Here is a 288,358-nt window from a genome sequence, read left to right as displayed (position 1 = left end):
AAGATTTTTGTCCATCCATACCAGGAAATATGTAATTTTTCTTGCATTTTCACTAATTAAAATGATGACTTTTCCTCTTATATTTGCAGCAAAGGTTTATAGTTTACGCTAATAAATTTCTTTATTTACGTCGTCTTTCGTGCGATCCCTCACTCCTTTTTGAACTACACCATTTTGGCGCTCTGTTATGTATAGTTGCATACGCTGTCAGGATGCCAGCCGGCGAGGCGGAAGCTTGGCAACACTGTTCTCTATAAGACCCGTATTGTCAACTAAACGTGGAACGCTCTATAGCCTCTCAGATGTGTTAAAATTTACCTTTTATGTATCTAAATGTCACCCTAGAAGCCACTGTTATGGTGTTTTTCATGGGGCGAGTTGTGACCAGCGCTCACTGCTTTTCATTACCAATTTGCATTTTTTTGTTTATTTTAAATAAAATAAGTTTGCAATTACGTATTTACTTTCACGTATTTAATTTAAATCCAAAAATTTACTTTCAGTGTGAAATTAAATAAATGAAATTTACAAAGATATTATACTTGATAAGAAGCAATTTAACGAAGTAACGCACGAGACTCATGATTATATTTATTGCATTATTCTGAAAAAACATTGCAATAAACCATTCTCAGATTTGATGAGTGGGATAACTTAATAACTCAACCGATCAACATTCATCGTTAATTCGCTTTTCTTTTTAATGTGATATCCCCGAAGAAGCATGTTAATCTGATTTCAATGGTACTGCATCTTTATCAGACTCACCTTTTGTCTAATGCGTCCGCAGATGGTGATGATCTCCGAAATCCAGTACCCTTGTAAAATCAAACGAACGTAAATCGAGGTAATTGGCAATGCTCCTGCACTTGGATCGACGGCGAAAATTGATAAATATAACAGGAGGGTGAATTCGATGTAGACACCTATGAAATAAGCCAGGATGATCTCCTCAAAAATAGAGTAAGCCTCATGTAGCAGCGTGAAAAAGGTGTGCTGAATTTGGCACAGCAGTCGTACCTCTTTACTAATGTTTTGCTGGAATCTGGTGCTATCCAGGAAAAAACTAGTAATACGTGAATCAACAGCTTTTGGATCGGGATTGTTGGACAAATTCCCTAAAAGAAAATTGAGATACTCATATCTGGTGTGGAACTGCAGCAAAACGTGAAAAATCAAGCATAATACTGGCCCCCTGATCACGTCAATCATGACGTTTTGGTGAATATCTATTGTTTCCCTGCTGGCTCGCACTGGGAGTTGGTCATTGGAAAGAGTTCTTGACACGAGGACAAAGACGCATACGACTGACATGTGCGAAATCACAGTTACTCTCGAGCTTCTCGAGAAACGAAGGCGGGAATCGAGTTTGGTGATATTTTCCAGTAATCGAATAAGCCGCCTCGATCTGCAGGCTATGATAAGAAATGAAACCAGAGAAGCAATCGTGCTGCATAGGGATTTAAGGAATATAGCTTTATACAAGTATGTCTCGCTATGCGACTTCAAACTAGACGAGGTTCTGTGGAAATAAGCGATATCCTCGTGCAAGATAAAAGAAGCTAAAACTGCAAAGGACGCAACGCTATAGATAGTTGCGAATGACAGTATTTTGGCGTGGGACCATTTCCCGGTCTTCAAAGTCTTGAATGAGACGGATAAAATTCCGAAAATTTTGTTCAGCCACAGTATGGGGAAAAGAGCTTGAAAGACGTCCATCACTGACATGGATATCTTCAATCTGACGTTCTTTCGAGTCTCTACGTCAATGGATATGCGCTGCACGTGTACAGATTTTTTTAGAATTGCAAATAGTGTAATCCAGCACACCTTACCTCGAAAGCAGGTTTTATTTTGGAGTAGAGCATTGGGAGTTGGAAATTCCAAAGAAAAGTAGGAATCGTTAGAAGAACCGGCGTGATTTTTATTGCCATTCCGTGTCGTATAATTTCATTGTACATTTTATTTCATACCATAAACAATTTTGTAGGTTCCTTTACAAATGTTCTCAACCGATGCGGCGTTCAATGAGAAGCATAGTTAAATAGTAAAACTAATTCATGAAATTATGAAACTCATCTATGAAATACAGCGTGATACTAAAATCAAAATAAAGTCGTGCCACAAGAAGACAATGGAAAAAAACGTATGAATGTGAATTGAATATTGCCTGCTTTCCTTGAAATACCAGTTTAGCTCCATCAGAGGATACTGGCCAAATATTATAATGTAAGAAATAACACTCGAAACATTTTTATTTATTTATTTATTTAAATTAAATAGCATAATTTCGAAGATAAGATAACAAAATTTGCTCTTTGTAATTTACTTACAAGATGAAATTGGCGTTTTTGAGATATGTGCCTTGCTTGTTTCAGATTATTTTGGAGTACTCTATTTGAACCAATAGTACCAATGATGTAACAAACACTCCAGTAATCTAGATAAAAAGAAAAAATATCTGGTAAGACATTATATATAGATACACATTGTGCTAACGGCTGCATATTCCAGATATTTTCATTGGGAAAAAATTGAATTATTAGAATTTTTAATAGAAGCTTCAATAGTTTTAAGCAAATAAATTTCGCTTAAAATAAATTTATCAATCGTATGGAGTATTTTATGACAAAAATACTTGACTTTAATTCAATTATTTCAGCTGAGAAATTTTGAAAGTGCTTCTATTTACTGATGAAGCTTCTTAAAAAATTATTCTCGGTCATCAATCAACGAATTTATGGATAAATATACTTCAATAGAGATTATTTTCTCTTATTTACTTATTTACTACTCAATTAATATTACTCAATTGTTTTTTAAGATTAATGGTCAGGTTATAAATATGCATTCTAAAGGGACATATATTTTGAGTTATTTACAGTAGGTACTGCTCATTTAAAATGTGAATATTATGTAATTTTGCAATTAAAGAGACTTTGGACCTGGCATTATTAGGTTAGTTAACTAATTTTGAAATTATTTACAACCATTTTTATATTATTTCTAAATAATTTAAATATTTAACTATTCTCATTTTTAACCTAATTTTACAAAAAATTTATTTTCATTTGTATGAATTATGAATTTTTATAATTTATTTTACAATGAATCTAAAAATAACTTCAAATTAATTTTAAATTTGTGATCAAGAATATTTTTTATAATAAAGAACAAATGCATTTGGTGGAGTAATGAATTTCTTAATCTATAAAGAAAAACTGGATTTATGGGACGACATATTTCATCTCTCATTGCGACATCCTTATTATGGTATACTCAGCTGATAAAATTGTTGAAAATTGCAAAATATTTTCTTGCACAATATTTTTTTTTTCGAATGGATTTAGTAACTTCTAAGACCAACATTGTCAATTTTATCTTTCTTCAAATGTTTAATTCAAGTTCTAAGTCAAAAAAACTGCTTTGAAACAGTTTACATGAGATTTAAGCAATAAATGTTGTCGCGAAAAGACACTGTAAATGAGATGTAATTTTTCTTGAGTGTATGCTAATGATAAGTCTCATGTGTACACACATAATGTATCATAAGAAAGTGATACGTTGGATTTGAATTTAGTGAATGAGATTAGGTTTTTTTGCTGAATGATAAACAAAATTTCAATACTCACCGAGGTAATTAATCCAAAATCTAAAGTAAAGAATCCAAAGGCAGTTAGCTCTATTTTAGTATGAAGGAGCTGATGTGAAAAAAACCGCAGCTTTGAAAGAAAAAATAACATACTTTATTCTCATAAACTACGGAATTAATCCAATAAATATAGGCATTCAAGAATTGATAATTATAATCTCATATTTTTTCAAAAGGTTTACTTAGGTTTACAAATGTATAGGAAACACAAGGGTTTGCTAATCTATCAACAATTTATCTTTAAAGATATACGCCAGCCACATCTTTGAATATATCTTTAATAAGTAATAATGAAAAATATTTTCGTAGATCTGGGCCGGTGGGTTACATAATCCGATTTGGATAAAAAATATTGCGTGTGGATGGAAAAACTATTAAAACCTTAACAAATGATTAAATCGGTAATTAGCATAATTTGACCTTTATTTTTCACATCGCATTCTTCTTTTAGGGAAGCAGACAGTAGCAGATGTATCTTCGTTGTGCATTTTACACCTCAGCTCATATTTTTGAAAATCGATTTTACCATAGAGTAAGTATATATAGAGAGCTCACCACACGTACAAAAATCGTATACGTTTTTGGTGTAGTTCTAGAGCGATTAACCAGATGTCACTAGAAGAATTTTGGCAATTTTTTTAATTTGCTCGTTCCACAAGTCTAAAAATATACTCTGAAGCAGAAAGGGTTGCTACGTTAAGTGGAGACGTTAATTATTCGATTTTGTTTATAACAATTGTTATAAAAAATATTTTCTCGAATTTTGGCTAGTTACTTCACTTTTCCGAGGTTATAATCCTAATCCATTTTCCGGCAGACTGTTGTTAGTATAAAGTTGAAACTTGCAGGAATTGTTCATATCACATTTTTTTCCATACTAGTAAACTTTAATTTGTTCATAACTCAGTTTCAACGTTGTTATGTGTGTTTATATATCTTTCGGACGAAAAATCTGGAATTTTGCAGGGTAAAAATCAATCGCCTGCTAACTTTCGTATCTTACGATATAGGTCCATATATGCTGCGTATGAAATTTGGACAAAACTATAAATTTATTTTTGGTGAAAGAATTGTAACTTTATCTCAATTACAAGGGGAGTTATGCATTTTTAATGGCCGCACCTCGTCAGGCTTTCCCTACTGGCCTGGGTCTACGCAGAAAGCTCCCGCCTCCTAAAAGAGTTCGTTTTGCCATCAGATAGGTTGGCGAGGCGAGGGTTTTGTTTTGACGAGGAAGAGATTTTCCGTGAGGTAAGATCTTTTCGCTTCAAGAGACAATATAAATCTTATTGATGGTCATCGCATCGTTGAACGATCAACATATCGGATGAAATACATTTCGCGTAGTGTGCTTCAGAACTTCAAATAGGAAATACCTCACTTTGGTGAAGTGTAAATGCTATTTACAACACCAAGTGCCGGAATATTACAATAAAAAGGGAATGCGAGATTGGATCTCTACATTGAACAACAATGCACTGTTTGCCTTTCGCTAACGGTCATAGCCTCTTCACCACAGTTGGTAACTAAAGCTTAAAAGTATTTGGTAATGAATTCTTAAGCGCGCAGCTGCAAACGAACACAAAGAGGTATGGATCAGCAGTAGCATTTTTGGGAATAGGGGTGGTCGGTGACCTTGATTTGTTTGCTCGATAGCGGGATGAGTAATGGCCTATTTTGTTACCACGTCGAAAATGGAAAGGTTTCTTTCGGCTGTCACAGTTTCTACTTCAGGTCTTACGTATGGGGCCGGGGATCATCTAATGCATGTTGTTGTCTTTCCTTGAGACCTTATTCTGATCATAGTTGTGATAATCGTCGTCTCGTCAATAACAAGAAGCATTGTCGTTTGAGGAAAGTTTTGTTTTAAGCGTTAGCATTTAGTTGAGGTACTTAAAAGTAAAACAAATAGCGGCTGCAATTGGGCCCGGGTTCACTCATTGCTTAAATTCTTGCCTCATTATATGAATGAATCCCTTCTCCCAGGGGCCGATAAACAAAATATACAAAGATACATTTTACGCGGTGAGCATTTATATAGCAATATCGAATGGAGTATTTTTGGCATATTCCAATTGTAATATGCTGCGGCACTAGAAAAATATGGCGATTCAAAACTATCCGCCCTCCCCTTTTTCGGAATTAAACCTCCTATTATGCAGTTTTTTGTATCGAAACTGCAACCAAAATTTGCTTCGTAGGCCTCATGGGGAATCCTAATTCGTAGGCTAAAATATGTTATCGCGTTAGAATCTTGAGTTATCCATTCATTAATTGTTATAAAACATTTGATTCTATGTATATTAGATATTGATTGCTTTTCGTACACATTTTAACAGTCCAAAACCTATTTTTTTGTCTTTGATAACAAGTTATTCATTTAAATACAGATTTTCAACACTAATACAGGATTTATTATAATCTTGCAACATAAAGTAGGTTCGAAGATTTTCGCGGCGTTGATCAGATTATCTCTGCATTCTCCTCGGGTTTCCACCGCGTCCGTTGGCTTTTGTCGATACTGTTCTCGCCAAAAGGCAACGGACGCGGTGGAAACCCGAAGAGAAGGCAGAGATTAGGCAAAATAAAGTTTTAAGTCCAAACTTCGAACTGCAACCGACCTGTTGACGAGCCTTTGCGGAGGTACTTCCCTGAGTGGCTGAAATATCATCTATCAATGATTTTCCCGAGGTGTAACCCTCATTTTCCTCCATTGTTGGGGACTTATGTCCCGACGAGTAAAAACTAGTGATGTGTTTATAGAAGGTTGAAAAACTTCCATCTGATGTAAAAACATTTCGACAGAGTCGACGTACAAGTAGCCCTCCGGCGCGAGAATGTAGGAAAATAAAATTGTGCAATATAAATAATTATATTACCTTTGCTAATCCAAGTACATCTCACCGTATGAAAGTTAATCACAACCAAGTTGATTTTGATCAATCAATTAGAAGGTAAACGAAGAAGATTTTATTATTTCCAAAGCAGAAAAAAGGAACATTGTGCTAATCCGTAATAAGGTCTCATGCATCGCCAAATGTGATGATGTGTTTGAGGATACCTCATTCGTGATTCTCTCCCGTGATCCAACGGATAGATTCCAAAAAAGTGTTAAAAAAGCTTTATCTTCCTGCTGTAATTTTTTAAATTAGCCCCTAAATTAAATATCATCTGTCGGCAATTGCCTGGTTTTTCACCAAAATATAATATTAATAGCCCCATCATTTTGCCACACAAACTTCAACACCTCATACGTCACCATCCAACTCCAAGCTAGTTTCATTTGACGTAAAAAATCTATTTACTTCTGTACCTGTACAAACAACTTTATTACTTATTGAGAGACCACAGTATTAAAATCAGTGTGTCTTGTGAACTTCATTGTCTAATGGAACAGCTTGCCAGCCAAAATTATTTTTTGTACAATAAGAATATTTATCACCAAACAGACGGCCTTGCGATGTGGTATTCCTTTTCACCTGTAATAGCCGAAATATTTACGGACAATTCAAAACGCCAATTATTTGATTCGGGAATTCTATCTCATATAACATCTTCTGGTACCGCTATGTTGACTACATCATTTGCCGCTGGACCGGAATTGTCAGACAATTAGATCATTTTCTGAATCTTTTAAATCCTCGACATCCTAATATTACCTTCGTAGTAGAAATAGAATCCAAAAAGCACATAAACTTTCTCGATCTCTCCATATCCATAGTTGATGACAAACATGAATTTGGTTTATACAGAACCCCTTGTTATGGTGATACAATCATTCCGAGTTACTGATGCCATCCAACCTCCCAAAAGTTATCCTCCTTTAATTCTATGTTACATAGATTGGTCAATCTACCTTTAAATGCAGTCAACTTCAATTGTGAACTTTCCACAATGAAATCAATCGCAATTTCAAATGGCTACAGCTTTAATACTTAAACTAAAATCCTTCAGAGAAAGTTGAAAACGCGAGCTATTTCACAGCTTTGCTCCCTTCCCCCATCACAGAGAATTCTAAAAATTGGTGCCGGTCATTTTTTGTGGGAGACCTTTCCAACAGGCTTGCAAACAAATTCCCCAAAAATATATTCAATGTTTCTTTTTACAACCCTTGCACTCTCGGTGAAGCTCTGTGTCGTAACAAAGACAAAATAGAACCCATCCATCAATCCAGCATTGCCACTTGAGCATGGCAATTGTGAATCATGCCACTTGAGTTTCATTGGCCGAACAGGCAGAAGTTTTATTATGAGAATGAAAGAACATAGAAGGTGCAGGAAACTGGGATGAAACGTCACTTATCGCCAAACATTTGGTACAGACTTTTCATTCTTGTCATTTTCAACCAGAATTTTCTCCACCCCTTCAGTAACGGCGCAAGGCTTGATGTTTTAGAGCAGTTTGAAATAGTACAAATTTATACAAATATTCTTATTAGATATTAGATGTTCCCGTGGACATACCCCGTTAAGACGGTCTAAGGCTCCGCTACGCGGTGCCATAAAACGTCCGTTTTCGCAGTAAAATCCTGGGGGTGAGGGATCGGAGAGTAAAGAATAGCCGCTAGCATGCATTTTCGCACAAAATCTAAACATTTCACATTCTCTTTACGGGGTCAAACCCTACCCCTACAAGTTATCTGGGGGAATGGCCACATTTCCATGGCTCTTCTTTTTAACTCCGTCCTAATAGCGGTCAAAACATTTTGGTACCCTTCAGTTTCTCCTTTTCTGTCGATGTGAACGCATACCCATTAATAATTGAGAAGTCCTATTTTGGCCACAGTTTTTGTGTTTAACAGTGATCTCACAAAGAAGTTATAGTGATGTGATAACTAAAAAAATGTGATTCAGTAATTTATTAGTTCCTGACAGCCACATAAATAAGGATTATTGAGTAGGTATACTATGTTTCATTTATTTCCGTTTCTAGTTTCCGTTTTTTTAAATTGGTCTGAGACGAGGCACGCACTATTTTTCATATTTTCCCTTCTATTTTATATTTAAACTTTGTAGAAAGAGGACTGCTGTGTAGCTTTTTACAAACCTGTGTAATTATTGTTGACTGTCAAAAATTTCATGGACATTTACGCGGCGAGAACTGCACGGAAAAATGCTGGAGAAAAAAGAGAAAACCATAGTTGCTCGAAAAAGGAATTTGAATGCATATCTAGGGGGTTGTTTCAGATTACACGGAGATGAAAGGCAAAACTTGAGCTTATTAATTTTGTGAACATGAAATTTTTTTATTCCGACGAGAGAAGATGGCGAGCTAGTTCACGATCAATCTCTTTTTTTTAGAGGAATGGCAACTGGTTGAACAAAATTGTTGATTTCCCTTATGTATTTCGCAACCTTCCAAGCACCTCGGGTTCGTATTTTCCTAGTATTTTAATGGTGACATGGGGTCCCCTGGGATATTGTTCTAGTAGTCTCATTTTTTAACAGGTACATCCGATATACAAAGGGGTAGGCCAAGTAAACAATTCACTGACGTTACTACGCGCTCCAAAATTAGGAAAACGAAGCTGCTTGAAGTCAAGTAATTTGCAGGAGTAGGAGAAGAATTAATCTTTCAATTCTCAACAATTTTGAGATCTCTGTCTTGCGGATTATTGATTGATCCGGTAAAATTTAAGAAGTTCTGCTTAGATACAGCGTAAAATTTTGTGAGACATTATGGATGGTTTTACATGCCACCCACGGAGCACACAGGAAGTGCATACATGGTGCAGATGTAATCGAGTCGGCTCTTCTTCCTATTGAAGAACTATCGGAGGAGGCCCAGGAATCTCGCAATAAAGATATTAGAAAATACGGCGAGCATTACGCGAGAAAAATATCTCGAATTCATACGAATGAGGATATTTTCCGGTGACTGATCCTGACATCGAACCCTTTTATTAGCACATTAGGAACTGACTGAACAAATGTCGGGGCCTTAAAGATCTTTCGCAGGAGGTTCGTGATCTCTTGGTCTTGCTAGAGTCTCAAAATTCTGCGAGCGAATGCGAAGAGAGGGATGGGTGGGATTGGGAAGAATCTGATGATGAATAATTATAATACATAATCCGTAAAGTTATAAATCATTAACCATGCTTATATGAGAATAAAGGAGTCACTTAAATACTATTTTGACATTTATTTAAAAATTACTTTAGTCCATACAGAAGAATCTCACGAAATCTGGAAATCGCACCTCTTTAACGTAATTCAATGAACCCAACAACCCTCTTGTTAGCCTTTTTTGTTTATTGACTAATTTCAAAGATCATTAACTCATACTTCATAATTAATTATCATTTATTTTCATGTTTTATCATGATTTGCGTTCGTCTATGCAGTTAGCGTTACGATTTGCCATATAATAAGTTAAAGTTCCAGGTATCGCCTAAAATAATATTTTTTTTCGTGAAAATAACTGTAGAAATGAAAGTAGCATGCCAAAAAACGTGAAGAGAGCAATTTTCAAAGACATCCAACGAAAATCTGATTTTTGTCCAACTTTTTCGCGATCCTGGCCACTGTGCGCCGCCTCTCCTTCTCCTATGCTCTCTAAGGCCGATGTAAACATCATCTTCCTCTCCTTCGATGCTAGGGGGACTGACAGAGTTGGAAGAGGGGGAGCGGGAAGGAAAGGGGATAGGCGAGGTGACCTTGAAGAAAAAGACCCTTTTGCCTCTGGCTAGCTACTATCGTGCCATCTTCCTGCTTTTTGAGAATTAAAACTGTCGATACGATTTCCTCCTATGCCGTGAGCCCTCTATAATATACTTACTCTATGATTTTACGCATGGATAACCGCTTCTATTGCTCGATTTTTAAATGGATAGCCACAGGCGTTCTTCACTGAATAAATACATTGGATGAACAATCAAATAATTTTCTAACGGGTACGGGTTTTGATGCTGGAATTCGCTGGTCGCTCAGCAGTAGATTATGGAGAATCATGGAATTATCTCAAAATCGTTCCTATAGGTTGCCTTTATTTGAAACCGTATTAGAGAATTCCTTCTTTGGGAAAGAGATTTTTCTCAGTAGGACATACCCTCCGTAAATTTCACTAAGGAGTGTTAATCAGGGATACATCAAAGTGAATCAGGGATACAGCAGAGCAGGATCACAGGCGGGAGGGCACGGGGGCACGTGCCATCCCCCGCCCTAAACGCTTAGAAAATAGAATATATTTTTAATACGGTTATCCTTACGTTCTTTTTTTAGTACTCGGGATCCTCAATCATACAATTTCATATTAATAACTATCCTTTTAAAATAAAGAAAATATTTCGTATGGTAATTGTTAATTATGAATGTTATTTTTAATCTCAAATATGAGAAGACCGTTTGCCCGTCAGAGCCTTGTGCCCTGGAAAAAATACTGGATCTGCCCTGGGCCCGGACCCTCATCTCCTCAGGGGAACATAAAGAACAAATTACGTAACGTAGTCTGAAATAGTTTAAAGAATCATGCGCGAGGGCATGAAGAAAAAAATACCTGAAAGGCCGAAATAGTTTTGATAGCCTCTAATTGTCACCAAGGCTACCCCCTGCATTGGTGCCACAACAACTTTTGAAATTGGCTATGGAACTCCACTTAAGTCTGCTTTAAGGCCGTTCTAAACGGGGCACGGAATTGCGCAGGTTAGAGCTGCATTAATTTCTAAAATGGCGTGGAATTGCGCGAATGCATGAGCGAAATTAGAACAGCGGCTATTTTGCCGTCTCACATCCACGCATTCTCGCATGTGTTCTAGCAATTCACCGCTTTACACGACGCAATTTTGATTGCGCCTTCGCACGCACGTCAGATTGCGCAATTCCGTGTACCGTGTAAAACGGCCTTTATACTTATCGTCTTTCGAAATTAATCTTGTTGGTCTCGGTGGTGGCGGGTTAAAGTCCTCGCCTGCCAAACAAGAGATCGCGGGTTCGAGTACTGCCTGGGTAGACTGCCCGTGTCTAGGGCATGGATGTTAGTACTCGTGTAATTTTCAACATCTACATCTCCATAATACGACGCAAACCGCCTAAAAGACGTGTGGCAGGGGGTGTTAGGACACCAACCGTTCACACATAAAAATGAAGTGCTCTAATGAAGTTAGGACTAGCGTTTATTTAAGTCCTGTATGGTTCAGGGGAAAAAGGAATTCCCATATCTATCCGTTCGGCAAAACATCTCTCCTAATTTATCGCTGATATCGGACCTGGAAATATAGCGTGGCTCTAATATGATCTCCTCCGTGTCGCTCTTAAAGATATCATTTCTCAATTGTCCAAGCAATCTAAGCCTAGCGCGCAGCCTCCGGGTCTCCAGCGGCTCCCAGCCTAATACACCTAGCATCTGGGTAACACTGTCTGTACGCCCGTAGCAGTTTTTGACGAAACGCGCAGCCTTCCTTTGTATTTTATTCAGTTGGCGGATTAAGTCTTTCTGCACCGGATCCCATAAGCTATCTGTATATTGAAGGTGCGGTCGGAAGAGTGCAAAATAGCACCTTTCCATTACTTTCTCATACGAAATCTTCCCACAGTAAGCTTAACGAATCCTAGATGAATTTTCGCGATATTATAGGACATACGTGCTGTTTTCGGAAATAGTTTGCCAAACAAGAGGTTGAGGGTTTGAGTCCCGCCTGGGTAGCCTTCCCCTGTCCAGGGCATGGATGTTCGTGCTCGTGTAGTTGCTAAGATATTGAAAACCTCGATGTATTAAGCTTTCCGTGCTACATTCGGTGGTGCGATAATATTTTTTTCTAATTAAATCTTTTGGTTTCACTTGCGGACGAATGAAGCTATACGCATTTTGAATCCACTTGATTGTATTTGTAAATATTTATTTTAACCATTAATAATCAATAAATCAATAATCAATCAACAAAAGCATGTAAGCGTTTTGATTTACCTCCTCTTTAACTCTTTCGTCCTTCACTTTTAGCATTCCCTCAGATATTATTATACCTGTTTGCGTCGCCTGAAATGCAAAAAGGGCCATATTATTTTTTAAATTTAATTAAAAAAGAATACCCAGTTTGTAATAAATATTATGATCATGAAAATTCCGCACAGTGGGCTGAAATTAAAAAAGCTGGCCAAAAATCTCTGCAATCGTGGTTATTAATAAATAAATGAAAATGTTTTGCGTGATTTATACTTCAAAGATGAAAGGAAACTTATTTTGAGTGATCTGGAAGATAATATTGCATAGCGCGGCAATCATAATTAAAAATAGCGAAATGTAATGTGGGAAGTTTAGTAGGTAGGGTAAAGTCGACATTTTAATGCGGGAATATCAATGGAAAGCCAGACTTATTTTTGATGATATGAACATCAATAGTAAGTAATTGTAAAAAAGTTGAATGAAGGTTTAAAATTTATATTTAATCGTTAATCATTTTTCCACTGAAACGTAATAATAACAAAAATACTATTTGAAATTCGTCATTTTCTATTTCTACCGCGTCGGTTGATTTTGCGAAGGGAACAGTTTCACTGGCACTATTGCCTGCACCTTCAGGTCAACGATCAACGTGAAGATACTATAGGGGACAACACCCCATCCAAAACACATTGCAGCGAACAGGAGGGGACATTCATATTCATTGAAACCATGAAAAAATTTCAACAGTGGCAAAATGTTACACAAGTGCCCGCCATTGCTATCCTACCACCCACGAAAATCGTTTTTGCTCTAGGAATAGAATAAAAGATACAGTTTCCGGCGTGATACGGTGGAAATCTTTGATATTCAGCTTAGTAAAACCACTTGTCTGTTTCCACACACTTTCATTTACACCGACCATGGTTTCGGCACCTTGATAATGGCACAAGTTGCCGAAACCATGGTCGGTGTAAATAAAAGTGTGTGGAAACAGACAAGTGGTTTTACTAAGCTGAATATCTAGGAATAGACTTTTCCCATCCAAACATCGTCTTCTACGCTTCGTCATAAGGACGAGCTGTGCAAAATACAGGCCGACGAGTATTTGAAATACAAAATACCGCTCCAAATTTATTTGAAAAGCAAAATACTAAAACACCTTAGACCTTGGTATTTGAGAAACAAACTACAACGTAGTATTTTAAATAAATTTTTAAATACATAATACATTTGTATGACAACTAAGAGGTCTTACAAAATATGACCTGCCTTGGCACTTTATAGATAGTTGCAAACATGAAGAAAACGATTCTAACGAAATGGAAGTAATCTCTGAGGCATAATGTTACATAAGTGACATCAGAGTTACTTCAAAAGTATTTTACGAATGTATTTCTTCATTTTAAAATGGGAAAACACCAAAAATCTGTATTTTAAATACAAGATACATTCAGATTGTGTATTTGAAATACCAAATACAAATTACAAATGTATTTCAAATATGCATTTTTGAATACTTGTATTTGAAATGCTGCCCAGCCCTGTCATAAGGGGGACAGGGATACTAACCTTATGTCGAATGCACCCGCACACCACGATGTAGGCAGTAATCCACCCCGTCACCAGGAAGGCCTTGCACAGCATCCCAATTTTTGTGATGGTCCATAAATCTTCGTCTTCATAAACCACGGCCGCGAAGGATAAAGCAGTAAGCTCGAAGAACCACGTGGTGAATTTGATCAGGATTACTAGGGAAAACATCCCATGCGTATCATTCAGCAGAGTGTACAGACAGTGATGCATGGCAGCAAGCCTAAAGACCTCTTCCGACTCGTGACCTAGCTTTTCTTTGCCACTCAACCTTTTGCCATCGAACCACGATCCTCTGCGGTCGAGTGTTAATCGTATTTTTTCGTTGACCGCGTGATATTTTGCATGGAAAAGGAGGTACAAGCAGAATGACAGACCTTTCAAGGCCGTCTTAACTAACAAGCACACTGAGTTATCCTTGACTTCTATGCAATTTGTACGTAAAGGACTGTATGGTAGTGGTTTCATCACGCCGTTAAGGAAATTTTCGGAAATCAAAAGTGCTACCACAATACGAATTTTTATCTGGTATTTACGGCTGGAGGATGGATCCAATTCGAATTCGGAAAGTTTTCGAAGCATGTATTGCAACTTTTTCGATTTAAAGGCAACAATGAAGAACGATAGCCAAGTTGTTATTACGTTGAAGTCAACTTTAAGCAAGATTACGTGCATCAATAACACCGTTTTTGACACTTGCATGCATTCTGATATCTTCTTCCACACAATATAGGCATGCCAAAGTGATACGGTTGATAAAATCACAATTGCAATCAATCTGTATGCTAAACAAAGGATTCTTTTAATGCAAGCTACATGTTTATTTGATTTGTTTCCGCCAAGTGAGAAGGGTAATACACCTAGGGATTTGTTGAACCACAGTAACAGATTGTCTGTTAAAGGTATCCATCAAAGAGGTTGGACAAATGAAGCGCAAATATCTCTTTTAGCTCGTTCTATGAAGTCCTGTAACTGAAATACACTTTCTTCGGATAAGCTGAAGGCTTTCTGTCAGCCCTCATTCAAAATACTTCAATGATTATCATAAAATATCAACTTTAAGGCAGCCGCCACTTTAACCCGTAGAAAAGGCCTCAACTAAATCCATCGGTAGGAGACACCACAATTTTGTATGCTTTTGAAGTATTGTTGTATCAGAGGAAGCCTAAGGACACGCACTAAAAATCTTCGATGAATGAGGTGTTCCAGGATAAGAACTGGCCTCATTGACCTGAAAATGCGAACTTCATACGCCTGAAGCTTAGTCTAATGTGAGCTCTACCATCATATATCCAAATCAACCTCCGGGTTGAAATTAACCTTCTGGTTAAAACATTACGCCTTCCCGGTCCCCAATGAAAAGGCCAAGTTAGAAAACCAAGCAACTCTTTCCTTGAATCTATAATTTGGAGAATGTTGGTCAAAAATGTCTGTTAGTCATACGTTTTCGTTTGTTTTTTTTTAATTCAGTTTCAGCTGAACGGGACGGAAATTCCCTTTTGTTTGTTTTCTTAAAGGCTTTTGAATAATTTTCCTCCATTCCAGCTGACGCGCCGTAATTGCACTGAGTCAGCGAAAGGTTTTTCACGACTTAACCTCCGCACTGCTTCAACGATTTTTGCCAGCGCAGTCTTTACCTCTCTGGGTACTTCTCGTCCAGTAGAATAATTCTCCCTAGGTTTCAAAAAATGCCATGATGTCGTTTGATTCAAAATAGCTACCACCAAAGCAATACGAAAGTTGGATTCCATATCTCTGCTACTTTTCACTACGACCTATGCAGTTTGGGAAATACCAATGTTTCGCACACATATTCGCGGGCGAAGTTTATCCGCGAATACGAACAACAGGTTGGCATTTGGCGATCAAAATTACGGGAGAAAGCATTTCAGCATGATTTTCAACAACTAATTTTTAATCAGGATTTAATTTTTCACCTGTGCCGTGCTGATCAACCCCCAACCAGAGACGGATTTAGGGGTGTGAAAAGGGTCATGACCCCCCAAATTTTGACAAAAAAAAATTTTTTTTGTAGTTTAATAGTTTTTGTGCCCTTATAAAGAAGTAAAGGGAGTTTATATGCAACTTATTGGCTAAAAGTCCAATTCGTGAGAGAAGTTTGAGTTGTATTTATCATAGAGCGTAGCACTTCCTACTGTACAAACATACCTCCCCCGGGGGGAATTCCACACTCCCCGGACCCAGGTCGCGACCCCAAGTGGCGTTGGGAGAGGGGGTTCAAGGGGCCCGCCTTCCCCTTGAAATATAAAAACAAAATTACTTTCCTTCATAAAAGAAAAGGCAATATTGAGAAATCATCGATTTACAAAAGATTAATTTGAAAAATGAAGTTTTTTCGATCATGAAAAGTCTTTAAATTAGTTTGAAACCCTCTACTTAGTACCCTTTTTATTTAAATAATTTCCCCCTTGGTTTTGGAACCCTCCCCAACAAAAAGGAATGAAAATTTGAACACGGATTATTTGTCCTCGAAGGGGTTTATTCCACGATTCGTATGGCCGGGCCCCATAAGTCGAAATCGACCATAACTACGGCCTCGAGACATGCGTATGTCTTCGAGCGATTCTAATCTGAGCGAAAGGCCATAAGTCGGGCGGTAGCTATGGCCTTAAGGCCGTATTACTATGGCCTGCCAAGGAGGCCGTCATAACACGGGCCACATACGAAATAACATTGCTCGTCCAATGAGTTATGAAAGAAATTTACGAAGTGTCATCGATTACATAGCGATTGTTTCGAGAAATATATGAATATTGCGGGGGAGCGAATACGGATTCAACGGGCATTGGCTAGATATATAAAAGAAAGACGCCGATTTCATCTGAAAAGGAGGAGGATACGGAATACATGTAATCCGTTCGCATACGATGATGATATTTTCATTAAATATTTTCGCGCGTCAAAAGAAGTTGTTACTTACTTTGTTATTAGATATAGTGGATGGACTAAAAGTTCTCTTGTGGTTAAAAAGTAAGAGATACTTTTTAAATGGATGCTCTGTTGAAGTGAACGGAGTAACGGGCTTTTATTTGCTTTCTGTGCTGCATTTGCTAGCAGATTTCTTACTTATTTGTTTCGAAAAGCTGTGGGTAACTTGAAATATCCGCTATTAAAAGTTTTATATTTTAAGATTCTCGTTGCATTGTTGTTCACGAGGGAGGATATCAAAGAAATATAGGTCAAGACATCTTTTTGGCGGTGAGGCAATCTTCAGTAAGTTGATGCGTAAAGGAAAAATGCCGTCCACAAATCAAAGAAAGAATAATAATAGTCTCATATTTACGTTAAAATTTTATACAGCTACCTAAACATAAGCCTCTGAAAATAAAATTAATGAAATTTAAAGTTTTAATTTCTTCTTTAGATTTCGTGCATTGGCTGGATTTCTAAGGCTTTTGGGGGGAAATGATTGCAGCCGTGAGACAATACCCTAAAAACACTTGGACATCCAACGGATATCCAAGGCGGACGTTACGGAGGGGCCACGGATATCCGACTGTATCCGGCGGATATCCATCGGATATCCATGCGTCCCAAAATCCGATATCCATAGGATACCCCCTTCCGGATATTAATACCATTTTTTGCATATTGTTGCAAGAATATACACCAACAATATTCTTTCACATGATAGAAAACCTGTCGAACAAAAAGTGAAAGAACTCTAAAAAAAAGATGATCACGGATTTGCGATCGTCATTTTTTTTACTCCCGCTCTTGCCATCTTCGGCGCACGTAAGAATTTAATTTCCACAGCGCTATTTTCAAACTCAGTGGGAGAATTGCTGTAACTTGAGCCGTACTTATGAATGCTACAATATTAAATGTAGAACTTTTACTTCTTTAAACAATTTATAAAATAAATCTTCGTGTTTTTTCCCAGAGTTCAACTATAAAACATCCATCGCAGGGAAACGACGAGGTATCCATCTTGATACGATTGATAGAGATATAACTATGGAAAATAATCTGCTTGCTCATTTAGAATAGCACCATCAAACGCAGTTCGGACGTATTTGTTCCACACGAGCTGTAAACTTGGCGCAGTTCGAAAAAAAAACATAAAATCACTCCCCTAAAATTATTCTATCCCAGTGGCGTAACTAGAAATATGGTTTGGGGGGTGCGAGGGCTTGGGGGGGGGGATGAGGCGGGTTAGTTGCCCCCCCCCGGGAAACGGGGATTTAAGGAAAAATTATGAAAATAACATGCCTGAAAATGCATTTTAAATCATTTTGGCACTTAAAATTTAACTTTTAGCAAACGCAGTTCGTATATATCATGCAGACAATGGTTTTAAATAATTTTTTGACTTTTCTGAGACTTTGGCGGGGGATACATCCCCTCCCCCATAGTTACGCCACTAGATGGGCCACGGATATCGTTGGATATCTGTGGCCGATCCATATATGGATCGTCCGCGTTATAACGTCCGCCTAGGATATCTGTCCGACATCCGTTGGATGTCCATGTGTTGTTAGTGTAATTATCCCAAGGAGTGGTAGCCACTCCACTTATCTATGTTAAAATAACAATCATCATGGAATTCTCTTGAGTAAAATACTCCATGGGTGAAATAATCCCGTTTGAATCTATGGGCATGGTCTTCCCAAGAGAGTGCCTGCAGGTATGCATGCATTGATCAAATATGATAAAATCTTAAGGATAGGAATATAATCCCTTTTTACCTGCAAAAGACTAGAATATCTGTCGGTAGAAATGTGGAGAGTGAATGTTGACAAGTTAGGAGTGAGCAAAATGGAGTGGTCTGAAGGAGACTTCTGTAGTGGAAGCCACAGAATAATATGTGTAAGATTGCTGAAGTTGGGAAAATACTGAGAAAGAGTAATTGAATGAATGAAGTTCCTGCTGCAAAATGAGAGGATAATCATGGTTAACCCTTATAATGCCAGTGGGTCGTTCCATCGGACCAAAGGGTATGTGTGAAGCAGGGCCATCCCTAGCAGGTGCGGGGCTAGGGGCGAACCTTAAGTGCGGGGCCCTTCACTTAAAATATTAAACTCTATACCCCATCTACAAACTCGAGCATTTTGAATCCCTACCACTCTCTGGCTAAGTATGTGTTCCCCTCCCAAATTCAGACTTCATAATTATGCCGTTATGATACCATCACGCAGTTGAGTTCAAAATAGTATAATACAAATAAAATTTATAATTATATTTAATCATAAAATTATAACGTAAAATAAACATAAAAAGCACGCTTTTTCAATAGGTACGTATTTTTATAAGTTAGATTATGAAAGTTAATTAGTTGTAAGCCTAAAGCAATTACCGTAAAATGAAAAAAGATAGTTTTAATTTCACATGCAGGTCAAAGTGGTAATAAATTAATAAAAATAAACTTACCATTGCATTGAAGTTTAATCACTCTTATGTAGTGGGTTATAATAAAAACATGAAATAATGTAATCATCACTCCTCCCCTCGCCACACTACGCCTTCAACTACCTAGCTGCACCCACTCTCACTCATGTCAAGTTCTCTCACTCGTTGTTATCACTCACACGACACAGTATTGTACAGACAAACGCAATTGCACAATGAAAATTACTGCATTATTATTCCTTTTTCATAATATTATTTTTTTGTCCAGCACGGACTTAACAATACAGAAATAGTTGAAAATGCATTTTCAAAACTATCGTATATTTTAATTTTTTTTTCACCCATGCGGGGCCCCCCAAAGTGCGGGGCCCGGGGCGGTCGCCCCGGTCGCCCTGCCCTAAGGCCAGCCCTGGTGTGAAGAGTGCCAAGGGCTGATCTATTGGTGGGGTATTTTTTACACTCATGCCTTTTACTTTTTGTGTTTAACCCATTTATGCCAAAGGTTTGAAAAATGCAAATTTTACACTGATTTTTACATATTGTAGATAAAAATATGCATGAAAACAATATCCGAAAGAAAAAACAAAGTATCTCTTGCCAATTATTAATTGCGAGTTGTTCCAGAAATGGAACACTAGGCAAATCCACAACCATGAGTTACTCATTGATAGCATGCAAAAAATTTGATTAAGACTTTTATTAACTCCTATTAAGAATTATATGCAGGTGAACACTTAACATGTGAGGATATATTGCAATTTTTACATAGAAAAGTGGTATTTTCGTGACATTGGATGCAGCGAGTTTTGCTTCCCTGCTTTATATTCTAATGATTCATGCCGTCATGACGTGAGCCAAGTTTACGATTCATAGATGGCCTCCCTTTCCCACCAGGCTCAGCAGTATTACCATAGTGAGGATTACCAGTATTACCAAGGAGTAAAATGGTTTTGAAAAAGTTGTCAAACACAAAATGGTATTTATCAGGATGCTGCGTTGTGAGTGCCTCAGTAAATTACAAAACAACTGAAGCACCTGCACCATATTATTGGTATTGAGTGTTCGGGTTTTTCCCTTGATAAGGTACCAGATAAGAAACCAGCAAATGCAGCCTAGACGCATTGGACCACACCAGAATTTATACCCAAACCAAATAGGCTTACCCTGAATGAACTATATATATTTGCACCTGTGATGAACAAAATAGAGAATCATGGCCTCATCAAAGCTAAAGTGTATTTCATCAGGTACAAATTTCATACATCTGTCATTCAGATGCTCAATTAGAGGTCGCAGCTTGGAAAACTTGTCCATGTGGTTCAAGTCAGAGTTGTCAGCAAAATGCAAATTTGAAAATATTGCTTCAAATTAGTCATGCCTCATTGCACCACTAACTAGAGAATTATGCAAATCTGGTCTTTGCTCCCAAAACATAGGTCGTCTCGGAACAGACACGTAACCACTGATGAAAATTATTCCCCAAAAACACCGACAGTCAGTTCAAGGTTCACTTCAATATCCAGAAAGAGTTCTTAATATTCTGTAGGGGTTTTCATTTTCGTGATTTCTTCTTCTGAAACTCTACCTCCTCCTGGCTGGGCAAAGAGCTGGAAAATGCTTCTGCAGAAGCGTGCAGCAATGAACCAGGAGGATTATTAATTGTTCCACATCTATTTACTTACCTGATTTAAAATTAACGTGAATATTTCAGTGCGCCTGAATGCAGGCTTTATAGTAGTGGATTGGCCTAGTGTTCCTAAAATGGAACACTGTTAAATAAAAGCTTATAACTAAAACAAATTATGTTGTTTCAAAATTTTCTTCACTACGCACTAAAGGTTAACTATTACTGAACACGCATGGAAAAATTTACAACATTTGGGCGTAATGGCAAATAGTTATTCATATAACATATGTATTACTAGTATTACAGATGGTCTCAGAAAAACTGCCTTGAAAAAAAAAGTTGATATTTTTCAATACACTAGCTGCGATGGGTTGTCAAAACTGTCTAAATCTTTGTGCCTCATGATACAATGTATCTTTATAAAGAGATACAGAAAGAAAAACCGTGGCATATTTTGAGTCGTAGTCATTAAATTAGAAAGTCACGCCAGGACGTGTCCCAAAAATGGAACGTTCCACTAGTACGTGTACACTAGGCCTAAATGGGATAATGTAGCTTTGGTGACTATTTTTTAGTATCTGCCATGCTTCAACATGCCCGGTAAGTTTTGGGAGCAAATTAAAAACAAAATAGTTTCTGGAAATGCATATTAGGCTTTTTGTTAATTTTTAAGTGCAAACCTACAAATTCGCCGAAAAAGCCCTGGCATTTTTCAGCATACTGGGAAAAATAGGCTGGCACGAAAAGGGTTGAGATCAAGACCAAAACGCTAAATGCCAAGATATTATTTTTTGAAAGGATAATCATTAAGTGTTTTAGTTACATAAAAGTTAAACTGTTTCATACAGTTTTACTGCAAGCTGTTCTTTTAAATTGAATTTTCAATGTTTTCCCTGCGTAAAAATTGAAGCATTAACTTACGCTGTCAGCCATATATCTGTTTATTCCTTTTTTCCGAACCTTATCTCATGTGAGTGTCTATGCCTTATCATAAAAATCGGGGAGGGGGAGAGGCTTAAGTGAGGAGGGACACTCAATGGAGAGGTGCCTATAGCGTAATTTTTGTTAAATCCGGTGTTTGGACCTTAGGGTTGGGGTGAGTGGAGGTCGATGATGGATCTATGAGTGGAGGACTGGGTTAGGGGCCTTCGGTGGGGTCGGGTGTGGCGGCCCTAGGGTGACATGATTTAGTGCGAGGGCTGCACGCTCAGAGACAGAGACAAGGGCAGTGTTCGGCGTGACATCAACCGAGAAGCATCTATTCTGTGATGTGAACCATTGCTATTCGTTAATACAGTCCACTAAGTATCTTTACGCGTTTTTCATTTCTATAAAGTTACCACCCTTGGACAAGTCGGTTTGAAGACGCGTACTAAGTATCGAACATCCGGTGCTCCCCATTCCTGCAAGGAAGCAAACTGCTGGTATCAGCTGCTCATGCACCAAGGGGCCAAGACATTTTAATGTGGGTGATTCAGTTTATTTCAAAGGTGGTCAATGGTTACCAGGCAGAATATCAGCAATAATTGGGCCAAGAAATGTAGAGGTGGAAACTGAGGACGGCAGCTCCGAGAGGCATCATGTGGATCAGGTTATACATATGTATATCTTGTTGTCAGTGATAGAGCTCGTATGGGAGAATGATCACCTTCTAAGTGCTTAACCCAGGCATATTTCCAAACCTGCAGCTATGTGTTTAAGCACCATGAGAGAATCCATCTCTCCCAACTGATCTCATTTCATATTGTTTTGAGGCATGTGTTATTTAAAACCTAGGCTAACATTCCGTGATGGAGCCTTTGCATCTCATGATGATAAAAATTGACATAGAGGATCCAAAGATGGGCTGGGGGGTATAGACGCCCTTTTGGTGTCCCATTTAAACTGGATAAAATAGAAAATTTGTTCCGACCCCTACTACTGCTGGGAGGTTACCCCTCAGACCCTCCTCGTTCCTATCCTGGATCTGCCAGTTCATGTAAGTGCTGGAAGGGCCATTTGCCTGGAGAAAACAAAGCCCGCTGCTGCAGAACACGGTAGTCACACGATGGACTTTGATATCCCCATTTCCATTGCTAAGGTGGGAAATTCCAAGCCCTGATTCATGAGCGATATGCCATGGAGGCAATGGAAAACAAACAAAATTTCAAAATACTATGCGCTAGATTGAACATAAGAGATGCATGGATCCCAATCATCCGCAAAATTTCTCCACCTCTCCCTTACAGCCCTTGCTGTTCATCTTCCACTTGAAAAATATGAAGTCAAAGAAAAATGACCTAATCTCTCATTGAATTCCATACAGGAAACAGGGGTTGAAGGACAGCTGGAAGTCAATAAGATATCTCAGCGAAGGCGGATGGTTTGGGATACCTAAAAATAGGATGTAGGGAGGGAGACCTCAGGGAGGGCATAACATCAACGAGCTGACACTTGACCACTGGCTGCATCAGACCCCGGGAATGTGACGAGTATGCTAATGAGCTAGATTACGCGTGGGCACCAGTTCTTTTTCACGCAAACACTGAACACAATATGACACCTGAGTATCGTACGGACATATAGGATGAAGGAGAGTAAGAAAGGGGTTTCTCCTTCTTCTTCCATGGTAAGGATACAGAAACCAGATAATGTTATGCTTGTACGTATGTAAAGTATTCCACTCCAGTAACCTCCCAAAAGCTTCCGACTTTCTCATTCAGTAGATGATAACTTTAAAGCAACTTCCTATCGAACTATCGCAAATAACTTTCTATCGCAAGTAGCTGCATTGAAGCAATGGAAACATTTGAAATACACCGACTACATGAATTGGATATTCTGACTAAATAATCTGAAATACATACAAATCTAAAGTCATTTAGCTGTTAAAACCTAAGTCCTTCCCAGTAATTGAAGAACTCTCGCCAAGATTTTCCAGTTTCCAACTCTCCGGACATAATATGATTTCAATTAAACAAAAAATTCCTGACACAGACCTTTGCTATGGGAACAATGGACAACTGACAATACATTTTGAGCAATCGTGACTCTCACTTCCCGACTAGCATTATCATGTCCATGGCACTTATATACAATTAATTCTTCTTCTAGTTCTTCAATACATAAGTATAAGGTCCATGATAATGTCATTACGTTTCTCGTACTATGGATAAATAAACGCCAAATTCATGCCATTCGTGTAGTCGATAACAAAACCATCAACGGTGAAATATTATTTCATTGGCATTACGTGTTTATGTTAAGTTGTGTGAGATGGTATGAGAATTATTTACCTTTTTGGCGCTGTTCTTCACCGTTGGTAAAATATGTGATATTGTAGTCAAGTAAGGTATGAATGCCCTTAAGACGTAAATATGATTTAATCATGAAGTGCGTACAATCAAATCTTCCCTATTACTATTGTTCAAATCTTATTTATGAGAACAAAAACAAATAAAGTATTTTCTACATTCAATTGTTATGACAAATTTGTATTCACTCTATACTGTGTGTGTCATTTCTGGAAAAGAAGCACAATTATATGTTATGGAGATGAAAATGAAGTAATCTCTGTAATGGGACTTTTGTAAATGAAGTGTCTAATATTCTGAAGCAAATGATGTCCTGAGTATCGGGAGAAGAAGAATTATATATGTAGAAGTGCTAGCCATTTTGGGAAGCGCATGGAATGTCAAGTTGGCGGGAATTAGATGGTGTGGTGGTGCCTTTTAATGTGAGGAATGTTTGGAGTAATTTGCGACGGAGTTTGAGGTTAGTGCCACATTTATAACTTTTAAATTACGATTCACTTATTTAGGTTTATTTTACTGCATGTGTTGTTAATTTCTTTCGTCGCTTCGGCCATGTATTTAATGTTGAGTTTCTTCCGCCAAATTGCATGTGTGTATATACGTTTCCCCTTTCATTTTACCAGGGACAGATTTCCTTGAAAAACTAATATTTTGATCGGAGTAAGATTTTCGGCTGGCCAAGATGATAAACGAATGTTCGGTTTTGAAGGAACTATTCCTCGATTTGGAAGGGAATAAAGTTTCCGAGAAGAAAGATGCCGACTACAAAAAAATTGAGACGTGCGTTTAGTTTTCAATTCTGAATATATGACTGTGATGTTTATTGTATTTATCATGTTTTCAGAGTAGTTTTAATGTGCCATTCTCTGTTTCAGGCTTATGGGTAGTTGTGGGAAGGAGAAACTTGCTCAAGCCCTCGAAGGGCTCAACGTTTGTGATTCTTTAATGCGTGACATGACGGGCGAATCTGCCAAAATTGTAATGCATTCCCTTTCGGTGTTTTGCAGTGTTTTAGAGGTGAAACCTGAAATCGTGAAACGACCCGAAGCGCTTTTGCGTGGATTAGTATCCGTGTTACAAAGCAATTTATCCCTGCCGAAATCTTCTAATGTAGTAATTAAAGCACTGAAGTGCATTTGCATGATCTGCCCAGTTTTAAAAACCCTTGGCAAAGACGTTGGTGCAATTAAAAACATCTTGCTCCATTATATGTTAGATTCCGAACGCAATATTCCGTCGGATTTGAAAGTACAGGCGCTGTGTCTGTTCAAGTCTCTACTCCAGCACAAGCTTATAACATTTACCGACACTAGTAACTGGCTTAAATTGCTATTCAATTTGATTTTTGACAGCAGTCCGAGTATTCGTGAAGCAGCTCTGCAGGCAGCAGACGTTTTAAAACACAAGCTTACTGGGGATGAGGAATACTTAGATACTCTCGCCAATACCTTAGTTCCCGATAAGTTCCGCAAAATGATGATGGAAATGATGCACTCTGACAGGAATTGGGCCGTGGCATGGAGACTTCTTGTTGAAATATTAGGAAGACGGCTCCATTCGAGTTCCTCTTTGGTGAATTCCCTCTTGGCAGTGGAAGAGAAGGCTTTCAAAACTTCGAATGTGGAAACTAAAAAAGAGGCATTCAATTGCTGGAATTCCCTACTCCTGAATTTTGCCTTAGAGCATAGTGTCTTATCTAGTGAAAAAAGAGTGAAATTGTTGACTATACCATTAAAGGCAAATAACAGTCGGAACGGCGATGTTGCATTGGTTAAACTCAATGTCTGGTGGAACACTATAAGATTATTGAAGTCAGATGTAGGTAATTACGCTGATATGATTTTTTCACCTTTTCTTGCCTTTTGTTATGGCAATGCCTCTGAGTCAACGACAACTAATGGATCAGGCAGGTTGAATAGCTCTAATGCTGGGGAGGCTTGTGCGAAATTATACCCAGTTTTAAGGGCACCCAGCTTGCATGCCCTTTGTGAAATTCTGTCAAAAAGTGCAAAATTACCTATGCCGGCAGCATTGGCAAAGGATTTGGCTATCCCGCCTTTGGGGGAACCTCCAATTGTCAGTCCCAAACTATTTTGCTCACTTTCAAGATTGCTGATTCATTGCTTAGGAGAAGCTGTTAATTTAGAAGGGCAGGATACAAAGTTAATGCCTTATGTAATTCATTGTTGGAATTCTCTCTTGGTACTCGTCTGTAATGGAGGTGATGAGCCTCTATGTGTTGGAGACTCTGTGTCTAAGGATGCAAAGACCTTGGGGATGGTGAAGGACCTTCTTCGTCTGGTGGTGAGTTACAAAATGATTATTTTTCTCAGAAAAATGTTAATGTCTTGTGAGAATCTCTCTTACAAGTAAGAAAACCTTTACTTGGCAAATAACATGAAGGATATCTTCACTAGTCTTCTGCTGGGTTAGGCATATCATAGTTGTCAATGTTTGGGTGACTCATTGGAACTGTTCTCCTACCAACCGTTACAAATCTATCCGTGCTCTACTGTGTGAATCTCTGTGGATGCTCATTGAGTTAAATGGGAATAGATGCACCGATTTCAGTTATGTCTGGCCTGAAGGAAGAAGTAAAAAGTAGAACAGGGAAATAAATGAAAATACCATCCATCTATGAGGGTGTCCAGAGACTGGGAAATTAAGGAATCATGTATGAATTATTCATTAATTTTTGCAACCTTGAATTTCAGACACTTTTTATTTCAAATTCATTTCACATAAACTTTTGCCCGTGAATCACCCATTTTGTGGCATGTTTTATGTAAATTTATGCTTTGCAATGTATTGATTACATTTTAAATTGCACTTAGTGAAAAGATACATTTATGTTAGTGTGACGAATGTCTAATGAGGTGAAAATTAGACATTCAAAAACAAAGTGTATAATTTCTGCTACCAAATGTATAACCTTAAGTTATAAACAAAAAATTATGCATAAATATAGTATCATTTTAAAGTATTGAAGTAATTTTGAGTGTTTTAAAATTCTCATCTATTAAGGCTGTCACGAAAGTAACAGATGTTTTGATAAAAAAAAAATTAACAAAGTGGAAATAAGACTATTTTGAAGGTAAACTCTTTGGCTATTTTTCTACATAAACGCCATTGAAATTAAGGCCTTAATCACAGCAAGGACCACTGGTATTTCACGCGAATTCAGTTCGACATAGGTGTCAAATTGTTGCATAGTGAGCCACGCCTTTATCGCTAGGAACAGGTGGTAGTTGACTGGCATCGAATCCGGGCTGTATGGGGGATGATTGACAACTTCCCACCCTAAACGATATTTTGGGTACGATTGGCTGTGCTTGGACAAACGTTGTGGTGAAGAAACAAAACTTTCCTGCTGAGTTTTCCCCGACGTTGTTTTGCAATGCACTTCTTAACTTTCTGAGTCATTATTCTTTGATCGCACGCATCACAAATCTGGATATAAATCTCAATTGGGAAGTTTCCTGTTATTTTTTTGTTGCCTAAATTGAAAGATTATTACTCAATGTAGTACGTAGTTCACGCTTTTAAAATTTTAAATGACGAAATCTATTTTTTGCGATTAAATGAAAAGAGAAATTTTTCAAGCTCGTGAAAATGCGACGGCTAAGTATGACTGCTGGGAAAAGCCCATGTGACGTCATTCTGGTTACCGCTGCAGCCGTGTGAGGCCACCTTGGTAGTGAGGCTATGAGCGCTGCTATGATGCAGGCTGCTTGCAGGTAGCAGAGTACCCTGCTAGCAGGTAGTGCTTGGCTTAAATGAGGATTATTTATACCCTATCAAACAAAGGAAACTTTCCGGCCATAGGCAATTTTAACAAGTGATTATTAAGAGATATTTCCTTGAGCTCTGTGCCACATGCATGCATTGCTAATCTCAAACGATGTAAAACTCCTGACTACTCGTATAGCATCTAGGTCCCTTGACATCACGTGGAGTAGCATGGCATGGGCACCAATCTGGCATTTATCAAAAGAGGTTAAAATTGACCATTAGCATTCGTCTATACTGGGATATCTAAAACCAAATAATTTGTATATTATGAATTCACTAATGGTAGGTAATGAATTGCAATCAATGCCTTTCGTTTTCTTTGTGGAAGGAAACTACCGTATTGTGTTTTGGTTTTTGCCAACAAAGACCTTATTACAGCTTACACTTCACAACTGGCAGGATTCTTAATTGCCGTGCTTATTTTAACAGTGTAAAAAGTATGATATGAACAGTGCTCAAGATACCATGTCTGGTTGTGTACAGTGTGTAGGAATGCTCTGATGCCAAGATAACATCAACACTTTCCTACCCTTTGCTGCACCATGAAAAAACATCTGTTACTTTCTGGACAGCCCTCGTATCTCAGTAATCACATAAGATTTACCTGGAATTTTGTAAAGTTTTCCTGGAAAACCTGGAATTATACATGAATTTTCCTGCTTTGATTGGCTGGACACCCTGTCTATTTAAAAGAGATAGTAAGAGAGGATATTGTAGTATAAATGTTAAAGAGGCCATTGAGGTCTCGTGGAAACCGTTATTGGAACGGTTAGCCGGTTCAAAATGAAATAGTCACTTTGTTGGCTATTTAAACTTGACAGAAAGAAAGTTTGGAAACGTATTGTGTTTTGGTTTTTGCCAGCAAAAACCTAATTACAGCTTACACTTCACAACTGGCAGGATTCTTAATTGCAGTGCTTATTTTAACGGTGTAAAAAGTATGATATGAACAGTGCTCAAGATACCATGTCTGGTTGTGTACAGTGTGTATCAAAATCAAATTGCAATCCATTCGCAGTTTGGAAACTTTCTTTCTGTCAACTTTGGCAGACTTAACAATGTAAAATTCAAAATTAGCCCCTGTGTATTCCTTGTATGACCTTGAAACATCAGAAGCCATGCAATGTGCAACACAGTGGAAGACCAGAGAAAAATAAATCTACGAGTTATTGTGTTTGAAAAAAATATCTATATTGGATTTTTCAGTGTCATGGGCATGGGAAGGATTGACCTTTAATTTTTTTTTTAACTTTTAGACGAACCTTGTGGAAGCACCCACAGCAGCAAATGATACTAAAACTGCAGCTGTTATTGTGTCTATGATTGAGAGCATTGTGACTGGTGACTATGCTTTTGCGCCTGTCATCCTGAACTCACAGGCTCTTGGTGTGGGAAATATGATGATTATGACCAGTTGTCCAACATTACTTTTGTGCACCCTGTTAATGTCGCCTGGCTTCGCTGTCGAAAAGCAGTTGCATCCCAGGTGAGAAAAAATTTTTAATTTTCAATGATAACTCATTAAAATAATGCTGTTGAGTGCTCACTATATTTATAATTTATAACACAGAAATCAGTTTCTTTGCTGTAATTTTTGTGTCTACCTGTCAAGCCCATGACTTAAGAGGGTCACGTAGAAGCATTGTAAGGGCAATGCTTCTTTTCAGCTATTTTCAGAAAGGAGCATATGGTTGGAGTGTACCTTGTTAGATTTTTATGATCGTTTTGTAATCGAAAAACCGATCGATAATGCAATCTGTTTTTGATACCGGTTCCACAAGCCAAGAACCGGGAGTTCTGAGAACAGCGTACCGGAACCGACCCATCTGTAGGTCAAATATTAGTCTGTGGAACAGTGACTACCCATCAAAATGACTGGTTTGGTCCCAGTGTTAAAGTGGAAAGTTCTGAGCACTTTTTGGGTGCTATCAAATAAATAAACTTGCTGTATAACCTGTGTAGCACCCTGGAAAATATAAAATTCCCCTGTGAAACTTAGAAATCTGGGGGAATTTTTTAATTGCCACGCAGTGAATACCATGAGTGAACTTCATGTCACCAAATAATCCAATTGCCTTTCCCCATTTTTAAAAGGCCCCAGTCATTTAGTCACGTGAAATGTTTGATTCTGAAGTATTTATGCTTCTCTCTCGTTTTCCAGGATCAAGGATGTGTTTTCAAAATTGATACAAATTGGCTTTAGCAACACCAACTCTGCTCTTCCATTTGTGGGGGCACTCTTGAAAAGGATGGATAGGGATGCAAGTGAGAACACGCCCAGCATCATTGTATCATATTACCAAGATTTATGGATTTTAATTGCCAATCACCTCTCTAATGTGATTGACAAGGATGGGTCAGTGAGCGAGGGCAATGGAGCTGGACATGATTTTCATTGCATGTATGGAATGCTGATGCTGCCCATTGTCTATGCTTTGAAGATTGACATGCCGCATGTAAGTTGAAGGAGAATTGTATTATCATTGTATGGACTGAAAGTGAGATTTATTAAATCCTCAGAGATATCAAAAATTTGCCTCAGCCTTGACTTATCATATCGAGTTCAAAATAGACTGCACATGTTGGACGAGGGATCTTACTAAAATCTCTCTCCTTTACACCACAGACTTCTTTGCCAACTTCTTTTGGCCACTTTTTTCATCAATGGTGCCCTGTTCGCATAACTTCAGGGTACTTTTGTTGGTAGTCATTCTTACTTTACCTGGGAAACTCACTTTAAAAACTCACTGTCTCTGTTATCTACATTCTGGACTATTTGTAAAGTATCGTTGAGAAGAGCAGTGGCCCGTGGCTCCAAAGTGGAATGTTATATTGATGTGCCCTTCTAGCCCCTGAAATTTTAGATCCATGAAATTCTGTAGTACACAGGTTTGATACCTAAGTAGCATCACCTGGTCAGTGCACCCTTGGCACTATTGTCAGCTGTCTGTCGAGTCTACCAAGCAGTTTTCCATATTTATTGGCACCATTTCCATTCCTGATTAGCATCTGTTCCATTTCCTCAGTGTGACTCTTTTTTGCTCTTTCGTTCTCTAATATGAGTTGAGAGAATGCATTAAATTCTGGCATGTAATAGTGATATTCTGTGGAAGGTGATCGGATATCTTTGGATAGTAAAAGGTAGTGGCCACAAGGTCTTCAGGTATCTTGGGACAGAAAAAGATAGTGGCCAAGCATGAATATAACTTTGTATGAGTACACAAAGTCCCTTAACATGAATCCAAAAAACACCAACCTGCAGAATCGACAAATAAGGTGAAAAAAATTGTCTGGAAATTGAAAGGTCATTTTGGCTCCTGCTGCAGTTCTAGTGTAAAAGCTGTGTGCATATCTGAGAGATATTAACTCAAGATGTCCCTAGAAGTAATTTATTTTTTCTTAGTGTACCTAATTTTATAAATCCTCTTTTGTGTATAAAGTATTATTTTGTAAAGAAGTCTGCTTATACGTATGAACCTATACTTACCACTGCAAATTTCTTAGGTTGCCCAGATTTAATATCTTTGCATATCCTGTTTGAAAATAATCCCTTTGAAAGATATATTATTTAAAGGACTGTATTTTTGTATAGGAAAGGTGAGAGTCTTCTTAAATATTTAGATGTATATGTATTTGTTTTTTATATTTCAGGACTATTTTGCTCCTGCTCTAAAGTCTTGGGGAAGATTATTTGACTTATTTGTGATCTATGCTCAGCTTGTTGTCACAGCTCAATCTTATGAGATAGTGGAAGAACTTTGCCGAAAAATTTTGAGCCTGTACAAGAAGTGTAGCAAGCCATGGTCTTGTATGGCTAATGGCATCCAGTACATCTGGGTTATGTTCCAGAGGCCTTACTTTGAAACACATGGGAAGGGTGAGTTTTGATTTAATATTTATATGCATTTATTTTGAAACTGCTTGCAAAATTAAATACAGGCGGTCCCCGACTTTCGTACACAATGCGTTCCCGAAAACGTGTACGAAAGTCGAATGTACGAAAGTCGAACCATTGACTTCCATACTAATTAGGAGTTACGTTCCCTAAGAGCGGAAAATACGTACTAAAACCTTTTTTTTTCACGGAATTCATTTCAATTGACTTAATTTTAATAATATGTTAATAAAAAACTCCTCAAATCATCTAATTTCTTTCGAAAATACGCAGAAAATGCAAATAAAAGTTTAAAAAACAAGAACTCCGTAGGCCATCGAGTGAAACTTCCTCTCGGCGTTTAGTTTAACATTCCACTTATTACGTCCACTATAAATAAAAAGACATATCAAGAAGCATAATAAAATGTAGTTGTTGAACCCGCACTCTGGATACCTTTTAATTTTTACACCAAAATTCGACATTTGGCAGGTGACATATTCGTGATCGCGTATATTTTGCATGTTATTCAAATAAGACAAAAGACAAATGGAATTCGGGTGATATTTCGTACAATATCGTTGCTGAAGGTGTACATGAATTAAACAGCACTCAAACGAAAAAACACAATTAGAAAGAAGATTTTACTAGTTTTATTGAAAGCCATCTGATGATGTCTAGTCAACTTCTTTTGAAAAATATCTTCAATGAAGGCTTTCTTCTTCTCTTGATAAAGGAGCCTATAGCAGGCAGTTTCTCTCCCAAATAAATCACCTAAATTAGAGTCAACTACTAACAAAGCCCTTTATTATATACGTTCGTATTGTTCGCATGTACTGCCATTTGAAACAATTGAATGTTGGGATGCGCAATAAACATCGCAGGAATTTAAAAAAAATTACAGACCAAAGTCCGAAAGTCCGAATTTAGCGTACGAAAGTCAAGTAAAAGGTGTCAATTTTGAACGTACGAAAGTGCGAATTGTACGAAAGTCAAGTGTACGAAAGTCGAGGACCGCCTGTAGATGTTAATCATGTAATACCCTCCTCTTAAGCCTCAATTACATGATAGTGGACCTTGTCCCAGTTTTAAGGGTACTTGCAAGTAACCATGGATAGGCACGAAATTCTCTTCATCGCCAGCATCCTAATTGGTATTCTTAATCTAATCAGTAGTGCAGTCCAGTGTTGTTTTAGAGAGACTTTTTCGCTCTGTAGGACCTAGTAGCCATTGACAAATGAAGTTTGCTCATTTGCTGTGCAACGTTTTAATATCTATCGTCAATTGTTTGTTTTAATTTTTCCATTCTATCCTGCATAAAACAAAGCTACCCTCTGGGTAACATAACAATGAATTACTCATGTTATAACACTAAAATTTTCTAAAAATTGAAAATATTCTGTATTGAAGATCTCCAATAGCAAGCAAGAAAATTGAATATTTACGTACTAAGAATATTGTGCCACTCACCACCTTGTTCCTAGCTAATTCTGGATGAACTTACATGGAATTACCATTCTTTGATAAAAGGAGTTTGATTATTGCTAACATGATTGGTGCAAGGCTTATTTTCTGCAGCTATGCTGAAGAAGTGTGCATATGATATTTCTTTTATTTGAGTATTATTTTATGAAAAATATAATTAAAGTGCTGGTTCTAAAAGATTGAAACTGCCAGGTTGCTGTTATTGTTATTTTTTCCACTCTGTTTGTTACTAATGGTGACATGAACACTATATGAAATTATTCATTCCAGGTCATTCTAAGAAACAACCAAAGGACGATAAACCAGTGGCACTTCCCGCTTCACAGCAGCTTCTTGTGTTACTAAGCAGTAAAATTGTGAGTGGTCTAACCAGTGGGGAAAATGCTGATAATGTTAGCAGGCATAAAATGATCATGAGTTTCTTCGTTACCATCTTTTCCTCTCCGGGCTTGAGTGCAGTCCCTATTATCTTTGAGAAAGGAATTCAGGGCTTGACTTTTTACCTGAAACTGACTTCAGATGTAAAGCAACGCCAACAGTTCGGGAATGAGGTAAGTTTATCATTAGAATTGGTGGTTATGTTAACAGCTTGAGGGAGCTAAATTTTTGTTTTTATATACATTATTCTTATTTCTTCAGTTTTTCATGTCAATTTGCTGAGCCTTACATAGATCATGTATGTTTTGCTGAGAACCCAGATGCTTAGGTGAGCGTAGATAATGCTCCAGTATTTGGCTAAAGAATCATCCTATGAGCATTTCTCGTAATCTTTTCTCCAGCCATACTCCCTTCGGTACTTGAGAATGGCACTGCTCCACAAAGGATACTTGCTATTGAAAGATATTCTAAACCTAAGGGAGCTGGGCTTGAAGTATTACAGTAGAAGCTCAGTTTGATGAGTGCTCATAATCCCTCGGAAATGACTTGCTAAGCTGATCGCTTGTTGTCACTGAAGGTGTTGAATAAACCCACCGAAGTTCATAATTGTTTGTATTTACAACTTTTCTTATGTTTCTGTGGTATTTAACGAAGTTAAACAGGTATGGAGTTATTATCAGGTACATTCTAGTTGATTAACAACATATTTAAAGGAAGAAATAGGGGATTTTTAATTTTGTGAAATATTAATTCCCCCAGTTCCAGAGATTTTATTCCGGTTCTTATGTTTTTTGATTGCTTTAGAAAGCTGTAAAAACACTGCAACTAGTTAGAATCAATACGTTTGGCATGTGGTTGAACTTATGTATAATTTTGCATGTACATCATGCCGACAATATCAGTTTTGTTGAGTTTTTGAATGTTTAACCAGCACTTCAGTCAGTTGGGGAAATTGGCTGGAGGGTTCACTGTATGATGATGCGGCATGGTACGGCATGATTCGGTGGTCGCAGATATCTCCCCCAATTGGAAATGAAGTCAGCTTTCGTTCTCTTAATTTGAGTTGAGAGAATGCATTAAATTCTGGAATGTAATAGTGATATTCTATGGAAGGTCATTGGATATCTTTGGATAGTAAAAGGTAGTGGCCACAAGGTCTTCAGGTATCTTGGGACAGAAAAAGATAGTGGCCAAGCATGAATATAACTTTTTATGAGTACACGTACAAGTCCCTTAACCCTTATCCGGGCAAGGAGGGTCCAACGGGCCCTACAGCCTATATTTCAGGTTATAACATGAGAACAAAATATCCCAGTGCTGTGAACTTCTGTGACTTTGTTCATACAGACAAATGGAATTAGAAAAAAATATTTTTAAATAAAAATAAATATTTATTTTTTGTTTATCGTAAATTTAAACTTTTCCTAACGTAACCGGGCAAGCTGGGTCCAATGGACCCTTCACATACGCGATCAGTTGCACATCATTAGATGGTTAATATAAAAGGTATTTTGTTGTAATTTTTCAAGTATTATTTGGGAATCTTCACATACACATCTAAATAACCCCCTAACTCATTGGCGTATAGCAGGAGGTGAGTGTTCACCAGTTATGCAACACGCTGCACTTGGATTCTTACGAGCATATATATCCAGTTTGTGTTAGCTTCAATCACGAATTTTATTTTAGCTATCAAGGCTGGAAAATGTAATTAGTGTAAATTAAATAACTAGATTATGTACGCAGAATGTTATTCTAGGTAGCATGGGTGGTAAGATGGAGGCAGATACCGGGGAAGGTGAAAAGGCAATATAGAGTAGGGTGGTCACTGGAGAGTCACCGGTGCATTATGGTTGGAAAATCCTGGTGAAGTAGAGTGAGATGGGAGAGGAATGAACAATACGCAGCAAACATCATTATCTGTATCCATAAATGAAGGATGGGGACAGTTTTTTCATTCTTTCGCTTCTTGCTATTGTACCGTGGCGGTCGCCAAGGGCATATTCTAAGAGAAATTTTCCTTCAGTTGGGTTGAGTTACCGGGAAACCCCTACAGAATGATCACTGAAACGATCCAGTTGTTTCCAAAAAAAACCCTGTTCCTCGGAATTTATTTGCAGCGTCCATCCAACGACATTAGGGATATAGGAAAGCATATACAGTAAAACCTCTATGTAGTGAACCTCTTTACATCGTAAACCTCTATACATCGTACCAACCCTCTGGTCCCGTCAGATTTACATGTAAATTTATAAGCAAACCTCTCTATAGTGAACCTCTTTATATCGTAAAACCTCTACATATCATAGCAACGAGAGACCCCCGAGACGGCCTAACTACCTCTGCATTTCGTACCGAGACAACTAGAGGCCATTAATGAGGCCGCGATAACGAACATGGAATGACATTTTCAGCAATAAATGTTTCACGCTTATTCTTCTCTTTTACACCTTTACTGTAATTTTCACGTTAACCATTAGCTAGGGCCATTTTGTTCCATATGAGAGCATACCTAACAGTAAATAAGAAAAAGGCAACGAACTATCCTAATCATTTTAAGTGACACTAAATGAAGACAGAACGCATCATTTTCTCTCGAATCATGGTAAAAATTGCGCGATAGCACTCGCTATCTATTACTTATGGCTTTATTTTCCTGTAAATGCTTACATACAGTGGAACCTCGTTAAAGCGAGTACGGGCTATAGCGAGACCCCCGCTATTACGAGAGATTGCCGATGCACCGTCAATTGACCCTATAATAAGCGTGTTAAAAAATTCGTTTTTACGAGGCCCTTTTGGTGTTGGCTCTCGCCTTAGCGAGGGTTTCATCGCCGGAAAAACTTACATCAAGACTACTTAATCTCTGTAATTGCTAGCGTCTGTTAGAAATGAAGTTAATGGAGTGCTCAGTCTCAAATTTATGTGGTAAACTGTCGTTTGATAAATAAGTAGTTAATTTTGGTGAAAATATTGTGGCATTAGTTTTCGCGAATGCTTGATCTTCTTTTGTTCCTCGGGCGGCAGAAAGCAGTCGTCAGCATACCCGCACGGCCATGAGTTGCATGATTAGAAAGCATTTGATGGCAGACACCATGGCCAAGAAAACACCAAACAATTAGTCGTTGTTTGAGTAAGGAAATTTAGTGATGCAAATAAACATCACCTTACGTTTGGATTTATGCTTACGTTTGTCAGATAGAAATTTATCTGTCACCGCACCACTCTGTTCCTGTACAACTTTTCGCAACAGGTATACATATTGGCTATTATTTGCTCCACCTCCGGTAAAGCGACAATTCGCTATAACGAGTGTTTATTGGTGCACCGTGGGGTGTCGTTTTATCGAGGTTGCACTGTACTATGTTCAGTTAATAAAAGAGGCAACCAGCGCAGCCTATAATCCCTTGCCGGCGGAAATATTTCAACTAACTTCACTCCCATTCATGAAGACAGAATTACTCAACCGCATTGCTACTTCCATTTCTAAAATGAAAATATTTCATGAATTTACTGCGACTCGAAATAAATCAAATACAGTTTTGCAATTATTTTATTCCCATATTTCCCGGTGTAGCACTTTCTCACTGCCGCCTTGGTAATTTTTTCGTGAACGATCGTAGTTTACTATTTATTGCGCTGAGCGACAGTCATATGTCTCGCGTGCGTATTTATGCCGCGAAATCTGACTTCCATCGGGAGTCCGGGACGTCAATTTCTAGCAATACTGAACGAACATCACTCCATGCGCGACAATGTTAGGTGAAGGAGACAAATAATTAGCTGATACGCGGTAGAGCAATGAAATTTTTTATCGTCGCCGCGGCATTCTGAAGTAGTTCGCCCAGCATTCTCACAAGGAAATCACGTCATTTTGCAGACCGAGCGTTTCTTTGTGCCCCTGATAGAGTTTTTCTACGGAACTCTACGAGCATTGTATTTTGGAGAAAGGGAATTCATCGAAATTTCCAAATTACGCGCAGTTTCTTGTTTATTTTTTGCGATAGTCACGTGTTTATTTATTTTTTATAATCTTTAACAAGTCATATGTTATAAGAATGATAAATCAATTTTCTAAAATATATTATAAGGAGTATTTTCAATTATTTGCCATAAAATATGAAAACATACGAAAATTACTTAATTAATTATAAGCTGACGATGGAATCGACAAATAAAACAAGGCGGCTGCTTGACATTACCACATTCCAAGGAATTTTCCTAGCCATCAACGAGGGCAGGCAGAAGAAAGATGTAGCAGTGACCTTTGGAATACCATCATTCACCCTGACATCTATTTTAAACAACCGAGCAAAAATAGAAGAAACTGTATATCTAGGCTGCACAAATAAAAAACTTGGGCAGTGAAATAAGAGGTTGAAGGAATTATGTTAAGAAATATAAAAGTTGTGTACTTCCCTCCAAACACTACTCGTAAATTACAACCCTTAGACCAGGGAATTATTTCTTTGGTCAAAAGGCATTATCGAAAGCAGCTAGTGAATTATTTTTATGGAGAGTGAATAGTGAAAACTACATTAAAAGTGCTCATGGGACATCCTTCAGACCATGCACAGGCTGTGCCTTTCGTGGAAGGAATTAATATCCTCAATTTTTGAGAAATGCTTCATCAAGGCTGGGATTACGGGTGATAGCAAACAGGAGGAAAGTGAGATATTTGAGAATGAACCTACAGAGTACAATAAAATCAACAAAATAGTTGACACAAATTCAACATTTGAAGACTTTGTAAATGTTCATAATTAATTATTCATATGTTCTTCACATGAGTTGGAAGATAGTGGTGAAGGAGATGTATATATATTGCAGGATACAGGAAGAGATGGATTTAGAGGAAGATGTTGGTAATGAGGAATCAGCTACAGTTCCCACCAAAAAAGAGGTTGAGGATTCATTGAACGTAATTGAATGGCTTTTATTAAGCATGGAGGAATGCGATCATAATATGATGGTATTCAATAGAATTGAAAACATTATATCGAAAGAGTTTTAAAAAAAGTTTAAGCAAACCCAATAACTAATTTCTTTCCTAAAAAGTCCTCTTTAACAAGTTACTTTTACCTTTGTGTAATCATTAAATTGTAAATATATGTTCACTAATGCATGCATGTATGTTTAAATATATTAATATTATGGTTTATTAATAAAATGGTGCCTATCACTAAAACCTCTCTATAGTGAACCTCCATACATCAAAATGCCCAAATATTGGTCCCCTCCATTACGATGTAAAGAGGTTTTACTGTATCCTGCCATACGGAAAGCATGCAGATGATGTCGCTTCGAATTTGAACGTTCCTGTTCATTATCATTCTCCTAAAAATCCCTAACGCATTGACAGTCTATCCTTCCCTGTTTTCTCCTTCTCCTGCACTCCCCGCCTATCTTTCCACCACCTTTCCCCTCTACATCCTCCATCCTTCTTTCCCATATAAACTACGGCATGTATGACAAAAGAGTAGAGTGCTAGCAAAGAGCTACTGAGCATCGTAGATGAAGGCATATAAGATGTTGCACATAACTGATTCCGAAAATATGGGCTTTTATACGGAACTACCGCCTCAATATGCAATTTTCTTTGGGTAAAAGTAACACAGCCATCGGAGTGATGGCAAATATTTACAAGTTTCCTTCACTAAGACATCACATACCCAGATAAGTTCTAATAGATGAGTACTAAGGAAGTAATCCGTAGTTTTAGAGAAATTCTATGAAATAACATTTTTTATAATTATTAGATCATGGCTAGACAAAAGCTTTTGCCTCAAGATGGCACACAAAAACTGCTGAACATTGAAGAAACTAGTGACGATGATTTGGATTACCAGCCAATTGAAGAGGAGAGTTCCAATGAAGATGACATTGACATAAAGAGCATTGCCTGGTTTGGATCGAAGAGTTGTACAGCACCTCACTGAACCATACCAAAATACGAACAGAAATGAAACGAGTAACAAAAATTTCTCTGATATAAAGTTTGCATAGAGTTATGTTGGAACTATAGGGAAGTATTAACGATTTATTCCAGGAAATTTTCAAGCCAATAAAGTGGTAAAGTCGTTTCTTCATTGTTTGGTTTCACCAAAAATGGTATGTTTGTGTCATTGCCCAAGATGAAGAGTTGACCGGTAGTTCTTCTATGATTCATGCATCATAATAAAATTATGGAAGACGTGAATGCTAAACCTGAAATTATCTGTCACTACAACTGCACCTAAGGTGAAGTCGATTTCCTTGACCAGTTGCTAAAGGCGCACATGAGTAAAAGACGCACAAATAGTTGGCCTTTTGCGTTTTCCATGAGTGACTTGGACGTGAGTAGAGTAGCAGCATATGTGGTGTGGATGAATACTGATCTAAATTGAAATAGTGGTAGACATGGTTCAAGAAGACTATTTATTGTAAGTGTATCCGATATTCTGGTTGATGTCCACATTGAAAGACGATCCAACTTGGGTTTGCCTTGGAACACAGGCTAAGGATTTTTTGATGAAGGAATTTCTGAGCCAAGACATTCATCAAATTATAGTATAACAAAAAATGAGATAATATATATGCCCATGATAAAAAACATTGTGAAGAAAAAAAAATGTGTAACAACTGTGAGCAATCGGTGTGCAATGAACATAGTGACGTAAACGTGTAAATCAAAAGTGAAAAAAACTTTGAGGGGTAGCCTATCCTGGACTCGTTGATAAAATTTTGTGTTTTCCCCCAAACAATAAGTTTTGATGTTGTACAGTGTCTCGTTTCATAAGTAAATGATATTCAATTATCCCTTATGCTAGTTGATTCTAAATTTAAATTATTTCCACCAGAGATCAATTTTATGAAGGATGAATCATAATTTATTTAGATTTCAAATTTTTGTTACTAATTAACATGAAAAATATTCATTTATGAACATTAAAAAATATTTTGAAATCATTGATTTTGTATAAATTTGCACTATTTGACAAAAAACAATGACATTTATTCTAGCAGGTTGGCCCACATGAGCAAAAAGAAAAAATTAACAAGGAGGGTCCATTGGGCCCTGCTTGCCCGGTTACGTTAGAAATTTGAGGTGCCCGGATAAGGGTTAATATGAATCATGTGCCTGGCACGCGTCTATGCCGAGTAGTAATTCCGGTGACTTACCATGACACAGTAAACAGCTTTATTGGATAACTTGTTGCAGGGTCATTCCATGTCAACTCAACCAGGGTCCCACACCCACCATCTCGGATTTTGATCATTTTTCCCTGTTGTTAGTTTAGCGACCCAGTGGACAAAACATTTTATCAGCGTGTGATTTTTGTGAGTGGGTTGATAAAAATGTTGAAGGCATAAAAATATCATATGTTTTCAGTGATGATGCAGAGATTTGGAAACCAAAATTGAACATGTGGTTTAAAAACTCTAAAACAATTAAGGGACAAGATCTCATCACTGAAAAATATAATCAGTTAAAATGAGATACAAATCGGTGGACTTTCTCTGCCCAAGTTCAGAGTGCCGAAAAAAGTTTATTTACAAACTAGAAATGCAAAAGCATGTGCCTAGAGCATTATTAAAAACCCTGGAACTTATGTCACCATGGTGTATGAAAACAGATGGTACATGGCTGTGTTATTCAAATAGTTGAGGATGCTTACCATCAGGCTTAGATGTGAGAGGTATGTAACCATTCTTCAAATAGGTACATATTCAACCAGTTTTTTGCCTAATATCAAATATCTAGTAAATCCATATATTTGCTAAAATGTTGCCATTTTATACTCTTTAGAAATTAAAAATAGATTGGCTGCTAAATTTAAAGAATGATAGGGGTTTACATGAACCTCAATACTCAAATTCAACTCACCTTTTGGGGGAAGCCCTGAAACATAAGTGCTGTCGCCCCCCATTTTACAACCGTCACTAAAATAAATCATAGAAGCACTATCAATCATGGGAGCAACTTCACGTTTAGTTTTCCTGAAAGAGGGAGGATGGTACAAGTTATATTTTAAAAACTCAGTGACCTAATTGGTGTCCCTTTTTTGTTATTAGAAGTTGAAAAAGTGGCATTTTTCAACAAAAAACATTAGCGGAATGATCATTTTCATAAGATTTATCAACAAATAAATTCAAAATTGCCCAAAACCTCACTCTATTGTAAAAATTGTTGGTCTTTACCATATTAACCGCGATTTTTATGGCTTTCATGTGATATATGTGATTTTTACATGAGTTTGAAAATGTCACTTTTTTGTCAAAATTTGTCAAGTGAAAGTCGAGTGAAAATCGTTTTGATAGCATTTTTGTGAACTATATCAGCATGTTTATAGCCTCTAAAATTTTTACAAGCTTCGCTCATTTGGTTTAGGTTTTACAGGGGCACAAATATGGTAGTTTTGAATAACTTGACTGGTGCGCAGAATTTTTGAGTGTGCCTCATTGACTTAAAACACTCATATCTTGGAAAATACTTGCAATGGGTCTTTAATATTTTGGATTTTTCTTAACAAAGATTGAAACTAACAACAGGGAAAAAATGATCAAAATCTGAGATGGTGGGCGTTGGATCCCCCAAAAATTGGTTGAGTTGATATGGAATGAATGACCCTGCAGGAAAAGTGTGAAAAACTTAAGTGTGGGTCTAACTTAACAATTTGTTGACTTAAACATGGCCGCTGGCTGGGAATGGAAGGCCTCTTTCAGACAAGATGACTTTCGCTGGCCGCCGTTCATGCCATGGCACATGGTGTGGCAAGCAAGTTTTACTCAACCTACCTTCCCTCGGCATCTAGGTGAGGGCTATCAAAAATGAGCCCACGACATGAACAATTTTGGTCAAAATATAAGTTATACATCACTTATGGTTATGCCATAGCTACCCAGCACTTGGTTTGAAAATACTGTCATGATTGGTCATAATGGGCTGTTTTTAACCATGGCTACAGCTTTATATATCGAATGAAGGAAAGGAACTTTAACATACCAAAAACCTAGTGTTACCGTTCATACTAGGGCAAGTTAATTCAGCTCAGAAGGATTTTATGTGAAAGACAAAGTAATACTGTGTAAGTTTTGGGGTAAAAGACTTGAATCTGAAAGACATGATGCCTTGTTAAAGCACATCAATTGTGATACACATAAACGTGCAAAAGAAAGGGGACCCACTAAACGACAGCTATCATTTGAACAGACAGTTACTTAGAAAAAGAAAGTGAAGGAGGTGAAAGAGGAGTTGTTGTCCCTACTACAAAAGCATTTTTAAATGATGGAATTAGTGTAAAGAAACTTGAAAATCCAAAAATTTGGGAAAGGCTCTCGAAGTACATACATGAAGGGTAGTGGGGAATTGCTGTCTGCCGATCATATTTGCCAAGAATATATTCTGATTATAGGGAAAAAGAAGCAGGATGAGCTTAAATATTTTGTTATTGGTTTAAATTAATACAATGGTACTGAAAACAAATTTCAGTAATATTTGGTCAATTTTTGCTCTAGTCTTTGTCACAGATTGAAGCAAGTGAAGTGTTCACTATGCACCTTTTCTTGCTTGCTCTATAATATTAATGCTTGAACCATTGATATATGTACCTTGAACTATTTCCTTCATTTGGTTTTATCAGAAATTTTGTACTGTTGAAATTGTATTTAATGTTACGTTAAAAGCAAATGCAAAAGTATAAGCAATCGTGAAATGTCCTCCAAGAAATTGTAAAACACCTAGAAAAGTGCAAATATTTTAATGTTACATATATGTAATTACACCACCAAGATATTCTATAACACCGAAATCACATAGTTTTAAACGAATTTTAGCAAAAAATAAAACCGCTTTCACGGATCTCTAATTACAGTAAAACTTTGATTTTACGCAGTTGGAGGGACCGAAATATGGGCACTGTGTAAAATCAAAGTGTGTAAAATCAAGAGTTGGTATTGAGGAGGAGTATAGTTTTCAGGATAACACTAGCTCATTATTGCTCGGAAAATGAAGCCTAATAATCTTATTTACTCAAAAGCAACACCAAAGATGACGTGTTACCTTAAGAGAAACAACTTTGCATTCCTGAACAGTGTTTCCCATGGTTGAACAAAATGGTTGAAATGCCAGCATTTCTGGCACTAAGATTACTTCTGTTACCCAGGAGAAATTTCGGAATGGTGATACTAAATGGTCGCAGAGAAGTTAATTTTCGAAAATATTCTCATTAAAAGCAGTTTTCAGGATATTCGTTTAACCACCAGCAGACAAAAAAAGATTGGAGATTGAAGAAATGAGATACCTGAGGATAGACATCCAAATTAACCCCATTAACAGGGAGCAAAATTTTGCTAATACATCACAAAGGCTTTACACCCTGTGGGCCTGGGTTCAAGTCCTGGCAGTAGCAGAGACTTATCAGAGATGGCCCTATCCCTACTTGAGTCTAATATGGAGGGCACTTCCAGTGCACCACTCTGTCCATCAGATGGGAAGTTAAGTCCTGGTCCCTTTTGAGCTTATCATTGCAACCTGGCTAATGCCAACATAGGGTTCCTATCCCCCCAGCCCTTACTTCATGGCGCTAATGACCCCAGTTGTTGGTTACCTCCAAATAGCATACCATAGATAATACGGAGCACACAGGACCCGGGATATTCGGAAATTCAGATTTTTCCGGTGCTTAGATCACTTTTTTTAAGTGAGCTATTAAAATGACCGCGCAACTGCCGTCATGCCGCCCGTGATGAATAAAAAATGACTAATAGTCCTGAAAAATTTTCCTTCTTTATAATTTATACGCATTAAAAAAGCATTTCCCCATGAAATTTTAGCATTAGTAGATTGACTCTTCCGGGAATAGCTTCTCTGTCGGCATTCTTCCGCGAATTCAGCGCCGGGACCTTCGACTCACAAGCCGTGTGACTCAGCTTCACGTAATATTTTGCTTCCCCATATCTGATAACAACACCGGACACTTTTTGTATTTCGATTTAATGGTGCTAAGCCATTCCTGAGTTTAAAGGGACTGCCTTATCACTCACGTCTTGAATTTGACTTCAACGATTACATGACGATGGACGACGCGAGTTATTCTCCGAGGGCATTAACTCCCGTTCCGTTAAAACGCTTGCCACCTAGCGGAGTTAAGCTAATAGCTATTCAAGTTCCAACCATGTTTAACTTAAACCGTCTGACAATGAGATACAAGTTGAGTCGGTCCTGATAAGCGCGCAGCGCAAGCAATTTTTCCTCGCCTCCATTTGTCCCGCAGATGTGGGGTTAGCCTGGGAATGAGACAATGCATGCTGCTTTTACCATCGTATTGAATCACCATCGACTTACGTACTTACTAGAAGTACGACTGTCTTTTTTGGATCACCTTGGAAGCCAAAATTTTGGCACGCGGAGTATTTTTAACGACTCATTTGGCCGTTATATTTTGCTGCGGCGACGGAAAACATAGCGTTGGCAAAATTCTAGAAAGCCTTGCGTTGGGGATAGATATTCCGTAGCTCATAATTCTGGATATAAACAGCATCGATCAATAAGTCGAATAATAAACAAAAGGTGATAATGTTAATATCTCCAGCGATCATGTCTTAATCAAAAGTAGTTACGCATACATGGCGATTGCCGTGTGTTTTAGGTTTCGATATCCTTCTACGGCGCATTTGAACTAAGAGCGACATTCGCGTTGGTAATGGAGCCTGAAATATTACTGAGAGGGCTCACGGGGAAGCAATAATTAGATTCGCGATGTATTTAGTTTCACGCTCAACAGCGCGATGTCATTTCAACCGTTCCTGTATTCATTTTTGCAACTCATTGGGACGAAATAATAACCTAACTGCATATTGCTCTAGTCGGATTTTCAAAACAAGCCGAAAGACAACTGCGTAAAATCAAGATTAGCGACCTCTTAGGGGCTGGGGTTATGCTGCGCAAAATCGAAAAACTGCGTAAAATCAAGAAAAGATGTAAAATCGAAGTTTCACCATTGCAATTCCCTATGCTTTCCGGCCGGACTTGAGTGCCGCTGCGTAAAAACGAGACTTGATGTAAAATCGAAGTGCGTAAAATCGAAGTTTTACTGTATACACTTTCAGTTTTATTGATGTTCTGAAAATATACTGAGTGCGACAAAAATCTCCGGTTCCCTTGGGCCGTATTCAACTGCATATAAGGCCATGGCAATAATAAAGGTCCTAGGTTAATTTATGGTTGCTTAACCATTGAAGAATCTCATAAAGATAAACAAGACTTTTACCTGCCGCTGATCATCGTCTGCAATGCTAGTGCAGACATCCAAGTTAACTTGAAATATTCTTTGTTAGCAAATACCGTATATGTCTGAATATAGAGCAATTCCATGCAAATGTCATACTGACAGGTTAAATAAAAAAAGTGGTTGAAGGCTCTGATATGGATCAAAATTTGTGCTACAAATTCTAGACTTTCATTATTAAGTGCTGACACTTGCATGAGTCGCGTGTGTCTGTGATAAGAGAAATTTTTTATGTGCTCACCACAGTTTTTAGCCACATACTAAATTTAATGAGTCATCTACGCACAAAAAACATCTGTTTCGCTAATTGATTTTTATGGCCACTGTATTAATAAATTTTTTCTAATTTGTGGTTCGTTCATCATTTTGAATGATTTTAAGGGTTTTTGCACAAATTTGTTTTGTTTATTTTGAATTAAAGAAGTTATTTTGTAAAATATTTGGCAGTGAATAAATTTATACCGGAAGGGAATCACAAAAGTCAGTCCGTGACATTTCTGGTCAGTCCGTGACGATGCTTTTCAAGAGGAATTACTCCTCAGTAAAATCAGTTATTGTAATGGGCTTTGCAGCAATATGAAATTTGCATTTGGAGTTCTGAGATGTATTTTACCGAAACTCTGATCGCTCTTTGTTTCAGAGAAAACCTTAGAGGTTTAACTCTGAGCTGAAAGTTCGTTTCATTTTTGTCAGTCCGTGACAGTGAATTTTAAGTCACGTAAGTCCTGTATTTTTCAAGACAAAGTAGTGTATCAACCAAAGTTAAACTTCACACCATTGTGCAGCAATTTGGAAGTTGAAAAAGTTTTGTATGTCAGTCCGTTCGCGTTACGTGTGTTCTTAAAAGTTCAAAAACGCATTGTGACGGTCAGTCCGTGACGCGTGGAATCGCCCTATAGTCCCCTCTTTTTTTCCTAAAATGCCCATGGTAAAATAAAGGGGGGGACTATATTCAAATGCATTTTTTTAACTTTTCCCGAAACTGAAGCCTCAAAATTAGGGGGGGGACTATATTAGGAGAAATATAGTATGTGGAATAATTTCATTTAATGATGGGGATTCTAATGGAAATATTAATCCCCGTGTAGCCTTGTATTAAAGTGCTAATATCTTGGTGCTTTTGCATCCATTTTATTTTTCTATAAAAAACGTGGAAAGTGTCGATGGAGCGTGAGCTTGTGCACGGATAATCTGCAACATGGGTATAACGCAGCCGCGGCCGGATAATTAGGAGTCTGCTCTATATTGAAAATCAAAACAGATTCTGCTGATGTGGGGTATTTTAACATGTTGTGTACCGGGGTATTTAAATAGGGTGGTTTCCTATTATTTTTTTATTGCCAAAATCGAAAGATTATTACTCCTGGAGTACGTATTTCACGCTTTTAGATTTTTACATGACGATATCTATATTTCGCGATTAAATGAAAAGTGAAAATTTTCAAGCGCGCGAAAACGCGACGCGTAAGTATGAATGCCGGGAAATCTCTCCGTGTGACGTATTTCTGGTTCCCGCTGCCACCCTGTGAGGTGACCTTGAGGCGAGTTGAGCGCTGATACGACGCAGGCTGCTAGCGGGTAGCTGAGTACCCTGCTGGCTGGTAGCGCTTGGCTTAAATAAGGATTATTAATACCTTATCAAATGAAGAAAACTTTCCGACCTTAGCCAGTTTTGATAAGTGATTATTAAGACATGTTTCCCTGAGCTCTGCGCCTCATACATGCATTGGTAACCTCCTATCTTCTCGTATGTATAACTCCTATGTTCCCTCGTATGTATAACCATGATGTATAACTCCTATCTTCTCGTATAGAAACTAGGTCCCTGTGATGTCACGTGGAGTGGCATTGCATGGGCGCCAATCTGGCCCTTGTCAAATGAGGGTAAAAATGGACCATTGCCATTCGTCTAAACCGGTATTTCTAAAACCAAACAATTTGTATATTATGAATACAGTAATGGTGGGTAATGAATCGCAATCAATGCCTTTCGTTTTCTTTGATGAAGGAAACTACCCTATTCTTAGAAACGCCGATTCTAGAAATATGTGCCTATTAGGGCGTAATGCCTTTGGTTTAAACATGGTTAAAAAGCTAATGTTTAGAATATAACTTCGCCCAATCAAACATTATGATGTACCAATTCATTATGAACAACGAACAACAACTGAAAATGTACTAACGAATACGTATTGTACGCTTTAAAATTGTTTAGGTTGATGCGCCTAAATGACGAGAATCTTCGTCATCCGGAATGTTCGGGAAAAAAATGACAAGAATTATCGCCATCCGTACGCAACATGTTAATGAGTTGAAATATCTTAGGATTTTATTATATGATATTGTTTCTTTGTTTTGAGTAAGTTTCAGGGGCATACTTTGATTTTGGGTGTTCTTACTTAACAGAAGACCAGGCTTCAATATTACCCTCTTTATCACATGAAATACCATAAAACTACCATTTTTGAAGTACACCTGGCGAGTGATTCAGATTGGAAATTAATAAAACTGTTCTCATGTTTATTTAATTGTTTTTCAGATGAACATCATGTGGGAAAAGTTTTTACAATTTGTGGAGAAGGTATTGAAAACTTCTCCGTCCAAGCCTCATTCTATTGTGGAATCTCTTTATCCAGTACTTATTGAGGCATTCAAACACCCATTGGATCAAATAGTGGAGAAAACCAAACAGTCATGGAATAGTTATCTGGGCGAGTTCTTTTCTTCTGTCTACATCCCCAAATCTCTCACTGAAGTTCTTGATGATGCCCTGAAAGACATGAGCAGTAGTGAAGATGATTTGAGCGACATGGTATCTACCAAATCCCCTAAAAGTGTGTTTGCTGTACCAGAGAGATCTAGAGGAAAAGCTAAAGAAAAGGCAGCTCCATCTGCTAAAGCCAAGGAGTCACATGCTGTTCCTCGTGCGAAGGAAGATAGTGTTGTGAGTAAAATTAATATGACTGTTTTCGTCTTTAATTTTTTCCATTGAGTGTGGATTCCTGTTTTTTCCTAGCATCTCTTTGTTTGTGCAAGACTCTAGTTGTTAATAAATTAGTTCAACTAGAAATTGTTGTACCGTGAAACCTGTATGAAGCGACCAGGGACGGTTCCACCAAAAAATGGTCATTACTTGGGGTGTTCGTTGAACTAGGAGAAGTGGTCCAGAAAGGATGTATCTTTGAATATATGTAACTACAAATGACTGGGTGGCTAGATTGAAGAAATTGGGAAAATTCTGTGTTAACTAATTGCAAAACATATTAGGGATTGACTTAAAATATGCTCAATGATTTTTCATAGCTTTATATTCGCTGAAAAGTGAAATTTCATTAGACTTAATGTTCATTGTTGAGAGTGAGGAGTAGTCTTTCAATAGAGATATTAAATATTATGAACTTTACAGGCACTGAAATTGTTTCCGTTGAATAATGTTCTTTGAGAGGGGTGCGTCGCTTAATGAGACAGCTTTCAATGTAATAACAATTGAGCAGGAGAGTTTTTAGTTAGGAGACGAAAAATGGTCCCTTTTTAATTTCCTAGTAAATGCTACAATATATGTTGATTTATTTAAAATTATACCTTTTAAGTAATTTCTGATGTGTTTATGTGATTTACTCTAATAATATACAAGCGTAATGATGTTAAGTGCATTGTTGTGCAATCTGAAATCGTACACTATATCATTCTTTGTCCAAAATGCCATTAGTCAAGTAGATTTATTCGAGTGTCCAATTTTTTCATTGATAGGGCAGTAAATACAGTAAACTATTGATAATATCAAGTCATATCTACCAAAAATTGTTACTTTGTTATATCTTGTAAAGCCAAAAAGAGTTGAAAAGTAAGTTTTAAACTTGAAATATTTTTGTGTTAGTAATGATTATCCATTGATTTTTAAACAATATCTTGAAAGTAAGAATGAATTTTTTAATTAACAATCTGTGTTAGTTATCCTTAAATTATCTTGTTTACAGGAGTTCAAAGTAATACCTCCAAGGGTAAAAGCTTCAGTTTTGACTGATCATCAGAAAGAGATAATGAAAGAGAGGCGTGTTGACATCCCTGCTTTATATCAGGATCTCACTCAAGATTCTGTGAGCCAGAGTTTCTCTCAGGAGTAAGTACCAGGATGTTATGGTGCTTTTGATTTGATTCCGGTTCCAGCAACCTCATGATCAGGACTCCTAATATGTGGTTAAGAAAATCCCAGCAAATAAGTGTACAAAACGGCATCAAATCTGTCTGTGAAAGGATGCACTTTGCTGTTTAGGGAGTAGAAGAAATTTTTAAGTGAAACCTTATGTGAGCAAAACGAAATGAAAATTGAATATGAAACCCCTCAGTAGTGGAATCTTCTGGCATCATGGCGTCAATATTATGGTCCTATCCATGTTGATACAAAGAGGTTTTACTGTGCTCGGTGTGGTGAGTTCAGAGTGGTTAAGATGCGGGACCCACTGAACTTGTTCTACTCCCTGCTTATTGCTTCAATACTTATGGAAAAAATTACCTATGAATGCAAAATACTAAGTGTTGTTTTACAAAAATTCATTATAGAGGTGCAATTTTCCATGTGGACCCAAGCACAGAAAAACTTCTCTTTAATCACAAAAGCTTACATGCATGAAGTTTTTGCAATTAAAGAGAATTTTTTTTTACTTGCGCTATTCATTGGAAGGACCCAGAACTGGGACTATGACTGTGATTTAGCGAGGTTTCCCTAAAATTTTGCTGTGAAGGGGTTTGCCATGTAGAAATACTTGTTTTTTTTTCCCCTAAAATACTGGATAGCAGCATGGAATAGGTAGCAATTTCCTCGGAGAAACCGGAAATCTGGAATGGACATATGATTTTGCAAATTTTATTATCTGTAATATTATAAATGTAGTCCAAAAATTCTTGAGAATTGCCAGAATTTCCAATTGATATTTTTGAGTGGCCACCCTGTCAAAGTCGTGCAGTATTGCTCACTGCATGAAACTTTTTTGGGGGACCCTTGTAGGAAATAAGTTGGCTACTCTTGATTTAAATTCATCAACAATATTTTGGTGCTGAATATTTCTTAATGAATGTATGTGTGCTAATTGGACTTTTGATCTATCTTTTTTCCCAAATAGTGTATCTCCCCCTGTTTTGGAACCTGCTGTGTCCGGTGTGGATGGGGAGGATGCCAATTCTGCATTTGCTCCAAACTTGCGGCCTGAACCAAAGTTGGAGAAAGTTGCCGAAGGGAAGAAAGTGCTGACGTTTACTCTCCCCATTTCTGGTGTCACCACCTCTGCCAAGAAAGGCAATGCTGCACAGTCAATCTCGGCCTCTGCTTCTGCTGAAACAAATGCTATTCCATCAGATGTTGGGAATGGTGACTCAAAAATCCAGGAAGTTGAGGTAAAAGATCCCCCTGTTCGGAGGAGGAAAGGGGGGAGGAAGAGAAAGCATTTTAAAAACTTCGAGGTTGCCAAGGAATCAGAGCCACTGAGCAATGAAAAAGTGAAGAGTAATGAAGTCTTATCCTCTGAAGTTGAGGAGATGAATGAAATTCCAGACCTCAATGCAGCAGAGCCAATCAATGATATCGTAACTGATAGTGATGCTATGGATATTGAGCCACCACATCTGCCTTGTATGGGTGCTGATTTGGTCCCAGAAACATCTACTTTAATTCAAAATGTTGAAGCCATGCTAAATATGGACAAAGTATCAAAAGATGAGGTCACTGCTGATGCAGCACCTTCAACTTCTAAAAAATGTGAGGGCATAGTTGTGGACCCTGATACATCTGAAATTACCCCTAAAAACCACACCACTGTATCTCCTACATCGGTTTTTGAACCTTGCCTACAGATGGAACCAGATGTAGAAATGACAAACTTGGAGTCTAGGAGCCCAGTTTTATCGGCTCTTGAAATCCAAGTGCCAGAAACTTTGTCCAACTGTGCTGATGGATCTGATAGTGGTGTTGAGAAGGACGCGGAGGGCCTTTCTTGCCTCAAAATATCTTCTCCGCGCAAAATATCAGAGGTGGAATTCTCCCAAACTCTCGAGTTGAACTCCGGAGCAGGTTCTCGCGAATCTCGATGTGTGGATTTGAGCTCTCCGAATTGTAAAGCATCTCCTGCATCTGTCAAAGGCAGAACGCCTCCCGTTTCCCCAAGGGTTAAGTCTGCGGCTAATTCTCCGAGCCTGGACAAGTGGGTGATAGTGACCAAGCGGGAGAGTGAGGATAAGTCCCCGGCAAAATCACCCTTGAAGACGGCGACTTCGGATGGTGGGTCACAAAATATTCCTGTCATAGTATTGGATTCTGACAGTGATGTTGTAGTTGCCACAGAAAAGGAAGACACTCATGAAATTTATGTATTTTCTAATTCTGAAGATTTGGTGGATAGCTCCCAGGATCCATTTGATTCTCCAAGTATCCAGCATAAGGGTGCAGTGAAAAAATGTTCCATCAATTTGTCTCGTGTTTCGGACATACTGCCTGAAGAGGTGGCATTCATCCAATACGAGGGACGTACAGTCAAATGCCACATGAGGTAAGCCATCCTTTTTTGTTGACTTTTTAAATTTGCGAAAGGGTTGAAGGGATGAGCATCAGTGGGGGATCCAGGATAGGGACAAGGGGGGACTTAAGCGGGGAATAACCTCCCAGCAGTACTAGGAGTCCTAACAAAATTACCTTTCTATTTAGTGTTAGTGGGATACCCAAGGGTAGGGGGCTATATTCCCCCCCAAGCCCCTCTTTGGATGTGCCACTGGATTGTAGCATGCCAAAAGCATGTAATATAGACTCTTAATTTAATGCTAATTTGAATTTGTTAAAGCAGGCAAATTTATCAGAAAATGTAGCCAAATACTTTTGTACGTTGTGGCAACCTTTTAAAATTTTGATTTTATCTAGTGTGGCATTCGACCCAATTGGAAGGGCTATAGCCCCCTTAAGTCCCCATAGCCCCCTCAGATCCGCCGCTGTGGGTGATGATTGTGATTTGTGGTCATTGTAAACCATTTCTTTCAGCCTCTCTAGGTAACAATAACATTTTGTGGTCTTACCTTGTATTTACTAGAAAATCTCATTATCCATAGCCTCATCTGGTTCTTTCTATTTAGGGAATGATGTTGTATACTGGAACAGTTTGGTATACATATGTTGGTCTTCTGGAAAACCTGTAAGGTCAGGAAATTTTTTTGTTGCTTGGAATTCATGGATGGCCAGGGATACTGAAAAATGCATAGCCATGAAAAAATTATGTTTTTTATAAAATTTCAATGGTGATATTTCCTCATTTTTTCTAACATATTTTAAAAACTATCTTTGACATTTTAATGTCTTTTTTTTTTGCTGTTGTAATGAGTAATGAGCCAATTTTAACTATACATCGGCTTATCTCTATTATTTTAACGTAATCATTTATTATATTCCAGTGGAAATATTGATCTATTTATTTCTGGATGAATGAAAATAAAATTTAACCAAATTATGCATCTACTTTTCGTGCTGTAATAATTGGGAAATAGTAATTTTTTTAAGCACGCATCAGCTATAACAAGTTTGCTATGCAATAAATGATTTTTGTGATATCTTCAGAACTCATTATAATGGACTTTCTAAGTATTGCTTTATATTTTTTGTACCACCCTGCAGCAGTGTAAAATATGAGTTATTTGTCTCTTTTGCAGTCCCAGAAAAGAAGAAGGCAAAGTCATTGAGGAACCAAAAAAGGTCACTCCATTGTGTTCTCCTGTTGTATCCAACATATTTTCTCCCCGCAACAGTAGGGGTGCTCGTATGCTGAACTTGGCTCAAGGAAATAAAGAGAAGAGCAGTACTGATGAAATTCTTGGATCACCTGTTAGGGATGCTGCCGACAAAGGTGCCCTCCATTCTAGTGATAACAATTTGCAGCAATCCCCATTATCCCACCTCAGAAGCTGTGATGTGAACAACAGTACACCGCCGAACAAAAAACCTCGGCGAATTAGGCCGGTGCACATAGGAAGTGTTAGTCCTCAGTTTAACTCGATGGAAATAGGGTGAGTGTTTCATTTGCCATGTTCTTTAGCTATCCATTTGTGGTGGCTGTTTTTTCATAAATTGCTTATAAATATAAAATAAATAGATCATAGTTTTCCGCATCCCTGAAAATCTTAACCATCTTCATTTCTTTTCGTCAGAAGGTTTAAATAAGTGTATGATCATGTATTCTCAGGAAATTCTCGTAGTTCTTAATATTTACTCATGCTCTGAGCATGTCATTTGTTTCACAAAATTAATTTCCACTTATTATTGTTGCTAATTTGCATGGAAGGGTAATACTCTCCATTTATCTCAAATTTTATTGTTGCTAAATTTTTACTCACTATTCTTTATTCTTTTGTAGCTCCTAACATATAGCAGTCGTTTAATTTCGTTATGGTACCCTTAACTGGTTCCATGCATTCGGCTTTTCTTATAGTGTTTTATACCATGCCTAATTCATACTCACTCCTTCAATTACTGTATATCTCCGAATATAGTCCCCCCCCCCTAATTTTGAGGCTTCAGCTTAAGGAAAATTTTAAGAAATGCGTTTGAATATAGTCCCCCCTTTACTTTTACCTTTGGTATTTGTGGAAAAAAAGGGGGGTTTATATTCAGTCAAATATGGTATATCTCTTTACCATATCTTTGAATATAGTGGCCCCTTATATTAAGGCTTGAGTTTTGGGAGAGTTTTTCATGGTAAAGGGTGTTATGTGTAGGACTGGGATTCAACCCTGAGGTGCTGTTCTACTCTTTGCTGTGGACCTATTTTCCCCCTATATGTCATACTTCTTCTCCTTATGCATTGGGATGTTTTCTAATTAATTTGGAAATAATTCTTTTGCAAATCACTTATTTCTGTACGTGATGAATATTTGAATTGAGAGTGTGCATTCTTTTCCTTTAAATTCCAACCAAAGGTAAAAAAATTCTATTTTTTCTATAAGGTGTGTTGCCAGTGAACGTGAGGTGGTAGTTCATAGTTATTCACCCAATGCTTCTCCGGGAGGGAGTCTTATGAAGAGGAAAAAGCCTCCAGGAGAAGATTCAATCTCACCTCTGAGCAAGGTAATTCTTAATATCCCATTTCTCTAGAGATGAGTGGAATCCCGAAATCCAGAAAAGGCTTTCTGGGAGAATTCTGGTCTGGGAAATAAAGCATCCTCATGTATCGCCTCATAAGAGCGTTAACTATTGTTTGGTTAATTGTTCTTTGGTTAAAATTGGAATATCAAATTGAGGTTTCCCACAAAATTAACTTTCTAGTGCTTCTACATCATTGTCAGCATACAAATTGTATGTTTTGTGTATGGATGTTATATATACCTACTGTGTATACATGTTATACAGTATACATTTTGATATGATAACCTCGCAACAAGTTTATTCATAACCATTGCATAGAGCTGGATATTATGAAATCAGTAATCTTACAAAATATAGTTTCTGAATTGCTCAATATTTGACATAAAATTGAAAAGGAATTCTGATGTTTTTATGTATCCATGGAAGAAACATTGCTATGAAGCTTGTTAACACAAACTCTGATTGTTTGGTCCATCACGTTTAAGAAATAATGAGAGTTTTCTGTATGCTGAACAATTTACTTTGTAAGAAGATAAAATACTTTGAGGGTTTCCAGGTTTATTGTTATAGACTCCCATTGAGGTGGCTTGTGAGGTATATGTAGATTATGTAGAGTATAGATGTAGACTAGATTTATATTTAGTAATACAGAGAAACCTCTATGTAGTGAACCTCTTTACATCATAAACCTCCATACTTCATACTACTCCTGTGGTCCCGTCAGATTTACATGTAAATTTATGGGCAAACCTCTTTGTAGTGAACCTCTATATCTCATAAAACCTCCTCTTATCATACCAATGTGACACCCCCGAGACTGCCCAACTACCTCTGCTAATTGTACCGAGACAACCAGAGACCATTAATGCAGCTGCGATTAGGTACATGGAATGACATTTTCAGCAATAAATGTTTCACGCTTATTTTTTTTCTTTTACACCTTTAATATGCTGTAATTTTCACATTAACCATTAGTTATGGCCATTTTGTTCCATATGAGAGCATACCTAACTCTTAATAAGAAAAAAAGATACAGTGCAACCTCGATAAAACGAGACCCCACGCCGCACCAATAAACACTCGCTATAGCGAATTGTCGCTTTACCGGAGGTGGGGCAAATAATAGTCAAAATACCTTTTGCGAACAGTTATACAGGAACAGTAGTGGTGCGGCAACAGATAAATTTCTATCCGATTTCTAACAGATAACATAAGCATAAATCCAGACGAAAGGCGATGTTTTTTGCATCACTAAATTTATAAGTTCAAACAATTTATAAGCGCCACACTGAATAAAAATCATGCAAAGCATTGTTCCGTCAATCATTATGCCAATGCACAGCCGACGAAGCCATTTTTCTATCCACTTAATTAGCGCATTTACGTAATCATTCTATAATTTTGGTATTTTCCATTGAAAATTCAAAAATTAACTGATAAAACTGTATCGTGGTTATTTAATACCTCAAATGTTTCCATTGGTGTATGTTTATTGTTCCTGTAGGTTAAGCGGCAGTGAAGTGAAATAACGTATTCTATTTGTTTCTGCAGTTTCCCACATAAATTTGAGCACTCCATTAACTTCATTTCTAACAGATCGCTAGCAATTACAGAGATTAAGGAATCTTGGTGTAAGTTTTTCAGGCGATGAAACCCTTGCTATGGCGAGAGCCAACACCAAAAGGGCCTCGTTAAAACGAATTTTTAACATGCTTATTATAGGGTCAATCGACGGTGCATCGGCTATCTCTCGTAATAGCGGGGGTCTCGCTATAGCCCGTACTCGCTTAAACGAGGTTCCGCTGTATGTAACTATCCTAATCATCCTAAGAGAGATCACATCGTTTTCTTTTGAATCATGGATAAATCATGGGATAGCACTCGCTTTGGGTTATCATTAAATAATAAATATATGTTCACTAATGCATGCATGTTTGTTTAAACCCATAAATATAATGGTTTAAAAGACAGTGCCTTTCACTTCCCAAGGATGTGAAAAAATGGTGCCTATCACTAAAACCTTTCTACAGTGAACCTCCATACATCAAATTGCCCATATTGTGGTCCCCTCCATTACGATATAAAGAGGTTTTACTGTATCTCCTTTATGCCAACATTTCATTATGTTAAAACTTCATTTTTTTGTAGAAAGCCAAAAGGGTGAGTTTTGCTGACCCGATTGTTTCGAGGCAGGTAGAGTTCTGCGTGCCGGATTCTGAAAGGAACTTCAAGAAGCGTGTTCACCGTTGTCTCAAGCTCCCTGGTTCATCTCTCAGTAAGTTACACCTTCTTGTACCTAACCCTGAGTCATTCATACAAGATCATTTTCACTGTAACTCCTTAGTTTTGCTGCTGAATATTAGAATTTAAATTTAATTTGACATTTTTAAATTTACCATTTATTTCCATTTCTAAATGCGATGGTGGTTGGGGTAACATGGTGAAACTCCTTCATGATGCACATAGGTTAAGAAAAGACTTAGCTGTTTCACAAAATAAAATATGTTTGCGACCAGTTTCGATACAGCCAGATGATGATACGCTGTATGGAAACCGGTCGCAAATATATTTTATTTTGTGAAACTGCGAAGTCTTTTCTTAACCTTTGTGCTCCATTTCTAAAGTCAAAAAGGGTTCAAAATTCTAATAATTATGGATGAGGGCATGGCATGGATAGCACCGACTGGGTAATTGTAAGTGGACTGTTGATTGTGGTTGGTTTTGTTTCTTGAAGATATTTCAGTACATGTAGTTCAGAAGTATTGTTTATGCATTGGTAAATCTACTAGAAGATAATTTTTGTGGTGAAGAATGCTGGAAAAGTTAGAACACTCTGTAATGCTAGCAATCTTTTCATTTACATTATGCTCATTTCTCTATTTTATTCCTGGTAACCATCAGTTACTCATGTCTCCATCCAATGGCCATGATGGATTTTCAGAGTTAATGCTTTGTTGATTTGAAAGCATCCTCTTTGTACTAATATTTTGCCCCTCCATATTTTTTTACTTGCACCTGTTGGAAATTCCATGGCAATTTCTCGAATACTAACATAAACTTAGCGGTAATTATCAAATCCTCCGAACGGAGATAAACCCATTTTGAATACATTCCCATAAATAATAACAGATTTTGAATCTTAACTCTTAAATTTAATATCAATAGTCGCAGCTAATCTTACAAGTGTGGAGAACATGAACATGTTGAAAAAACTACTCAGCATGAACTTCATAAACAATCTTCGACCAGTCTGCATGTTTCATGTTGAGAGGCCCTTCAGGCTGAAGGCTTCGCTTAGAGATGGCAATTAAACCACATAGGGGTATTTTTGGCAATGCAACTTTAAAAAAAAAGAAATTTTTGAAAAACTTAGGAAAACCTTCTATTGTTTAGATTTCTGGAATATTGATCTATCACTGTGTATTAAAAAATTTAATTCTCTATACATATCACTGTCATTCAATTATTTTTGGCTATACATATTAACCATAGCGCCAGTACACTATTTTCACATTAATGCAGGATGGTTGTTGAATTTTGTTATCTCTTTCCAGATTCTCCACAGTCTAGCTTACCTGATCTCAATAATGATTTGGGAGTTATCACTCAAGTGAAGAGGACTTCTACCTTACAGTCACCACAATCAACTCCTGCTGAAGAAGATGACAACAGACTAAATGATGAAGCGGCTGTCCTCTCTCAGTGTAACGAGAAGGCAGTGGACAGCGAAAAAGTGCAGGCTGTTGATCAAAGTGGTCTTGATTCAGTAAAAATTTTGAATGTTGTAACAACCATTCCTACGGATGGTGAAGAGAATGGGGTCAGTGTAATATTGGACACAGTCGAAGAGCCTAATGTGGAAATCCACTCATTGCCTGCTGAGAAGTCTGTAACAGTCAACATTCTGATGGAACAGAGTCCCACCAGAGATTCAGAACCAGGTGAAATGGAGGTGGGAGCTAACATTGATCCTACTCAAAAGTCGGCTGTTGAAAATGATGAAAGATTAGCTGAGAACACAATTGTTTCCGAAAATTTATTTGTTACCATTCAGACCTCTTCGCCTAAGGACGACTCATCCACTGACATATCCAACAATTCTGATAAATCAGTCTCGTCTCCTGAAGTAGCCACACCGGAAGAATTTGTGCCCGACTCCATTTCCAGCTCTCACCAATCGTTGGAGTCCCCAAAAACTTCTTCCGAGTCCCCTGAAGTGTCAATGCTGGAGTCTCAAGACATGGAAGAGCCACGAACTGATAAGCTCAATTCTCAGGATGAGGCTTACCCACCTTTGAGGGACTGTCAAGATCCCCTAGGGTTGATCATTGAAAAATTGACGACAAGATATTGGTAAGTTTCTTTTAGGTGTTTCTTTTTACATAACCCTTACCAGTTGAAATTGAGCAATGTAGCTTTGGAGTGATAAGGGATTTTGCTGGAAATAACAGTACTTCATTTTGATCACATTTTATGCTATTCTGTTGAATTTTAGTTTTTGAAATAGTGCAGTATATGAACTGTCGATCATTTTATAACTGCATTTTATATTTGACTGATTTTTCAGAAATGCTCTGATTGGTGGTGATGCAATCTTGTTTTTTACCCTAAAATTCATTCTCAAAATCAGCTTGCAATTTTAGAGATAATCTGAGATCACCTCTTGCTTTGATGGCAGTTTTTATGGTTAATCACTATAAGTCGGTGGCTGAATTAGTTTTGTTTTTGTTTTAGGAGGGAGAGGTGTAGGCAGGCCTTTGACAGACGAGGAATTGTAACTATTGGTGACTTAAGCAGATTAACGGAGGTAATGGTTGAGAAGATACCTATTAAAACTCCAAAATGGAGAACTGTGATAGCCGAGCTTAAGGTAGGTAACATCTAAAATCATGTTTCATTTTATTTCAAATTAAGTGGGGTCTGTTAAACACTTTCAGCCTCTAGGTAAAATTTTAAATTTGTTATCAGAAATTATTTTCATCGCTTAGGTTTATAAGTGTTACATTTTATCAAAAATGATCAAAATAAGTTATGCTAAAATAATAATTTTATTATTTAATAATTTTTTTGTTGTCATCTATTGATGACATACGAATCTGGGGGAGGTAAAAAGCTGTGGTGCTCGATGTATTTTTATGTAAATCACTTGCGGCGACTTCTTGAAGTCTGTTTTTCAAATCAATCCGTAATATTTATTTCTGGGGTGGCTTTATTAGTTGACAGGTTATAAAATAAGAGTAGTGACAATTTTTTTCCTTGTTAGTGTTGCATTTTATTTTTCATATTTACTTATTATGCCTATTTATTATATAATTAATAAAATTTATTTATTATATAATAATTTATACAATGATTCATTTTGCCGATTGCCTATTATTGCTGCTGAGGTAAAGCAGCTTTAATTTCTTGTAACATCATATCCATGAATATGCATTGTATCTTAGTATAGTTTACAGGTTGAAGGTTTAATGATATGGTAGACTCGTAATTACAAAGTTCACGGGACTGAAAAACCGAAGGGTTGTAATAATGAAGTTCGTATTAACGTTTCATTTAGGAATCTTTAGTTCATAAAGCTATGCAAGGCATCGAGAAGGGTGGTTATCCTGCCGAATGCAACACTGCATTACAGTTGTGCGTGACCTCACTATTGTGATTAACCAATCTAGCTGGGAGTGCGACAGAGCCGGAGCCGAAAAAAGTCGCTGTCCAACATATTATGTTATTAAATTATTTTACAGCATTGTACATTTTATGATGATAGAGGAGAGGAATCACCGGTGATAATCTTGGATAAAAAGCAAGCATCCGAGTGGATGCCAGGTTAACTGGGGCATAAGGTGGTGACAAGGGTCTTCTTCCTAATCTTTTAACTCTGCATTGTTTTTGGACCATACAGTAGAACCTCAGTTATACGACCCTCAGTTACACGATGACCTCATTTATACGCCGATTTTTTTTGGTCTGGTGAATAACCCCATATGAACCCATGTATTTCCAACCTCAGTTATGAAACTTTTCACTTATACGACAAACTCTGTTACGAAACGCATTTTTCCAGTCCAATGAGATAAAATACCTCACTTATACGACTTTTCAGATAACTGCTTTACGAGAAGATTGCGGTACGCACGCCGACTTTAGTCACAGGAGCGGGATTAGTATGTGCTCATCACATAGATATGTCAATGAAGAATAATAAGTTTTTATAATGAGCGATGCTGTTTATTAGATATTAATTTTAACTGCAATAGATGATCGTTAATCCGGAATATCTATCTCTAATGGAAGATTGTCTAGAATTTTCCAAGGTTATGTTTTCCGTCGCCCGAGCGAAATAACATGTAAATGAGCCGTTTAAAATCCTCTCGTACCAAAAATTTGGCTTCCAAGGTCATCCATAAAAGATTATCGTGTTTGCAGTATGGACGTAAGTCGATGGTGATTCAACACGATGGTAAAAACAGCATGCATGGTCTCATTCGTTGCTTGACTTGACTAGACTTGCAAATTTCTTCCTGTTTCGCCTTTGGCGAAGGCATTTGTATGGACAACCTGAATGAGTACAAGCTCAGTTTGTGTGAGCCAAACTTCTGGAGCTGGAGATAGGTATTCAAAAGCATTAATATGCATAACAGGAATAGTATGCCTTGAGTTGGTCGACACGGTCAATGCCCCCTTGTATCTATCATATTACAAAATAGGTTTCTTGCCATTTTCCAAAATCATCATGTTTAATATTTAAAAGGTGAAAAGTGGACTGTATTAGATTGTATTGCCGCTGAATGATACTTGTGAAAATTCGGAGGCGTTAATGCCATGGCGAGCTGGCACGTGGTCTCTGAAGCAGGTTCTCCTGGATGTCCGAAGTGCACCCGTTCCGTATTTTCTACTTGCCAACAATTGACCTCAATTCAACAATTGAAAACCTTTTGCCCTCAAATGCCTAACACACAACAAAAAACAAAAGAAAAACAAAATGCACCACTCGGCGGCGAATACGAAAAAGAAGTTTACCGAACAACGCATTTCACAAAAAATGTAAATCTTGGCGATCCTTTTCTAATTTTATCTTCTGTACATAACTGAGTATGTAGAGCACATTGAATTGGCACTCCAATCAAAAAGTATTATCTAAACATGCTGGTGATGCCCTTTCTTCATCTGCAGCAGAGAGATTGGCACGGCAGGTGATGTGCTTCATTCTAAAGTTAATGTATCCTGAATTTTAATGGCACGAGATTATGAGTAAAAGTTAGCTTTATTTTTAATTGATAATTAGAAAACATTTTTGGAAACAACAAAAAATATTAGAGTAAAAAATTTGAAACTCAGTGCAATAGAAATCACTCTTATCTTAGAATTCCTCCTCATTGAGCCATTCTATGAAAATTTCAAAATGAAAAAAATTCTGAAGTCGCCACCCACTTGTCATGAGTTGATAATGAAATTAGAATGTCGACTCTTAATGTTGCCACCAACTCACCATTTTGTGCCTATTTTGAAATTCATAGACCGCTGCAGATCACTAAGTATTGAAAAAAGTCATCTTGGGAGGAGCTGAGGAGTTAGAAGGGCATCTTTATTAACCCTTTAACTGCCACTGGGCCGATATATATGGCCCTCGCTGGTTAAGCGAAAACTGCCTTGGGCCGATTTATCGGCCTGAATTATTTAACTATTTTTTCTTGATTGTGGCCTCTTCAACGGCTGTGACTTGTGTAAACCCCCATAATCTGTCTATGGTTATAGGATATAAATATATCTTAAGAATTGGGAGAAAAATCTAGACGTATTAAATAAAATTAAGTAGCTGAAAAATTTTCAAATCTGAAATGTTGCTAATTCCGGAAATAGCCGTGGCAGTCTTCGTACATCCCACCTGAAATGGGCTGGCAGTGAAAGGGTTAATGAGGTAGTCAATAATCACTTAGAGGAAGTTGTTGCTGCCGGGAATCAGGGTTTATGAGTTTCTGAGGTCATCAAGTCAGGGAAGAGTTGTGTGGAGGGTACCAGGGTATATTAAGATGACTCTTTATGAATTTATACATTAATTGCTCGTGTCAGGATTAAGGTCTCACGTACCAAATAGTAGCTCACAGTTATAAGTCCCATTTGGATATGTAGCACCTCTCCAGGGCATATATGGTCGCGTATATCTGGTGTTTGTTTGCCATTAAATGCTGATGTAAAAGTGATGTTTTGATGTGATATATGATGTTTTTTTTTGTGGCATGATAAATATAGATCTAAAAGTATTATTACCCAGATGATAATTGAAAATATATTCACTACTATTATGTACAGCAGGGGCTCCCAAACTGGGGGGCGCGTTGAGAAAGTCCAGGGGGGGCGTGACACCCAAATGAAATAAATAAAAAAATTACAAAAATATTTTCCTCAGATCTTTGAAATAAAGTCTTTCTAAGTTTTCATAATTGTTTTTGTAAAGTTTCATTAAAGTTGTAAACTTTATCGAAGAAGGTTACAGTTTTTAAAACTACAAAACACACAAGAGTTCATTGTTCTCAAAACCGTCCCCCTCCATAGCAGTTACAGTCAGACGCAACGGGTGTGTGTACCAATCTGGGTTGCGATATCCGTATACTTCTCGCGTACGCGCAGTGCAAGCTCCCTTCTCATTGGTGCAAGGGGCGCCGCGTTGTTTTTCATGTTATACTTGTTTTAATATTCATCATACGTACAAATTGAATCTTTCCACTCTGCGTTACCGCATTCAACAGTGAACAAAAAAATCTACCTACTCACCGTATCAAGTAGGCACATACTTGTACGAGTACAAGTAGGAGTTGGTATGTACGGTTCCGTGGAAATAGGGTATTGCAAAATGGAAAGCTGATATGTGTAGGGGGGGGGCATGGTACAAAAAAGTTTGGGAACCCCGGATGTACAGGAATAAAACTAGTTGGGTTTCATGTCATAAAAATAAACTAAATAGTGATTGGGATTTAGCCATGTGTCCATCTGCTAAGAATGGGATTTTTACTTTTGTAGAAAGTCAACTATTGATCAGAAGTGAATTCAAATTTTGAAGAAGGTGACTTTGAATTAGTTATTTACCTGTTTTTTTCCTCGTAGGAATATCATTCACAACACTCTAAGACAAATGAGAGCAGTGACACCCCTGAAATTGGTGGAAGAGATCATCCAGCTGTTGGTGAGGTTGTTGGTAAGTATAGAAAAACCTCGGATTTATAAACCCTAAAAAATTTACTCCTGGGGACAGCATTTTATAACCCAGGATATGTAAATATGAGGTGGTATAATAATTAAAATTGTTGCTGATTGATATTGATTTGATACTACTGATTAATCAATAGTATTGAATCAATTCCACGATGCTGGTATAGGATGGTGTGTATAGATAAAATCTGGAATTGTCAGTGAATTTTGTAATTCTGGAAAAGTCAGGCAATTTTCATGAAAGTCAAGGAAAAACTCTAGTAGGAACTCATCTTTATTTTACTGCCAATGTCTTTACATGTTAGTGTTCACTGAATTCAGTTTCAATACTGTGGAATCCCACCCCTGGCTCGCCAGGATACCAAAATAGAACCGGGGGGAGATGTCGCACAAAAACAAAACAAAATATATAAATCCGCGTGGATCCCTCCCGCATGGGACCTACGGGACAAACCTATGTCACTCTCTTCGTACAATTCACAGAAATTAAAAATATTCCCCTTCTTTGGAAATAATTGCAGGTGGAGGGTTCCCGATTCGACCTGATGGGTAACGTTCGGGCGCATATGCACTCTTCCACAACGCATTCATGGAAAGAAAAATGAACGGGGCGAAAGGAATGGCGAGGGATATTTTTCCTTAAGATGACCCGTGAAGGAGTTAAAACAAAACACTTACTCAACACTTTCAGCGAAACAAAATATAATTCAAACAGATAAACTGCATGTGACAAAACAAAAAGAAACCCTCTTATAAACTAGTGATGTATGAAATAGTGGTGAAAGCAATTTATGAAATATCAATGATAAAAAAAAAACATAACAATATAACTTGATTTTCAAGATGAAATTGGAATAGCAAATGATAACAACAAAATATAGTTCGGTTGTGAACACGTAAATAATGATACACTTTTTAATCATTTCTTGACGGGGGAGGTAAATGAAAGTCCATCCCAACGAATGTTAATTTTACTTTGGTGATTAATTTCACTTTCACTGAGTAACGGGTGCGTTTCGTGACTGTCTGTGTTGACACTTGGCAGAAGACAAGAGGGGGGGGGGGATGGTTGCGATCTTACTTCACTGTTGTCCGTGGTTAGACCAAGTTGGATCCAACAAACTCTCGTTCCATTTACTGCACACTCCTTTCTCCCTTGTTGGAGGAAGCTGCATCCGGAACGGAGGGAATGCGTCCTCTTCAGCTGGTCCTTGCTCCTTCGGACAGGGGGGGTCTCTTATTTCACACCAATCAGTCGCGTGATTTGTTAGGCCCCTCGTCTTCTCTGCCGTGTCGCACCCAAATTGCATGAGCTCCACCTGACACTCACTTCAAAATTATGCTCTTTTCTTCCACGCGCACAACCTTTTTATAATCCCCATCTTGGGGTGGGGTAACGCACAAGAAAAGGGAGGAGGAACACGCTATTCATGAGAAAAACCGGAATTCCCCTCCTCCCACACACTCTCACACACAACCTTACATAATCGACATAACCAACATTCATCCCCACTTAACGCATTCACGCTTTCCTCCACGGGCCGTGGTCAGGGGGGGGGGGGGGGGGTTGGGAAAGTTTAGGGGAATGGAGCGGGCAAAGGGTAGGGAATGAATGCGCCGAATTGAATGCACTGCATAATGGGGTCTGAGCCATTACAATACCTTTATTCAGTGGTACATAGATACATAATTGAGCCTCAGCCTAGGTCGTTATTACCCTCAGCCAAGGGTAAAACAACTTGGGCGTGGTCCACTTATTGTACCTAATGAACTCAGCCTTGTCTTGAAGATAGCATTTCAAGGTCAATCTAAAATGACATCAATTTTACTCCATTTTACAGGGGATGCATATTTTTTGCTCTGCTATTTCTTCCAGTAAACAAGTGGTAGTCATCTGCCACCACTGTTTCCATAAAAATACCTAAGATTCCTTCTCTTGCTTAATCTGTTAATAGGCCATAACTTGGAAGTCCAGGGGAAATTATCTTATGTTCATTGCCTCTTTCACCATGGCTGACCCCCTCTCATTAAGAGTTGGAAATTTTGAACCTATGATATTCCAGGCAGGAATATATCTAATAAGAAATGAAAATGGGTTAATCATTAGTGGGATGGATCACTGCCACTCTGCCAGCAGTACATGTTGATTTTTTTCTAGCTAGATGATTTCCAATGACAGAAAGATTTATGAAGATCTGATTTTCCGAGTTCCATTTATTTGCCAGGATTTGACTATTCAAATTTTCTCTCTGTAGTTAATATGACCGATGTTCATCCATCTAACTTAGAAAATACATTTCATACACAAATTAATTTACATACAGTCATCCATTCATCCAAAATAATTTCCCTTTATTCTTGTGATGATTGTGTTATGCATATTTAAAATATATTTTTTAAAAGATATTTTTCATTTATTTATTTATTCTTTTTTTTTAGGTTCTCGCATCTATTTTTTCAAACGTGAAATTGTTATTGATTCTGGTAATTAAATGCAAATACTTGTCTTTACAGTTGGTGACAACTCAAAGTTGCAGATCTTCAGAGAAATGTTATCCAGTATGTCTGCACAGGACATTCTGAAGGAACTGCATGCTTGCAATAAGGCAGAAGCTGTTCTTCAAAAATTGAACCTCGAAAGTCCCATTTCTCAAAATATTACTCCTGCCAGGATACAGAAAAGAGGTGACAAGTTGAGTAAAATTTCTCCACCACCCAAAAAATTTGAATCCATTTCTGTGCAAGTGTCTGAATTTGAGGTTTTGTCCGAGCTTCAGTTAATGTTGAAGAAGAATCCACTTCATTCAGATGCCATTTCGGTATCAACACAGGTGTCAGATGATGATTTATTACCCGTCAGAAATGAAGATGATGATCCCAAAGAAAGTGAGCCACCTGAAGCTCCTAAAGAATTCCAGTCCATTTCTGTCCAGCACACGCTGTCAGAAATTGAAATGGTGACTGATAAGTCTGTTCAGGTGTCCAAACCCACTACTGCCATTGCGGTTCAAGTGTCTGAGGGTGAAATCTTGTCAAGAATGGATTCATATGATGTGCTTAATCTCCTGTATGGTAGAAGTGACTTAAAGGATGCGATTAGCGGGCTGTCCTCCGAAAAACTTATGCATCTGCTGAAATTAGTTGTTAGAAGTGTTCACAGTAATGGTCAATGGTTTGATGGGTCAGTTGACCAAGTAGCAAAAAGTTTGATAAATTGTGTTGTGAAAGAGATGATGAAAGATGATCAACCTGTGGATACCACAAAAGTTATCATGTGGATTCTCCAGAAAACATTATTCTCAAAAGAATATGTAAAAATAATTCCGTCAATTTTAAGTGGTGTTGATGACAGTGTGGTATCGGAGATAATTTTAAGTCAGGAGAATATCATGAACAAATTACAGGCTCAGTTACCAGCAGCCAGAGGATTAAAATTGGCTGTGGATGTATTGGAACAGAGAAACATTAATTTGCTTCCTGAAGATGAAATAGACCGATTAAATGACATCATTGACAGTCACAGGACATGTGTTGAACTTTTTGATCGGTATACTCGTGTTGTTCGGGGTAGAATTATGGGAAATAACATTTCTCGTTGATCATGTCTGAACAATAACTAAGATGTCTATTTTTATATATGAACATTAAGTATTTTCACTTGTTTATACTTTGATATGGCATTTACAGCCGAAAAAAATCTTTGATGGCCTTCTTTTTAAATGTATCCATTGAATATATCTTCACTATTATGTTAGAATTTCTAAGCTTTAATTTTTTTGTTAAATGTAGTGTTTTGCATGGGTGTAATCCTTGCAAATTAAAATTTTAATATTTCCTTTTTATTTTATTTATATGATTATTTCAATCATCATTGTATTGATCATTGACTTGACTGTTTATCTGTCATGCTGAAGCACTGCTGATAAATTTTGCAAATGACTGAGTGGTGCAAATTTAGGGCAGAAAAACCATTGGGTAATTTTTTATCTCAAAGAGAACCGCTCATGTTGAAGTCTTTCCTGTACATTCGTGTCTGTCCTAATTATAAACCTGTAAATCTACATGTTTTATTGTCTTGTAGATGTTATGCTTCAGTGACGTGTTTGATTTCCATGAGAAATGGGAAAATGAATAAAGGAGTGTTTGATATGTCGATATGCCTTCTTCTTCACGTCACGGTTAGTATGGATAAAAAACCATTTCGACTAAAGATTGCATTCAGGAGTAGATGGATGTTCAAATTCTTTTGGAAGCATGAATATATTGTAACCCCGTCCGTCTGTCCGGGCTTCGTGGGTGGGGGAGGATTCTTTGGAGGGTTCGCCCAAGGTGAGCGGGTCGTGGTTCGGGGATAAGGGATGGTGGGGAAAACAGAAATGGAAAAGTGAGTTTGGGGTGGGTTCACTTGCTGAATGGAGGCTGGCACGTACGAAATAATGAAGGCTTACGTAATAGTTTGCAATTTCAACAACACTTTTAATATGCACTTCGACTTGAAAATGAACAACAAAATACATGAATGGATTATTCTCTGCATAAAAAGAAATTAAACTATTGCTACTGGCCAGTTAAATACCATGTGACAGCAATTAATGAATAGCAAAAGAAAATAAACTCTGTTTAACAATTGTTGGCGTAAAATAGAGCAAAATGGTTGAATAATAACAAACGCCAATTCCAAATTATCACTTTCTGTCCTAATAACTACAATTAACCATTCACACACGCAGGGAAAAGGGAAGGCATAAAAAAAAATGCACGGGAATGTATCACAATTCTTCTTATCTTGAATAGTGGGGGAAATGGGGCTCTTATGGTTCTTCTGAATTTTGGGAGGGGTTATAAATGGCTAGAGTACTTATCGCTCTTTCTGAGTTGCGGATGGATAAGGCTTCCTCGGCTGGCTCCGATCAATCGTTGCTGCGTCTCCTCTCGCTGTGGAATGAGAGAACTTCTTTACTGGGTGCCGTGGAGTGACGTTTTCTACTGTGCGTACCGGAAACTTCCCGCTCGTCTCCTCTTTCTTAGCTACTGCCGTATTTAAATTTTACGTCGACTTCCACGCGTTGCTGCCTCTCTCTCTCTCTCTCGTCCACAGGACTACATCAGTAGAGACCCAGAGCCTCCGGCCACGTTACCAAGCCGAATAGAGATTTGGTTGTCGCCGGTACTTCGCTTTTATAGCCCCATGGGTCACTTTCTGGGGTGGGTGGGTGGGGTGAGCAGGGGGAAAAACCCAGGATAGCAGGTTCTCGGTTATTCTTCAGTAGGGGAGGGGGGGTTTTCGCCAAAGTCTGTGGAAGGCGGGGTTGGCGGGTTACATTACCTTCAACTTGCCATGTGCAGGTGTTCTTGTTTCACAGTGGGGTGGGGTAAACTTGCTGCGAATCACATACACATCGGAAATTTCCGTTCTTCCTAGGCGGAAGAATTGTGGGAGGGGGAGGGGGATGGAGAAATACAGCACCGGGTCATTCACGCTTCACTTCCCTTTCACACGCACACATTCACACAAAATGACATAAGCACACATTCATACAAAATTACATAAGCCTTCCCTACCTCGTAAACGGCAATTTAAACACCCATGAACCGCGCCAAACGGCACCAGTTATAATATTTAAGCATTACTATTCTCGTTTCATTTTATCTTTGTGGGTGAGCTGGTGCAGCTAAAGCTAGAAGGGTGAGGGGAGGGAAAGTTTCTCAACATGTGACTTTCCTTTTGCCAATCAACAATCAGCAGGTGTGGCCTCAGTCAGTTGCTCTCTGACCTCCGTCGAGTTAACATCATAACAAGGGCGTACCCAGGATCATAAGTTGGGGTGGTGACATTAGTTTATGAGATTATTTCCTTGAAAAAATAGTTTTATTTTTAGTTACGTATCTGATACTAATACATATCATTTTTTGTGGGTTTAAAGAAAATTTGTTGAATGCTTTCGTTTCAATGCAATACTGATTATGCTTAAATACTTTTGCGATTTTTGCTTCCAGGGGGGCAGCTGCCCCTCGCTGGGTACGCCCATGCATCATAAGTCTGCTCGGGGAGCAGTGTTGCCAAATCTCGCACGTTCTCTTTGTATGTGACTAAGTATGCCTTTCACCAACGGTGCCTCATTCTGCATGGTTGCTGGCAATGTCATGGGCTTCTGGGTTAGGATTATCCTCAATACCTTCCATACGAGTAGTCTCCGGACCCTAAATTCCGGACGCACACGTTTTCAGTGACAAACTAGGATGGCTATGTACATTTGGCAACGTGTAGTTTACTCCTCTCTCTCTCTCAGTACGACCCCACCCCAATAGCAAAGTCTTCCGAAAGTGCCCGGGCTCTCACGAAAGCTCACCCGTAAAATACAGTGTATAGATTTTATCTGGAATGAGCCACCCATTTCATTGTGGATGAGATAAAATTTGCCTCTAGTGGCAAAGCTAAAATTGGGTTGGTCATGGTCAATCTCATCCTCTCTGGGTCATTTGCTTAACACTAGTCATTTGAGATATGTATTCAATGTACAAGCTGAATATATCCTGGCTAGTTTCAGAAAAAAGTATTCACGATGTGTAAGATTGATTTTTCCATTAATATGCAGTGGGAAAAATTTTGAATAAAACAATAAAGTTATAGATTTACCGAATTTCATGAACTTATTCGTATAATTATCACTGGTGCACTAAGTGTGCTAGTGCAACTGTGTGGGGGCATGTGCTACTCATACCGAAGAGATGGTTTTTATGATACGCTAAGTGTAGTAAAAAAATTTGAAGTCTCATTTGTTGCAGGCTGACATCGTCTTTTAGGGGCTAAGTTTGTTTGACGAGTTTCGTAGGCTTATGTGATTCTTCTCCATTCTTTCAAGGAAAAGATTTTGGTTAGGGTTATTCACATGTATTTCAACAATATATGTGACATGAAAGCATTGTGTGGATAACATTCATTTGGCTCCTACACTTCGACCTATCAAGCATGGCCAGGGGCGCTGACTTATAAAAAATATTGGGGGGGCCCATATCGGGGGTCTTGCACCGGGAAAGAGGTTAAATTCAAAGTGCGTCGAAGCACCGTAACACTATCATAATTCACACCACTTGTTTTCAGTTAACCTTCTTACAACCTTATAATTATTTGTTTTAACACATTGTTGAATGTATTTTAAGAGGTAACTATCGTCAAACATGGGAAATAAAAAATACCAATATATTTTTATGATTTCACAAAGTATAATACAGCTTAATTATTATCTTGAATTATTGAGGGGGCTCCGCCCCCACTAAAGAAACATTGAGGGGGCTCGGGCCCCCTCAGGCCCCATGGAGTCGGCGCCACTGAGCATGGCCATACTTTGTGTAACTACAATTACTCCCATTAGTGTAGCCCTAGAAGTCAATGGAACTCTCAAACCTTTCTGCCACAATAAGATTGTAGGCTGTCATCATCTACGGAAAATCGTAGGATCTCTCTTCCTCACAGTGAAATCTTTCCTTTCTGTAGGAAAATTAATTTATGGTTTCGCTAATAGTGGCCCACGCTGCCCTAATTTATTGGGGTTTCCCTATCCTTTCCCTGGAAGCGTCGGGCTCTCATTGCAGAGGTGCCTCCTATCCTTTTTTCTTCCTCTCCAGACATGTGAGGGTGAAAAAAGAAAGAGAAGGGGACTTACAGACCTGTCCCTCAGGAGTGAAACCCCATGAGCCCGCCCCAGGTCCTCGTTTCCATTGTAATCTAAGCAAAAGGTAATCTTGAATGAAAACAAAAATTGTTCCTCCCGTCTGTGTTGTCTGTATTGGATTTAAAGGGGATTTGTTGTTCCTCCCATAGGTGGATTTAGGGTGGGGGGGAACCAGGACACGTGCACTACCCCAGATGCTTAAAAAATAGACTTGATTTTTAGTAAATACACCAATCGATGAAGTTCACCATGAAAAAATAATTGACTTATAACCTGAGATTGTGCGGTGCTTTGATTGTTAGTACAAATATTAATAAATTTTATATTTTAATATTTAAGTAATATATTTACATATTAATCACTTTAATATTAAAATTAAGTGTATTTCATGCAGTAATTGTTGCATGTAATTTTTAATCTGAAATATTAGAAGACCGTTTGCCAGTCAGACCCTGATGACCATGCCAGTCAGACTATGTCAGACCATGATCCCATACCATTACTCTGAGGCACTAGCCTTTCCTTTAATCATCCTCCCAATGCACTGTGAACTGAATGTTATTACCTCTATGTAGTGAACCTCTATACATCATAAACCTCCATACATCATACCACCCCTAAGGTCCCGTCTGATTTACATGTAAATTTATCGGCAAACCTCTTAGTAGTGAATATCTTTATATCGTAAAACCTCCTCTTATCATACCAAGGAGATACCCCCAAGACGGCCTAACTACCTCCACTAATCATACCGAGACAAGAGACCATTAATGCAGCCACGATTACGTACATGGAATGACATTTTCAGCAATAAATGTTTCGCCCTTTTTTTTCTTATACATATACCTTTAACATGCTGTAATTTTCACGTTAATCATTAATTGTGGTCATTTTGTTCAATATGAGAGTATACCTAACAGTAAATAAGAAAAAAGGTATCCAACTATCCTAACCATTTAAAGTGACTGTTGAATTATTAGAGATCACATCATTTTCTCTCGAATCATGGTAAAAATAATGCGATAGCGCTCACTTTCTGTAATTATTAAATAATAAATATATGTTCACTGATGCATGCATGTTTGTTTAAACACATTAATATAATGGTTTAAAATACAGTAATGCCTTTCATTTCCAAAGGACATGAAAAAATGGTGTCTATCACTGAAACCTCTCTATAGTGAACCTCCATACATCAAATTGGCCAAAGTTTGGTCCCCTCCATTACGATGTAAAGAGGTTTTACTGTAGATGTATAGAAGACTTTCAACCAATGTGGGCGAATTTGAACCTACATCCTGGGTGTTTGGTATCAAATTCAACATAAAATTACAATCAAGAGTCATATAATATTTGTTTTGCAGATTTTGGCTGATGATTTAATTTTCCAAACTCTCTGATATGTCACCAACCTGTGCCTTAATGGTCAGGGACCTACCTGCGGGCCCTCAGGGAAGGATAGGGAGAAGATTACGTGGTCTTTAACCTGCCTAGGCTCTCCTTGGAGAAAAAAAAGGCTCTGGTCTACTTTGCAACTTTTCCCACACAGCAAAGAAGACTTGCAATCTAGCTACTGCAGGGGAAACGTTAACACCCTGTTCACTGCTTCTACCCATTGGTGGCCCCTAAATTGTGAGGAATAAGGTCTGATTCAGAAATCAATCTTCAGAGGGGCACAGAATGGAAGACTTGCAATATAGCCACGGCAGCTGAAGTGGTAAAGGGATGGTATCGTGTGCTTTGCTGTGAGGAGGCTGTCAGGCCATTGAACTCATGGGGCTACCTCAGGCAGTGCACACCGTAACTCTTTGAGTATTAATATCTATTCAAGAGTAATCTGTGACCTCAAATGTTTGTAATTAGGAAGTATTGATCTCTAGTCTAGCACCATCACTTGAGGTCTTGTCGGAAAGGACTTTGTCAATTTAAGAACCTAAATATTCTCCTCCAAACAAAATTTACCACCGATAATTTTGTGGGTGAAATTAAAATAACAGCATTTTCAATATCTAGAAGCATTTTATTCATGCCTTTTATTAGAAATAATGGAAAATTAAAGACATTGTATCAATATGTATGGCCTGGTGCACAACTAAGTGCTGCAGGTATGGGGGCTCACTTTTAATATGTAAACAGAAATGGTATGTTAAGATTGTAGTTCCCATTTCTCACAAAATTACTTGAAATACACATCAAATTATTTTTATTTTTTTTTCAACTTGGAAGGTGGTATCCTTATAGTGAGGGGACAACTTGTTTCACACATAGGATAAGTCAAAAGATAATGAAATATACTACTTAACTGCACATTACTTATTAGATCAGGAGTTAGTTAGGTTCGGAGGAAAAATATATGGTGGTTAACCCTCAAATGTTGAATAAGATTTTTATTGCATTACAATCTATGCATGTTTGGGGTTAAGACCATTTGTTTTTCTTTCTGATGACAAGGACAAATATAAAATAAATACAGCAGGATAATAAATGAAATATTTATTGCACACAAAATTAAGATTTGAATAATAATGAAGGATTACGAAAGAAAACCATTTTAATAGAAGGGAATTAATGAGGTGAAATAAATTTAAAGAAATTAATTTTTATTGCTTCCCTAGGTATTAAAGCTCCACAAATTTAATTTCCCATCAGCGTGTCACTCCAAGAAACTTCATTTAAATAACATGAAGTAGACATAGGAAAACAGGTATGCCTTAGTTCCTGATTACCTGCTCTTGAAGCCATGAGCTGCCAAAGCCTTAGTGGTCTTCTTTTCTCTTTGAAATAATTCCAGTCAAAAACATCAAGTAACAATCCCACAATCAATACCTTATTATGTATTATTATTTAGCATTCACAGAAAACATGCATACATGAAATTACTATTCTAAGGTAGGTAAATGAAATTGGCGTGCTTTCCTCCCCAATTTTTGCCTGATGCATGTTCCTTGAAATCATACTTGAGCTGGAAAGCTGAATTTCTAGCTTCAAAAAATTTTGTGGTGACTTTTTTTTATAATTTCTTCTTGGCATTCAATGGATGTATTGTTGATTTGAAAAGAAAATGATTAAATTTTCACGAAAGGCTTCAAGTATTTTACTTCAAAATTTGGGTATTTCTCAGAAACTTTAAATGATAATCACATAATTCATGATTTTTGAGATATATAATTTTTGAACAATATTTTCTTATAATCTGCATTATTAGACAGGTTTCCTACAAATAAATCATCATTTCAATCAACAAGAACTAAATACACAACTAATATTAAATTCAGCACTGAAATGCTTTACAAATGCAAAATGTCACTTGAGGAATAGGGTAGCTCTCTCAACCAGGTCATGTATCTAGTTCAGGTTTTATAAAGAGCAGCATGAATCATGTAGCAGCTCTAAGGGTGAGAAGTACATTTTATTATTGTTTCTATGAAAACGTTCAATGCCATCTCTACCTCAAAGTGTTGATCAACTGATATTGATATTAACTGCTCCACTAATGAAAGGTAACAAGAATACATCTCTCCTTTATATATGTTGCTGCCACCTTTCAAATTTTGGAGCTGCTTAAGTTCTCTCTTGTGAAAAAACTAACATGAATAAATCAAGTCATTGAAATTAAAAGTATCACATTTTACTTAGGTTATTTAGTAATACATTCATTCAGATGGGTAGTTATTATAATAGAGAAGAGCTAGCTGCTAACAGCAAATATCTCATTTCTTTTTCTATAACTTGAACTCATTTTATTATTTTACTAAGGAGCAAATTAAGAGGAATCAAAAAAAGGAAAAGACTTAGGTATACACTAGATAAGTAGAAGATAATTTAGAAGAAATGCAGTATTGATTCATTCAAAATACAAGTATCAGGAACAAGGAATACTGTTGCAAATTTTATTGGAGAAGTGGAGACACGATGGGAAGAATGAAAATAATCTGAGACATGTTAATGGGAAGAAATTTTCAGGACTGATAATGAAAGGAGCTAAGGATTATAGCAAACTCAACAGTTTAGTAGCCAGGGACATCAAGAAAAAATTGGTGGGTCACACAGGGATTAAGACAATTAGGAATGGGGAGGGGTTTGTTAAATCTAGTGCCGGTCAAGTCCGTCGTCCATGAGACCTGTCTCAGGGTTTCTTGCATCAGATGAGGGTGCAGAGGCTCCAGACCTCCTCTTCCGGACGAAGCCATCAAACCCATAACGATCAATCTCGTCGAAATTGTTCCTCTTGACAAAGCTGTCGAACCCAGAGCGGTCTATTTCGTCGAAGTTCCTCTTGAGCAGCTCAGTGATAGCGTTAGAAAGCCGTCCATTGCTTCGCTTCTGACCGCCGAATGCAGTGCCACTATGAGATAAAATACAAATACAATTAAAAAAAACAAATTGAGTTATTCCTGTCATTATTTCGAAGTGTCTTACGCAAAATGAAGATTAAACAAGAACATAGCATCTCGTAACATTTTAAGGGCATTGGAAAATTCCTTGCGATGAGAACAGAGGTGATAGCAGTATACATTCACGGCCAGTTTGATATGAAGATGTCAGTGAATTATCTCATTCACAGTTAAAACCATTGAGTTTGTGTTATTAGTGTATACAAGATGTTTAGTTCAAACCATCTTAACTGTTTGGGAACTAGCATCTCCAAAAAATACTTGATTTGGTACCTACCGATTCAAGTTCACAGGCATTCACATAGGGCAATTCAAATGCTTTTTAGGAAATATCGAATGAACAATCGACTTATTTTTAAGTCTCAGAAAACCATTTAGGAGAGTGGATAGCGTTTAAGGTGATTAATTTTTAGTTGGTCCCCTGTGATTCTTGGATGGAGGTACATATTTTTTTCATGGTTGCAGCTGACCACTTTTCAATTGTGATTGCTAATTTTCCACGGCAACTTGCTCAGTGGTGTACCCACATCTCAAGTTGGGTAAAGACCTAGGTTGCTTGGAGCTTTGGGCAGTGTGCATCTTAAAGGCATTGAGCCACACTCTTAGACGTCCGTGGCAGTGCCCTCTTTTGTGCATAACAAGTGATATTAGGAATAACTCAAAATTTTTCGTTTTCTTGGCAATTAGCAAAGATGAAGGCCATTCCGTACGATTAATATGGTGGACAAGGGGTATAAACCCCCTTGGGAAATTAGGCATGGTAGTCATAGGGGCACCCCTTATACATTTTCACCAACTTAGAACCTGGAAACCTTCCCCAGTTGCACACCAAGAGCGGGGAGAGCCAGAATTGAAAATTATTGAACCTCTGAGTGTTTGGGGGGTAGCTTACACTTTATAACCCTTTAGCTGTGGGAGTACATACGTGATTTTAGCTACCAGCCTGTGTGGGAGAGAACCAATAAATATTTTTCCCTCTAGCCTGGCCTAATGTCTTGCAAGGAGTGAACCCTTGCAATCCGGGGCAATCTTTCTTCATTTCTTACCCATGGTGGGCCTACATTTGCACACTTGTTGTAGATATACATGTGAACAGTGTGGAGCAGGAAAGAAACAATTTGAAATGGGTAGTGAGGGAAAGTGCACTTGGTCTCCAACCGGTAGCAACAAAAATTTTGGGAAACTACCTTAGGTAGTCGAGGAATTGTCAAAGGTTTTTTCCACAGTCAGCGTATAAAACATTTAAAAACAATCCCGCAGTTTAGGGTTAAGCCCAGGGAGCCAAGTAGCCTTGGTACATCACGTCACTGGCCATCCTCATAGAGAGCCTCTATCATTTTCTTGATTTGTATTGTTCATTTGGAGGAGGAATACTTGAGCCATCCCTCATTCTTAGGTTGTTTTTTTGTAATATAACCTTAATTTGTTTACCCCTTGTTGTGTTTTTTGTAAAAAAAAAGATGAGTTAATTCTTGTATCTCACCATAAATAGATAAACTTTTGACTTTTGTAACAATTGTCTCATGTGTGCTCGATAAATTGAGTGATGTGTTTCTGTGGTCCCATAAGAAGATCTAGGGGGGCGGGGGCACAGGGAATTTCCCCCCCCCCCCCCCCAGACTCATAAAAATATGCAAGATTATTAATGCCATTATCATTGTGTTCGTTTTGTATTACATTAAGGCATCCTTTTGCCCCCCCCCCCCCGGTACAAAATCCTGGATATGGCCTTGCTTGTGCCCCCCCAGAAAGAAATCCTGGATCCGCCATTGTGTGGTCCGAAACAAGACAAAGAAATCGTATCTGTACATGCATCTGTATGTGTAGGTGTGATTTTTGATGCCTGTTTTTTTTATGAAATCGAGATAATGTGGTACGATTTTTTTTGCTCATTTTCATCGCCTTTTGGCTAAATGCGATGGTGGTTGGCGTAACATGGTGAAACTCCTTCATGATGCACAAAGGTTAAGAAAAACACTTAGCTGTTTCACAAAATAAAATATATTGCGACCGGTTTCGATACAGCGTATCATCATCTTTTGGTTCCTCCAGCCAGCCTTTTGGCTAGATAGAGGCAAATTAGTTTTTGCCTTAATGACCATGTTAAGGGGACTGCATAGAGGAGGCCCAATTCAATCCTATAAGGCTGATTTCTGTCGCCAATTCAGTCGTATTTTAATCGGTTTATAAAAATGTCCGCGGCGCTATGATGAGTGCAATGCGATCCACTTTTTTTCCAATGTTTTACATTATAATTTTTGTAATTGCGAGGAATAACATTGATAAGTCATGAATTTGATAAATCACATCACCGTGCACATAAATTTCGGTTGACACGCCTAACATTACCCGTTGAAATTCGGATCACTTTGTCCGTCATCGACGCGAGTGGCGGCTTTTGTAAACCCATTTAAATCCGCGGTGGGTGACAACATATTTAGAGACCGACTTCAGGATCCTCTTTTGCAATATTCGTGGATCATGTACTGAAATTGTGGTGTGTAACGGTCACTCGTTTGTTTACTTGATGCGGTTCCCTGAACTGTGCTGACTCAATTGTGCAATACCTCCTCCCGCCCCATATGTTCGGCTGTTGAAGAGGTAGCGTAGGAAAACCAGCTGGCAGAAGCGAGGGAGAATGAGCCTTCCCTCTCGATGAGGGTGGAGCAGCTAGGCGGGTGGTGTAATCCTCCGCCACAGGACCGGGCAAGACACCGGTAAATAGGGGCCTACGATTCCTGGCGTCAAATGGGCGCGAGATATAAAAAGCGTCGTTGTCCTGTGATCGCGGGGCATTTTTGTTTTGGTGAGGCTCTCGTGCAGTTCTTTCGACGCTGAAAGAGCTGCTCCCGAGAGACGGACCCACGGCACTTTCTTGAAGACCACCGCTACCTCCGCAGCCAAGGTAATAACGTGCCTATATTCCCTCATTTCCCTTATCTCTCGAGTCTGTTTGCTTTTCTTTTAGTCGGTAAAAATGTGGGGGGGATTCATGTATTACCGCTCTTTTTTGTAGAGAAATTTTATGTATTTGTTTTCCAATCGGTTTTTCTTTCCACCTATTAAACGCAATTCTCCGGGAATTTATGCACGTTTTGAACCTAACCGATAACTGACATCTGGATTAGTCCGAATGGACACCAGCAATTAGAAATACTCAAGGGCGTACCCAGGATCAAAACTTGGGGGGGGGGGCAAGCCATGGTTGTTTAAGTTGTAGGTAAGATTTAAGCATGGAAAAGATGAATGAAGTGAACATTTAAAGGAAACTGTAACAGCTCTTTATTAGTTTTTCAATTTATTTGCTTGAAAAAGTATTATCTTCCTTAAAGACATTTACGATTTTTGCTTCTGAGGGGGAAGGGGGGGGGGGGGGCGCTGCCCCCTTATGCCTCTCGCTGGGTACGCCCATGGACATACTTTTTCATTTTTTCTTGATTTTTTAAAATAATATTTTATGATTTTTTAGTTCGAAGCCAATTCAAGACAAAATATTTTCTCTAATGAAATTTTCGCAATCTCTGAGCACTGCTTAGTTATTCCGTTAAGTTTTTCCGGTGGTTAGTCCGTGGTAGTGTATTAAAATAATTATACTTTTGTTCTGGTAAGTGAATGTATGTTCATAAAGTAGTTACTTTAAGCACATGATGGTCTACCCCAAGCAGTGGCGCAGCGAGGGGGGGTTTTGAGGGATATAACCCCTCTCCCCCAGAGCTCAGAATTTTTTTAAGGTAAATCTATTTTACTTAATTGAATTAACATTACTTATAGAATAGAGTGAGGATTAATAAAATATTCCTCAGAAGGCCATAAAACTCATTATTTTGAATACCTTTCTCAGCCACAGCCCCCTCCTATAATACGCCTCTGTAAAGAGCGAGGGGGGGGGGGGAGAGGGAACTGCTCCTTTCCCCCCCCCCCCCCTTCGGGTGCCCCTGCCTACAATACAAAATTGCGCAATCGGAAGAAATCAAATAGTCGTATCCATGCCTTATCTCCTCGTCTACTGGCATGACACATCGGAATCCCTCTGGAAATAAGGAAGCACACAGGTGCGTCTCTGTCGCTGTTTGCAAAATCCATCCACATTCTAATTGATTCGGATCACGAAGCAGCCCCCATCCGAATTCTGCTTGGAGAAGCGACCGCTGATTAAGATGACTGTAGTTTCCTCTCCCGAGCGCCGCTTAGGGAAAGTGCTTCGGAAGATTGGCGAAGGATTGGTAGTAGAATAAAAAGGAGTTTTGAAGGGACATCATGCGATGGAAATTAACTACGGAAGGATTCGACACGAGCTATATGACGAGCGGAGCACGGCATTTGTCTTGCGGGGTGTTAGAGCGTAAAGCTGGCTAAGTACATAAAAGAGGATGTCTGTTTGTCTGTCCGCTATGCCTTTCCATACGGATTCTCGGATTGCAACTAATGTTAGTGCGTAAGTGCATCTCATGCTCATGAACCCCGTAGTTCTACTTTTCGTTGCGTCCGACGCGTCTTTAGCGTCGTTTTCTGATGACTGTTTGTTACGTCACGACTTACAACCTCTGTGGTTTGACATCCTACCGCGGGGATTGATATTAGAGCAGAATTCGCTTCATGGGACAGCTTAATAGAGCGATGGTTAGGTAGTTAAGTGCAAGGTGTATTTTACTTTATCGCTAATTATCCTTTTTCCTCGGTGATAACAGATTTATCACAAAACCTAGGTTTAAAAAGTTCTTGCGGAAATATAATCGGTGGACTCTACTCTATCTCAGTTCTTTTTGTAGACTTTGTGCATTAGATGAGAAGACTTTGCTGAACTTTGCTTCTTTGTTTGTTGAAAGAAAAAGAAAATTTACGCTTCAATATCCACATTCTCTTTTTGCTTTTTTAATCATTTATCTTGAATATGACCCATAAATTTCGGAACCCGGGCGGAATAAAAATAATAGCATTGGAACTCAATATTTCGACCTCAATTTCTGTGAAGTGGTATACTTTAACTAATTGAGTAGAGGACTCGCAAGAGTATTCATGTTTGTCTTGGATGACACGGCTACTTCCCTTTAAAAATGTTTACATCAAGTTTGGTCTTGTATGTGGCCAGCTTCCTTTTACCTTGTGTGGCCATCTTTGTGTTTCGGAGTTTGGGGACGTTTAGAGGCGTAGGTGAAGTTAGCGAACTTGGAGGGAGGCTGGTAGAAATTCTAACAAGAAGGCTATTGACTCAAAGTTAGGGGAATTCTATCCCAGAAACGCCTCCAGCCAAACTAATCCTGTCCATCCTACGAGTTCAAGCGAAAGATTCATCAAATTGACCTCTTACGGCTCGTCAAGCCGTTACTGTCGGTGCCTGCGGGTTACAAAATGATTTCCACGCTGCTTGAAAAAATATTCTTCGTGCTGGGAGGATGCGTATCATTTTAAAATTATTCTTTCTTTGCCTTACGCTAAATTGGTTGAAATGGAGAGATTCGCTTGAAATGCCTCTATTATATGCGTCGTTGTATCGCTTCGATCCTGCCCTTTATTCTAAAACATGGGAGAGAGCGCTGAAAAAAATAAATTTGAGGAAAAACTTAAAATTTGATTTGCTGTTGCTAAATATCAGGTGGTGAGTTTCAGAAATTGATGGAAATAATATTCCATATGTAAAAATATGACGTTGTGGTACTATTAGGATATTTAACCGTATACAGATAAAGGTGCGTCAATTCGGTAAACCATCGGCCATCATTTTTTTTTTTGAAATATAATCTTTATTCGTAGCTAAATCCGGCTGCCCAGCCTTTATACTAGGGATTAGCGCGTTACATATATATCGCATGATGAATTTATAGATCGAATTTTACGCCTAGTATACTATTTGAAATATGCTCGCTTTTTAAATAAATGAGCGTACACATTACTTTGGGTACTGGACTTATTGTTTTACGGAATAGGTACTATTCTTACTGCAATACCCCGTTTTGTACCATTTTCCGCTTGTATATTTTTGTAATTTTCGTTCTTTGGTCATATAAGCTCTGACCATTGCGTGATGCTTTGTAGCGTCAAATATTGGTCCCAACAGAAAAATATTTCACGATGATTCATGATGAGCCGCTCGCGTCACACGCCTTATGAATCGCGTTGAGGTTGCCCATTCTTAAACAACTTGCTGAAAATAATGTCATGAATGGGCTCTTCAGGATGATTAATGAACATTGTGACGTAAGTAGTCAGAATTGGGATCAACTGCCTCAATGCTAAAGAGTGTAATGGGTTTATCTGTCATCATACATGACCGAGGTTTTCGTTACCTCTTACTTCGTGGAATTATTTTTAAAAAAATGAGAAATGTGTACGATACATATCGATAGATTTCAATGGAAAGTATAAAGGCTGGGTAGCCGGATTCATCGATAAATAAATATTATTTTTAAAAAATGATGGCCGATGGTTTAACGAATGGACGCACCTTTATCGGTAGGTATGCGGTTAAATATCCTAATAGTACATCTTTTTACCATAACTTCACAATTTTAGGTACGAAATATTATTTCCATCAATTTCCGACACTCACTTGCTGATATTTAGCAACAGCAAATCAAATTTTAAGCTTTTTTTCTCAAAATCTATTCTTTCAGCACTTTCTCCTCATGTTTTCTCGTCGGTTACTGTTACAAGATTCATTTAATTAATTAGTATTCTTGCTAGGGAAATTGTAGTGTTATTTTACTTTTTACTTCGGCTAGTCTATTTTTATTCTTCCTTGGATTATGATTGTACACCTTAGTGATATTTTTACCGTCGTGGGATTGGCCGGTTCGTAGGTTAAGCGTGTGTTATGTCCTTCACTGTGACTTGCTTCATTCTGGCTGATGGAATGTAAACATTATTGTTTGGAAGTGGCATAGAGGTTGATTTGGGTCATTGATTCCGAGACCAATCGAATCAGGGATGAGTTATCAAATTGCAAATGTTAACAATTCAAATGTCAACAGTCCTCAGCGCGGTTGCTTTTTCAGCTTACGAATACCTTATTCCATATTCTCTCGAGCCACGACAAGCTTTTTCCTTTTATTTGTAGAGAAATTTTTATTTTCACTTAATTTATTGCAATACTGCTGTAAGGTTCGTGAATGAAGGAAAACAATCGCCGATCGATAAAATTTTATATTCAATTCTTCTTTAAAATTATTAGGGTTGGTCACTGTTACAAGATCCATTTAAGTAATTAAATCCTCGCTATATAAATAGTAAATCTCTCCTAGTAGCCTCGCGAAGTAAATAAATTTCCTCACTAGGGAAATTGTAGAATTATTTTACTTTTTACTTCGTTTTTATCTTTGAGTGAGTCAAATTCATAAATGGTTTGCCTCTTACATGATTGTGATCTTAAGTTGATATATCTTCTCTATCTAATATTTTCTTTATCCCCTTTCTTCTGCGTGGTGCAATAAGTGATGTGTCCAGTCAAAGCTCATGTAAGCGATATTTACCTGAATGTTTGTGTTTACATAAAAACGTGACTTAAGCTTGTTGCATTCCAATGAAACCCTCGTACTGAATACTTTTTTTGTGATTTACGGGCTATTCTATGAATGTATTATAAGAGATATATCGGTTTACAGTGGAGCAGGTTGCTTTTTTCATTTGCTGCCTATTTCTTTTTCAAGAAAGAGTGACTTACGGGTTGCATGTTAACAGCAAATCCTGAATCAGTGTTAATACTTCTCAAGGTACGAGCGCCGAAAAGTCGGAGACCTTTCGCAGTGAAGTTGATGACGTCACGCGCTCCTACCCAACGGGTGACTGCTTCTGAGTTACTTCGCTCCGCGGTGTCGTGGCGTTCGTTGTTGTTTACACTCTCCAGGGCGATTCGAACTCTTACCCCTGACCAGGTTTTTGAACCTGAATTATAATAACGTCTCTAAATTATTTTAAGTGGTACACGTTTCGCATATTTTGACTTGAAATTTATTTAAAACTTGTTAGGAAGAATTGAATGATTATGGAAGAATAGCGATTTCGATTCTGAGTTTACGACAGGTATGTTAATCTATGTCGAGTAAATATTCAAAATATGATCCACTGAGGCCAGTGGTGTAGCTAGGAATTGCGTTTGGAGGGGGTAGGGGTCCAAAACCAGGGAGGAAAATTATTGAAAAACAGGATTCTTAGTAATGGGTTTTAAACTTATTTTAACACTTTTCATAATCGGAGAAAAATAATTTGTCAAAGAAATATTTTTTAAATTCACGATTTTCAATATTTTTTTTCTTTAACGAAGGAAAATAATTGTGTTTTTATATTTCGGGGAGGGGTGTCCGGACACCCTGGACACCCCCCTGGCCACGCCGCTGACTGAGTCGGATGTTCACTGTCAAATGTTTTTATTCACTAGATGGGAATTAATATTCCTAGTAAGTTCAAAAGATTCGGCTTCAATTGGTGGAAGTTAGACATATTTGAATAAATAAATGATTTTAGCACTTTTCCACCTGATGAAGATATTGTGCCAGATGATGGCTCTGTGAGCCGAAACGCGTTGACGCAGTAAAAAAATTTGTGGAAACGTGCTACAATCTTTTATTTATTTAATTTACCTAGTGTTACGCTGGCGGATTTGCAGTGGTTTACTGTTGATATGAGCCTGAGTTTAGAGGTGCAAATTGTTTTCCCCTATCATGTCGACCGAAAGCGTGTCGAGCTGGCGTATTACGATGAAGTTTCTCGGTTCAGTGGAGTCCATTGTATTCCGCCTGTCGTGACTGCCCGTCCAGCGGCGAATTATTGACGGATGCGTGCTCCACATCTGTTTGCATGACACGCCGGTCACCAGAGTACGGAAGGACCCCATAAGGTGGGGTGGGTACACGCCGTTTTAAGTGCGTGAGTTGGGAATATTAATTTAAGGCTCGGAGCGCTCGTTGCTGGCTACCCGCAGTGCTCAGGGGGAGTCAGAATCCCTATGATGTATGCATGAATCATTGTGGAAGTTTCTAAAAATCCTTGCTTGCTGTTTTACAAGCAGATTTCATAAGGATTACAAATAATAGCCATAAAGTTCCTGTTCCGCTTGCTTTCATTAACCTGCGATTTAAATCGGCCTGAAGAGTTAATATCATTTTTGGAATGATTCCGTTGTAAATAAGAGAATCTTAGTTTTTTTTGCGCCGTTAAAATCTGTCTTTTAAAATAGTTCAATACAATTTTCTTATTGCCTGGCATTATTAGAAAGTTGCTACCAGCATCAAAATTCATATTGCTCGTGCTGGCAATTATATAATGAAATCGGTCGATTCGGCGTTCACTTGGTGAAAATCCATGCTGAATGAATACATAAAATCTTTGTAAATTTTCACTGATTTTTTTGTTTGGTACGACACGTTTCGACGATAAGACGTGGTTTTGGAGTACATGAGTACATTCTCGAGTAAGATTCTTGGAAATGACTCCTTAGCGTCGAAATAAAAGACCTTAGAGTTCCAAATATAATATCTATGAAATTTTACAAAGGTTGTATATCTTCATTCAGAATTCACGATTATGATATAGTCTTTCAGGTGAGAAGGCAGTACGTTATATGTATCCATTCTTGTTTCCTTATATGTATCCATTAGGACGTTTTCTTTTGGGGTTAGATAATGCCAAAAGAGCATGCTTATATTTTACATTGCTATCAGTGAAAGTTGAGGTTTGAATCGAGGAATGCTAAAATACCGAAGTGGAGCTGAAAATGAAGTCTTATCTCTCTCTCATTGTGACCAACATTTGGCGTATTTTATACGAATGGATTTGTCTCAATATGCCATTTCTCTCGACTATTGTACAGTAATAGGTATGGCTGAAAATTTACCGCACTAAAAAAATAGGAGATATTAAACCTGTACAATAACGTGGCTAACTAATATATCAGAATACTAAAAATATCTGTTATTCTATGATTGTTAACAATCGCAGAATTATTTCTTTCGTAATTGATATTTCGAAAAAGACTCCTGCAAATTCGTGTCATTTACTGTAGTTCATTTTAGAGATACTTCATACAATGCGCTGTATAATATTAGCAATTTAATCAACTTCGGAAGCCTTTATGCTCACGAAATCAATGTAGGCTGTCATCAACTGTTATAAACAGGCCGCAGACGCTTTTATTTTGTTTCTATAATAATTTTGCACGTGACGAAAAGAGAATTTGTACATACCATAGGTTAACCTTACCTAATTGCACTGTAGTGTTTACGCTCACTGCATGTACTAATTGATCGGTTATGATGGTGTATTACACCTCTCCATTTGCATGACCTACTAACTCCTCGCGTCCCGGCTCGTCCATGCTTACATTGGACGGTTATGTTTGCATACTTCCTCGCGAGCGCCAACGCAACAGTTAACGCGGTTAGCTCGCGGGTGTGTGCTCGAAGAACTCCTCTGGGATGGAACATCTCTTTGGCAGTGAGTTTTCCCAAGGGACGCGCGGCTGCTTTATTTCCCGTCGGTATGCCGTCAGTGAAGTGTGGGTCCCTTCGTGGGTGCTCAGCTTCGTGTTCAATTGTCTCTCACTTCAAATGACCATTCACACTTGTGCTGATATTCTCATTTAACGGCGGCGCAGCGTAGTACAGCACACGTTTTTCAAGATTTTGTTTCCAGTTTTGACAACGAATTTTCGCCGACAGTTGTTTATTTTTCTTCGGTTAATTTTGAATTTTGCTATTAATTCACCTATAAGTTTTGGAATTCATGCCTAAAATTTCGAATGAATGAAGTGTTCAAAATAATAAAAAATTACATTTTCCCGTTGGTATTTATGTTATCCAAATTATTTTATATTTTATTTATTCCTGTACCTCCTAAAAAAGCTCAATTGGCCTTTGGCATCGGGAATGTTAACTCAAAAATATATTTGCACGAGTTTCCATATCCTTAAAAGGGAAAACCTACCTTAATGGGATCGAACCCGCGACCTCTTGTGAGGTAGTCAAGGAATTTAGACAAGCCGGTATTTCATTTTGTGTCCCTACTTTTTGCCCTGGGTTACAGACGATTGAAGCGATTCTCCAATAAATGTGTATGGAATTCCACCATGTGTTTAGCCATTGCCTTAACAGCTTTTACTCTAATGAAATTTACTTAAGTTCTCACCGGGATGCAATACCTATATTCAGGGAAGCTCTATTATTTTGTAAAATTATTTTGCCAAATTGTAGAAAAACTATGTTATGCCAAAATTTATATTTTTCCCTCATCTTAATCTTTATGGAAGGTCAGTTTCATGTTTTTGTCAATGAAAGACCTTTTCATGTATTGTCAGGGCTACCGTTTAATTTGGGGGATGATCAAAGGATATCATAGGAGATTAAGAGGCCATTGATCAGCCTGCTGCCTTTATCCCATAAGATACCATATTCCGTTAGGAGCTGCGTTGGGGACAATGAACAGGCAATATACTGAAAAGGACGCCGAAGTCTAGAAGAACATGAAACACGAGCAATTGAATAATGCTTGGAAATTTCGGGGCATAAGGTTGACGATCGTCATGTGCAACAAGCGATTCCGTTCGGAAAATACGCAGCGATGAACTAAGTGTACTTTATTTAATGAATTTGGTAAAAATGAGTGGTTTTTCCGTAAAAGTTATCTTTAAAGATGGAATATAGAAAAATGATAAATTTTATAAAGCGTTTCTCAAATGATTTATTTAAAACTCTTAATCAGGAATCTATTTATGCATGGCCTGGTGAGTGGAGACACTGTTTGGCTCCGATAAAAGTGTCCCGAATTCTTATTTGGATGAAGCCGGGACGATTTAACAATGAGGACTTGATATTTGGAGAAGTTTATGTTTGTGACTCATTCTGGGGTGAAATCCATACCCACGTATAAAAAAAACAGCCTATGGATATCTGAGTAATGGCGAGAAAATTGGTAGAGAAGAAATAATTCGAGAAAGCTTCTTTAATATTTGTCAGTTTTCTAACATTCCATCTTCAAACTTAACTTTTACTGAAAAACCATTCACTTGCCATTCTGTAAATTTTTCATCATTAAAATCTGGGTCCTTTATTCATCCATGCCAGAGAATATTTGTATGTTATTTTATAATTTGGAGTAAGTAAAGTGGGCATGTTAAAATTACGAAAATTGTAACTTAGTACAGCCCAAATTCATTTGATGAAGTACAGTTAGTTTATCGCTGTGTATTTTTCGAAGGGAATGGCTTATCACACACGACAATTGTCAACGTGGTGACCCGAAATTTCCAATCTTGTTGAGGTCGAACTTATTTTTGCTTCGAAAAGACTAACGTGTTGGACACGCGAATTGCTCCATTGCACATTGCTCCAACTCTTATGATGAAAAGTTTACGATCTCCTATTGTATCCCTACGAGTGGTACTACACCTAAGTGATGTCCTCAATTGCGAAAAAAGGGGTGCTAAGTTTTAAATGGTATATGTTGGGTGCAAAATTTTACCGTCTCAATTGACGATGTTTCGCATTTGCTCAAACAATTTGTTCACTGTAAAATTGCCTCTTTGGTCAAGTTTCTCAAATTTTCACACGATGTATTTTAAATTTTTGTATGGAATTTATTGAGGTCAATTTATCTCAAGGGATTTTTTAAAGAATTCATGCCTTAAATTGCGGATGAATGAAGTGTTCAAAATAACAAAAAAGTACGTTTTTCACGTAGGCACTTATCGCAGCCAATCTATTTCATTGTCGCGTGTCAATATATCATTTTCCCAGGATAACACACGATTGAAGCAAAAACACGATTTCTTCAAAAAATGCGTATGAAATTGCACCATGTGTAGAGCCATGTGCATAGAAGTTTCACTCTGGAGGCTGTTGACTCAAATTGGTTACTAAGCCAAGGGTGGAAAGCTTTTGTCAGAGTAATTATTATGATCGTAGTGGTTTTAGAAAATATTTATTTTCCCTCTTTGGATCAAAGCTTATCACAATGCATACCAGAATAAATGATTCCGCAACCTACTGTCATGGTTACAAGAACAGGTTACTTATTCAACGGGAGACTCTCTTTCACGATGCAACTCTTTCGTATGCCTCGTAAACGTCCGAGGCAAGTATGCTTAAACTTGCAGAGTACTTATTAGTTCTCATAGCGTCCACTATTTTTTTTCGAGCTGCGTACTCCAAACCGTTACGTGCTAATATCTCTACGCATTTTGTCTACTATATACAATATCTCGTGTCGTATATATAATTATTCTCATATTTTGCGAACAATATAATTTTAGTTTCCTCTACAATCTTCCTAAAATGTGTTGGGTATTTTTCATGCCAGCTTGTAAAGAGAAATATAATAACTATGGATGTTCATTGTTGTTCAAGTGGTATCACAGAAAGTTATGTTCGTATCGCTGATGGTTGTACTCACTTCCGAATCTTCATATGCGTTTTTCAGATATCCAGGATAAGGTTATGAAATCTTTGGGCCAGGCCACGTATTAACTTTATTTATTTTTTTATTTATTGTATTTAGGGAAATTCTGGGCAACAGTGGAAGGTTATGAGTTAAAATTTTCTCATTGGAGTCCAAAGGCGGGATTGAACTGTAGAGTCAATCAAATATTATCAAACCGCGCTTGAGTAACATTTATCTCATCCCTAGAATGTGACTGATGCGGGAACCTTTGTAATTAGCTGCCCACGAGGAATCATAATTAAAGTCGTTCCGATTTGCGTCTAATTCGACACCACGTTCATAGGAGCTGAATGTAGCAATTTCGAAAATTGAACACAGGTGAAAGGACTTAATCACACATTTGATAAGTATATAACGTAAGAGATCGATTACCTGAAAAACTTGTTTCAATTAATTTTTTTAGGAGGTAGTTAAACAAACTTTAACGAAACAATGTTGTCACAAAGTTAGATTTGAGTCATCTCATTTGCAATGTGGGTGCTTACTGCTAATTGAAATCCTTCCATTATCCTGCCATTGTAAACTGTCATTCAGCAATTCATATTCAGTAGTCGTCTTCCAAAATGTCGGCCTCTAAGACTGAATTAACCTGGTTGAGAACCCGAGAAGAATTCCTCACATAAATTGAGTTTGATGTTACGAACGGTATAAGAGAATTCTATCGTAGCATCTGGAATTTTAGAAGCGATAGAATGTTGATAATTTTATTGATTTTACATTATTTTTCCCAAGTTTTTGCAAAAGTATGCAGGAGATGCATTTTGAAGCGCTCGTAAATCATATTGGAATAATATTAGAGGAAGAAATGAAATGGTAGTATTTTTTTCAATTTATGTGTTTATCTTTACAATAATTCATGATTAGAAAAATTATGAAATTAAAATGGGTTATGTTGTGCACAAGGAGTGAAATAATATTCGTATAGCCGCCAAAAAAGTGTTCCAAGATGTCGTCGGTTTTCATGTGTAGGAAAAATTAAGCGTACATAGATGCTAGAAATTCCTGAAGAAAAACGTATGAAATATTCCTCTTATTGATCTCTTCTTGCAATATATTTAATTTATGACTTCTCATACATAATTTAGACTTCATTTAAGCTTATTTTTTTATTCGTACAAACTTAGCATTTCCTCAAATTCTTAAATTATTTTTGAAGATATTTAACATAGTGAAAGCACTCTCTTTCCACTCTTCTTTATTCCTACTGACCTACGCATAACACCCTTTTTCGGTACATAATGCCTTTTTTAAGTGGCATTGAAATTGGCATTTTATTCCAAAACATGGGTTGTTATAAATAAAAAAGTATGTAAACAGACAAATGCTTTCATTATGTTGACTATCAAAGATTTCCACCGAATTATGCCAGAATATTTATCTTATATTTTACAGGAGTTCATACTTTTTTAAAAGTATGGTATGATAATTTATGATGCGGTTTCTATATGTGAAAAGGCTTTTTTATCTTTTCCTATTTTAGGGCCTGTTTAATTTAGGCTTCACGCGAACTTAATTTTGTATTCGTACAATAATAAACATTTGCCTAAATTCTTAAATTACTTTCGAAGAGTTTATCCTTTAATTAAATATGATGTTAATCATGTCAAACAAAAACTTTTGGGCCGTATCGCCGCGTAATTAAAAGTTTTTATTCAACATGACGAGCAGGTATCCGTGAAAGTTTTAACGAAGAATTATGATATTATTCAAAAGATAATTCATTTCTTTATCCAGTTCGCTTCAAATTTTAATGTAGAGACGGAAAAGTGAAGTAAACATCGGCGGGTAAATATGGTGTGGAGTAAATCATAACTTTCTCCTCAAAATATCCATCGGGGTGATAGTTCACGAAGCGGTTCCCATATGTGAAAGGGCTTGTTTACCTTTTCCTCTCCTGGGAGGGTGTTTCATTTTCCACAGTTACTATTCTCTCTCTCTCTCCATATCCTTAGTGACGCTACATCGGGGACTTCCATGCGAGATGAATCATGTTTGCACTTTGAGCGTCCTCACAGAGTTTTACGACGGCAGAGGCGCCCGGGACAAGTTTAATCCGGTGCCCCGGCCTCTCATCGACTTCTCCCGTTGAGTGCCCTTCTCTCTCTCTCACTCATTCGCGACGAAAAAAATCTTGTCTACACAACCAAGGGTCAGAGTGGCCACCTCCCGCGGCCTTTCTACCACAAAGCTCACAAACTTGGAAGTTTTCGTGTGAGGGCGGGTAGACGCATCAGGTCTGCGTTTGCCATAGCTTCGCCAAACGAAAGATAAAACGAGAGGAAATTGGATATTTTTGTCGTAATTTCGTCATCACAAGTAAGCAATCCAGTAATCGGTGTAACGTAGACATTCTCATAATTTCGCATGTCTTCTTTTCAACATCGTTGATAACTTTTCCTATATGTAAAATGTCCTAAATTGGCACGTTTCTTTGCCGTAATACTCCGTAATGTGTAGAACAAAATTTGTTTTCTCGCTAGTGTATGTCACTTCTGATGTGTGCACATTTATTAGAATTTGATTCAGGGATTAGAATCATGTGCTAAAAGCTTTTTTAATATTGGAGACATAAAACTAAAGATGTTTGATTTATTTTTGCGTTGTTTAAAAAAATATTATCTTTTATGCGCAAAGTTACAAATATTTGAAAATGTATATGATTCGTTTCCTTTCGTAGCTTTTTAGGGAAGGTCCTATTTGGTTCCATTTAAGAGACCTCAATTCCCTTAATGCAATAATTCAATTATCCTTATTAGTTTACTATTAAATCCACCGTTTTAAGGTGTTCCTCATGGAAATTATCTCGTCGAACTTCTAAAAAAATGTATTGTTCCATACTAAATTTGAGTATTTAATTATTTATAATTGTAATTGACAATGAGATAGTACTTATGATGGTACATATCAGTCAATAAGCATGACTATAAATATTAAGAAAATATTTACCATGAATTAGTTTACTAAAAAAGGGAATTTTCTTTTGGTTTATTTACAGAAATGTGTAACCTTATCGAAATCATGTAGTTGATTTTAGTATACAAAGCGGTGCAATGGTGATATTGATTAATTTAAATGCAATCTACTCTCTACCTGCAGGCTTTATTTACTGTTAGTTCTCATGGCGTTGGGTCCTGCGTGTACGCAAGGTAATTCCAGCTTACTGTTTCCTGGAACCCTTTCTGAGTGTATTTGTCCCAACTTGTCTTCGGGAAATTGCATTAATGGTGATGTACGCTCCGGTGAAAGTACGATGTAAGCATCTGCGGCCTCCGCTAATCCATCTGTGAGTGTCTCTAAGGAACCTCTCTCTTTCCTCTCTCTGATTTTTCCAAACCTTTTCAACAAATGGGATAGCAAAAGAGCTTCACTCACCAACTCAAGTCGTTAAATAAACTAATGTTTCACTTTTAAATGTATCTCAAATATTAAATTTGTCGAGAATTTAGTTGGATTTTATCCTTCAGTGACGGTAGGGGTAGTTTTTTCTATTTGATGGTAGTTGGGTGTTCGTCTTCTAGGAATTTTTTCATTTAATTTTAACGTATGGTGAATCAAATTTTATATTAATTACGGAATGTGGCTGAAGTAATTTATCTTACTTATTATAGTTAGACTTAATCATTAAGCATTTATGCCTCTTTACGTCTCATATGAGAGATCCTTGAAGTGAGTTCACCCCACATTGGATAAATTTCATGCTTTCCATTTGGATTAACTCCAGGAGAACGTAGTCATTGGTGGAAATATGTCATAAGGATCACATCCTTCTTCGATAGTTGCCATATTCTATGCAGTAGAAATTCTAGATGCGTGGAACAAAACGCGGGAATATGTTAAGTAGGAATTATCAAAAATTAGGATCTCATGGATTTAGTATTTTCTCGTGCAACTGCTTCTAAGAAGGTCATTATTTCATCGGATATCATGTTTAGGCCGCATATACAATGAAATTATGAATCAATCCCACCTCGTATTTTGAGCCCAAATGGCTTTAATGCAAAAATTTCTCATGATGTATTGGTTCCATGGAAATAGGACTACAGACTAATACTGAATTGTTTAATACTAATTTAAAATGTTAAATTTGGCTAATATTCATGTTTTAAATCTTTATTTGGTTATTTGATGAATGAAGTCTCTTAGCAAGTGTAAGAGATTTTATTAAAAATTGCCAAAACTAGTTTTCGAATTATTTGTCATTTTATGAGTTAAAATTAGATTAGTTTCTGTAAAATAGGCAAAATGCATACTCACGTGAGTGGGTCTAATCTCTTGTATTCACCGAATGTTGTCCCAACGACTGAGTCGAAGCCTCTTGATGGTCTCTGCATTCTGCTGTCGCCATATGGGTCCAAGTCTCTCAGGAGGTGACCACCGCCTGTCATAGTCCGGAACAAAATAGTTCACAGAAACACAAGAGAAAGTGAAATAATTATATTAATTCTTTATTCTCTTTTTTCAAGTTCAGTTGCTGGTCATCTGATTTTTTATAATTCAGGAGCTTTTACTGTTTTTCTCAAAAAGTGAAATCCATATGAAACACACTGCATTTCTGCTGCTTTCTCCTTGACTTCTCACAATAAGCCACCATTTCATTGCCCATTTTTATAATTCCCGGTTGTAATAAAGCCGTGTTAATTTATACCATTAAATTTTTGGTAGTGGAAATATGAGTAGTGGAAATGAATCGTGGAAGGCTCTGGAGGAATTCGGTGTAATGAATCATATATGCGACAATTTGCCCTTAACGGCTTTTGAACCAATTAAATTTATTTTATTGATAGTATACAGTGTAACCATGGGCAGTAAATGAGGGCTTAAGGTAAAAAGGAGGAGTTAATTCAGAGATTAAGATACTTAAACGGTGTTTGGTGAGGAAATTTGGTTGGAATATGATAAGTAAGGAGCAAAGGAGGTGGCGTTTTGCGCTCATTTAGTCTAGACGAAATAAATAAAGATTATAAAATGGTCTAAGAAGGCTATTCACACTTCCAGCCGGGTCGTCTCTCTTCATTATGCCAACATTTCGGGACTCGAGTCATGTTCCATCCTCAGGGCTGGAAGTCCGAATGGCTTTTGCTATACTATATTTGCCGGGGAAGCATCAGATCTTACTTCATTACAAGATGGTGGCCGTCGAAAGAGATGTGCAGTTAATATTTTTTTCACCATGGTGCTCCTGTTGGACATTTTTCTTATTTTGGTCACAAGCAAATGAAAGTTTCGACCAGCTATCAAAATACGCCCATTTTTTTGTTTTAAGAGGGTGGAAAACGGACTGGACTTAATTTATAGAGGTGCCCAAGGAAAACCAATTTCCTCCATGTGCACTTAGTATAGACCTCGCGAGACTCGCGTGACCTTCGAGTCGGAATGTGTTGTTTGAAACAGTGGCGTAGTTTTTTTTATTTGGCTTAAGTCGAGTGGCAAGAAATTCGGTATTCCAAGAGTTTCACATATCTAGATGAGAAATTGCTAGACTGAATACTTGAATGCTAAATTGAATAATGCATCTCGTTAAACTTTGGTTTAATCGAACTCTAGTCATCTCAATCAAGATTTTTTCTCCCAAGTTTCTTTACTGGAGCTTTAGGAGATTTCCGCAGCAGATAAATTTTTAATGAGTGAACATGAGTCCTCAACTGAGGGCACGAACTTATCCCTTCTCCGATTAGGAGTAGCTGCAAGAACCACCTGTAAAGACAAACAGTTGCCGTGATGTTTATTTAAAATGAGCGAATTCGAATCCTTACCAGAGTAAAGGGCATGAGCTTACCCCTACTCCTAAAAGCAGGAGTAGTAGCTGTAATAACCGTCAGTTACGACAAACAGTAGAAGAGACGTTTGTCGCAGGATTGCAGGAAGGCGATTCTTGCTATGCACTTATACTCAATATATCAAATTTTAAAAACTTAGTCTAGTGTTGTTGAAGTTGTTTCGGGTTTCCTACCGGGTGAGGTTCTCCATCTCTGCCTCACGGGAAACCCGAAACAACTTCAACATCATCATACGCCGGGAAAACCTCAGATCATTCTTAACCGAGTGTCTTGAAATTTTGAGGGATTATACTTAAGACCCCTTGAATATTTAAGTGAATCTCAAGAATAATAAAAAAAATGCTCGGTGAGGATTAGGGTTACGTGAAAGAAAATTTTTCTTACCTCAGTCTTTCTAAACGTTGTTGATTGAGCTTTGTGACAAAATCAGGAAATTTATTCTATTTAATAGTGTTTTCTGTTTTCATATCGAAATTTTAGTTTTACTAATAAGTCACTGCGCGAAATATTATGTAACATTTTCCGCTAATTAATATTTTCAAACTGATATCCGTGAATACGAGTTCCATGTTGCAGCAAATTCTCCTAAACCGCCTTTAAAAGGGAAGAATGAGGTGAAAAATTGTTCGAAGGGAGATGTTACCAAACTCATGCAAACGTTGATCATCTTCCGTTTCATAAACTTCAACAGCCGTTCTATTTTTGTTTTGTGGTGGACAATTAAATTAATTGTACCTTTTTACCTTATTTGAGGAACACATGTATTTATGTATTGTCCTTTGAGGTCTTCTTAGCTTTAAATGACTCATATTTTGCTATAGCTCCATTGAGTGGTAACCCAATTTAATTTTCCTTACCTTAAGTTGACCGAATAATATCACAGGTTGTGTTGGCGTGCCGGGTTAACTTCAAGGGCCTTATTGGTTGGTTGGCGAATTTTAGCAGCCCTGTGGTGGCTTCAGAGTCTCCTTCGTACTTCGCGGCTGGTAAGTAATATCTATATCGATTAATTTATATCATTTATTGGTCCCGAAATTATTGCACTGGATAAGGTATTATTAACAACGTCATGAGGGACAAGGTCCATATTTTTTTATAGCTTATTTAGCCTTCTGTATGTATATTGTTTCTAGAATACTTAATTAAGTCATACCTATTGATTACGCATTTAATTTGCGTAGTTTCAGTTTTTAGAGTACTCTTTTCGTCTTTCAATGCTCTACGTTAACCGATAGTCCTTAGAGTAGGCCTCGAGGAGGCGACCGATATCCAGGGTCATTTGCCATAAGGGAAGCATAGAGTTGAGGAAATTGAGTCTTTAGTTTGTCCGTTGATAGAAAAGGTTGAAAGTTTATTGGAAAATAATGATGAGAAAGGCTACAGTCGCCAGTACTTACTAGGCTATGACTATGCTCAATGAATTTGTATGCAAGGAAATATTTTTTCATTAGATATTCTAAATTTATTGAATCCTTGTGGTAAGAAATTAAACTAAAATATATTCCTGTATTATGTGTCACGTGAAAATATTCTCTTGGATATTAGAATGCTTTTAGTAAGTTATAGGCTAAGAAGTATTGAATATTGTATGTAATTATAGTTTCTGTTGTTTTAAAAATATCATTTGTAAAAAGATATTCTGTGAGAAAGAAATCGTATCTATATTCCAACCATTGAATATGGAACATAGCTTCTTACAATTAGTGGTGAGGATTCTCCTCAAAGATAATGATGTATTAACTATGATAGCTAAAATAATGTCCAATAATTAAAAATGGCAGGAAAATAATTCCTTATCCTCTGTTACGTAAATAAACAAAATTTGACTATTGGGTGGAACTTAAAATCTCAGAGTAAACAGTTATTACATCTACATACTACCCCGCAAGCCGCCTAAAAGGCGTGTGGCAGGAGGTGTTAGGACACCAGCCATATGAACATAAAAAGGAAACGCTCCAACGAAATTACGACCGGCACTTATTAAAGTCCTTTACGGTTCGAGGGAAAAAGGTATTCACCAATCTATCCGTTCGACAAAATATCTCTCTTAATTTATCGCTTCTGTCGGACCTGGAAATATAATGGAGCTCTAATATTATGTTCTCCGTATCGCTCTTAAATATATGACATCTAGACCAAAGCTTAGCCCGAATACACTGCGGAATTGATTGTATAATTATGAAACACTACGAAAATAATCCCGAATGGGGTTCCGAGCTAAGGCCAGATCAATAAAGCAGAAATTCTTTAAGAAACAAATTCGATCTGTATTCCAACCGTTGAATAAGGAACTTAGCCCAATCGGTTTTAAGTACGCGATGGAAGAATCAACCGACTGCTGAAATACATTTCGAATGCAATGTATTCTTGCCAACTTATTCAGTTCCTATGTATGGCTGGTGTCGCAGATTCTGTCAGCGGTACTTGTGAATTCTTTTACGGTTGACCGTAAAAATAGTACGGAAAAAGGCACAAGGTCGTTGAAAAAGTGGGCGAAGAGTCTTGAAAAGGGAGCATCTGACTGCAGGAGCTCACCTGGAATATCTTCTGGCCATACTCGCGTTGCTAAGCGTCATCACCTGAGATAGAAAGAAAAAGGGAGAGACAAGGCACTCAAAACTCCCGTTGGAAGCTCAGCTATCGTCATCTTACCACCTCGGACCTCCGTGGGACAAAAGCATTTCGAAATACTTCCATGTTCCCTTGGGGGTATAAAAAGTTTTACGTCTTGCACTCTTGCCTCCAGCTCTGAGAACATTACGACTTTACTCTTGCCTCTAACCCCGTAAACTCTTGTCTTGGAAGTAGACGTTAGCAGGAGGAGCAGCATGTGTATTACTCATCTTGAAGACCATACATCACTTCGGGGTGGGCGATCATTTCCTTACTGTCGCACTATTTTTTAACTTATTATGCTAATTTCGATGGCTCCTGAATTTTTTACTGTTCTAAAATTCCTTAATCTTAACAAGTGGTCGAGATGTGGGCTCGAGGTATAACTAGAGGCTAAGTTGATAATTCCATGCACTGACGTCGTTTCTGTGGGGGACGCGACCCCCCAAATAATTAATGAGTAGGATTTTTTATCGTTTTCCTAAAAAATTAAACATTATATTGTTATTTCTCCTGATGGAGTGTAAAATGGGGTAAAAATCCTAAATAATTACAACTTCCAAGGGAGCGGGGTAAAGTTCTCGCCGGAAAACCAAATATTGCGGGTTCGATTCTCACATGAGTAAGTTGCCTCTATCTAGAGGGTGGATGTTCGTGTACGTTTAGTTTTTAACCGTTATAAAACCCCGGTATAGGCCAGGTTTTCGGTGGTGTGGTAGTAAAAACATAAATTAAAAAATTATTATTTTTTTTAATTTCCGGGAGAATCCCCGCCGAACCACCCTCCCACTGCCAGGTATTCCATACACCCCAGACCTCCCCGAAACTCGCCCCAACAAAGTTTAATACAATTCGCTACCTTGGTTTGACAAGGTTATAACTGACCATCAGCTGGTTTTGAGAAAAACCTTGTCAAAGTTTTAAACTGCTCTATTTCTATTATTGATAGGAATTTATTTTTGATTTTCGGCACATACACTAGTGATCCACTAGATACACTGGTAATTATTACTTTAAGAAAATATGTTATTTATTTTATTTTTTTACATGTTTATATGAGTAATAAAATAAGTAAAATGCAGTTAGAACCTTGTCACACCAAATATTAGTTTTTTCTCCTTGCAGTTGGAACTTTGTCACTGTTCTAAATCTGTTATTATTTTACATAGAGGAATAAAAACCGGTGAACACATAGAGAAACATAAACTTAGTTATCTTGAGTGGATACCCCAAATTTTGCAAAAATGTCAGTTAGAACCTTGTCAAACCAAGGTAGCGAATTGACGCCAATGATTCCAAGCATTTATATTTTCTAACAAAATGTCCAACAATGTATATGATGGCTGGCACTAAATACTCACTGCTTGGCCTATTTCAATTTCGATACACGTTTTTGTGTTTCTTATGCCGGAGTCAGTCTAGTTAGGTTGCAATAAAGTTTATTCACCACAGGCATGCCCGATTTATAGAGTAAACTGTTTGAAATTAAGATTATGAGCGTTATTTCCCCATCATGGAAGAATGTCGATATTGATATTATGAATATATATTTTACAACACAGTTGAACCTGAAAAACAATAAAAAGGCTTGACTAGTCATAATGCGTTTTTTCTTCAAGTTTTCCTCCTTAGTGCAGGACAAAAGGTCTAGATAGTACCAAAATGAACATTTTAGGGATTATGTTATTGTACAGTGTTGTTTGCTTTAAATTGTCATCAGTACACCATGGTATGACTAATACCTATGATTTATTCTCGTTCATTTGTTTCTTGTAATTTTGTGTCCTATTCTTTAGACATATTGGAGAGGCGTAGTTTGTTTCTCTTTGTTAGAGATTGATAAAGCGTGGAGCAAGGAAGTGCCTGCAGATACTGTTGTTGAAGTGCCGTGAATGGAGTGAAATTAGCCTAAAAAGAATTTTTACATTAATAAATATATTTTTATTGCATTTTCAATATGTAAAATGATACATTCATGATAGGATTCACAATTTCCTCATCCCCTTTAAGTTATGATAAGTTTATGTCAATCCTCTCCTTTCATAATTTATTTCTTTATCACCAAGATATACATCATAGGTACATAAACCTAATAATAGAAAGTCCGCCAGTAACTCTTTTCCGTGCAACTTTCATGGAAATAATATCACCCGAAAATCGGTCCTTAGTATTCCAGACATGTTTTCTCGCAGAGATTTTTTTACGCTCTATGACGACTCTCAGAATTCTTGATTTCTTTGAGGATCTTCTTCAGCTGGCTATACCTTTCATGTTTCATCTTCTGACCTAGGGCGCTTTGCAACAGATTACCTCCTCCTATGGAGTCAATTTCGCGCAGTAGGTTGCCTCCACCTATTGGATCCAAACTCCTGAGTAGGTTACCTCCTCCGATGGGATCAACAATCTTTGGCAGGTTACCTCCACCTATTGAGTCAATTTCTCTCAGTAGGTTCCCACCGCCTATTGAGTCCAAGTTTCTTAATAGATTTCCACCCCCGATAGGGTCGACAATCTTAGGTAGATTTCCACCACCAATGGAATCTATATATCTCAATAGGTTACCGCCGCCTATTGAATCCAAGTTCCTTAGTAAGTTACCTCCTCCAATGGGATCCACAATCTTGGCATGGTTACCTACACCTATCGAGTCAACGTGTCTGAGAAGGTTACCTCCACCTATCGAGTCAACGTGTCTGAGAAGGTTACCTCCACCTATTGAATCCAAACTTCTCAACAAGTTCCCTCCTCCAATGGGATCGACGGCTTTTAGCAAATTTCCTCCGCCTATGGAGTCAATGTATCTTTTTAATAGGTTTCCACCGCCGATAGAATCCAGGCTCCTCAGTAGGTTGCCTCCTCCGATAGGGTCCACGATCTTGGGTAGATTTCCTCCTCCTATGGAGTCGATGTATCTTTTTAGTAGGTTTCCACCGCCGATAGAATCCAGGCTCCTCAGTAGGTTGCCTCCTCCGATAGGGTCCACAATCTTGGGTAGATTTCCTCCTCCTATGGAGTCGATGTATCTTTTTAGTAGGTTTCCACCGCCGATAGAATCCAGGCTCCTCAGTAGGTTGCCTCCTCCGATAGGGTCCACAATCTTGGGTAGATTTCCTCCTCCTATGGAGTCGATGTATCTTTTTAGTAGGTTACCACCGCCGATAGAATCCAAGTGTCTCACCAGCAAATTGCCGCCTCCAATTGGGTCAACTTGTCGCAAAAGATTACCGCCGCCAATTGGATCAACCTCCCTCAAAATATTACCACCTCCAATGGGGTCTACTTCTCTTAACAAATTACCGCCACCAATAGAGTCAACTTCTCTCAAAATATTACCACCTCCAATTGGATCAACTTCTCTTAGCAGATTACCACCTCCAATTGGATCAACTTCCCTCAAAATATTACCACCTCCAATTGGATCAACTTCTCTTAGTAGATTACCACCTCCAATGGGATCAACTTCTCTCAAAATATTTCCACCACCAATTGGATCAACTTCCCTCAAAATATTACCACCTCCAATTGGATCAACTTCTCTCAACAAGTTACCGCCCCCAATAGAGTCTATCGTCCTCTTCAGCAGATTGCCACCCCCGATAGAGTCCAGTTGCCGCACCAGGTTTCCGCCTCCAATGGGATCGACTTGTCTCAGGATATTTCCTCCTCCGATCGGGTCGACTTCCCTCCTGAGTATATTTCCTCCGCCTATGGGGTCCACCTCCCTCTTGAGAAGGTGACCTCCACCGATGGAGTCCACGACGTACACGGCTCCTCCCGCCCTATGGTGGTGGCGCTGATTTCCCCGCATGCGGGCCTCACCTGACAGCGCAATAATCACTCAGGTGAATCATCCAGCGAGAATGGAATTCGGGTGGTATTTTGAGAAGTTGGGATGAAGGTTTTTCGCGTTTATAAGCGTTGCTGCTCTTCCCTCCACCGTAGAAACGAAGCCAAGCCTCTAAGGCTGCATGTGAGTTGTAGATAACGACATGGAATGAAGGCTCACGAAGCAGAATAAGCAGGAGTTGGTTGTGCTCCAAACCTTGCAAGCAATAAAGCCCTTCACCATTGGCAGCACCGATTGCGTTTTAGGAATAATCGTCTTCAGAAAAATAGAACCAGATACGTGCCAGTGCGTACATATGGTATTATGGCTTGGAATATTCTTATCATCTAGGGGTGCGCTTGAAGATTAGGGGGTAGGGTAAAATGAGGTTGAGGTTTTTTGCGGGGTTTGAGAAAAGCTTTGGCATAGTAGAGTTATGGTAAGAAAAGGAAGCGAAGAAGAATAACAGGTATATAGTTTTAACCCTGGAAAGTTCTCCAGTTACTCTTTTCCGTGCACTTTCACGGAAGTAACATCAAAGTACCGGAAATCGATCCTCATTATTCCAACATGTTTTCTGACAGAATTTTTACGCTTTATGATGATGCTCGGAATTCTTGAATTCTTTGAGGATCCTCTCCAGTTGGCTGTACTTTTCGTTTCTCCTGGAGGAATGTGATGCTATATTTGCGGCATATTAGCTATGAATTTAATAGTGGCGTATCAAATGAGATAATATACGAGATGATGCGATTAAATAATGGATTCGCGCTGTGGATAAAAGCTTACATACGATGAAAACTCCGTAAGGAGGAACTTATTCTATATTTAAGGCCATCAACTTGCGGGAAGCCTTTTTGTAAACGAGAGACGTATATTGATTTATGATGAACCGATACATTGCCAATTGGTGGTTAAAGAATACCTTTTAAAGTAAAACTGAATTAAATCATTCCTTCATTTTTATAGTGTGAATTTTGTCCTTTAGCGTGTATTTTAACTAGCATTGTATTTTAATAGCTATACTTCTTACCTACATGGCTGTTATGACTGCGTTGCTTGTCTTTGTATCTTTTAAAATAATATACAATTAGATGGTGAGAAATAGGAAACAAAATACTAAAGTGAAGTAGGATGATTTTCAATGAACAGTTCACTCATAAATATTTTATACAAAATAAGGCGCAAATAGGCGCAATAAATACTAAAATAAAATAAATGATTCTTGATAATGATTTTGTTACGATAAATTATTAAGACGGTAGCCATCTCTTGGTCTTCGATAATAAGGGAAAATATATCATTTAAAGCATGGCAAAACAATCTATTACGAAATGAAAAGGGCAATTAAATTCTCTCGAATTGCTTTTTGTTGTTTATTACGGTATTTAAGAAAGAGCTTTAACAGCTAGAGTGGAGATCTCACAAGTTCGCAGTCTAAATCGTCGTTCGCGAAAGAACACACGGAGTCCGAGGGAGAGCGCGGAGTGAGGTCGTATACATTAAAGCAGAAGTCGTCATCGCACTTTAAACATCCCTCGGAGCCCTAATCCGATTTTGGTTTGTTGAACGTCCCCTAATTTTCCCTCGCTTCACGGCGCGGTTCTGTGTACAGTCTTTGCACGCTCGGGTGCAAAGAGTGTGTGGCAGAGAGGCAATCGTTTCATGTCTTTTTTTCATCCCCTTGATGAAATCACCGGTATGTATGGAGGAAGGAGACGGACGTAGGGAAGAATCACTCTCTTGAGCATTGTTTACGGTTGCCGTGCGTCGAGTTTATTTATTTTTTTATTTTTAGCTCCACGTTCAGTGCTTGGGGGATGGTTGAGGGGGGGGGGGGTCGGGATGAGGAGTGAGACCTTTTCGTTACAGGAGGTGAGAAGAGAAGGCATTCGTGTTGGGAGATAGCAGGTGGGCATTTCGATTCATTTCGGTGATTCGGATCATCCGAATCATTGCTATGAATCAATCGAAGGGGTCGGGTTAAAATAGTGCCAACCATAATTTACAGCGTTTTGAGATATTCACGTTTTAAACTTTGGTTAAATCCATAATATTTTTATTTATTTAACAACCAATTTCAGCAAATTAGTATTAAGTCTACATTTTTAAATGCTAAATTACATTATAAGTTGAAGATTTTAGTTAATATTTTTCCTCAATAGATAACGTGGGCAGATCAGTTTGGCCCGACCCCTTCAATTGTTTCAAATCGTTCCAAAAAACCCAATGAACCTTGCGAACCAAATGAACACTGCAGATCAAAATGAACTCTGTAGCGAAATGTGCCTCGGTAGCGCAGTAGGCAGCTCGTAACTCTCATCACCTTAAAGTCGTGAGTTCGTTCCTTACCCGGGGTGTTATTTTTATGCCGGCCTCGGTGGCAGCGGGGTAATGCCCTCGGCTGCCAAAGAAGAGGTCGTGGGTTCGAGTCCCGGATGGGTATTTGCCTTTATTCAGGGAAAGGTTTTTCGTGTACGTTAAAATTGTTGTTATGTTGAACACCCCAGTGTAAAACGCAGTTTAGAGCTGTTTGCGGTGGTGTGAGAATAAAAAAAAAATTAGTAAAAATCTCTGGGAACCAAGTGAGCATTGCCACTAAAAGTAAACTGAAAGCTAATCCTTGCCTTCATTGTGAATTAGAAAGAAACATACGAAAAAAACAAGCACATTGAATCAAATGATTCCGCCTATGTTAACAGGAATTGCGCAGATTCTTGAGTTTAAAAATGTGAATTACCGAATAGAACATTTTAAAATTTTTAGTCATGTATTTTAATGAATTTTTTTGAATTTTCTCGTCAATCACTAATATCAAATTTTATTTTTACCCTTCTTCATGTCGCACCATGGTTGAAATTGGTTTAGCGTCGTTATTGTAATTGTTATTATATTTTAAATATCACCGTATTAGGACCAGAATATTTAAGTGTGGTAAATAACCATGGGCCTGCTTCTTTGCCTCAAGTTTTTTTTCTTCATGCTACGATTCTGTATGAACTTAAAGCTCGACATGAATCGCCAGACCACAAAAACCGTGTGCACCATAGATTTTCATTATGAGCAATTTATAAGGAAAACAGTACTCCCTATACAATCCAGCATTTCCATTCACCATCCCTGCCAGTTATCCAGCATTTTTATACATGCAGCTACCCAGCGGGTAGCTCAGTAATTTCGAATAGACTAGCCTACTTTGCAGGTGAGCCTTGTCCAAGGCAGAAAATAGTGGAAGCAGTGCTGACTGAAATGGGAGCCTTCCACTTCAGTGGAATAATGTGAACTATTGATACGAAAACTTACAGCACAGTAATGAAAGTTTAATTTTTCTTTATTGTAGTTTTACTTTACGTTAGCTCTTCGATTTGGAGCATGTACTATTGTAGTGTTTAATACAATGCATTAAGTTTCATGTATGCATGCAATAAAACATAACTTCTGCCGTTTTAATTGCGTCATTATTAGTGATTTCCAGTAATCCGGTATTGCTCTTGTCCGAAACCTGCCGGATTACCGAGTGATCGCTGTAATTATTTTTTTCAATTCATTCGGTGGTTGATAATAATGAATCGTTCTTTACGAATGATTCATTCAAGAACTATAAATCTCTGCGGGAGTGTATGTTGCCATTGTGGTGGGGGGAGGGAGGGTGGAGTGAGGGTGTATGGGGCGTGCGCTTGTATGGGAAGGAGGAGGAGGTCGTGCCGATCTGGAGCGTGGATAGCAGGCTGCAAGGTCGATCAAACACGCTTCGACGCCGCTCTTATAGGCCAACGGTCAACATTCCAACCGAAAGGAGTGTTTTTTAGGTGCCCTAGTCCCAGAACTCTCCCTGCAGATTTTTTTTCTTCGTATACGGCTTCCTTCATACGGCATTTGGACGGTTTTACTCGAAACATTAGGGACAACTCGATGCAATAAATTACAGATTATAAATGCACTCTGTACTTTTAGATTTAGAGCTTACGATTACGTTTTATAAAATTACGTGCCAGTGCATATACGTATTAAATTTTAAGATATGAACAAATTTACGAGAATGTTTACAAATTTTATGGTAAATGTATGATTTTCGCTGTTTAGCGTAAACAAATTGTAAGAACAACTATTTAACTGTAGAATTTTTATCCGATTCTAGAACTACGTATATTTTGGAATATATAGCATCTTGTTGCTGTGTTACATGTTTTCCGTGTTTTCCTCGTATTTTATTCTCCAGCATATATAAATGCTTTGATTAGAATTTTAAGAACCCTAATTTGTGCAGACGTAACGTTGATTAGAATTGTGGTCTGGAAACTTACTTAGTTAAATCATAAATTTCATAAGGGACGTATATAATACAAACATTGTTTTCAACTTGTATCATGGGCAGAGTATAGAATTTCATGTTGGGGTGGGGGCAGTAATCCCGCACGGGGGTTTAGGGGCTACGACATATCCCCAGTGACACGGGTGGGGGGGTTTGGGGCCATCTACCAGATGATACATTCAAATAAATCTCTGCTAACAGCATTTTAAGTATTATCTAAGGCTATAAGGGAATAGCCGAATAAGAATTTGAAAAGTCCCCCCTCCGGGATTTTTCTCGGACTTAGAGCATAGGATTTGGGATCAAAAATGACTAACCTCCCCACACTTCCAGCCCGCTAGAGGCCCACTAGGGCCGGCTAGATCGAAAATTCGATTTCCACTCTTTTTTAAATATCTCGGGATAAAAAGCACATTTTTCAATGCAGTTTGCGCCATTTGATGGCTTTCTTAATGACGCAGATGCCAAATTTCTTTCATAACTTTTCAGTGGCATAAGGAGAAATGGCGTCGATTCAAAAATTTCAAACGCTAGTTTTCATAAAATACTTTTGAGAGGGCCACAAAGAAAAATTGCTTTTCGAAGGAGTATTTTAATACCTTTCGGCTAATGTAATTAAAAAGGAACATGTCGGTGATGGAACATCGCGAAAAACAATAAAATAGGCGATTTTGGCCCTTTTTTGCTGTTTTTTCCATGACCGGTGCCCCAATAACACCCATTTCATACCATGCTCCAAGTCCGAGAAGAATCCCAGAGGGGGGACTTTTCACCCTCTTATTCACCTATGCCCTTTATGTGGACTTTCGATATTCATGTTTCTATTTTACTTGAATGTGCACTGTGCAGGTTTTGTACTTTGTTTTCGACAGATTACCATTTCAGTTGGTGGTCCAGCCTCCTCCAGCTCTCCCCTAAACTCCACCCACGCCTTGTCTAAAAATTGTTAGCATCGTTTAAATTGAGACTTATTCACTCTTATATTGCCTTTGCTCTTTCTTTCACTTCTTTCTTTTCGTCTGTTTTTCTCTCATGTATGTTCCTTTATTTTTCCTTTAGCTGCCTCCAGTCCTTCTTGATAGATGTCAACTGCTCCCTTTTACTCCCTCGTGCCATACTTCCTGGTGTTTTGAGTGCCCTTCGTTTTGTCCCTTCAAGGTTTTTACGTTTTTATGTCGGCCGAGTTTCGTGCGAAGCACACCCGTGACGTTAATTTTCTATTCGAGTTGAAGTTTGGCACGCAATCGTCAAGATTCTGACACCTCCATTTGCCCAGGCCCCGCGGCGGGCGTAGCAAAGGTTTTCAAGACTCATCCATGAGGAGTGTAGCACCTCGTCTCACGCTTAATCCAAAGATATTAATGTTGTTCCCTCCAATGTTTGTAACGTTAATTCAGTATCTTGGAGAATAGGTCTGGAAGAATTTTAAAATAATATATATGTTTCCCAAAGTTTTGGCATACTAATACACCTTCATCAATGCTTTTGTTTTCAATAAATTGGATTAAAACGCTATACTGCAATAATATTTGCAAGATATTGCATAAATTCATTGAAAAAAGCCCTGATGAAGGCGATGAAGCCGGCCTCGGTGGTGCCGGGGTAAAGTCCCCGACTGCCAACCTAGAGGTCGCGGGTTCGAATCCCGCCTGGGTGGCTTGACTACCATCCAGGGCATGGATGTTTGTAAATGTCTAACAAGTTAATTGTAAGAGAGGACAAATCTGTCCTAAATTCGCTTGTATAATAAAGACAAATTATTATTATTATAAGTGTACGAAAGCGTTGGCAAATATTTACATTTAATATTCTTCAAGACCTATACTCCAAGACACCGAATCAATGTTGCATATACATCTCAAGAGAACTAGAAGAAACATGTTGGCAACGATTTGTTCGAAGTAAAATAATTGAAATAATTTTATGCAATGAATAATATTTGTAAACTCAAAGAGAAGAAATATGCTTTCGGAATTATTCTTGGGGAAAGTGATTTTGAGACACATTCTGTTCATCAGTCAAATTTTTGGGGCGTGACTGTAAGTGAAATGGAAATGAATAAATTCGTCCCTCTAAAATTGCATTGAGGAAATTGCTTGGGGTCCATCAATGCAGGGAGCCCTATAGAAAGTTTTTGGCGCTCATTTGAAGGATATTTATTTTAGTCTGGATCAACGGTTTTTAATATATAGAATTTGAACTGAAAATTGTATTGGTTTCGCTTTCCCAAATTATTCCGTCTTGTGAAGAAAAACGGTCATTTTGTCCTGGTATGCTATCGTTATGTTTTAGCCTTATGGTTATGATTCGTAAACTCGCTGAATGAAACCAATGAGAGATATTTCTATGACTGGCAGTCGGGAGGGAAAATTATCTAACTTGCTCTATGGTGGGAAATTATAGAATATTCTTATTTATGGAAAAGAGTTATAATGATGCGTCCTTATTTCACGAGTGCCAAAATCACATGCAATATTCCTGATACTTGTGATAGAGGCTTTGATAAACTACGTTTTGAAACCTATTTTTTTAAATATGAAATTGGTATTTTAATTATTTACTGCTTTACTTGCAATGTAGCTGCAAGCAGGAAAGGAAATAAAACAAAGGAACCAGAGCACTTTGGCGAGTTCGTATGTTTTTCTTTATGCAGGAATATTTTGGTTTGGATTCTATCGACTAATATATCATCTCATTAACACAGGTGTGGCCTTGTATTTTAGGCTTGATTTTAGTGTTTGTTGAAGTAGTGAAAAATATGTTACATCCATTTTCTATGTTGTTATATCGCATTTTAGTGGTTCCAGAGAGGATTACTTATCAATGGTTAGATGCAACATTATTATTCTTTCATAAAAATTCGTTTTCCATTCCCAAAAATGGTATATTCTTCGTGCACATCTACCGTGAATTTAATATTTCTTGGTTCTCCTTTAGATTTCAGTATGGTGAAAGTTTCAACAGTGCAAGTATTTACTTAAGGTGCGTGATGCTAAACAAGGGTAGCGGTTAATTATTGTAGAATGCTCTTATCTGAGGACTTTTAACCTGGCCCTCGGCAATTGTCACGCGAATGCACGAGACATGTCCAGCCGAGAGTCCAGTCCTACAATTATGACTGGGCGAAGTGTTTCATCTTGGGCACGCAGGCCGTAACTACTCCCTTAAATATTGCCCACCGACTTCCTGCTCCACGCATGAATATGCGTTTCTAATTACGGATAAAAATGTTTTTTTTATCATCGCTTCATTATGAGAGCTTTTCTCATTATCGAATGTTTTGGTAATAAGGATTACTCAGAGCGTGTGTGACAGCAAAAGGTAGCATGGTCTTTGGGTGATGCCTAACGAGCGAATAATCATCCAATGTTTAGCGTGATATGCTGAATGAATTTTACTTTTGCCTTTCACGTCAGCTCTTTCGTAATGGGCAAAAGAAAAATGTTATCTTTTTACCTGTGGTTGCCTAATGGAAGCTTCCTGTGATATTAATTTTGAGGCGATAAGCGCGTGCGATGTGACATGGACTTCAAGTTGCTGAATAAGGTCGCAACATGTCGTTAGCTGTGAAAAAGTTGTCATTGATTAAAATTGAAGTGTATTCGTAGTTCTGTTCGTGTAATTAATATCAGATATGTTTGAATACCTTACTAAATGGCATTTTGAATGGGTATATTTGTTTACGGCTAAAACAGCATCGTTATAATCAGGTACATGAGAGATTGGAGGATATCCTTATTACTTCTTTTTGACAGAATACCAAAAAATGTTCAAAAATTTGAATACTGTAATATAAATATTAAGTATTTGAATTCATACTTACGATTGTAAAATGCGAGTATGCGTTTGTATAATAGGTAAAAATGTTTTCTGTTAGGGTACGGTTGACCTTGCGAATATTCAGGCTATATCTTAGCCACACATTTTAAACTAGCTTTGTTTCTTCTTTAGTAACTTAAATACTTGAAGCTGAGGGGAATGTTTTGTATATAAATTTGCATTGAAGTTTGATATTGATTCGTAAAACGTTTTTGATCTTATGGGTTATTATTCCGTTTTCAATCTGGATTGGTATTTTAAGCGTATAGACAATACTATATACATTCTACATGAAACATGGCGTTGAAAATCTTTAAATACAATTTTTTGATATTTACTGGACTGAAATGTAATATTTTTTAATTGGTCACCTCTGGTTTTTGTGTGGGAGAGAAATTCTCTTTGCAGTATCTTACAGCATAATGAGAAAATTGTTGTCGTTTTAAAGTCAGCAGATAACATTAGTAAAAATGTCTCTATTTTGATTATAAAGTTTTAAAGAGCAAAATGCCTAAGTCCTTCAGTGATATTTTAATTTCTTGTGTCGTCGGTGGCCATAGCTTGAAGTTCTATAGGATCTAAAAAAATACTTCTAATGTGTTTCATGCATAGTTAAATATTATAAACATTTTATTTCCTATTTATTTTCTTTTTTTTTCGTATTGCGAGACGAGAAGGAATCCAATTTAAAAAAAGAAGTTACAAGGGCTCCTGCTCCGTACATGTTTTGTTTTAATCGGTTGAGTAGTTTTCCCCTGATCTATAATTAATTTACTTATTTTGTTATTATAACAATTTCATGGCCAGTTTGTGAACATTAAGATTATATTTAATGACTGATAATCTATTATTCATTTTGCAAACTTTATTTTTCACGCTCATAATATTGCTATGTATTTTCGTTCGAAATTGCCGACAATTCTTATGTTAGATTTCGCTTTCATTTTTTTATTCAACAAGCGTCTTTGTTGCCATATTTATTTGACTAAGGGGTGAAATCTGGCGCATAGTTACCTTCTCTTCATGACGTCCTTAAAATGATCATTTTCGTTTCCATTCTTACGAACAAGATCGCGACTTGATTCAATCTAGCATCCGGCCCGGAAGACTTCTGACGTAATTGCATTTGCTATCGGTTTTCAAATCTTGACGAGACGTCACTAACTATCTCAATTTTATGCGTTGAGGAGTCTTTTTTTTCTTTTTTTGGTGTGAAGAAAGAGAGTTCTATTCAAAGTCGGATCCCTCATCGGGACCCTCTTTCATGATTTAGCCTACAGCCTTCTTCTCCCCTTATCCCTGGGGACCATGTCTAAGGGCTTTATCACATCATGTAGTGCGTCTCTCATTCTTTATCTCCATTTTGGCCTCTAATTCCTTACCCTCCATCTCTTCTCATTTTACTTCTCATCCGGCTTCACAGATCCTACAATCCAACGATCTAATTTCGCTACGATTCCTTGGCAAGAATTTATTTCAATTCGCCCTTCCTATTTGAATATTTTGTGAATAATACCTTTCTAACCTAACATTTGTATACACCCAACTTTCGCTCGCCACTGTGTAAATTAAGTTTGCCTCTATAAAGTCTCGAAAAGTTAGCTCTTGGTTAATCATTACTCTTTGAGAAAAAAAAGCCTTTATCACCGGTGTAAAAGCCCTGAGTTCAGAATGGTCCCTTAGTAGCATATGCCTGATAATTGGGTGGGCTGGATTTGAATAATTTGCCGGTGCCATAGAGCGTGTTAATATTTCAGCTACTAATGTGATGGTGCACAACTGAGACTCCAGAATCCTTAATTTATTGGAAGTAAATGTTGCTCCTGAGATGGATCGTGGATTACATCAATCTTGTGAGAGTTTTATTGTATTTATAAAATCATCACACATTTCTTGTTGGCTCAAAAGAGTAAACACATATTGAGATTATTTCAGTTGAGTAACCTATATTTTGTTCCATAATTCATGTTCTACCATCATTTTTTATATTATACCAAGCATTTTTCAGGGGGACGATTTTAAATACAATTAATGGTGAGTATTGATTAGGCGAATGTATCTCATTCACAATGTTACATTGATTTTATTAAAAAAAATAGTGATATTTCAGTGTACTAAGGTCATATAAGTGAAAAAATGAGGGAGGGTATATATAATATTTTCAGTTTACCTGCTAATGATTTGTATATTAATTTTCCTAGATTATAAGTTTAATTGTATAGATTTTGCTTTTAGTACAGCACATATGATCTTAATTCGAATCACTATTCCGGTACACTCATTGAAGTGGTCATTTTAGCTACTCTATATGCTAAGAAACTGAAAATACAGCATTTTCACGTATTTTATCGTAAAATAGGTAACGTACGCATGCGCCATTTAAGACTTTTATCAGAAATGGATTGCAATCAGTTCTTTGACCGATTCCTACCTGTCTGAGAAAGAGCATTTGTGCTTGGACATAATTAAATTCCATTGGTGCTTAGAAATATTTCCAGTATCAAAATATAAGGTGAATGTCAGGAAGTGCTTGAATGCCATGAAATTAAGTTATTTCCAAAGTATAACTGAAATACATCATTTGTGTTAACTCGTGTTTTTTATCCCTATAATAGTCGTTTCCACAAAAGTTTGAAAACTTCCTGGAACAGTCTTTGCTGGAATCGGGAATGGAATATGCTCTCCAAACTAATGTGGTTTGGAAGGCGGAAATTTCATCAACTATTTAGGCGCTAGAGGAGTCTTAGTTTCCAAAAGGTGCCTTATTCACTCTCTCAGTGATCAACTGGAAGAATCACTTGTAATCTATCTGGAAGTTCACGCTCTGTTATGCCTTAACTTCACCCCCTAATGAAGTGCGGAGGGAGCAATGTGAGTGAAAAGTTCCCTCCTCTCCTCAGGTGTGTGAACTCCCACGCTCTGAGTCTGGGGTTCACAGCCTTTCTCCAGTCTTCGTGCGGTTTCCTACGAAGTTCTTGCTTCTAGGAAATAGCCCTCGTGGAAGCATCGTCAGGGAGTTTCTAAAGGTCCTTAAACACATCTGAATACTAGTCTTTCCGGTGTAGGGACTTGAAAATGCGCTAGCAAATGTTAAAATATGAAGCACCGTGAAAAAATTAGGTACATAGGTTCTGGCAACTTCTGATATCTCGTGTGTAATCTCGAATCACTTTTCTTCCTTATCTTTTCTCTCTCGTTCATCGTGAGAAGACCTACGTATCCATCGGTTTTCAGAAAATCCAAACAGGGACTGTTAACGTAAAATCCGTATCTATATTGACTCATTGCTCATTCCGTCATGCCTCGTCTAACGCTTTTTTCTGTATAAGTGTTACGTATGTATTTTATTTTACATGGGAGATAATTTATATTTTTTTTCAAATGTTTACGCTTGTCTTAGATTTATCAAACTTTCATGAAAAAAAAATATTTCATAAGTGATTCCAAGAATGTGCTATATTCAAAGAATGTGCAATTCTTAGAATGTGCTATACTTGTTGATAATGCTATGCTAATTTAAAATATTTATTCTTAGATATTTATATGGAATTTTGTCTTTATATTATCATAATGTAAAATCTTCTAACCATAATTTTGTAATTAAATGTGAGTCGGCGGATTAAAATCATTAATGTTTGAAAATATAAATAGCATTATTTTTAGCGCGGTAATCATTTCCAATTTTAGTGTTTAGGGGCTATAAATTATTTGGCACATATATCCACTTCCTTCAGCCAAAGTTTGAATGTAATAGGTTATTTTTAAGTCAAAATGATGAGGGTCATCAAGAGAGATTTTTGTAGTGAGTTTCGTAGTGTTTCTCAATGAATCTAAGTATCTCTTTCCTCTCCCTCCTTTACCTTCGAAAAATCCTTCAGTCACCCTCTACTTTCGACGGTGTCACCCAACCCTTCTCCACCCCTGGATCCTAACCTCCACTCCACTTCCTTTCGCGTTTCTTCCTCGAGAACGCACGTGTTGAGGTCCTTTGCAGCACCAGTCACTCGTAAACTCAGCAGGGTCCGGTCCATTATCCCCTCCCGGACGAGTGGGCTTCTACTCAACCCCTTCTAACCTCACTTCAGTCTCTGCGGTCGCTCCAGCGTTGATTTAAAGCCGTACCTTCATACAGGTGCCGACCGCTTGGAATCAGAATTTGAAAAAAATTAATGTGTGTTATCCAGGAAAAGTTCTCTTTCCGTATAGGTAGCAATCTCTCTCCCTCCATGCGAGACCTCTCGGTTGGCCTCGTGAAGTTAAGCCTTAATTGATGCTGTGCGTTCGTCTCTCAGAAGGAAATCATTTCGCGGTCATGTTAATTACGAATTCATTCGCCGTTCTGGTTTCCGCTCGCATTTATCGATTTTGGGGTCGAAAGCGTGAAGGTATGTTATTTTTCCATCGGTCATCCCGTTTTTGGAATTTTCATAAATTTTGTGAACTTGGGAAATACTTTCACTTGTCGAAGGAAAGGTCGCAGGAATTCGCTCGTCAATATGCCTCTGTGAGAGTTAATACAGGAAATAAAAATCATTCTCTTTATTAATAACGTTAAACACATGAATTGAGTCATATTACAACACTTGAGCGTTAAATTATGGAATGTATTTTAAATTTAATGCTCTTTAAATATCCCAATGTACCCTTCAATGTGGAACCTATTTTGTTGGTCTCTAGAAAACGCTGGCGAAACTGAGATTGATAAAAACAGAGACTAAGTTCAGAATATGTTCGTTAACTAAATATTATTTATAAAGCCTTGGTGGTACTACGGTTTTAGACACATTTTACGGGAGAAAGATGAATATCATTCACAAACTTTAGTGTCTTGGTAAACTTCTTAATATGTGTACCTTGACGTCTTCTCGTGATATAAATGGATTCCATATTTTACTCATTGTCTAGCTTTACTTAAATGTTTTTACAATCCAATGGAATTAAATTTCTCTCAGTCATATAATTGATTAGCTTTTCTCAATTGACCTGAATATTTCACTGTTGTATAACTATAATTATCATACTTTTTTATTTTATCTTAACAGGAAAATTCTTGAAACACTGGCTGACAATTGATTTACCCAGCCTCTCTTAAAACTTAATGGGGTAATCGTGCCCATCGATTGATACATTTCTAATCAATGAATGTATAAGAAACACCTTTAATTCTACAACTTTAATCTAATTAATATATGTTCTTTAGCGTCTGAAGTAAATATTCTCCTCTAAGGGGAGGCGTGATAACTCAGAGAGGAGCCACTGCCCGAAGGGTTTTGGTTTTCGAATTGTGTGTGAAGACTATCAAATTTCTCAAATACAAATTGAAGCTACTTGAGGCTCTACCCTAAATGCGGGACATTAAAACTGCTGTGGCTTATTCTGAGGCATTCTCTACTTATGCTTAGCAAATTTCTGGTTGAATTACTATCGAGTTTTTACTGCAAATGAGAACGTTCATTTTTATCGTTTTCTCGATCACTGAAATAGAAAAGCCACGAGTCGTGGCTATGAGTTTTTATTCTCTAACGTTGTTGCGGTTATTGTTAACGAAAAAATAATTAAAAGGCCGCGAAAACTTAGTCATTTTCCGACACATTTTGCGCTTAATAAGTTACAATGAGCCAAAATTATATGATACCAAGAAGTTTTTTTTTCATAAAATGAGAAATGTCTGTGTCATTATTGTACTAAAACATGGAATCGTTTGGCCTTTGAAGTCTTTTTGGTTCCCAATTGAAAGGCAAAATTTAATTTTATCACTTTCTTGGGAATGGTCAATAAGAATGGCAAGGTTGTTGCTTTTACGTATGTCTCATCTTTCTTAAATGTTATGGGAATATATATTTCACATACTGTATTCCGGGAAATCAATTTTCTCCTTTTGCTTACCGGCAGCTTTGTTTGTTTCTGAAATTGCGAACACCCTCTGAGCATGATTTTAAAGGGAAAGGGACTGACTTAGCATTGGAAATTGGATAGACAACAGCTGAAGCGTGTGAACTCTCATTTTAGCCTGTAAAAGGCTCAACCAAGCTTTCAACAGAACTCAAAGCAGGAGGTCGTGTGTGACGGCGTAGCTTGCACGCGAAGAAAAACCCATAAAAAATAATATACACTGAGGACACTAATCGATGAAAGTCAACGTTCAGGAAGTCTTTGGGAACGATTTTTCTGTTTTCAAGTTTTCAAGCTTAAGCCATCAAATCATGCCCAAAAATGCATGAATTATATTATAAAATGAAAATAATAATTATAATCGAGTAGATACAAGGTTACCTAATACTATTACTCAATTTCAAGTGTCCGATTTATATTTAGGTGATTGCCGATACATCAATAAACTCTAAAATACAAGAGAAGAATTCATATGATATAATTGCGCGAAATTTTTGTTGAAACTCATCCTAGATTAAACGATATCCATAAGAAGATTATGCAGATAAAGTATAGCGGCTAATGATTTTCTCTGGGTCAGTAATTATATTACCCCAAGTCCTGACTAGTAAAAAAATGTTAGCCGACAAATTAACCGTTTAAAATAAATGTTTTCACTTCTTATATTTGAGAATAGTATAGATTTGAGAATGTCCTTTCTGACTGAACGCGGATGGAAATTATCGTTGAAAAAACATCCATTCCCAAAGTAAACCTACCATTTTGGTATTGATTGTTAGGTTAAAAAAATATATAATTTTATGCAACCTGCCTAAATTTAGATTGTGTAATAATAGCCCTCCTATTCAGCAACTTGCAAGACATTAAATGTGTGTGTGTTGCCTACGTAGCAGGATGGTATAGAAGAGTATCTTCTATTGCTTATGCGCGTCATCTTCTCACACACATACGGCTACAATATATTTCAATTGTAACTATTTTGGAATTGCGCTAATATAACATATGTAAATACATTTAAAATATTTCTACAGAATTAAGGGGTTGAGAGCTCTTCTTGCTTAATATCGGATATATCTGAAATGGTTCCACCTATGATGGATCTCCATTTCTCTTGGCAAGTAGGTATAATTTACGAGCGAAAACTCTATCATTGGATAAGTTTAAATATTTTTTATGCTTGTCTGAAATATGTTCTCATGCAAAGTTTATTTATGATTTTACTCCTGTTTTAAATTAATTATTAGACTATTATTTATTATTTGAATATTTTATATTAATAATTATTGTAGGTGGACCCACTTTTATTTATTTTCCCAGTAACAAGTATTTTTCTATTTAATCATTTTAAATGAGTTTTTCATCTTCGTCTCATTTTTATTTAAAAATCTATTCTGGCTAGTTATCTAGCATTCCGCCCAAAAGACATTAAAATTCAAGTCAGTATTTGTAAATTCCCTTCAAATAACTTGCGTTTGATTTCCGGATTCTGAAAGGTCCTGCCTGGTGTTTATTGACACCAGTAATATGCGGAACAAGCTTATCGTATGAATAGCATTTCGTTCCTTTTGGTAGTTTGGTATTAGCTTCAAGCCCGATGCCTTGTGATGCGGAAAGTAGGTAAAGGCATTATTGGAGATAGGTGCGGTCACCTGCCACTTGGTTTCGTCAAAGGCAGACTAATGGCTGCCTAATAGTCCCTTGAATCGAACCTAAATTGATTCTCATAGATTTAACGGATCTTAAGTTAACCTTTTATGCACGAAAAAGTACTTCATTTTAAAGTTTTTGATTTATAATGAACCGAGCTCCGGCAGGCTTTCGTTTTTTAAGGAAGCATGCTAGAGTGAACTTTTTTCTAGCCCTTATAAGCTTGGAAATATAAAATATATTTTGATATAACCAAGTATTTAGAATCCTTATCTATCAGGATATTGTCAACCTTTTAGCGTCGACCTCGCATGGTTGCAAATTTTGAAGTAAACCTAGACTATTAGTTTTTATCCAGAAAGAGAAGCCCTTTTATTTAAGTATTTGAAACTTAAATTATCTCAGTAAAGCAAGGTTTTAAACATGTTAACCGGATTAATTATTCATCTTTTATGGGTTTCTGAAAATATTAAGAATTGTATTCAAGCTTGAGGTAAAAGTCTTTCGTATATGATCCAAGCCTACACTTTTTTGATCTGAAGAGTCGTTCCAATCGGCACAGTGTATCTGACAAATTAATTGCATAGATTGGCACCGAACTTAACTCTAACCTTGCTCTTTTATTGCACTAAAGTTCAACTCTCAATAATCTAATCGTTCCTTACTGTTGTACAGAATTAATGGCGGTTTTGGATAAAAATATCTCGTGAGAGCGGAAAATGATGGTTGAGCGTAATATTTTTTCTCGCAGCTATTATATCAGCAGCGAGTTTTCTTAAAAATGAAGTCTTTTGAAATTTCTCGCAGCTGGACGATGCGTGAAGTAGCTGGAATATGGGAGAACGTGTCCAACCGTTGGCGGAAAGCAAACACTGGAAAGCGCTTCAGCGCTCTGGACACGATAAAAGCCGTTCTGCTAACAGAAGAAAGCAGCTCATCCTTCATCCACTCAGGCTGCGAGGGAGAGAGAGAGAGTTACAAAGTTTCGTGGTCACGAGCACGAGTAAAGAGAGAGATAGGGAAAAGTAGGCGCAACAATCCTTGAAGAACATCTGGCGGTGCAGATAGCTACGTAGAGGTGGTAGATGCGCAAGATAAGAGGATTATAAAAGCTAAATTGAATAGTTTGAGTTGCTAAATAAGGTGATCTTGGAAGAGGATATGTCAAGTACGGGTAGTTAATTTTCGAAACCTTATTCATCTTAAATTTGACGTGATTTGCTGATTTAAATTTACGAGGTATTTATTGGACCATCTTTTTTCTTTTTGACTTCGCTATGGTAAATGTTGCATGCCGCTTGCATAAAAAAAAATCGGTGTTCATGTAATTGGGATCAGAGAGTCTTATCAGCAAAAATTCAAATCCAAATGTTGATAGCCAGAAACACTGAGTATACCTTAGTTTTCATTTAAAGCTCTTTTTTTGCGGAAGAAAAGCTCTAAATACGGTTTAGAAATTACACGGCGACGCCAAGTGGAACATGTAGAAAAATAGACTTTGCTGCTAAATTTGCAATATATGCGTGTTTGAGCTGTGGCAGTAATAAAAAGGACAATATTTCGTTATCTTCTTTAAAAAAAACTAGTATTTCAAATATGTATCTTAACTTCTTTGTATTACCGAGGAAATGTTTATATTATCGTATTTCCTCCTCGGTTGCGCCAATTTCGCGCCGTCACTTTTCATTTTGCATCGGGCGTTTGATGTTACTATTTTTCAAGGATTTTTCATTCCAGGCCTAGTAAATTCATGTTTTCATTTTTCATGTTTCAAGTTTTTGCTCCGGTTTGCTATCAATTTACAATAGACTAGATATATTCTGTGACTAATTAACAATGGCTCTTGATGATAGTTTGATCCACTTTGTTTTAGCACTTTAATGCATGAGATTTCGGTTGTCCTCTCGCTGGCAGCATTTTGTGTATGAGCACCTACGAAGGATTTTCCGTAAATTGTTCCGCTGACTCCATCCCTCTTCTCTTAAAATAATTGCATTGAGGACGCAAGATTTCCCTTTGCAATCATTTCCTCGTCCCCGCAATTTGAAATGCAATCATGTTTACGAATCTCCATCAGTGAAAGGATGTGGGAAAATCATCAATCACGAATTAAAGAAGCGGAGGAAAATATTTTTACTTAATTTAAGCATACAAAAAATCTGAAAATTTTAATGGAACAATGAAATTTTGCCCTTATTTGTATTACTTCTTATGAAATATATAATTTTTGCCTTAATTATTATTTTGAAAAACGTCTTCTTACAATTCCAGGAAAAAACATTTTCAGTGAGTCAGTTTGTGTAGATTTCTGTAGATTTTTTAAAAGTTTCTATATGAGCAGTCATTCAAAAACAAAAAAACAGGCACCAACAATAAAAATTATTATTAAGATAAAGATGCACGATGCGGTTACAATACACGAATATTTATTCCATTTTGTGTTCCTCCTTTGAAGGTATAAATTCCCGCTGAATCTCATAACGTTTTAATAATTGTTGCTCCTTGTTTCATCATCAAATTCCTCCGTTTTTCACGGTAATTCATGATTGTGGGTTGGGAAATATCGTCATAGTGATATCATTTATAATAAGTCTTTCTCACGGAATTGAAATGTCATTGTCGAATTTTTTCACTATGCAGGAAAACGCCATATTTTCTATACATTTTATAAATAAAATGGGGGTCCCTCGTTCAGCTCACTTCCGCTTATTGGCTTTGATTAAAATATTTACTGTCCCGTGATGTTGTTCATTCAAACAGGATTTTTTTATTTTCATAAACTGTTTTATTGTGATATTAATGCTAATTTTTATTACTATTCCTATTATAAATGACTGAATATTTTACGCCTTTTTACGAATATTTTATAAAAACCTTTCCCTGGATAAGGTGAACATACACCTTAATTTTACATTTTCCCAACGGTATTCAATGTTTTGTATATGTCCTGCCAGAAATGACATATTTTCAATTTTAAGCACTTTATTTTTATTTGGAATCTTCAATTTATTCATTCAAAATGAATCGTCATAATTTACCGCTCACCAAATCTGCCATTGCTTTAAACCTCAGCAAATGAATTCTATTTCCAAATTGCTGTTTTAATCAGGTTGCTATCATTGATCTTTCATTTGCTCTCTCATTCATTTATTTGTTGCTTTTGTTTACTTATGTTGGGTTTTTTTTACTGATTGAAGGGAAATAACGAAAAAATATGGCTTTAAAAGAATTATTCTATAGTTGGGAGTTACTTTTCTTCTGGTGCAGTGTGTTATGTTTAAATATTAAGAAAAATTAATTTTTTCGTTTTACAAACATAAAATTGATACATCTCAGGACAGGTTATTTTACAATCTCTCATATTCTCACAATCTCTCATCTATCTCTAACGGTGCAAACAATTTAATATTAAAGCCACGTGAAGTAACACCCACTTCTCACTGGAATAAATTTTACGTGACGCCTTACGTATCTATAGAGCTTGTGTCTGCCATCATCATACTGTTCTTAATTTTATACGCCCAAGTTCCAATTTGAAATTATCTAAATAAAGCGACCTTTTTTTCGTTGCCTGAGGCATAGTCTGCCATGAATTTTCGTAAAATGACTGCCTAAATATTCCAAAAGAACTTTTAGCTATCTGCGTTATTTGTACACGGAAGAAATAATGTTTAAATTATTTGTAATTCCGCAAAGTGTAAACGTCAAAACTTCTATTTGTCATCGTATTATTTGATTTTTATGCCTTCGGAACATTATTATTACGTAATATATACATCAAAGTATCAATAACGATGTATTCCTTGTTGTATGCGTAGATCAGCTTTTGTTTGCTATCTTATTACGTATTAGTGTGGTATCTATCTTAAACTATCACGATGGAGTGGTCATCGTGATAGTTTTTCTGTAAAAATACTTGATAAATTTTGTTATTCATGTAAGAGAATAAAATTAAGTTGGTAGGTTCTCTTTCTAAATTTTAAGAAAAACTTTTCACTGTCTGCATGCTCATAACATATTCTTATCATGGCTAACCATACACCAATGTTCACAGGTCTTGCAAAAAGTGATAAATATTTGGACTTACGTCTACCTAATTATAAACCTTAGCAGTCTTATTGGGAATGTATTTTTTGATCCCATAATTAAACACCAATACGTAGCGAGATCACCCAAGTAATGGACATGCAAGGGTCAAATTATTTCCATATTAATGATAAAACCCATAGACAGCTTTAATTTGTTATTGAATGAAAACTAACATTAGCGCAAAATTTGATGCATCAAAAGAATGTCCTGAAGGGTGTTCGGCGTTTGAATTTGTGGGAACAGTCCCATAGTATATTCTTTACTCTCTTTCTGTAGCCGTCGATGCTTAAGCGGAGAAGTTACTGCTATTGTGAGCCAAATCTCAGTTTTCTGCTCGTTTGAACAAGATTGAAAAGGCAGAATACATGATCACGTGATGGATCTAAGGGCCTGAATGGCTGACTACGGCAATAGCGCTTGTTTCTATTTCGTTTTTCCCATTGGAAGGTTGATTTTCCAGTATAATGAATTATTACGAAGGATGCCAAATATTAGTTGTTGAATATCCTGTACATATTAAATTAAGAAATACGTCTATTTATAAGTATTTGCGTTGCTTCTCTTTTCTATATTCCATGATTACTGTCGGCGTCAAAATAATTACTGTCGGCGTGTCGCTTTACTTTGCAAATTTATATCTGGACTTCAGTGAATACCATAATAATAAATAATACGTCATTTTAAAGGAAATGTTATTTTTAATTCTGATTTAGTTTATGTTTCGTGAAAATTTCAATAATCAAGGCACGCAAGTGCAATAAATGACTCCGCGTACCATAAAATTGGCCGTTTTGTCAGCTTCACGAAATTTGTAACTCAACCTAGGGAAAATTACTACGTCTACAACATTCAGCCTCCCCAATAAGTTGCAAACATTAATGTAGATTAATGAAACGGCTTTTGCGTATTTTTAGAACGCATATTTAGTTGTAAAATAACGGAAATATTGAAACACTATCTAGTCCTATTGTTTACCCCGAAAGAAAAAAGAAAATCAATATTAACTTTCTTTAAAAATTTCCTTTTACATGGCGTATTATCCATTATTATGGCATGCACTGAAATTCGGATATAAATTTGCAAAGTACCACGGCACACCATTTTGACGCCGACAGTAATATAGGGAAGATGAGGTTTCAATTTTTGACTCGGCTTTTGATTCCTTTTTGAGTTATTTACTATTGTTATCCATACTTATTTGTATCTTCTGTACATCTGACATTAGCTAAATTCTCTATTAATGAATATTTATTATGAAACCTGTTTCTCTTTCCCATAACAATACGGAAGTTGGAGTTTCAATGCAAGGCTTTTGGTTGCCGTGCCGCCTTTCTGCACTCTCTTGTTTGTATTTCTTCCTAGGTTACGCCAATGCCGCGCCGTCTCTATTCACTTTGTATCGGGAGATTGAAGTAACTATCTTTCTAGAATTTCTGAAAGAGACGACAGCATGGAATATTTATCCTTCCCTGACATTTGAGAAATGGAAGAAAAGCAGTATTATTGGACGAAAGAAACTACGACTGATTGACAATCGTAGAAGAACCCTTTGGGTAGAGTCGTATCGCGTTGATCAGAACGTGAAGTGTCGCGAAGAATAACACTCCAATGTTTTCGCATCCCAAGCTGACCGCGCTTGGCCTCTCCATACAGAATGACGGGAATTGTGTGAACAAAGAATTGATGAAAACATGGAAGTATCATCATCATCACAACCTGTACCCCTTATAACTTTCCCAACACTTCACCCTCCTACCCCTTCCCTCTTCTCTCTCTGTCGTTTTTAATCATCTTGAGATACAGTTTGTCTTTCGCCGCCCCTTAAAAGCCCTTCACCTCCTCCTCTCTCTTACTCTGTTTTCTCTTTTTATTATCGATAAGGTGTCCCTTCGGAGACGATGACCCTTCGAAGCCCTTCTCTTTATTTGGAGCGTCGATCAATGGGCACGATTTCGGAGAGGACTTGTCCGGGAGTGGGGAAGAAGGTCCCGCGTGAAGGGAGAAAGGGTGAACGAAAGCAGAGGGAGGGAGGAATGTCGGAGGAAGGAAAAATAAGGGATATCGGTAGGGGAGAGGACGTAATAATGGGAACCCCTGGGGATTGTTAAGAAAATGGGAATCCAAAGGATCTCGGGTGATCAAGGAAACGGGTGGGATAAGATTGGGGGTTGAAAAAGGCAAAGTAAAGGAAGATGGCAAAAGAAAAGGGGTTAAAAAAATAGAATTTTTTTTATTCGAACGAATGAAACTTTTCAACCTCTAATAGGAGAGAGAAAGGGATAAAATAATAAGAAGAAAAAAGAATGAGGATGATTACTGAGGGAGACAGAGGGCTAGTGCGCTGAATACGCATAGAAAGATGACAAAAATGAGCAACACCGTTGGCTAAAATGAGGAAAATATGTCCTGAAAAATTGTGAAATATACTGCTATTAACTGAAGTTGAATGCTAAGAGGATCAAAATAGTGCCTTTTTAGAAGGAATAATAGGCCTCAGTCACCAACAGAGGGAGGCATTTAAGTGAATGGGTCAAGAAGAAAAATATATCTTTTCGAAAGTTGAATCGCCTCTGTCAAAATATTGCCTTTTGATGCTCTTAATCAATGGAGCGAGGAGGAAAAGTTTTTGCTATCATTCCGTATATTCCATTTAAGGAATATTTCATCGCATTGTGTTCACAGGAAAGGCTGTTATTGATGCGAAAGATTTTTTTTTAAACTGATATAAATGATTTTCTGTAAGTGCTGGTTGAAGAGAAATGCTTAAGAAAGGTTCACAAATGAGAAATGTTTATTTTTTTGCAAAATGAAGAGCCAAAGAAGCTAAAGAAAAGTTATAATACATATAGCAGCTTCCTATCTAATAAGTAACACTGTCACTTCGGTAAATGATGGTCAAAAGTATTCATTAATTGAAATATCCACTTTGAAGTTTTAGTATAATTAAAAAAATGCTGAACTGATTAAAATAACGGTTGACGTATTACTATTTTGATGATGAATTTGGAAGGTTATTGTTCCTAAACATCGAAGCTCACACTCGATCAGTGATTCAACCTAAATGTTGGTTTGAATAGGTGAGGGTAGGACTCATCCCGCACCAAGTCAGAGAAGTGCGAAATCAACTCTCTGGGTATGCGGGCCAGTTCGTGTCGTTTGGCGAACTCACACTTCGAGGATTTTGATTAGGGAACGCACGAAGGCTAGTGGAGGCCTAGGAGGGCTATCGAAGCGATAGTGTATTTATCCATTGCAGCATTACGATCTGATATTTAATTGTGAATATGCCCCAATGAAGGTAAAGTAAATTTTTTTGGTGTTCCTATGAAGAACCAGTATTGAGAGAACGTATCAAAATCACTGCAGTATATATATTTTCCCAAGCACACTCAATAAGATGAATAATTCATTTTGGAACCTGCCTACCATAATATGAGAGTGAATCAGAGCTAAAGGTCTGTGTGTGACCATGAGTTCACGCACCACTGTTTAATTCTCTTTCACGGTAGCGGAAATTAATAACCTTTTACTGGGAAACAGAAGAGTTTCCAAAAATCTGAATAATAATATGGAAAGGATCACACTTTCTCTGTTATTTTAGACTAAAAGCTTTCACTCGTGAGAAGAGCACTGTTTATACAGCGAGGAAACAATTCTAAAATATGGAGAATATTAATCGTATTCCGTTTATTCGAATTCGCCTTTGAGTCCTTTTTCTGCATGCGTACTTGGGCAAAAAAAATCGTTACGTGCTTGAAAACCCTATCCGTGTGAAATGAGATCCATGAATAGTTTTTATTTATTTAATATTTCGGTTCAAAGTCAAAATTTTTTGATTAATTTAAACTCATAATATTTTGATTTTAAATGTTTAGGTTCGACCAAGAAGAGTTTTTGAGTTCTGGCAGTGGTAAATCAAAGGAAACTTGGTCCAAATAATTATTTTCGATGATCGAGTGAGTGTGATCGAGGAATTGAGTTTAGAACTGTCGGAATGTAATTTTTGTGTATTAAATTCACATTGAAATCTGTATATTAGCGTCTCTTTGTCTTAAATCTGAAAATTTGTCGTTTTATTTCCCTAATATTCATTCAGCTGCTTACTGAGATTTTAGAAATAGAATCAGATTCTAATTTTATCACGGTGCTTTTTAATTAAGATATTGCGACGATTCAGAGGATATATAATTGAGAATAATATTCATTACCTTTGTTTAATCACCACAAGTATTTAGTAATGTTTCTTTAAGCTCTTATTTAAGTTTGCGCTGCTTTTATTAAATGTGACGCCAGGAAAACTGGGAGTTTTTATTTTCCATCACATTTCAATAATTTTTCCTTAACAGTTCTTGAGAATTAAATCACCCCGCAGGTGTAGTAAATGATATTTTGATGACGCTATCAATTTCATGAAACGCGAATCCTCAATGGGTGTAGTCGCATGTATTGCAAAAAGTTTCTTGCGCTTCAAAAGGGTTTAGCTTGGGGACGGCTCGTTGAAGAAAGCAAGGAAACAGATGGTGCGTGAAACCAGAGGCGATATATCCCTCTCCACGACGCTAATCTGACAAAAGTTTCCACGAGAAAGCGTTTCTGTCCCTACGCTAGAATCGCACGTTAATTTGATGCGTTGTATGTCTGTCTGAGGGTTCTCCGCTCGAAGAAAATTTCGAAGGCGGAATTAATACATACTGAATGTCTCAAACGTGTTATCTGACGACCTTTCGAAGTTTTTGCCGAGTTTCGAATTCTTGATGACAGTAATGTGGAAACTCTAGGGAGTGGAAGTGAGCGCAGAAGAAATCAGGAGAACGAAAGACTAAGAATATCGTATAGGTCATAAAAAGAGGTTGAAATTTAAGTAAAAATTACTATTTCCTCATAACCTTTGGAGTTTATGTTTCTGACGCTCAATTACCTTTCAATTGAACTTCCTACTATCATAAAACTACTAACACTAGATATTGATGACTGGATTCGGCGAATTTACTGGAATTTACTATGGAATGGATGAAAGAAAATTTTACAGTTATGAATGATAGGGCTGAATATATCTTTTGATTTAGATAAGGAATTTGAATCTCATTTCCTCTGACAACATTTAGTAATGAAATTATTTTTCTACCAGCACAGTATGAAACTTGTGTGTCCTACGATTTTAATTTTATATGATGTTTTTTAAACAAATTATTGTCTCTTTAAATTCGTAGTCTTCATATACGTTACGCTAATAGTATGCCAGTGTTCACATCAACTATTGAAAATACCTGTTTTCGCAGGGTGTATTTAAGTCGTGAATCTACTGCATTTCATGATCAAATTGTAATTAAAACAAATATTTTTCTTTTATTGGCCAATAAAGTCAGTTGCTGTAAATTATATCTCTTGTGAATTTAACACGTCGCCTTTGGAATACTGAAGGTGTATTTGCGATGGCGCTGAGAAATTTATTGGGCATAAAGTGGGCCATATGGCTCTTTCACTCGTGTGCAAGGCTCAGGATTGGGCCGAGGTCGTCAAATAATAACTACGGTTGAAATTTCACTGATAATGTTTTCCAGTGTTTGTTATCTTCCAGATTTACCCGAGTTTCATGCTAGGTTATTCCATAAACGTGATGATAAGTCATGGTTGAGGATGAAGATATAAATGAGCGAGGCGAAATAGGCAGTTTTCGCGCCGAATTATGTGTCACCGTAACCTGCGGAATTTTGGGAAGGAGATATAATATTCATGAAAGCTACGTTTATCTCTGTCGTAACCGTGGAAATTTCCCATTTCTTTCGTTCTTCTGTCCTAGGTAAGGCTGTGTTCTTATGTGACCGCAAGAAGGCTTTGCAAGTGTTTCTTTCGCTGAAGTTCAAATATATAGCACAGAACTCGCCTCAATCAGTTTAAATTACTTCATCAAAATTAGAATAATATATGTACGTGTAATTATTAAGGCTTCATTCAATGTTTATGCTGTTTAAATACATTCCTCTGTTCTAGGTAAGGCTGTGTTCTTATATAACAGTAAGATGGTTTTTCAAGCGTTTCTTTCGTTGAAGTTCATATATACAGCACAAAAATCGCTTTAATCAGTTTAATTTATTGGATCAAAGTTAGAATCATACATGTGTGTGCTACAAATGAGGCTTCATTCTTTAATTATGCTGTTTTAATACTTTCAGTATCATATATGTATTCAGCTGAAAGGTACATAGAAAATTATTAGATGCGCAGCTTGGGCTTGTATAACTTAATGTTTTTTTTCTCATCCGTAGAAGTAAAGGTTTGGGTAGTTATTTTGTCACGTATTATGGAGAATTCGACATTTACTGTTGATGTGACAGGTTAACTTAAGTATTGAGACCAGTTTAGATAGAAAAGTTTGGCGTTGAAATCATTATAACATGGTGACATTTTAAATGCATTTCAATAATTTTTCCGAAGAATTTGAGTTGCTTTCCATCAAAGAAAAAGTTAGGGAGAATTGTTATCCGTCAAAATCTCTTGTATGAGTTTGACAGTATTTGACAGTAATTATGGAGAATATTTTCTGAGTACTAGGAAATTAAACCGCCATTTGAGGCGTTGCATGTGCTTTCACTATTTTTGTAGAGGATAGTTGGCAGTAGATAAGAAGGAGACTGTGAGATTATTTGAGGGAAACTCAGCGTATATATTACACTCTTCTATTCAAAAGGTAGGGTTATTCAGGCTTTTATTTATTAAACGAACAAAATATTTCTAATTTTTTAAGATTTGTTTTCTGTATTATAACCTTTTCGCAATAAATTTAAAAAATTCTTCTGGTTCTATCGAATCAAAGTTTTCCGTACTCAAGTGTTCGATAGTATTCAGAGTCACAAGTAAACTTGATATCTTTGAGGTCATTGACTCGATTTCAAGAGAATAATCATTCAATTGTAGTGAAGAGGCGAGGATGACCCAAAATATTTCGGAATATATAATATTGTCTTACAGATTAATCAATTTGAAACACATTCTTGGAACTATTTTTCTGATGAAAGTGATAGCATGCGAAGGAAACTAATATTTCCCCCATTTCACCCTCAATGAAGCAGTTGAATTTTTTTATAATTCCTCATCATAGCCTTGATATGACCGCTAGTGATGAATATCACGTCAAAATCATCATCACATATTCGAGAATACCTGGATAAAGCGTAGGCTTTGTGAGGAGGAAAGTTAACGTGAGCTAATTACATCAAAGCTTGCGTGGATCATGTTCCCTTGGGAACTGAAAGTGAAAACGAATAGCTGTACGAGTACGAGAAGGGAAAGTATAAAAGAAATGTCCCTTTAATGTGGAAAAGAGCTTTTAAAAAATAGGGCTCTGTACTGGTCACAGCGAGTATACTTCAGATTTTCCAAGTATGGAATCCAAAAGGAGCGTTGGTTTTTTTCTCAAAATTATAAATTTTGGGCTGAATATTTTTATAAGGTGCCACCATTATCGTTTGGGCCACTGCTGTTTAGGTAATTTTTTCGGAAATCCCTTTCAAACGCTATATTCCATGTGATATTATTATTTGAAGCCAAAAAGTGACGTTCTAATGTTCTTATAGCTATAGAAGATTTATAAATATAACCTCGGAGCAAATTCTAGGTAAAAATCTTGCAAGACTTTACTGTGAAAATAAAAAAAAAGTTACTGTGAAAAAAACTGTGAAGTTAAAAAAAAGGAATTGCATCACTAGACATACTATTTAAAACCTTATGATTAACCCAGAGATAAAATTTCGTCGACTTGTATCTGATGCTAGTTTTTTTTTAATAATTTTGTCATCTGAATTCAAAATGCGTCCGTTTCATCAGTTGCACTTTTTTGAGCGTCTTGCAAGCAATTGAAATGATCAATTTACCTACTGTCGTAAACTGTATTAATAACTTTGATTGACGAGTATCGTAGACTTCGATTTAACATTCGTTTTTGACGAGCTTTTGGAAATAAATCGCAAAAAGACCCCAGTATTATCCGTTATAACTACAGTACTATCTCGTATAAAGATAAATGAATTTTAAGCATTCATCTCCTGTGTTCTATAAGTCAGTGAATACGATATGTGAATATGTTAATACGAAAGGGAATAGTGAAAATAAAGAATCAAATATGCTCACAGAGGCTATTTTAATTCATGAAAAGGCTATACTTCATAACTGTTGTTTGTCGGATGCGATTCATACGAACCATCGGCGGATTTTGGGGGGGACACGAGCACCCCCAACCGATTAAAAAATAGACAAGATTCTCAATGCGGTTATTATAACGTTCGTTTTATTTTGTGCATTGCGGAGCCTCAATAATTTAATTTAATATTAATAACTTTAATATCAAAATACATTGGATACTTTCTCACTGTAATTGTTGTGTATTGTTTTTAATCTCAAATATGAGAAGACCTACCAGACCTTTGTGTCCCCCATAAAATAATCCTGGATCCACCCCTGATACGAACTGTAAGCTATTTTGCTATTCCAGCGAAGAGAGAAGGATGAACTTGAGAGTGGTCACTTTAAGATAAGCTACGAAGTGAAACTTTGACGTGAAGGAGGAAAAATAACAGCAGTTTTTAAACAAGCATTGCTGTTTAACTGCGGGAAGGCTAAAAAATCTTGCACGACGGAAATCTTACGTTACATATAAATCACCTAAGTCATTTAAGACACAGCTTACTTTTATCTTTCGAGATAACTGTACATGGCTGTTGTTTGCCGGATGTCATTCATAAGTGCTGTGAGTTATTTTGCTATTCCTGCGAAGAGATCCACTGGAGAGTGGCCACTTTCAGATAAGCTGTAAAGTCAAACTTTGACATGATCAATGACAGCAGTTTTTTAATCGGCATGCCTGTTTCACTCCGGGAAGTCTAAAAAAATCTTACTTAACGGAAATGTTGCCGTAAATTATTAGGTTGGCAAACTTAAGTTGTAAGTTCTCGCCTTTTTTTTACATTGTAACATTTCGCATGTCATTAAATTTTTTGGCACAATGTTTTAAGTCATTCCAACGAGAATATTTCGTTCGTTCTACCCGAATCAATGATTTTTTAAGCGAAGATAAATGTATTTCAACATCATTAAAATGGAATTTTAAGTTGAGAAAAATAAGTATTTTCGACACCACCTCCTCTTTTCCTTTAACCATGGTTCAAAGGCCGCAAGAGCTTATCGTATCATTTATGCTATGCATGGAGTGGGTGCTATGCCTGAAGTAACCGATCATGATTAGTATGCTGTTTTTTCAAATAAGTAACTTGGTATGCGTGAAACAAGAACTTCATCCGCGTTAAAAGGTGTGCGTATGGTGAGATCTGGTTGAACCTTGGCAAAAGATTTAAACAACGAGGGAGAATACATTATCTATTTATTAGTTGCTGATTATTTTTGAAAATTAAATTTAAAAAAGTTGTAGGTAACAAAAGAGAATACCTTATTGATTTATTTATGAAAAATAAGCTTTTAAGTTATTTTAAACAGCATAAACTTAATTGCCAATTTAATGCATAGCTGCGACACTCTTCCACGCTGTCACACTTGTTCTCATTATTATTTCGCTCAAGGTTTCATTTTCTGTAGCCTCTTTAATTTCTTCCGTCACTCTGAGCCGTTAGAGTTACCCACCTTATCGCTATTTATTAGTGCAACACAAGCCAACTAGCTAGTGCTGGTCATTACGACCTAATTTATCACCTACGTAATTTGAGACACAGCTTATTTTTATCTTTCGAGATGATTGTCCGAGCGTTAACTTGTTACTTCATCTCGTACGTGGGGCGAGAGCATTGGAAGCGTAGGCATTGGGTTTGCTGTTTGCAGGAAAGGGTCGCCGCATTATGACTTCTCCGCCCCCCTCTCCGCTGATGAATATCCCAGAAAGGATGCGTCCATATCCCTCGCACTTCTCAAATCCGGGGTTGCTATCTGCGAAATCCGGCCCATGGGAGTGGAAGCGAGTGGGTTAAGTCGCGATATCATCCTCGGAGCCAACAACCAGTGCTTTTCGCCTGTGGGAATAGTTAGAGGAGACGAAGGACTGACCTGACTGTGCTTTCGTGTCCCTCATGGGACGGGATTTCTCTATCTCACTCATCCAGTTGGACACACCGCACGCAATGTTATGGAGGGGAGGCTCATCGTTACATTTCACTTCTACCTCTTTCTCTCAACCTACACTCTTCTTCTATCAGAGAGTAATGGCTTTAAATTATTTGTTCTTTCCCACTGTATAGCTGGATACGATAATATTAGAGGCACGGGAAGTAGGGAATGGGTCGTCGAACATAATGTCGAAAGATGAGTTTTTTGATGAGAGAGAAGAAGTGTCAACAGAAGCATTTGCTTTAAATTATTTTATCTTGCCCACGGTATAGCTGCATATAGATATTACTGTAGTAGGGGCGCGGAATAGACATGATAGTGGTAGGGGTACAGGAAATGGTTCCAAGTATCGACATTTTAAGTGTCGACTTATTTTGCAATCCGTGGAAATTTAGATCTAGGCATAAAAACTAGTTCTCGAGACGCAAAAAGGGACTCTCCTCCTGCATGTCATAGCAAAATTATAGCTGATGATTATGGAATCATGACTTTGTGAGATTTCTTATCCGTATTATGGGAATTAAGTGAGCGTAAGGAATATTTTTGCAATGATCACTATGCTTTGGTTGCCGTTTCATATTGATTTTAATACATGCTCCCTAAAGAAACGCATTGATTTGGTTAGAAATGCATCTTGTGTTTTTTAAAATTCCTTTCGCTCTAAGTAGTGAATTCAATTTTGAACTGTTGGAAACCAAATTGCTTCTTTATTTTTCTTGATTTTCATTTGCGATTCATTCATTTTTAGCGATTGTGCTTGAAGTCTAACGCTAAATTCTATAATACTTTCCTTCTTTTTAATGAGTGGTATTTTTTTAGGCTATAAGGTGTGATTATACATTCAAAAAGTGATATAACTATTTAAATGAATATTAAGTCTCCAAATTATATTTTAGTTCTCATTACTAACGGTAGTTATATATTTTTTTTAATTTTCAAGTTACTTTTTACGAACCCCTGTCACTCATTAAACCAATTTTTAACGAACGCCATTCACTCATTAAAACCCTGTAAACAATGACCTGCCTTCATTACCTCATTTTTAACTTCAGCTCACCCGTCGAGTGGCTGCAACATTTTTTGTATCTCAGAACCAGGACACTTTAAAAGGAGCATTCTCATGGAGTTGTGTGGTGGCTTTGTCATCATTTGGGTCCTCTCCTTAACATTTTCGAATATTTTTTCATTCGCACGAGGGGATAAGTTGGCTCAAGGATGACAAAATTATCTGATCTACCTCCCACTGCTTTTGGAATGGATGACCTTTGGGAGTTATTCGGGGTCAGGGATAAGGGCGTTCCTCTAGGAGCATCATTATTGAACAGAAGAATTTGCTTGAAATATTTTTTTATTTTCCACGATATAGCTGGAGAGAGGACGTCGTATAAATTGTATTCCAGCTTCGATGGCATATAGATTTGTTAAGGATATGAAAATTGTTTTTAGCAGGCTTCGTCTAAATATTTCATGTTGTCATATTTTACATTTTGGCCTTCTGCATGGCCAGCGCAGTATTAACTTTACAGGAAGGAGTATTTAAAAAAAATATTTTTACGTCGAAATTTTTGCACACATGCTGAGATGTATTTCTTTTGGTGGGGTTTATCAAATTTTTGGAGCCAATTTTACTAAATTTTAAGAATGAGGCCTTATTTTGAATAAAAAATGATGGAATTCCTGAATATGATATGTTTTACTTATCCAAGGTAGGCAGCACTACATTGGATTCGATAATACGTATCGTTTGAGAATATGCTGTTGATTATCTTAGTCGGCAATCAAAGTTTTCACCAATCATAATGCTGATTTTTTAACTTTAATTGTGATCGCAATGTTTTATTTCATAAGACATTAAACTATTGGAATTACTTAGTATAATTACTTGGATTAAAGTTTCTTTCATAGTCCTCTTTATTATTACTCGAGGGTTCATTTTGGAGCCCAGATCAATTACAGGTAGTTCAGTAATTGACGTTGACCTTTGAACGATAGGTATTGAGATCTTTGTGTCAATGTTTAACAAGAGAAAGGCAAGGTCCCATGCTGTGCTGAATATGGTCTTAAGTCTGGTCTCAAGGACAGTGTGAATGAAATGTAAATGAAATTCTGTACCACTACAATTCTGTACGCTTAATATCGATCGTGATTCTGATGTAAAGGAGACGTATGCCATGTCTGTAAACTTATTGCTGTTTAATGAGTTGAAGTAGTATTTAAATTATCTTGCTCATAGAAAAAAGCCACGCTTCATGATATCATTATTTTGTGTTTTATATTGATTAAATATGCATTTAAAGCATTTCATACATATTTGGATTCGTACCATTTCCAGCTTTGATATGGCAGTTTTTTTGTGTTAGAAACTTCGTTGATTATTGCAGATTATTATACATATGCGGGCTCAAAGTAAGTTGTATGCATGCCAAAATCTTTGCTTAACTGCTTACGTTGCAGTAATGCAGAAGAATTTTTTTTCAGCCGGTTTCAATTTTGGCATACCTATTTATTTTAGCTTCAATGACTGTGTTTCTATTATATTATGTTAAGGGAAATGAATATTTTAAAGTCAGATTTATTCTGTAAACATAAAGTTCTTTCGTGAAAATGGTTTCCCGAGTTTGATAGTAAATAATTTATGAAATGCCGCATCTTCGGAAAAAATTGTCGGCCTCGGTGGGGCGGGAGTCGAGCAGGTTCGAGTCACGCCTGGGTGGGTTGCCCCTATCCAGGGCATGGATGTTCGCATACGTTTAATTGTACTATTTTATGAAAAATCCCGATGTTAATGCTAAATAGCGCTGTTCGTGTGCCATATAAATAAATAAAAATCATGTGATATTTGGCGACTAAAGTGTTTGAATGAAAGGTGCGCTCTAATTTCAGCTTTTAAGTGAGAGCGCATGACTTTCGAAAACTGACGGGTGGAAAAATTGAGTACTCTTCATTAATTGCGCAAATACAAAACCGTCTTCGGCTGTTACTTGGGGCGAGAGAGAGATTCTCATTCTTTTAAGATTTCTCGATGTGCGCTTCGTTATCTCCTTTGATAATTCTTTCGATTTTTTAAGTCATTTGATTACTTTATTACTTTGATGTGCGTTGTACTAAGCCACCTTAAAATTCAAATCGCCATTTTTTCTTTCTTGCTTTCCTTCCTTCCGTCAGTTATTTTCTTACATATTTTTCTGTTTGAGTCTTGTCTATACCCTATAGAGAAAAATTAACTGAATATAACAGCTTCTCAAATGATTTAGCTATAATTATGCTTAGGAAAGTTAAATTGAACCTTTTAAAGCCCTCATTTTCTATTAACTTGTCCCTATTTCACATATATATTTCACCGAGAGTAATATGTACCTACATATTGCCTGGGGTAAGATTAAATAAAATATTTAATTACCCTGATAGAGTCTTCTAATGGTGTCTCATTCTGTGAGTGGACACGTAGCAACTTCATCTCGTAACGACGGTAATCAGAGTTGTAATGATGTTCAATTAGTTTAGTTTGATGAACGAGGGAGTTTAGTATTTTGTGGAAGATGGATCCAATAAAGACCTCCTCCAACTCGCCAGTTAGTCGCCTATATCTATTTTTGGTTGCGTAGTCTCTTTTAATGAAGTGGAATCGTCTAATCTACTTATTTTAATGATACGTGGGTGTTATCCCTTGTGTCTGCAATTCTTAGTTTTCTAAAAGTTACTTACGCTTTCCTATTTTACCAACGATGTGTACTTAAAGAGGATAACTTTAGTGTCCTCGGCAATACTTTGTGGAAATCGAGAACCGTTGTCATGATAAATATGAAACAGTTGTTTAATTTCCACAGATTTAATTTCTTAACCAACCTAGGTTTAGACAGTATACACTGTCGTTATCAAGGTAACATCGCACAAAAAACAACTTGCTTATACATGTTATAAGGGAATCCTAGCAATTACAGTTTTTATCGTTGAAACTTAGGTCGGTTAAGAAATAAAATCTGTGGAAATAAAACAACTATCTTATCTTTTTCAATAAATTGGACGGATGGACGGTGGATGCTGTGAGGATACCGAGTTAAAACCAGTCCGTGATAGGAAAATTTAAGGAATCTCCGACATCACTGAAGTAATCTGTCTATGCCCATTCTGGGAGCAACTGCATGTGATGCTTTCTCAAAGAGGCTTCCGCCATTGTGCCTTGGAAAATTAGATACACACCTATGCCTATTATCGAGATAATTATTTAGCTCATTACTATAGTTAATTATCCTGTAATACTCAGGAGGAATCGGTACAACCATAATGAAGCGTTTACTTTGAGATTTCAATGCTTTATCAGTGTTGAAAGAGTAAGATTTTAAAATACGTGAATTGTACGATTTTGTCCAGGGCGCGGTTTTAAATAATTTTTGCGGAATCTGTCTTTTCGTTTATGCAACAAAGAGCAGCAGATATAGTTATGCCATTTTTATATATTAAGCACACTTGCATTTGCAGGCAGCTTGGGTCTTAAATCAAATTTCGAGTAACATAATTCTTCATCTGACTCCACCGATTGTTCCAAGAGTTGAGTTCCGCGCTGCGTCAAATTAACATCTCACCAATAGCCCTCTAGACACGAATAAGCCTCTTGCTGTTATCCATACGGTGTTTATGCGTTCTTCATTCTGATGCAAATCATTTGGTGCGATTGCTTCCGTAAAATGCCGTAGGCGATTAGAATTCCTCCACAGTTCCCAAAAGTCGTGAATGTTGGAGCGTAATTTGCATTATTGCATGGATTTTATTGCAGGGTCGGATTTTTTTCATAAACGTGAAGTAAAATATTTTTTTCAGAAATTTTCATGGCGATGGCAGGTTGATTTTGATATAGAACTTGCTAGTAATAAGTATTGAAATTTTTGTTCGATTTCAATGTCTAGCCTAGTATCTGACGAGAGGAAATCTTTTTCCCTAGCGATATATTTATATGGCATTCATCTTTTCATTTATTGGCTTTCCCCACCTAAAATACTTAATATCCGCTTTATCCGATTTTTATGTGATAAAAAGGGTAGTGGCTGATGAAATTGGCAAAAACACAACTTTACAATACATTCATTTTGCAATGGAAGGTTTTGTCCTCTATGCTTTATGAGAACGTAAAATCTTATTTTTCTGTCGGAACATTTACTATTTTTCGTAAGCTAATGGTTGCTGAGGTTTCCTGAGAACGATTCTCTCGTTAAACTATGTTTTGTGAAAGGCAAACGATGACTTTTTTTTGCTATTTTGAAGTTACTACAGATGTGGAAATGAGTTAGGAGGATGAGATCTGTGCAAGAAAGCAATTTACGTTTTCACCGCTGTGGGATTGAATTCGGAAATCATGATCCTCGTGTTTCTTGCCGCATGGTGTCCTCAGTGTCCACGAAGAGCGCTTTTTGCGACCTTCTTTCCCCGAACCTTTGACCTAAAGACTATGGTGTTGGTTTCCGCAGACAGTGGATATTTTAGGCTGAAAGAGATGTAGTAGTATTAAGGCTCGTTTTTACTTAAAAGAGCCTTCAGGTGAACATGAAAAGGGAATAGAATAAAATTAGGGCTAATTCTGTTAGCACTCGCGTTTAAAGAATATAGGAATTGATAGGAATTATGAAGCTGAGATTTACAGGAGAACTAAAGGGCCCTATTGGGTTTGTGTATTTAGAATACTCCCTCGCAGTCCTGTCTATCGAAGTCCTCCAAAGGATGTATATTTATTCTTCCCTCTATGATATTTTGTGTTTAGAAATATCAAATTTTCCATGTCTTGCGGAAGACTAAATATGTTAAAAGCTTGTTTGTTGGAAGAAAATCACATGCAACGAAGTAAAATGCGCATTATATTATTGCATTAATAAGTGGCTGGTTTGAATGAACCTGCTTTACCTGGTACATCGCGCCTGAGGCGCATCAAATAATGAGAATGAGAGAGAAAATCATAGTCTAGTTCTTTTGGTTATTTTAATTTATTGCTTACTTCAATTTACTCTGGGCTTTTGAGTTCACGAGGACGGCGTTGGATGAAATTAGGATGTATAGTGCTCTATCCCATCTGAAAGGAGTGACATTACTTCTAAGATCTTTAATTGAAAAAATCATTTCGGTATGTGTTAATACCCGTATCGGAGATTTTTTTGCATGTCATTGTCTTTTATGATTGAAAAAGTAATCAAATCTATCAGGGGCCTTTCTTCGAAAAATCTCACTTTCGAACAAAATGCTTTTCACTATCTCGCATGACATTCCCATTTGAACCTGTCCAACTAAGTTTGCTCTCAATGGGATGGAAAACCTGAGTAATGACATACTTCATGTGGTGAATAGTTTTTTCTACTTTTTGATTTATCGTCAACACGCACCCAAATTGGGGTAATGCTTTCTCTGAAATGATGATCTCCATGCATAGCAGGCATTTATTATGCGTTATCGTTTGATGCTGGATTACAAACATGGTTTTCATGTCATCAATTGTTCGATTATCATAAGCGGGGAAAATTTTGGGTTGAATCAGGAATTCTCATTTCGTTCAGAGCATGGAGCTCTCGGAAATCAAATAACCTTAATATTTGAGTGTTGGTGGTATGATTGCAAACCTTTTCTTTGGAATCGAAATCAGTGGCAGAGAAATTGGGACTTGCGTTAATCGTGGTGGGAAGCTGAAAGCAATAAATTATCTCCCTCGTGGTCGTCAATGCCGTCCCCTGGAGATGAAATGTCTTGTGATTTATAACAGTTGTAGGATTTACAATCCCTCGTGAAGTTTCTAACGATTCATGTATCATAGCAATTAAATAGTTTCGATATTAATCGAGATGATAACTCTCTCTGTGTTTGTAAAAACAATATTGATTTATTACTTATGAATAACCGAAAATGTTTGAGCACTTTTTTTAATTTTCAAGATCTGAATGAGGGAATGAGCTTTAAATTCGCATTAGGTTAAGGTTAATTATTCTCGGGAAGGCTCTGGCGATTGTGCCAATCACTACTTAATTGTAATTGCCAAAGGGAGTTCTCTGCAGAGAGGAATTCATGTAAATCATTGAGTGAAATTTCATAGATTTTAGAGACCGTAATATTGAAGACCAGTTTACTTTCATCTTTCTTTCATTTTTTAAAAAGTTATTCCTTTCACATTTTATGGTTGGTATGTTTTAGGGCCCCAAATTTACGGCTCATAGTGCTATTTTACACGAGTGAATAACGGTAATTCGGATAAAATTATAAATACGAAAGGAAAAAAGTTCGGGTGAAACTTTTAATTGAAATAATTTAATTTTTTTTTCGGAAATACTTCACTGAAAGCACTAGAGCATTACTGGTTATTACAAATTTGTATGGATATGATGGGAACGGATTGGCTTATAACTATCACGAGATCTATGAATTTCTGTCTAGTCTCTAGCGGATGAAGAGGAAGGATAACTGTTAGATATTTTGGTATCTTGAAAGAGTTTAGGACATCCTGAAGGAAGGAAAAGCTAACACAATAGATGTCGCCTCATTGCAATTATGTTAAACATAATGTTAGGGGAACTTTGAACTTTTATTGTATGCATATGGCGTTATATAATAATTAGAATTTAGATTTCATACATCCTCGGGAAACTCAACAAGTAACTTCAAATAAATTTGTCATAAAAAGTAAGAAAGAAAGCAGAGAAATTTGCGGGTATTTCAAGTTTATCCTAGTCATGAAGGAATGGCGGCATAGTTTTTCAGCTGGTCCTTATTTCGAAAAGCACCAAGAAGTCCGCAGTTCAACGTTCTACGTGGCAAAATAGGTTCAGCATTTGCGGCACTACTCTTACTGAACGCATTTGAGAATGATACGTGAAAATATATCTCCACCTCTACCTGTACACGAACCCAGGCTCTTATTTTTCTTCTCCACCACAACGTAAGAATGATTGAAATAACCAGTCGATAATTAAGTTTAAAATCCTCCGCCGTAATGCTTAATTCATCTGGAGCAGATTAGAGCGACTCGTAGAAAGAGTTTTATTTAGTCCCTTGTGGACAGCTGCGAAGGAATTTCACGTCACCGGATGAAACCGTGGCAAGAAAGGATCGTTCGGCGAAGGAAGCTAATTGAATTGAGTGAATGGAGGAAGAAAGATTTTATGGATGTCGAGTCTGTATTACAGTACGGATTGTGGGAGAGCGGCGGAGCCATGGTGAACATTTTGCATGGTAATTGAATGATGAACAATGCAGTGTGTGGCGAAATATGCAAGAGAGACTGATATTCGCATTTTCCTGTGAGATTACGGTACTAGTTTGATTAGCATCGGCTGAACCAGTGGCTGAATAAATGGACTCGCTTACTTTCACTCGAAATGGCATTTCACATAGTGGTATGTAAAACAGAATGTACCTATTTTCGGCGAAAAAAAGAAATAGTCGTTTCAGACATTATTTGGGGGGATAGAAATTAATTTTCTCTAGTGCTTAGGATGCAAAACTATCACCATTATAAAAAAATAAAAAATCAGTGTATTCGAGGGGATGAGTTGTGAAAAGGAATTGAATTGCTGAAAGCCTCGATGGTTGTGCTGCCTGAAATAAATGGCTTCAATTAATTCTCTATACAGCTGTCATCTTTGTGCTCCCTTTGTAGTGGCTTTAAAGAAAACCAAATAATGTATGATTGATGACTATATTCTTTTACTAATTGGGGTATTGATTAAGGAAAACCTCTACATTTAATCAATTAGGTCTTTTCTGAGATGAATAAATTTGACTTATGGTGTATATAACATAGCCTTTCGCGATTGTATTCTATTGATAGATTGAACGGTTGACTTTATGCTAGTAAAAAACTTATAAACCTCAACACGTTGACATTCTTTCGCAAAGAAATTCGCCTTCTCATTTCTCTTTTTCACTAATGTTGTTAGTATAACTTGCGTTGAACAATGTAATCAGTGATTTATCACTTAATTTGTACGAATGAAGGCAATTATCCCCGTAAAAGATAGTATTTACTTAACATTTAAAAATTTATTTCCCAAGTTTATAAGCGTTCTCTTGTGACTTGCTGTTCAACATTGGTCCCACTGTCCTGCTTTGAAGAAATACGCATGATTTCATGGAAGCCAGTTACTTTGTGGCATGAAGTACCTGGGCACTTTCAGGGAAAACTTCTATTTTAATTGGACCGGAAAGATTCGGTGGTGACTTTGAGGAATTCCAATTATAAGTTAGCCCCAGCCTTAGAAGGAAAATGGAAGCCAGATTGCAGTTTTTTGTCCTCTATTAAAGTCTTTTAAAGCCTTTTAATCGCGATTATGTGACTTGATGAGGAGAATTATTAGATCTAAAATATATCACACTTCAGTTTTTGAGATGAAGTCTGTTTTATTTAACTTCGAGAACTTTTTCGCCCCAAAAACTGCACTCGGTGAAGGCGTATATTTTATACTTCCTAACTAATTAACGGGAATTTTATTACCCTGCTTCTTGTGAAAAATGTGTCTCGACGACTTTGAGATATCACTTGACGCGCGAAATTACAGTTTACCTTTGAGAAAAAAAAATAGATTGCATTACGAATAAGGTTCAAAGCTTTTGACTCAAATGATATTTTATTTCCGTGTTTTAATGCTCATAATGAACTTTGTGGGTATCTCTCTGCGCAGCTGCTTGAATGCATGAGGTTTTAGTTTTCTTTGAGATGAAAACGTGAAAACAAGGTGAGGCGAAGTACAAAGTATTCATTTCATAAAAGGCAATCGAGTCTTTTCTCGCATGTGACCCATTCATGGTACTTTACGTATTGATGTTGGTTCATGGTTGGAACGTATATTCCCACTCCGAAGAGTTCATATCGACCCTTTATTATAATTCTACACTATCATGTATATCAACATATTTGAAGAACTCGACATGAAACAGGATCCTATGATTGAACCCATGAACTTAATTTTTGAATACTTGGTACTTAGATCCTATGTTGTAGTGGTGGAGAGTTTAACAGGTAAAAATTTTAGCATTAAATATTCACTCTTCAGGCGTCATGCTACTTAGATCGGCCTCGGATCAACGCATGCCTTCATTCAGAACGACAGAGCTCCATCTCTCATCCACGCTTTGATATCTGCCATTCCGAGGAGCTCAGTTCGGCAAATGATCCTTTCTCCTTTTTGTTCTCGTGAAGAATGGGAGTTGGGGGAAAGGGACGTTTGGACATAACCCGGCTCTCACTCGGTCCCAGCGTGAATATAATGGATGCTACCCCAGAAAACCATTCCCCGCACGCCGCCGCAGACGGCAATTGGCCAAATATCGCCAAGATAGGGAGAGACTTAGACTCGATCCCGGAAGTGGTACGGTGAAGAATAGGCTAGGACGAATGATTTTGACGATATATCTGAGAATTACTAAAGGATCTGTAATAAGGGATCACGAGATATATCGCTCCAGAAGTATAAGAAACGACCGATATCCACTGTAACTCTAAGGTACCATCAAAGGGGCTTATTCGACAAGGAACGACGGGTTACTTTCAACCCGTTTCACTTTTATATCAGGGATTATTTATCCATCAATACGTTTAATTTTCGCTTTAATTAAAATAAACTATTTTCCATGAATTACTTGCACTACTCAAAATATCTAAAAACCATCAATGATATTCTTCCATCAAAAACACCGTACAAGGGACTGCGCTGGTAGGGCGATTGCACGTCCTCCGCACCACAAGTTTAAGTCATTTCTGATCGTAAGTTGTAAGTTTAAGGTTAGAAGCAATCTCATTAACTACTCCATCTCAATTGATTCTCCCGCCAAGTGTGTACTGCGGAGAGACAGCCAGAGAACTCGCCGAATGGCTTTAGCATTGTCATGTCTTGACCTTAATTCCGATAAAAGAGTATTTTTTTTATTGAACCGTGGCTAGAGTGTGAAATAGAGTGAAACATTACGTGCATTCCAATCAAAACAAAATAAGCGACATACTGACTCCTGGAAACGTTCTGATCCATGACAACGCCCCTCATTTCAACGATAATGCAGCCCAACTGCTCCTGGAGCAATTGCAACGGGACATTTTTGATCATCCACCGTGCAATGTCGACATAGTGCCGTGTGATTTCCACCTTTACGCTGAATTGGAGAAGTGGCTTCGAGGGAAGCGTTTTCAAACAGGCGATGAGCTTGAGGGCAAAGGCAGAATTCGTGGAAAGTCATTGGTGGCAACAACCTATGAAGAAGGATTAGTAAAGCTTGACCACAAGCACGACTAATTCCTTAATCGCCGGGACGATTATGTCGAAAAGATACCATAAGTGTGCTCAACATTTAGCAATGAAATAATTTTTAATAAATCACTTCGTCTTCTGTTCATGACCCATCGGAGGTTGAAAAATAACGGCCCTCGTAGATTGAAACTCAGTCAAAGTGCAGCATGCCATGGAGTAAAATAATGCCAGTAATGCGATGTCTCGCCACAAAAGTTACAATAATTCTACAATTTTACACGTGAGGTTGTTGCGGGGAAAATAAAAATTTTCGCAGGTCTCGGGTGCTAAAAATATTGAGATCGAAGGACTCTCTGCAATCTAGATAGAAGCACCCCTATGTATAAGTATGTGCAATTGCCTCATGACAATTAAGCAAATTCAAACTGATTTTTTACAGCATCAGTAGTTTAAAGAACGCTTATTAAGTTACAATGAACTGAAACAAATCCTGAGTGATGATCCGTTAAATATAGACAAAATAATTGTTTTATTTTATGAGGTACATCTGCCATCAAAATAAGCACAACAATAAAAAAATACGTATAGAAAGTCGAAATGATATTATAAACTAACCAGAAATTAATAATAAGTCAAAGAAATAAATAACGAAGGTGCTAATCGATTGATACAGTCGATTCACTTGAAGAGCAAACTCTAATATCACAACTATGGAGTCAAGATAATGCAGACGCATCAGAATCAGAGGGAGGAACTGGAGAAAATAAAATCAAGTGGACTTGAAGTGGGTTAGAATAAAACAGCGATAACAAAAAGCAACCGAGTATAAAGGGCAGACCGTTACTATAAAAATAAATACGGAAAAATATTTTACAGCGAAGAATCACATCCTAGGATAAGAAAGTTCGACATCCAGATACAGGAGGAAGGCAAGAAAACGGTGCTGTGTCTTTCAGGTGAGCAGAAACCGTAGTATTTGAGAGTAACTGGACATCACTCTAGTTTCTGGGGATAATAGGAACGAAACCCTTGGGTCGGGTTCGCAGGATACACTCCTGGAGCAGGGACTATAAGCGATCAGCTTTTCTCCTCTGCCACCAGAAGGGGAAGGACGGGAAGGAACAAGGAAAGGAGGCGCCGCCGCGATTAGAGCCCGACGACGCCTCCAGGGAAAGGACGGGGAAGGAAGGGAAGGGACGAGGATTCCCGTACCGTCACAAGGCGGGCGGGCCCTACTATAAGCGAAACCAAGCATACGCAATTAATATACTAACGACCTTGGAGGATTATTCTATGAGGAAGAATAATCCAACGATCAAATCGTTAGATAGTTTCTGGGGATAGACGATCGGTAAAGTAGAACGGGGAAAAAAGGGCCAAAAAAATCTCGGCAAAAAATATACTTCTCCCGCAAAATTTCCGCTTCTCGCCAAAAAAATTTGGCATCTATCCCCAGAAAGCATTTCCGGACCGAAATTTTTGCAACATCCGCGCCTTATTTTCAAAAGCATAATTCACGAAAAAAACCTCTAGGTACGGACAAGTTTTATCTCACTCCGTTCCTCTCCAATTGCTTAAATAACGCGTGCATGTTCTTATTCGTTTCGCAAGCATCATGAAACGTTTAACATTATTACACAAATCAAATTGACACAAATTTTATAGGCAATTGTTATTACTTGACGCGACTTGGTAATTACTCATGAAGAAAATTCAAGAGCGGCGACATCCACCATTATTTCGCAAGTCAAATTAAAAATTAATTATTTGCAAACACAATTGATAAGTATTCAGGACGAAAATCGGGAGAGGCGACCGAACGCCACTATTTTCATCTCATGTATCCTTTGCTCTTTATTATCGCGTCGTGAAAGAGAATTGTTGTTTACCATTGTTTGACTCTCATTGCTTCCTCCCGTCGTCAAGGGGAATTCTTACCATACCTTCATATTGGATTTATATATACCAACGCTAGGTACCTGCGAACATATTGCTTGACAATTAAGCATTCTTCAAAATTATTTTTCAGCAATTAACGACACGGTGTGAACCGGAGTTTAAGCCCCTTGTCGCATTGGCGGCGGTTTCTAGAACTATTTAGGAAAAATAAAATATATAAATATAATAATATATGTATTTAATATAAAATATCTATCCACGTAAGATCGCCCGGGCGGGTTGGGTAGGACGGGTTGCACCAAAAGGAACGGGAAATCGTTTTATCAATGGTTTCGATAATGTTTTTTCGCAATAAATAGTTCCAGATACCGCCGCCAATGCGACAAGGGGCTTAAACTCCGGTCGCGCCAATGACACGTCTTATCCTGGATATCTAACAGCTTTACCTCTAAGAAGGTGATTAGATTTATGTTTAATTGTAGCAATTAGTTTTCTAAAAAGGACCTCTGGGTCAACCAAATAAGCTAATAGACTCCCACACAGGCAACACCGAGAATAGAATTCATAATTTGGGTGCAGCGCTTCCTTCAGGTAGTACGTAAACAAATGTGATACGCAGTTTATTCCGCAAGTCCTTCCGTTGGAAAAATAAAGTTATTTAAGACTACATGATATGCTTCAGAAATATGTACACGGTAAAGCTTAAACTTTCGACCTAACATCCTCATTAAATCGTAACGTGAAGCTTTTACGCAGTGGAGGGCTCCATATTATCAATAAAAGACTTTGTTACTTTCACAATATATTTAAAAAATTCCGAACGGCTTCGGCTTTTACTCCATTATCAAATACAGGAATAGTAATTAGTAAATAATTTCTCTAATTGATAATTGTGTAAAAGACGAAACCGGTCGGACTTTATTAAATATATTGTAGAGGTAATAAAGTGCCTTTTATTGATAGTACCTAACAACATCTTTGACAATTTGTCAACATATAACACTACAATTTATCTTATATGAGGTTAAAGAATATTTTTTTTCAAATTCGATTGAAGTTTTCCTAGAAATGCAATGAAAAGACCCCAAGTATTTACATGCAGCGTGTGAAAATTATTGACCCAAAAAAACATTATTTCTCCCCCTTCATCGTCAAGAGTAGGCGAGGGCGGCACTTGACCCGAAGAGACATTTTTGTGTTTGCGAAAAGAAGATCAGAATTCTGCGAGAATTTATCCAATACTCTGGGTCACTCTTTCATGGAAAATTATAACCAGAGAATTATTGAAGAGCAGCTCATATAAATGAAAAACGAAAAGAAATGTTTTTGGAATGAAGAATTCAACATAAAGAACAAGGAATCGATTTTTCAAGATTTTATCCAATGTGGCATTCGTTTCGGGCGACTGACTACTTATTATGAAGTTACATTCTCCGTACATTAAGGGTTAATTTCCCATTTAAATCATTATACTTTTGCCAATGGGGAAAATATGCATGGCGAAATAATAAATAACAATTCCCGAGAAAACCTCAAGTCTGTGTGGGCTATAAACAACCAACCAGGAAAATTGCGAACAAATGTTCTGAGCAAAATAAAACCAAAGAAATTCATTTCAAACTGGTATTTACCACTTATCGATCGTTAGCTAGACTCTCTGGAGAAAAAAGTCTTATAATTCCTTATTATGGACCTTCAACAATATCGTTATCACATAAAATCTGCTTCAAAAGCCAAATACATATTTTTTTACCACTGGTTAGTAAACTGTTTTTATTCATCCTGTTTATTCATATTCAAATGTTACATTTAGCAAACGGTTTCTACTCTTTTAACGTTGGTGCACATGTTTAACTTCATATCGAGGTGTATTACTGCAAAATTTACATTAAAAAGTAGCATTGGATATAGGAATGGAAGTTTTCAAATCTGTTTAAGGAATGAGTTGAATGATACTTTGAACTTAAATAAGTCTTTCAAAATAGTTTTGAAATATATTCTCTATTAATTTGTTCTTTGCGCTTTTAATCCGTTGTAACTCATTAACTCTGACGTTGTAAGGTTGAGGATACGGTTTATTTAATTTTTTGATAAAGTTGATTATTGCATTAAGTTTAACACATCTCAATTGAATGAGCTCCTTTTTTGGAAAATATTAGGACATATCAACCTAAGTTAATTTTCAAATTCCCCTCAAAATCAACATAAATTAACTTAAATCTGCACCTCGATTTTAAATCATTTATGTCAAAAATTATGTCATGCGTTCCCGAAAGAAAAGGTTGATGTGGAGATAGGAGCTATCTCAAAGGTCCAGTCTTGTTATCTTCTTACGAATTGAGGAAATAGTTTCTGGGAAAAAAAAGTTTTCAGGACAGGAGGAAGTTTAGAGGAAAACATTTTTAGCTCCGGAAATGTTCAAAACTCATAGGAACAGCGAGGAAATGAACCCGAGATACTGTTTTCAGTTTTTCCGGGAAAAAAGATCGCAGCTAGAGTTATATTTTATTTAATAACGAAGGACGGAATTTTCCGTGGAAAGTTTTCGTTCACGCAGCTAGTGAGAATTAAAAGATACACTTGGATAGCTTATATTAGTAGCAACTCATGACCATTGGTCAGTTACGTGGAAGTAATGATCTCCGAGTGATTTTTTTTTAAAGAAGCGTCTTGAATTATTTCGCTCTCTTTTGATTGCAATTTCATTTGAGGGCTTCAGACCTCGCAATATAGATTTTTCCGATATCTCTCTCTCTCTCTTTCGATATTATTTCAGATCCCGAGCACGAAAGAAAATGATTGGAACTTAATGGACCCTGAAATGGATATATTTTTTTTAATTCAAGCCTTCCATGAGAAATTGCTTTATGCTAATAAATCCATATTATTCCTTTCAAAATAAGGGTAGCACTAAATATTTTTAAGAAATGAGTTTTAGAATTCGTTATTCATAATCTATCGAAATTGAGCAGAAACGTCCTTTAAGTTATTGTATCTCCAAAATAAGTAATGATATCATATTGAAATAAAAGCTAGATGAAAATTCGGAATTATTAAGATTAAAACTAAGCGTGATTCTATAATTCTTTACCACAAATAATGAAAAATAAATAATTTCTTGTAGCTTTCGATAAGTTTTTTGATTAGATTTCAATTTTTTCTTCTTTCGCCATCTTTTTGATTAATTTTTTAACCATCTTAATGGCTTTAACCAAATATGTAGGTGTGATACAACGGCACGTGCCAGTTCTTATTTTTTAAATGATCAAGCATTAGCATAAGTTTCAGCATATAAAAATAGCAATGTTGAGGGTAAAATTTTCTCGGGATTCTCACGGGGTTAAATTGTCCATATTATCCAACGTTTCGAGCTCCGACTCCGGGATCATCTTCAGGGCTGGTGAATTCAGTTTTTAGGAACGCTTCACGAAGAAGGCCATAACGAGAGAGCTGAAGAAAAAGAATTTCAATTGAGTTTCTCGGTGGGAATCCCGAAAAAAGTTTACCCACATTTAAACACCGGGAAAGCATCAAATCTTACAATGATGTTGTTGAATATTATAATAAAGCATGTGCACCACCACCATGCAAAAAAAATGCTTTCTATCAGTTTGCGAAAATACCATATCCTTCTGCAACGTAGTGAATGTGTTGCCAGTATTAATAGCTTCCACCACCAACGAATTTTTATATCCGGCAGAAAATTCAATGCGATAGCAAAAGTAAATGGAAGGGAACTCCACTCTTACATGCACATCTTCTTACAATTAGTAAATAATAATAAGGTATAATATATCAACCATGTATCGTTTTAAGAATTTCCAATAATATCCTCTCGCCAACAAAGCTGAATCTTGACAGAAGTGTTGCGTTGGATATTTAAGCACCCACCACCATCCATATTTCAAGAGATATTGTGCCATTTCCAATAGCTCCGTCACCTTTTTAGTTAGTTGTGTTACACTGGAATGTATGCAGCTTATGAGTATTTAATAGAGAATTTTCATGAGTTATATGTTTTTCTTTCAATTTGTTAGCATAGAATATGCACACCTGTAAGCACCACCACCATATTATAAAAGTTATGTAGAGATTTGAATTTCGAAGCACCTCTCACCATCCGCATAATAGGAAAAATTAAACCATTTTAAATAGCATCCGCCACCAAGGAAGGTACATCAGTATTTTAGATTGGAAAAGGGTGAGGAATAGGAAACAAGGTGTGAATACATGACACATATTCTTTCTTAGTTGGTTACCATTGTTTTAAAACTGGAAGAACGAAAAATTTGAAATTTGGAATAATTTACTGATTCTTTAACAAACAGCAACATGACAATTGAATGTGAAGAAAAAAATTCATATGAACAGTTTGAAAAAAATTCTATTTTATCTGAGACTAGTAGATATTAGGAGAATATTACGTAAGCTTAGGTGAATAATTAGTGAAAAGACATGCAAAGTTTACTTTGATTTTGGAGTGATTCGTTTACATTGTTAATTCATTTAATTTAATCTGGTCCGTATTTGGTCACTTACATAACTATACAATACACATGGTATTTAATGCATACATTTTCATGCAATTGCGTTATGAGTGACTTGATGCTTAGTTCATCAAAATCACCTCTCGTAGAAAAAAAAACTTGGATATGCAAATGAGATTTTCGTTTTTATTTTGTAAGTAGATAAATTATAGCACCCTGATAATTTCATGCCACTTTATTAAAACATGATGTTTCTTGGTACTCCGAATGTCAGCATTGTTTTCCAAAAGGTAGAGACTACATAACTCGTCTGTGATAAGAAATCTAGCGGGTGCAATTCCTTTTGAATCATCGTAGTTGATGGAGAGTGTAAGTTTTTCCGTTGCCTGATAAGCAATTTTCGAAGAATTTAATATTTGGGCTAACAATTGCAGTGCCAGGCCGAAAATGGTATACAGTTATGATGAAACGCAAAGATATTATAATCTTGCGAATATAAAATATATATATAAATATCTGAAATCATGAATTTTGATTTTAAAATATTTTCGCAAAAAATTTTTTTGTGCGTGGATGCAGGATTTTTTTCCGAAATGTGAAAAAATATGATTGTTTTGCTGTATATTTAAAATGTAGGTGGCTGTAACTCGAAAATTCAAGTCGGGAATATGACCTTCCAAAAAGCATTCAATTTTTTTTAAAACCTCTTTGCAAGGGGTAACACGAGGTGACATGTGGTGCTCACATCATCAATGTTACGAAATGACTTTTTGGACTAAAATCATTTTGAGATATCCCAAAGGATGTATTCTCAATTGACCGATTCATCACGTTAATGGAAGGTAAATCGGGTAAGCATGATTACGCTCGAAAATGGAGCGACTAGGCTGAAGTGATCCATCAAATTCTTCCGTGATCAGTTGAATCTTTATCGAAAAAAAAATCAATAGACGCATTTGCATGCTCCAAGTTTTTTCTTCTGTCATAGTTGAAAAATGCTTAAGATTGGTGAAAGGTGAATTTGATTCTTCAAACAATGGAAGTTTTCAGTCTCAAACGAAATTTCGTAATGAGGTCACTCGGGAAAATAACACCATTAAGACGGGTTTGGCACTTTTTCGACAAACTTTATGGGATAAATTAAATCTATATAATCATTTTGTATCTATAATTTTAATAATAAAGCATTTAAATTACAAGAATATCCGAGGAACTGAATAAGTTTTGGCAAAATGATGTAATCTGTCATTACCCAAGTGATTTTTTTTTGTTAAGCTACTACTACTCTTTGAATATTTTTCAGTAATCACGAAAAAACTTTGCATTGCTGTAAAATACACAATTTAATTATTAGTTAATTAATTGTTTTTCCCTCAGTAGCAATTCCGTTCTCCCTTCAAGTAATGCACATTATCGCCGAAAAAGCTCGGATTAATGACTTCGAATCTTATGGAAACGTGCCAATCCATTTAAATATCAGCATCTGGCTTTTCTTTACATCATTACACATTTTCATTATCATTAAATGTTATGCAAAAGATAACACATTGTGGTTCCCTGTGTTACTTGTGCACTCTAATCATGTTTCTTTTGGCCAGTTATTGCTATAAGAGGCTATATTTGTAAGCCGCTCTGTGTTATTAACCCCAGTAACCTTACATGTAGAGGCAACAAATTTCGTGAACCTTAGCTTAAGTTCAGTGCAACACTGTTTATGTCCTTAGCTGCTATTATGGGCTGCATGAAAAACATACCCCCATATGCGTATCAGGCTTAGCTATGTAAAATTTTATTATAGTTGGGTTAAAACTCAATTAAACCAATGATAACTATTCACACAAACCAACTGTGGAAGCCTCAGTCTGTCGAATATTAGTCTCTTGTGGAGAGTTACAATTGGTTTACATATATTTAAACATGAGCGGTTTATTAAACGTTTGTATTGAGAAGTTTTACACGGTCAAATACAAAATTTGTAATGTGTATTAATTTCTGGAAATAATTATTGTTGTACTGAACTGGTCGCTTATCGTAATTCACGGAACTAGCTTCCTCCACTTATATTTCGTGTGAGACATACTTAAAACTTAAAAAAGACCTCAACCATTATAAGCAGTCAAAAGCGTTGAATTTCGCGTGCTTATGCTACTCACCGATGGCGTCAAGGTTCCTGATCATGGCCTCCTGGTTCATGAAGGCTCCTGGTTCCCGGAATCGCATGGCTCCACTGCTGCTACCGCCACCGCCGCCTTCACTGTTGACCCTCGCGCCCCCTGCACCCGCCGCCGACTCCGCTGGGACTTCGCCGTTCTAGCGGGAGAGAAGGGAAAAGATTCACAGTTATGAAATCGTTACTCGGTTAGGTTGATGTGGGAAAAAATGTAGGCAATGGAGCAAATGAAGTCGTTGCTTGACTTGCGATATATCCATGGTGACACATAAACTACAAATGGTAATTTCCATACATTAATATAAAACTTTACTACCAACCTAATTACATCAAAATTTAATGCACAAAATAAATTCCACTGAGGGAAAAGTAGCAATTCTATTCTCATGCAGTGACTCCTCTTTCAGTAGGCGGTTTTTGGTAAATTAATTGACCTTTTCATAAAAAATTTAAAATTTATATGCGACAATGCTAACGAAGGGAATTTAGTGATTCCATTCTCGTGTAAGTGACTTCATGGAAATTTCAAAATTAAATGTGTGACAGTTCCACTGAAGGAAAATTAGCAATTCTGTTCTCCTGTAGTGGCTTCAATTTCAGTTGGTGGTTTTTGGTCATAGTAGAACTTTTCGTGGAAATTTCAAAATTTAATTTGCAACAATTCCACTGAGGGAAAAGTGGCAATTCCATTCTTCTATGGTGACTACATGGAAATTTAAAATTTAATATGCAAACATTCTGAAGGAACAGCAGAAATATTATCCCCCTCTAGTTTCTTCAAGTAATGCACATTATCGTTGAAAAATATCAACTTGATGACCTTGCATCTTATTACAACGTTCCAGTTCCGCTTAATTTAGCATTAGCATGTAGCTTTTCTTTATATCAACTCGTAAACAAAAGATGAACCGATAACATAACGGTTTACAAGGGAAAACCGTTAGCCTTCCTCGGAATTCGAAACTATTCCTCTGCAGAGGAAGGAGGTGCTTTGGTAGTTTCATTGGTAGAACGTGCGGAATTCAGGGGACCGTTGATCGGATCACGGTCAAGGTGGCCAATGATTTTTTCTCTGCGGAATGTTTACAATATATGTGCACTTGTGGGTAACTCCGGAAAAGTACGTCGTTGGCTAGTAATGCCCTTCAATAATTATAAATATTATCTTTTAACTGTACTTGAGGACTTGCGGTGGTCTTCCGAGAAAGGTGCTGGAATATTGTCAGTTGCGTACATGATCTTGGTGTTTTAATTGCATGTGAATAAATGTACCCTGTGTAAGGCAACAAAATAAGACTTTGAAATTATATTTTTAAATGAAATACGCCAAAAAATTATTCTTACCCTTTCTTGTTTGTGACAGTTTTGTTATTTTCTTTCGGATCAGTTTTAGTGGTTAGAGTCCGGAAGGTTATTTATTAAGATTTAGATTAAAGAGCCTAAAATATTTTATATCACCTTACGAAACGTAAAATAACCAAAACTATGTCAAACCTATAAAAATTTGAGCAACGCTAATGACGCCTGATAAAAGTAAATTTTTATCCTTGCAACCTACCGCTCGTTTCACCAATCATGGGAAAAAAGAATACTATATTTTGTGGAGAGGAATCGATGGCCTTTCTGACTGACGGTTTCAGTGCTTTATCGATCTACTCTTGCGATTGTTTATCGTTTTGCCTTTATCGACGTCTTAAGGACTCCCATCACGAACCTTACTATCTACGTCTTTCGTAATGCTTTCCGTCCGAGAAAAATCGTCTGAGTCGGGAGTACTTTGCTTCCACAGATTAAGTTGTAAAATAAGAATCAATCTCTGTCTCTCGACCATTGAACTTCCTACCTCTTTCCCGAATTGATCGTAAAAAAATCTCCTTATAAATGGATTAATGTTAGAGCCTCAACTGATTCATACTTCAAAAAGCCTTTAACGGAGGAAGGAAACAATGCACTGGGGAAAATATCATGTGTAATAAAATACGTAAAATTATAAGTCTTCTGTCATCAATATTCAATATATCAAGTGTCACGATGATGATAAAATTTATATTTTTTTCTTAATTGTGTTGTGCGATCAGCGATTGAATTTAATTTCGCCACATTTAAGCTACAAATAAAGAAAAGCTATCATTTATTAGATATCTAAATGAAGGTCAGATATTGACTTAATCTACTAAGTTCATAAAAATATTATTATTTATCATACCCATGCGTATGCATTTTAAAGCCCACAGTTTTCAATATTGTCTCAGTTTTATTTGAATTTCCTACCTTCTGTGGCGTATGAATAAGGTGAACTTTCAATAAGTAAACTTTTTATCTTTTTAAACTTCACATAGCTTGCAAAAGTGGTGTGGCAGAATGGTAGTGATGGGAAACTTAGTACTAATTTCTCAGCGACAGTAGCAACTTCTCTTGGTTGCTTTATTCTTATTAATATATTTGTGTGATCACATTTCAGTATTAGTAGTACCGGTGAAATAGTAGCATGTAATTTTGTAAAATAAGTCAATGCAACGGAATGAATAACACTATTCAAAATTCACGAACTCATGATTAATTTTGTGGTATTCCATTGTATGTTTTCTTGGATATTACACTATTATTTATACCACTTCTATTTTACGGAGCGCGACCCGGGTTTCGGTGAATTATCATCATCTTCAGGCGCAAATTATGATTTTAAATCAAAATTTCATTAATAAATATATATGTCATAAAACTCATAATTTGTGCCTGAAGAATACGATAATTCATTGAAACCCGGGTCGCGCTCTGAAAAATAGAAGTGGTATGATTAACTGTGTAAAATTGGGAAAACTTATGAATAAAATTTCTCTAAGTTTCAAGGAATTACTTTTCTGCAATACCTTCGTTAAACAATTATCTGCATCATTATAATTTATTAACGGCTAAGTTAAAAATATCTGTGTCCCTGTAATTTTAGTATTTCGAGACTTCAACAACTCTTGTTAATATTTTCGAATTTAATTAACGGTAGAGCGAATGATTCGTAGACATATATTTTTGAGTGTTTTTTGTCACCAAACTCACGTTCAACGTGTAATGGTTGCAGTACTACTAATATTGCAAGGTATCAGAGTCCATGTAAGCGGCATGTTCTTGGTAATATTGAATTCTGTGGTATACCGTCTCGGTAGAAACGGAGAGGGGATCACGAACGCTGAACGGGGTAGGCGTTGGAGACAATAGGGTCCAACTTGAAACTCCGCTCCGTTATAAGACTACGCTCGCCCGAGCTACAAATGGATGAGGAATAATTCATCAAGGTGACTTCAAACTAAGAGCAGGTGTGATGGGATGAAGTACGTTTTGTCTCGCCCTTCGAAATACCGTGAATGATGGGCCTTTGTGTTGTAAGTGAGAGGATGGAATTGGGGAAATGAGTTAAAGACGCCCGTGTGATTAGTCAGTCACGCAGCCTTCCAGTGGAATTCAACAGGAGGATGGTGAAATATGCACGTGAGAATGGAGGCGTTCGGATATTACGTGCCAAGTCGAGGCGACCGCTGGCTAAGCGAGTGCAAATGTGGTATTGAGTTTCAAGGGTGGGATTACGTTCCGATCTGTTATTTTCTTTATTGTTAAGCCATAATTAATTCTCCAACACGCGCTGCATATGACGGGAATATTGGGACGTGCGCAGATAACCTGATACAATGAAGAACGTAGGTGATTTTCCCATGCTCAGGAATTTACTAAGGACAAGATTAGCCATCTAAATTTAATGCTTGTCATGTAAATCCTTCATTGGAATCATTTGGCCTAAAAATATGTTATTTTTATGAACTTTTGCATAAAGTTCAGTTCAAATAATAAAGTCGATTTCTGCTGTAAATCCAGGATTCATTAAAATTTCAACTCTTTATGGATGCTTTTATTTTAATTGCATAATTTCCAAGGAGATCCTAATTTAGCCATTACTAATTTTAAATTGACACGTCCAGTTGTATTTCAAATACCGCCGGTTACTTTGAGATTTATGTATAATACGATCAAACATTACAAGATCGATATCCATTTGGCCGGCCAGTTAAAATTGCGAAGAGTATTTCGACGAAGTGTATGACTTCGTCAAAAACTCTTTTGTTGTATTTTAAAGGCGCATTACTAATTTGAAAATAATACGTCCGGTTGTATTTCAATTACCCCTGGTTATTTCGAGGTATGCATTTGATACTATCCAATGTGACAAGATCAAAATCAATTTGGTGTGGTACTTTTAGTTGTTAAGTGTATGGCTTGGATGAAAACTCTTTCCTTGTATTTTAGAATACGTAATTTACAATTAAAAATACTTAATCTCTGCTTTCAAAAGGGGCAAATTATATTGTCATAAAAAATTAACTTCTGATGGGTTGAAGGTATGAAGCAGCAGAATAAAAAGAGCTGCCTCTATTACTAGGGCGTGAAGGACCGAAGTCCCCACTCATTATATAATCAGGTTCTAAATAACAGTGCTTAATGAATTTATTGGCTAAACATATTCAACTTGTGATACATCATGTAAAATTTATGTATTTCCAAATGACCTCGTGTTCTTTGTTTGCCAGTCGCTGATATGAATATAATTTTACATCCTGCTCCGGTTGTCGAGAAATAGAACACAACTGAAGCCTAGAAATGATGAGTGTGTAGCTATTCAGCTTGAGTGTTACAATAGGAATTAAGTGGAGTATTTGAATGTTAGCGTATTGACTTATTTTGACGTGGGAGCACGCTTAAGCTTCTGGTGGCAAACAAATTAAATCTGGGAACACTAATGGCGGTGGGTTACAGGGTTGCAATTGTATTATTGTCGTATTTAGGATTATTTGGCAAATAATTACGTGCTCCGCCAAAACATATTATTCACATGCAATACCGTGATTATGTTATTTTTATTCCACCGAATCATTTTACTTGTACAAATAAAATTCTATTTTCCCTCATTTTTTCAGCATAGCTGCGCATTTATCTTAGACATCTGTATTATCTATTGATCCATGCATCTCCAATATGAATGTTATACAGGCGTCTCTATGAATAAACTTTAAATATAGCAAATATTCTTTTCAATCTACCTAGATATATCAGTTTTATTGATAATGTCAACTTTTTGCGGAGAGACATCGTGAAACAACATATCGAATGGCAAAAAAAGTGCTGCCCACTTATTTTATTTATCAGCTTAAAACACGTGATTCGATTGCTACGTACCTGATGATGATTGTGAAGCAATCGAAAAACGTGTTGTAAGCTGTTGAAGTAAGTTTTATTGAGCTTGGGGTACTCGACCGGAACTGATTCATGATGAAGTCTTAGCCCAAGACTGAACCCGTTCAGTATTCTAATCCACAGTTTCCTTAATGGGAATAGGTGAAGCACTCGAACGATCCGAGTTTGAAGTTCGGTACGGAGTGTCGCGACTTACTTTTCTCGAATGGTCGACCCTGGCACTTATTCCTCTTTGTCGCTTGCCTCTTAATGAGGCGCAAACACACTCTGAAAAAGAACATTTCCTCCCGAGGTGTCCGTCATGAAGAGAAGATCTCTCTCTCTCTCTCGTAACCGTGACGACGGTGGAACGAAATTGGTACGAAGACCAGGGAAGAATTGAATGGAATCCGAAATAGATTGAAACGAATGGATCTTTTAAAAAATAAAAAAAAAATATACTTATTTCTCCGCAAAGTGCTCTTTAGAAAGACTTTTGATGAGTGTGGCGTGAAAAGATCGCGCGAGGAGCGGATGAGGCTCCAGGCGTGGAGGAGAGGGAGTTTGCGGGCGTAACAGATTGCTTCCTCTCTTTCTCTCTCGGTGCGGCATCGGAAAAGTGGAAAAAAAGGAATTCCCAGAAGACGGATCTTTTTGCCCCCCCATCATTTTCTTTTCAATTCTATTTAACTCTCGCTCTATCTGCATTTTATTGCTTTTTGAGCAAAAATATGGGTTATCTATTTTTCCTCTCCTTATTCATTTGTTTACGGATATTCATATATTTCGCCGGCCTCGGCGAGGATAAGTCCTCTCCTGCCAAACAAATGGTCGCGGGTTCGAGTGGCGCTGGGCTAGGTAACCCCTATCTAGGGCATGGGTATATGTTCTCTTGTTCGTGTTATGTATGTATATCGCGCTAGGCTTAGATTGCTTGAACAATTGAGAATGGATATCTTTAAGAGCGACACAGAGAACATAATATTAGAGCCACACTATATTTCCAGGTCCGATAGAAGTGATAAATTAAGAGAGATGTTTTGCCGAACGGATAGATATGCGAATTCGTTTTTCCCCCGAACCATAAAGGACTTTAATAAACGCTAGTCCCAACTTCGTTTGAGCACTTAATTTTTTTTAGCTGTAAACGGCTGGTGTCCTAACACCCCCTGCCACACGCCTTTTAGGCGGCTTGCGGGGTATTATGTAGATGTAGATGTAGATGTTATCGTGTTGAAAATCCCGACGTAAAATGTCAATGTGAGCCGTTTTAGGTTGCGTGGGAATAATTTAAAAAAATAAAAATAAATAGAGATGAATAATCTCGAAGTTTATATTGTAAGTTGACGGGCATATCCTTAGAATATGCTAACCATTTAACTATTATTAGGGATATTTATTGCGTGAAATATAATAAACTAAAAAGGTAGGATTGTATCCCAGGAGCGTAGCGTAGCAAGCGCGAGAGGGAGCTGTTCCGACTTAGGCATAGCCATATGCCCGTTTTCATTTTAAAGGAATCATTGAAAGGTAATGTGGGAGTTAAATACCTCTCAAATTAGTATTAATAAAGACGTTTGTAGTGTTAATTTTTAAGATTTCACATAAAACTATCACAGTGTAGAATAATAACTATATGATTCCTCTTTATGTGAGGGAGATCATGGTAGCATTCTCGATCGTACAAAAGTAAGTATCGCAATCTCAAAGAAAGTAAAACATGATTCACAATCCTTCTTTTACAGGTAACCCTAAATTCCTTCCTGAAATTCCAACGAGATTGGTTTATTCCACGTCACCCATTATTTTTTTTGCATAACTTTCTCCTCAATCCATCGCCATCTTGGCAGAGAAGAAGATACCTATAAACCCAATATTTTCCCGCTCCTTCTGCTGCTGCTACTCCGAAATTCCAACATCCCTTCTGCAAGGCTGACATTTTTTCCCGAGATCATTTTTTTGCATTTTTTTAAAAGACTGTCTCACGCTGTGCAATTTATCGCTATCTAGGCAGAAAAGAAGATATCTATAGATCCACTCTTTTTTTTAGGCTCCTTCTTCTGCCACTACCAACACAGCTACTTCCCTTCTCTTTGACCCTCACCTGCCATAAAAACCTCCCAAAGTATGTCTTCTTTCATCGCCCCATTCATCTCGTACCACTTGCTACGTTCTTCCAGATGGGAAGGCTTTAGTCGCGTCTTCGATCACGCGAAACTTTTGCCCTCCGCAAAGAGAAAGCTCCGGTTGGTCGAGAGAGATTAAATGAATAATAAAGTAGGCAGGGCAAGATGTGAATGGAATACCGAGATTACGGAGCCTATATTTTTTTCTCTTTTCCTCTACCACTTTTATTACCTCTCCGAAAGCAATCTCTCATCGCGCTCCATATATATGTCGGGGAGGATCATTGGAGCTAAAGGGATTAGTGGTTAGGGGAACCGATGTGATGATATTTTGTACCTACGGCAAAACGGGGGGCTCTATCTGTATCGATTGTATCCCGGGTCATTTCACTTAATTAATTATGTTTTAATTACATCTATACCCAAATGCTTTTAACCACCATATGAGTGTGCTTGCTCCAAAGCTGGCTAATTATTCTGGTAATAAATGGGAAATGAATCTGTGGTTTTTATCTAATGATTTCGATCGGAGGATTCTTATCGCTAATGGTCTTGGAGCCCAGAGTGTAATCTATTCTAATTATCGTATTTCATTCATTTATCGCTCGGTAATCTTTCTTTGGAAAGGTTGATACTTTAAATTAATATGCTTCTTCTTCTTTCTTATCATTTTAGTAGAGATAATCGTGATGTTATTTAGGACTGATTCACTTTAGGAACGTCTTCCTTAACTCTAAAACCCCCACTTAATGATACTGTTCATTATAATACATACTTTTTCTCCCCAAATTTATTATCAAAGGTGGTAGTAGAAGGTCTTGAGAAATATCTCCGAATAGCTGTTTGAAAACCATTTTGGTTACCCGCATAATTATGGTGGCTGTTGAGGAACAATGTCGCCATTTAAGTCATGCTAACCAATTTGTATAAGCTTAATTTAAGCATAAACTTAGTGATGATCTTAATGTAACTCATAACTTTGTATGACGGTTGAATAAAGGATAATATTATTTATTTTTTACATAATTCTTGTGTTACCGAAAAATGATATAATGCTACAATAAAAACATAAACAAATCTTGCTTTAAAAACGATGAGAATTACTATTATAAGTATTATGACTAACGCATTCGGATACTCCACGGGCTCTTTATAAATATTCTGGACCGAGATAATGTTATATTGAGGATGAGAGAGTGAATTTTTTCAACAATCCCATGTTCCTAAATTGAACTGCTACAGAGCTAGAAAAAAACAATGGAGGTGCAACAAACGATTTTAATTTCTCCTAGTAAATACTACTGACGAAGATTTCGCGGTTATTAACCTGGCTGAGAACCCGAGAAATACTCGTCAATCGAAGTGCAAGTTCATTTCTAATCCATCACCTCAGTATTTCTTTATGCAGGCGGTATTTAGCTGGAGAAGCGTCGGCAATGCTCAAAGAATTCGCGTTAACATATAAAAATGTTAAATCGTGAGACATCATTTTTTCAGAATGAAGGAACAGGCTAGTTTAAACTAGCTTGCATTCTCTTTTGGAGGGACAATATATTGACTTCCAATAGTTAATTGCATATTCCGCGACTAAACACGGTGAGAACTTTACGGAGTCACCCGCAATGCACAAACTGTACTAAATTCTACAGAGAAAAAAATCACTCGTCTTAACCAGGATTCGAACCTTGATTCCTCGATTTCCGATCAACTGCTTATGGTGCCTAGGTAGATTAATTAGCTAAGTTACTCCATCGGAAATCAGGGGACCGGGGTTCGAACCCCTGTTAAGAAGAATGATTTTTGGCCTCCGTGGAATTTTCGTCAAATAATGAAGTCTACTATCCTTATTTTTCGAATGAAATGGTAATAGTGCTCACATTCTGGAATTCCATTTATTATAACAGTAACTTTAATAGCCCACTATGGTCCACCATGTTGGATTTTAAAAGTAACCGTCCTCTTTTTAACTCTGTGCATATTTTTTGTCATAAGTGAGCAAGAGATTCATGGAAATTTTACTTAACTGTATTACGTCCCCTAGTAATCCAATATTCTTGTAACTGTCATTATTTGAAATAGATTTTTCAACGTTCCCGATGCGGTGCGATAACTATGCCCCCGCATCATCTCCTTTACCTCTTATTTCTCATTCAGTGTGGCCCCAGAGGCTGCGTGGGCGCTGACCAGAGCAGCCATTAATCTTGACCAACTTCAATGGGCCTTGGTGTTGGACCCTTCCTCCAGCTGTTTTTTTTTATTTTTTTTCCCCACCATTGAAGCGCCGCGTATTGGGAAAAGAGGAGAAATAATCGTATCTCAACGAAAAAATTCGTGGCCTTTTTCTCTCACCCGCTTTGCAAAAAAAATCAAAAACTTCCCCCGCAGTGTTAGGATGGCATCAGTGATATGAGATGGGAACTAACTCCCAGAGATAAATCGGGGATTCAGCGTCCGAGGCTATTGTAATGGAAAAGCGAACCTCCGGCCGACAACAAGAGATGAAAATTGAGCTGTACTTGGTTTCAACGCACTGAATTGTTTAGGAGTTTGAATGCTCTTTTGGACAAGTCCAGTTTTTCTTATAATTAAGTCATTGTTAATGATTCCTGCGTCACTGCTGAATTATGCCTTTTTTTTAAATTTCGTTAGTCTAGTAAACCAATAATGAAACAAAAATGAGTGATTGGTGCGTTGTGCAATATCACATAAGTTCTTGTATCATCTTCCAGGAATGAGTCTCAGAACAAGATGATGAATAGGATTTAATGAATATGAGGACTAAACCCTGAACTGGGATATTTTTGTTTTGATCTTGAAAATAGCAAGAGTAAAAATTATTTAGTCTGTTTAGTTATCTTTTAATGGTGCCGTCTATCAAATCCCTTTGGAAATTTTTGAAGTAAGGCATGTGGTCGATTAACTCAAGTAATGTATTTTAATACGTTGAGGTGCAGATGCGTGATTTGCGGTGTGGGCCATTGTGCTCTCACTTGAATTCTCTTTGCTGATTTTTAAATGCCATTAATTTACAGCTTTTAGATAATTATCATCATTATTCAACAATCCTAAGATTGGTTTGACGCAGCTCTCCATTCCTCTTTCCTATCCGCTTGTCTTTTCATAGCGACATATTTCTTCTCTTTTACATCTTTTATAATCTTTCTAAACAACTAAAATAGTTGGTCAAAAAATGTATTGAAATATATATATAGGCCTTTACGTCTATGGATTCGAAGAGCTGCTTCATGTAGGGATTTTTCTCGAGAGGAATTGCTGATAGCGGGATATTTAATTACAAATATATGTTGTGAGCTGTTTGGAATTAATTGTTTTCTCATGGATTACACAGGATCAGCTATTGTGCCAAATTTTTGGAGAAAAAATATTGGCTTTGAATGAATTTGTATTCATCTTCATCGATGGAAGACTGCAACAGAAATAGCTTATTCATTCGTCTCCATATCGTTTCGAAGTATTTGAAAAATATATTTTGAAATCGTTAACTATTCCCTAAATATTTCCCTATGAATTTTAAATATATATTTGAATTAAATAGATAAATCTCCTCAAATGTGACCCATTAGTTTAAGTGGACACTTATTGCTTTGAAATCAATATTAAACAATAATATTGACCAACGATTGGATTTTTGAAGCGGTCATATTTTAAATGCGGCTTGACGGGAAAATATTATCTCGTTTTCAATAAATTATTTGGAATGCGTTTTTAAAAATCTGAAATACATATTATACCTAAAATATGTCTTTATTCGAAAAAATGCATTATTCATAAAGCATCTGGATATTTGGCTGTTATTCATTGAGAAGTCCAGTGACTTTATGTTTTGTGAAACGCAGCCATTAGTACGTATGTATAAATCAAGGACTTTTTTAACTCAATTTTTTTTGAACCGCTATTTTGGAAGAGACCTTTTAGGCAACACCGCAGGCATGAGGTTGAGTTATGTACTTGCTCAGCTTGAAGCATAGATTGGTGTGCGCTGCTTATTTTTCCCTTTATTTTTCATTGAACTTGTTGCGTGAGAGGAAATTAAAATTAACGATCAACTGCGTTCATTTCGTAATATCTCAATTTTCACCGTTTTCCAAGAGTTTAATCGTGTCGAGTCCGCAAATTTCATAACTGATAAAGCCTTACTCGAAGAGTAACGGTAATGAGGCTTTTTTGGTACAATTTTTATACCACCTCTCTAATTTCTTCACCAAAACGTATGACCTCATTGCTTACCAGGTTGATCAATGTTCTGGAAAATAGCACTTAACGGTATCTTTATAATTTTTCGTTTTCAGTCCACGTCCACAACAAAATTTCCGTTTTGATGTGCGTATTCAACGTTTCCCTGAACCTCTTTTCCTCGTGAGAAGCACTGCGTTAAAATTGTCGGGTATTTTCGTCTTGGAATGGCTGCGAGGTTATATGTAAAATGGATGTTAATGAGAATTTGATACACCGTTGTACGAAGAGGAGCGCTTTGCGCAACTTCACTTTGGTACCAAGGTTGAACAGAGCTTACTCTTTTTCTAATCGGATTGTACAGAAATTTTAACTCTGAAAAGTTGCATAAAATTTAGATACACGATAATTATAATTTATTAATATCCAGTAACTATATTTACGTCATTACAATGGCGTTCAAGTGAAATATTTAAGGTGCCTTTATATTTATTGAATGTCATCGAATTTGGACCTTAAAATATGATTTTCGCACGTCATAAAATACGAGTGACGCACGTCTTTAATAAACAATAATGCAGCAGTTGTGCTGCAATCCTGTTGAATATGAATATTTACACTTGCTTATGAAGGTAATGATATAAAATCAAACCAATCAATCTATTTTGATTCATTTTTTGTTCATATCGTGTATTAAATTATCTCCTTTTTATTTCACTCGATCCTTTTCTCTCAAGCAACGAATTCTTTGCCCTGTGTATTTGTATCTATCCTCTCCTATATATCTAATTTATGTATATTAGTATGATACATTTTAAAAGCATAGCTCCCGAATGCGCTGAAATTGAATGCATGGTCAATGCCCATATCCATTTAACGCAAGGGAAAATATATCAGAGAATACGCCGCGGTGCGGAGTCTAGCTTAAAAGGAGAACGCAGGGTGCGAAAAAGTCTTTTTAAAAAAAAAGAAATAAAATTCGAGATCCCCTCTTAATTGCCTCACCAATTAACCCCACTGGGTTTTATGCCACTTATACCGGGGCCCAGGTTGACTCCAGGAGAGGGTCCATTGTTTGAGAGGGTCCTTGAAGGGGCGTTATGGAAGCTGTGGAGAGAATGGAGTTCGGGAGTGAAGAGGAATCGTGGTTGGGTCGGAGAACGCGATTATTTAAGCGGCAGGGCGCAGTGTTAATAGGGTGACCAACGGGAGGCCTGGTTGATGGATGTTCGATCATTGTCTTCAGGCTTACAAGGGCCCGTTGAGATCTGCTCTAGGGTACCTATAGGTGACCCATTAATATGGAATTGCTATGACGTAGTCTCTTTGGCAGAGGCTATGTCCCATTGGAGTCTCTGCTAGGCGTGACGTGTGAAAGGTATCGTTTCAAGGTGCGATTCTTCTGTTACTATTATGCCGTTTCAAGTCCAGCTGGGATATTTTTAGAGACTGATTTAAGCCTTCTGTCTGAAGTTAATTGATGATGGTGAACATCTAACGATTTTTTGCTGGGCTAGCTGATGGATGTTTGTCCCAGGCGATCATTGTCTTCAGGCTTACAAGGGCCAGCTGAGGTCTGCTCAAGGGTAACTATAGGTGATCTATTAATATGGAATAGCTATGACATAGTCTCTTTGGCAGTCTAGTCCTAGCAATAAGCCTCTGCAAGGCGTGACGTGTGAATGGTATCGTTTCTAGGGATAATTCTTCTGTTACTATTATGTTGTACCAAGGGCAGTTGGGCTCTATTTATGGGCTAGTTTTACCCTTCTGTCCTAAGGCAATTGATGATGGTGAACATCTAAAGAATTTTGGGAGCGTAACCTAGGTGAGATATACAGGTGTGAATGGCTGTTTCTTACTGCAAGGTGTGCTTACTAGAGGCTTCTATTTTTGTTTGAAAATTGTTTTTGTTTTACTTATACCTAATTTTTGGCTTGTTTTCATTATAAATTCCCCAATTTTTCTGGCTTCACTCAAGGTTTGCGTTCTTATCCTCATGCAAAGGTTTATATTTCTCCAAAATTTCCGGCCTTGGTGGAGCTAGGGTAAAGTCCTCGGTAGTCAACCGAGGGATTGCAGGTATGGATTTCACCTGGGTGGATTTACAGCCATGTAGGGCATAGATGCAGATGGATGTTAATTATTATCATCATAAATATTTATCAATTCTATATCAGAGTATAATTTTTTATTATATTATTGTTATTGAAATTACTAGGGCACGCTACAACATGCGCCCACTTGTCGCTTCTCGTTTGCAATGGGAAAGGATGCTTTCAAACTCAACTTTTGAAAATTTCCAGATGAGTGAATAAACACGTGCAAGGATAGGAGTACTACGCATAATATCATGGCACCTACACTACGTACCCGCACCTTCAGTGGTGTAGCCAGGAATTTCGTTTGGGGGGGTCCAAAACCACGAGGGGGGGGAACTTTATGAATGACAGGGTAGGTACTAAGTAGAGGGTTTTTAACTACATTTAACACTTAACATAGTCGCAAAAACTTCATTTGTTAAAGAAATATTTTGTAAATTCATGGTTTTTCAATATTTTTTTTTGAAGGAAAATAATTTTATTTATTTAAGTAAATTTCACATACAGCCGTGACGCCAATTTATATATTTCTATATTTCGAGAGGGGTGGAGGGGTCCGGACCCCACCATCGGCTACGCCACTGCGCACCTTTTCTAACAATGCCTCCCCATCCTCGGAAAAATTCACTTATCCCTTTTAGTGGCCTTTGCGCTAATGATTTAGCGAAGCGCGAAAGCCATATTCGCGTGCTCAAGTGTACCTACTGCGTGGGTGTGCATTAGTGCGTGGAATAATACCCGCTAGGTGGCTGTGTAATCGGTGCGGGCTTCATCATTTGCACGGGTGAGCGGGGAAGATGGAAAGGAAGACTGCGTTCAAACTTGTGAGAGAGACTTGCGAACTACATGGGTAGATGGATTTGATATGGTAATCCTCCGTTGGTGGCGTCTGTGCCCCCCTCCCTTGATCATGAGGGTGGATTGGTTGGTGACTAGGCGGAAACTGTGAAAGGGGCGGCTCTCCACGAGAATGAATCAGGGGCGTTATTAAGCGTTAAGCTCCAAACGCAGCCTGCAATTTCTATAACCTTGGAAAGTAATGTTCAACCATCCTTCATCATTTTCCCCACATTAGTTCCTCCTTGTAAACGATGCGTAAGAGGAAATTTTGAAGGCAACCATACGTGCTTAATGCCAGATATAACTCTGTTCAAACGCCGTTTGGATAAATCTGTAAATTTTCGTGTACTTAGCGATTGACTTGAAATCCGGTATTTAATGGGCCATTTTAGCAATGATTTAGCCTTAAATGCCGTACTAGCACTGCTAACACAGTTGAATGTTTACAACTTTACTTTGTGGAACCACGAAGTAAGAAATTACACATCGCTTTATACTCTCCACGCTGATATTTATTTCGGAAAATGATTTCGTTAAGTTATGAAGTTGTCTTTCCTTTAATAATGCGCGTCTCATTATTACATTAATGTTTGGGGTAAAAGAAAGCAAGTAATATTCAAATCCCTTTTTTCTGACAAAGCTTAAAAATATTATATTAATAACATATTATTTTTTTATTTAAAATGACAGTTTGTGTGCAAAATCAAATTCGCAATACGTTATTGTAACCTTGAAAATGGTGCTGAACTGTGGTCAATGGATAGAATAAATTATGTTGAATAATTAGTTTTTTTTAGGAGGTGCAACTGTTCCCCCTATATGTGACACCTGACTTTTATTATTCTTAAATACCTAATTTATTTTATTTATGTGCTATTGTTCAATAAAACATAATGTTTTCTTCCATTCATACATTGTTTTAAATAAAGATGCCAACTATATTCATCAATGTTAACACGGGTTTTAGAGCCAGGGGGACACTTTCATCTCAAAATCCGTTTTATCACCAATAATGTATTTGAAAGGTTTGGAATAGTGTACGAATAATGCCATTTAATGTATTCTGAGGTCGGCATAATCAAATAATATTTGCCTTGCGTGCAGAGAAATAAATTAATGGTGGAATTCAATTACTTATCGCACTCAATGAACATTTTACTCCCTATTTTGTTTAAAATCTATATTGCCGTACGCTGAAGTGAGTGGTTTCTCTTTTCAAGCAAAACTGAAGAATTGTGATCCTTTTATTGAAAACTATTTGATGAAATTTGTTGGCGGACATATGATGCATTAGGCTGCTCCTAATCCAGTTGAATCTATAATTGGATCTATGTTGGGTGAAATGGAATGCAGAAGTATTAGATTAATAAAAGGGTAACTATATGAACTAGATTGAACATAGCTGGACTAGATGAATTAATAAAAGGATGAAAAAAGGATGACTGATAAAAAAGTATTAATTTCATTGTGATTAATTCTTTTTGAGAAAAATTTTATAAGAGTTTCTATTTTTCGTGAGAATTTTCACTGATCATAGTAAATGCGATACTTGCATTAGGCTCTTAGTAATTTCAATGCTGTTTAAGCTGCTACCAAGTCGCACCATGTCTCTCTGCGCCAGTGCGATTTGGGTGACTGCGAGTGGTTAAGATCACAAGCGCAAGTTTTGGCTTTTCGTTCTGTTATCGAGAGTAAAGAGAAATGGAGAAAGAGGCGTTAGCGGAAAAGGTAAAAAGGATTTCTGGCCAATGGACCCTTTGAGGATATGAATATACCTTGAATAAATACAGGGAGAGAAGAATTAAATTAAATGAATGTTGTGGAGAATACGAAATTCCAAAAGAGACATTTCTGCTGCATTGCCGAGGAGGAGTTGGCAGAAGTTTGGATTGTGGTGTTCATTTTGCTGTCAATGGAGGAGAGACGACTTTGCCAATAGAAGCAGAGCACGAATTAATTCAGGTTATTTTGCAATTTGAAGCTTCATTGTTTGGGCTAACGCCAATTGATGTTAGGAAAATAGCCGATAAAATATTTGAACTCATCACTCATTTAATCAACCTCTTTAACAAAGAGAAGAGAATGACCTTTAAAAAGTGGTATTATAGTTTTCTTAAACGCAACCCAAAACTAAATCCTCGGCAGGCGGAGAATATATCCTTTCATAGAGTCAAAGAATTCAACAAATAGTGCACTTACCGATTTATGACGTCGTTGAAACGATTGTTAATGACATTAAGCTATATGACTTTCGTATCTTTAGTATGGATGAAAAGCCTTTCAAACTGTTCAAAAGAGATCGCCAAAACTTTTAGCACAATAGGTAAAACTACAGGTTGAGGAAAATTTCCAGCGTAGAAAGAGGTGTCAACACCACTGTTGTATGTTGTACCATCGCCAATGAGTTTGATGAAAGAACTCTTAAACAATCTGCAATGAAAAGACTATTTTAAAGAATTAAGATTTCTTCAAAAGACTTGTAAATTTTGCTTCAATAATTACAGTCTATTATTAATGTCGAAGATATGCCATATTTTTACTTCTTCAACATTTAGTAACTAAAAGTTTGCCCATTTCACTCTCGTTCCGCCCTTATGTCGCCCACGATCTCTTCGTTACATTTTGCTCACCAAATTTGCGTCTGTTCTGCGTTTCGTGAACCGTTTTGCCCAGTTTTTTTTGCACCAAAAAAAACCTTCCCCCATCGGATTTTCATTATAGGGTCTTCCAGCCCACGCCCTTGTCCCGTTTACATTTTCCCCAACTGATGGATGGCGTTCAGAATTTTGAGCAGCGCCCAAAATCATCGGCGATCATGAGGAGAAACAAGGATCGGGCTCTTGTGGATTCGACCGAGAGGTGAACGTCAACATTTGGAGGCTGTTTCATTTGCGTTGAAGCATGGAATAACGGATACTTCAGCGTGTATTGACACATAGGAAATCCACGTCCCGATCGTTGTTGGCAGAATTTGTTTTTTAGAATTACGCGAAAAAAAAAGTGTTCTACGAGCTTGTTTTCCGTTCACTTTGCTCGCTGCTTTGACTCCTCGTATGTGCAAAAAAAATCAGCATCGAAAAGTCTTTAAGGCATAGTCACTCGCCCTTTCAGTGTTTTAACACTAAAGGTTGATTTGGTTTGTTCAAAGCAAAACTTGGTTCGAATAGATTTGGGGTGAATTATACTACCGAAAATGGAAGATTTATTTTATTTAGGATGATTTTGTTGTTATTTGGAATGGTTACCTTGCGTATTTATAAACTTGTGCTAAATGCAACTCGAATAAGATTACGCTTCAAAATGCAAGGTCACAAAATTAATTAAAAATATATCAATTACTCCCCAATTTTTTTCGTACTTGGCCATCATCATTTATATACGGCAGCTAATAATTCCTAGTTTCCATAGCTATAATTCACCTCGTAATCAGTAGTTCATTCGAGCTCTATGAGGAAGCTTAAAAAATATATCAATATAAAATTTACGAATAAAAATAAAAAACAGTGTATTTTATTTGTCTTAGTGCTCATTTTTGCAGCTCGCTCCAAATTTTCTAAATTTTTCTCGTGAAATATACCTCCATTTCTTCAGGGGTAGATTAGATTGTTGGAAATATTAGGTAAGGTCCGATTCATAGTTTGTTTCAGGAAATATGTCATATCAGGCCATACTGGTAGTTAGATCAGCTTATTTGTACGATCTCAATTTTCGATGGTACTTTTAAGTAATTTGGTCAGACATGATAAAATTTCCTTTTCAGACTTGCTTAAATTATATCAGGTAATGATTCGTGGCAATTCGTAGAAAAACGGATATTCCCGGGGTGTATTAATTGGCAGGAAGTGATAATCTCGATTAGTGTTCATAGAATTAATTTTTTTCTACTTTCGCTTCTTCTGAGCGCTTGCAATATTTTCATGCAAAAACGCTATTTAAATCTGGTTTTAGTGTTCATTTACGAATGAGTCCAAAAATAATATAGTGACGGGCCTAAGTTTATCGCGATTTATAAACTTCAGCTCAAGTGGCCAATTTTTCGCGGCCGCCAGCCAGTGAGATATGATTAGAAGAACTCATTTCATGTAAATGACATAAGACTAGATTTTCAGTCTAATCTCCTCAAAACTTTACACCCCATCACAAAAATTCTTGAGGTTAGAGTTGACCCAGTAGAAGCAGCAGGCACTCCTACCCGGAATGTGCGAAATTCGAAATGGCTCCAAGCGAGCCATTAACATGATTTGAAACTAAATTGTAATGGATTGAACCTGAGTTATACCAATACTTGATCGCCTTAAGGATTTATACAGCAAAATTTACGAGCCCAAAATATAAAAACAGGGCCATTATGTCGCTTGCGCGCTTAATTTCTGGGGCACTAAAAAATTTACCAATTTTTTCTTGTAAACCATGGTAGAAAAATATGGAGTATAACATGTGGAAATTCATTTTTTGCTGCATTCCTTTCAAGGTGCATGGAGAAATGGTGCCAAGGTCACACATGCGATACATTTCAAAATATCCTGAGGTTCAGAATCGATAGTCATTTTCGTACGTGTATTCATTTTTTTCTGTTTATGCTTGTTGCGTCATATCGAATTCAGAGACGTAGCTAGCGGATGGATTTATTACCGAAATATATCCATCGTGTTTATAAGTATGGTTATAAAATGGTAGGAAATCATTATGTAAAATACGTATTTAAAACGTGATTTAAAACGGCGTGTTCATGAAGCGTATTGAACCGCCAGCCCTCTAATCTGATAAACGAATAACGTCGTCGTGTTTTGGTAGATTTTTCCTCCGAGTTGATTTTCGTTTGCGTGCTTGCGAGGATAAAGGTTATCGGGAGTACTTTTTTTTTTGGTGCCATTTGAATCGATCTTCTCGGTATCGCGTGTGCATAATCACACCTTAAGTTACGCTCTCCAATTATTTCGTATATTTTTCTCAGTGCCCACCGCAAACATGCGAATCTCGTTTGAAACTGCGTAAAATTTTGGAGTTTTTCCCGCTTCTGGCATTTAAAGTTGAAAATATTTCTGAGCGTGAAATACGATAAGATTTGAAAGAGATTTTGGTATTTTTCCCTAGCGAGTTACAAGTGAAACTGGACGTCGTTTTATGAAAACAGAAGACCCCGAAAGAGTAACGAAAACGGATATATGAGAGAAATCCCCTTAGAATGTTGATGTTCGTATATTGAAAGAGTTTGGTGATGATAAAATATTAATTTTCTTGAAAATTCATCGGCGTGATTTTGGACAGAATATGGCCATACTGCAGATGAGTGAATAGAATTATTATTATTATTATGATTAGCCTCCAAGGTTAAAATCTATCAATTTCCTTCATTCTTAGCATCAGTGGCAATGTGTTTTCACAAGTTTGTAGCATCCTTTTTTCCTGATAAATATTCATAGCCATGTAGCTGACGTTTTATACCTATGGGTGATGAAAGATGTATGAAAAAATATTTAATAAGATGTAATAAGTTTCAATCCATTTCAAATCCAGCTTGCGGATTGAAATGGAATTTGTTGTGATAGGCAGCAGGGGCGCAGCTATGAATTAAGGCTGGGGGGGTTTATGTTCAACTAATACCGGGGTGTGTGGGGGTACGGTATACTCACCAGGATAAGCGGTAGGAGCGAGATTAATGAATTGCGGAATTTTAAGATATATGGTTCAAAATGTTTTTGAGTGAGTTTTACGGATTTTCCGGGGACATTTTATTAATCCTTACACTATTCTATCAGTAATATCAATCCAATTAAGTAAAATGGATTAAAATCAAAAATTTCTCTGCGCTCTTGGAGGGGGGGCTATCCCCCAAAACCCCCCTCGCTACGCCACTGATAGGTAGAGTCAACTTTCAGAGATTAAAGTGAGGGTACTTGTAATATGAAATAAGGTTGATTGAAGCTTTGAAGCTTTCATTCAAGAATCCCTATAAACGGTATGTATCTTCGCACATTCTTAATTACGCAAGAAGGTTTACTATTTGAGGTAATGGGGAAGTCTCACCAGAGCAGGAAGAGATTTTTTTCGTTGTATTTTAGTTTGTTGAATCAGAATCCTTGATCTCTCCAATTCGAGAGAATTTCAAGCGAAATAGACAATAATTCTTGTTCCTTAAGTATCTTTAAAAAAAAGTCGGTACTAAGTTTGTGGAAAATCTTAATATAGTTTCGTTGTTTATTTACCTTGTCGAATCTATGTTTCAATATGGACCTCCATTAAGACAAAATTGAGAGATCTTAAAGGATTATCTTTATAAAGCGTGAGCGTGAGCTACGAATTTCTGCGATAGGGAATTTTCACAAGGATATCTCATTGAGGTTTTTTTTTAGAGTAAGCTCGAGCGTCTCAGCATAAGGCTATTCTTGTAATTATATTTTTACGTTTAAAAAAAGCCTTCGCCTTCATATTTTTCATTAAATTTAATTTAATTCTAGTATTATTTTCTTCTTTAGTTTTAAGCCATATGTCAGGATGCGTAATGTGATATTATTCTGGCCTGATTTATGCCAGGGGTCTCCAATCTTTTCAGAAAACATGAAGTATCAAACTGTAGTTTGGGGCCGACTATAACCTCAAGGTAATAGTAAAAGAGATTCAAATCGTAGGATATATAATGTACTACTGCGCGCCTCAATGCGGTTTAAGCGCGTAAGAGCCGGCTGTCCATGGCAAGGTACGAGTAAGTTTCCGTTTTTTTTCTTCTGTAGATGGAAAGTTCTCAACGGGTCGAAGAAGAAGGCATCGAGGGCCACATCTGGACCACGGGCCGTTATTTGAAGACTCTTGCTCTATTTGATGAAAATGTTGCTCAATTGAACTATGTGTTTGTAAAGCGTGTGTTAGTGCCGAGTTTCCTTTCACGGCCGTCAATATATGGCTCGCATTCGTATGTTTTTCTGATCCTCCTAACAAGCCCCAAAAATTTCTGGAGCGGAAAGTTTCGCGTATATCCGCAGCAGTTTACTTGCGTCCTTTCTCGGTCCTATCTTGGGCGTCATCTTTTGGCGTTCCTCATTTACGGGTCGTATTGCACAGTTCGCTTTGGTTATGCCCCGCCCTTAAATCTCCGAATCCCTTTACTTATCTGTAGGTTACTTTGTGAATGCAGTGCTCGAGTTTTCCATTTTGCTAATGGGGTAGGCCATGCTTACGCTACAGCTTTGCGTGACCATTAATAGGGTAGGCTTCAGGAAATGGATCCATAAAAGAAAATAGCTGGACAGACTAGCGCATGTAACCTCTCGGTGTGCAAGAAAAACACATGAATAGAAAAAAAATCCACAATATTGCGAGGAAAATTATGACCTTCAATCAAAGCGACGCGACTTCTCTAATCACTCTCCTTGCATGGGCACGTAGTTATCGTGACGTTCCAACTCTCTACTGCTTGCCATTCTCCCTAATCAATCGTCATAATCAAAAGTATGAAGTGTCTTTGAAAAAAGAGAATAATTTAAACGCAGTAGATCGTAAATCAAGTAGAAATTAATTGAAGAAGTATCGTTTAATTCCTGATTAAGAGGAAAATCATTTTAAGTGATCGATTCGAAGCTTTTCGCAAAAGAAACTGAAGTGGAATAAACGAAGAAGAGCATGATTAAATGGATATGTCTTGTTAAAAACTGAGAAACCATTTAGCAGCCATACCTTGACTTTAAAAGTTAAAACAAATTCTCCTGACTTATCAATTTTCGGTGAAAGTATATCCTTAAAAGTACATTGAGTGCAATACTGCAATTTACGACTTAGGTAAAAAGCCTTTTTCATTTATTAAAGTTATGATAAGTACCTGTCCATTAACTTGCAGGTATTAGTATTTTTGAATGTCCATATAAGTTTCTAACAATAACTGTCGAATGAGTGGGTGACTATTTTTATTTATGGTTTGACATTTTATCTTCACCATTATTTTTTATCTTCATAGGCAACTTTGGTGGAGGTAAATATGTCATATAGCGAGAAGCCCGCTCAAAAATGCGTAGAATACCATTCCTGTGCAATTATATCCTTGTAGAACTTCCTCCACCATATTTATTCGTAATTTAGATGCTGATAAAGGAACCAAATGATATACTTGCCTCACTTTAAGATGGTGGAACCAAGGGTAGAGGAATATATAATCAAATGTATTCCATCCATTTTTATTCTCATACTTCCACATTTCTTCCCTCTTGAACTCATAAGATTTGAATCAACCCTTAACGATGGGTGAAAGATAGCGGAGCTGAAGGTCAAATTGTGCATACGTTATCTTAAATAAGGCTTTTGTCGGAAGTGATGTGGGGTATTCTTTCTTGAGCCAAAAAGCCTCTTTCATGAGCAGTCCTTTCAGTTGCTGAGGTGCTCCTCCCACAAATGACTTTTCATGGTGAAGTTTGGACGTTTAAATTTGACCATGAGATCTCAGATGTAACTACTACCAGCTTCGTTGTTTGAAATTTTATTGTCTCTGATGCAAAGACAAGGAGTTTCCTCAGCTTAATTTTTTAGACATAACTTAAATAACGCCTTTCGAAATGTTAATCGTTGGAAACTGCCAAACCTAGATAGTAAGTCCTTATCTCCGAGTCAAATCAGGCGGCGAAATATCCGGAAGGTAGACTATAGATAGGGAACATAAGCCTTGTTAGCGTTGCGTTGTAAAAAATGCATTTCAGTTGGCCATTTCTGGGGGGGATGAAAATTATTTCCTTGTTCGAATTCAGACCCCTCTAACTGTACCAAAATTCTATCTACTCATGAGATAAATCTTAAAATAAAGATAAATCGTCAAAAAGCTGTAGAATACAGGATTTTTTTCATATAACCGCTCAACTTCTTTTAACTGGCAAAGCTTATAATTGTGAATTTAGCTGAAAAATGATTTTCCCGGATCCAAAAAAACTGCATTCTATTGTACCGAGTTTCAACTCTTGAATTGAAGGGCGGGTTGCTTCAATGAACTTATGTGGGACCGTTAGAATATTATAAATTTCTCCGGTAAATGGTAAGATTCCACCAAACATTGACTAAAGACATTCCATTATTCCGATGATGGATTTATAGCTCAATACACGAGGAGTTTAGTTTAAATCTCGATAATGAAACAAAAGTTTTCTCCCATACACTATCACCTTTTTTTGATAAATCAATCCTTCCGTATAATTCCTATCTTTTTGATTACAGGCGGTAATTCATACAACGTAGACTTAAAATACGTCAATGAACGCCACTTTTACCTGTATATTATGACGGTATAACTTGCTACTTCCAAATGTTTCACGATTTTTAAACCGATGCGCTTACAGACCGTGATACAGCGTTACCTTAGATACCTTCGTTCTGTTCCTTGCCACGATGTAAACTTTACGAACAAAATACAATAAAATGTCCAAGTTTCTATCGCATTCCTCCGCATTCCTTACTCTGGTCTTTTCTCGCCCGTAAAGAGGATAACAATTAGCACCCGTGGAATTTTTATTTTAGCCCCTCGTTGACTCGGTAAAATACCCAAATGGACTCACGGTAGAACTTATTTTTTTTTCCCCAGCACAGGAGAGCGAAGAGCTTAACGAGGTTCTCTGGGTTGGAGAACAAATGGCTCCGTAAAGGATGCGTGTAGGAGGGAGGTTTAGGGAGTGGGATGGGAATCAGGGACGAATTAACAAACCACCTTCCACTATAGCGTTAGGCTAGATGGTGGGGGATGAATTTCCTTGAGTGAGGAATGGATGGACCAGTGGAAATGTTTCTTGCGCGGCTCTGAGCAGAAGACTTGGCTTGACGTAGGTGGGCAAATGTATGGGGGCAATCAGTCGTCGCGCTCGGTAAAAGCCACTTGTCCCACAAACCGGGCCGTGTTAACGCGCCTCTCCTCCTTCCCACGCGGCAGCCTAGACCTTGGGTGGGACGAGTCTCCGGTCTTGCAGGACGTCGTTTGCGCATTTTATTCCCGCACGCTCCTTTTAGGAATGTCTTTAAGTCCGAAGAAACCGATAGCTCCCCGCGAAAGGAAGGAAGTTGAACTGGGCTTTTAACAGTCGCAGCATCGAGTACGAAATGTGCATCGTTAAGTGGACGCATCAATCCCGCTTTACCGATCGTCTTTTATTTTATTTTCCTGACGTATTTCTTGTTTAAAATGGACACTATATCGTCGTGAAGTTTTCAGGGCGTATAGTGTTGAGTTTTATGTACATTTTTTTTATTTTCGTGACGTATTTCCCGTTTAAAATGGACACTATCATCGTGAACTTTTTCGGGTATATATTATTGACTCTGGCCAACTTATACCTGCAAAGAAAAAGTACTCATATTTAAGGTACAAGCAAATGGTGGATATTCTGAAAATTTCCGAATATTAGCGTAAGGCCGCTAGAAATAATGCGTCAGGAAAGAGACTGGTCGAGTGAGTGTTATGCCTTTGATAGCCTGTACCATAGGAGAGATTTCTCTCCCTCTATTTCTTATGTGGAGAAAATACGACGTCATTTGTTTATTTTATGCTTACTGGCTTCGTAGGAATGCCGCTAAATTTCAAGAAACCGATAGCTGCTGAAGTTCGGCTGAGCATTAAACGGTTATATCATTTTGCCACAACACGAGCATCGTAAGAAAGCCCGTAAATTTTGCTCAGCTGACTTTTTTTCTAACCTAATACTTTTTTGAAGTTCTAAGAAGAGTAAGAGAGAGTTTTTTTTATGAGATAAAAGTTGGGAAAATTTAATCCACCAGATCCTGCGACACTAATGACCAACGATAATTATCGTTGACGAACATAAGGAAGGGAAGAAAGGCAGAGATAGACTTCAGATGATTTGCGGATGATATGCAGCGATAAATTAGATGGGAGTGGTGTGATAAGAATGACTAGGATACAGCAGCATTATTGTGTATGAGGTAACAGATTAGCTAATAAAAGGATTGAGTCTAAGTCTGTGTCAAACCAATCTCAGGATTTATAAGTGTTCATAATGATTGAATTTTCAATAATACAGTTTACAATTATAAAACCAACTTCTTTTTTATATTTACCAATTGCTATTGAAGATTATTGGGACACGTATGTCCCGATTTAAGTGACAAATTATTTTTTTATTTAACCAGTCATCGTGACATTTTCAGAGTAGCTGAACGGAATAAATTCTTCCAAAGACTTACTCGTGTATCAATCTCAAAAAAATTGCTCAGTTACTCATTGACGTCTTAATACAAACGTATATGCGTATTTACATATTACAAATGCAGGTAAGTGTTGACAAGATTCTATTCTATTTCTCTGGGAAATTTTAAGACGATAGCTTAAGTTTTGAATAAGCAAGTATTAAATCACAAAATGAAACCACTCGAGCAGCAATGATGCGTTCACTTCTCCAGTCTCTTCTTCAACTTAGAAATTGTGGAAGATGTCACTTTTTGCGGTGTGAGATTATTTTGTTGGTTCATTTTACATCCAATGCTCCTTGAGAATGCCGTAATATTCGAAAAAACCGATAGCTAAGTTCCACAAGGCTTCAAACGGCCAAATTATTGGTTCAGCAAGGTTCATCGTGAGTTTCTTATTGAGATTGTTTAGCATTCCCCCGTAACGTCATCTCGCATTCACACAATAGCAAGGTTCAGCCTCGCAAGTGTTATCGTAAAGCTGTGTTTTCCTTTGATTTGATCATGCGGGTAATGGATTTGTCGCTACACGGGAGACGCTCTACAAATATATAGTTTGAATGCTTGTCTATTGTAGTAAATATTCACCTAAACTGTCATCATTTTCAAAGACCTCCATCAGGTTTTAATGCGTGTAAATGATATATTATGCAATATATCAGGACTTGTTTGTTTAAAAGATAGTAATTTTTCCACTTTAATAGTAGATATGCGTAAAAATCAACTTCTTTGTAGAAAAAATTTGCAAATGTTGTGTATTTATTTTTGGGATGCCAGTTTAATGTGTACGTAAAATTGTCGCTTTTTCATAGAATGAAATTAATCCGCTGAATGGCGCCTCGAGCTGTTGATTATCAATAGCAACCGTTTGACGTTAATGGTTGGGGTTTGAATGAGGAGCCGCTGTCTTTTAGGTGAATCATACGGAGGTGGGTATCTGTGTGCGTGTATGATAGCTGCATATTGCATCGATCCAGTGTTCGCTTAAAATCGGCGGAAAACATTGTGTTAGCGACCTTCACCGAGGGCTTCCTAATGACAGCTGGGAACTAAATATTCTTGTGATCGCAATAGTCTTTTTCTTTTTGACTATGCGTTATTTGATTGCAGGCATATCGGCCACAAAAAGCCTTACTCGGGGGTTTTGCACGCAAAGGTTATGTCAAACGGAGATTTTTGTTGCAATGTTGTGCCATGGGACCCTCTATTTGAACAAAATTCACTAAGTCTTGCTTTACTTTGTGGTATTCCATTATAAGTTCAAATATAGCAAAAATGAAAAAAAGTAATTTTGCTAAACACTTAATATGCAACTGCCATAGGAGCGATTTTAAAATGAATATTTTAAAATTTTGCAATGACCGCCGTGAACTGGACTCTAGGGAGCAGTTGGAAATTTTAAAAATTATTGAAAGTCAGGACAGTACTCTTGTATGTGAATATCTCTACCAATCCTTTTCCCCCATTCTGGCGTCCGCTTTTAAAATTCATCAAGTAACTAGGTAACAATGATAAGATAAACAAATCATAATTTGAGCCTGAAGATAATTATAATTCATTGAAACCCGGGTCTCGCTCTGATAAAAAATAAATGGTATAAGTAATTGTCTGACATCTCTATTTGAAACCAAAAATGGTGAAAAGAGCGACTGATAAATAAATGACTCATAAATAGGTATAATTTAGCGTTATTGAGTTGTTAATCGTAAATTGCTCACTGATAAATGAAAAAATGCCTCAAAACGTCGATTATTGCCGATGCAGCTGGGTTACTATGGAATTAAAAAGCTTGGTTAAGAGAATCAATCCAGCCGTTACGATATCACATCTTATTTTTTCCAATTTTTTCAGAGGATCCTTTAATTTGTCGTGACTACCGGTTTTTATGGCACATCTTCTCTAGTGCAGTTCAAAGCATGGAATTCAAATTTTGGCTGAGAAAAAATATGCATGCAGCGTATTAATGCTCGTATGAAAAAATGAAAATAAGTTTAAAATTACATTACCCTAGATAGTATTTCAATATAGATTGGACCGCAAATAACTACTGGGATAATCTGTTACTTATTCGTTGCGATTACATTTCCTAGTAAATGATTTGAATAGGCCTCCTAATGGCCGCGGTGAGCGTAACGAGTGTTATTACAAAGCTTTGTTTGATAAGGATGCTCTCCGCTCCGATCACATTAATTTCTGTATACCCATCAAATTTCAATTTCGTGCATGTATTTTTTTTATCGGAATGATGAAATATGGTGTGCTTTATTTCTGGATTGATCTCTATGTGGGCGTAGAATAAGTTCAAAGCAGGCACCGGAAATTTAGTGATATATGATCCACCTCGGGCATGCAAAATTCTAATTTTGCTGAATGCGAGGTAGGTATTATCGATTTTCTCAACGAGAACAGTGACAAGAGACTGGTAACGCCTGTCAGATAAGAAGTTATCTCGATTTGAGCAGTCAACTTTTTTTTCGCGTTAATTTTACGAAAATCTTATCATTGCACGATGCGTATTATAGGAATGCCGAAAGAGAGTCGATGATATCGAATTTTTGCGGCATTTCACGTTTCCTTCGAAAAGAAATGATTCGTAATAGATCGTATTGATTTATAGATACCTGCTAATTTCAAAGCATGGAAGAAAATTTTCAAAGATAGATGAAAAAATCGCGAAGATTTATCGTCTATTCCAAATATTACTTCATTCATTTATCTTGACTTACGCTACCAAAATAAATTAGAATAAGTTTTGGGGAAGAACCACGAAAAAAGTTATCTCCCGAGTCCTTCGTAATTTCCAGCTTTAATTGAAGGCTATTGTTTGATTTATTTTTAAATATACGAGAAAACTCATAGAAGAGCACCAACAATTTTTCCTATTTTTATTTTGCCAAACATGACGTAAATTTGTATGCTGATACTGTTTTACGAATGAAAATTTTTATTTAAGTAGCGACAATTTTTTTTTACCAGCACAGGAACCTATTTTAAGGCGTGTCATTGCAGTAAAATATACCCCCTTTTCCTGTCGTAAACTCAATTTTAATGAACTACTCTGGCTTCCTCCGTCACATTTCACGTTGTGACCTGGTGTGTAGTAGCTCATGGACACTAACCCCACATTCTTCTCATGACACATTGAAGACACCCAAAAAAGCCTATTCACCAATCCTAATAGAACACAAAAGGTTGTCAATGTATTCCTGAAAACTTTATTTTTGTAGAATTCCTTATATTTTTGGAATTGCTCTTAAACGTTTTCTTTTATCTGTTCCGTATCGAGATATTTATATTTCGTAGCTTTTCTCTTTCCTCGAATATTTGCTGAGCAGTGTGCAAATTACTGAATTAATAATGAGCTATGAGCTGGCAACCTTTAATTAAGAAATTATTTATTCATTCCTAAACCAATAGTGGTTTGAAGAAAACCTCCGAATCCATGATGATGTTTCACTTCGTAACGGATAGCTACCGCAACATTTGAGTGATTATTTAGGAATAATGTTGGCTGAGGAATGTCATTATATGGCGTTATTGAATTTTTAAAACATGCTTATTACGCACCTACGTAAATTATCGGCAATAATATTTTTTTGACTTTCAAGAGCCTGTGATTGAGATCGAATAATTGCTTTGCATTACGCACCCGTGAACGTACATTCTTTTTTATCTGTTCATCATATTGTTGTTTAAATACAAATGAGCTTTCACTTGAGAGTATTTATTTCTGATTATATTGCGTATCGTCGTTTCAGAATTATTTTAGCAATTCGATAAAGTTCTCTGTCACGTATACTGAATGTATCGATATTTCATGAATTGTTGAGTGTTTCTGTTTAGGTATCTTTCTTCCTAGAAACGATATAAGTTGCTTTTAATGTGGTTATTTCCGCTAAAAATGCACCAATCACCCCAAAATTAAATGGAACCAAATCTATTCTTCTTCCATTGAAAAAATGAAAAATATTTTAAAGTAATAAAACAAACAGCACATTAGCAATTGTATTTTGTAATGATTGGTAATTATACCTATTATCTTACACATTCTGTAGAAGAGGCTATTTAAAACGCTCCGTGCTATTGTCATCCGATGATATGTATATGTTTGAAACTTCTTTTATGCACCCGTTTAAAAAAGCGCATACAAATTTCCACTGATAAACCCTCTGGTTTCCTCTGGTTTGGATGGTAATATAGATGTTACCATGAAATTACCTTACAAATAAACCTGTTACTGAACGAATGAATCTGTGACTTGATTTTCTTCTTCAAATGTATTTTGCTGGCAATAACTATCAAATGAGGTGTACTTAGCTAGGAAACAAACTTTTTTGGAAAAATCAAGTTATATTTTCGTATGTGACATCAAACTTCTGCATAGCTGAGCCTGATACTGTTGAGCGTATTCTTCTGGAACATTCCAAGAAATTTCTAGAGACGATCACGATCATACGCCTTGGGTGTTCCTTAATTCAACACCATTATAAATTTGAACTGTTGGCGAGAAAATCGTTATTCAAGGTAAAAATATCATCTGGGAAATAGAAAATTCGCTTTTAATTTCCCCTGGCCTTCTGAACAGTGATTAGCCATCAGCGATTTTAATCCGTAAATGCCTTCCTTCGAATCAACGCTTGTCCACTTGCCGCGCGTTTGCGTGTGCGATAAAGATTAAGAGACCTTAGGGTGAAACCGTTTTGGGGGTAATGCGAAAACAACTTGGCCACTGTGAGAGAAAGTAGAGGCACTGAAGTGGGTGTTGCTGATTGAAGTGCCTCTTGGGGAGAAAAATTGAACGAAAGGAAAAGAGTAATGCTCCAATTGTGTTCATTCCCTGCCACCTGGACCCCTTCACTAACCTGCCATTTCGCGAAACAATGGGAGCGTGTAGTGGGACTTAAGTCTTTATATTACCTATCAATCTATCGACACTTCCTTACGCCACCCTTATGGTGGTGCATCGACGGGAAAGCTCTTTCAATTTTACGTTGACATAAAAATGTAGTGAGCCAATCAAAATACGGCGTGTCAGTAAATCTGAAGCGTTCGTTCAACCAAGTACTAAACTCTCTATCCTCAAATATTTGAGTGATCGGTGGTGCTTGAAAATTCAATCCTCCCTGCGGGAAAGTTTAGGGGTAATTAAAGTGCATTGCAATTCAACTGTAACGGTTTCCAGTTAATTTGACCTCGTATAATACCTAGCTAAGGAAGTTATACCAGCTGTTAGGAAAGTTTGACCATGAGTGAATATTTTATTTTTGATGCGAGCCATTAAGTATTTTAATTAGTCGTATTGGATAAATTTTCTAATTTGTCGAAGGTTGTTCAAATATATGAGTGAAAGGTTGATGAGTGGTATATTAGTTCACGCTTGCAAGCGTTAATTTAACAATCGCAAGTAGATGTTTTGATAAATCACTTATTTCTGCATTCATAATTTTGTTTTTTGTTGTATTATTCTATTTTTGATGAACGTTATATTATGAATTATACTTTTCGAGAATGTCATCGCGTTCGCAGTTATATTTTCCTCATGTAGAGCCTGTTGGCTTGTCAGCCCAAATTTTATCTATTGGAATTCCCTTTTGTACTTCGTTGATAAATGGACTGCTTTTACTCTTTGGCTAACTAATGAGACATTACCCTGAAGGCATCTCGTTGGTTTGCATGACAGACTTTTAGGCACTGACGCAATGTTCTTGTCCACTTTTATTCTAATCTAAAAGAAGTCACATTGCAACTGAATTTCTGATTCATATTTTACGCTGCAAATGACCCTAAGTAGTAATCTTGATATTTATTGACTTTAAATTGAATTTTAGCATTCTGTTTTTGTGTGAAAGCAAGATTATGATTCTGAATAGGTAGGTAGTTTCTCGGAATTTGCTATAGCAGTAGCTTAGTACTTGTGGATACCTTACAGGTATGCCCATCATATATCATGCCCTCATTTCAAATATTTATTATATTTTTAGTACATGAAATTTTTACCCTGATCAGCTTACACGTTCAACGTGATTTTTACGCGATTTTCTCTCTGAGATTCGTGATAACTCAGCAGCATTATTAGTAGTCATCGTCTACGGATACTCTAAAAGCTGATTCAATTCATTTGTCAAGCCGTAGGAGCATTCTTCCATCACATGGTAAAATTATCTTTGGATTTTTTTAATTTATTTACTTTTCCGTGGTGATATTTGAGGAAGCATCCTAGACACCGAAGTGAGCACACTAGAAAGTAGTTTACACTCTGATTTTGGGCCAGAACAATAGCTCACTATACACACGGTCATCCCCTGACGTCAATCCGTGCGAAGGTGAATGGGGAAACACGGGGCCAATGAGAGTTTGTTTGCGTTCGGGAAGGGTTTGGCGCGACGTTGTATGGGCCCGGGGGTGGAAAAGAGTTTGCTCGCTGGGTGAAGTTCCCGACGCGAGAATTGACCCGTTTCCGGGGAAAGGATACTCAAGTGACGGAGCGTAACGACGGAAATCGAAACAGCGTCACTTCCTCCATCGCCCCGCTCCTATCTCGACCTTTTACATTATTTTTTTTTCGGAAAAGAATTAGGGTTCAACCCCAGCTATTTTCTCTGCCTCTCTCTCTCTTTTTCCCTCTGGTCTCCCCGCTATCTCACCCCCTTGAAAACCAAGCCATGGCCACATTTTATGGCTTGTGCCGAGGAGCCGTAATTACGCGCCAAAAGGGCCGCAGAGCCTTCGCTTTGGTTGGAAATGTGGAAGGAGTGATGGGACGTCATGGGGTCCCGTAGGACAAGGGAAGGGTGGGGATTGTTTTGGAGAGGCGGACGTGGTTTGGTATACCCGGTACTCGTATAGCTGCGTGTTCGCAAGCAAGGGCGGATCCAGGGTTTTTTTCTGGTTGGGGGGGGGGGGGGTCACAAGGGTCTGATAGGCAAACTTTCTTAAATATAAGGTTACAAACAGCATGCAAAAAATACTGTACGAAATATTCTCTTTATATGAAAGATACTAATATGAAATGAAACGATTGAAGCTCCTTATTGCATTTAACAAAACGAACGTATTGTTAATCGTATTAAAAATTTTGCTAGCGTTAAGGTAAATTAAGCGTCTCGGGTCACGTGTCCCACCTCTAAATCCACCCGTGATTGCAGGAGTCCAGTGAATAACTATTACCTGGGTAAACTTCTCTTAAATACCCTTCACTCATGCATTGCCATGGCTAAATAAATATTAAAAACATAGGCAATTACATATAGCTTTATTTAGTAAAACCTCGTCCGGTTTCAATATCTATGTTATCCCTCTTGAAAATAACATGGCAGAGTAGAAATGACAAAATGAAAAGGGGTTTAAAAATATTTTGAATGAATTCATCAAGGTCACAACAGTGACATATTACGGCGGTATTCTACGGTAGAAAGCATTTTCGGCACTACTAGCACCACCTAATTGAAATAAAAAATCGCGTAAATAGACACAAGAAAGAGGGAAACAAAATATCTTCAATGGTTTTCGAGGTGACAATGTAGAACTTGTACTTTATAAAATTATATAAATGGACTTAAACGCTCTTGTCCAATATATTCTTCGGTAAACCCTCGACCGGTTTCAACACTCTAGTGGCATTATCAAGAGGAATAACATAGATATTAAATAAAATATTTTCATTCAATCTCTCTGTTGTCCGTTTTTACAACAAAATTTTTATTTCGAGTAGGTGGTGCTATAAGTTGCGGAAATGCTTACAGCCTCTTAATACCGCTCGTATGTTGTTGTTGTAATCTTGATGAATTCATGTAAAATTTTATTATTTTAATCCCTCTACGTCTTGAGGGCGGAGTTTTTATTTTAAGGATTCCATGTCGGACTGGTGTAGTCGTACTCAAAATGCTTACAGACAGAGATAAGGGGTTCCTTCATGCTTGTATAACCTGAGTAATTTTTTCAATATATTTCTCTCTTTTATTTCCCTACCTCTTTCCGTTTTTTCCTCCATTTTTAAGAAATCTTTTCGGGGGTGGGCCACGGCACACCAAAAAATGCTTTCAGATTTAGAATATTTTATTAACGCATGTATTTGTGCTTTGTTGGACTGGGACAGTTTTATTAATACTAATGTTTATTAACCTTTCTCTGGGTACTAAAGTGCTTCGAAGAATGCCTATAGAGTTGCTGGAATACTTGCTGACGATATGGTGTAATTTAGATTTTTATGAAGTGATTTATATGATTTAACGTTCATGATCAGTTTCAATTTTCCATTGTGATCGTTGTTACAAGTATTGGAGGAACACTGATGCTTCCATCACTCAAGTTGCTTCTATCATTACATCGCATATAGCGTAGTTTTATTTGGCTGTTTCATGGAGCGTGAAAAATTAGTTTCTTCTCGATGAGATGCATAGCAGTATGACCAATGAAAAATAATTTTTCCTGCGCAGGGAAACCTACCCAAAATCTTGTGTGAAAGTTTAATCATATTAACTAATTCTAGGATACTGTTCACCGAGGAAATTAAGAGGTCCTATTTCGAGAGACCGTTCGTGAAGACACCTCCCATTAAAGAAAGTGTGAAATTATTTATTTAATTTTCTGTAATCAGTGATAAGAATCTATTTCCTTTAATTTATATCCTATCTCTATTATCTTCCTTAAGTTGAGTGTCTCAATCATTTTATCCTCCCAATAAAAACGGAGCAAATGAGGGAGATGGCTGTGTATGGTGACGGCTGAGCGTATCGAATTTAGTGAGCAAAGTTCCCTTCCCACGCGCCATACGTTTATTGAAGAAGAGATTCATTTTAGCTCACAACTCAGCCAATGGCAAGCATGAATTTTTGTCGTTTGCAGTCCTTGAAATTTGAAATCTAGTTGTTGATATTTAGCTATTTTTTCAGGTGCACAGTTTGTATTGTAATTGAAAATTTGGATTCGAATAGTAGAATGTTTTCTGAAAAAATCTCCGGACTTCTGGATATTGTATATAAAGGCTATGATGGAAGGGAAAATAGCCGAAAGGCATGAAATGCGTTGTAACTTTGTGGATTATAGCATTTATTTCGTATATTCTACTTCATAAAAGTTTGCTTAAGCTAACGTGGGGCCTATATAAGAAGTAGGGATGTTGCTCTGCGGGAAGGAGAAAAAATCAATCCAAGGACACGATTGATCACAAAAGTGCACGTTAAAGCGTAGGTTTACCTATAATATACGAAAAAACACGATGCTCTGATTTCCACGCGAAGGGAGAAAATAGGGTAGCATCATACATGTAAATGTATATTACATTTCAGTTTGTTCTTTAGGAACAAGCCATTCGTCGGTGTTTTCTTGCGGGACCGAATCTTATATAACGCTGGGGTAAAATTGACCTACTGCTAAACCTGAATAAATACCAGCTCTACTCAGTGTACACCTCCAAAAGTACCCAATCAAGTACGTCGTATCTTATCTTCTGGTTACTGTTCATATCTATTGTATTAACTCTCCGCTCCCAGGAGCGTACATAGATCTCGTGTTAAATATTGCAATATAAAATGATTTTTATTAAAAAAACAAATTTTATCTCGCTACAACTTTTAAGTAATCTTTGACGCAAACAAATTTTTCATAATGATTTTTAAAAATCTTTCTCCTTCCTTTTATTGATCTCAGCGCTATCATTGGATTTTGTTGGTAATTTTTTGAACTCCATATTTAATTTTAAATCCTGAATCAAAATCGAGACACCGTTCCCACTATAATCAATAATGTTAGGATATCACATTGTCATCTGGTTCTGAGTTATCCTGAAAAGTTCAGCTTGATCGTTGATAGGAAAGTGGATTAAAATTGAGTTGAAGTTTTGACGTGGGCAAGACGGCAAACAACAAAGCGAGTCTATAAAAAACGTAAAATTTCCGCCCCTCCGTTGTCTGGAACCAGTGTTGCTAAATTCAGTTGAGTTATTTGTCGGTGCCCCTAGTACATCCGCTTTGTTCTTAGGCAATTAAATTTTATATAAAATGAATGGAAAATATTATGAGTAGGAATAATGTAATTTTAATTACTTGTATGCGTGAATATGAATAATACTTTTACTTTAACGATAATAGACTTTACACTAAAATTAAGCGATATTTTTTGAGGAGCCGATACTTCGCAAATTCGAGAATTTGGTTTTAAAATAGGAAGCGAGAAAAAACTGGCTTACCATAAAAAACATATGATTTATTTGAGATATTTATAACCTTATGGTTGATAACAATATTGACGTTTGGCTTTATGGGTAATCTGGCATTGATTGCATCTGTATTCAGATTCGGCAAGGATGAGAGCAGTGGCTTTTATAAGTAAAATTAAAATTTCAAAAATTTGCCGTTAAAAGTAAAAATCATTCCAGTAAAATTGATTACTTCAAGAGAATTTTTTGAAATGGGGAAAATTCATGACGGAATCATAAAAAATTCGTTATTCCATGGAATAATACGTTGTTTGAAATTTTTCTGTTATTGTTCCATTCCGTTATTCAGTTATAATTTTATCTTGAAAAATCGTGCCAGATTTGGGGAGAAAAGTAATTAACATTGCTGAGCACTTATATCTCTCATCTCTTTCCAGCGGTCAATTCCTCATGCAGCCAATTTATAGCCACCCTTTCTGTGAGCGCTTAGGACAGGTTTTCCTGCATTTTTCCGTTTTTATTTCAGGTAAGCATCTTAAAACAGTGTTTGATGACTTTCCGCACGCATTTCTTCATTTGAAAAACTTATTCTTTGGAACGATCTCTTAACTACCTCGGAAGCCTCGTGAGGAATCGTAATGTGGGAGCTAAATTGCTTCTTCGGAGCTACCGCGGTCGGATAATGGATGGAACGGAGTAGTGAGGAGGGTAAAAGTTCAGGAAATTCCCTGGAGAGGAAAATTAGTGCGATTACAATTGATTTAAATTCTGGAAGGGCTGTCCCTGGATTTGAGTCCTCAGCAAGCTATGTAAGTTATCGGTCTTGGCTTTTGAATTCTAATTTTAAGGGTGACGTTTCATGATTCACTCGTATCACTGATTCAAACTATTCATTCCTGAAAGAACAACCTATTTTCAGAAAATATGTTATGTAGTATAAATTGAAGCTAGTGTAATTGGTGGGGAATTAAATCAAAATTTGTAAGAATATTGCCATCGAAGTTTATTGGATCTCTTCAATATTTTGGAACAAGGGTTCCACTAGCAGTAGCGGATGGTAATTCTATTGGAGGGCAATATTCATTGAAACACAGTAAAGAAATATCTGGGGTTAATAATCCTAGGTAATTCGGCTTTCTTATCTATACTTTAACCCTACATCGAGTTTTACTGCTTCACGTTTTCCTCTCCTACGCAAGGTAAAGTATATCGCCATGAGTATTAATGAAGCCATATAAATATCTGGAGAAGTATAAAGAACTTCGTCTAACTTCGAAAGTCTACGAAAAATATTTACTCGGAGTGTGCTGTAAGTGTAAAATTCCGTTATACACAGTACTGTTGTTTAGATGTCGATTGTAAAGGTGAAATTTATTGTCGCTTAACAGTTTTAAAACAATACTTATAGATTTTTTTCCGAAATTGAAATTACGAATAGCATTTACAGTAGGACACTCGTATGTATCAATTATATATCCCACACCTCTTAGACTAATATTACATCATGGAAGTATGATTCACCAGGGGTAGCATTGCCTGGAGTACGATTCAGTTTGCCGTATTCGTTGTAAAAACGCAAATTTTATCAGTAGAGGATGAAAAGTTTTCATGTGCTATGAATGAGTCATTTTATTCGTCGAATTACTTATTTTGTTTTAAAAAATACAGCCTCAAAGTTTATTTGTTGAGGAGCCTGGAATGTTACTGACTCCGTACTCCCTTCCCTTACTTACTCCCTTCTTGGAAATGCTCGTAAATGTTACCAATTTTGCTCCCTTAAAAAAATGCGGTATGTTACTTTAGAATGACAGGAATCTTTATGGGTGGGAAACGATATATGCGGTTAACTTAGTCAGTACTTGTTGCATTAGTTCAATATATATATTCTCCTTTGATCCATTTCCTTCTTATTTTGTTCCCTAGTATATTATTTTGAGATGAAAAAGATTTGTTGGTTTTCATTCCTCATATATTTTTTCAGCAAAGTATTTTGGTGGTGAAGTGGTTGGAATATTGTTATTTTTTCGCACGGAATGAAAGCATATTTTTTCCGGATTTAACATCGCTTTAATCACGATGAATAATGCCAATGGTGACGCTTGCATTAGCGCTCACGAAATTACAATGCGTTGAGCGGAGGCGAGGCGGAATGAGGGGTGGAATTTTAATTCTTCTCACGATGAATGACCTTTCTCTTTTATTTTTGTTTTTTTTTCGGAAAATCTGGAAATTTAAGTGTGAAAATGAATGAGTGCCATCTGATTCCACCGCGTCAACATCATTCTGTATGTTCTTCAACACCCGGCTCTTTGTCGCCCACGCGGGAAAGAAGAAATGTGACACTCCACCCACTTCACTTCTTTATGAATTCGTCATCCTCATCTATATTTTCACGAGTTCCTCTCCGTTTTGAACCGCATGCTTATTTCTCACTTAAGAGTCGACCTTTTTCTCTCCCTTTTACCATCCACTTGCCATTTCTAATGTAGTTTCGCCCTTTTCATTTTAAGCGAAATTATGTGATGAGGCCGATTAATCGTAACTTTTTTTTCCTTTCGTGTGGGCGCTTTTAAAGGAGGTTGCTTGGAAGCAATTTAATTTTTATGGTCGGTAATTCATGTGCATGTCAAACTGCACGTTGGAAAAATACAAAGGATACATTAGCCTTGACGAAAGCCGTGATTTTATATTGCTTTTGTTGGATCAATTACGTATCATGAATTACATACTTAATAAAGTTCCTGCTTACCTAGATACAGTGACATTAACCGTTCCTAACGGTGCAATAACGATTTGATATTGGAGAGAAAACAATTTTTTTACGCTTTTTCGTCTTTTTTGGTTTAGGAAAATGATAATGCTATAGAATGGTATAGCGGTGGAACTTTAGCTTATATACCATATTTGAAAGAATACTTGATTTACGGTGTGTGCAGGCGCCTACAACATGCAGCTGCAATTCAAAGAACTTTTTTTAGGACTTAGGATCTCCTAGGCAATGAATGATTTTTATCTCTTATTATTATACTGTTGCAGTTGATCCGAGCAGTGACCCCGTTTCATTAAGCATTGTTCGAAAGAAGAAAGATGAGATGATGGCATTGAAGTCAATAATGTTAAGTGAAGTCGATAGAACCGGTCACAAGTAAAGTATCGTACCCTCGATGGCCAACTTAGAATTTTGATTAGCTGTCTCTGAACATAAATAATCAGTTCAGACTTCAGCTGAATTCGTCGAAGTTGCACGCATTTTTAATGAAGCTAAGGTTCTTTGAACCTGCAAATACTTACTTACATGCGATCCAAGTTTTAACACAATTGCGCTATCAATCTGCTGTGATAGCATAAAGTATTAACCCCGAGCCGACTTGCAATATAAAGGAATGGGTTTAAAAATTTTTGAATTACTGTCTTCGGCTTAGCTTGTTTGTCCTATTAACCCAAGTTTGCTTTTCGGTTTATAAAGATCAAAGATGCCCACCGCTATTGAAATCATTCTTCTGGTGAATTTTCGTCCGGGAAAACTAACTACTTATTAGTAAAAATGAGATGCATGAGTACGGCTCAATACAATTTTCATAATTGTGGACTCTTTTTAATGCTTTGTTGGAAATGTACTCAAAATTTGGTAATAAATTCATAAAAAACCGTCCTTGATGTATGTTTTGAATAGATTAATATGGAATGAAAGCAATCCTTATCTTAAAGCTTTTATAAATCCCGGCTGATCTTGTGACCATTATGCCGTAAAATAAATTTGCGGACATTTTTAGACCTTTTTCTCCGTTTTCTTGGCCAGCGTATAATTTTTCTCGGCCCTCCTTGTATCCCTTAAAAGTCTTAAAATTTCTCCTCAGCTTCCTCGCCTTCATTTTCCCTCTCACAGCGCCTTCCTTGGTTCTTTTTTTCTCAACTTGAGGGAGGTTTTTCTTTCCGTAATCGGTTCATTAGTTTCTTCCGAACCATTGTCGCATAAGATGTCCTTTAATTCACTAAAAGACTCAAGGAGGAGGTTTTTATTTCCCGTAGACGCCATACCGTCCATCTGCTTTCGGGTTGGGGTCTAGTAATTTTTTTAGCGTTTTTTAAGCCTATTTTCATTCCGCATTTAAGGACACATATCACCCACCCTCTCAACTTGAGATTTCCAGGGTATGTCGAGGGTAGTTTTCAGCATTAGCTTGGATATCGTATGTTTCAGCAAATTTTTCCTAACTACGAGGTGTATTCGAATCCTAAGACCTCCGAATTTTTCCTAACTAACTAATCACCCCAAAACTATGACACTTCTATTACTTCTTAACATAATTTCACTACAGACGTACACATTTTTCACAACGCCGCGGCGCGCCGACGCCATGATTGGAAAATAAATGAATTGAATAGAAAATCTCCATATTTAGGTTCTTGCCCCTGAGATTTTTTATTATTGAATTGAATTATCTCACACCCTCTTAAATTCAGATTGACGGAATATAGATGAGGAAAAAGTGACTTTAATCAAATTATACTTCTTCGAATTTTCAATCGGTTGCCTTTCTTGGGGAAATATACCACCCGTAATGGTATTCAGTCATTTTGCATTGGGTAATTTGCAAAAAGACATCCAAGTACAACAGGTATTTCCAACGCTAATTGAATTGATCTTATCTTTCAACCTACGTCAGTGCACATCCAAAAAACTGGCAGTGTGATGGAATTTAATCGGAATAATCCATAAATTGTGAAATAATAGTCTGCAATGAGAAATATTATTCGTGATTACACAAAATCTAAGCGTGAACATAGAGCGTAACCTGAAGGAAAAATTTTAAGTTCACCATCGATTTGCATTGATTCTTTAAATGATATGTTAAGACTGCAACGCACTATGCATGGATTTAAACATTTAATCAGGAACATTTCCAATTTAGGATGTATCTATGTGAAATTATGTCGACTATTTCGTTCAATGGTATCAAGCTCAACTATGTGGAAGTTGATATTCGAAAATGAAAATAAGACTTAGTTCACTTCCACTGATTTATTTCTTCGGAACGGCATGTTTCGATCCATAGAGGTCATTATGAGTATGATTACGTATGAGTACGGTCATTATTCTCCTATGCTATCGTAATCATACCGGCTATCAGGTTCTACTTATGGTACTTGATACGAAGTACTTGATAAACCTCTTCGGATCGAAACATGTCGTACCGAAGAAATAAATCAGTGGAAGTCAACGAGGTCTTATTTTCATTTTCGTTTTTGTCGACTAATTTCTTTTTCTCTTGTGCTATCGTAATCGTACCGGTCCGAAATTTTCTGGGTATTTCAAGACTAGAAAGGTTAGTCTTCGGCTATCTCAAACTCCGATTCAATCAACATTGGAATCAGCCCAATTCATGCCTGTTGTACATGGATGTCTTCTAGCAAATTACTCAATGAGATTCTTTTTCGTAAGAAAATTGACTTGAGTTGATTTTACTCATCGTTTCCTAGCTACGTCCTATGGACTTCTCCTCCACTTTTGATTGCACCTGGGGCTGGTAAAATGTCCTCATACCGATTTTTTAATTTCGACCAAAATGTTAATGTAATGTTTTCATTTTTTCCTATGCTATCATGATCGTACCGGTCCAAAATTTTAAGGATAATTCAAGGCTGGAAATGTTAATCTTCGGCTATCTCAAATTTCGATTCAATTATCTTTGGAATTAGCACAATTCATGCCGTTTGTGCGTGGTTGTCTTCTAGCAAATTACCCAATGAGATATTTTTTCATAAGAAAATATACTTGGGCTGATTTTACTCTTCGTTGACTGGCTACGTCCGCTTCCCCGCTTATCCTCTCTTTTTGAACGCATCCGAAGCCAGAATGTCTTCATCCTCGATTGGACGTCCCCATACACACTTCGGATTTGACGCCGGTGTGACAAGCGTTATAAACCGCGTTTTTTTTCGTTGCCACCGCGCGTACCCAGACTTCATTTTTTTCAGTTTTACGCGTTGACGATTCGGGACGGAGTGTGGATTCTAGACGTGGTGGTGTTTGCCTTGTGGTGGTTTATTTGATTGTCATTCGTCGCGCTTGCCCACCGGAGTCATTCGGTCGCTGACAGCTGAGGTTTTTATTGCCTCCCGGAGGAAGGAAGGCACCTCGTCGCACGTGAATGGAGGTCTTTTATTTCGGCGGTTTTAATCATGGTGGCGGACGCTGTATATTCGGCGTCGCCGCTGCACAGGTTTCCCCGACGACTCCAAATCAAGTGACCCGTTGCCATGGCTAGGAGAAACGTTATCCCACTGGCGGAGAGTTGATGAGGTTGGAGAAACCAATTATCATGTTCATGTAAATTTTCTTACATTATCTTTGATCTTTACATTTTGGATAACGACTGCAACAAAGAGGTTTTCCGTCCTGTAATTTCCGTAAAATCCACCCACATTTCTATCCATGCTCTAATTGCATTACTTGTCTAATCAAATGAAAAATGTTTATTAGAAAGCGTTAAATTATTGCTTTTATGAAAGTACTTTAAAATTTGGTCTTTGTTTACCCCTCCTTGTGATATGTAGTCAAAAGTATAAAGCGGAAATAAGTATTGTATGAAAACCAAAAGAAACGAAAGCTCTCACTAAGGACTGCTTACGCATTACTTGATATTTCCCTCTCTATGAGAACATATCTGTCATGTTGATAAATAAAATGTTTTATTACTCAATACAATAAGAACCGTAATGAATATGGAATGTAAGCGCGTCCTCGAGCTAATTTTGGAACTAATTTTGGCTTCGTGAAAACGGCGCATTCTCGAATATCTTTAATAGGATAAAAGTAAAAAAATATAATGATCGAATCATTAACATTCTACGTAACCTAATTTAGCTTTTCAATAACGATGGATGTAGCTTATGATGGCAAAATCATTCTTTTTAACAATATCGGCAAAAAGCATTTGCTTTGAATCCTCCAGTCGCGGGTCTACCTCCTAAATTCATAGTATTTACTAAACATGTTAAATTGTATCAGCTAACCTCCACGAGTTACATTTTGTTACATTGGAATGGGCCGTGAAAATATCGGCTTTAACCAATATCTCGTGCCTCCAATTTTCAATCAGCCGCCTTTATTAGGAAAATATATTTACTTCGGCTAATGTGATTCGATACCGTTTTTTGGTACCTTTGGGCGAGGTGTAGAAACTAAATTGGAAACGGTATTTACGCTACACGAATGTTATGGAATATAAATTGATGTTAAATTAAATTTCACTGACTTTAATACCTCCAATTTTATACCATGGTGAATTATAGGCCGCCCATGCCGAAAATATAGTACTCAAAGCCCACGCCGTCGGTATTTGTTCTCGTTTAGGAAGTAGTAATTAACTTCACGGCCGCCTATGTTTTATATTTTTCTCATCGATGAGACCTTATATCATCTTTACGTGCTGCAGAAAGCTTCTTTCGAGAAATGGTATAAAAACAGTCTAGGATCGCGAGCGGCTGGGATGACGCGGCTTTAGAGAAACTAGGCGTTCAAATTTAGCGCCCTATTTCGGCAAAGATACATTTAGAGACATTTAGTTTCTTGGTTTTATTCATATAACTTAGATTTTAATTGCAACGATGATGTCATTCCAAGGGCTGCATTCCAGAACCTAACTCAATCTTGAGTCCTCACTCTACATTCACCCTCAAACTCAAGGTAAATCTCAGTTGGAGTTTAGTTTAATCTCAGGTGGAGTTTAGTACTTTTGAAAATAATCTCAACTCGGCTCATTTGTGTCAGGGTAAGTGTGGTAGAGTATACAAAATTATACATTCACATAAAACTGTTTTCATTTCCAACCTAACTATTTATTAAACTATTTCCATTCAAAACGATGAAAAACTAGTTTGACTGGATTACACAATCACATGTGGAATGTTTTTTTTTTTAAGAGAGATGTTTCATTCCAAAAACGTAAGGCGATGGCGGCGGACATCTTGGAACTTGGCGACTTAATCTGAGTCGGTACTCGATTGAGATCTCGTAATACTAACGTGGTGATCGAGTCTTCTTTAAGTCAGGATTAATACTTGAGCATAGTGCTAGAATACGGTCCCAATTCTCTGGATAATATGAGGGAGTTCCTCCTTCCATTAGAACAAGGGTAGTTGACGGACATAAGATACATAGAGTGTCAGAGGATGGGCTTCCAATGCTAACCCTCTTTTGGGCTCAGTTTATTGCCTGTGTCCGTTTCCGTAGTTTAACCCTTTCTAACCCAGAGCTGCTTCTGGGAGAAATTAAATTTTAAGACTTCTCATTTTGAAAATGTGAAAATTTTCTACTCGATCATAACTATGGTGGCAGTTACATATTTCGTCATTAAACTTTACAGCACGAAATAATGCGTAATTTAAATCTTTCCTGAATATAACTGAAAATGTATGCATTTTTGATGTAACTTTGGGTTATAATGGACTAAAAAGTCATGCAACCGATATCCGGGCTAAGCCTCCGATCGTTTGAATGAGCATCGTGAGTTTGCGTATTATTGAATCATCACGGCCTCTCGTATATATCTCTCGAGATTTTCCCTGAAAATTTTTTTATCCGAGTTTCGTATTTGTACATTTTTGCCCTTCATATGTATGTCGGTGCATTAAACGTGGTGGATTAGTCAATATATTGATTGAAATAACGTTCGAAAAACCATCAACACTGAGCATCATCAGTTATATTTGGGTTCTCATATTGTTTTAGCATATCGTTTTTCAGTTTTCCGTACTTTGTTGTTAGTTATGAACTCAGTATTATTTCATATTTAATAAAAATTGAGGTTTGGACGTTTTTTCTTATAAAACTGTTTTTATAATTTTACACTCAATATGCCCAATGCTTACTATTGGTCAGAAGAACTCTATTTAAAACTAGGGAAATGTTTGTCAAATATATTATTGCCTTGGTCATATCATTTTATCATTTTCACCATGCATTTATTTTTTCTTTGAAGAAGATTCGTATGGTGAATTCTGAAGATTGTTTTGTGCTTATGGAAATTTAAAGTTGAAGAATTTATTTATTCTGTATTTATTCATTTAACTTTTAATTAACAAATTCTCTTCTACAATACGTAATGAGACAAAGAATTCCAAAATGATGCCGTAATAAATCAAATGAAAAGCATGAAAATACCAGTGCTCATTCATATTATTTGCATTGAGGCACGTGGTCTTAGAATGTGTTCAAAGTATTGTTTATGGCACCTACTTAAAAGGTATTGTTCCATTTATTTGCTCACAATTTAAATGACTATTTCTAAGACACGTTTTGTGCATTTAGTTATGGGAGTTATTTTGTCGAATAATAAAATTCATACCTTATGTTTATACTCTGACACAAAACCCCTGGCTATTAAGCGCCAATATTAATCCCGAGGGCTTTTATTTATTGAGCATCTTTGATGTTCGCCAGGGAGGGAACCGAATCTATATTCCTATATCATGCACCACAGGGTCTTTTAAAGAGCTTAAATTCCATGGCGATATTATTATCACCAGTGGCTATGATTAATTATGTTCAAATGGGAAAAGAACAACCTAGTACATATTCAAATTCAAAATACCAAATCATTACGACAGATTCAGAAAACTTTCTTCAGGTTCGCCAATATATCCTACTTGATTTTACACCCGTTGCAAAATGTTGTAAATTGTTTGGATATAGATATTGCACGTGCGAAAATGTGTGGCCGACTCTGAAATAAATCCATTGTGAATTTCAGGTTTAATCCATCCGTTATTTTCCGGTAGGATTAATTTATCATCGTATCGGAGGCTTTTGGAATGTTTTTTTTTGCTTTGCTGGGAAGTTAAATAAAAGTCGTGAAGTTTAATGTTATTTTATATTCCACAAAAACAAATGAACATAGAGGTTGCCTTTAGAAAATTCTCTTGGGATGTAACATAAATGCATCATCCCGTATTGTTTCCTCGAAGCTGGGAGTACACATTCGTAAATGCCCTTGGGACTACAGATGGAGTATGAACTTAGCCAGAAACTCTTGAGATTTTGAGCTTCCACCCTTCATCTCTTCGGGATTGGAAGAATGTTTGAGATATCACGTTTCACATTTTTTTACATTCAAGAGTATTTCTGAAAACTTATGCACTTGATATCTTGGTGATTTTTTTAAACTACGAGTACTACTTACTTACTACTTAGTTGCTATCTATCTATTTATTATAAGGAACGAAAAACATAATTTAATGCTGGGTATTTGAGCAAATATTAATACAATTTAATAATATCTGAAAATAACTTCTTATGAAGAGTTTATTATAACACAATAGCAGGTTATTGATCGAAGTAGATATTTTCATTACTTGATCTTATATTTTAAACAATGCCATTAATGAAGAAAAAACTATTTATAGTTGTTAGTTTTCTCAAAATAAAATTATTCCTTATAATACCATAAAGCTATGTGGTAAAATGAGGAATATGGTGCAGATAATTCGTCGTAATGGATATTTTCATCACATGATCTTATATTTTGACCAATGGCATTAATGAATACAAAAACGATTTAAAATTTATAGCTATCTCAAAAACATTAATCATTAAAGTGAATAATCAATTATAAATTATAAAAATACTGCTACTATTTCGCATTCTCAGGTATTGTGTATTTATTTAATCTGATATGAAATAATCTAAGCCTCCAAGCATCGTGAGATAGTTACGGGGTACGTTGTAGTTGTGCTTTCGTTTTTATACCACACTGAAAAAAAAGTTTAGTCAGAACTATCAAATTCTCATGCTATCAATCAAATTTTCGATTTAAAGGGAACATTGAAAAATTCGATAGAACTTAACAAACCATTTTGACAAATTCTATCAAACTGGTTTGGTAATTATTACCAAACTAGCCACAGCAGTTAGATAAAAACTGCTAAATTCAAAAGGATAATAAAACCGACGTAGCGTGCACATATGAAAGAATTTCCGCCGAGAAAAATATTGATTGATTGAAAATCATAAAATTAGAAAATAAATAAGAAAAGTGAACGCAAACAAAATTAAAACTTTCTCGCCATTACAAATAATGAAAATAAAATCATTTCCACCCATATATCTTTTACGTGAGGTCTGTTTAGCAATATTTCAACTCCAATTTCGTATTGCTATAAACAAAACAGAAACGACGTACCGTTTGATAGATTAATAACAACAATTAGTAAAATTCTATTAAACCAAATAATTGAGTTTGATAATTTTCATCAAACAAGCAAGCACTTTCGAAAAATTAGTCATAACTTCGAAGAAAGTTACCAAACTCTGAATCGTATCGAATTTATCCAGTTATTTTTACCATACTCTTTCGTACTACTAACCACATTATCAAATATCAAAATGTTCGATAAAAGATATCAAGAGCGTTTGAGAAAACCAATCAATTGCTTAGTTATTTTCAAATTCTAAGTTTTTGTTCTAAGTTCGAAGTAATGGTTCTAAGTTTTTCTAATATTAATCCGTTAGAGTAATTTTATAGCCAACTAAGGCATTGTTCCTAATCCTTTTGCTACTTAATTATTGCTTCGTAATGATGCCTGCTTATTGAAAGGGGAAAGTAATATGCAATATTTACGCAAACAAGACCTTAGCCGGAAGAAGTTTTCGGGGGCTGAAGGAGAATAGGGAAATAATCTGGAGACTTTGAGACAACATCACCGAAACATTTTGGGGGAGGTTTTGAAACCCCTTTCACCACACCCTCAACGGCTTGCTTGCTGCGAGTATGGCCTTGATATCAAAATAAATAAAATCAACTGATTTGGGCGTAACTTGGTGGAACGATGAAATGTTCATGGTGAAACAAATCCGCGTACTATTTCACAAACTTTTTATTATTTGCTGTTAACTAGTTTCGACGTCTATACTGTCATAGACGTAGTTGACAGCTAGTAATAAAAAGTTTATGGGACAGTACTGGGTTTTGTTTCACAATGAACATTTCACCATGATAAAAAGAAATATTTCTGTTTTAAGACGGTAAATGGAGGTTAAATGCTAGGTACATAGGGTGCAAACTTTACGCAGTGAAATAGGGTGCTAACTCCCAGGCGATGTTTCTGTGCAGTTATGATGCTCTCTATTAAGGGTACTCCAGCTGAGATGAGATTCTAAAATGTGCATTCCTGCGATGATTTACGTGCTGAGTAGAAGCTTCTAAGGATGACAGCTATCGCCTTCCTTGATTTCCTCTCTGAATATCCTTTTGAAGAAATTACGTGAGTTGCTCATGTAACTGACTCGCTCAAAACTTAGGGATTTTTGAAAGCTTGACTTGAGTATAATGAAATCATGTAATTAATGAAACGTATCTGAACAGCTGAAGGATAATCTGTGATATTTTTTCTAATCGTTTAAATATTAAGAAACTTAATGCGTAATTCAATTTATAATAACAAAATACAATTCGATAATTTTGATAACGTCAATAATTTCCTGAAATTGAAGACATTAGGAAAAGAGAGTTCAAACTAATCAATAATTGATACATTATGTTCTCAAGTTTTGCCTAATTGTAAGATAAAATGTACAGGAAATGAGAAATTTTAAATAGATTTTTGAACGCTAATTATAACTGAAAATCAGTGCCAGAGTGAATTCCTTTTTTTCCTATATTTAAGTGTAGAGAAGAATTTATATGGGAAATGGCGTTGAAATTGTCTTGAAAAAGAGGACGAGGTCACTGTTTGTAAATAAATGTGCCCTTATAGCATATTTTTGTAAATGCACCAATGATTTCCAAAGTTCACACGTCGGTATCTGGAATTTGGAATTGCTATTATTATTATCATTTATTTATTTATGAGTTATTTACTATACTTTGGGTAGGAATTTTCGGCCTAAAACTGCGATAATAAAGGTTTCTAACTCTTATAATGCATATTACTTATTAGGTTCAGCGAAAGGGAGATAAAAATATTGATGCTATTTCCGAGGGCAGTGGAAATATGTTTCTATTATTTTACTCCTAAAAACACATGGCGCTGAATGTTTTTTGCGTTTCTCGAATGGAGGATTATAGGAACCGGAGTTAATTCAGCGGAAAGTCTCATTTTTAAAGGTATCGATATTATCAGTCTCCTGCTTCCATTTGTAAAAAATAAAAAAGATAGGTTTCTTGTATCTTGTAGATTATAGATCTAGAAAATCACTAACAATTTCTTGCATGCCCTATCGATGAAATTAAAATATTTTTTTAAATCATCGAATATATATAATACGTCGCGTGATCACTGCCTTCACAAAACAACTCCATGATTTCGCCCACAATAAACTGACACAATTTTCCGGGAGCGAAAATAAGTATTCAGATATTCCGAAAATTATTCAGTGTACATGCGAGAAGGGATTTTTTGGGGAGTTTTTTCTCCGTTCAATTTTTTTGCGGGGACGGATGGTATGACAACACTGAATAAATCAATAAATCGGCTTCAATGCATCAAATTAATGCACCTCGAGCGATAAATAAAGGTTCATTCAGGAATGAAGGCAACATATTGCTTGTCCCTCAGAAAATATGTTCCCTGCCATAGACTTTCCCGAATTCTCTTCAAGGACAATAGTGTGAAATTCCGTGTTCAGTTTTCCTCATGCGTGCGTTGTTTCTTTAATGTTTTCAATTAAAGTCTTCGTTTCAATCATGAAAGGGAAATAGGTCTTTATTTTTTCGCTATTTGAGAATATTCCTCGAGATTGTTAATTGCTTGATAATTTCGTTTAGCGATAATTTCGTGATTTCTATCAAATGTCACTGATAAAGGTCATATTTGGCAGTGCTGGTTAATTAGCAATTAGTCCCTTCACAATGGAAAAAGGATGTGAAAATGTTTCTTGCAGACCCTGAATAGCTGCATTGTCGTAAAAATGTGTTTCGTTTCATAATGCTTGCAATCATGAACTTGCGATTGATCATAAATTTCAGTAATTTTCCGCGTACATTTTAGCATTATGTAAAACAGTGTTCACGTTTTCATCGCTAGTGTATTTTAATTTCTGCGCATTAATACGAAAATTTAATGAAATTTCATGCAGGATAGTCTCAAGCTGATTAAGTTTTCTCATATTGGAACGCTCTGTTAAAGATTTCGGCGTTCCGGGAACACGAATTCTCATATTGTGATCGTAAGTTATGAAATGCTCCCGATGGTGATGGCTTTGATATGCCACAATATTGATATCAAGATCTTGGGGATATTTTTTCCGGATTCCGTAGCATCGAGGTGTGCGTGGAAGTTTGACAGCGGGTTTTAACGATGAAAACGTTATCCCTTCCGTAACTTTTTGTATTCGGGCGAGGGATAAACTCGAAAATATTGAACGCACCGCAGAATGAAAGCCTTCATTTGGGCCTGCTTCTGGGTTTTTCACTGTCACAGCGGTGTGAAATTGTATTCGACATCGGAGTACTGCCACGTACTTTATGGAACAGAAATGACATATGCGCGGATAATGTAGAGCATTAGCAAACTCAGACATGGTTGGAAAATGAATGCATTAAGCGTAATGTGTAGGTATGAGGAAAATTACACGAATAAGTCACGTAACCGCAGAATAGTGAGAGCACTTTCTTCTCATTTCTTATCCGATTTCTTTGACAAGGATTCGTGAATAAACGTCGTCCAGACCTATTAAATTGATGGATTCATTTATGGAAAATTTACTCTATCATGTATTGAAAATCATTTTATAAATCAAATAGCAGGCCATCAGGTGCTGCTCGTGGAGGATAGTACCTAGAGAAGTGGGTAACTTGGAACTTGGAATTCATGGGTACATGAGAGGATTTTTAACTAAAGGAACAAAGCAGGTATGAATATGGTATACACATATAATAACAAAAAATGGAAAAAATGAATTCCGTCTACCGCGCATGGGATCAGCTTATACCCCGATCCACAACATTGAAGGTTATATATGACAGTGCATGCGAAGACCAAATACGTCGTGCGAACGCAAACCCCAGCAAAAAGATTTACACCGAAACGATCAGTGTAGTATCCTTTGAATTATGTTTTCCCTTTGAGCGTGTCAATATGTGTGCCTGCCCGGCAGGATGTCCAACCACAGAAGTTGTATCCATGATTAAAACACAAATGGTAATTTCCACACTATTTAATTTAACATTTAACGACCGACCATTGTTTCGACACTTTGTGTCATTTTCAAGGTCGTTAAGTGTTAAATTAAATAGTGTGGAAATTACCGTTTGTGTTTAAATCATGGATATAGCAATATTCCACAAAATTAAGCCTGAAACGATTTTATACGCGCAGAAGTTGTGTAACGTGACGTTGCAATAGGTAATGATAAAACGCTTCTGGACTTTTCTGAAACAATCAGAAGTAGAACTGCGGGCTTTGGAAGCATTAGGTGCACCTACGTACTAACTTCGGTTGCAATTCGTGTAGCCGTTTGATGAAATATATTTAGATTCAGCCATTTTGTGTTGCCTCGGTATTCAGTACCCATGGCGTATTGGCTGAATACAATTGGACACGCCAGTTCTTTTTTGTTATTATTCTCTCTGCAGTTGGTAAGACGTTCCGTATCCACTTCAAGTGATAATCTCAAATGCAAATCATTCAAAACTTTTAGTGCAGTTTAATGTTTATTCAAGGAGATAAACCAGTTGTGAACCAAGTGTTGGGCCTAGTCGTTGAAACTTCCTCGCATTTAATGAATTCTGTAACTGCTTAAATTTAGGTATTAATTTTTCGTTTTCAGTAGACAGATTAAATCCCTGAGCGTTTACCTTACATTCCTGCGATGCTAGGGTCAAATGGGAAAGAATCGGATGTTGTAGAACTTACGAAGCAGTCTTGCTTCTGGCTAGTTCTTAACTAGGTTAAATGAATAGCCTTTGGTGATGTGTGAGAAGCTTTTCCTAGAAAGCATTTTCCACCGAAACCTCTCTTGTAAAATATTTGCTTGGTAACCCTAGAACTCGTATAATATATTCATGAACTGACGCTTGAATTATTCATTGCCTATTTTTATGTTAAGTAACTTATTGTAGCTCGAAATTGTGCTTGGGAAGGAAAAGCCAATCGTTTTATTTATACTTGATGTCCTATTAATGACAAAGGAACGAAATTTATCATATTCCTTTTTGTTTTTCTCTTTTTTCATTGTGCTATTATGAGCTACGTATTTCAACTTACCAGTTTTCGATCACAAAAAGATCACAAACATATCTAGAGGTGAACCAATGCATGATAAAAGAGGACATTTTTACGTTGGTCTTTATCTTGAGCAACTAATCCGGGAAATATTAAAAGTGACCTGGTAGCAAACCAAGATGGGAGAAAATGAATAGCAATTCTTAAAGCTTTGATTGCTTATCACTTACCATTAATATGGAATCCTGTGTAAAAAATAATTATTTACAAAAACCTCATCTGTGTGCCGTTTCCTTCAGCAATTGCCTTTAAAATCAATTCGGCCTCGGTCCTTGAATAATTACGTGCGCTGCCCAAGCGTAATGCAGGGTTATATACGGGCGAGGAGGAGGATTGATGGAGTGAGATAATTTCGCAAAAAAGGAACCCCGAAACGTAACGGTGTTCTTCCTATCCACACAATCAAACAACATCCCCTCCATCGTCCATAAATGTCACTTTTGCGCATTCCGCTAGGGTGGCGCAATTAGTTATGCCACACAGTGGTATCTATTTATTTAATATGGCAAATAAATGATAATAACAATGTTATTTATTCAATTCAGCAAATATTTCTTTAGATGTTTTATTGCCGGTGGTCTTTGGATTTCGCTCGAGTATCTGATGGTAATTACATAATAATTGGAGAATAATAATTATTGGTGGCAATAAAGTGGAACGTGAATTTTGGGCCAAACGAGCTCTGTTTTGGCATATTGAAATGATATTATTAAACATTCCCTCCGAGAAGACTGACCGTTTTAACATTCATGAGATGTTGCTGAAGGGGGAAATTGAGGAAATAGGCGATTTGACGTCGCCAACCAAAAAGACAATCTTCCCTGAGGCTACGGAAGATATTAAGTTGTGGCCGAGATTAGGAACCTCTAAGCACGCAAAACAAAAGATCTACTACTGCGGGGTATTTCAAACATAATTTGTACAATTTATGAGCTTTCATATTCCCCTTGTCTGATTGCAAAAAAAGCGTAAATTTATATTTCGCCGACGATTTCCACCTAAATAGATATTAAGGGATATTTACGTGTACATTGAGAATTGTGTAAAAAGTTTCGGGACACTTTATTGTAGTGTTCATTGCTAAAGTGTTTTATTTTATTAAAAAAAATATATCCCTGGACCCGCTGCGATCGAAGCTTCTTCAAAGTGGAGTCCTATCCCTTTTTTTCGCCCTGCATCTGAAAACAAAGTAGTTTTTCCCTAAGGTTAGTCTGAATGAGATATTACTTGAAAGGATGCGTTTATATGATTTATTTGAGGAAGTCGTTATTTTATCACCCAAATTAATGAATTTTATGGCTTATTGTCATTGCATCAGCATTATTGCGTCGTGCAAATATGATCCTGTGAAATATTTTGCAAAAGCAGGAGATGGGAGTTCCTCGTTATATACGATCCTTTCCTCTTGATATTTTCTTGTTTTGCTTTGAGCTTCAACTATATATATATAACTTTGAGCCGCATTTCCAGTCCAGCGCGTCATATAATCGTATTTTTTTAATCTCTTCCTAGGTTGCGTTCGACTTTGAATTATTCTCATGCTAATGAATGTGAGTGCTATTTCTTCACCAATTGATGTTAGTTGTGGCTACTTGTCTATTGCAATTTGTACTTAGCTTCTCGTATAGTTATTTTCATTATTTACTCTTCATTTTTTCGGTCCTTCAATTCGTTCCCCCTGCATTTAAATGGTGTACATAAGTTCAAAATTAGTTTCGAAATAAAGTTCACTCTTTGGAAATACCATCCTGAGGATCCCCCTTTGAAAATGAAAAGCTTTTATCTGTTTAGAAAACGTCACTCCTTGAGTATCGAGTTAGGTATATCGAATCAGCCCGGATTAGAGACGGCGTAAGTTGTGTAATAAGTGTTCGCGAAAGTTTCTGTGACACTTCATTATATTCCAAACACAAATAATCGTGTTTGCATGCCCAGGGAACCTCTTAGACACCCAGAAAAACTTTTTCAACCTAGCCATGGGAGGGTTGTGTTTTTTTCATGCCTTTAATCACGAACAGATGAGTTAATTTCTCTGGGTTATATCGCTGTCCCTCAACGGTGATGACCCTTAGCGTATCTGAGTGACGTTACCTTCAACATCGTTTTGGAAACGCTACCAATTCGCGGCGAGTGCTTACTCTCCAGAGTCAGACGATGTAGAGGTCGAGTTAACCAAGTTTTGATGAAGTGGTCAGGAATTCGATCAACTGCCAGGATAATGTCCTTAACCTTTCAGTTTTTTAGTCATTCGTGTGGAGGGTCCTCCCCGAATTCTGGGATCCATGAAAGCTAACGATTCCAGTTTGGGTCAAATTTTAATTAACGATGGCTACCTGAATTCGTTGAGAGGAACATACCTCTGGTATTAAGGCTTAAAGGTCACACTTCATTCCTTATTGGCACTGAATATCGGCGTTGTATGCATCAATCAAAATGTGTAGATGTATAGGTTTTTATGTGCAAATGAAAATAAAATGTCACACAATTCAATGTGTGTCTGATTTGATGCGCATAATCCAAGATAAATCTCACATTTTAGCCATATTATCAAAATTTTCCCCCTATTCTAGCATTTGCGTGCAAGAATTGAGAAGTTTTAAGATGTTTTTGAAGATTTATTCTGATTGTTAAGATAATGACCAGCCAAAATAAAATTTGCTGTCGTAAAGGAATAACCACTTTGATACCATTTTTTGAACGGTGATAATATTTTCCCGGTTTAAGCTCGTTCTATTCTTAACATGTACGTTCTAGAACCCTTGCCAAAAAGAGAATTCTGAAATGCGTATCAGGGGTCTGTATTATGCGGGGGGGTGTGGTTTCCGTGACTCAATATGGAGTTAACTTGGCCTAAATTTTTTCGTGCGGGCAAAAAATTGTTTCTGGTTTATCTTGGTGTAATATTATTCAAGTTTGGCATTTGATTGAAAATTTTGAAGCTAAAAAATCGAAATTAAACTTTTATTTGATGATTACAAAAATGCATTGACCAAATTCTCTAATCACACCTTCCTCCGAAAAAGCTCGAAATAGGCATACTCTACGTATTCAGTTCAGAATTCATCTAAACTGTGACGCGATGAAGGATTTCTAGTTTCTGATTTAAATTCATAAATTCAAATTCAAGTGTTTTAGCGCATGGCGGTAGGGTGCGTACAAATACTGCCTGGTATGACTTCATACAACCTGTTCATTGGATTTGGATTGATAGCCAATTTTTACCATTCCTCCCCATACAAGCCGATTTAGTGAACTATGTACAGTAAAAATGATTTCACACAATGATCATAAATAATGTATATTTTCCCCAAATGCCTGCATGCGGTACCGAACCCTATGTTATTAGAGAACAGATTAGTAGCTTAAATTAAATTACGTTACCTTCTTATTTCACATAACTGATTAAACTCGTTCCCTAAATCATGAGATTATTTAAGCATTCCTTATCTCCTTGACACTATTCTACGGCCCTGTTATTTGGATGGCCCTAAGGCAATATTGCAGGAAAAAACTTCCGCTAAAAACGGAAAAACGCTCCGATTTGCGGAACGGAATTATTTCATCAAATCAGCCTGTATTTCTGTTTAAAAAACCACATATCTCTCTTAAGCAACATATTTTCGAGGTCTTTGGCCAAAATGTTATTGAATCAGAATTTAATATCGTTTGGCTCTGAGCACTTTCCTGCAGATTGCTTCCCGTTTTGGATTTCCTTTTGTTCAGGGTAAAATAAGAAATTTTTGATCTTCGCTCCTGTTATGTTTCGCATCTCCTTCTATTCTTTGACAATCTGATCTTAAAGTGGAAATATTTCAGCTGATAGGCCTGTTTTTACTGTTGTGTGTCATAATCCCTAAGCTTTTGCTTCTTTATTACGTGCAGATTTCATCGATCAGTGCATAAAATGTTCCACGACTGATGTGGTAGAATATCCGCATAAAATATGCACAATTTTCACTCGTTTCACTCGTCTTTAGATATTTTACTGTATGAGAACTTAATAACTTTAACTGGTAAAGGTGAGCCAGAGGTTAGCGCAAACGGGACTGTTTTTCTCGATTACATCGATGCTAGTTTGAAAAAATGGTGGAGTTGCGAGATACCATCAATGAATTCCATTGTCCTCCGCTATTTTTAACTGTGAGTTGTTCACGGGAGTCCGCTGAATTTTTGTTACCCGTCATACCTTCCATGCGAACGAGACGTTGGGTTACGGTCTTGAAAACTCCGCACTATAGCTTACACGAGAAATAGAAAAGGGAGACTATTACGCTTCTGTAAAAACATCGTACTAAAATTTCATTTTACATGCTAAATATATACCAGAAACTCTGCATAGGTTTAATATGAATGAAGCTCTTCCTTTCTATTAAGTGTATTTGAATATACGTTTTTCCAATACTTAATATAGCTACTGATCATTGTAAGGGAGAGACAATTTTGCACCAGATTTTGAACCACTATTGAAACTGTTTCTTCTAACAATGAATACTGAAATAAGCGTGAAATCCTAATCCAAGGCTAATGAAGTCGATGATTTGATTTTCAAGAGCCTTTCAGACGCTATCTTAATGTCTCAATTTTTTAACGCTCTCTGCTTCCTCGTCTGATACACCTTAGGTTTCTAAGGATATGTATAACGCATTGAAAAATGATACGCCTCGATGATTGGTCCTAATTGCTTTCGTTGGAAGTAGCTATGTCTCAGCTGTACGAAGATGAGAAGGGAGGGAATAATTTTCCGAGTAAGGTATCGTTTCACGTAGCAAAATAACACTTGCCGAATGTTTAAGGTAACAGATAACAACAACAGATAACAATTTAACAGATAACAACGAGGAATAAGTGAAGAGAGTAAACTATGTGTGTAAATGATCTTCACTACATGTGGTGTAAAAGTGTATTTGATATCCTTCGTGGATATTCATTCATATCTATCACTGACAAATGAAACGCGGCACTATTTCAAATAGGAGAATATATTGATACGATCTGGAATGTGGATGAATATCTTTGCGTGCATCTCATAAAAATTGCGCGTTTTACGAGCAAGAAAAAAATTGGGATGTTATCAAAAAATGCTTTTTCGATAAAATCAATTTGCTTGAAAATTTTGTAGTTTTGGACTAATATTTACTGGAAATATTCGCTCATTGATATTTATTCATGAAGTGTAAGCAAGATATACTTTAGAGCTTGTGATGCAATAAAGTAGGTTCATAAAAATACGCATAATATTTTCCTCACATATCTTAATAAGTGTTATATTACGCAATTGTACTTCCCTCCCGTCGATCCTAAACTGTTGAAATTCGGTTGAATGCTATCCTACCGATTTATATCACCTCATGAATTTACCTTTCATGAGAATAAAACTACTCTTTGGGATTTTTTTCTAGCAGGATAATGCTGTAAACCTTTTGGGATTTTATATCTGGCTTAACAGAAGGAATTATTGTGTTGCTATAGTGGGTCTCAAATGTCACCTAAAAATGGCTACGCTGCGAATTTGTTGCCCCGCACATTTTGTGACCCGTTAGTCCCACTAAAATACGTCCTTCCGCCCCTGGTTTAGCGTGCATATTGTCGGCGTAAAGTCTAAGAATGGATGTCGTTTGGGAACACGAAATAAGCAGTAATTGCCTACACAATTCCCAGCATGGAGTCGACAGCATGTCGCGGAGTTGGAGATTGGATTTTAGGTAAAATTAATGCGATGGTCGCTATCTCATCCAATTACTCTCTTTCCTCTGTCATACCTTACTATATATCTGTATCCTTGCGTAATTAAGGCACTTTTAATATGATAAAGACGAAGATAGCGCGGAATTTAATTAATACCTTTTATGTTACACGAATGCTGCCTAATGTTCCCTTGGAGAACTACTTGTAGTTTTCCTTGGCGGCAATATGTGATATGTGAACTCCAAAAAAGGTGAAATCTAACGTTGATGTGATGGAAATGTTGCGTGTCAAAGGGCACGCTTTGTTTCGTGGGGGCAAGAATAAGTTTCTGGTCGACTGACGCGCCTATGTTTACGTAATTTGTCAGCTTTGAGCGTTAGGACCTATTGGGGCATGTGTGCTGTTTTCCCTTCCTTTTTTCTCCTCCTATTTTGTTGGCATGATGTAAAACTCTAACCTGTCTCCATTCTCTCGCCGCGTAATATTTTTCTATGCGCATGTATACAGAAATGGGGATATATCATCCTCAAAAATTTTCGCCAGCGTTGTTTTAATTGTTGACGAAAGAGTTTGCCCCAAAGCGAAGCTCTTTGTGAAGAAAGTTGTTTCCATTCTAGCATAAAGGTAATGAATTTGGGCAGAGGCGTAACTAGGGATATGCTTTGGGGGGATGAGGGAGCTTTGGGGGGGATAAGGGGGCTTTGGGGGGGGGGGGGGCGAAGGGGGTTATTGGGGGCAACCCCTCCAGGAAACAGGGATTTCAGGATAATGTTTGAAAAATAGCGTGCCTGAAAATGCTTTTTACATCATTTTGTCACCTAAAATTTAACTTTTATCAGATGCAGTTATTATAAATCAAATCCAGACAATATTATCAAATAATTTTTTAATTTCTCTGAGGCTTTGACGGGGGGGGGGGGGTATACATCCCCTCATCCCCCACATAGTTACGCCACCGAACAAGGGTTGCATACTATAGCCTATGTTTGAACACAATGCAGAGTTTAGGAAAACTCTTATTAAATTTTAACGTGTTTGTTTTTATTGTTATTTATTCTCCGTGTTTAAAATTTGAATGTAATGAAAAAACACAAGAGTATGATAATTTTAAGTTCAATAACAACCGGTTTCGGGTTCGTGTAATATAGTTAGATTGTGTTATTAAAATTTCATTGAGAAAAAAATATTCGCTTATTCTGGACTCGATCTAGGGTCCTTCAAATGCGGGTTTAATGCGTTTATATTAATAAGGTAATACCGCTGGACATATTATTTTAAAGTGCAAGACAATGATTTGTAATTGGATGACCATGAATTGATGAAAATATGTATCTCCCTGTGAGATACAATTTTAACCACAGTAAAAATATATATTACTTGTTCTATGATAGGAAAAATTATCAAAAACTTCCATTTGGTATCGAGATTTTTTCGTTTCAAAATGACCAAAAATTTTAAACAAAGCCTAATAATTAGCTGTTCAACTATTTCCGAATTTATGATTTAGAGTTTCCCTCGTAATGCATCGTACATCTAAAGGTCCATCTAATCTATCATATGATCCAATCTATCATAGATTTCCTCTCAGCTCGCTTCATGCCGCCTGCAGATACAGAGGAAGTGCGTCCTTGAAGGACGTGGTTTTCCGGTACGGAATGGAAGTCTTCGATGATTTTCATTGTCGTAAGAAATAGTCTAAAATTTTTTACTGTGAATCAATCTTTTACTGTACGTACCTTCCCTGTAGATCCAGGTTTCAAAACGTGAAACTTTCTGCTCAAAAAAGAAAACTGTACAAGTAAATGAACGTTTTAACGTGTGCTACATTTTTTGGTGGAATGAAAGCGTGGCCGGCGCTCTTGTGCCAATTTTTGATGGCCGCGATTCGGATCACGAACCGCCCTTAGAGCTTAGAGTGTCCGCCCCCGTACTTTGCCCCCGCCTTATCTGGGCCCCTGTCGGCGACGACTCCGCCTCTCTCGTTTACTTTCATGTCGCAGCGAAACGAGTGGCGTGACCCCCGCAAAGCACGGACAAGGGGAATATGGTGGTGATTCCACGCTCTTTGTGAAGAAAACCGAAGGTGTGTGTTCATGACTAGATCATTTTTAGTCGCTCAGCAATCTATCATTTCCATCTTCGTTTTTTTTAACTTTGTGTTTTCGATCTGCTCGATGTGAATGTTTCACTTTACCAAACTATTCCTTAGATCTTTTAACATAAGAATTCCACTCTCAACACTTGTAATTTTTATAATTAACAATTTCTCTATGCAATCGAGGCTTGTACCACCTTCAACTTGCTCTAATAAACAATTTTCAGGTGAAAAACCTAAGGTGTGTGTTCATATCTATATTATTTTCAGCCATTCAGCAAACTATCATTAGATTTCATCCCTTTTTTTTCCAACGCCCTATACTTCTATGTTTTCGACATGTACAATGTCAGGTTTTCACTTTACCCAACTGTACCTTGGTTCTTCAAACATAGGAATTCTGCACTTTTTACGTTTACAGGGATCATTTTTTTAAAGCGATTTTCATATGTAGTGGAGGCTTTACCGCCTTCAAAATGCTCCCGTTAAACAATTTTTTACACAGCTAAACGGTACCGAAAGTGTGTGTTCATGACCAGATGATTTTCAGTCATTCAGCAATCTATCAGATTTCCACTTTCGTTTTTTTTTTTTTTTCGAAATTTTCAATATGTACGAAGTAAAGGGTTTCACTTTACCAAACTTTGCTGAGGACTACATGCATAGGTCTTCCACACAAAACACTTTTCGCTCAAATCGATTTTTCTAAGAAGTGGAGGTTTGTCCTACCTTCAATCTGCTGCCGTTATACAATTTTAAGATAAAAATACGGTACCGAAGGAATGTGTTCATGACCAGATAATTTTCAGTCGTTATTCAGCAATCTATCACTGTATTTCCATCTTAGTTTTTCTATATTTTTACATTTCAATATGCACGACGCCGGGGTTTCACTTTACCGAACTATTCCTTTAGCCTAAACACATAGGAAATCCGCACTTTACACTAGTAATTTTTATAATGATTATTTATTTTTCCCTCAAATCGATTTTCCTATGCACTGGAGACTTGTACCGCCTAAAACCTGCTCCCGATAAACAATTTCCAGATAAGAAGCGGTTCCTTCGTTTAAGAGAGAAAAATATCTAATGTGAAGTGCCAGAGAAAATATTAGTGAAATGTCGATAACGCGGTAAAAAAGACGTGAAGGTTACAGGACTAAAACTTGTAGACGTAAGAAGTCATTTTTGACCATTGGCAGTATATGCCTCTTAAAATTTGTGGCATGTGGTAAACGTAAAAAAGTCACCGAAGTGAAATAATTTCTTAGAGGAATCACAAATATTATCCTTGAGATGGAGTTAAACCAGAACCCTTCTCAATTGATCCGGTCGATTTGTGCGAATTAAGTGATTGTAGTTTTTCAAATAATGAATTGAAATTTTTTCTTGCCTTAAATTATAATTTTTTGTGCTAATTCAGATGTATTATGATTATTTCTACTGTAATATTTATTACCTTTTCTCTTCCCTTTTTTTATTTTTTCAGGATATATAACAAATTCCTCCCTCATTGAGCGGTTCGGGGAATAGTCGTTATGTAGACGAAATGTTCACTAAACACAATTGTAGGCTAGAAAACAAACCAGATACGACGTTATTTAATTTTACTTCTGAGTAAGCGTTTCATTTACTCATTGACTAAGGGCGAATTCTGTTATTTCCGTTGTTTAATAGGGGTGTAACCTTCACTCTGAGGAAAGGGTCGCTGCACAGATAATTTCACTTGAATTCCAGGATTGAAACTTGCTTACAGTATCTGGTAAAGCCAGATCAAGGGGTTTTGCAGGCCTAACGGGTCTGAACGTGTAATTAATGTAGGTTTTGATCGACGTTACCCGGAGTTCGTCGGAAATACTTATGAATGCAGTCGCTTCCGACTTAACACAGTGAAAGGAAGAGAGGAAGGGTTGCGAAGCTGTGGGTCAATTTCAAATGAGAAAATATCTCCCGCGGTGGAGCAGTATCAAGAGTAATAAAACCACTGAATGGATTACTTAGCCTAGAATCTGGCATTTTTCGGTTCATTGAGCATTGTACCCAATCATCTCTATGTGTTGTCGAAACCTAAGTTTAAGATATTTGATTTCTTCGCTAGTAGCTATTTATATCCTCTTCTGGTCACCTTTTTATAAATTGTTCTGTCTGTGGAAAAATTCACTCCGTTTCCTTTCCAATTGGCTGAGATACTTCAATTTATAAGGATTTTCACACGGCTTTATCATTTGTTGCTACTTAAGTCTGTTAATTTTATTAATTTTTTCTTCTATTGTAATCCAATGTTCTTCATTATATTTCAGGATATTTCAACATCTATTCTGTAGTATCTTCATAGTTAGCCCTATGGACCACTATCACTCATGACACAGCGCAATGATGCCAAATGATGCATTTCTGTATTATCAAGAATTCAGGGACTGGAGATGACAGTGGAATTTTCACATTTTTATCGCGTTTTGATTAATGCTCTCAAGCGGCTCACTTTTAAGTCCTATAATTCCGCTCCTCAGAGTCAGAATATCAAGTGGTAATTTTTCGGAATATGGTGAGGAATGAAATGACTTCTTTCAACACATTTTTGAAATTTGAGTGTAAATAAATCTTTTTTCGCGAGAAAAGGTTCACTGCAATGCTCCCGAAATTGTGTTTACGCCACCGAGATACTCCGTTGAAGTTACAACGAGAAAACTAAGTTCTCAATAACTTTATATTTCTGCGAAAACGCACGCTGTATTGGAAAGTTCGTTATTCTCATTACGGTAGCAGAAATAGTGAAGAAGAAATCTCAGTATTAAAAGGATCTTTATCATTTAAGGTGGCCTAAGCCTATATAAAATAGTCATGAAAGTGTTTCATTCCTTCAAAAGTAGCTGCACAAGGGACGATTGAATAGAGGATACATGAACGAAGAGCGAATTGGCTCTAAAATCATCCTTAATATTGATTTGATGGATTAGACTGGCTTCATCCGACGTTTTATAAACATCAAATATCGGATCCTGATAGTTAGTATGAAATTTTACAGTGAGCTTTTCCCATAAATCACATTCAAATTTAGGATTTCTTCATCTTAGTCTCCGGGAAGCCTTATCTCATTGCTATTTCTGAGTATGAGAGCGTAGATAAGCGGAGGTACAGTTGAGGTAAGCTTTTCCTCGTCACTGCCGTAAATCAACCTTGGTTGTCGGTTTATTCTATGTATAGTAAATAAATTTTGAATCTATCCCAAAGTTTTACTTAGTCGTATCGCAAGCAAAGGTTTAGAATTCTTTGCATTTGTTATCCCTTCCTGGCTGTTTCCAATGAAGCTGTTCCTGTTTAAATCTCGAAATTTTGGGGAATAGCAGGCTCTAAAAAATACATGTGTCAAATGAAGGGGGTTTTTGCAGATGGAAACTATGGGTTCAAATTAATCTTCCAAGGCCAAGGAATTCCGATGAGAATTAGCGTAATTGAGTGACGGGGATAGGCATCGGATGGCAACCGAGTTGAATTATGAAGGTAGACATCTCAGGGATGGACGATAACATTTTCAGCTGATGAAAAATAATAACAGAATATCACTCAAAGGGTAAATAAAACCTACAATAGTAGTTTTAGAGCAGGAAAATGTGCAATGCATACTTTTCAACGGACGATGTGAGATGTAGAAATTTAAAATTGGTTGAAGAAGTTTGTGAATTTGTGGTTGGAAAAAAGCTTTTCCGAGGTTTCGATGCGGCGGAAAATGTCAAATGGAATGTAGTTAGCGGGTTAACGGATTGAATTTCACCTCTGGAGAGCGCTGAATAATTGATTAGAGAATTCAAACTGCCTGAATGCGGTTTTCCCTTTCGTAATTAACTCTGAGACCCTCAGCCAGCTCTATGTTTCGTGTGGTTTATTCTATTCGACCATCCCTTTGACTTTCTGGAAACAAGGTCTCGGATTCACACCCGAAAATTTTCAGTTGTGGCAAAGCATTGCAAACCACTGGGTAAATGCGCGTTCCATTATCCTACCACGTTTTTGTTGCTATTTTCAAAAATATTTTCCCTTCGCGACTCGAAATACATTTGTAACCCTTAGAGTGTCGAGGAGCGCTATCGTGCTCCTCTTATCTCTAGCGAAAAGTGCCAGGAGCGCTATCACGCTCCTCATGCAATGTCACCACTCTTAGATGCTGATAATTAACTAATCTTACAATTGTCAATATTCGTTTTATTTCAACATTAAATATTTTCTTCAAGTTATAAAAATTAACTCATATTACCAAAAATTCGTCAAATAATATAATAAAAAGGTGAAACCACAGATATTAAAGATTTCCTAAAGTTTTTGAACATATACCTTTACTTGTTTTTGAGACCTAATTTTTTTCCCTAACCTACTGCAAAATCAGCAAAAATGCCTCGGCACTTTTGGCATAGAACCTAGAAAATGTGTTGGCACTCAAAGGGGTAAAGCGTATTCTCCTTCGTATATTGTTCTATGCTAGAATATTGATAAATCAACACAGATTTCGTGCAAGAGATGTGCCGAATGAAACAGCGTCTGCATACAAACTGCTATGGCAGAAACGTGAAACCTTACTTAGCTGTTAGTCTTCAAACATATATTATTAGGGGCACTTTAAATAATTAGCTACGTTTCACCTGCTTCATTGAGATCATATCAGCATTCTTTTCTACTAATGCATGGTGACCCGAGTTTGAATGTAACGTTTTCCTCATTTTTCATGGGGAGTTCCTCCTCAATTTCCTTTAACAGCGTTTTCAGGAATCTATTTTTTGGGAAATTCTTGCATTAAATCTTAGCGCATTTCTATTATGTCAATTTTTTGGCTAAAATACCCTGTGAATAATGAAGGAAAACAAAAAAATTATTCCAATTTCTTTCGCAATAAAATAATAGAAGTAACTCATCTCGGAAAGGAAACTGCCCTTCATATGAGGTTTGAAAACATTTTTAGGTGACATTAATTATTCTAAATATAGTACGTAAAATCTTGGAGGTTGAGCAGCGTTATTATACTGCGATAATTTTTTTTTAACTGTAGTGCGTACAATCTTGGTGCAATAATTCGAGCTTGAGTCAACTGTGTGAGCAAAAATCGGTAAACATCCCTGAATACCAAAACAGAGCGAGCCCCAGATCTGGTTTTACTAATTTTTTAAGTAGCAACATAGTTGAGAATCGGTTGCGTAAAAATGTCAGAGCGTTATTATCGGTATAAAATATTTTTTTTACCCTGAAATACTCGCGAAAATTGCCATCAAAATGAAAATGAAGAGGGAGCGAAGAGCGGCTCTCGCGTCACACATGAATAGAAGGATGTGCGGACACCACACCATCAACAGGTTGTGAACAGGTGCACGGACAGAGAAATTGCTCAATGCGATATCCACCCGATGAAACTCGGGCGAAAACTTTGCCGAACTTATTTTCTCTCTTTTTTTTTTAATCCCTTACCCTTGTTAGAGGTTGAGCGGTCACCAAGATAGCCGTGGTCGCGAAGGCCACCGCCAGGGTCCACAGTCCCCGGGCACCACCGCCTGTTGCTGCCATCGTCACCATCTTCGCAAGTCGACTCTCTTCTTGCTTTCGAAGTGGACGAAAGTTGATTTTTTTACCCTCAAAAGAGAATACCCTCCCTGGTAAATATTTTGCGCGGAAGGTTTCTCAGTCCCTCCCAGAAAGATAAAGAAACTTTTTCCTCGCTCGCGCGAGTTGTATGACTCCCTCCCAGTTAACTATCGGCGGAACACCGCGTTTGAAACCGGCGAGGACCCTGATGACCAGTCCTGCTGGTGGCGAGGTGCTGCTTTCCGCGTCGGTCTTTTTAACGCGCGTGCTGTTCAATCCCTCAAACTTCCAACCCAGAAGACAGTTATATCCTCTCTCTCTCTCTCCTGTAGCAGTGGTGGTTCGTAGCGGGGCGTCGAAGCGTTTATATAGCCCTCGCTGAGGGGAGGTCCTCTTCTCTGAGGAGGGTGTAGGAGAGGGATATCAGGGCTACCAGGGGAGAGGGAACCTTTTGGGTGAGCGGGAGACACGGTGAGGGGTGGAAGGAGTCAGTCGGGGTAGGGTTCGTGGAGGGGATGCACGTAGGACTTACCCTACGTTACCGAAACGGAGTGGAGTGGGAAGATTTGAGGGGGGGAAGAGTTTGAGTTTGAGGGAGAGTAAAGAGAAGGGGTGTGAGTGAGGATTTGCGCCTGCGTGCCGAGGAAGGAGTGGGGTACGAGTGTGCGGAGTGTGTATCTCGCTTGTTTTTTTATGTGTGTGTGGATCCAGGGTCGGAGTGAACGAAGGTGTCGCGGTCATAGAGGTAGGGAGATTGGGTTGTACGTATCAGTCCTGGGAATGAGATGATAAAAAGAGTGGAGATACTGAATGTAATAGTTTATGGAAGGAGGAGTGTGAAGAAAAGTCTTAAGCAGCAAAGAAAAATAACAAATATTAATTCATTACAATCCATGAAGTAGGGTCACCATAGTGGTTGAAAATGTTTTTGGAAGATAGATAAATCTTAAATAAAATCTCATAGAGGTAGGGGATTAAGCTATATCCATCAGTCCTGTAATGGGGATGAAGAAAACGGCGGAGATATTGAATTTGATAGTGCATGGATGGTGTGGTGTGATGAGAAGTCTTAAATTGCAAAGAAAAAGAATTAATATTTATTCATTCAATACACTACATGAAGTAAGGCCATCAAAGTGGATGAAAATTTTAGTGGAAGGTGCGTAACTGTTAATTATAATCTCATCCTTCATTGAGGATGTTTCTCCTCCTCAGATAAAATGGTTGTCTACGGCCCAGGACATGAAATACGTATGAGAAGGCCCGAAATGTTTGTGTGTCCAGTTGGTTTTCGATTTCCTTGGCGAATACAGATAGGACGAAAGGAAAGGAAAATAAGTCCTTTCGGAATTGCAACCTGGTTGGGTCCTCCACTTTCCCAATTGCAATCCTATTGGTTTTTCGTGCCAATTTATAGACGAGATAAGGCAGGGAGTAGGATGTTGTTGATGATAAATAATTAAAAGGAAAAAATAATTAAAAATTACTAAATTTACCCCTAGTTATGATTCAAATCCTTATGACTTCAGGTTAACGTGCATGTATATGTTGAAACTTAATTCAAATCACTCCAAGTTCGAAAAAACAGAAGAGGAAACAGTGATATCTACTTTGTTACCCATAATTAATGTTGGAGTCACGCACTATATAATGTTAAAAACTAAAAAAAAAATCATAATCAAGTACGTACATTAATAAAAAAATCTCATGGAAATGTGGCGATCCAACCTGAGTAGGTGCCAGCTAAAATGAGAACTGTAAAGTATGTGTAATATGGTTCCCAATCCAAAAGTAACTTGGTTTTTTTACTAACGGAACCGAACTACCTTTTGACCGCGTGAAAATGACACAATTTTGTGGGTTATTGCCGTAATAAACTTGTATTTTAAGTGCTTGGTTATTTTTTCAATTATTCCAAAGTAATTCAGTTGCAAGAAACTCTGAAATTCATTATGATAATTAAGTTTTTCACTGAAATGTTCATCTGCTTTCATTAGCTGCTGCTGCGTTTAGTGCTTTAGCGGCCAAGCTTTCGTAAGCTTGGCGGACGGAGGACCAGAGGATGCTACCCAAGTCATATCATTAGGTTTATGTAGTAATTAAACTAATTAAACACTAATCGTCCTCCAATGACAGCGAATATTTGGCCAGTAAAGGCCAATACGCTTCTGCTACCGAATTAGCTAACAAGGCCATGGAATTTGCGCGAATTGTTCTTCTCTGCGTTTAAATTTATTTTATGTCTTCCTGAAGGGGTAATGGTGAAAGGGGCACTGAGGGTGTCTTTATTTTCTACAATAGTCAGTTATTTGGGTAAGATTTACGATTCGCGGTCGATATTTTTGTGACCATTTAAAAAAGTACTCTTTTAATTAATCTCCAATTATTGCAATGATTTCAGTAGCAATGCAGTAGCACTGGAAGCTGGTTTACTGTAAACCACAATATTAATCTTTTATCCACTCTCAATGAAAAAAAATTATCTTTGGCATTGCATATCAAATGCTTATTGTAGGTCGCAAGTTTTTCCCCACCCCTTTCTACTGCGGAACTAAAGGAATTATCACAATGTATTGGGATATCGCAAACTGCTTTCTTTTAACAGGATATAGCTAGTGCGTAAACTAAAAATTGACATGTCCAGACTCTCCTGAGTGAAAAAATGACAATTTAGAAAGTAGAGTTTTTCCTGGTGTAGAGTCTGAATGAATAATTCTCGTAATTTGAGTAATTGAGTTCAACTACTGAAAACCACACTGAAGAATTATTCCTTCAAATCTCACAGAATTTTCTCTCAGGAGGGTATACTTCGCGTTATCAGAAACAATCTCAAACTCTACTGTCTCGAAAAAATCACATCTTCGGAATTCAGTTCTACGATAATGTTTATTGAATGACAAGGTTGTTGTTTAAATTTTGGGGAGCATGAGTAATAATAATAATAATATTTATTTACTCTGGGTACAATACCCCTAAGATCACAAATTGTACATAAGTGGTGAGAAAATTACATACATAATGCAGTTGATAACATATTCATTATAAGTGAATTACATATATACATAAATAAATAGCTTACTACAGTAGATAATACAGTTTCGGTTATCATGTTGAATTGAATCGAAGCATGAAAACGTAAATATGTCTTTTAATAAGGCTTTTTTAACATAATAATTTTACATTTTGTCATTTTATAACATTTAATGAATAATAAACCAAAAAATATTTAAGAAAAAAAGAGGAAAACCACCCGAAAATTCTATTGGGTATTAAAGTTTGGATTACTATTTGATTATTGAATTAAGTTTTGCGGGAAAGGTTTTGAGTAGAGAGAAGGAGATAGATTTCTAGATGAAAGATATTGGAGTGTTTCTTCATATCTTTCCCGCTCTCCCTCTCTTTCACTCCCGTCCTTAGGACCGAGGCGAAATGAATGGGCGGATAGATAGTGGTCGAGAGAGAGAGAGCGCTGGATTGCGTCGTCGGATAGCGGGCATATGGGCCGGCGAGAGTGCTCGCCTGGAAAGCGGAGTTCAGAGCTTCGAGAGATACGAGAAGGGCAGTGGAAGGAGAGAGGAAACGAGAGTTTTGGGGAAAGAAAGAGAGTTATGTAGAGGGAGAGTTGGGGCGGCGTATAGGGGCGGCTGGTTTGTTTTGGATTGACTAGGGACACAGGGAGATAGGAGGAGGGAAGGGGTAGAGGGAGTGAGTAATCTAGGGGGGATAGCATTAATGGCAAGAGTGGTCGCACAAAAGGGCTTTCAAAAAGGGTCCATGCACGCGTGTGCCACCGGGGTGAAGTAGGACGAAAAGGGTTGTGACCCCGAAACTATTTGATGCGCGCGGGAATGACGATGAATCCCTCATACGTTGAATGGGTCGAATCTGTGGCTGGCGCGCCTCCCTCCTCTCGTGGAACGGGAATTCCATGCGGCCCCGCTTGTGTGCCTGGTCGCCAATTAAGAGCCATTGGTGGCGAACGAATCGTTTAACTTGAGCCAATATATCGGATCGGCCGTTTTCCTGGTTGCGGCGCCTGAAAATACTTCGTTCGTACCAGCGTTTTTGCTGTGGATTGTTACCAAACTAACAGATCGGTTGATTTTTTTCATAGTTTTCGGGCTCTCATCGCGTTAGCTTCTAGTTTTTATCAGGCAACTGATCGCTGGTCATCATATTCATGAGTTTACCTAGATATCAGACAATTACTTATACCATTTATTTAGTGGTATAAGTAATTGTCTGATATCCAGGTAAAGTTATAGTGGAATACCACAAAGTAAATCAAGAATTAGTGAATTTTGTTAGCATATTCATGTTCTTCAGGTTAATGCTTTTTTCAAGTTCTTGCGCTAGAATGGAGATACCACTGTTTCAATTGATATGACAATCTTGTGAAATATGGTCAGTGTAACTGATGAAATGATAACCCATTACTTTAAGTTTTTCGCCGTGTTCGTATTTTTATGTTCGTGAGTGACGGCATTAGAAATTGTTCATGCCAGAGTATTCATAGCATTCGAGATTAAGGTTCAAATTCATGATAAAATGTAAAAAACTGGTTAATTGTACAATTGAATGTGTGACACTATCGACCTTGGTCTTGACCCTACATCATTTTTAAGGTCCTTGAAAATTCTATTCCGGCTGAAAATATGCTGGTGAATAGAAATTGCTGAGTAATACCATCTGATTTTTATATTCTTTAATACAAATGTTTAATTTAAATAACCGTGACGCCTAATCTCTACCTACATAAAAAATATAGTGTTTGAATCCTTTCGCTTCAGGTTTGTAGGCAGATTAAATGATGGGGTTTCATTATCATCATATTTCATTATCGTCAGACAATAAAGATCGATCAAGCCAGACAGAAGTCTAAAATACTGTTTAACTTTGGAAGACCAAAATTTACTGGATTTGGGCTTGAGGAAAAAAGTAACAATGAATCCTAGAATATTTATTTATGATGAACTATTATTTTAATTACTTATTAACACGATAATTGGATAATCTATAGGTATATATTTTGTGTGTATCCATCTGTATCAAATTAAGACCGTCCAATTTCGCGCTCGATGTATTAAATATTATTATGACCGGTGAAGATTAGATTGTAAATGTGGACCTTATTTGTTAATTATTAAATCTCATTTCATACTTTTTCTCTGAAAAGCTATCAGCTCATTTTAATTAGCAGCAAATCAATGACCTCTTCATGTACGTTTTGGTTATGCGTTTAAATTGTGTTATAATTGAAAATTCTAATTCCAATATCATCGCATGAGGAAGCAACCTGTATCGTAAAAATTTGATCACGTGAAACGAATAGCTGAGTTGTGTTCCAAGTGAAATTCTTATTACGATGAGGCAGAAAGTTAGGAGTTTAAGTGTAATAGAGCTCAGTATTCTAGTGAATATATGTCGACTAAAGAATTCAATAACATGACATATCGATATTCATTATTTTGTGGGTTGGTGGAACAATAACTTCGCGGATATTCGTTACATTATCATAACGGGATTACCTATACCCCATTTTTATTTAGATTTGTTACCAACATTGTTTTTTTTTAGTTTTGAGGATACCGGCACTAGACACTGTGATAACTTTACGGAAGTCACCCGCAATGCACAAATTGTGCGACAAATCCGCAGAGAAAAAAAATCATTCGCCTTGACCGGGATTCGAACCCAGATCCCCCGGACATCCACAGGGGTGAATGATGCCTCTGTAGCTTACCAGGCAAAAGTATGCGACCGGAAATCGGGAGACCCGGGTCCGAACCCCGGTCAAGGTGAATGATTTTTTCCTCTATGAATTTTTCATTGACTCTAAAAACGAGACTATCAATACGAATGGATGTATCCCAATTCTGGATACTCGGTATTGGCTATTAATTGGAGGAAGGGAATAGAATGAAGGGTGTAGAGAAACCCGGCGTCGGCATTAGCCTGCTCTTAACGAAAGGCGCCAAGGGGACCACGGCTTAACGTCCCATCCGACGGACGGAGTGTTGCGCTTGAAATTCCCTCCATACAATATTCAAGCAGGGACCGGGCAGTCTCTGAGAATTCTCTGCCACTGCCGGAATTTGAACCCGATTCCGCCGGATGGGAAGCCAACACTATAGCCACCTCACCAACCCGATCCATATGAATGAAGTATTCATGAGTTTCAGCTCCAGCTTGGCATTTCAAAATCTTTCCTTTAAATTCATTTTACATAAAATTTTGCCAGTTCAACACCCATTTTCTCGTCAAATATGTGTTTATCGTAATATTAAGTGCATTAGCTCAGTAAAATATTTAATTAGCACAATTCTATGAAAACGTATATGTATCTATAAAATTCATTAAATGATGTCGAAAGTATTGAGGTGCCAATTGACATATTCATAAATTAAGTATTACATTTACATATTACTTAGTGTAAGTCTTGAAACTAGGAGCGTAAAATAATGCGTATATAAAATATTATTTAAAGGATTGAAGTAAATCTTGATGTTTTAGATTTCTAATGATTCGCACAATTCTATGAAAACATATATTTATCTATAAAATTCATAAAATGAAGTCAAAAGTATTGAGGGGCAAATTGAGATATTCATAAATTAAGTATAATATTTACATACTACTGAGTGTAAGTCTTGAAACTATTATATAAATATATAATTAAGTATATAAAATAGTATTTAAAAGCAATGAAGTAAATCTTGATGTTTTAGAATTCTTAAGCAATAAAGACTCAATATTAACCTCGATTTTTGTAAAATTTCCCTGGAAAACCTGAAATTATGCATGAATTTTCTGATTTGACTGGGTGGTCATCCTATTATTCTTTAGAGGGATTTGCATAGGTCCTGGTCAATTACTCATACTACTTAATAAAACGTAAGAATTTGGATGATATAGGAATACAAGAAGGCACAGAAATATAAGTGAAAGAAGGCAAAAATTGGTGGGCAGTGGAAAATGTTTTAGCATGAATAATGCAATGGACTTGGGTCAAGATACTGCATTCGTTGGATCCCGATGGGAGTTGTTGAACACAAATCGCTCATTTTTGTGAAAATAGAGATAAATGAGGTCGGGAAAGTCAGGGCGAGAAAAGAGGTTACCGCATTGTTAGGCCGCAAGGTGACCGAATTCAGGGCAGAATGTAGAACGAACGAATCTACTGCGCTACGAAGATTTTTTTCAGCTTTTTTAGTTTGTTTCAATATTTCGTCACTTTCGGAGAAAATAACTATAAATAGAGGAAAAAATTCATGCCTAGAGTAGAGTCTAGTACCTAACTATCTCATATTGCAAGGGAATTATTTTTCTCTCGGCATTCTGCTGATTGGAAGCTATATTCCATACGAGGCAGTATTTATTAAAAACGTAAAAGTATTCTTATCAAACTTTCATTACTGTACTAGCAGGCCACCCGGCGTTGCTATGGAAGTAGGATAGTAACTTGGAAGTAAGAAACTTGGATCTTGGATTTCATTTTCATATAGGACTTATACGTTTCCTCTTTGAGCGTGTCAAGAGGTGTGCCTACCCGGCAGGATGTCCAACTGTAGACATTGTTTGACGTGTCGCAACAAACATAATGAGAAATCGACGCAAAGGACGCGTTGGACGTAGCCGAAAGTAACACTTCGGAATTTAAGAGTATGAGATTCACCTATGTACTAACTCAGGTTGCAATCCATGACGCTCAGTGGAATAAGTGAATTGCAGTATGGACCTTTCATAGAAAAACGTGTGTAAACCATAAAAATCGTGTATAGTGCCCCGTCGCTCAAGTACCTTTATTTTCTTGCCGGATGAAGGTTTTTGACTGTGTCCCGATTGACAAAAATAAGGGAAGAAAGTGGTTGATGACCGATGGAATGGAGTTAAACACTTTATCTACATTTTATCACTCATTTCACTTTATAAACAACCCTAGGAATATACCTATTAGTTTGCCCATTGTAAGATTAAATATAAAGGAAAGTGGCTTTGCACGTGAATAAATACTGATTAGGATTAAAACACGGGGCAAAATAAGGCTTATGCGAGGTAAGGATTTTGGAAAGGTAAACTCAATATTTGCTAATGTGATGCCAATAACTTTCGCTGCATGTCGACGCAAAATCTAAAATTTCGACTCGTTTTTGCCGTTTAAAACAGGAACGTGAGTAAATAAAGCGCAAATAGTACTTGAAACTTATATCTGTGTCTATCAAATACTTTTTTATTACCTTTAAACGATTATTATTAATCTCAACTCCGTCTGATTGGGTAAAACTCTCTAAGTTCTGATTGGTACGTTACTAGCAATAAGTAAGTACGTAAATAGATTTTCAACTAGCAATGAATCTTTTTAATCTTACTGGCCAACAAATAAATATTTTAAAACGCTGGTAGTATAATTTTTATTAATCGCGTAATTAATTAGGTACCTGCTTGCTTCTACTCCACGCATCGCGGTAGTGACGAAGTAATCATTATTCATTCAGGTAATTAGCCGCCATAAGGGAGTCGACAAAAGGTCAACAGTCGTAATGTGGCTTCTTAAATCCCTCTTAAATCAATTTGTCCTTTGAGGAATTACAACAAATCTCGTTGTTGATTCTTAATTCGATATCTTGCAATCAAGGCTCTATCGCTCTATTCTCTTAGGGAAGTGAATGGTATACAGCACGGTGACGTCTGGCGGCGTTTCAGGTCACGTGACTTCAAGCGAAATACGGAACACTTTTAAATAGCGTTTAGTGAAGTTTGTGTAGCGTTTGTTCAGTACTAGGAGAGTTTTAGCTTATATATGTGGACTCGTGCGAAAATCGTCAATTCAGTGAGACTAACTAGCACGATGAACAAATTTCATGCTGTTCCCCATTGTCGTAAAATAGTGAACATAAACCGTTGTTATCTGTTCTAAAACCAGCGAGTATGGGTTAAACCTTTTAGAATCCATTCCCATGCATCTTTCGATCTAAACTTACATTATCCATGCGCCAGAAGCAGACGAGTGTTGCATGCGGTGATGGTATTAGTTATTATTTGCTTTACATAGATTTTCTTGACTCCTTTTTGTAATGTTTAAAGGGACCGGCTCGTTCTTACCTCGAAAGGAGGATATAGGTGATGCCAGTCGGTGTGGATTGGCAACGCCGGCCTCCAAGCTGGGAGCCGAATGTGATTACATTTTTATCCTTCTTTCTCGCTCATGTAAATATACCTGCTGCATAGCTTCCGGCGTCTGTGTGCACAGGAAGCTGCGATCGCAGGCGCCAGTCCCATTCCTACCCAACACCTCGCTCGCATCTGAGATCTCTATGTGAGAAAGGATACCCGAGGGAACCGGCGTTTGTAAATGCATTTCTCCGCGAACTCCGACAATTCTTGTGGCTGCGAAGGATTAAGGGGGCTCCTCTTCTTACGCTTTTTTGTGGCGTGGAGGATTCGGGCGCATTGGCAATCATGCCTGAACATCTTGCTTGTCTATTTTTTTGACAAAAAACCGAAAGATAATATGGTTCACGGGATTGCCTTCTAGTGGTACATCTGGTTACTTTACACAGGGAACCGATCCCTTGAAATTAAGAAGTATGAAAATGATAAATCTGAATATTTTATTGCACTGAGTGTGACATGAGAATGCCTTCTTTGATTATTTTATTATTTTGGTGACCAGGAGGATTCGGACGCGTTGGATATCACGCCTGAACGTGTCGTCGCCTATTCGCTATTGCCAAAAACCGATTGATAATATGGTCTGTTTAATTGATTTCTACTGGTATAGTAGGTTAAATTGCAAGGAAATGCGCTTAAATGGCTTAAAAGTTAGAATAAAAAAATGCTAATTCTGAATATATGATTTACCTGAGTGTGACATGAGAAAGCCTGCAAATGGTATTAGAGTTAATATACTCAGTTTTACCGCACAGCAGTATAATTTACATGTAGTACAATGTCTATAGTCGTAAAAATAGTATACAAAAGAGGAGTAGTTATTCATACAGCGTGAAGCACTCAGCAAAACCCGAATGGAAAATGTATTACATTGCACTCAACCACTATTTACTCATTTTGTAACTGGTTTCTAAGGAAATCTATTGTTGATTTCAGAGATTGATGTAAGGTATTTTAAAGGTGAACAGTAATTTCATGCAATTTCGATCCGTGAATTAAAATCGATCAATTAAATTAGAAACCTTATTTATTCATCTATCGGTAAAAAAACACAGCCATCTATCTTTAGTGTAAGTACTTTTATAAAATGAAAAAAAAAACATCTGCACCAAACCCAACGCTTAGGTTACGAAACCAAATGGCATCGTATGCCACCTTCGCAGTCCATAGGCTGCGAGTACTTTTTTGGGTATGGCGAAATTCATAAATGTGCCAACTTTCACTATCATAGGTGAATACCTGCCGAAGTCTATTGATATCGAATATGCTAGCATCTATTTTATATCTATCATTAGGTACTATTAGGCATTATTAGGTATATTATATCTACCATTAACTACTTCAATCGCTGTTACATGCCAGTGAATACTTCTTGATTTTAAACTATCGATGATTTCAGCACTATACCTGTTCTTGTTATTAATTTTTCTTACCATTTTATTGGTGGAAATTCATTCATTTCATTGGTGAAAAAGAAGTATAAAATATATTAGCATTATGTTCGAGTGCATTTTGGTTCACAATGAGAACTCTTGTTGGTATTAATAATCAAAAGTGAATTTTCTAAGCTTTACTATTCAATCGTGGAAGGAAAGGTTAGGAATTCTTCATTCTTTACCTGTTTTCTGTATTAATTATCTTAAAATTGCCATCATGTGTGTTTGAATATGATTTTTCGGTCTCCTTTCTGGTTTGGGCTTGCCTTTCGTATTTATTTTCCACAGTACAAACAATTATTTGTTTTTTTTTAATTATGCCAGAGGATTTGGATTTATAAACCTTCCGTCAGGCGTAATATTTGAATTGCTAAGTTCAGGCGCAATGTGCCTGACAGGCAAAGATTTGAAAAGACATTATTAACTCTTAGCATGGCTCAGTGGTACACCTTTAAATTTTAAAGCGCCATTATTTGTGTAAAAGAAAACTAAAATAATGACTTATTTGCTTTGTATATTTTAGACACAGTCATACGGCCCCGGACCGATCCAGTAAGGTGCAATTTAACGTGCTCATTAGGCTGTAAAATATTATTATACGTAATGTATTTTAGCAGGTGAACTCTATAAGATCAGTCTTTAGGCCATATACTGAGAAGTGATTGACTGATAATCATCTATAGATAACGCGACTTGATTTAAATGTTATCTTTTATTCGTTTCATTCGCTTACCTATTGGTAATAATGCCAGAGAAATTTTTCGCATGACCTGTTTTCATTTTTATTGATTGAATTTATTCCAATGTAGCCTGTTTTCTATTTTTTTCTATTTTGCTATCTTATTTATCTAATAATGCTTTTATTTTGTTTTATTGTGCCATTACTTGGCTTAATAATGCTGAAAAATACGCAGCTGTTCTTTCGGCATTGCCACGAAAATTGATAGGGAGCATAGAGCGTTTCAAAACAAAAAGCTACCATAAGCACCAAGGGTCTCTGTCCCTTAGTGGCGCGGAGAAATGATTCAAAGCGGTGCTGTGCCAGTCAGATCCATTGCGCCCGACGGAGGGTTAACAGCATGATCTTTCATTTTCTCAAAGTAGTTGAGTGTGTTTACTCAACCAGTCCTTTTTTTTAATGAAAGTCAAAGTTGAATTTTTTACAATATTTATTTAATTATGGTTGCGTGCAACTTCGATTTACTTCGCTACTATACAAAAAAGTGATTGACTGATTATCATCTATAGATAACGTGACTTGATTTAAATGTATCTTTATTCGTTTCATTCGCTTACCTATTGGAAATAATGTCAGAGAAATATTTCGTATGACCTGTTTTCATTTTTACTGATTGATTTTATTCCAGTGTGGCCTGTGTTGTACAAACTGCAAATTCCAAATATTTCCGTTCCCATTGTATGTGTTTTATTGCAAACTGATAAATGAGAAGAAAATTGGGTGATTGTTTGATAACAACTGCGTTATGTCATGCAGAAATTTGCTGCGTTTAAATTATTTCTCGCGAATAATGAATGTCTTTTTATCTAGACATCTCTAGATACCATCTAACATTATCCAGATACTCTTTTGAGTGGCAGCATTAATTCAACTTCGGGGTATGTTTGATGGCTTTGAGGCGTGACGGTGCCACTTTAACCATACCTAATTTATGGCGCCACATGCATGAGCTGGACAACATTTTAGACTCATGTAATTTGAATTCTCAGGTGACAGCAAAGGACTAAGCGAAATCTTTTTGGCATTCTTCTGCCATTTAGACAGGTGGCACGCAATAGATACCATTATTTATCAAAAAAATATCAACTCTGAACTTTTACTTTCTCTTCCTGTTTTAGAGTTTTGTAACAAGAGGAATAAGATATTCATTTGATAAAATAGGAAGCAGAGTGATTTATGTGTTTGAAATTTGCAAAATACGACGAGCGATTATCTTTTTGAGAATGTTTCTCCCATTCAACGCATTTTCTCCGTGCACAAGTCATATTGGCGTATTATGACTGTCGGCAATAATATGTTATCAATGAACTAAATGTGGCAGGTGCACCGTTGTGAAACTCCAAATGGGATGAAATAAAAAATGATAACTTATTAAAAAAGGTGAAAAAATTATGCCTACGGAGAACAACTTTGTGACATTCGACGTGGGTAATGAATTAAATAACTTTATCACGCTCACAAAATCTATCACCTAGACCCAATTTTCTCCTCATCTATAATACAAACTGGTAGATTGGCGAAAATTTGTTGAAGCTAAATCCCACGTTTCAAATATTTGAATATGATCTGGACCTGATGTGTTTCATAAGCTTAAATTACGTGTCAAAGACCAAATTTTTAAGAAAATATATCTGCTGGCCTTAATTTTGTCTATTTACCGTGTCATTAAAGACTTGGTGATACAATTTTCGAAGCGTGAATGACATTGTTTGTGGAAAGCTTCTTCTATGAATGACGTTTTAGACATCGCGCAAAGTTTGGTTTGCAAACATTTTGATAAATCAAGACGAAAATCCGAGGCACGTTACAACTAGGATACGTCGAATACTGAAAAAACCGTACTCGAACGGAATTCCAGGAAAAGGGCGTCGTTATGTTAATCCTCGGGTGTAAGTTTGAGGGTGGAAATCTGAGGGTGGAACGAAATCAAGAGATAGGGAACTTGGCAGAATCCGGCTTAGGCGTGGAAAGATTTTACGTCGTAGAAGAATTCTCGGATCGGATGCTAAGGAAAAAATTCAGGTAGGGAACTCATAACGTGTGAGACACGGAATATGGCCCAAGCAATCTATCAAAGGAAGCGATCTGTGGATCAAAAAATTGTGTTCATGTCTTATAGATTTCCCTTCATACTTTTAAACCGTGGTAGTTAATGTGTGAAAACAGATTAATGTCCTAAGCGATTTTTTAAAAATATTTTGTCCAGTGCAATTAAAAACATCCGCCGATTTGTACATTTATGGATTGAAACTTTTGATACAGCAATATGAATGATTAATTTTAAGACAATTTCAAAATTAATATATATAAGCATAGTAACCAAGGAAATAGGAAGCACGTAATTAGTTCGAATGTTTTTTTGTGCCTGAATACCTTCGACCAAGCAGATGACGCTGCTGCTTCATCGAAATATTCGAAAGTCCCGTTTTCTATTATTCTTTGTTTACATATACCTACATATTTTTTTTATAATTAATGGCTAGTAACCTGAGAAAAGTGAGGACTATATCTAAATAGGTATATTGGGATTACACCTCTAATTACTCCCACATTTCTCTAAAGAAAAAATAATTATAAGTCAAGTTTTATTTGAGTGCTGATGTCAATTTTAGGTTGGACAGGAAGGATTACAAGCTTTCAGGATTTTTTTAGTTTCCTTTCATTTCTTAGTGATAATTTCTTTTCAAATATATTCATTCTTGCACAACTCTTTAATGAGGTATTAATGGGAGAGAAATCTCATGTAGTAGTTGGGAACTAACACGTTTGCCGAAGACTCTAGGCATCCAGGCAAAAGTAGTCACGTAATCCTCATCACAGAAAAACTACCTGATATCAAAGACCTAATTTTCCGAAATTAACTGGAAGAAAATTGTACTAAAAATTACTGATTACATCTTGGGCAGTGAAAGAAATTTTTGGAAATACTTGAGACCGATTAAATTCGGTCAATCCCTAATAACAAGCTTTTTCATTGCTTTGGTTTGAAAATGACTGGCGACACGAATACCATTTTCAGTCTTTCAAGCACCGTCTGCCTCGTAAGGGTCAAACTTACGAACCGATCCCATTGCTGATTAACTCTGGTCCTAAAGCTAGATGATGTGCTGCCATCTTAGAATTTTGCCCTTTAATTTAATACTATTGCAAATGAATGCATTTCATAGTAAGTGGTCAAAAATTTCCATTTTAGTTGCTTATCTCTCTCTTATCTCTATCATCTAATATGTTGATCTATGGCGTAATTTACCATCCTCTTTTTAGTTTATCACTTAGTGCATTCAATTCTATAACAAAGAGGTGTGCTGCATATTCAATTTAGAACTCCATGATGGCAGCATTTTACTGCGTGTTAATTGTAAAGAATATTTATGTCACCCAATAATGCAGATCAACTTAGTTGTGCCTGATATATTTTAGTTTATTTATCAGTGTATCAGGATCTCCATTTATCGAGTGAAAATATTTTTTGACCATTTTCCGTGTTCATATTTTTCAGCGTAATTGTTTTCCAGATATTTGTGTATTTGGCTGGAACTTAAATCTCTTAGCTCTCGCTAGAATTATTTCCATCACGTTGTAACCCACTAGACTTTCTTTTCAAGTATTCAGCCCCATATTCACGGGAATGTAAAGTTGCTGCGAACGAGGCCTAATCTACTCAGGTCCTATGAAGGGGAGATGAAGGGGAGGGCGATAGCCAAGAGAAATCCGGCACAAAAAAACGGTGATGTAGTGTCAACGAGGAGGGACAATGGAGGGATCGTTGCAGGGGCGGGCAGACCCAACAGATGGCCTCGAGAGAGATCTCTCAATGGAGCAACGAGTGCTGTGTGTACGTGGAGGTGTCGCGAGGTCCAAAATAGGGGAAATGAATGATGTGGACTCCTTTACCTGCCTCGCTAGATAAGAACGTCCGTTTTCCGCACATTGCCCAAACTTGCCTTGACCGGGACTGTTCGTATTGCGCACATAGCTTCTAACCTAACTTTTCAAGCATTCAAACTTCGCGTATTGCAGCTATGCTGACGGCAATGTGCCATCATCTGAATCTTTTGTGGGTTTATAGTTCTATTTGTATGGTACTTATAGGCGGAGAACATCTTGATTTTTTTAGAAAAAAAGTCGTTTTTAATCGCAAAAATTGTACAAAATGCTATTTAGCAAGACACATGTTAAACGTACCAGCTGTTCGAGGTGTATAATCTGCGTTACCAACCCAACCTAAACCTCGTATAAGTAGTCCGTTCTTCCTATAAGTAGACGTGTTCACACTTCCCGAGAATTCTATCCACAAAATAAATGCCTGTGGTAGTCATGGTGGCCACTTGAATTTATTTTTAGAATTTAAACATCATGGAAATATTATTGAAAAATGCTAACAAAGAATATTTAATGGAACGCCTTAGGGATATAGAGAAAAAGAGTGCAGTAATACAATTTCACATACAAGTTTCAGTGAAGTATCTTTCAGTAGAACAGTAATACCCTATAATCACAAATTCGTACAATGTCATACACTCTATCATCATAGACTCAAGAAAATGCCACTTGCGTAACACTGATTGGATGAAATACCTTAAATACATATTTTAATAGCATTATCTTTAAGCAATATCTTTAATATCTTTAAATTAAAACTAGTGGTATAGTTTTAAACCTCGTACGAATCACAAATCAAGAAACTAAAACGGTTCATTCAACCTTTTTGATTTTGCTAAAATTTTGTTTGAAATAAATACTTGCCTTTCCTTGGCTGTTGTTCATTTTCCGCGGAAATGTCAGGGCCGGTCATTTTCGGAATAGAAACGAACGAATTCGAGGACTTTTTCGACTCTTTTTGACGGTCAAAAATTGCAGAATACACGTAAAGGTAATGTTTAACATTAGCAGGTGTATACGAAAAGATATTTATATACCTATGCTTCCGCGGGTTTATGCATAAGAAGATACAGGTCTTATTTGCTTCAATCTACCTTGGTCGGTCTTCTTTTCTCCTCGATTAAGGAAAACTCAAACATATTAAAAGATGACTATACATAACGATCCATTGACATTGCTATAAATTATGTGCGGGACCAAAAATGCTTATTTTAAGGCACAAAAATGTCATGGTTTTTGTCCATTTCTGGCGGAACAACCAGTGACTGGTCATTTTTGGAATAATAATCGGTATGGTACATAAGAAAGCTGTGAAAGCATATGTCCGAAAGCTGTGGTTATTCCGGCTATCGGATTAGGGCGGGAAAAGGCCTTGCGTGGGTATCTACTAATGTATCAAAATACGCAGGATAACGTGTAGTTTTGGTCTATTTGTGCTAGATTTGGTGTAGGCGTGGACCTTTTTTCGATCCCTTTTTCACGTTCATAAAATTGCGGAATACGGAAGCGACCGATGTGGGAGGAAAGAGATAAATGAGGAAGCATAGAGGGGTGTGCGATAATGCTTTCGTGAGAGAGTGAATTGTTATCACCACCGTTTGGGGATAATTCTTTAAGGGTGGTCGGATCTCAAAGCGATGGTGGATCGGGAGCTGCTCTTTACAAATGGTGGACCACATTCGATTTGTGCCCGCGTTAAAGGGGCTCGTATATCAAAGAAGGGAGGGAGGTCGGAAACCCAATGACGGCTGTGTGAAGTGGTAGCTGTGATAGTTTTGTCCGAAAGCTGTGGTTATTCCGGCTATCGGATTAGGGCGGGAAAAAGCCTTGCGTGAGTATCTACTAATGTATCAAAATACGCAGGATAACGTGTAGTTTTGGTCTTTTTGTGCTAGATTTGGTGTAGGCGTATTTGAATGTGGTAGCGGTCTAAATCAACGCTAAGAATACCTTCTTTGGCGTCAAATTTTGACGAATCCCATGGCTTATTTAGTGAATTATTAAACATTATTTCTTCAACAACTTACCCATGCTAGTAAACCTCTAGCTGTTTTATGATTCAATAAAGTTATTGCTAACAAGGTTGCTACATTTCAATCCTCTAAATAATTCCATAGTGCCAATTTATATGATACAAAATTAATAAAAAAATTAGTGTGAACGCAAGCACAAAGGGAGATTTCCTAAAAAGAAGGTGCTACATTTTGCCACTGACCAAGACCCCTAATGGGTGAACACATTTAGAATCTAAAGGTTAAAATTTTTGATACAGTTTACTATAATTAGTTAACCTATATGCATTTGAGGACTTACATTAACTCCAAGCTGTTAAGGATATTTCAGCAATATTACGACTAGAAAAAGAATATTTTTTCTATTGGAATTTCGAAAACGCTTGTAATGCACAGTTGTATTTGGGATGAATTGAATTCAAGCTCAACTGAATCATCCAATTTCCCTATATCTTGCTTTGTTTAATTCCTAAGCCTTCAATAAACGGAGGTTTTTCCTTCAATCTTTAAAATTTGACTTACCGTGCAAAGTGCTGTCATGAGCATAACCATATTAATCTACCTGACGTATTCTGGGTCCATTTTGATTTTATTGAGAGATTATTCCTTAAATTTTGTGCTCTTTGATATAGAATTTTGATGCCATAAGCAATAGTTCAATAACAACAATTAGTAATAGTTGGATCTTGTATTAAATTTTCCTTGTACATCAATTTGGGTAAATTTATTGGTCTAGATGGCGAATCACGTGAATAAGCATGAATTAATTTTGCCCATGATCTGACTGTACTTAGCAAGTGCCAACCTGGAATTGTGATAGAAATAATATTGTATTATTATTCTTAATATTGCTGATATATTGTTTTGAGTTTCATCTAGTTTTTTACATTAATGCAAATCCTCAATCTTACATAGGTTAACCAATTTTATTCATCTTTATCATACATTTGGATCCTTTTGAATCTAGATGTATTCTAGATATGTTGCTCAATGGCGTAATATAGATGTATTCTAGATATTTTGATCAATGGCGTAATGTACCTTCTTTCATCTCCTCCTCTTTTTAGTTTATCAATCAGTGTAATCAATCATTCAAATCTATAACAAATAGGTGTGCCGCATATTCAATTTAGTTGTTATGTTAATTGTAAAGAATATTTATGTCACCCAATAATGCAGTTCAACTTAGTTGTGCCTGCTATATTTTAGTATACTTACCAGTGTATCAGGATCTCCATTAATCGAGTGAAAATATTTTTTGACCACTTTCCGTGTTCATATTTTTCAGCGTAATTGTTTTCCAGATATTTGTATATTTGGCTGGAACTTAACTCACTCGTTTGTTTATTGTACGTACTACGCAGCAACTTTCCCGGCCGAGTCCCACCCTTTGACGGCTTTAGTATTTTACGAGAGAGGTCTTTTTGATCCAAAAAGGCCTTTTTGATCTATACACAACAGATAGAGTTACCCGCACATATAGAGAGATTGGTCATTTCACCATTTCCTGTTTCTCTAAGCTTGCATTTATCCAGCGTATAGCTGGAAGTCCTAGGAGGAAAGAGAAATGTTTTAATCTTGTTTGTCCGATGCTTGGATACAATTTTTTTTACAGAATTTGAGAACGCGGATAGAGAGTACAATCGTGTTTTCTGCAGGAAATATGTGATTAAATAAACAAATGAACTATTGAGCGATAAATGAACTATTTTTACATCGGCATTTTTTTTACTTTTTAACAGCATTTTTAGCTTGATAAATGAAGAATATGATGAAAAAAGAACTTCCCTTGAAAGAAAAGGTAAGAAAGTTCCTATCTCGCCCCATCGAATACGCATATTGCGATTCACGACTTTTAACAACATTAACCCAGCCTCGCAAACATTAAATGCCGTTCAAATGTCGGCGTTTCAACCGTTCAAAATGGGGCATGTGACGTCACAGACTCAGGTATAATTTGCGAGAGCGGTGCGCCAAAGCGGTGTGAAGTTGGTAAAAACCATTCTCCTCTGAAGCTCGATCGAGGGAATGTATGTACGCATAGTCAGTTTTTTTCGTTAGTTGCCAACAGCCTGGTATTGGTTATTTGAATTTATTCTATCGCAATTTTTGGAGTCCCCACAGATATTCACACGCATAATCAAGGATCTTCTATTAGTGGTCCTTGATATTTTTTTTAATTAATAAAATCCTATGACTTAAGTTGGAAGCTAAAATTTGATGATGGTGCCATGGGAGGATTTATGGGGGTCACAAGGACCATGACCCCTCCCCCCAAATTATATCAAAAATCTCTCATTTTTATTGTTTTTCATAGTTTTTGTATAGGAGTTAAGGGAATACCTATATATGAAAATGCATGGCCATAAGTTCCAAAGATGAGAGACGTTTGAGCTGCGTTAATCGTATGGCATAGGCGGATCTAGGGGAGTGGCACGATTTTGAATACGGTCATTATTACGCTCGTTTTGTTTTGTGTATTACTAATATTCAATCATTTAATTTCATAAGTTAATAACTTTCATGTTGAATTAAATAGAATATTTTGTACAGTGATTGCTGTGTTTTTTTTTTAAATCTCATGTATAAGAAGACCGTTTAGAAATCTCTTGTCGTTTAGCGTACCTACTGTAAAACCGCCCCTCTCTCTCGGGGTAATCCATACTCCCCGGACCTAGATTCCGGTCCCCCCCCCCCAGACTTTATGCTAAATCCGCCCCTGGTTGAAGAAAGGATATTTATTTATTTTATTTATTTAAGTAAATTTCACGTACAGCCGTAACGTCAATTTACAGTGAAACTTTTAACAATGACATACATGAATTAGACACAATACAATAACAATATAAAAACAAACAAAGAATTAACCAGTAGGGAAGTATAACATTCAATTAGCAGACATATGGGTCAAAGCTTGTGCGCTGATTTTTTTGCGTGACAGGTAAAAAGGATCTATGGAAGGAGGGAGCGAATTTAGGAGGGAGGAGAGGCGATATAAAGGTGAGCGCTTGGTCAGGGAAATTCTGGGAATAGGCAGGTGTTTAGGGCAGTCAAATGTCGAGTTCAATATGTTGTGTAGAAAGTTGAAGCCCGTTTTAAGTCTGAGATTCTGCAGATTATATTCTGGAGATATGCGTATGGAGGAGGTGACAAGCAGCTTGGGTCATTTATGCTATGAAGAAATAGTAGGAAAAGAATGGTTGAGATAGAACTGGAGTCGACAGTCAGCTGCTCTAAATAATTGACGTCAAGGGGGCCACGGCTTAACGTCCTCTCCGACGGACGGAGTGTTGTACTTAATGTGCCCTTCCGAAAGCACTGAAGTAGGGATTGGGCGAAATGTTAAATATCCGCCAGCTCTGCTAGAGTGGACCTAAAGGTATAAGAGTGCCTAAGAACCTTTGAGTGGACCCACTCGTCAACCCGCATCCGTACCAGTTGAGAATATTCTTGATAGTGGGTAAATCTGAAGTGGGGTAAGGATCTCTGACGTCACTAGATATTTTACTCTCGAATTTATACAAAATAATGAGTAAATCACCATGAAATTGACAAAATTTGGTAATATCTTCTACAATTTGTTACTTTATTTGCGTATTATGGGCCTCTCAATTCCTCAATGTTCCTCCATGTTACATTTCCTATTCACGCTCCTCCCGGTCATATCTCATCACATTGCTAAACCGCGGACCTTTTATGAGGTGATACAAGTGATTCAATATGAAAAAGTCGAATAATATTCATAATATTATCAATGGTTTTCACTGATATCTTTGAAATGGTCTAATTTTGTGCAGATTTTCATGCAATTACGAAATGGGTACCTTTACATTCATATTTATTTTATGATAGAAAAAAATTGTCTTAATGATTAAGGGTGGCACACGTTGAGGGTAGAGAGGGCACTTCCTTTTCCTGTGCCTGCGCAACCATCGAGGAATTTTATAGGGGGTGTCCAATGACTTCACCTGGGCTTTGAACCCTTGACCCTGTTGGTCAGTAGCCCAATATTTCACGCACTCCACTACCACGCCCCCACCGTTGGCACAAAGCGGTTTAATAGGGGAAAGGTGTAAAATCAGGATCAGGCAGCAGGCAGAGTGAGATAGGTTACGGGTAAAACCTAAGTTGAATAATTTAAGGCCCGAGAGGTGATGGGGATGGTTTGAAGCAGGCAGTGTTAGTTCGGTGTGAGGGGATTGTTTGAGGAGAGTTCGAGAGGAGGAGAAGGGACTTTTTTTCCTAAACCTTACCTGTGTTCCCTGCGTGAGAATCTGTGGTGGAGGCGATGCTTTGTGTATCTATGTCGGGGCAAATTCTCCGTGGGAACGGTTAGAATTACGCTCGAAGGATTTTCGAAGGGGCTATATGCCGACTCGTGGGCACACAGGCACTCTGTGAAGAGAGAGGACCTTTTGCTCTGCTCAAACATACCCGTCTGCAATCCCCTTTTCCATCATCGGGGTTCGAATTTTATTGTCTTTATACAGTGTGGAAAAAATTGTGTCACGAACTTTTTCAACTCCAGGATGGCTTATGCTAGTACGCACTACCACCGAGGTAGCGAGTTACCTCGAATGCACCTTGGTACACGGCAGACAAAGCATTCGAGATCATGAGTCGTCAAAAGCATCTGCAACAGGTAAATCTCATGGCCAATCGGAGCGCTTAGCTCTTTACATCCACATTGTTACAACTTTTAGCTTAATAATTACACCTACTTTTTAGAAACGTCTTTACCTAAATAGGTGTTCAGAGACCTATTAGAACCCTTGCAAAGAAGAGCTGCCACGTATGTGAAAGGTCGTTAACGATAGTCTTGTTAGTGTAACTGATCTCTTAGTTAAACTCGGATGGAAATCTCTGTGAGACAGTAGGTTGAAAACTAGACTAAAACCTTTTAGATAAATTCAAGAGCCGTGTCTTTTCTAACGAAGTTAGCCATATCTTACGGACGCCAACATACCAAGGAAGATCAGATCATATAAATAAAATAAGAAAGATAGATTGTAGAACGGACAGATTTAGGATGTCTTTTTTCCACGATCAATAAGAGATTATAACGGCAGCGATAAAACTCATAAATAGATTGGATAACTTGTAGTGTAGCTCACTAACCTATGTAAAACTAAATGCATGTTTCTTAATTTTATTATTATTTCTAATAGCTCATGGTAGTATAATTTGTCATTATGCGTGACGTTTTTTGTACTGTGTGGTGTGCATGTTGGAGTCCAATTGAATCCTGCATGCTGGATATTGATCACCCCCTGCCAAATACCTTAGAGGTGGCTCGCAGGGTATTATATAGATGTATATAAACTCATGCAAGCTTAATTTATGTTTTTATTGATAAACATATGAATTTATTTCATGCATTACATCCGATAAACAACTTTCGGTTCTTAGGATTACATCAGCTTCTGTTTTTGGAATTAGATGGTGGAAATCAGCAACTTTGCCCTCAATCATGACAATTTACAACTATAATCGATAAAGCTTCTTTTATGCGCGGTTTTGTAAACTTCTACTACACTATCCCCATTGCCTGCATTACCTACATTGCCTACACTCCCTACAGTGAGCTCAAACATTAATCCCCATGTGCTAATTAACTTTGAAAACAGTATTTCCAACGCTACGAAAACAGCTACAAATGCAAATGCAAATGCATTCAACAATGTTTTCGGCTGGAAAATTGAGCAGAAACTTTCAAAATCACTATATGGTGTAACTATGGATACAAAGAGCTGTGAACCAAATATAATTTGTAAATCTAAAGTTTTTATTTTTAGCACTATTACAGTTTTATGATGCATTGTATTTTTGTCATCAAATTAACAAATTAATCATTATTAAATACAGATAAACCATGCTTCATTCTTTCACATGACTATTTAATTATTATTTTTATTTCTTTCAGGTGAGCCAAGGAATGGACATAAGATAAATGACGTGAAAAATAAATTTTCAAGGTTTCACCACAATGGAGATAAAAATTTAACATCAAATCAGGAGGAATTACCCAAGTACATCATAAAAATGCTTCGTCGTCGGTTGAAACCGGTAAGTCATCCCATGACTCAATGACCCAATGATATACCTTCATGCTTCTTTTACCGCGTCTGAGAAGATCGATCATATTGAAACGGTTTTGAATGATTCAGAATTTCTTAGAGTCGTAGTTTTAAATCACCTTAAGGAATGCTAACGCTCTGTTTCTAATGTTCTATCAAGTATTGCAAAACCACTAATACGAACAACAAGAAGCCGATTGAATTTAAATTAGCTAATTCAAAAATAAATGATGCTTCAAATTGCGGAAAACAATACACCTCCGCAGCAATTGGGAGCTGATATGTAACTAATAATAAGGCTCGTGTGTAGTTTTAAGAGTTGAATTGAGATGCACTTTTACCTCAAATTAGGTAATGTGCACGATATGATAAAAATGCCTCCGAAAAGCGGGATTAATTAAAATATTTATCAAGAAAAAAATTAAAAAAGAATAAAATATCTCTGTCTTCAATTATCCAACGCTTGCGAGCAAATTTTCCAACACGACACGCTTCTCTCTCATTTCACATCATGGTCATGAGGTTGCATTGCCCCCACTAAAAACATCGGTGGAAGTTCATGCTTTGGTTTCAATAGCAATGAAGCATTTATAAATCATCCGTATTTCTGCAGTTAAAAACCCAAATGCGGAATAAATGTCCCTATTACTTGCGCGGATAAACACTTCGGCTAAGTAGGGAATGTAATCTGATACAAAATGAACCATTAAAAAAAAAATAATTTTAAAATTTCGGTACACATTTAATCTCAGGTACGAAATCGGAATCTCACGTTACAGAAACGAAAAGCAACCGTTAAAATTTAAAATTGGGGAATGAGTGTGGTATGTAAATGCACACAAGTGGCGAAGGAATGGGTCATTTTGAGGAAGCAAGATGTGGTTAATACCTCATCCTTTGCATAGAAAACTAAAAGTTTCGTTCCAGCGTAGTTCGATTCAGATGCATGGTATTTGGGATAGTGATTCAATTTTTTTTTCAAAAAAACCATTCGAAATTTTTTCTTCCATTTTGTTTAAATTATACCTCCACCCTGGCAAAATAGGAGACTCAAACAGCCGATAGATGGCCCCTGGAGTGGCGAGCTAGGGGCGAGAGAGTCAGGTTTCAAGGTTTCCAGCTTCTCCTCTTTCCTTCCCGCCCTCTCCTCTTCCTCTCTCCCGAACTCTGCCTCAGTCTCCCTAGCATCGAAGAAAGGGAAGACGATGTTTACATCGCGCTGAGACAATTGGGCAATAGGCTGGGTCCTATGGGGGATTTTTTTCTCGCCTGGTGAGCTGCGTCTTCCACGAATCTTCCCTCTGCTTGGCTTTCCTCATTCCAACTGAAAACAGATTTACAACATGCAGTTGTAAATAAGTGTTTAAACTGTCTCATGCACACAAAGATTGCTGTCCGAAAGTCATGCAGGAGAGAGAGGGAATTTTCGGTGGGTCCCGGGCCCTATAAATATATATGCGGAGAAACATTTATGATAATAGGAATTGCTGGTTTGGAGATTCTTATTTCAGGAATAAAGGACATATAAAACGTAAAAGTTATCGAACAACAACATGCGAATAATTATACAAAAGATTTCATATTTATTTAAATACAATCTGGTAGCAATTCTCCACAACATTTTATTCGGCTCACAGACCCGGTACAATTTATTTATTTCATCCAAGTTAATTTCTGTGTCCATAATATATATTTTTATTAATTAAAATGCTCATTTTCAAACTTTGTTGTAGTCCACACAGTATGCATTAAAAACTCAACCGGTTTCCTTCTTTTCAGGTCTTTAGCGTAATCGTAAACCTCTAGATAAAGACCTGAAAATATCGAAACCGGTTGAGTTTTTTCATTAGTACTGTATTGCATACTAAATGGTTTAGTTTTGAATTTATAATGTCACCATACCGCAAAGTGAATTCACAAAGCATTATTTCAAATATATTATACGTTCGTGATCGACTATTTCATCGCCTGGTGTGGTCTTAAAAGTAAAAATGAGCAAAAATCGGTCTCGATAGGCGATGGAAACTCTCAACTAGGAAATACGTAATAATGAGTTGATCTTTAATAAGAAGGAAGCGATATTTTGAATCGCAATACAAGGAGGGATGTTTTGGAAATAATAAAAGATTTACTTAAGGTATCGAGACCGAATTCTACAGGTTATATTTGTGTCGGGCATGCAATCCGAGCGAGCGAGCAGCTGGAGAAATGACAAATATGAAATGACGATTATTCCTGTGAAACACTACAGCTGCCCATTTCTATCACTATTATTATAGGATAAGGACCTTATTTTAGCAACTGCTAGATTATGAGAGGAAAAATGTGATTTAAATGCACGTTTACAGCACTATTCATAAAATCTTCTCAACCACAATATCCATCTAATTTTAAAGTACACCGGGACTAGCCGCGGTGATAACTTTTACGGGAGTCACCCGCAATGCACAATAGTGCGAGAGATCCACAGAGAAAAAATCATTCGCCTTGACCGGGATTCGAACCCGGATCCCCCAATTTCCGGTCGAGTGCTTTAGCCATTTAAGCTACCGAGGCGTCATTCTTCCCTGTGGATATTTGCGGACACTACCGCACAAGGTGTTGCTGGACTGCGGGGCATATGATGCCACTAGCAGTCCAAGTCGTGCGCACAGCGCCACAGCCGGAGAGCAGGCCTGGACAAAGAACACATATAGGTGTTCGCTCTTGACTATTTTTAAAGTATACCGGGGCTAGCCGCGGTGATAACTTTTACGGGAGTCACCCGCAATGCACCAAATCCATCTAATTACTAATAATATTTTCACCGCGGGAATAAACTGCTTTACGTTTGTATCCTGCCGTTTTATTCTGCCCTCAACCTTGCTGTTAAGGGACATGCAAATATCCTCACTTATCGTCAATTATTATCGATAATATACGGGAACATCGGCGACCAACAAGAAGCATGAAGGTATATCATTGGGCCATCGAGTCATAGGATTACTTACCGGTTTGAACGGACGACGAAGCATTATTATGATCGTACTTGGGTGATTCCTCCTGATTTGATGTTAAATTTTTATCTCCATTGTGATGAAACTTTGGAAATTTATTTTTCACCTCATTTATCTTATGTTCATTCCTTGGCTCACCTGAAAGAAATAAAATTAATATTTAAATAGTCATGTGAAAGAATGAAGCACGGTTAATCTGTATACGGGATACGTATCGAAAATTGTAGTGAAAAAACATAAAAATATTACTAATACATAGCTGTTTCAGTTTTAATTTTGCTATTATTAACAGATATAACCACGAGAATCTTAAGTCTCCTATTGTGCCAGGGTGAAGGTATAATTTAAATAACATGGAAGAAAAATTTTCGAATGTTTTTTTTTTTTTTTTAACTGAATCACTATCCCAAATACCATGCATTAGATTCGAACTACGCTGGAACGAAACTTTTAGTTTTCTATATTAAGGATGAGGTATTAACCACATCTTGCTTCCTCAAAATGACCCATTCCTTCGCCACTTGTGTGCATTCACATACCACACTCATTCCCCAATTTTAAATTTTAACGGTTGCTTTTCGTTTCTGTAACGTGCGCTTTCGATTTCGTACCTGAGATTAAATGTGTACCGAAATTTTAAAATTATTTTTTTTAATGGTTCATTTTGTATCAGATTACATTCCCTACTTAGCCGAAGTGTTTATCCACGCAAGTGATAGGGACATTTATTCCCTATTTTGGTTTTTAACTGCAGAAATAAGGATGCTTTATAAATGCTTCATTGCTATTGAAACCAAAGCATGAACTTCCACCGATGTTTTTAGTGGGGGCAATGCAACCTCATGACCATGATGTGAAATGAGAGAGAAGCGTGTCGTGTCGGAAAATTTGCTTGCAAGCGTTGGATAATTGAAGACAGAGATATTTTATTTTTTTTAAATATTTTTCTTGATAAATATTTTAAATAATCCTGCTTTTCAGAGGCATTTTTATCATATCGTGCACATTACCTAATTTGAGGTAAAAGTGCATCTCAATTCAACTCTTAAAACTACACACGAGCCTTATTATTAGTTACATATCAGCTCCCAATTGCTGCGGAGGTGTATTGTTTTCCGCAATTTGAAGCATCATTTATTTTTGAATTAGCTAATTTAAATTCAATCGGCTTCTTGTTGTTCGTATTAGTGGTTTTGAAATACTTGACAGAACATTAAAAACAGAGCGTCAGCATTCCTTAAGGTGATTTAAAACTACGACTCTAATAAATTCTGAATCATTCAAAACCGTTTCAATATGATCGATCTTATCGGACGCGGTAAAAGAAGCATGATGGTATATCATTGGGCCATCGAGTCATAGGATTACTTACCGGTTTGAACGGACGACGAAGCATTATTATGATCGTACTTGGGTGATTCCTCCTGAGTTGATGTTGAATTTTTATCTCTAGTGTGGTGTAACCTTGGGAATTTATTTTCACGTCATCAATCTTTTGTTCATTCCTTGGCTTACCTGAAAGAAATAAAAATAATAATGAAATAGTCATGTGAAAGAATGATGCACGGTTAATCTGTATACGGGACACGTATCGAAAATTGTAGCGAAAAAACATAAAAATATTACTAATACATAGCTGTTTCAGTTTTAATTTTGCTATTATTAACAGGTATAACCACGAGAATCTTAAGTCTCCTATTGTGCCAGGGTGAAGATATAATTTAAACAAAATGGAAGAAAAATTTTCGAATGGTTTTTTGAAAAAAATTGGTGAAGAATTAATCAAATCTTGCTTCTTCAAAATGACCCATTCCTTCGCCACTTGTGTGCATTCACATTTAGATACAGACAGGTATGATGGGAGAGGGGTGAAGTAAGAGTACAAGTGAATATCAAGTTAAAATTTTTATCTGAAGGTAAGTTTATCACGATGCGGAAACCCGGACGCTAGAGAAGCAGGGCGGTTAATGGCTTTATTCGTTGATGCATAGGCATGGAGGAGAATGGAGAGTTCAGGTTGGATGGGTGTGAAGCAAGGAAGCATTATGCATGGTGGGTGAAGAGCAGTAGCAGATACAGAAATAACTCAAGTGGGGCGCAAAGATAACTTGTGTTACCTTTACTTTTATCGTAATAAAAAAGAATAAAGTCACATGCAAAGGTTAAGGAGGTTTTAATTTTAGTGATTATTTAAAAATGAAATACAATGCCATCTTAAGATATAATAAAGTGACAACTGTGGTTTTGCATTGTTTGGAAATACCGGCGACCTCACAGTTGGGGGCGCGCCCCTGCGACCCCCATCTGTATCCGCCACTGATGAAGATGTTAAACATTCAGTAGAAATACCGAGGAGACTTAAGTGGAGACGAGGCTCCTTGTGGAGTTCTTTTTAAGCGGTAATGCTCAAAAAATGCTAAGGGGAATGTAAGTGAGTAAAGTATTATTTGTAGACACAAAGATAGCGAATAGGCCTTATTGTGAGTTGAAGGTGTAAGTTAAATATTTTAAGACATACATCAGGGGGGTTAGAAATCTTCTCCGGGTAAAAAAACCGGGTAGAAAGGGAATGAAAGAATATTTCGTAACTTACTTTGGACCGACAGGAAAACTACCGTGTTACGAAGTGCCACAGCAAGGATGAATGTATTGCAGACATTTCGAAGTACGCTGGAGGACCACTTGATCACACGATCAATCGACGACCGATGAATGTCGGACTGCTCTAGAGAAGTCCCACCTTTATACTCTCTCACCATCCCGGGAGTCGATGAATTCCGGTCTACGCCCACACTCTGCGTTAAATGACTGTATGAATGTTATTAGAAGTTCCAATAAACAAATGACGTCAAGAGGATGACGTCGTGCTAAATAGCTTTGCAATGAATCATGGCATATTTTTTCTGTGCAACGAATCTCTTCCGTTCACGTGATTATAAATGACGTCGTCATGTGATTATTATGACCTCGTGCTAAATACTTTGCAATGAATCATAGCATGTTATTTCTGTGCATCGAATCTCTTCCGTTCACGTGATTATACAATGATGACTTTGATTCCAAACAGTGGTCGAAATTGTGAGTAATTTCCGGCCGTGAGCGACGGTGTTGTGTTATTTGTAGGTAATTGTACACGATGCAGATCTTTGGCTTGGTTCTCCCCTTTTAATGACGTTGATTGTGATTTAATTTGATTTCTGGTGGCATCAACGGCTACGATTATTACGTACTACTTATTTCAATGCATCGAAAGAAAAAAAAGCAATTGATACGAAATATATTAGAATTTTTTATTACATTCAACTCACTAGTCAAATGAGAAATTAAATATTTATATACTTGAATTTATATGAAATCAAGGGAATTCCCATTTTGCTAAAAATAGAATATCTTTCAAATTTTCCTTGCAATGAGGGAAGTGTATTCGCAGGGCCGAGCAAATTACAGCTATTTGACCGAAGACTATTTGAAATCAAAATATCTCTCCTCATGTATTTGTAATGCAAAAAAATATGCAATAGTATTTTAAATACTCTTAAAAATACAAATTACATTTATATGAAAACTAAGATATCATAAAAAAATACTTTTAGTAGCACGTTGAGTATAGTTACAAACAGTGAATGTTAGGAATGCATGTCTTTCAAATTAATTTTTCGGACAGAGAACCCCTATCAGGGGAATGCATAGAGCCTGACTCTTCCTTCGAAAAAACGTAATCACCGCATCAAATGCTGACTATGTTATTAAGTTTATTTGTGAAATCCCAGAATTCTCTTTAGTCATTAAATGTCACGAAACATCGAATAATGACGTAAACGTCCCAAATAGTATTACAGGTTCATGGAAAATTTCGTATTTGATATTTAGGTTCCTCCTCTATATAGAGTCGAAAGATTATTTCCGCGATCTAGGTATAGTCACTTTCAAAAGTCGGTCTACATGCCCGGCGGAGCCGTCACCATTATCCACCGAAGTTGACCTTCGCGTATTGCTTACGAGTTCCTTGTGCGCGGAGGATCGATTTGACTTTCTCGGGTTGTGCAAATGGTGCAACTTGACCACTTTAACCCTCGCCAAGAGCCTCAGACACGATTACTGAGCTACGCAAGACCCTAGATGGTTTTGTGTGACTTTCCACAGCCAAACATTTCCACCATAGAAGAAAGCAGAGAAGAATTTAAGGATTTTTTCGGCCCCTCGTGCGACGAAGAGCGAGGAATAATTGAGTCGTTTGGTAAACTAATACAGCAGATATAGTACAACAAAATTTTCGGAGTATTCGATTATTCTACCAATATTATTTCTCCACATAGGCTTGTGAAAAATACCAACATCGATACTTTCGTTTGCGTCAAGATACTTTGAGAGAGCCTAATTATTATGGTATAAGCGATCACAAGGATAAGATTGGGAAATAAACTGCAAAAGCGAAATATTTAAAATTTCGTTCTTTTCCGAATACAATAAGGGACCATAGACTACTTAACTAAAATAAGACATTGATTTTGGATATTGAAAACGATATAAAATAGTATCCAATATCCTGAAAGAAATTTTACTGTAGGTGGAGATTTTAACGTACCTTCCATAGATCGGTAGACCTTTAGCCTCCTTCCTAGTGAGAAATAAAGGTGTATAAAGTGATTTGCGAAGCGTTACTGCACGCTTTTTCATCAAGTGCATTGCATCACATATCCTATTGCTATATAGCCTCCGTACCTAACAGAGGAGAAGATATTCTTGATTTATTAGCGACAAATATACCACATGAACGTGAACGCCATCTATGGAATCAGCGTCCATAGATTAATAGCAGCTCTCTATAAATTCGCTCTATAAATTCTCTATAAATATCGCTAAAAATTAAAAAAAAGAACGTGCGCACGGAATGGAACATTTATTGAAATCCAAATACGAGGGCGTCTTTTTCAACCTCAAGGTGGGTACTGCGCAGCTAGGGCAATCGCGTGCCCTCCGTACCACACGCTCAAGCCACGAGCCACAAGCTGACCGTAAGTTGTCAGTTTATGGCTAGTTGCAATTTCATTAACTACACTGCCTCATTTGATTCTCCAGACAAGATTGCACTACGGAGATACAGTCAGAAAACTCGCCCAATGGCTTAAGAATTGACATGTCTTGACTTTACTGCCAATGAAAGAAATTTATTTTAATGACTAGGTCGTGAAACAATGTGAAATATTACGTCCATTCCTATTCAAAACAAAAGAAGAGACATACTGACTTCTGGAATTGTTCTGATCCATGATAACGCCCGTCATCTCATGTCAGTGCTGATGCAGTGCAGCCCAACCGCTGATTGAGCAATTTCAATGGGACATTTTTGGTCACCAGCCGTCTCCCATTTTTACGCTACACAATGAGGTTGCTAAGAGGAAAGCGTTTTCAAACGGGCGATGAGCTTCAAGGCTAAGACAAAATTCGTAGTAAGTCATTTGCGGCAACATCCTATGAAAAAGTATAGTAAAGCTTGTCCACAGACTCAACCAATTCCTCAATCGCCAAGGCGATTATGTCGAATGGACACCACAACTGTACTCAAGATTTAGAAATGAAATAATTTTTAATCAATCATTTCGTCTTCTGTTCATGGCCCATTGAAACTTGAAAAAAAGTCCCACGTAAACACCTCTATGCACATGCAACCCCTTCTCGCGTGCATAAAGAACTAGCCACAGAAATTGCCCTCTATTTGCATTCAATATTCATTCAATCCAACAAGCAACACGAAGTACCTAACGACTGGAAATTGCCAATGCCACTACAATATTCAAAGATGAAGACAAGGAAAAGCCATTTAATCACAGAAAGTTATCTTTAAAGTCTGTCTCATGTATATTCTTTGAACATATTGTTGTCATCTCAGTTATGAAACACCTACATGAGTAAAAGTTAAATTATGGGATCACAGGTTCCGTCCAAACAGCAATAACGAGTTGAAAACGTCAAAAAAGCCCTTGTGAAAATGGTGATGGTACATGAGAAAAATTAGGCACAGAGAAACTTATATTATTACAAAAGTTTACAAAACCGCACATAAAAGAAGCTTTATCGATTGTAGTTGTAAATTGTCGTGATTGAGGGCAAAGTTGCTGATTTCCACCATCTAATTCCATAAACAGAAGCTGATGTAATCCTAAGAACCGAAAGTTGTTTATCGGATGAAATACATGAAATAAATTCATATGTTTATCAATAAAAATATAAATAGGAGGTCGCTAGTATTTCCGTCAATTATTCCAATTTACGGAGGTACAGTTACCATTGCGTGCTTGTTCCCATACGCAGGGCCGCAAATCTTTATACTCATTATTGTCGCTTGCCGTCTTTACTCTCGCCCATGGTTCCCTTCGGAGTTATTCCCGGTCCCGTCAGCAAGTTTGTGGAAATTTGATTTTGGTCGAATACTTTCGATCTCTCTCCTACATTTGTTCGGTCATTGGACTTCGGCGGTTAGGAAATGTGACCATGGAAATTGAGTTTGAAACTCTTTCAAATATTTGGGAATTGCCACCCTTTCAGAATGAACTCCATTTTTCACATAATGAAGCGGAATGTGGCTTAAATTTTTTTCCCTAAATTCACTGTTCCTACGTTCCTATCCCATGCCCCCAAGTGACATTCCTTCAAATTGCTAACTCCCACGCTATTTGATTTGAATAATTAATGAAGGGTACGGTTTAACTGATTGTAAAATATCTGTCATGAAGACAAAAGAGGAATAAGTATTTTGAGCCCTCATGGATTCTTTCATAGCAAGACCCATGTTTCACCGTGGCTCAGTATGAGTTAAGGAAACTGGATAATTCCATCTAGGTCTTCAGCAAAACTAATATTCGAGTAAGGCTCTGTTATGACTATGCCCATTTGAAATATGAATCAGAGATATGTAACTTCGCTGTAGTTCGTTAGTTACAATACTCAAGTCTTCAAATTATAAATAGTGGAAAGGTGTTTTTAACCGTTTGTGTGGTTAATTGGTTGAGTATCCCTACAATATTTTGTAGAATTTTCCATGTATTTCAGTATACTTCCCTAAAATGTGATATGAAAGATACTTAGCCGAAGCAATACTAATAATTTTAGTTTTTCCCGGGAACATAAAAATATTCAGATAAAAATGAGGCCAAATAAATCTCAACGCACGCCTAAATTTCTCTTACAGATCTACATCTACATCTACATAATACCCTGCGAGCCACCTCTAGGGTGTTTCGCAGGGGGTGATCAATCACCAGCATGCATTTGGACTCCCACATGCACACCACACCGTCCAAAAAACGTCACGTATACTAACAAACTATACTGCTATATGCTGTTAGAAATAATAATTGAATTAAGAAACATGCATTAATTTTTACATAGGTTACACTACAAGTCATGCAATCTATTTACAAGTTATATTGCTGCCGTTATAATCTCTTATTTATCGTGGAAAAAATGACATTCTGAATCTGTCTGTTCTACAATTTATCTCTCTTATTTTATTTAAATGATCTGATCTTCCGTTGTATGTTGGCGTAGTATGTTAGATCAACGGCTGGTGTACCAACACACCCCGTCACTTGTCCATGGAGACAGCTCGCATGATTGCTATGGATGTAAATGATATAACTTTGATCATACAATTCTACAGAGTGGTTAGAACGCGGTGAGCACTGTTCTGTCTTCGTGGAAACTGTTAGCGAAGACTCTCTTTGGGGGAAAATCAGACAGTAGGGTAGGTATTGTGTGTTAACCATTACTCTTGGTCGTTCGATTTGCATTTTTTACTTCTCTTTCAATAAAAGATGGCATCAGGTACGAACTGACGGAGCTCCATTACTTTCTTTTGATGTTTGTTTAAAGAGTTTGTTACACTACAAGTCATGCAATCTATTTACAAGTTATATTGCTGCCGTTATAATCTCTTATTTATCGTGGAAAAAATGACATTCTGAATCTGTCTGTTCTACAATTTATCTCTCTTATTTTATTTAAATGATCTGATCTTCCGTTGTATGTTGGCGTAGTATGTTAGATCAACGGCTGGTGTACCAACACACCCCGTCACTTGTCCATGGAGACAGCTCGCATGATTGCTATGGATGTAAATGATATAACTTTGATCATACAATTCTACAGAGTGGTTAGAACGCGGTGAGCACTGTTCTGTCTTCGTGGAAACTGTTAGCGAAGACTCTCTTTGGGGGAAAATCAGACAGTAGGGTAGGTATTGTGTGTTAACCATTACTCTTGGTCGTTCGATTTGCATTTTTTACTTCTCTTTCAATAAAAGATGGCATCAGGTACGAACTGACGGAGCTCCATTACTTTCTTTTGATGTTTGTTTAAAGAGTTTGTCGGTTTTGAAGAAGATTACTACGATCACGCGTAAAGATATGGTTTACATAACAACCAAATTCTGGCGCTTTTTGTATTCTAGATCAATCTTGCCCTTAATACCAAAATGATCGTTCACATTTAGGTGCGTGACCCGTACAGAAGTATCGTAGCGATAGAGAATCGTTAAGTTTTGTGAAATTCCCGTTTCATTGCTTTTGGAATTATCCCTTGACCATTGACATTTTCAGATTCCGACAAAATCATTCGTGCAAATAAAGATGAAAAAAATATATCCCTGGATATTTTTTAAGGAATTTATTCTCCTATATATTTAGGCTGCTTTTTTGTCTTCCCCCTTTACCGAAGGGAATTCGTTATCCCTGTGTGTAGGTTGATAGTGATTGATGGAGAATTTTTTATTGCCAAGCTAAACAAGAAGCAAGCTGAGACAAATCTGTCAAGTCAAGCATGCAATCCCGGGAAAACACTGCGTAGAATTTATTCGTGAAGGGGCAATGAAAAGAGCTATAATAATAAATCTTATTCCCAAAAAAGATATATCTTGAAAATTAGTGGAAGAACTATAGTAGTTTTGTTGATCTTATTTCAATTTTTGGCTGCATATGAAGAAATAGCTGGTGATAATACTGCCATGGTTGCATGTAATAGGATTGTTTATGCACATGACGCATCATAAAATTCGGGTGTAACAGGGTTATATGTATATTATAATTAATGCATCTTGCTGTGACAGTTAATTGGTTCGTTGAAAAATTGGAAAGAGGCGGCCACATTATCATCATCAATATGGGAATTCGGTCATTTGTTATGCGTTTGATGAATGTATCAAGAAAAAAAATCAATGCAAAAAGATGATAAAATTTGAATTTTTTTCCCGTGTGTATTATTAATTCGTGATTTAGATTAAAGAGCCCTTTCTACTTATTATTTAATATATGCGAGTGGGAAATTGGTTTTTGATATTATTATTGCTTTTTTTCCTGGGTCTAACTAATGGAAAGATAATCTGGAATTTTTTTCTGCTCTCAAGATTTAGCTTTTATGTTTTTAAGATTTAGGTTATATTTTTTTTAGTTTCAGTGAGATAAATTCCGAAATTGGGAATATGAATTATTAATTTCTTTAAAATGTGTTTACGCTATCATAGGAGTGGCAAAAAGGTCTTTTGTTTGAGTTTTAAGTTTTATTCATTGTACAGCTCATATTTGATCCATATAAGTACGAGTTTTGAAGGTTAATGTTTGCTGCAGGGATACTTCTGACTATATTATGCTAAATTTTTTTAAATCATTTATTAGTAGGTGATCTTTAATGAAAGTGCATGAAATGGTATTTTATAGAATGATGAATGAAATTTTATGAATGGCTTCGATGAAAATGTATTTTAATTGAAACATTGTTTTCTTCTAAATTTGATATAATGATAAATGTTCGTCTTTGCAGCCTACTACCATATCTATAAAGATTGAAGTCAAACTTTTCACCTGACTCAGTCATATATTGGCCATCGGTTCACTTTTTAACCCTGTACACTGGTGAATTATTGGGCCCTTTTACGTTCATTTATCGAGAGCCGTAGCAAAAATGGTTGTCTCATCATTTTGATGATGGTATTTGAAAATATTCGATTCGTACTCTGTAATTTTGAAGCGTGTAATGACTTCCTCACATCTTTTTAACTTAGAAATGCCATATGCTAACCTAGATGAAATAACTGAACCCATTTATTTTTTTCGTAATTTGTATTCAGTTTTCTAATGAAGGTGGGTTATCGATTGGAAAATAATATAATATCCATTAAGTTTGTTTAGAGGGAGTTATCAATTTCAAATCAAAAGTATTGGCAATGCTAAATCTTCGTAGTATTTCGAATAATCTTTGTTTATATTTGGACAGCCCTATATTATTCATGAAATTCATAAAGTGTCATTTTAAACTTTGCTTTATTATGCCGTTAAATATCTTTTAAATGTTTGCGTGAGAACTCTTGAATATCTCTTATACTCCCTCTCATTACTCTACCTAGGTTTTTTAGTAAGTTCACCTTCTTAGTGGCATTAAACTGTTTCAGCTTATTTTTGTCGAAATCTTTAGGCATAGGTTGAATGAAAAATAATGCATTACGTTCTTGTCATAGGTATATGTTTATAATTGAAAAATTTATTTTTCACATTTTTGTAAATTTTTCCTTCTCAAATGAACTTCAGGAAGGAAATTACGTTTTTCCTGACTCAACTCACAGTAATTAGAGAGGATGATGGTATAATTATTCCCCGTTGAGTTTTCATGCTACGGAATAATTGGCTGGCGTATGACGTAGTTTCGTCGGAAATGTTTTTCGACTTTTTAGATTCCTACCAGTTTAAGAAAATTTATATATTTACCCCAATAGTCGTCACTTCTTAGAAAGTTATAATATTCAAGTTATAATTTATCGCATTCCACAGTATTTTATTTTCGTACAATCGGTTGAGAGGCATCTTCGGGCACAATAAAATTCTATGAAAATGTCCATTAGGATAATTTCCTTTCAACTTGTTTCATTTTAGAACCATGGTATTGATATTTTTAAAGCCTTTGGAGAAATTAAAAATTGTTTTTCATCATAAAAAGTGAGGCTTTTAAAAAGCATGTGTTACCTCTTTCCGCGCTCGTAATTGCTCTGAAGATCACTTCCTTTCCATGGTACCGGTAGCACTTATCTGAAGCGTTTTCCCGGAGCGGAGCGATTTTCTTTTACACTAATTAAATCGCCAATCAAGCATCACGAGAGCATCAAGGCTTACTGCCCAAACGAAGTCGCTGAGCAGCCGAAGGGTAAGTGGGCGTGGAGTAATGAAGTGATTCCGAGTGCTCGCTGGAAGAACAAGCGATCCTCGGAGTAATGCTCGTACGATTGGGAAAGCTATATCGCCACTTGGGGGGATGGTTTCGTCGGGGTAAGAAATGCAAGGAGGAGAAGAAAGTGAGCTCGAAGCGAGTGGTTTCAGGTGCCCACCCACAGGCAGATAGAAAATTACCTTCTTGGGTTGCGACGCCTCCATTGAGAGAGCCGGGGAGGGGGGGGGGAGGCCCTTAGTCACGTGATCGAGGACCGTATACTCCCGCCCGCGGGGAGAGAGATGCGAATGGTATCCGCGTCCCACCCTTTCCACGCCTCTCCACCTTCCTCGTCCTTTCCGTTCTTTTCTCTCGAGTCGTGCCGTTGTGAAGGGAAGGCTGCTTGGTGGGTGGGATACCTGCCCTAGCCCCCTTACCTCCCGTTGAGAAGGGATGTTGAGTGCAGAGTAAGGGTCCTAAGGAGAGAGGGTACCAAGGAATTAAGAGAAAGGACGCCAAGGGGAGGAGCTTGGTCTTCCCTCGTCATCGCGATGATTAGTGCCCTCGCTAGAGTTTCAATGCATTGCTATAATTGTGTTCAAAAATATTTTAGCTGGCTTTTACAATGCCATATCTTTTAACAGTATGCAGGATTTTTCAAGAGGAATCTTCCATACTTCAGGAGGTTGTAGGGGAAAAAATTTTAAGCACTTTTTTGCCCATAAACATGGGGTCGTAAATACTTAGTTAATGAACTATGGCAACGCAAACATTTTTGGATGCACTTTTCTGTTACCATGAAAACTGTTTTTCTTGGGTATCAAGTCTTTTTGACAGTTTAGTTAATACTCTGGATTTTTTGGAAATTTAATAATTAAGGCTGGCCTAAAATTTACGATTAAAAGGGTCTGAAAAAATTAATTGCGAGAAGTAATTAATGTGCATTGCCATGATAAGGTATGTGAATAAGGCTACATAGTATCCATTGATCAATGTGTAACGCTGAAAATTGACCATCCAGCATCCGTTTGTGGGCAAATGTAAGAGCGGGAATGAATAAAGTAGGGGTTTAAAGAGTTTGAGGAGAACTCGAGAAAAATGACGGATAGTAAGGGAAAGGGTTCGGCGAGATGACAATAGGAGGTTAGAATACGTTTGGAGGTGAGCGAGTCTTAAGAGAATGGGATTCCGAGTCCCTCCCAACATCCAAGCCCTGAAGGGTGAAAACCACTGGGGACGATTGCGATAAAATGTTATGAAAGCTTTTGTAGAAGCCTTGGGCGCCAATAGGGCGACAGCCAATGCTTTTGTGGCGCTTACGACGCTCGAATTCTTTCCGGGTAGAGTGCTGATTTTGAGCACTGGGACGAGTGTTTCCACGAGCAAATTTTATTCTGCTACCGTCTTCTTCTCTCAAATAAAGCCAATTCCATTTACCTACTCTCGGGTACCGGATGGGTGTGCCAAAGGGTTCTGCCAACTTCTGGAAGAGTTGCAAACCTTTGAATATCGTTTTATTGCCAACAGACAAAAGTATACGGGTACAGTGCCGAAAGATGAGGTGTAAATTTCAAGTTCGAGTTATCCCTCGAAGCTTGTTTAGTCTCATCTAAGATGGAGTGATTGTTCAATAAAACTGTGGCTGATATCCCATTAAGCTGGGGGACATTTGGCGTTAAGAATTATATGCCTATTTTAATGATTAAATGGTGAAGTTGAAGTGGTTGGCAAAGTTTTCAATGGTTATCCTACGTGCCGTTGGTCGAATGGCCTTTAAGAGTTTAAGATGCCGACCGAGAATAATGGGAATTCCGACAGGATTGGAATAAATTGTGGGTTTTTCAAGTGTGGTATTTTCTTTCAATGGTTTGTAGGAGAAATAAATCATCAGTAAATCTGTTTTTTCTACTAAATTACGGTCCCATTTTGTGCGATATTTTTTTAAATACATATTAAGGGTTTGAAACTCAGCGTTTCGTGAGTTTTTCTTTTTTTTAGCGGTTACCCTACTATCCTCCCCTTTTTCAATGTTTTTTTAATAAAATTCGTGTGAATTAAACTTTTCCCCATGAAGTCATTAATAATTTCAGATAGCTAAAGTTGCATATTTATCAATGCACTGTCTATAGTTTCTAATTAAATGGTTAATTTAAAATCTTCCGTGAAGTCAAGTTTGAAAATGTTGCTTTGACCTCGGACACACACGGTTTGGTTCAGTAAAGCGCATCTTACTGACGTATTGTGCGTTTGTTTTATATGTTTTTCCAGTAGTTTAAAATCGCTCACTTTGTGAAACCGATATGAGTGTATGGGGTTTTCGTGTAGGCCATGAAACTTCTTAGAAATATTTTAATTTGAGGTAAATTCTTCATTGTTGTAGTACACGAAGTGTTTCCTTTAATAATTGTCACAAAAAATCAATTTGGCTATAATTATAATTATGGCGCTTTATTAACTCCCGTAGGAAGAAATTGGAATACCTATCTTGATGTTTTTTTTCGAATTTTCACGAAGCCCTAACAATAGGTCAATCATTTTGCGATAAAGATTTAGATTAATGATGTCTTTAATTCGCAGAATTCGCTCTGTTCAATTAATTGAAATCTGGTTTCCAAATTGTATTCTACGGTGTGGCTGGAGCTCAATTTTACAAATGACCTAGAGGTTTGCAGCTTAATTAGGTAAAGGTTGGGATATTATTTTGTAATACCCGATATACATTCTCAGAAGGTCGGAGCCCTTTGAGATTGAGAGATTCCAGTGGTTGCAGGCTGTGTGGTGACAAAGGTTTTAAAGGAATATCTTGCACAGACAGTCTGTGGACGTAAGACTCATACCGTTTCCGAATCCACTGAATAAACGAAGGGTTAGCGCCAACGAGCCTTGTACTTAATGAAATCCAATTAGCGACGAGGAAGTACGGGGGTACATGAGGCCTACCGTTTTCTAAGGACCATCCCTTACCGCTTTCGTGGCATCAAACCTTAATGTTCCCGCTATCCTACTATGGGTGGAGCTTTACGGGGTTGAAGGATCACGATGTCTCCATTGAAATGGCTCAGTTGAAATTACGTTTTCAACTCGCGTAAGATTAGCTAATTAATATTTAGATCAACTGTCTCTCAGAGAAAAATATGATACCAATGCTATTTTTTTGTTCCGAAATTCCTCTAAAATACGATTAAGGTAGGTTTGCATTGAGTGCTTAAGAACTCAATACCCATTACATTATAACGAAGTTTTGTATAATGATTACAACAGGATGGCCCTTATCTTGGAAAGTCGGGAAAGTCAAGGAAATACGTAATGTGCCAGAGAATATGACCGAAATCGCTGGAAAGATACGTTTTCTGTGGACAAAAGTCAGACGTTACTTTTTCCTCGTAAGGGTAAATAACCATGATTGACCTCCGTTCCAGGCATTCAAAATCTCGCCTAATTTATCAACTTAGAATTATTATGCTCTTTGTCGGATTATTTTAAAAAATTTCTATTTTTATTTGATCATTTGGATCATTTGTTGATTCAATGTTGACTAATTTTCTAATTTTCATTGATTCACAGGCATAAACTTTTATAGCTCAAATAGGCTATGATTTAGAATATACCCCGAAATTATCAGAACTTCCTACTGCTAGCTATGTATACCACACGACACTAAACAGAAAAGAATTTTGCTTGGTAACAGTGATTGGGTGTCCCATTGGCTTTAAGTAAATTATTCGCACCGAATTGTTCACCAACCTGAGTGCCTGCGTGGTGCTCACCAACCGTAGCCCAACGATGAACTCAATACCCGTCAAATTTTTTGCAAATTTTTGTATAATAATTAGAAAAGGATGGCCATTGTTTTGGAATACCAAGAAAGTCAAGGGAAGTCGTGATATGTCAGGGGAAATGACCGCAAACACCGAAAAGTTACGTATTCTGTAAAAAAAATTGGATGGTAATTTTTCCACGTCCTCGTACCAATACGTGTGTTACCATTAATGAAACACTAATTCGCAAAATGTGATTCTGGAGGTTCTTCAAGATTGTAAATTCTCATTTTTTATATTGTGAATTTGCTTGATTTTTAAGGTTCATATAAACACGCACTTTATCAAATTTTGTATCACATTACGATGGATATGTTGTAAAAAGTTTCCTATAGCATAGTCTGGGCAGTAGTGAAAGGCATCTGAAAAATGTTAGGAAATTTCCTCTTGATAACTAAAATCATTGTTCAATTTGCTACAAAGGCATGAAATAATTACATTCTAGCATACAAAAAATCGAAGAACTTTGAAGCTTGTTGCTGTAATAATTTAATAATGCATTAATGAATATTTTTATATCGTGTTCCAAACTAGCCAACAGGTTAAGTCATAAATCCCTCTTAGAATTCCTCTGATACGCGGTAAGGTCGAAGTTCACTGCATTTTTTACCGATTTTGGTGGATATAGCGATCTATGAATGAGTGGTATATACTTATTATTATTAACACAACGTTTTGGAAAAATGAGATGGACGTAGTACGTAATATAAATAGTTCAAGTCAATATCACAAAGCATAGAAACACAAAATAGAAACACTCACACGGGAAAATAAACTTTGGAGCTTTCGAAGTACTGACTTCTTCATCAACCTGAGTAAAAGCCTACTCCCTTTCATTTTATCTAAAAATCCAATGTTTTCATCCTCTCCCTCTTTTACACTCTAACACAGTTTTCCTCCTTCGCTAAGTACTCCCTCCATCCATACCTTCTGTCTCCTCCGTATCTCACCTATTAGCGGCCTCTCCTCACCCACCATGCCCAGCACTTCGTCGTTCGTCCTCCTTTAAGTCCACTTTACTTTCTCCACTCTTCTCCACATCCACATTTCGAACGCTCTCAAACTTAGCGATTTTCCTATGAGAGAACCGCACTTTTGAATTTAAGTTAATGACTCTTGTCCCATCTATTTGTGTGCCACATGTAGTAAGGTAGATATTCTGATAAAGGTTACACAATATCATGTCTGCCTGGGAATAAAGTTCCTGAAAATAATATACTAGTGATCATCATTAATTTTAAGAGTGTTTTACGCCACTTTTTGCCTTCCAAGGCAGCCATCGTGTTACTCACGGCACGGTTCAAGAGTTTTCGGAAGTTTTCTTCGCCTCCTCTTCTAATTAAAACTTTCCGCGCCATTTCCTTCGGGCACGCAAGCGCCGAACTCTGTTCTGAAATATGCGACGGCATTGGGAAATAAAATAATCACATTGCATATTTGTCTGTCTTATCACCTTAAGAATAAAGAGTCTTTTACGCGAATTTGATACCCAGAAAACCATCTAGAAAACCGGAATTAATTCTGATAAAATTGTGAACATACGTAATCGAGGTAATAAAACATATCGTATCTGCTTTATGATCGATAGTTTTTGTAGAGGCGGTTATGGCCCAATAGAAAGATATTCTCTTGAATGATGCCATTAAAATAACAGTAAATCTAGGTTACTTGAGCCCATTGGGGAAATTTGTGGCCAACGTCAAACAAGATTAATAGCACATGCAAGAGACTAAGCAGCTTAGATATGATGTCCGTGAAAAATAATGCACCATGTTCTCTTATAGTCATTTCCACCACTATGCCATAAAATACATCTACTTAAGTAACCCAGGTTTAAGGCACTCTATGGTGTTTGAAAGGCACGGTTGTTTGAGCTATAATCTTTTAAAACATCAAAACGTGGGCCTGAATTAGCTATCCCGATTCATGATCAATGACGTTTTGAAAATGTTTTTCCCTCCCGTTATTACATACATCGATTTCAGGTCAGGCATATTAGTTATTTCCACTATTCGAATCTATTAATATAGCCGTTTCGAATGTCCGAGGGAAATTTTGGATAATTCGTGCACTCAACATATTTGAATGCTGTTCGTGACAATTAGAATTTTATTTAGGGAATATATTATTATTTGTAATTTAGCTGTATCAACTCTCATTATTACGTTCAATTGAGCTTGGGGTCGACATTTTTTTGTTTTAATAGCGTTTTAGTAGTGAGGTTGATTGAGAAGCCATAAATTTATGATTCCTAAAATAATTCAGGCTCTGGACTCGCAATGATTGTTCAGTAGTTTTTGGCCATTCCCATTTTACTGCGCTATATTCATGGCACCACTGATTTTTAGTTTATGGAAAAGACATGAAAATCAAGGTAGCTAATAATAGGTACCCTTCTAATGATTCGGAGATATATATCATTCGGAGACAGAGGCAAGGGAGTTTACACGTTAAATAATGGTGTTTTTTATATGATTTAAATAATATGTCACCGTATTACTCATTTGAAATCCTCAGATTGTGCAACGAATAGTGATTTTTCCCTTTCATAGAAAAGATCTTTTATTCCGTGGATATTATTTTAATTCTCCAAAAGATTTACCACTTAAAACGACGCATTACTACCACTCTGCGGGAGTGGTATTTTTTCGTGACTCAATTCTCGTTCAAAACACAAGCAACTATCTTGAAATTTTCAGGTTTAACGTGTGCGGTAGACCTTTGTCAGTACGAGCACCTGTATTTCATTTATTACAATTTTGAGTTTTGAGTAATGATTTTATTATTTTTTAATGCATGATACAGTCAAAATAACTTGACTCTACTTTATAAATAACTCACTCTCTCAGTGAGTAAACTAGGAGGTGAGTCTAGGTAGGTGAGGTACATATCACAAGCGTGTTAATATCTCACATTCGGGTTAGTGGGGGGAGGGGTCATATTCTTTCCCGGGGCCACACCGCATTTCGATGATTTTTCTCGGGGGTGTTGGAAGGCTTCGCCAGGAATTTGAACTCCGAACTCACTCATTAGTGACCACCATGCAAAATGGTTGGCATTCAGGCCCAAAGGGCATAGAAATATAATGTTTACTGTGGAAAACGTTTTATCCTGGTCGAAAGATTCAATATTAAAGATAACTGCTTTTATGTCCTTTATTCGTGCCTTAGGCACAACTATCCGTCGCTGCACGAATCTAGGGCTTTTGTATAATTTTTTCACAACAATTTTCAGATTTTTAAATCACAAGCTCTTTAATTGGATTATTAAAAAAAAAAATCGCCGGCCTAACTGTGCTCACCCTCCATAAGTGTATCCTAAAAATTTCAAGAATATGGAAATGCTTTAAACAAGTAACACTTAACGAAAAATAACCGGGAAGGTGAGAAAAAGTGATGAGTCCTCTTAACACGCTTTAAACGTATTTAATTTATTTGCTCTGCAGTCTTGGTGTTTACTTTTCACTGACATACGTTTGGGTTTGGTTTTTGAAAATGAAATATGAAGGAATCTGTTTGTAGCAAATACGTAATAAATTTGAGGTGGTAATACCTTGGGCCCCATAATTTTGGTTTTCACGGAAAGAGGCTCTAAAATATTTTTAATACATAACATTGTTTTATCTACTAAATTATGTCAAAACTTTCGCGGTCCATATTCAGTCAATTGATAAAACATTTGGGTTAACCCGCGTCTTGTATCTTAAAATTCGTCTACGTTTCTTCCTTTCTGCGGTGGACATCTTCAGAGCGATGACGGGAACGTCTTTAGACGCGAGACCTGAAGAGATCCGCGTCAGAGGGGAAGAAACGTTGACGACGTTAAAGGCCTGTTTGCGCTATGCATTAACACGTGCGAGTTAATGTCTCTTTGCATGAATGATTTTTGTGGACCGGAACGGAACATGTACGAATGCATGAACCAAATTAGAACAGCTTCTACTTTCTGTGCATGCACTCGCACAAGTTAGGTGATAACACGGTACATTTCGGCCTTCATTCTCGCGTTCATACATTTAGACATTAACCCGTGTAAGTTCGTGTAAGTGTAAATAAGTACGTGTTAATGTACCGTATAAACAGGCCTTTAGGCTCAAGATATGAGTTAACAAACCCAAAAGATTTATTTATTTTACTTATTACCTGGATATTTATATGACTTTTTATTTTGTTTTCTAATAGAGGAGTGCAAATTATTTTATAAGTTCATTGATAAATCATGACCTCATCATGGATACCACTTTAAAGTAATAAATTTTAAATCTTCAGATGGCTAGGAGTGAAGAGTCTGTCATTAAGTATCAATATATGAGAGTGTATCAATGCCTTATCTTATTATAGTTGTTCTTCATCAACGAACCCTTGCGATATTTAATGTTATTATTTACCCAGAAGAATTGTAATTTGTCTCTGCTCAGCCGAATTTCAGAGATGAAGTTGTAGTTTTTTTATGTTTCGGCAATATGTCATTCACAATCGCTACGAGAGTCATTCACCGGAGTAAGAAATGAACCCAACTTTCAGGCGCAACAATACTTAAGACTCGAGGCAGAACGCGTCACGCACAAAAGACACCTTCCAACCACAATGAAAGGAGACAGATCTATCCCTAAAATTCTGTGAGGGATCCCCAAATTTCCCCTTTTAAAATATTCCGTCATCGGTTAATATGCCTCAGGAATGATTAACCGCGGGATTAAAACCAATCGGAAGGCAAATATGTCTCGCCGTTTTCGGGCCACGCGCGGTGCTTTTCATCACAAACAATGGAAATGGAAGGGTGAGGTCCGCTTATAAGGCGGTCCCAGCTCCTGCCGTAAAGCTCGCCCAAAGTCTGTCTTCCCATGTTTCTCCCGCTCTTGGTTCTTGCCGCCCATCAAAGGTGGTTTGAAAGGAAACATTGGGATGAGAGGGGGTGATGTGGGGGGGGGGGGGGGGAGAGGATTCGGGTGACAAAAGGTGAAGGTAGAGTGGAGGGAAGATAAATAGCTGTGTGCGTGGACGAAGAAAGGACAGGGAGGGAAGAGAGAGGACGTTGGAGTGATGTTAAAGGAGGCTCTGCGAGAGTGACAGTGTTAAGGAGAGGATTGAGTGTGGGGTCGAATGGAAGGCGAGAGATCTTAGACGGTAGTTAAGGGGACTCTCATGAGAGTACTTTCATGGATGAAGGATATTTAATGGAAGTAAAGGTTGGGAGAGGAGCAGGCAGTGGTATAAGGAGCTATTGCTGTCTATTTGCCCGTGGATTTATCTAAATTTTCGACAAAAATTTTGTAAAACATATTATGATATAATTTTATGATTTGAACTATTATGATTTGAAATTTTATGATTTAGTATATTGAATGGAAGTAAAGATTGTGTGAGAATAAGTGGTATAGACATCTTCTGCTTTCGTTTTGCTCGAGGAAAATGATTTTCCTGAAAGGTTAACAAAATTCATGTCATTCAATAAAATTTTGAAAATTCATATGATAATATTGTAAGCCTGAGACGGTAGTTAAGGAGACTATCATGAGGTTAATTTCATGGATGAAGGATATTGAATGGAAGTAAAGATTGGGAGAGGAGCAGGTTGTAGAAAAAGGAGGTATGCTTTCCATTCTATTTCTTCATGGAAAATTAATTCTCTTAAAGTTTGATACAAATTTTTCCGAAATTATAACGATGTAAAATGGTTATGAGCCTCAGAAGGTAGTTTTAAATAGTTAGTAAAAAATTAGGAGAAAAGAAGGTAATTGTGTAGAGAGCTGTTGTAGTTATTTGCTCTTGGTAAAGTATGACAAAAATTTTGTTCAAAATTTTATGATGTGATGGTATGGTATGGTATTTGGAGGAGGCGACCGACAGCTGAGGTCATTTGCGCCATGAGGGAAGGGTGTGGAAGGAAGGGTGGAGAGAAACCCGGCGTCGGCGTCAGCCTGCTCTTAACGAAAGGCGCCAAGGGGACCACGGCTTAACGTCCCATCCGACGGACGGAGTGTTGCGCTTGAAATGTCCTCCACACAACATTCAAGCAGGGATCGGGCAGTCTCTGAAAATTCTCTGCCACTGCCGGGATTTGAACCCGAGCCCGCCGGGTGGGAAGCCAACACTCTAGCCACCACACCAACCCGATCCCCCTTTATGATGTGATATGATAGGAAGCATAAAGAGGTGGTTATGGAATACTTTCACGGATGAGGGATATTGAATGAGAGTCAAGAATGGGAGAGGAGCAGGTAGTTGTATAGGTAGCTATTACTTTCTTTTTCCTCACGGAAAATAATTTTTCTATATTCAACAAAAATTTGTAAACAATTTTATGATATGATTTTATGATATGAAATTTTGTGATTGAGGATATTGGGTGGAAGTAAATATTGGAAGAGAAGCAGGTAGTGGTATAGGTAGCTTTTGCATTCTATTTGCCCGCGGAGTAGGATCTCTCTGAAATTCTGTGGAAAATTTTATAATATGGTTTTATGATTTGAAATTTTATGATTGAGGCTATTGAATGGAAGTTAAAATTGGTGAAGAAGAAGGCATTGGTATATGTAGCTATTGCCCTCTATTTGCTCTTGAAAAATGATTTCTTTATTAGTTTGACAAAATTTTTTAGAAAATTTTATGATATGATTTTATGATATGAAATTTTATGATTGAGGATATTGCATGGAAGCAAAGATTGGATTAGAAGCAGGCTGTGGTATATAAAGCTATTGCTTTCAATTTGCTAACGGAAAATGGTTTATCGAAATGCTTGGCAAAAGTTTTGTAGAAACTTTTATGATATGATATAGCAGTATATCTGAAATGGCACTGAAAGACTTGCGAGTAGACTTTCTTGGATGAAGGAGCTTGAAAAGGAAAAAGGTCTCTTGATGAGGGTCAAATATTAATATTTAAATTCTATTTATAACTTTTATATTTAAGAAAATTTTAAGGACGAAGGGGTGCAGTTTTTAGTTCAACTATAAAGCGTATCGGCCTGTATCCTTCTCTGGTTAAAAAATGCGGGTCTAAGTTCCCAAAAACCTGGATTAAACGTTAACCAACACTTACTAGTGTGGTTCATTCAGGATTTTCCCAAGTATATTCAATTATATGACACTACCAACGGCATTACATGCGGAAATATTTGTATGAACGGAATTTATGTAATAAATAAGTTAACTAAATCACCAAAGATGAGATACATCTATATTTTTTCTCTTCATAATTTGAAGCATGTTGCATAAGAGAGAATAAGATACTAGAGTAGATTGAAAACGTGGTTAAGAAAGAAAGTGTGTACAAATATTATATAGAATTTCTGTCTTTTCATTTTCCGTTTTCATTTGTCAGGATTCTGCATGACACTCCTCGCGCTTCATTGGGAACCTTTGCCTCTGCATCTTAAGGACTGATTAGAGTGGAGATAACCGATGATAATGATGTGGAAGAAAAAACATGGAGGCCAGTCGCAGTTGTTAGTGGTGAAGTAAGTACCATTGTTCTTTTTTCCAATTTATAGGTTTTGGAACTTGGCGGTAATACGTGTTACATTGAATAGAGCTATGGTTAAAAGAGATAAGTCTCCTTTTTCCAAAAACCTGGATTTAATGTAAGCTTACTTTGATTATTGCCGTTCATCCGGTCCTTTCCCTAGATTATGCAATTATGTGGTACTACTAACTGCAATCCACGCCTAAATACTTGCACGAACGGAACTCATGAAATAAGTACACTAGCTCCTTTACCAAAAATTAAATGAAGGCAAAGGAAATTCTGTATTCTCATTCTCAAAATTTATATTCTCATTTGTCATCTTTGCCCAATCCCATACAACTTCCCGTGGCCACCTTTCAATTCTTGCACGGACTCCATCCAAGTCTTTTTTACATTACTTGAGCCATATTTTTGGATTGCTCCTGGCTCCTTTGCCGTGTTTCCTATTTAGTTGATGGTTATCGGAACACGACACTGTCGAATGGAAATGGTGCGAAGGTTTTTCAAACCATTTTCCGCGAAATAATGAAAAGCGTCAAGGCGTTGTTCTAAGTAATGGTAACAATATTCGAAAACTTGGCTCTAGGAGACAGCAAACGTCACTCGTATAGGATCTGCATCTTAGCCGCAGTCATCGTGCGTGCACCTACGAATAATACTCCTAATTTGATGTACTCGTGTAATGTTACCTATTCTGGTGTCTTCTGGGTTTATTTAATAATCTTGCACACCACTGCAAAGAGTCAATGTTGATGCATCAAAGTTTTTTACATTAGATGTTACGCCTATTTTTTCCCTCTAACAATCAGTATCGAAATATTTAACTCGTAGCCGGAGTAATATTATTATTCGAATAAATGAAGAAATTTTGTCATTCTTTATCGTTTAGTTGACTCTACATTTGTGAGATATTCATTTATATGCTGAATTAATAAAAAATTCCCTATCTATTTACCTTTCTTATTTTTATCTGTAGTCTCTATTGAGAAGTGCGAAAACTACTATTCCTTTTAAATCAGCATTGCTAACTGCTAATTTTTGCTTGCTTGCTATCAAACTCTGCGAACAAGAAAACTGTCAAGCCTTATTTCACGAGAAAATATGCGAAAGTTTCAGTTTGTCCCCTTTAATATTAACCGTGAAAATTCTGTGGTCTTTCGTGGGCCTGCGTCGAATATCGTGAAGTAATTCCTTGCTCTCCGCTCCGCTGATATCCCGTCCCCAATCGATATTTCTCAACATGTGACTGCTGGAGGCCTACTTATTCTTCGTCCCCGTTGGCGATCCACGTTTTCCACTCAAGTATCGCCAATCGTGTTTCCTGAATCCTTCTTTTAATAGATACATTCCCTTCCTTTGATTACAATGTCAAAACTCTAGTTAGTTTTCTTCAACCATTTTAAATTTTGTCAAAATTTCTTTGGAAATTGTGACCACTATCTGCTCACAGGAAATCTATTATAAATACTAAAAATAATTGGAAAAAAATGATAACGGCATTATCAGCTGAAATGTTCCGTGCTGACCTTTTTCAATTGTAATTTTCCCAGAAAGATTCAGTAGAAAAAATAATTACTATTTATTTCTAAATTTACGATTTGATAAAAACATTTTTATTAAATAAAACAACTGAAAAAGCAGTGATCTGAAACTTTACAACAATGGCGAAGAAGAATGCTTAGTTTTCTTTTGTACTGTCTTATGATAGAGCTTCTTATCCAAATTCTGATTCTCAAAGGCTCGAATATATAAGAATGGGCAAAATATAGAGTTGCCAAGTTTTTTTCCATTTTCTTATCACTTCATATCATATCTTTAGTCTTCTTAAATTCTTACTCAATTTCTCACTTCGGACCGACACCATTGAGACCTTCTTTTGAGTTAGAATAGCAAACATTTCTTACTCGGTGTACATTTCATACCGAAGATATTTTACATTGGCTTATGCATGCAAAAATTAGTATTTGGTGTTATAATCGCTGATGTTGCAGAGTTATTTTAATGTCACTATCCAAGAATATTTAGGAAAAATTAATATGAGAAAAACGAAGTAATTGGTGATGAAGAGGTAAGTGTAATTGAAGGAACTAATGCTTACTACATATTTTTAATTTATAATTTTGTGGTCGTTTTGCTTCCTGTAAGATCTCTTTTCTATGGAACTCTAATTTTTCTTTTAAGAATTTTCATTTGATTCATCGACCTTTCCGTGCAGCTGTCATTTTGACATTTTCTTAAGCTTTCACTGAGTAGCCACTGGCCGTTGTGTTTTATCATCCACGAGGCGTCAATCTCGCTGGATCGACAAGGCTGAATCGTTATTCACTTCCTCCACCGAGACCGCGACCGTGGAAATTTGGCAAGTCATTTTGGGAACTCACGGAAAAAGCTGTCTCAAAACAGTGGAATAGTTACATAACATTTCCTCCAGTAACCTCGGTCGATATTCCTTCTCCTTGAAATTTGAAAAAGTCCTTCGTATTTTCGGCGTTTCACATGAGAGAGACTCAATTTAAGACTTGAAGTAGGTGGTGCAACAGGTACTGATATGTATCTGGAGCTCTCTGGAGTAGTGGGAAATATACGTAGTAATTCCTGGAGAACTGTGTTTGTGTGCCCTCAAATTAGCAGTCATAACCCAACGTAGTGTTTACTGGCATATTTGTGTGAAAAAGTTCTTTTCCTCTCAAAATTCGGTTGACGATAAAAACGTTGGACGTGTCTTCAATGAAACAGCTTACGTGATTTATTGAAAACAGATAGTTCTGGCAGCTAAGATTGCATTTAAGGATGGATTATTCTCAAATAACCCCCAGAAAGTTTATTTTCTTTGTTTGTTATTGAATGCTGTATTTTTTTATCCACATTTTAGGATTATATCCTGCATACATGAAATCAGTTTTACAGATAAATAACTGTATAGCTCTCTAGCGAGGAATGGGTCGTATTTTGGGTTCGTCCTAAAAATTACCGTTAAATGCTTAGCTGAGAATTTACAAAAATAATTAACCTAAATCTTCATAGAAGGAGGAAATTTAAGCCTTTTGATGTTTACCCTGATAAAAGCACTCTTAAAATATTTATCTTTAAACATATTGTCTCGTTTACGATTAATTATCGACGACGACAAGCGTTTTTAATAGTAAATATTCGTAAAACATGAAAAATATCCGAATATAATTTGGGATCGGGGAAGGTATCTCTCACTGTAAGAAACCATGTATTGGTAAATTACCTATTGTACCCAGGGCAGCGTTAGTATGTTAAGTATGCAGAAGTGTAATAAAATATAATATCTGGCAGTGTCACTGCATTATAGTTTATCACTTATTTTTAATGGTTGCGAAAACGTTTTCATGATTTCCTTTCATTAAAAAGTATAAGCGTTAGTCACCAATTGAAAACAACTGATTTTACTTGGGGTCTCTTGGGTCTACAGTGAAGTAATAACAGTTTTTTTACTTGGAAAAAGCGTATGAATTTTAATTTAAGGTAATTGGCAAGCTTTTTCCTGCTGAAAATGGATTTTCATGAAGCCATTTACGTTATGTAGAAAGAAAACCTTAAATACCAATGATTTAAAAGGTATATGAACTCTTATTTGTAATAGAAACACTGGATGAAAAGGGTTAGACGGAAGAGAATCCTAGCTTGTCCAGTACATCAACGAGAAGAGCAATTGACGTATTAAAATGAAAGTGCTGTGTTTATTCTTCAGACAAAGAAGCTAAGAGATTGCAAAAAAGGGGGCGATAAAGGCAGAGGAAACATCAGGTAGGGAGCAACTGTTAGCCGTGACGGTAAAACGAGGTCTAATCTCTAAAGAGAGAGCCATCTCAAACGATTAAACACTCTTAATGCAACTCGTTACATCAACTCATTCAACCCTCCCCGCTTCAAAGCGGAAAGAATCGGGAGGAAGTGTCCTCCCTTCCCTTTTAAAAGATCCCGCGGAAGAGCTAATGCATTAACGCTTTCATGGAAAATTTAATCCAAATTAAAAGCGAAAGGAGAGAGAGACTACAAAAGGTTACAAATTTGCAAAGAGGAGTGAAGAGGACTCGGACGGGTCCAGGTAGGACGGTGGCAAAAAGGGGTGTATCGCATTACAGAGAGGCCACTGATTGTAAGTTACCGTTGTATAATTTGCCCGATGATGCCTGGGATAGTTTTATCCGGTTATAAGTAATGATTTTACTGCCATTTACTCGGCAGGGTTGATGGGTTGTGAATTGATCTACAGTCTCTGACCCAAAGGAAGGAAGGAATCGATTTTCAGACTCGGAAGAAGGTATCGATTTTTCGAGCAAACAATTTTTGATTGAAATAAAAAGCTCGATTTTTAAACGAAAATGGAAATTCGAAGCAAAATATTGATTGATCGAAAAAATCAACGGTTAATTTAAAAAAACAGCCTGTTTTAAAACATGTTTATTATTTATTCGAAAAAGAAACACAAAATAAACATTTGAGTGGAGGAAAAAAATTCCCAAAAATCCATCGAGAGTACATGCTTGAGTCATTAATAGTAAAAATTTACAAATGCATGTACATTAAACTTTTGAGACCACAGATTGGAAAAATACGGCCTTACCAAAACTTTTTCAGAAAGACCAACTGATTGAGAAGCTTTCTTGATGATTGACCCCGCACCTTTCCAATTTTTCCAGCATTAGAGAAAGTCTTTTCATATGAAACGGATGAAGTTATCATAGGCCGGTAGTGACGTTTCTGAGATGAAATAAAATGGTCAAGATTGAAGCCGAAAAATCGAGTTTTCTCTAAGATCATTCAATAGCTGTAAGACCAAGATTCGATCTCGATTTCTTCAATCTTCAAGTGTTGAAACTCTATTTTATATTTTAATTGAAATCGATTTTTCCATCTCTACGCCAAGCGTGGGTGTAGATGGCTAGGTATGTGTTTTGTAGGTGGGTTAGGGTGGAGGGAAACTGTGGAAGGAGGAGCATCACTACTGCTGCTGAGTTGATTAGGAAAAGAAAGTCTGCCTTTTTTAAAGAAGTCCTTTCCCCGGGGAAAGTGGGGGGGGGGGGAGCTCTGGGGTCGGCGGAGTTGGGTGAGAGGAAGGGGATTTGGATGATGCGGTGGAAGGGGAAGACATCCGCGGCACTGGGTCCACGTCAGAAGGGAAGACAATTGAACGGAAGGAGGTTGGGATACTCCGAGCTCAAAAGGCTCCTGTTATGGCGGAGGTGCGCAAGGGTAAAGAGAAAAATCACGGCGAAATTTGACTGAATTCTTTGAGAAATAACATGAAAATAATGGCAAAAATATCGTAGAAAAAAATAAAATTCACTAACTCTTGCATTACTTTGTGGTATTTCATTATAAGTTTCCTGGATATCAGACAATTACTTATACCACTTATTTTTCATCAGAGAACCCGGGTTTCAATGAATTATTATCATCTTCAGGCGCAAATTATGATTTGTTTAAACAAATGTAAAAAATCATAATTTGCGCCTGAAGATGATGATGTAGCCAGCCAGGTTTTCCTGCTGTCTAACCACTTCAATTTTTTCCAGGGGATGTGGAGTCAAAATTGTAGCGATGACATACTTACCTTGTTCATTAAATACTTTCTTGAAGCTATAGATATTTTCGTCTCAACAATCCTCACGAAGCTGGAAATGTAGTCGTTAGGTATTATATGACAATGATCTCTGTTCTCGGAAGGAAGACAATTTCTTAATGGAAATATGTATATTTTTTTATGTACTTTCAAATACTTTTTGAAACTAAAGATATTTTCGTCTCGCCGACTCTCAGAAAGTTTGAAATGTAGTCGTTAGTTATCATATGGCGATGATCTCTGTACTCGGCAGGCTTACTATTTCTTTATCGAAATAGACTTATTTTTCATGTTTCAATTTAACTCCAGCATCTGCAGTCGTCTCAATTTAGGCACGTTATGGGAGTGACAGGTTTGTTTTCAGAGTTTGAATTCTCCTCCATTCATTGCTGGGGATGCGCTAAGAGTGAAGCTGGGAATGGGGTTTGATAAAAGCTTTCCCTCTGGGTGGCCAATTTATTTTATTTCTTTTTAGACACTTTTGTCATTCCTCGGCCCGCGAAACATTTTTATGATCAACAAGTATGTGTAATTTGTTGATCAACAACTAGATATATGTGCTTTGGTTGCGCATTATTTACTCTGCTACGTACTTATATGTTTATTTATTTATTTTCTTAACCCCGAAAACATTACTAATTGGCCTTTACATCGGCAGGATAGAACATAACGACGATACACGATAACTGACATCCATGCCCTGGGCAGGGGCAATCTACCCAGGCGGGACTCGAACCCGCGACCTTCAGCTTGGCAGGCGAGGACTATAACCGCCGCCACCGAGGCCGGCAAGAATGATATGGAATAATAATCGTATAAATGAATGGTGCAGGCTGATATTTTGTGAAAATCAATTGTAGCATGCCAAGAAAAATACTTTTCTCCTTTCCACATAAATTTTACGCACACGCTTTCTACGCTTCATTTAAGCGTAGAAATGATAAAAAGGCGTTACACGTAGCCTCTCTACCTTGAACAGGTTCTACAGAAGCGGTACATTAAGAAAGATGTTTTGCCGAACGGATAGATATGGGAATTAGTTTTTTCCCCGAACCATACAGGACTTGAATAAATGCTAATCGTAATATTGTTTGAGCACAATCTTCTCTTCATATGTAATCGGCTGGTGTCTTAACACCCCCCACACGCCTTTTGGGCGGCTTGCGGTGTAGTATGTCGATGCAGATAGATGTAGATGAACAAGTACTATTAACAGGCCTCTCTGCCGTGGTCTTTGCAGTCTTAAAACTTTTTATGATATACCTTATGTATTACATGTTTTATGAGATAATTTTAAAAGCTTTATTTTACTAATTTGATCTCATTAACATTCGCATAGCCAGCGTGATGCGTGTGATAAACAATCCCTCTTCTCCGAGCAAGTCGACTGATTTGATTGAGGTATCATTACATTTCACTTAGTCGTCGGAAGCAGGGGCGCGGCTAGGAATTAAGATTAGGGGGGGTTTTAGGCTCAACTAATACTGAGGGGCTTGGGGGGTATGGAATGCCAGCCAGGCTAAGCGAGAGGTGCGGGGGCCCTCCCCAGAAATTTTTTTAAGATAAGTGGTTCCAGATGGTGAATTTACAGCTGTGTGAATAGTTTGATGCTTTATTTGTTAGTCATCCGTCCCCCTAGTATTAGTTACATAATATGTCACACTAAAATATTTTTTTGAAAAAAATTCTCTGATTTTGGGGGGGTATTAATCCCTCAAAACCCCCCACCTCGCTGCACCACTGGTTGGAAGCCCGAATTCTCCCAATATATACAGAATGAACCCATGCATGTCAATATTTGTCATGCATGGAAATATTGACAAAAGGAAATATTGTCAAAAGGAAATATTGACAGTAGTATATATTGAAAAAAGTAAATATTGAAAAAAGGAAATATTGAAAAAAGGAAATATTGAAAAAAGGAAATATTGAAAAAAGGAAATATTGACAAAAGGAAATATTGAAAAAAGGAAGTATAGAAAAAAGGAAAAATTGAAAAATGGAAATATTGACAAAAGAAAATATTGACAATGAATGAATTTTTTACCATGAAATTAATGGTGTTTATCATACGATTTAGTCTTTAAATCAAATTATTCGGAGTGCAGTGGTCAGATGACTCAAAACAACCCTTTCAGTGTCATTTTATGGTCACTCTTATGGTAGCATATTAATTTACTTAAAATTTAATTGCATGTCATACATGCATACATCAATCATTTACCTTGACCTGGATTCCAACACGTATGTCCCGAACTGTACTCCGTGCTGAAACATCAGTTACGAATTCGGGAGATCTGGGTTCAAAACCCGATCAAGGCGAATCCCTTCGGATTTTTCGCACTTAAATGTTTGCTTTCGGTTCAAGGTACTCATTGGCTAACCCGTGGTTATATCTTTAGTAATTTGTTAATGAACTTCTTTTTCTATTCATTCCTCATGATAGAGTAAGTCATTTTCGTTGAACCTCTCCGGTATTTTATCATTTGACTTCATAATTGTATCGCATATGTTTTACTCTACGGTCCGGAGTCGACTCAATTTAGTTCCACATAGGTATGCTTTTGGGAGCCACAGGCCGTGGTAAAACACGTAGCTGGAATTCGGAAGATGAGGGTTCGAAACCCGACCAAGGTGAATCGTTTCGAATTTTTCGCACTTTAATGTGTACTTTCGTATGACACCGTGTATTTGCTCCACTGGCGATACCTTGTGTAATATTTCAATGAACTTCTTTATCTATTAATCCATTAGTGCATAGCGTCTGATATATCGGACACTCGTATATAACTTTTTCTGGGCTCCAGTTGAATTGCGCTACATTTTGACACTATATTAAGTTCAAATGCAAGTCTGTCTTCACCGCCCTGCTAATATTTTAGCTGACTCCTTGAATTTATTGACTTGAGAAGCATTTATGTGGGACATGGAATTGAAAGGATTTTCAGTCACCCGCACGGGGTAAGTAAATTATTTTTTATTGTACTATTTTGCTCACTATGTTGATAACTTTTATCTCATTCTAAAGGCTGATCTTCTCATTTTCTATATTATCAAGTTTTTCTATACCATTTGAATATGTAATCAACACTGGAAAATGACCTTCCGATACATCGGACGGGCTGTATCATTTAAACTATTGATTGTAAGAACTTAAAAATTGCAAAAATAAGAGAAAAAATTAGACTTATTAGGCAGAATAATTACTTTCTAAATGAATATTCGACAAAAATAACTTTATGCACTAATGGGTTAATTCATCATGAAAGAAAAAAGTAATTTTATTCAAACGTCTGTGATATTTCATTATTTGACGCCACATTTTTATCGCACATGTTCAAATCTACGTTGTGGAGTCGACTCAATTTAGTTTCACGTAGGTACGTTTTTGGATGTGACAGGCTCGTTTTTAAAGTTTACCTTCTCCTCCATTCATAGCTCGGTTGGAATGGATGTGGAGGAGTTTGTGTACGTGTGGGCGTATGTGGGAGGAGAGAGAAAATAAGAAAGAGAGGCGGAATTGAGACGGGGAGATGGGGAGGATCTCGTGAGATCAGGTGGCCGACATTCCCTTAGTCTCTCTCCCTCTCTCTCTGCGTGGTGCGCGGTGGGCTGGATGGTTCCAAGGGATAAACTGGATTGGCGGAATAAGGGGTGGGAGCTCACTACTCTACTCAGCCTTCCGGGCTGATTCAGGCGGGAGAAGGGAACCTTTCGTTTGCTGGGTCGCTCCGCAGGTGGATTGTCGACGGGGCGGAAGGGTGAGGAGGAAGGTTGGTATAACGAGGTGGGTGGAATCGTGGCAGGGAAACAGAAGCAGTCCGGGCGGGCAAATGTTGGAGATCTATAGAGCAGGAGTGAAGGAATACCGCACGGGGTTGTGAAGATTTAATTTAGCGGAAATTTTTTTTTTAGCTGATTAGGTGATAAAAATTCATATTCTTGTTAATTCAAATTGAAAACGCAAAAATTCTTGGTGGTGAGGCGACTGAGTAAAGTCCTCGCCTGTCAATCAAGAAGTCGTGGGTTCGATTCCCAACTGGTTAGATAGCCCTAAGCCAGGACATGGTTGTTAGTACAAGGGTAGGTAATTGTTAATCGTTGAGCACCCCGAAATGGAATGGCCAACATATGCCATATTCCGTGATATTGGAATAAATATTAAGAAATTAAAAAATAAATTCCTTCCATGTTATGAAAAACCCGATGTAAAGGACGAAGTATTTTCGGTGGTGAGGCAATAAATACACAAAATTAAATTTTTTTCCATATGTTGTGTAGTAAGTGTTCAGAACTTATGATTGATGTATTTGAGTAATTTTTTTCGTTGTCATTAATTTATAGCGCATATTGTGAGTAGTTAGAATAAAATGATTTTGGGAACTGTGTTTTTTAATTTTTTGTTGCATTATTCGTGTTGTGATTTTAATTTTCTTTTTTGGACTCAGCCATATCTTGTATCCCATTTCAAGGAGAAGCAGGAATGAACAAGTTATTATCTTACTGGAAAGGAAAGTCACAAATGATTGTAAATGCAGTGAAAATGATAAATTCTGGACGGGAAAGTTATTAAAAGTAAAAGTAGCGATGAAGAAGGCCATATCTTTGATGTCCATATCTGTGATACGCTAACTACCGAGAAAAATATTTAGCAACTTAGATGATCAAAGTTAAAAATTTTGAATACTGGCTGTATTTAATTATAAAGCCTGATTTGTAATGCGATGTAAAATTTCCAAGTATTGGCTAATTTTCCTACAAAATGCAAGGAAAATGAAATATAAACGGTTTACATCAAGTAATAAATTTGTACTTCAGTGAACTAAGCGAATTAATTTTGGAGGGTATCAGAAGTATAATAGACAAAATGAAGAATAATGGCTTTAAGCCGGGGTGGAGGCATACTTCTTGATGGCCAAGATAATTTCCAATCGAAAAACGGCTCAATCAATTTGTAACACATTCACGAATGAACTTCCATAAGGGGTGCTATGAAATTCAAACTAAACGGAGTTACTGCAGCTAAGGACATGTGCTAATATACGTAGGTATATTATATGGACTTAAAATATCCATACAATTTTGTATGCTGCAAATATGGCTCTTTCCTTTGAAAATTATCCATTTTCAATGGAACTAACTTATTAAATCAGCGAAGCAGTTGCACAGAATATACTACCTCAGATTTGATTTTTTATGAAAATTTTGTGTCATGAATAAAAGAAATTAGCCTAGTTATCTTCAGTCATACTTGAAAAATTGTTATCGCCACCAAGGTTTAAGAATTTACTGTTAACAACCAGCTTCTGTCATTTTATTTGTATGTAGGCTATCATGAGGTGGATACCTTAGCAGTCCTATTGCAGAAATCCAGTAAAATCAGAGAAAGTATGTATGCTTTTTATTCTTATTCTTTTCCTATTTATATGTTGGTATCGCCGGATATAGTTTGATGCAGACATATGAATGTCAACGGAAAAAATCTCCTTTGTGCTGTCCGCAAATACCCGCTTAAACCTGGCTTACATTAATCCTGAAATATTCAGTATGCTACTGGTCCCGAGGGCGGAAGAGGCATTGTAAATAAGATATGTATAGTCGTTTCAACGGAGAGCCAACTTCCATACAACATGCAGATGAATATCGATTTCATGTAAAGCCAAGAGAAATATTTCATTTGTGTGCTTGGGTCTGATGCTAGCAGTAATCTCTATTATCCTCGGAGAATCAAGTCAGTGTATTTTGTTTCGATGCTAACCCCGCTGGGTGCTTGTTTTCAGGTGAACAATGCTTAACACTGTTTAATGCTTGGAAAATATTTTATGAAATTTAAAAAAGGACATTTATTCGTGTTAAACTTGGTGAAGGTGCAGTTTGAATTTTTTTAAGTCGAGCAAGAGAGCACACGATGAATATGATTCGCATACAGCTCTCACTCGTATAAATCTGCTTGGGGCTGTATAAATTATCTCAAACATATTTCATGGCTCATATTATCATGAATTATGAAATTGGACGGCACGATGCATAACAGTTCCATTTAACTGCACTAATAATAGCTGAGTAACAAAAATACAATTTTTGAAATACGTAATATTTCAAAACTAGTTCATTACATCTAGGTGTTTCCAGACTCATGAAGGCAAGGTTTATTATCATCCAAATTTTCTTTATTGTCCTATTTTGCGTAAAGTCTTGTTCTCTTCGTTTATTCTTTTCGAATGAATGAAGATATAGGACGCTTGTCAAACTAAAGTAATCGAGTGAAAAATTTACTGATTTCTACGATTTGTATTTCACCACATAGTTCGCATTTAGTTTTCTTTCTTTAGTGTTTAATTATTTCCATTCATCGCACAACACTAAATTCGTCTCAATAATCCATTCGCGGCATGTTCACCTTTTCATGATGAATTTATTTAGCCATGGAAAAAAATCATAACCATTGTCCCTCCTTTAGCGTTTGCAGGAATCACTCTTCGATAATTATATTTCCTCTTTGACAATTGCAAGGGATAATATCTGTTGCCTATTCAGTTTCATGATGTTTCAAATGTTATTTTTCTCCTGTATCAATCTAGGATACTTTTACCCTGGAATGCATTCCATCGTTCAATCGAGATATCAGTAACCACTAGAACGCTTTAATCTGAGTTAGAGATTAAAACACGAACGAAATTTTCTCAATAAACATATGAGCAAGAGATCATGTGAATTCATAAATACGATACGGTTATTTTTTAATGGGACAAGAGTTTGTAGTGCTGTTTCTGGTGATGTTGTGTTTCATATGGATAGGTAGCTAGAAATAAACGAGGAAAACCTTAAATTTTATCCGTTGGCGGGCAAAACATTCATAGCCATATAATGTTCAAAGGTTCAAGAATAATTGTGCATGTTCGTCAACAATCAAAGTATCAAAGCTTCCGCGGAAAAAATCTCTTCGCGAGGCGAGCGAAATAAACGGTAAAATAACGGAGATATTTTGCAGAACGGATAGGTTTAGGAATTTTTTTCCGTAAAATAAAAGACTTCAATAGATGCTAGTTCGAAATCAGGCAGTGAAATCTCGAGTTATGCTTACCTAAATTGTTCAGTATGAAATAAAAAAGCAATTTTGGTACTGCTCTCAATTAAATTTTGAACTCACAACCACTCTGCTACTACTGCTTTTTTTCTCGAGTAAGGTGGTGAATTGTGTAAAGGCTAGTTATAAATCAGGCGGTCAAATATCGAATTATGCTGAAATAAATTTTTAAATATGGAATACATAGGAAACGTTGGCGCTGCTCTTAATTGAGATTTGAACTCATCACCGCTGCTGCTGTTCTGTTTTTCACGTGTGAGCTATTCAACTGTATAATTTTTGGTAAGGTTTTTGATACTTAGGATTTAGATCTATTTGTGTAAATTAGCTTATTTAAATGCTTCCGAAATTGCAATAGCGTGAATTTCACAATACAGTAAAATTACAGTGCAGCTACCGATATAAAGGCCAAGTTTATAATGGCCACGAAATGGTAAAATGCGAGATTTATTGCCGAACGCATTGGCTTAGGAATTTTTTTTCAATAAAATAAAGGGATTTCATAGACGCAAGTTCTAAATTAGGCGGTCAAATATCGAATTACACGCAACTAAATTTTTAAATATGAAACAGATAAGAAATTTTGGCACTGCTCCTAATTGAATTTTAAACTCACCCCCATTATTGGTGCTCTTTTTTCATGAGTAAGGTGGTGAATTGCATAAAGGCCACGAGGAATTTTCAAGGAAGTGCGCCAAGCTGATTATTGAGTTTCCTTGTGGAGGTGCGTGCCGAACGAATATGTTTAAGAATGTGTTTTTTCCGTAAATAAAGGGCTTTAATAGATGCTAGTTATAAATCAGGCGGTTAAATCTCAAACTACGCGAACCTACATTTTTAAGTTTGCAATACATAAGGAATTTTGGCACTGTTCTCAAATGAGTTTTGAACTCAACACTGGTGTTCTGTTTTGCACACGTAATGTGTAAACTGTATGAAGGCCACGGGGAATTTCAAGGGAGCGCGCCGAGCAGATTATATACAACGTTTCCTTATGGAAGTGCGTGGTTCCTTTCTTAGCGTGGAAGAAAGGTAGATTGGACACGAGATAACGCATTCGTATAACGGAAAGGCAGGTTTCGGACAAAACAAAAATAAAGAGGAAATAAAATTAAGAGATACCTTCCTTCCGAAAAAAAATTATTTCGGTGTAAGCCTCGATGCTGTTGTCGACTTAATCTGGGTGAGTCAGATTTCGTACTATGACATTCAAAATTTTTTAAACCATGGTCAGTTCTTTGGGAAAACACTGTTATTAAAACGTTGCTCACGATTTATGATCGTGCAGGCATTCAGGGATACAATTTCTTTCCTTTGGTTTTCGAAAATAGTTTACATACAACACGGTTTTTTTTGTTGCTAATGGGGCAAGAATTCAAAGTGCTGTTTATAATGATATCGCATTTCATCTGGAAAAGTTAACTGGTTGAGTTTGGGTCGTAAGATTTTATGACTGAAATCCCTCCGAAAAATTTGCGTGGATGAAAAGTTGCTGGATTTTCTCTTATCTGCCGGCGAGAGTATCAAACATTACGGCTCTGTACATACTAATCTACCTGGTCTTTGATGACTTTGGGTCCAGTTGGATTTAAATACATTTGCTTCATTTGCGAGTCTGGTATAACCTTTTTAATTATATAATTATTTTCTGTTCATTTTAAGTGCCGTGAAATATTTAATCACGTGATACACGTGGTAGCGATACTTAAATGTATTACAAATACGTTTCATTTCATTAAACAAACGTGGAAAACCATACATTTGATCCGTTACTAGGCAAAATATTCATTGCAAAATTTTTTTGCTCAAGAATAGTTGTGCATACTGATCATCAATCAAAGCATGGAAACTACTAAGGGGGAGAACCCCTTTCTCATTATTTTTCTTTTTGTGTCGAGAGGGTAAGATATTAACAGTGGATAATTAATGAAGAATATGGCTTATTTTGCGTTTGCTTGAATACTCATTAGTGATACACATTATCACAAAGTATATCTCGTGTATTTTCGAATGGAAATAAGTGAGTACGCATAATATTTCGAAACGAATATTATGTATTCCCCGCCCGTTTTCGTAGTTCTCCATTATTCTTTAAGCTACTGTGTGTTTGGAGTACGAAACTAAATGTTATTCTTCCACTTGTTCTAACTTCTGTGGCCAAGTAAATCCAAGATGGCTTTTGGCTCCGCCAACGACCTGCCTCTTCTCTGACTTCCATCATTTCTATTTCTGCTTAAAGTATTCTTACACCCTTCCGTATTTGTCTCTTAAATGCAGTCTTGGTCTTCTGCCATTAGGTCTACCATTAAAAACCCGTAAAATCGTGCTGGTGTTGTCACTTCTCAATATGTGGATCAGACATCTTCTTTGTTTGTGCCAAAAGCCGGCTATGCCTGACGTCACCGGTAGGCACCACAGATTTGTGAACACATTGCATACAACAATGTGAACTTAAACACTATATAGTGTATAGGTATATTTTTTACATTTCTTAAGGCGGTTTTACACCGTCAAGTTCACGTCAAATTCCGTTCAAGACTCGTTGAACAATTTTTCTCGATATGACATTATGTCAATCGTCATGATCGCAGACATTTTGTCTTGAATTCTCTTGAATCCCTTTGTTTCCATCAAATTCGTCTTGTTTTGAACGATTCTAACTTTTATTGAATCTAGAAAGGTGTTGAAGCGTTTCGACAAATCAGTGAAGATTTTCTATCCTTTCCAGCGCTCCCTTGGGGATGGGATATGTATACGTATTGAAATAATGGCCGCCTTCAATAAGTTTTACGAGCAGAAGAGAAGTTCGACACTGCAAGAAATTCATACAAATTTGTTGCCCGTACGTAAAATTTTGATGTTAATTCTCTCTCGGTCTTGCTTTTCGTTATGCCTTTATCAATCATGCTTGCTATCGATGTTCAAGTGAATTCAAAGTTTTTACAGCACTTTGAAAGGCCTTTCAATTCTGTCCAAGATATGCTGAGCAATCGTCCTTGAAAGACCGTACGGAACGGTCTTGAATATCATTTTCGCATTCAAGACGACTTGGTCCACGTTCCTTGTTCAAGACATCTCGAGTAGTGTGAATTATGCTTTAGTCTCTTTCTGTGTCACATAATGGACCATCATGTTGCTTAGGCGATAGAGAAGTCTTCAGTACGCCGGTGAATGGAAGATATTGTGGTAGCGTGCATGGGAATGTGAGTTAACGGGTTAACGCTTCCATTTTACTGTTGCAATTATATCCGGTGCAATATAAATATCTCTCAATTCTCTATTGTTTCTGATTCTCCAAACCCCTGCTTCATAAATAAATCCTAATTGTTACCAGGGTGATTTTTTTTAATTTATTTATTTCTTTAAGCCTTTACAACGGAGGATTAAACAAAGGACAACACAAACACCCATGCCCTGGTTAGGGACCACCTACCCAGGCGGGATTCAAACCCACCACCTACAGTTTGCCAGGCGAGTACTTTATCCCACCGCCACCGTTCAAAGGTAATGAAGCTTTTTAGTGAATACTTTGCTATTGACCAAACCTCGCCTCCGTAGACTATTGTAGGCTGTAAAATAGTCCAAAACATCCTGGTTTTGGTTTTCTTACTAAGTACTTTGATGCTCAGGAGCTTGTTAGGCCATTATGGCATGTATTTGCTGTCCTAACTCTACCGAGAATTTAATTTTCATCCCTTATTCTGCTAACTATCGTTACGCATATTTACTTAACATATTTTTGTATACGTTAAGCATATACGGTACTTTCAATTCAATAGTTGAATTAAAGATTCTTAAAAGTTATTCCTCTCGCTCGGTCTAAATTGCTTGTAAAACTAGTAAAATATAGGAAAAGTTAGTACCTGGCTGTATGTTTGGCTATCCAGGGTATAGTTATTTTTTTATGCTATCGGATTAGCTATGCATATATGCTGCTCCTATCAAATGCTCAAGAATAATTTATCATGTTTAATTAATGAAGTTCTTGCAATGGTCATTTTCATATATACAGGTACTGTAAAAAAAATACATTTTACTAATTTCTGCTATGGGAGCGATTCTTAGCGGTTGTTATTAATATTTTTTTTCAATGTCTTGATCACATATACTTAACTTTTTTACTGTCACTCTTAATCTTAAAGGCAAAGTTTAATTGCTTCGGTGTTATGATTCGACCTTCACGTTGTTTATTACTTTGAGAAGGACACCAGAAAATTAAATTTCCAAAGCAGGATCTTAATTCAGGATTCGGTTACTATAAAACTGCTTTTTGGAATAGCCTACGCATTATTTGACCTTTAAATTAATTGGATTCGAGCTACGTCAAATGCAATTCCCAGTGAACTTGAATAATTTCCCGAAAAATGGTTGATAATGTCCTCAATTTTTCGTTCGAATCATATAATATCTTTTCCTGTAATCCCTACTCCCTGTGGTGCCTCATTTGCTCATATTTCCTGGAGCATAGATTTAATTAATGGTGCCCCTGGAACTAATTAGCTCATGTGAAATTACTTTTTGAGCAACGCTCACCGTCTCCGTCCTGTTTCCATGACACCGACTGCGTCAAATCTCGGCATCTGGACCATTTAACCGCGCGATTACCTCAGCTCCAGCCGTTGCTAGTTATACGAACAGGTGTACGAAACTGACTATCCATTTTACTCCTTGCCGTTTAATTTTATTTCATCGATGCTATTTTCGCGATGCTTAATTGTTATCGGTAAAAACAAAGCGATTAAACGTCCCGCGCACGTGTTTTGAAACAGAGTTGCCACTTTTGTTACGACAGCATTTCACAATCTCATAGCTGGGCAAGGATTGGTATTTAATCAGCCTTCCTGCAATCGGAGTGTACAAAAGTGATATAGCTAGTGAATTGGATGAATTTGAACGTGTTTCACATCTACGGTTGATAATAACTGATTTATTAACCTCTATCGGGCAATTTCACAAAACTCGTCCGATATCAATCCCGTTTCAAGGTCGAATACAAAATCCTTGTCCAGACAACTCAATGAGGGCCATTAAAGTCAGTCAGCAGGGAATAATGCGAGGTCAGAGTGGCATGAAGTGGCATGATGTGGGGTATATTATATCTATCTGTATACGATAAAGCCCACTACCCACCACTCACTCATGAAAATATTTGGGATGAACGACACAAGATACAACAAAAAGCTTTATGACGACCCACCCTAAAATTGTCAAAACACTAAATTTCCTATTTTTTTATCTGTCTATTCATTAAAAATTGAGTGCGGAGTTTAGCTCACACAATGGCCACCAAAATCAGATGGCGGCGTGGCGATCGTTGGAAGGAAATAATCACAGCAACATATTTGTTTATGCAAACAAAAGGAGTAAATCTGGAAAAGAAGAAAAAGGAATTAAAACGAAAAGATGAGAAACATAAGGTAGGTAATTTAAAATGTAATTTTTGAAAAGTCAATTTCTTAATGGCTTCTTTCCATGTGAACAAAAATTTGATTACATCAAAGTATTCATACGAAAAGAGGATAAACATAAGGTAGGAAAAGATTACTTATTATTTTTGATAAATTTATTCAGCGCTTTCTTTCCCTCCATCAATTTATTAAAGTCCTACTCATGAGGGATATTTTTGTGGCTGCCATTATAATATGGATGTTTGCAGAAACGAATTGCTAGAACCGAGTGACTTTTACTTTTGAGTATTATCAATATTGTTTGCAATTGAACAACAACCTATCTATATCTTGCAACAGAAGAATTAAGAAATTGGTTGTATGAGAATTATATGCTCTAACATGTACTTTGGACATAATCGGGATGATGTATATCTGTGTACATATGTATTCATACACAAAATTGTATGTGATGTGCATATTTGGGATCTTGAGTGAATGTATCCGTGTATGTCACCGATTCTTTTTCATTTATTTTTGAGTTTTCTTGTGGGAGTGGAATTACGAAAAATATTTTATGTAACTTTGTATTTTTTTTCTATACAAACTATCTTATTCACTGGTAAAATGTTCCGTTCACCTAATACCAGACTTTTTATGTAATAGTCCGATCTTTAGGTTAAAAGTGGCACCTGCTGACAAGCCTTGTATGGCTTAGCGGGACCCTATCATTTTTACCATGCATGTTAATCTGAATTTTCCATATATATATACTTTTATCTAGCGAAATATAATATTTATGATATGCTACTAATATGTACCTGATGTTTTTCTCAATAGGATATATTGATGCAAGGTCAGTGTTAACTAAATAAGTGATAAAAATACAAGAATGTTTATTTTGTATACTCGTTTTTAAACTTGTCATTAAACTTGTCATTATTACTATTGAAAAAAAAATAAAAACAACAACTGGAACAAATTGAAAAAAAATATATTAAAAATTTCTGTCTTAGCAATAATAGCTGAATCGACTATGCTACTTGATGGGGTTTCACTATGGGACTTCCGAATTCTTGCTTCATGTCTGGAGAATTTTCATTGCTTGATTTTTTTGCGCCGATGCATGCTATGCTCTATTATCATGATTAGTAAAATAAAATTGTCAGTTTAAAATTTTGCGATTTATTTTTTAAAAATTAGATTAGCCAGGCCGTTCCTTGAATTTGAAATCGATTTTAGACGCCTTATGTTTAGTCTTGTTAATATCTTGGAAATCGTTAATACACTCTTTAATCTCCAATTCTTAAAAGTCTGCCATGAATTTGTATGAGGTTTACATACCATTGGTACCAATCGTGTCCTTGTCGTAATCAATTACTCTTATATTCTAATAGATACCTTTTCATTAATTTTTAGAAATTGGTAATATTTCCTTCACTTGAAAGAAACATACAATTCTTCCTTTAATTTCGGTGAGGAGAGCATAACTGCAATTGGAAACTGACATAAAGGCGTGCGACGACAGCGCATTCAATTGGTAAATTTCATGCTGAACGATGATGATTAATGTAACCGTCTCCCGGAATTGACTCCCTTATTTTAAAAAAATGTGTGGTGTTATGTGACATATGTGTAAATTGCATGCGCCATATTTGCAAGAAGCACAGTTTTTTTCGATTTAATGAGCGTAGCTATTGGTCCAAACTTTCATTATGATTTTCCGCAAGACTTCTGATTCTGTGGGCAAATTAAATTTCATTAGAAAGAGGTAAAGTTTTATTACTATGTCGGAGAATCATAATTACCTTATATTCTTTCAATGTATTTTGTTATTTTTAATTATGCATGCATAAATTAAATAATGAATACGTATAAATGTAACTTAATAAAAATAACTTATGATAATGTGATAAACCAAATCGATATGCTAAAGCTGTAGACGTTCCGTTCTTTTTTTTTACAAGCTGTTTTTAATTGCAAAGATGAATTCATTGCTGCTACACTCGACAATAGCTTATCCTCCACGTTTCGAGTTCTCATTCTAATAGCTTTTCCTCCACGCATACATCTGAATTTCAAAGATCAATCTAACTTCCTTTGCTTGTCCACGTGGCATCAGTATATCTTTCGGGATACGATAGCAGGGATGAACACACTGCCTAGTCAGCGTTTCAGGCTATTGGTTGTCGTGATTGGAAATTACATCGCACTGAAAAAAAACGTAAATATGACAGTACCTCCGGATGGATCGGATAAATTCAGGATGGGGTAGATTGAGTTGGTGCATTACTGAGCGAGAAAATTTGGAAGTCTCATGGAGGCGTAGCGATAGGTAGGTAGGTAGGCGTGTGAGGGAATGAGGACGGGAATTGCCTTCATGCCAGCGTGAAAGGTGAAAACTGTGACGGCCCAACCAGGAGTCTCGATCGCGGGAAAGAGAAAATGTGAAGGTCGAGGAAATTTCGCGGGAAGACTCGCGCCGTAATGAATAGTAAATTCGCCATATTCGCGTTCAACTTTTTCCCGACGACACGAGTAAGAGACTTGTCTGGTTCGCTCGCTTCGTCGGAGCCAACGTCATTACCAGACTCCCTCTTTCTCTCAGCGTGCCGCGAAACTTCTTCATTTCCTGAACGTCGAGGGTTTTTTTGTCAGGATTTTGCGTCCTCGGGTGTTTTTTTACCGTTGTGTATGTATCCACTTCGTTCAAACCGTCGCACTCATCAAAAGTTTGACAAAAATTTGTGCAAAGTAAGTGAGCTCTTGATGCTTTTAATAATGTTCCATTTGCTCGGTGTAATGGGTAGCCGATAGCTTTTGAGAACGCACTCATTTCTCTGGGTTGGAAAAGTCACGCAACGAGAATTAACTTATTACGAATAAATGGCAGAGGATGTTTAAACACTACCCATGATATAGGATAAAATTGGAAATTGACTGAGGAGACGAATAGCTTTTATTCGAAATGTAAATCTGTTTAATATCCATGATTAAAACACAAATGGTAATTTCCACACTATTTAATTTTACTCTGAAATGTCAAGACTTCTCATTTTAAAACATTGAAAATTTTCTACTCTATCATAATTATTGCGGCAGCTACATAAATCGCCATTAAAATTTACAGTACAAGAGAAAACGCCGTTCAAATCTCTCCTGCAATGAGCTGATATTGTATAAACTTTTGATGTTACTTTGAGGCAACATGGGGCTATAATGGGTTAAGCATCTAATTTTGCTTCCTCTGAAAATATTGATAACCATTTGCAAATTATGGTTAATAAGTTGAAAAATAAAATTAATAAAATCACATTTAATTATGAAAAAAAAATTTGAACTCGTCCTTAGCAGCGGCAATATGAGAATTTTTTTCTGAAAGATACAAATTTTTGTGCCATAATTGGAATAATTATATTCAACTCATAAAAATAAAGCCTATTATATAATTTCCTTAAAGAAATTTCATAAATGTGACTACACCTGTGCGATTTTTTTCCTAAATAACATCAAATAATCAATTTAATTTAGTTTTTAGAATGATTTGATTTTAAATGTTCCGCTCATATTTAAGATGCTGATGCATGGTGTGGAAAATATGAGCGGAACATTTATCAACGAAAAAGAGATGTATGAATGCCCATCCAAAAATTTTCATACCTTTTTTTTTTCATATTACGGGAATCAGATGGCGCTCTAGCAAGGAGACTGTGCCTTTACCACCCATTGCTAGCACCCCTGGTGAGGTTTGGGTCTTATTCTTTCTTGCGATTTTTTTCACAGGAAGAAAGGAATCCCTTTTATTATTATTTCTCTCTCGCAACCATTCTTATTCCTTTCATTCTCTCGAAATCGAAACGGTGGAGAGCATGAAAAGAGGGGTGTTATTACTCGCAGAGGGCTTCAGATGTAGAGGAGAAATGGGTGCTTCTCCTGCCGGCAGAATCTGGCTATTCAGGAGAGAAAGGTGAAGAAATGTTTTTCTCTCTCTCTCTATCTTTTCCTCTCATTCTACTCGCCATTATCGCACTTACGTCTTACGCACCTTTTATCACTTTCCTTCTCTCGAATGTTTTTTTCCGATTTTCTCCTTTTTTGTCAGTCTTCCTCTTTCCGATGATTATTTCCAACTGCTGGGTGTGTGGGCGGAATATGATTCGAGGTCCACTGGCACGAAGATTTTCCCCGAAGTATAAATAATAAAAAAATATAGCTTTTCCCTGCTTTTCCCTCTTTTTCCCAATTCTTGGTACTTCTTTTCATTAATCGTCG

At 37.1% G+C, this 288,358-nt stretch overlaps 4 protein-coding genes and 1 long non-coding RNA gene across 11 annotated transcripts; 1 reads left to right on the top strand and 4 right to left on the bottom strand.

Annotated features, from left to right (window-relative positions):
• Nucleotides 1–2,297: 2,297 nt before the first annotated feature.
• LOC124159843 lies at nucleotides 2,298–14,821 on the bottom strand. Its single transcript, XM_046535745.1, has 4 exons — nucleotides 14,099–14,821; nucleotides 12,554–12,622; nucleotides 3,633–3,722; nucleotides 2,298–2,440 (listed from the first exon to the last, which is right to left on the bottom strand). Exons 1-4 carry the CDS (start codon nucleotides 14,819–14,821, stop codon nucleotides 2,375–2,377), a joined length of 948 nt encoding a protein of 315 aa, XP_046391701.1. The 3' UTR covers nucleotides 2,298–2,374.
• Nucleotides 14,822–24,600: 9,779 nt separating this feature from the next.
• Nucleotides 24,601–68,676, top strand: LOC124159110 (telomere-associated protein RIF1). Of its 2 annotated transcripts, XM_046534668.1 has the most exons (18): nucleotides 24,601–24,869; nucleotides 25,033–25,189; nucleotides 25,285–26,713; nucleotides 29,458–29,687; nucleotides 30,363–30,657; nucleotides 31,853–32,078; nucleotides 33,831–34,111; nucleotides 48,747–49,151; nucleotides 50,185–50,327; nucleotides 51,328–52,478; nucleotides 52,587–52,746; nucleotides 53,891–54,244; nucleotides 55,181–55,301; nucleotides 57,468–57,594; nucleotides 58,874–59,672; nucleotides 60,054–60,189; nucleotides 64,419–64,509; nucleotides 67,038–68,676. In XM_046534668.1, exons 2-18 carry the CDS (start codon nucleotides 25,092–25,094, stop codon nucleotides 68,120–68,122), a joined length of 7,131 nt encoding a protein of 2,376 aa, XP_046390624.1. In that variant the 5' UTR covers nucleotides 24,601–24,869; nucleotides 25,033–25,091; the 3' UTR covers nucleotides 68,123–68,676. The 2 variants fall into 2 exon arrangements, with proteins under 2 accessions (XP_046390624.1, XP_046390623.1); XM_046534667.1 differs by having other exon boundaries at nucleotides 51,328–52,746.
• A 7,609-nt stretch (nucleotides 68,677–76,285) lies between these two features.
• LOC124159734 (orcokinin peptides type A-like) lies at nucleotides 76,286–94,618 on the bottom strand. Its single transcript, XM_046535645.1, has 3 exons — nucleotides 94,561–94,618; nucleotides 94,270–94,393; nucleotides 76,286–76,541 (listed from the first exon to the last, which is right to left on the bottom strand). The coding sequence occupies exons 1-3, from the start codon at nucleotides 94,616–94,618 to the stop codon at nucleotides 76,286–76,288; spliced, it is 438 nt and encodes a 145-aa protein (XP_046391601.1).
• A 5,705-nt stretch (nucleotides 94,619–100,323) lies between these two features.
• Nucleotides 100,324–217,577, bottom strand: LOC124159109 (armadillo repeat-containing X-linked protein 4-like). 6 transcript variants are annotated; one of them, XM_046534664.1, is made up of 4 exons: nucleotides 217,116–217,577; nucleotides 151,844–152,000; nucleotides 101,082–102,224; nucleotides 100,324–101,045 (listed from the first exon to the last, which is right to left on the bottom strand). In XM_046534664.1, the coding sequence occupies exons 1-4, from the start codon at nucleotides 217,218–217,220 to the stop codon at nucleotides 100,606–100,608; spliced, it is 1,845 nt and encodes a 614-aa protein (XP_046390620.1). In that variant the 5' UTR covers nucleotides 217,221–217,577; the 3' UTR covers nucleotides 100,324–100,605. The 6 variants fall into 6 exon arrangements, with proteins under 6 accessions (XP_046390620.1, XP_046390618.1, XP_046390622.1 ...); XM_046534662.1 differs by having other exon boundaries at nucleotides 100,324–101,081; nucleotides 101,118–102,224; XM_046534666.1 differs by having other exon boundaries at nucleotides 100,324–101,444; nucleotides 101,556–102,224.
• Nucleotides 217,578–240,231: 22,654 nt separating this feature from the next.
• Nucleotides 240,232–246,236, bottom strand: LOC124159842. The gene is made up of 4 exons (XR_006865027.1): nucleotides 246,136–246,236; nucleotides 244,915–245,057; nucleotides 243,537–243,680; nucleotides 240,232–241,870 (listed from the first exon to the last, which is right to left on the bottom strand). It is a non-coding gene; the product is annotated as an uncharacterized LOC124159842 (long non-coding RNA).
• Between the last annotated feature and the right edge of the window lie 42,122 nt (nucleotides 246,237–288,358).

Source organism: Ischnura elegans, chromosome 5, assembly GCF_921293095.1.
Source record: "Ischnura elegans chromosome 5, ioIscEleg1.1, whole genome shotgun sequence".
Taxonomy (NCBI): domain Eukaryota; kingdom Metazoa; phylum Arthropoda; class Insecta; order Odonata; family Coenagrionidae; genus Ischnura; species Ischnura elegans.
The sequence above is the reverse complement of the archived record's forward strand: the minus strand, read 5'-3'. Positions and strand labels throughout refer to the sequence as shown.

Bases quoted from the DNA above. Each gene is read 5' to 3' on its own strand.
- LOC124159843 (XM_046535745.1), bottom strand. From the start codon at position 14,821: ATGCAAGTGTCAAAAACGGTGTTATTGATGCACGTAATCTTGCTTAAA. The intron at 12,623-14,098 runs GTTAGTATCCCT...TTTGCATTTCAG, and splicing joins GCGGGTGCATTCGACATAAG to GCGACGCAAACAGGTATAAT. The intron at 3,723-12,553 runs GTAAATCAAAAC...TTTCTTTCAAAG, and splicing joins ACGAAAGAGTTAAAGAGGAG to CTGCGGTTTTTTTCACATCA.
- LOC124159110 (XM_046534667.1), top strand. From the start codon at position 25,092: ATGATAAACGAATGTTCGGTTTTGAAGGAACTATTCCTCGATTTGGAA. The intron at 34,112-48,746 runs GTAAGTTTATCA...ATTGTTTTTCAG, and splicing joins GCCAACAGTTCGGGAATGAG to ATGAACATCATGTGGGAAAA. The intron at 54,245-55,180 runs GTGAGTGTTTCA...TTTTTCTATAAG, and splicing joins TTTAACTCGATGGAAATAGG to GTGTGTTGCCAGTGAACGTG.
- LOC124159734 (XM_046535645.1), bottom strand. From the start codon at position 94,618: ATGGGCAATGAAATGGTGGCTTATTGTGAGAAGTCAAGGAGAAAGCAG. The intron at 94,394-94,560 runs GTGTGTTTCATA...GGACTATGACAG, and splicing joins GAGAAAGCAGCAGAAATGCA to GCGGTGGTCACCTCCTGAGA. The intron at 76,542-94,269 runs GTGAGTATGCAT...TTTATCTCATAG, and splicing joins AAGAGATTAGACCCACTCAC to TGGCACTGCATTCGGCGGTC.
- LOC124159109 (XM_046534660.1), bottom strand. From the start codon at position 217,220: ATGGTGACGATGGCAGCAACAGGCGGTGGTGCCCGGGGACTGTGGACC. The intron at 152,001-217,115 runs GTAAGGGATTAA...CTCTCCCGCTAG, and splicing joins CCGCTCAACCTCTAACAAGG to AACGGCGAAGTCCCAGCGGA. The intron at 102,225-151,843 runs GTGAGTAGCATA...TTGCGCTGTCAG, and splicing joins CAGGAACCTTGACGCCATCG to GTGAGGCCCGCATGCGGGGA.